Source organism: Blennius ocellaris (assembly GCF_963422515.1).
Source record: "Blennius ocellaris genome assembly, chromosome: 24".
In the NCBI taxonomy this organism is placed as follows: Eukaryota; Metazoa; Chordata; class Actinopteri; order Blenniiformes; family Blenniidae; genus Blennius; species Blennius ocellaris.
In genome coordinates this window covers 6,075,279-6,355,159 of record NC_137673.1, presented here as the reverse complement: position 1 = coordinate 6,355,159, position 279,881 = coordinate 6,075,279, and the positions used below count along the sequence as shown (strand labels likewise).

General features: G+C 44.5%; 14 protein-coding genes across 20 annotated transcripts; 8 read left to right on the top strand and 6 right to left on the bottom strand.

Moving 5' to 3' along the window:
* The first annotated feature begins 22,415 nt into the window (after nt 1-22,415).
* Nucleotides 22,416-31,542, top strand: LOC308147739 (dipeptidyl peptidase 4-like). Its single transcript, XM_080520060.1, has 26 exons — nt 22,416-22,700; nt 22,780-22,867; nt 23,290-23,388; nt 24,457-24,548; nt 24,633-24,707; nt 24,795-24,847; nt 24,961-25,033; nt 25,205-25,325; nt 26,663-26,817; nt 26,893-26,990; nt 27,081-27,210; nt 28,092-28,127; nt 28,449-28,547; nt 28,716-28,786; nt 28,879-28,932; nt 29,025-29,134; nt 29,214-29,261; nt 29,347-29,445; nt 29,650-29,719; nt 29,819-30,013; nt 30,130-30,184; nt 30,283-30,382; nt 30,578-30,636; nt 30,717-30,789; nt 30,917-30,990; nt 31,073-31,542. Exons 1-26 carry the CDS (start codon nt 22,698-22,700, stop codon nt 31,163-31,165), a joined length of 2,223 nt encoding a protein of 740 aa, XP_080376186.1. The 5' UTR covers nt 22,416-22,697; the 3' UTR covers nt 31,166-31,542.
* A 1,194-nt stretch (nt 31,543-32,736) lies between these two features.
* LOC308147835 (glucagon-1-like) lies at nt 32,737-34,815 on the top strand (the record flags this gene model as incomplete). Its single annotated transcript, XM_080520168.1, has 4 exons — nt 32,737-32,813; nt 33,200-33,358; nt 34,269-34,385; nt 34,674-34,815. The coding sequence occupies 4 exons, from the start codon at nt 32,737-32,739 to the stop codon at nt 34,813-34,815; spliced, it is 495 nt and encodes a 164-aa protein (XP_080376294.1).
* A 2,832-nt stretch (nt 34,816-37,647) lies between these two features.
* LOC308147744 (sodium-driven chloride bicarbonate exchanger-like) lies at nt 37,648-72,576 on the bottom strand (the record flags this gene model as incomplete). 2 transcript variants are annotated; one of them, XM_080520069.1, is made up of 26 exons in its annotated part: nt 37,648-37,994; nt 39,255-39,368; nt 39,525-39,589; nt 39,666-39,788; nt 39,877-40,050; nt 40,120-40,188; nt 40,562-40,813; nt 40,922-41,083; nt 41,297-41,410; nt 42,264-42,425; nt 42,757-42,862; nt 43,957-44,202; nt 44,309-44,442; nt 45,074-45,248; nt 47,586-47,686; nt 48,225-48,371; nt 49,547-49,634; nt 49,729-49,886; nt 50,197-50,285; nt 51,924-52,112; nt 52,896-53,056; nt 53,207-53,348; nt 53,483-53,626; nt 58,111-58,192; nt 71,419-71,448; nt 72,529-72,576. In XM_080520069.1, 26 exons carry the CDS (start codon nt 72,574-72,576, stop codon nt 37,919-37,921), a joined length of 3,351 nt encoding a protein of 1,116 aa, XP_080376195.1. In that variant the 3' UTR covers nt 37,648-37,918. The 2 variants fall into 2 exon arrangements, with proteins under 2 accessions (XP_080376195.1, XP_080376196.1); XM_080520070.1 differs by having other exon boundaries at nt 37,648-37,985.
* A 2,586-nt stretch (nt 72,577-75,162) lies between these two features.
* Nucleotides 75,163-80,693, top strand: stk24b (serine/threonine kinase 24b). Its single transcript, XM_080520057.1, has 11 exons — nt 75,163-75,313; nt 76,468-76,698; nt 76,787-76,843; nt 77,482-77,590; nt 77,787-77,944; nt 78,018-78,203; nt 78,287-78,435; nt 78,518-78,641; nt 78,723-78,791; nt 78,880-79,016; nt 79,095-80,693. Exons 1-11 carry the CDS (start codon nt 75,272-75,274, stop codon nt 79,138-79,140), a joined length of 1,308 nt encoding a protein of 435 aa, XP_080376183.1. The 5' UTR covers nt 75,163-75,271; the 3' UTR covers nt 79,141-80,693.
* Nucleotides 80,694-82,814: 2,121 nt separating this feature from the next.
* LOC308147834 (solute carrier family 15 member 1-like) lies at nt 82,815-89,169 on the bottom strand (the record flags this gene model as incomplete). The annotated part of the gene is made up of 22 exons (XM_080520167.1): nt 82,815-83,673; nt 83,763-83,870; nt 83,955-84,092; nt 84,174-84,288; nt 84,373-84,480; nt 84,804-84,850; nt 85,125-85,265; nt 85,342-85,461; nt 85,553-85,634; nt 85,758-85,846; nt 85,933-85,965; nt 86,045-86,089; nt 86,171-86,260; nt 86,363-86,449; nt 86,527-86,609; nt 86,968-87,051; nt 87,205-87,295; nt 87,612-87,711; nt 87,854-87,973; nt 88,565-88,706; nt 88,889-88,975; nt 89,163-89,169. 22 exons carry the CDS (start codon nt 89,167-89,169, stop codon nt 83,446-83,448), a joined length of 2,145 nt encoding a protein of 714 aa, XP_080376293.1. The 3' UTR covers nt 82,815-83,445.
* Nucleotides 89,170-90,237: 1,068 nt separating this feature from the next.
* On the bottom strand, nt 90,238-133,556 carry LOC308147509 (dedicator of cytokinesis protein 9-like; the record flags this gene model as incomplete). Of its 4 annotated transcripts, none has more annotated exons than XM_080519706.1 (52): nt 90,238-90,892; nt 91,292-91,430; nt 92,392-92,492; nt 92,590-92,780; nt 92,866-93,076; nt 93,160-93,306; nt 93,669-93,782; nt 94,517-94,639; nt 94,939-95,045; nt 95,610-95,667; nt 95,741-95,956; nt 96,238-96,351; nt 96,440-96,622; nt 96,731-96,868; nt 97,109-97,224; nt 97,616-97,752; nt 98,210-98,257; nt 98,640-98,706; nt 98,778-98,886; nt 100,428-100,558; nt 100,748-100,859; nt 100,950-101,057; nt 101,287-101,465; nt 101,546-101,657; nt 101,744-101,827; nt 102,403-102,549; nt 102,644-102,715; nt 103,150-103,278; nt 103,386-103,455; nt 103,948-104,063; nt 104,194-104,283; nt 104,378-104,464; nt 104,574-104,692; nt 104,828-104,939; nt 105,103-105,195; nt 105,886-105,951; nt 106,440-106,627; nt 106,727-106,806; nt 106,897-107,019; nt 107,483-107,565; nt 107,648-107,995; nt 108,358-108,498; nt 108,612-108,686; nt 109,553-109,608; nt 109,807-109,981; nt 110,073-110,207; nt 110,324-110,419; nt 111,568-111,637; nt 112,605-112,687; nt 114,063-114,152; nt 117,594-117,710; nt 133,256-133,556. In XM_080519706.1, the coding sequence occupies 52 exons, from the start codon at nt 133,391-133,393 to the stop codon at nt 90,791-90,793; spliced, it is 6,246 nt and encodes a 2,081-aa protein (XP_080375832.1). In that variant the 3' UTR covers nt 90,238-90,790. The 4 variants fall into 4 exon arrangements, with proteins under 4 accessions (XP_080375832.1, XP_080375830.1, XP_080375831.1 ...); XM_080519704.1 differs by lacking the exon at nt 133,256-133,556 and adding an exon at nt 124,555-124,790 and having other exon boundaries at nt 109,553-109,650; XM_080519705.1 differs by lacking the exon at nt 133,256-133,556 and adding an exon at nt 124,555-124,789.
* A 2,313-nt stretch (nt 133,557-135,869) lies between these two features.
* On the top strand, nt 135,870-167,114 carry bmpr2b (bone morphogenetic protein receptor, type II b (serine/threonine kinase)). The gene is made up of 13 exons (XM_080520079.1): nt 135,870-136,692; nt 149,607-149,792; nt 149,916-150,092; nt 154,435-154,542; nt 154,742-154,833; nt 158,256-158,486; nt 160,490-160,604; nt 161,429-161,589; nt 162,292-162,439; nt 162,561-162,697; nt 164,000-164,172; nt 164,255-165,600; nt 165,751-167,114. Exons 1-13 carry the CDS (start codon nt 136,614-136,616, stop codon nt 165,990-165,992), a joined length of 3,195 nt encoding a protein of 1,064 aa, XP_080376205.1. The 5' UTR covers nt 135,870-136,613; the 3' UTR covers nt 165,993-167,114.
* Nucleotides 167,115-173,928: 6,814 nt separating this feature from the next.
* Nucleotides 173,929-177,568, top strand: fam117ba (family with sequence similarity 117 member Ba; the record flags this gene model as incomplete). Its single annotated transcript, XM_080520166.1, has 8 exons — nt 173,929-174,162; nt 175,802-176,035; nt 176,111-176,194; nt 176,276-176,386; nt 176,464-176,607; nt 176,693-176,900; nt 177,016-177,136; nt 177,343-177,568. Exons 2-8 carry the CDS (start codon nt 176,015-176,017, stop codon nt 177,566-177,568), a joined length of 915 nt encoding a protein of 304 aa, XP_080376292.1. The 5' UTR covers nt 173,929-174,162; nt 175,802-176,014.
* Nucleotides 177,569-177,678: 110 nt separating this feature from the next.
* On the bottom strand, nt 177,679-186,819 carry LOC308147859 (islet cell autoantigen 1-like protein). Of its 3 annotated transcripts, none has more exons than XM_080520196.1 (14): nt 186,710-186,819; nt 186,221-186,248; nt 185,734-185,908; nt 184,361-184,433; nt 184,156-184,279; nt 183,785-183,983; nt 183,578-183,703; nt 183,044-183,142; nt 182,863-182,945; nt 182,496-182,539; nt 182,067-182,111; nt 181,319-181,594; nt 181,131-181,226; nt 177,679-180,869 (listed from the first exon to the last, which is right to left on the bottom strand). In XM_080520196.1, exons 2-14 carry the CDS (start codon nt 186,226-186,228, stop codon nt 180,754-180,756), a joined length of 1,464 nt encoding a protein of 487 aa, XP_080376322.1. In that variant the 5' UTR covers nt 186,229-186,248; nt 186,710-186,819; the 3' UTR covers nt 177,679-180,753. The 3 variants fall into 3 exon arrangements, with proteins under 3 accessions (XP_080376322.1, XP_080376323.1, XP_080376324.1); XM_080520197.1 differs by lacking the exon at nt 186,710-186,819 and adding an exon at nt 186,392-186,687; XM_080520198.1 differs by lacking the exons at nt 177,679-180,869; nt 181,131-181,226 and adding an exon at nt 181,807-181,975 and having other exon boundaries at nt 181,352-181,594.
* A 936-nt stretch (nt 186,820-187,755) lies between these two features.
* On the bottom strand, nt 187,756-191,089 carry wdr12 (WD repeat domain 12). The gene is made up of 13 exons (XM_080520201.1): nt 190,962-191,089; nt 190,744-190,838; nt 190,177-190,271; nt 189,973-190,079; nt 189,755-189,870; nt 189,486-189,640; nt 189,351-189,396; nt 189,166-189,251; nt 188,945-189,085; nt 188,606-188,711; nt 188,364-188,496; nt 187,978-188,050; nt 187,756-187,903 (listed from the first exon to the last, which is right to left on the bottom strand). Exons 1-13 carry the CDS (start codon nt 191,000-191,002, stop codon nt 187,826-187,828), a joined length of 1,272 nt encoding a protein of 423 aa, XP_080376327.1. The 5' UTR covers nt 191,003-191,089; the 3' UTR covers nt 187,756-187,825.
* Nucleotides 191,090-192,423: 1,334 nt separating this feature from the next.
* On the bottom strand, nt 192,424-196,730 carry nop58 (NOP58 ribonucleoprotein homolog (yeast)). Its single transcript, XM_080520050.1, has 14 exons — nt 196,588-196,730; nt 195,858-195,934; nt 195,716-195,768; nt 195,414-195,538; nt 195,189-195,325; nt 194,926-194,990; nt 194,710-194,844; nt 194,313-194,458; nt 194,006-194,132; nt 193,656-193,819; nt 193,444-193,578; nt 193,255-193,316; nt 192,902-193,175; nt 192,424-192,819 (listed from the first exon to the last, which is right to left on the bottom strand). Exons 1-14 carry the CDS (start codon nt 196,630-196,632, stop codon nt 192,760-192,762), a joined length of 1,605 nt encoding a protein of 534 aa, XP_080376176.1. The 5' UTR covers nt 196,633-196,730; the 3' UTR covers nt 192,424-192,759.
* A 576-nt stretch (nt 196,731-197,306) lies between these two features.
* Nucleotides 197,307-200,424, top strand: nufip1 (nuclear FMR1 interacting protein 1; the record flags this gene model as incomplete). Its single annotated transcript, XM_080520165.1, has 10 exons — nt 197,307-197,541; nt 197,763-197,848; nt 197,931-198,035; nt 198,111-198,173; nt 198,263-198,339; nt 198,448-198,540; nt 198,673-198,857; nt 198,998-199,141; nt 199,490-199,728; nt 199,826-200,424. 10 exons carry the CDS (start codon nt 197,307-197,309, stop codon nt 200,237-200,239), a joined length of 1,641 nt encoding a protein of 546 aa, XP_080376291.1. The 3' UTR covers nt 200,240-200,424.
* A 452-nt stretch (nt 200,425-200,876) lies between these two features.
* On the top strand, nt 200,877-246,567 carry LOC308147831 (cilia- and flagella-associated protein 47-like; the record flags this gene model as incomplete). Its single annotated transcript, XM_080520164.1, is given in 63 exon segments — nt 200,877-201,020; nt 201,403-201,560; nt 201,647-201,762; nt 201,853-201,868; nt 202,165-202,249; nt 202,325-202,465; nt 203,443-203,612; nt 204,495-204,601; nt 204,706-204,935; nt 205,296-205,470; nt 205,574-205,787; nt 206,004-206,156; nt 206,263-206,443; nt 206,445-206,583; nt 206,927-207,143; nt 207,221-207,465; nt 207,546-207,676; nt 208,482-208,604; nt 208,699-208,830; nt 208,908-208,985; nt 210,660-210,807; nt 210,954-211,033; nt 211,490-211,675; nt 212,268-212,484; nt 213,104-213,284; nt 213,890-214,007; nt 214,247-214,347; nt 214,497-214,597; nt 214,749-214,865; nt 214,946-215,171; nt 215,816-215,953; nt 216,159-216,240; nt 216,336-216,422; nt 216,499-216,676; nt 217,238-217,343; nt 217,836-217,944; nt 218,622-218,756; nt 219,205-219,317; nt 220,281-220,431; nt 220,595-220,683; nt 220,800-220,886; nt 221,656-221,702; nt 221,814-221,947; nt 222,400-222,505; nt 223,223-223,654; nt 224,955-225,082; nt 225,169-225,234; nt 225,752-225,895; nt 227,188-227,361; nt 227,900-228,011; nt 228,282-228,335; nt 228,453-228,550; nt 228,927-229,102; nt 229,543-229,650; nt 232,414-232,525; nt 233,066-233,170; nt 234,968-235,124; nt 235,823-235,949; nt 236,725-236,909; nt 238,115-238,280; nt 243,970-244,131; nt 245,476-245,644; nt 246,502-246,567. Coding segments are annotated over 63 exon segments (8,733 nt in total).
* A 13,190-nt stretch (nt 246,568-259,757) lies between these two features.
* On the top strand, nt 259,758-274,770 carry LOC308147418 (transmembrane protein 47-like; the record flags this gene model as incomplete). The annotated part of the gene is made up of 3 exons (XM_080519550.1): nt 259,758-259,986; nt 271,143-271,283; nt 274,592-274,770. 3 exons carry the CDS (start codon nt 259,758-259,760, stop codon nt 274,768-274,770), a joined length of 549 nt encoding a protein of 182 aa, XP_080375676.1.
* Nucleotides 274,771-279,881: the final 5,111 nt, after the last annotated feature.

The window sequence follows — 279,881 nt, the reverse complement described above, 5'->3', positions numbered from 1 at the left end:
ACGAAAACGCTCTTCATCAGTAAATTGAAGTTTATACAGGACTTTACTTTGTTAAGGTTGTGTCTGAAAACGTTCTATAAACATCTGAAACAGATTTGATGTACGAGTTCCAGACATCTTGAAATTATTTCATAAACAATTTAATGTGTTCAGCGTTTTTCCTGTTTTTCACTGCTATACAGAAAAAAATGTAACTTGTGCTTCAGGTTTTCCTCACTATTACAGCGGAAACTGGTAGGAACCATCCATCGCAGTCACTGCAGCGCTCCGGACACACTTTACCAGCGCACCACCTCGCCTGCAGCGCCGTGTTAAAGTCAATAAAATCCTAAATACACACTCATGACAGGTAAGAGAGAATATCATAGCAGCGACACATTTAATCACTAATATCTCGCGGCTGTATGTCGGTAGAGAAGTTTAAGGTGTAACTGATGTCGTACCACACGTCCGTTAGCATCGGCTAATGTTTGGAGCTAACACGTGAACACTGCAGACGTTTTCCGAAAAGATAGAAACGTCTATTGTGGCTCTTATTATTCTAAAAACACTTCATTAAAGCCTTTAACCCATACCTTTTAATAAAACTACTGGTAAGGTTCAGTGTATTGAACTTTGTTTTCTAATTATTTTTATTTACATGATACGAACAGAGGAATATAAACAAAACAGCCGCGAGGGGGCGTCGAAGGTATACATACAGTAAAAGCACAAATATGAAAGGAAATTAAATCGTTAAATACAAATACACTTCTTCATGCATGGGGCATGTACGTTAAAATAACAGTTTATACATTTAGTGGTATACATTTATACATTTTAGTCTTGTTGTTTCCCAGTCTTTCAATGTTATTAGGGAACTGTAATACATTTTAAATTTAATATAAGTTTTAATTTAAATAAAAGAAACCAGGGAGCCAAGGTGTCTTTCTCTTCTCTAAGTCTCATGTTTTTATCTTGACATTGTATTTGTCAGGAGGAAAATTTTGGAACTTAATGACTCTGCTGGAAACGAGGACTTGAAGTCGCATGTTTATTTTGTTAAACAGACCAAACAAAGAAAATGGTGGACGTCCAGCTGAGACTGGAACTTTCCCCGAGGACGGTGGAGGGTGACGGGCGGAGAAACCTGGACTCCTCCAGGTCCAGCGTTCACCGACCACTGTTAGAGGTGAGTCTACAGCCACACCTGGGACTAGTCTACAACCAGTATGAAACTAGTGTAAAATAAGTCAGACTAATCTAAATAGGTGTTTCTCTTGTTGTAATAATAATAATAATAATAATGTTAGAAATATTTAGTTGTAACAATTTATCTTATTTTATTCAACCAAAAACACCAAAACTCCAGATTTTTAAATTGTTTATTTATCAAAACTTAGGGATTATTGAGAGATAGAGTCAAACCTGAAACTAGTAGAATGAGATCATTGGAATTGGTTAATTTTTTTAAATGATGTCATGTTAATGTAAGACGTCCAAATAGTTGTATTTATGTTTTATTTATCTGTTTATTTGAGCAGTAAACATTCTGCTCACAAGCAGTGGGCTGAAGCAACAAGCTTATGAGCTCCGACCCCAAATTCAGTGCAATAAAAAGTACATTTTACACTGGAACAGAGAGAACCAAAGACAACTTGTTACATTGCAAATCACTATATTAACACACACACACACACACACACACACACACACACACACACACACACACAAGGTGATCCTACTTCTCCCCCTAATGCATTTCTTTCTCTCTGTATATTTCAAAAGTCTTTTGTTTGTATTTATGTTTGAACAGGTTGATGTTTGTTCACCATGAACTGTCGGGCTCAAGCTTTCCAGGGTTGAGTTTATGTTTCTGAGTCCTAAAGTTTAATTCCTCACGTGATTCATAACGACCAGTACGATCTGGAACCTTCTTTGTATTTGGTCGGTAACAATCTGTAACCTGCTTTATAGAACATCTGTACTTTATAGAACATCTGTACTGTTTGGAATCAACAATGTCACTAAACGTCATGATCTTTGATTTAAACAATAATGAGTTTGAGTGGTCCAAAAACCAACTTTATGAATTCATCTTTGTTGCCACATTACTATCGGTTTTACTGTGTTTTTATAAGTACTACCCAAACCACAGTACAATAATATAAATAGGGCAAAATCAGAGAACAGTATAAGGTGTGTAGAGCTTTGATATTTAAAATGTGCTTTGCTTTTGCTGCATTGCTTCTTGACATTTCCATAGATATTTAATGTGAGATTTCCAAATAATTCTATCATGAATAAAAACTCCAAGGGATGTGATTTCCTGCAGCCGCTCTATAACAACTCCTCTATCTGAACTGCTTCCTGAGCAGTGGAATTACAGTTGCTGAATATCATCATTTTGCTTTGACTCAGATTTAGAGGTAGTTTGTTTAGTTTGAACCAACTTGTTGACACTCTTGAGTTCCAAGTTAACAATTTGACACAAGTCGTTTTAAATCGTCTCCTGAAGCAAAAATATTTGTATCGTCTGCAAACAAGATGAATCTAAGAATTTGAGAAGTTTTACAAATGTGGTTTATGTCCATGTGAAACAGTTTAGGGCCCAGAATGGAACCTTGAGGTGCTCCACACACACTTTGTAGAAACTCCACTGATAATCACCCATTTTCACACCTTGTTTTCTACTTTTGCAGTAACCGACTGTCGAGCTGCACCCTGATCCCATCATGTTCCAGCTTATTAATTCATAGATCCTAGTTTATTGTGCCAAACGCTTTACTCAGGTTAATAAATAGCCCTCATGCACATTTCTTGTTGTCGACAGCAGCAGTTATTTCTTCAGTTCGATCAAAGAGAAGTGTGAAGTTGACTGATTGTTCCTGAAGCACTTTTAACTTTCTTCCTCTCAGGAAATTGTCAGTTTGTAACAGAAGTTACTGACGTATGTTAACGGCTGAGAGACACTTTCAGTAACACTTTGTAAGTCTTCATCTCCATGTCATCATAACATGTGGAGCTTTTATTTTGACACCCTCTAGCAATGTCCAGTCAGAGGGTCTGTGTCGAGGAGCTCACAAGTAGAATTCTCATCATTTGATATTTCTCAGTCCAACATTGACAAAGAATTTATTAAATGACTTCATTCATATTATTTAGAATTTTATCCTCATCTTTGAAATACTGTGGATAATTGGTGGTTCTTGGTTTACTTCTAATTCTACTGTTTAAGATATTCCATGAGCCTTTAATATTATTCTTCTTGCTATCCAACAACCTATTATAATAATCCCGTTTACATTTTCTAATTAGACCCGTCAATTTATTTTTATATTTCTTATATTTGTCCTCTGCTTCTTTTGATCTATTATTTATAAATGTTTTGTAAAGGGAATTTTGTTTCCTGGATACATTCAACACTCCTTTAGACATCCATGGGTTTTCTTTACACTTTCTGTTTAGACAGTTTTTTTCCATTGGAATACTTGTACAAACTCATCATCCTTATTAGTTTCATTCTCTCTGAGTTAATAGCTCCTTTTAAAATGCATCAATAGTTTTCTCTGTTTGTACCTTCTAAACCAATACTTATTTTTTAAACGTCCATTTTTGAAAATACAAAACTGGAAGGTGATCAGTGACGTCATTGATCATTAATCATTAGAGGAAATGTTATCAGTCAGAGTAGCACTATGGGTTGTTGTTCTACTGGTTTAGTTATTAGAGGAAACACACCTATACCTATACAGTATTTAGAAAGTCGTCCATCTTTTTATGTTTATTTGGGTTTAACAGGTCGAGGTTAAAATCTCCCCCACAAACACGACTTTCTGATTTCCAACTGAAAAGTGTGCCTGCATCCAATTAGAAAAAACATCTGGATCAGAGCCAGGTGTTCTATAAATACAACTTACCACACTATTTATCTTTTTTCCATCACTTTGTAACTCTAATTTGATGTATAAACAAAGCTCCACCCCGCCAGGCTTATTTCTTCTGTTCAAACCATCAATAGAAAATTCATGAATCCATGTTCTGTTATTCAAATTGCATTGATGGTTTTGAAAACTGTTTTAAGAAGCTCTTTGCATAGAGGCTCCGACCATTGAAGTGGATTACAGAGAATTCTTAAGTTTACTATTGTAAATAACCTCAGTGTAATATTGACAATCATTAATAGCTCCAGTAAAGAAGTTATTTTCAGGGTCGATGGTTGTAAATCATATTGTGAGAAAGTAAAGTCCAGGTTGTTTGTTTCAGAAATTCTCTTCAATGAAACACCGTCGGTGCTTCCTGTTGTCCTGTTGTGTTACAGGTCAGGTGAAGTTGTGTGTTTCTAGTGAAATGAAAGTGGTAAAATGTTGTTTAGTAAAACCTGTGATGTTGGAGTCTGAGGACGAGTTCCCCTGAAGACAGCGTCCACTGTCCAGAGGTCAAGAGGTCAAACTGAAGGACCAGTTGATATTGAAAGAACCAAATAACACCTGATGAGTTGTGGAACAAACATTCCTTTATTTAAAAGCTCATAACTGAACCAATACAAAGACATGTATATAAAATAAAATATGTTCACAATGAAGGTAAAATATTCCAAATAAAACAGTCAACAATGATTAATGAAATGTAGTGAATTTAAAGGTTGATCTCCAAAGTGTTGATTTAACCAGCAACTGGACTAAATACCAGGTCAAATATGTGACGAGGTCAAACAATATCAAAAACAAAAAGTAACACCAGAATGTGAAAGTAGATTATTGACTGAATTCATTCTTTCTTGGTCCTGCAGCTTCTTGTCTTGTTATGTTTGTCCTGAGCCACCAGATGGCGCCAGAGGCTCTGTTTCTGAAAGAGTTGTTTGTGTGTCCAGGTTCCTGAGTGACGTCACCATGTGGTGTGACGGTGGAGCAGCAAACAACGTCCAGCCTTCCCTCCAGAGTGGAACATGTGGGAGGAGTCAAGACAGAAGACTGCAGTTCAGGACCACGCCCACTGAAGAGCTGCACTTAGTGGGTTCATTTGATGAGTTATAAGGTGATGGAAATTGGTCCGAAAAAAACGTAAGGCTTGAGTAAGGCAAAATAAGTGAAAATATGAAAAAGTGGGAAAGTGATGGAAATTGGTCAGAAATGATGGTAATACCATACCATAAGGCTATTAAAAGGCCAAGAGAGGTGAAAATGACAAAGTTTGGGAAGGTGATGGAAATTAGTCATAAAAAAACGTAAGGCAAAATAAATGAAAAATTGGGAAAGTGATGGAAATTGGTCACAAATGATGGTAATACCATAGTAAGGCTATTAAAAGGCTTATTGGGGTGAAAATGACAAAGTTTGGAAGGGTGATGGAAATTGGTCATAAAAAAAATAAAACGTAAGGCAAAATAAGTGAAAATATGAAAAATTGGGAAAGTGATGGAAATGGGTCAGAAATGATGGTAGTAAGGCTATTAAAAGGACAAATGAGGTGAAAATAAAAAAGTTTGGGAAGGTGGTGGAAATTGGTCCAAAAAAAATGTAAGGCTATATGTTAAGGCAAAATAAATGAAAATATGAAAAATTGTGAAAGTGACTGAAATTGGTCAGAAATGATATTAAGACTATTAAAAGGCCAAATGAAAAAATAACAAAGGTTGGGAAGGTGATGCAAATTGGTCCAAAAAAATGTAAGGCTATATAGTAAGGCAAAACAAGTGAAAAATTGGAAAAGTGCAGGAAATTGGTCAGAAATGATGGTAATACCATAGTAAGGCTATTAAAAGGCTTATTGGGGTGAAAATGACAAAGTTTGGGAAGGTGATGGAAATTGGTCATAAAAAAAAATGTAAGGTAAAATAAGTGAAAATATAAAAAATTGGAAAAGTGCAGGAAATGGGTCAGAAATTATGGTAAGACCATAGTTAGGCTATTTACAGGCCAAATGAAAAAATAAAGTTTGGGAAGGTGATGGAAATTGGTCCAAAAAAATAACGTAAGGCTAAAGTAAGGTAAAATAAGTTAAAGATGGGACTAATATTAAATCAAGTCTGAGACTAAAGTGTAAAATCAGCCTTGAGCTGGTCTAAAACAAGTATTTCATTGTGTTTACTTGTACTTGACAATATGAAAGGTGAAGATTTGAGGCTGTAACTAATTTCTTTGTTCTTTTTGAACCTCCAGCTGCTGAAACGTCTCCTGATGGACGACCTTGGACACTCCATCAGTGCTGAGCCTACAAAGTCAATAATGAAGTAAGGAAATAAGCTTTTTCTTCTCACATTCTCACTGATGGAGGCATCGACGTCATTCACACTTTAAATGTGACACTTGAAGGTGAATCTCGACTCACAAGCGTGAAATGAGTCTAAAATCAAGCCTAAAGTGTGAAGCAAGTGGTTCATTGTTTCACTTGTTTTGAAAGTGTTGTCTGAGACTTTCATTTGCATCTCTATGCACTGTGAGGAGTGGAAATTAAACAATTATTAAACTTAATTCAATATGTGAATAAAGAGTTGATACTGACAAGGTACATGGTTTTGGTCGTGACACTGAGGGCTGCTGTTGCATTAATTGATGGATCTGCTGTAACTCTAGTATAAATTGGACCTGGATGTTTGAGTGTATGAATGTATTGACCTTGATGATAATTTAAGTAAAAAGACTTAAATATGAAGTTAATGATAAAGATTCAAAGGGGTAGGATTTAACAGGTTTACACCTCTTACCTTCTTTCTAACATGTAAACCAGACTGAGACATGAAAACAGATTTTCTCTTCTACATTTGGTTAAATAACCATCAGAGTACTGCTTTTTAGTGTTTTCATTCTTTTTAAACGTCGGACTGAAAGAGTGGACTCTGTTTCTATCTTGTGGCAGAATTATGTCACAGCATTTATTGACCATTTTCCAGATGTCATTGTTCTCTTTTGACATTGTTATTTAAATGTTTCTGTCCACATTTCTTGATTATTTAACAGTAAAAGTATTTGGCTGTACAAAAAAAGACGGTGGACTGTGTCTCCGTCTTGTGGCGCATTTATGTTACTGCATTTATTGACCCGTTTCCACATTTATTTTGGAGGAAACTTTGTTTTTTGTATTTAAATATAATGTAAATGATGTTAATTGTTATTGGAAATACTCTATTTTGACTTTAGGAATTAAATAATGTGAAAGTAAACTATATAATTGACTGAATTGATTATTTCTTTGTCATACAGCTTCTTGTGTTGTTATGTTTGTACTGAGCCACCAGATGGCGCCACAGAAAATCTGTGATGAAACCTGAGTGTTTTCTGAAAGTGTTGTTTGTGTGTCCAGGTTCCTGAGTGGCGCCACCATGTGGTGTGACGGTGGAGCAGCAAACAACGTCCAGCCTTCCCTCCAGAGTGGAACATGTGGTGATGAACTGCAGTCTTCTGTCTTGACTCCTCCCACTGTTCCACTTCCCTCCAGAGGGCGAGTGGAACAGTGGGAGGAGTCAAGACAGAAGACTGCAGTTCATGACCACACCCACTGAAGAGCTGTACTTTTTGTGGGTTAATTTAATAAAAAAAAAATTCATAACTTTGTTCAGCATAACCCTCTGTCCTCCCTGGGGAAGGGCTGGACGGGAACCGCCACACCCACCGAAGTGTTTTGCCAGCCCTTCCCCCTCCACCCCTCCTTCTCCACCTGCCTGCCTCCATCTCTCCTCCCTCCCTACCCCCCCCAGAAGACTTTTCCCACCCTGCCCCCCCCAACCTGACCCTCCTGACCTCAGCCTGTAGTCTGAACCCCTCTAGTGAAGTGAACTGGTGTGAGGAGGACTTGAACCTCCGTCAGTCTGCAGCACCAAAGTGTGTCTGACAGACTGAACCACTGCACCACCATGTGTTCTGCTTCTCCTGCTTCTTCTTCAGCTTCTGTCTCTGCTTTTTTTTTTTAGACTCGTTTGTGGCGAATGTAAGGATAAATGGAACCCGAGCAGAATGTCCAGTGTGGCTGGTTGGCTCAGTGAGGAGGACCAGTGCCTTGCATGTGGGAGACCTGGGTTCAAGTCCCAGTGAGGGTGAAACTCCAAGGAGACATAAAAGTTCCCGCAGGTGAGAAAGAGAGTTATAATAACTCTAAATTCAACTTATATGAAAATTTTCAATAAAAGCCCCGGACCGGACAACTCCTAATCTCCCTACTCTTCTTTTATTAGTCCCTCTTTCTTCCACCTTGACATTCCTACGGATTCTTTTTAGACTATTTTAGACTCCGCCTCTTCTTAATTATCAGTCCCTCCCTCAAGATTGAGTGTCCTTAACTTATACGATCTAAAGGGGACCTACCCCGCCTCTCCTCAACACTTGATTTTGATGTCAAGGCTCTCTGTTCTCCTGACGGTTCCCTGACCAGGATTTGAACCTTGTCTAGTTGGTACCTAAGCACTCCACGTGCGAAGGTTTATCATGTGAGCTGTCCGGCCACCTGGGGTCCTGCAGTCGTTCTCACCTTTATACTCACTGCTTCTACTGAAACACTCAAGCAATAAGTTAAAGACACACAAGTCCTTGAAGAGAAATTGAACCCACATCTGCTGCTCCAAGAGCAGCGTTGTTCCTCACTGAGCTAAAGACCCTGAAGTCAAGTCTTGGCCTCCTTCACCTTTATACTGACATGTATTGAAAACTGTTATACAAAGAGACGAGAAGAATGAATTAAGTACAAGTTCCAATGTCAGATTCCACTTAATACACACTTTAATGGAGAAAGAAACACATAACATAGAACATATAGAAGTAAGGTCTCCACTGACCAGGACTAGAACCACCAACCTTCTACTCCAATGACAGTGGTTCTTCTCACTGAGCTAAACAACTTGGAGGTCTGGACCTCGACGGTTCAGCCTTTGTGCTCAAGGGTTGAGGAAACAAGACCAAACACCTTGTGTGGAAGTCTTCACCTTAACACACCTCACCACCACCACACCTCACCTTACCTCACCTCACCCCCCCCCCCCCCCCACACCGGTGAGGCGAGGTGGGGGGTGTGGTGAGGTGGGGTGGGGACACCTCACCTCACCTCCCCCCCACACACCCCCCACCTCACCACCCCCCCACCTTACCTCACCTCCCCCCCACACCCCACCTCACCTCCCCCCCCACACCCCCCCAGCCCCCACCTCACCTCCCCCCACACACCCACCTCACCTCACCTCCCCCCCTCACCCCCCCAGCCCCCACCTCACCTCACCACCCCCCACACCCCACCTCACCTCACCCCCACACACCCGCCTCACCTCACCTCCCCCCCCACACCCCCCCACCTCACCTCACCTCCCCCCCCACACCCCCCCACCTCACCTCACCGGTGTGGAGGGGGGGGTGAGGTGGGGGCTGGGGAGGTGAGGTGAGGTGGGGTGGTGGTGAGGTGTAGTGAGGTGAGCTGGTGAGGTGAGGTGTGTTAAGGTGAAGTCTTCCACACAAGGTGTTTGGTCTTGTTTCTTCAACCCTTGAGCACAAAGGCTGAACCGTCGAGGTCCAGACCTCCAAGTTGTTTAGCTCAGTGAGAAGAACCACTGTCATTGGAGTAGAAGGTTGGTGGTTCTAGTCCTGGTCAGTGGAGACCTTACTTCTATATGTTCTATGTTATGTGTTTCTTTCTCCAATAAAGTGTGTATTAAGTGGAATCTGACATTGGAACTTGTACTTAATTCATTCTTCTCGTCTCTTTGTAGAACAGTTTTCAATACATGTCAGTATAAAGGTGAAGGAGTCCAAGACTTGACTTCAGGGTCTTTAGCTCAGTGAGGAACAACGTTGCTCTTGGTGCAGCAGATGTGGGTTCAATTCCTCTTCAAGGACTTGTGTCTCTTTAACTTATTGCTTGAGTGTTTCAGTAGAAGCAGTGAGTATAAAGGTGAGAACGACTGCAGGATCCCAGGTGGCCGGACAGCTCACATGATAAACCTTCGCACGTGGAGTGCTTAGGTACCAACTAGACAAGGTTCAAATCCTGGTCAGGGAACCGTCAGGAGAACAGAGAGCCTTGACATCAAAATCAAGTGTTGAGGAGAGGCGGGGTAGGTCCCCTTTAGATCGTATAAGTTAAGGACACTCAATCTTGAGGGAGGGACTGATAATTAAGAAGAGGCGGAGTCTAAAATAGTCTAAAAATAATCCGTAGGAATGTCAAGGTGGAAGAAAGAGGGACTAATAAAAGAAAAGAAGAGTAGGGAGATTAGGAGTTGTCCGGTCCGGGGCTTTTATTGAAACTTTTCACATAAGTTGAATTTAGAGTTAATATAACTCTCTTTCTCACCTGCGGGAACTTTTATGTCTCCTTGGAGTTTCACCCTCACTGGGACTTGAACCCAGGTCTCCCACATGCAAGGCACTGGTCCTCCTCACTGAGCCAACCAGCCACACTGGACATTCTGCTCGGGTTCCATTTATCCTTACATTCGCCACAAACGAGTCTAAAAAAAAAAAAGTAGAGACAGAAGCTGAAGAAGAAGCAGGAGGAGTAGAACACATGGTGGTGCAGTGGTTCAGTCTGTCAGACACACTTTGGTGCTGCAGACTGACGGAGGTTCAAGTCCTCCTCACACCAGTTCACTTCACTAGAGGGGTTCAGACTACAGGCTGAGGTCAGGAGGGTCAGGTTGGGGGGGGCAGGGTGGGAAAAGTCTTCTGGGGGGGGTAGGGAGGGAGGAGAGATGGAGGCAGGCAGGTGGAGAAGGAGGGGTGGAGGGGGAAGGGCTGGCAAAACACTTCGGTGGGTGTGGCGGTTCCCGTCCAGCCCTTCCCCAGGGAGGACAGAGGGTTATGCTGAACAAAGTTATGAATTTTTTTTAATTAAATTAACCCACAAAAGTGCAGCTCTTCAGTGGGTGTGGTCATGAACTGCAGTCTTCTGTCTTGACTCCTCCCACTGTTCCACTCGCCCTCTGGAGGGAAGTGGAACAGTGGGAGGAGTCAAGACAGAAGACTGCAGTTCATCACCACATGTTCCACTCTGGAGGGAAGGCTGGACGTTGTTTGCTGCTCCACCGTCACACCACATGGTGGCGCCACTCAGGAACCTGGACACACAAACAACACTTTCAGAAAACACTCAGGTTTCATCACAGATTTTCTGTGGCGCCATCTGGTGGCTCAGTACAAACATAACAACACAAGAAGCTGTATGACAAAGAAATAATCAATTCAGTCAATTATATAGTTTACTTTCACATTATTTAATTCCTAAAGTCAAAATAGAGTATTTCCAATAACAATTAACATCATTTACATTATATTTAAATACAAAAAACAAAGTTTCCTCCAAAATAAATGTGGAAACGGGTCAATAAATGCAGTAACATAAATGCGCCACAAGACGGAGACACAGTCCACCGTCTTTTTTTGTGCAGCCAAATACTTTTACTGTTAAATAATCAAGAAATGTGGACAGAAACATTTAAATAACAATGTCAAAAGAGAACAATGACATCTGGAAAATGGTCAATAAATGCAGTGACATAATTCTGCCACAAGATAGAAACAGAGTCCACTCTTTCAGTCTGACGTTTAAAAAGAATGAAAACACTAAAAAGCAGTACTCTGATGGTTATTTAACCAAATGTAGAAGAGAAAATCTGTTTTCATGTCTCAGTCTGGTTTACATGTTAGAAAGAAGGTAAGAGGTGTAAACCTGTTAAATCCTACCCCTTTGAATCTTTATCATTAACTTCATATTTAAGTCTTTTTACTTAAATTATCATCAAGGTTTTGTAAATTTAATGATCAAGGTTATCCATTAATGCAATGCATCCACAAGTGAGAGAGAGTCCAGTTTTTCAGTCAGATGTTTAAAGCTGAATTAAAAACACTAAATCAAGTCACATTTACAGTATTGGTGTAGCGTTCAATAAAATGTGTAAAATTGTGAATTATTCTCAAGTACAAGTATGTTTTTTATAGTGAGAAGATGTAAAGTGTCTGAGTGTCCTAAAAAGCGCTATACAAATAACATTTTATTACCATTATCATAATTATTATTATTATTATTATTATTATTATTATTATTATTATCAAACACAATGAACCACTTGAAGTTTTGAAACTAGTTTCAGGCTTTATTGTCACACTGACAGAATTTCATCTGAACTGGACTCACAGATAAACGTCACAATCTGACAGAATCCTACTCAATGAAAAGCCTTTGCACTTTTGATTTATTTTACTCAAAAATGGAGGGAATATTATAGTACGACCTTCAAATTGTGAATGAATTTCAATAAAAAACGGAGGTAAGGTTATGTTAAAACCTCCAAATAGTGAAAATGAGTTGTTTCTATAAAAAAATTAGGTTTGAAAAGTTAAATTGCTGTAATGTTTTGATGACCAAAAGGTTTTTATTGGTTTTTGCATTTACGGAATAGCATAACTGACAGGAAATGGCACATAACCACATTCATCAAGAGTAACACAACCCCGCCAAAATAAAACGATAACTAAAACAACCAACAAAACCCTGAGGTCCCAGTGGATCGACATCGTGACACACAACTTCTCAAAGCAAAGAAACTCCAGACCTTTCGATATTCAAATGGTACCAACGTGCAGGAAAACACTGGTATATCAAACTGTTGCTCCTCAGCAGCATCAGCGCCTCGTCAACTGGACTCTCAGTGGGATTCTGATTTAAGACTCGTCCCTGTTCAGGCTCCTCCCTCCAGACCCTGGACAAGCAGCCTCCCTCACATTGTTCTGCCAAGTATCGTCCTGGAAGAAAGGAAATACCGGCTAAAACCTGCAGACGCGTATATTGGAATAAATGTACTTTCCCATCATTCCATCACTCCTGATTTTCTATTTCCTGATTCAACCACAGACTTTCATTGAAGGCCTGGACATCGCCTCTCTCTGACCCACTTTATCACGACGTCATAGATTTAAAGACAAACGACGGCCAAGATGTAATGTGACGGAGACTTTAGTCTGTCTGAGTGTCTGACAAGTATTGAAAACCTTTGATTGTTTGATTTATAAAACCCTGGAGACGCGACTGTCCACCTCCTGCCACAACAACACACAACCACTCCCACATGGTCACATCGTTTTAATGCTCCTCATCATGCTTCCTACACTGGTCATGCAATGTAAACACTGGCAGGGAATAGAAAAGCTTCTTACTGTTCAGATGAGGTTCCTGCAGCTCCAGGATCTGCTGAGTCAGCAGACGGAGAACGTCCAGCCTGAAGACCAGGAGGTTCTGCTGCCGCCTCCGTTTCACAAACATCAGCGCCTTGAAAGAAGGAAGAGATTCTTCAATATTCACAACGTGAACTAAAGTGTCAGAGAATCACATTTCCATTGACCCTGAACCATTTCCTTGTGCTGCTGTTTAAGACTTTACCAAAAGTTACGTTTCTATCAAGAAGCTTGTCTCGTGGATGAAAATGTTTGGCCTCACTTTCTCACTGATCAATCAGAGTTCAAACTGTTTTATTTCAGTCAGAAATAACATTTGGCCAAGATGCAGTCAGACTCACCTCGGTCTGTACGGAGATATGAAGTTAAAACTCCAACAATAAACTCAGTAAAACAGTGGAAGAGCACGAGGCTCACTCGTTCCCTCAGGCTGCAGGTGGTGGACTGGTGAACAGGAAGTGGGCGTGGCTTCCCTGAGAGGGCGGAGTTGGTCACAGGAAACCAGGGCAAAAGGCACTCCCACCTCTGTCCACAAGAGGGCGTGATTTCAGAAATGGAAGTTTGCCCTCTAATGGTGTAAAGTAGTAACTACTGCCACCGTGTAAACCCAGAAAGAAATAGATTACAATCAATCTTCCTGGATGACACTGAGCCTCAGAGATTTGAGATGAACTTTCCATCAATTTCACAGCTTTTTGCAGACGATGTCAGTCCCGCGATCGTCACATGACAGCTCTTAGTATTCTGTGATGAAGGGAGCCCAGCGGTTACCTTCACGTCCTCTGACCTGAGAGCAACACATCAAGAGCAAAAAAGAAAACAACGGTGGATCCAAAGTGAAGTCCAGTTCTTCCCTCAGCGGAGGTTAAGAAACAAGGGTTTTGGAGACAGAGGTTGACTTTAACAACGACATTTTAAAAATTCAGAAGGTAAAAAATGAAGGCTTGACCTGTTTGAGAACGGAGGTTTGTTATGGTCAAACCGGAGATGTTGAAAGAGAGAAATTAATCCAAAAATCGTAAAGTTCTTTTTAATGTAAATTACAAAGCATCAAAACATACTTGTACTGATTTGGGACCTGAACAGCTCTAAACAGTCGGGGGTTTTCTTGATTACAGTCCAGGCTGATCATGGCACAGCAGTGGGTGAGCGTTAAAGCCTCGGAGGACGTCACCCTCTCCTGGACGGAGGTGGAGTTTCCTCAGAGGGGCTTTAAAGGAGGGACTGCAGTCGACTGGAAGCAGATCTCAGATGCTCATGGTGTACAGGATGAACTGTGGACAGGACACAGGATGTTATTCCCTTTCTCTCTCTGGGCGGAATTCTTGAAGGTGCAAATCCTAAGCAGAAAATTATATAAAGCACTGAAGAAAATGTGATGGAATTAAAAAAAAAAAAAAAACAACGGGTGGAAATGTGAGAAATTTGAAAAACATCATCATTGTGTTGATTTTCATTCATTTAATTCAAACTGTTCACTACCTTACATGCCACACACTTCCTCTCCAAACTGATTTTTTGCCTGTAAAAAATGATGTCACTGCATACAAACCGGTGATAATTAAAAATAGCAAAAGCTATTGATTTGTGTGTGTGTGCGAGATCTCACCTCATCGTATTGGAAGGTGACGCGGCCGCGACTCATGACGTCTCTGCGTCTGAAGTTGCCTATAAGAACCAGTAGAGGGCGTCAGCGTGCAGCAGAAGGACGGTGTGAATCTCGCAGGCTGCGGCTCACCTGTGAGCGTTTGCAGTCTGATGCAGCACGACACGTAGTCGTCGAAGTGGATCTTCCCTGCTCTGCCGTAGCGCGTCATGATGGCGTTCAGGGCCTGAGGACTGATGTGGTATCCTGAAATGTAAATATGGACAGTGTTTATTCAGTCCTGAATGTCAACGTAGATGTCCCACAAAAACGTGGGACGAGTCTGTGCTTGTCAAGCTCACCCATGGCGTTGAAGGCCTGATCCATCTCGTGGCGCTCCATGGTGCCGCTGTGGTCCCGGTCGAACGTCACGAAGTTCTGCTTCCAGGCGTTCAGAGCCGCGAACAGCTCCCTGAACTGGCTGAAGCCCATCTTCCCAGAGTGATCTCTCTGGTGGCAGCACGGTTAAGACCGGTTCACCTCACAAACGTGCCCGAGCTCCGGCCGCCTTGACGGCGCTAGTGAAAGGATACGTCCAGCATGGCGATCATGATCCTGCACGTGTCCAAGCTGAACGCTGCGGAGACACAAACCGTCTCAATATGGAGGCAACAAACTCCGTCCGTCGACGCGGAGGCTGAAAACACTCGTGAAGAGTGAAGGACGATTCATTCAACTGTAATTGGTGGGATGACTGAAGAAGCTGAGGGACTATTTATGCCTTTTTCAGCTGTTTTTTTGTCGCAAATTCTGTCATTTTCCACAATGATTCATACATGTTTGTTGGCAGATTGAAAAAAAACCAATTTCAATGATCACTGAAGCAAATAATGAAAAAGAAATCTCAGTAAAAAATATCCATTAATGAATGTAGTCCTAAACCGTTCTAGTCTAAAAAGAGCTTCATTCTTGTAAATAATTAATGGTAAATATAATTGGCTGTAATTATTTATCTTCTTAAAAAAAAAAAAAAAAAAAAAACAATGCCAGAATTCCAGATTTGATCTTTTTAAGGTGTTTTTTTCAGTAATTTTTTAAAAACCGCTCAGACTGAAAACCAGTGGACTCTCGCCATCTGGTGGCAGATTTATGTAACTTCATTAAAACCTTGTTCATCAAAAATAACAAAAGCTGATCAATTAAAATGTTCCAACTCGTCCTAAATCTGACCTGAGACCAGCCTACAATCATATCCTCAAACCATATTTTTTTTATAAAGATTTTTTTTGTTGCAAATAAAAACAGTTCAGTCATTTTCTGGCGTGTTTGCTTGATTTTTGTGGACAGACTGGAGCTGGATAATGGATAATGACGGAAGCCAACGTGCACCGGAGATTAGAAGTGCGTTCACAAAGGTCACCGATGCTTTCGTTAATCAATCATCACCTGCCGTTGACTGAGAACCAAACTGAAGGTCAGGACTTACGGGTGTAGCCGCTGCTGAAGCCAGACTCAGTCAGACACCTCTGGAGCTCCCGAGCATCCACCTCTCCATCCTAAATAGAGCGCATGCACACACAGAGGTTTTTGTTAGGGAAATCTTGTTTTTGTCTCATAAAGTATGATATTTCATTTGACAGTCTGAGTTTCAAGGATGACCTGTGTCAGCACGTTTGGAACCCCTGTGCTACTTTTTTGTAACCTTCAATTGTCTTACAGTGCAGGAAGCACATGGATCTTTCTCAAAATGGTTCAGCCTGTCCGACTTCATTGTTCGACGAACTCCTGGACAATCATTCAAAGGTTGTACTGTGACGTCGTCTTTTTTAAATCACTCTCAGTCTGATTCCTGTGTATTCTGTCTGCCTGGGGTTTCGATAGGAAATTCTCCTTAGTTTTCACACTGCTTTGTAAATGCAGATTTGCTTCTGATCAGACGTACCAGGCCTGCGACAGCCGTGAAAAACCCCCACATGGGGTCAGCGGCTGGTGGGGCGGCGAACATGGGCGGACAGAGGGCCGGAGACTGAAACAGAAAGGAGATGTGTGAAGTGATGGGTGGAGCGTCGTGGGTGACCTCCGTCACATGGGGCACCAGCAGCTTCACTCCGTGTGAAACTGACCTCTGCAAGCTGTGCGTAAAATGTCAGGAGATCCGAGGAGGACCTCAGTCTGCGGTTATTGTGGGAAACCAACCAGTAAAATAAAATGGAATTCCTCTCAGAAAACCTGACATGCTCATATTTTCAAACATCACTTCTGTGACTCCAATTTCTTCATTTTACCCCCGAAGATTCTCAGCTTAATGACCTTCAACCGCAGGAAGTTAAATTGGAAGACATTCTGCTGCCATCGCTTTCTTTTTTTAGTTTGATTGACAGCCCCGACAACCAATGAATGTTCTTGTGTTGCGCATATGAGGGTTAAATATTATATTAAAACCAACTCTTTAGAGTAATAGTTGCTGAATTCTGCTGAAAAGGTTGTGTTAGTCAAGTTAATCAACTATTAGCCATCATGTGAAAGTCGTCCAGTTTAATTTAATTTTATGTACTCACCCCTCCGTATTCTGGGAAAGCCATGACGACGTGACGCGGAGAAGTAAAAGCTGAACAATCTGCTGCAGTAGTGACCCAACCGCATATCAAACTCCTCCTTTACACAGATTAATCAACTTTTACAGCAGCAGTACATCTATAATGCAGGAACTGATTGGACTGACGGCGCGGTCGACCAATGAGAGAGGAGCGCCAAGTCCCGCCAACTCCCATCACTCTCATGTACATACTCACCTCTACATACCAGCACTTCCGTATATCCTTACATACATATACAGGTGTATACCTATACAAACATATACACAGTCATAATTGTAGAATTCTGATTTTGACCAAAATTCCTGCAACTTCACTGTAATTCAAGGTTCAACGTTAGTACATTACAGGACAGTTAACAAAATAATATATTAAATGGTTTTCTCCCATTCAGGTCAGAATTAGGCTGCTTTTCTTTCACTTGAACTTGATTTTGATCTGATTTTAACTGGGTTTTGGTAATTTCGCAGCATTTCTAGGTCAATGTTAAAACATTAAATAACAAGTTAATGCATTAATATTCCATGTTCATTAGTCTATCATGTGTTTTTGCCTGGAAAATAAATATAAACGCATTCAGACTTTAAAACTTGGTGGAGTGAGTTTTTTTTTTCACTCATAGATATTGTCATTATCTATAATTGGTACCTCAAACATATTTAGCATTTTAGTTGTATTATGTTTATTCCTGCAGCTCTTCCTCCTCACCGTCAGTCTCCTGTCTACTCTCGTCACCACAACATCCGTTTATTCGACTGTGTGCACGAAATAGGAGGAGCTCGGAGAAAGTCAGAACAGGTCTCCCCAAGCATCGTATGACAAACAACATGTAAGGTTGGCCCGTCGTAAAACACGAGCTTTCGGTTTCAAAATGACGAGTCGCAGAAGCCCTTGACTTCACGAGATCTGCAATCTCTTGTTGAATGTCTCCATTGTCCTCATCCACTGCCAGTTTATGACGGCAAGTTCAAAGACGACTTGGACCACTGAGGAAACCATAAATGCATGTCAGGATGACTTATTAGTTCACCACTGTGATGCAGTACACAGAGAAAGTGCTGTTGAAAAGTATTTAATTTTACACTTACATCACGATATGACAAGAAAATGTCCAGTTAAATAGAAATCTTATGAGGAATTACAAAATGACAAGATTATATTGAGCAAATGTTTATATGTTTCTTGTGCAGATTTGCTGTGCAGCAAACAGGTAAAACAGCTTGTAAACGTGTTGATAGTGTCCAGTCTGCTCCAATAGAATACAACCACTCCTAGTTTATCACCACGTTTTTGTGGCAGTACAGAAATCATAACTCATCTTTGTAATATAAATATTTCAAACTTCACAGCTGCTTTTTGCAGTGTACCAAATACCTGATATGGGTGAAGAGTTGAATGGCTGTGTTACCTCACTTTATAACCATTTTATCTTTCGGTAGAACAGGCACAGTCTGGATTTGGAGCTCGTAAATTGCATCGCACACATGAAAGTGAAAATCAGTTTGAGCTTCGAAGATCTCATCAGGTCCAAACTTGGTCTTCCATCGGAATTATTTCCGATAAAGTTGTTCATCTTTGAAAGAGCTACACCTCGATTACTATATTTCCAGAGCTGACGCAGAAACCTTCAAGCCTTGTTATGACGTAAAGCAAGAACCATAAATTATCAGCGAGAAACATACAAAAGGCAAAGAGTAAAATAGTTGAAACCTGAGGTTTGTATTACAATCACAAAAATCGCTTTTTCCTTGTGTTTTCGGAGTTGTTTTATATACTATACTGTATTTGTAACCTCATAATTATTGAGGCCAAACTCATCAGAGTGTGTTTCCTCCTTTTAGCCACTAGATGGAGCTTTGGCACCTCGAAGTGAACCAGCAAGTTGTGCACAAATTCAATTAAATTCAAGTACATTCAATATGCGTTACTTACATTTTAGATTTGTGAAACATTAACAGAAATATAGTCTACTAGACTTCAAAGAGAAATTAGTGAAGAATCATTCAAAAGATTCATTCTTGACCAATTTCTTCTTGCTCAGGAAGTGAAAGAGAAGAAAATATAGTGTGTGGGCGGAGGAGTACGTTTCCTGTTCTAACGAACTCTGTGGCAAGTGTGTGCGTGTGTGTGTGTGTGTGTAACTGTTTTTTAGAATACAATGTTGTGCTCATTTCATCCTCACCTCCCCTCCAGTGGTTTTTATTGATTCACACAAGCATTAAAAACGTGCATTTTCTTTTAGAGATGAACTGAAGAAACGTGTTCTTTTACCTTTAAATATCATAACTATTGATGTTTGTCATCTTTAAACATTGTGTAACAAAGTAGAGATTAAAGTGGTTGTAGTTTGACACCAGCCTCACTGTGTTGCATTCAGCCACTGTGCTTGAGCCCTATATGTTCATATATATCAGATTTTTGTTAAATATATTAGATTAAATGAAGCCGTTTCGTGGAAAATGTAGAACTGCAGTTACTTTTATGTTATTCTGCTTTTATGGTCAAACTGAAATTAGTTGGACTCCTGATTTTTCTCAATTTGATAATACAGCTATATAATTAGGAATCTGACAAATATGAGTTACGGCTGTGTAAGTTGCTGTTATGAAATGTGTTGCAGGGTTGCAGATGCAGACGCAGACTTTAAGTGGCTGCACTCAGGATGTTAGCGTCACTGACCCGTTTCTAACAGTTTCCTCAGTTTTCCAAAACAATGACTTCCATCCACCAGCCAAGAATGCCGTTACAGCCCCAAACCCCCTCTGTTTACACCGGAGAGTAAACTCATGCCCAACCATCCAAAATAGACACGAAATTGGGAGAGAAAACTGTCACGAGACTAAGCAAACTTACCACAAAACAACTACAAAGACGGAAAATGATGACAAAACTGTAAAGGGAAAAGCAAAATCGCAGCAAGGAGCCAAACAGCAGCTACAGAGCAAGAAAATGACCACATGACTGCAACATAGACAGAATGATAGAAAATGTATTGAGATAGAATATGCCCTCATAGAAACATCAAACTACTATAAAGTCATCCAAATTGCCCTAATAAATACACTGTATGTCTAAAATAGATATAACACTATTAAAAAGAGCTACAAAATGAATACAAAATTGACAGAAATATGAAAAAGTCCTAATAGAGACAGAATGTCTTCAAATAGACATTCAATTATTTCAAATAGCTTCAAAATGTCCTAATAGACACAAAAAATCCCAATAGAAGCAAAAAACTTCAAAAAAGAGACACAAAATTACTTCAAAACTATGAAATGGAGAAAGAAAATGTCCTCATCAAAACCGAAATCTACTACAAAAAGCAAGGAAATGATTACAATCATAAATAATCACAATCACAGTAAATAAAAATGTCTAAAATGTTCCAATAGAGACATAAAATATCTCCATAGCAACATAAAACCATCACAAAGTCAACAGAAAGTCTGATGACTGCTGCAAAGTAACTTATAAAATCACAGCGATACACAACAAAACACAGGAAACCACAACCAAGAGACTTTAAATGAACCAAACACAGAAACAATAGCTACAAAGAGACACGAAACACTTGTAATATAACAGGAAACACTAGCAAAAGTGGTAAATTATTACAAAAGTATTACAAACAAAAGAAAAATTACCACGAAGTGACAAATGAGGTGGAGAAAGTCCAGAGAAAAACACAGAAGTAAGGACACACAAAAGATCCACAAAGATGCACAAAACAACTAATAACACACACAAAAACTAAATGAGACTCTTGAGTGAGGTGTTGGTGGGGGGCCACTAACTCAACAGGCACGAATGAAAAACTAATAATGGTGAAAAGGGTGTGATAAGAAGTGTTTCATTCCCAGGAGGGTTCGAGGCTTCATCACATCTGTCCACATGTGTCGACACCTGGAAGTGCAAACCTGTGAAGTGAGTCTCTTCAAACAAGCCGAGCTGCATTAAGGAAGATTTCTCCCCGTCCGTCTGTTTGCAGAGGACGTCCGGAGTGCACACTGCGACGCGCAGTCCTCATAAAGGCACAGATCTGTATTTGTGAAGCTTTTAACAGGCTGTTAGCACTCCACACACACACACACACACACACACACTTTTACTTCATGTCGCTCCCCGTGTCACAAAGCCTGGCACTCCTGTCAAAGGTTTTACGGTGCCAGCGGTTCTCACGCTGCCTCCAGTAACAATCCCGAACGGACAGCCCATTAATCACTGAGTAAATACAGAGGACTTTTCTTTCTGTAGCTTTATTGACGGCCACTTCTCCATCTTTATCCTGCTATTTACTGTGTTATCAATCATCCAGCACTTATATAAGCTGCTCTGAGGCTATGTGGGGACACAAAATGACCAAATACACACATGAAATTGACACAAAGTGACACAAAATGACGACAAAGACATACAAAAGGACAACTGATACATTTAGGAAGAGATAAAATGACCAAAAGACACACAACATGACCACAGAAACACAGAAAGCGACGACAAACAAACACACACAATTACTCCAACCACAAAAAATGACAGATGACACACAAAATGAACACACATGCAAAACAATGAACAGAAACAGACACACAATGACCACAGAATGACTGTAGATGCAAGATGACAGATACAAGTGAAAGTGTATAATGTGGGGGAAACGGGGTGTGTCAGCCCAAGACAGCAAAGCTACAAAGAGGAGAAATCTGAGATGAAGTCTTCAAGTGCCAAGTGACTTCAACCCTGAACAACATTGGGCAATATTGTAATAAAAAAGTTTTCATCATGTCATCAAGAAATAACGGAGGTACAATGTTAAGATTGAGAGCACGAATGAAGATTTAATCAAAAATAAGTAATGAACGGATCATCTATAAGTTCTAATTCCATAATTGTCCCAAATGAATGTTTGTCATTAACCAAACAGACAAACGTCGAGTATCTGGCTCTGAGCGGTCTTATTGGACTCAAAGTGTCACTCTTAGCTTGCAGAAAACGGCAATAATTGATGTTAAACGTTCACGTGCGTCTGCCCAGCGGCGCGCGCTCCGAGCGGCTGCAGCGCGCACAGCCGCACAGTTGCGCTCTGCTGTGTGCTGCGTTGCGCCGCGCCGCGCACTGGAGGTTTTGAATGAAAGCGTCCTGGATGCTGCGCGGCCCGGGAATCAACCACTTCCTCAAAACACTTAAACGGCATCAAACGTGCTTTACGAACTTTACTCGGCAGTGATTCATTGACGGTCCCACCTTTGGAACTTCACGAGGGCTAATATTTAACAGCGCAGCGCGCACGCCGCAGTTCTCCGCGCTTGCAGCCGCTGGATCGATGGAGTTGTGATTTGGATTTTGTTTGTTTTTTTTGACACTTGCCAAGAAACAAACAAACAAACAATGGTGGGTTTCTGTTTGGTGACACTCACATGCCGGAGTTTGTTGGTGATTTGTGATCGTCTCTCTGCTCCCTCCTGCGCAGGTTCCCATCGCCAAGGTGCTCCTCGGAGTCTTCGGGCTGGCGGTGGTGGTCATTTTGATCGCGGTGCCCACGGCGATCTTTCTGAACGGTGAGTCTCGCTGCTCTTTAATCAAGTCGTCGTTGGCACGTCGCGCTCCACAGGCGACTTTTACGCACGCGTCATTACGCACAATGCAGGAGAGCGTCTCGAAGAAAAGCCGATCTGTCGTGAGTGAAGTTCAAGAAACAACATGAAAATGTAGAAATATCTCCACACAGGATGATAGTTTCTAATTTTCCAAGACCCCCGCTCCCTTAAGGGTCCTGGCATTTCATACACATCACAATCAAGCAGTTGATGATCTCCAGAGGACGAACCCCGAATTTAATGTGTCTTTTATTTCTCTACAAATAAATTTCAAGCATGTGCTTTTTGGCGTGATAGTGCTTATCAGTTATGGCCACGATCTTGATGTGTATCGAAGATATGCTATCTATAAACCGCTAATTACCCCCCATGCTGTGTTTCAGAGGAGGAGGGGGGGCAGGTGACCATGAAAACGTTCACCCTGGAGGACGCCTTCAACAGCTCAATGAAGCCAACGTCGTATAACATGAGGTGGATTTCAGGTGAGACACACCCGAGAAAAAATAAGAAAGCCACCTGAGCTGGGCTCCTTAAATGTAGAAGTATCTGTTATAACACCGACTCAGTTACTGATTCACAGAGATGGTTCAACTCACTGTGTTCTGCATTCAGCCATGTGGAATCGTTGTGTCATGTTTATGGTGTCCATGTGATACGAGCCATTTAAAGAAATAGAATTCTCTGGAAACAAGCAAAACAAATTTAGAGGTGTCTACGACTGCACCGATACTGATATCACGGTGCCCAGAGGATGGCCTGCCCTTTACTCTTCAATACTCATTTGAGTCGCAGCACTTGGTATTTTATGGACATTCGTTGTCCCCAGAGGGTGAATCCCACCTTTCAAGAAAAATAGTTCCCGATTCTGCCTTTAAATTCGAAACAATTTATGATCTGCAGAGGATGAACCCTGAATTTAAGTAGAAATTTGGTATTGCCTGATTTAGGCGTCACATTCATTGTTAACAGCTCTACTGATAACAATATATGAACCTTGGCCACGGTAATGTCATGGTCTCCAGAAGATCTCCTTCTCTTTCACCCCAGACCACCATCATGCACATATACGGACATGTGTGGATAAGCAGTAGTTGAATTGTTGATGATGATAATTTTATTGTCCTTGCTGGATAAGTCCCAAATTGTTAATGTATAATTTTGCCAAATTCGTGATCTCCAGAGGATGAATCTTGAGTTTGATTGATAATTTGAGTCAATTATATCTCCTTTCATTCAGACATGTGCATTTGCATTTAAAGTCATGGTGACGACAAATATTATTTGTATCACCATGACGTTTTCTATATTCTTGGTTCCTGATGATTGAATCTTAAATTTGAACAACTTACAGACATACTTACTTACATGAAGACGACACTCTTGAATTTAAGGACATGGCAGCTACTAGAATAAATGACACTGAATGTCCTTGTTAATCATGGTTTATTTTAAGAATAGAATCATCATGAGTCATGCTGATGTGAAGTTTTCCCGCTAAATATTAAAGTGAAGCTCTGTATTGGAGTCATTTTTCTCATCTTGCACCATAGATCACGAGTATCTGCATAAATCAAAGGGTTCAGTGTTTCTCCACAACGTGCTCACAGGCAAGGAGCTGGAATTCCTCAGCAAAGACAAGTTTGTAAGTCCCGATCACCGTCAATGAAGTGTGTGTTTGTGTAAGAGAGAGCGTGAGAGTCTCACTCTGCCTCCGTCCACTACTCAGAATGAAAAAAGCGCAGACGATTACAGCCTATCTGCCGACCGGAAATACGCCGCGTTCGTGAGCAACTACAGCAAGGTATCGATTTCCTGCGATGAAGTGGACGGTGACGCTCGGCTGAAGCTGCTGGATGTTCATATTGTTTTGTTTTGCTTATCCCATCAGCTGTGGAGACACTCGTTCACGGCTTCGTACTCAATTTATGACATCGAGGCAACGTGAGTAAAGCCGATCGCCGGAGGACACCTTTACAAAAGCCAAGAGCACTTCTTCAGCCTGATTTTCTTGCAGTGCAAATCTGAGTTCACTAAAGTGCCACAAACTCTTTCAGCAAGTTCATCACCCCCTCTGACATTCCTGACCGGGTCCAGTACTTCGCCTGGGCCCCCGAGGGCCACAAAATGGTGAGTCGGGCTCAGTCAAACGGTCACGTCCTCATATGTACACAACTTACAACGACACTTCTGCTTTGAAGCAGGTGATAAATGACCAAACCGGAGCCTTTTCCAAACACTCAGCCGGGCAGAAATGTGGGGCATTTATCATGTCAAAAACGTGTACTTTTGCACTTGCAGGCCTACGTTTGGAGGAACAACGTTTACGTGAAGACCAGCCCCACGTCTCCGTCCAAGCAAGTCACATTCGACGGCAAGGACAATGAGATTCTCAACGGCCACCCGGACTGGGTGTACGAGGGTAAGAGGAACAAGCTGTACAGAATTCCTGTCATTCACAGTAACATTCACTGCCCCCGTCAGATTCTTTTTTTTTTTTTTTTTACCCCCCTCTCGCTCCAAGAATGTGTGGAAGCTCCCCAGATTGCATAGACTCTTGGCAGAAAACATCCTAATCAGCGAGGCTGATCACCTCCAGATGTGTTTGGCTGATCCTGTCACATTCCTCTCGCCTCATGACGCATCGCATCCTGACACACATCCCAGTTTAATGCTAGATATATTTCAATGGATACTCCCAGATAAGATATACACATCACTGATGGAAAGTAAGTAATATTACTTAATAACTTCCAAACTATATAACTGGGTTGGATGGAAGAAATGATGCGAGCACCATTTTTAGACTCTATGACACACAGTCTTAAGTCCAGGGTGTGTCCAAGTCCAAAGGCTTGTGCTTATCCACTTTGTCATACAGAGATGGTGTTTTCTGTCCAGTGACAAACCAAAGCATGATCACATCCGCACACTTGATGAACTCAGAGGGGACGGACCAAGCAGTAGTGATGGTGACACCCAGAGTCCAGGATGGAGAGTTTACTGAAACAGTTCTTTTAGCTGAACTTTGAGAAAACAATCTAAGTGTAACCAAATATTTAGCTCACTGTCAACAGCTCCACGGACCTGGGAATTACCAATAAAATACTGCAATGTTGACTGAAGACCAGATTTTAGCTGGTTAATGGTGCAAACGCTCACTGTTGTCTCAAGATTGGAATGTAATTCAGACGCCTTTTTAAGACCAACACTCCCTTGGCAGCATTAAAGCTCCAGACATGAACCGCCCGTTTCACCACCCCTTTCTCCTGGAGCAACACAAGGCCGCACTTTACTCTCACTAAAAGATGGGAGTTGTTCACTTGTGGACAAAGAACGGAACGTCTCCGGAGACAGATACGTATGAAAATGTGACGTCGACGAAGCCGAGGCGTCTGCGTTCCCTAAACGTCTACGACGTACACCTGAAGCCAACCGCTGTGAAAACCACCGGTGGAAAGAGTTAGCATTAGGGTGAAGCTGCGTCACCAACACCGAACGCACGGCCGTCTTACTTAATGTCACGTTGTCATGGCAACGGCGGCTCAGACGGCCTCGTCACACTCGCATTAGAGGCGCCATAACTGACCAAATGACAGGGAAGTGACAGCGGCTATAAACTTTCAGGCTTAGGGGCCGTTAGAGGAGCCGATTCGGGGAAGTGACGACAATTACTGCGTGTGGAGAAGCGCCACAGGAAAAAAAAAACAACAACAAAAAAAAAACAGGCTGCTTTCTAACGCCGTTGTTTTTCCCCAGAGGAGATGTTCTCATCCAATCAGGGCCTCTGGTGGTCGCCCGGGGGGAAATACGTGGCCTACGCTCACTTCAACGACACCCTGGTCCACATGATCGAGTACACCTGGTACGGCGACGAGCAGTACCCCAGCACTGTCTCTATCCCGTACCCAAAGGTGGGACTTCACCGCCGGGCCGGAACGATTCCCACCGCGTTAAGGCCGCGATGTGACGCTCTTCTGTCGTTGCAGCCGGGCACCCCAAACCCCACCGTCAAGCTGTTTGTCGTCGACAGCGACAACACGACGGAGATCGCGGAGGTCGTCGTCCCAGAGCCGTTCAGCTCAGTGTAAACATCACTTCCTGTCACTTTCTAGTTCGTTTCCTTTGAATGAAATATCGCAGGAGCATTTTTTTCCTTTTTGGATGTCTTCCACAGTGACCATTACTTGTCTACTGTCACGTGGGCGACTGACAACCGCCTGGCTGTCCAGTGGCTGAAGAGAGTACAGAACCACCTCATCGTTCAGATATACAACTTCACTGCATCTGGCTGGGACCCTACCGAGGTAAAATCTGAAAACTAACTGAAAAACAATCTAATCTGTGGTGTGAGGTTGGACGGGCATTTCATAGATAAACATGTATTAGGGGCGTTTATTTCTGACGAATATTCATTTAAAATAGACATGCTGTTTCATTTCGGATGGAACTATGAGTTAAATGTATTTTAGATATTAGAGGTGTTTATTTAGGACATGGATCATCTAAAGCAGGGGTGTCAAATGCATTTTAGTTCAGGGGTCACATAATCCCAAATTCAACTGGAGTGAGCCGGACCGTTAAAATAGTGCCGTAATATCATTTAAATTTAAACTTTAAAGGTTTTCTTTGTGTGCATACATGATGAGAATGATGATATTTTCACAAAAACCAAACAATTACTGCTGAAAAGGACTAGTTTGTTTGTCTTCTATGGCTGTTGCACTCTGGGTGTTTTTACAAAGTCACCCTGACAGCTTGTCTTTGAGGCGAGTTATCCTTCATGGCAGCAAAACTGATATCAGCGTTGTGTTGTATCCGCGACTCTTAAGAAATGTGTTTAAAAACATTGAAGTTTTCTATGAAATACTTACAATTTTCTTGGTGGTTTGGTCGGATTGCAGCCTCTTATGTTTGACACCAATGATCCAAAGCTTTTATAAATGTCAATCAAATCAAATTGTGTGACTTCGCCCATCATTAATCCTCCAAGCTCATTTCATACGACTTGGAATCGAGTTGCATTAAAGAGTTAGAGATTTGACAAATGTGTTGACTCAAGAGTTACTCAGGTGGATCTTATGTTGCAACGTCTCATTGTGCTTGTTGGTGGTTTGATAAAGCTGCTGTATTGTTGTGAAACGTGCGTCAGTGCAGCTATAAACACAAACGTTTTATCTCTTTACAGCGACACGAGGTGCACAGCAAGGGCTGGGTTGGACGGGTATGTTGGAGAACACCGATAAGATTGGACACGTTTTCCTTTTGTTTTGCCAATCAACAACTTCCCCCTGAAAAGACTCAAAGGAAATAATTCCAAAATAAAAGATAATGAATGTTAAACCTTGGGGCAAACAGCTCCAATGTTGTACAAAAAAAACAAACTGTTAAAATGTTTGTTGGTGAGTCTCACTGCTGGACTTTGTGTTACGACTACGAGTAAAAAAGACCAAGTAACTGCTCGTCAACTTAGTAACTGATTACTGATTGTCTGTCTTTTCACTTTCACATAGATTGTGATGCTAAGAAGACATCTTTCTTGTAGTTCTCTCCTCCAGATCCGGTGTTTGCAGCAGACAAAAACAGCTATTACCTGCTGAAGAGCGACGAAAAGGGCTACAAGCACATTCACCACGTGTCAGGGGTGCGTAGAATGGTCCCTTTGGGATTAAAGTGGGATTACTCTGCAGGCCCATTACACCCAAAGTGTGTGGGACTGAGAAAAGAAAAACCCCTGCAAAGTATCCTGCATGTGTAGTTCATTGTGTGGCGCTTCCACCCACACACATTCTGCTGTGGTTCGTTCACACAGGGCACAGGAACACCCATCACCACTGGGGAATGGGAGGTGGTGAGCATCCTGAAAGTCACTGCAGACGCTATGTAAGTAAGAAAACTATCTGCTGTGCTCATTTCATATGTACACACACGACAACAACACCCTAAACATGAACAATGATTATTTAAATCTCCAGCTATTACTCAAGTAACCAAGAAGGTGGGCTGCCAGGAGGAAGACATGTGTACAGGTGAGGTCGTCCAGCTCACCGGTTTGCATTTTCTAATGTCGGAAAATCAATCTGACATACTGTGTGTGTGTGTGTGTGTGTGTGTTTGTCAGGTGGACCAGCACGGACACCCAGTGTCTGACCTGTGACTTCAGTAAAAACTGCCTCTCCAACGCGGCCTACTTCAGCCACGGTGCCTCCTTCTACCGGCGGAGCTGCAGCGGTCAGTTCCGCTTTGCTCCTTCTCCGCATTCGTCTGATCAATAGGCGTAGATTAAAAACAGATTACTTCCAACCCGCAGGTCCCGGCGTGCCTTCCCATTATCTCGTTGACAGCAGCAACAATACAGGTACGCTCCCACGTCCGTGGCCGACTGTGAAACCCAGAGGAATCAGAGAAATACTCATGAAGTTGACTGCTGTTTCCATGTGAAGTGCACAAAGTTCTGGAGGAGAACAAGGCCTTCACCGAGCTGATATCTGACATCCAGATGCCCTCCACCATCCGACACACCATCAAAGTGGCCGGATTCGGTAAGTAAACTCATCCTTAATGCTTCACCGCCCATTTATATAATTCCCATAGAATTTGGGGAAGGATGACAAAAGAACAGCCAGACCTTCTGAATACCACTTTATCGAGAATTGCATGACAAACAATGATGATCAATCCAATAGAGCGGAGAATGTTGACTTTAATTTCAGAGTGACATTCCTAATTTTCCTTTGTTTTGACAGATCTCTGGTACCTGATGACTTTGCCTCCAGGCTTTGATAAATCCAAGAAGTACCCTTTGCTGATATATGTGTAAGAGCCGATTAGAAAATAAAAAAAAGAGCCAAAAATAAATAAATCACAATAAAAGTGAAGCTCTTGAAATGAAGACGTACTGAACCTTCCTTCCAGGTACGGCGGCCCCTGCAGCCAGGAAGTGGACTTCATCTACCGCACAGGGTGGGACACCTACCTGGCCAGCACGGAGAAAGTCATCGTGGCGAGCTTCGACGGACGGGGCAGCGGTTACCAGGGCGACGGGATAATGCATCAGATCTACAAACGTCTGGGAACCTATGAGGTGGAAGATCAGATAACAGCAGCCAGGTGAGGAGAGCGATGAGCAGCCTTCAAACAAACACCTTCTTCCCCTTTGCCCTGGAAATCTGGTTGGAACTGGACTCCGCGTGGAGACACACTGACGAAATCTTCCTCTTTTTCAGGGAATTCATCAAAATGGGCTTCGTCGACAAAGACAACGTTGCAATTTGGGGATGGGTGAGTTCTGCAGGACGACAGTATCAAGATAAAGTTCCAACATGGAGAGGATATTTTAGTGCTCCTCTCAGACCTTGAGCTGCTTCCCCCCCCCACAGTCCTACGGCGGCTACGTCACGTCAATGGTCCTGGGCTCCGGCAGCGGGGTCTTCAAATGTGGAATGGCGGTGGCACCGGTCTCCAAATGGAAATATTACGGTACTTCTTTCCTGGTTTTTAACCATCGTTTGTTTCTTTCAAACTCATTTAAGGCATGATCAATACAGATGTTTTGCTCAATTTCATCCAAATAGTTGAAACAAAGTGAATTGACACAGAAAAATTTCACATTTACCATCATTCTAATGCACTTTAGTTACAAATGAAATGATGATCCTCCATGTTTTCCCCCAGATTCCATCTACACCGAGCGCTACATGCTGCAGCCATCGGAGAACCCAGAGTTCTACGCCGTAAGTTTCTCCGGTTTTTACCAAGTGCAAAAAGCGTCTCGCTGACGACACGCTGACCACGGATCTCTATCTGTGTGCAGAACACAACAGTGACGGCCCGAGCCAGAAACTTCCACTCGGTGAAGTATCTCCTGATTCATGGAACAGCTGATGGTGAGTCTGAGGCGATACGATGTGTATTAATGGAATCCAACCGTCCACCCCGTCCTCCTCTTATTATCAACCGGCATACTCTGCGAGAGGAGGCGCCTGTTGATGTGAAAACGCGCGTGTTTTCCAGATAACGTGCATTTCCAGCAGGCGGCTGAGATCTCGGAGGCTCTGGTGAACGAGCAGGTGGACTTCGAGGCCATGGTGGGTAAACCAGAGGACTCAAGTAGATTACATATTGTCGAAGCGAAGTTTTTTCACGGTTCTCTTTCTTGTTTAACCTCAGTGGTACACGGACAAGGATCATGGACTCGGCGGCTCGGCCTACGAACACGTCTACACCCACATGACTCACTTCCTGCAGAGGTGCTTTGCATAAAGTCCACTGCATGCAAAGAACTGGGTTTTTTTTGTTTGTTTTTTCTTTCCTCATGTGAATAAGAATGAAGAAATAAATTCGGATGTAGCAAGTCTGTTTTTACATGTATTGTCTTGATGAATACACTGAGCCGAATGCAGCATCTCATCTGTTTTATCTCCTGTAGATCATCTCAAACAAATCAGTTTTCTTTTAACAGTTTATCAGTTGTGCAGTTATTGTTTCTAATAATGAACCTTTATTAAACAAATAGAAATGTATTGTTTCACATCACCGAATGTACAAAATGTCACTGTACATTTCTTTTTTTATACAATTTTACTCATTTTTGAAGATCCTGCTGTATCGAGTGTTTTCTATAATGATAATAATGAAGAATTAATTGATGGAAATGAGACTGGTGTTTTTTTTTCTTTTAATCTTATCAATCAGCTATAAAAAGTAGGATTTATTGCTCATGATAATTACATCAGCGAAGTTGTATTCTTTTATTTTAGGATCATATGGTAAATGTTTAATCTAAAGCTGATAAGAATCAAAGATGAGATGTTTTAGGATTCAATAAAATACACTAATCTTACTCCTCTCAATAAAGGAGCACAGTTTTAAGTTAGAGCTTCTCTGATTCGTGTGATTTTTAACGAGTGGTCAGGTGAAGCAGAGCCTGAAGAAAAGTGGAAAAGATAGTAATCAGAAATGAAAATATTTCAATTTTATCGAAAAAAACCCCCCATCAGATTTTGCAAATTTCTTGAGGAGACATGTGAAGTGATGCAGTAAACTATGAAAAACTACAATAATACTTTATAAAAACCAATAATTAACAGTGCAGAAAGACGAGGACAGATTGCTGTAATGATTAGAAAAACTGAATATTTGACTATTAAATGCGATTGATCATGCATTTGTGGGATGAGTAGCATTTTTTCAATGATATAATCTGGTGGAAGTCTGATGTCTCCCTTCTCGGGACTATACACGCCCATCCCATGAATGCATGTTCCTTACGAATGTGGCACAGATTTAAAATAATTATCTTTCGGTGAATTTCCAGGAAAAATTCTTTAAAAAAAAAAAAATCAAGGCGACTGTCAGAGATGCAAAACAGGATAATGTTTCCGATGTGTGAAATGTGCCCGAGTACAAACACTGACTCACCTTGCCAGCATGATGACATAGTAGCACATTAAAGCGCCGTGTTTGACAGGATGAGCCGCACTTGTTTGATCTCGACACCTAAGTACCAGCTGGCGCCACGCATGAGCGGCGTCCTTCCTCCCCTGAACAAACGCTCGCCTCGTTGGCTCTGCTGATGCGGCAGGGCCTCCGGGCCTAATGGCTCGAGAGTAACAGGCGGTAAAAGTGAGCCCACCTGAGCGGCCCCGGGGCCCTCTGGGTCCGGTATAAAAGCCTGCAGGGGCGGAGGGGGAAAGGTTAGACGCAGGCAGCAGCAGCAAGCAGAGGAACTTAAAGAGGACAGAGAGAAAAAAGGTGAGTCGGGTTCTGAACACCGATCCTTCAGCTTGTCTGATCCATTTAACTCTTTTGTTTCCTGTGGTAAAGTCACAACCATGAACGGCATCCACTCCCTGGCTGGTCTCCTGGTCTGCTGCTTGGTGCACAGCAGCTGGCAGACTACCGATGGCAGGTACGCGCGTCACACTTTTCACTTCTGCCACATCTGGATTAACCTGAAAGAAAATCTGAGCCGGCCAAATAGGACTGTTTTTAAAATGTATAGTCTTGAAAATGCAAAATTACCTGTTTAATATCTTAAAAAAATATATTTTCTGCGTATAAAAAGGGAACTTATTGACTGTGTGGGCGTTTTAAAGGTTTTCTGTTTTCTATGAAGAAAGTTGTGTGTCTGAAATAAAAGTAAATGTATTTCAGATACAGTAAACAACAAAATGAACTAAAACACACACACCACATATATGGGCGTGACATTTAAAGCTTGTCAAACGTGAGCCGACCAGTCTGATACTTCTAAAAGGTCAAAGTAAAATTGTGTGTGTGTGTGTGTGTGTGTAGCAGCTACGAGGCAGACGACTCACTAGCAGCCGAGCCCAGAGAGGCGTCCGGCCTGAAGAGACACTCGGAGGGAACGTTCTCCAACGACTACAGCAAATACCTGGAGGACCGGAAGGCGCAGGACTTTGTTCAGTGGCTGATGAACAACAAGAGGAGCGGGTCAGTGTGAGGGGAGACGGACATAATATAACGCGTCTCAACAAAAGCCCGTTGGTTTCACTGAAAACAGACAGAATTAATAGAATATGTTGAAATCGTTCAGGGACATTTGAACACAAATTCCGTCTTCCAGTAATGGAAAAAATAAAGTTAATTAATGGCATAATTGAGTTCTCAATGAATTGTTGGACTAGAAGAAATTCTATTCATCAGCAATCATTTTTGAAATAAATTCACTTGTAGTCAGCATTAATATAAAAAAAATATTCCATAAAATCTTATTTCCCACTTGATTTCAGCACTTTTATTATTTAAAGGCTTAAAAAAATAAGACAAATTCACCGTGCACTGTTTCCACAAATAGTATGGAAACATTTCTGCCTCGTGTCATTAGTTCAGATCTGGGTTTATTTAAAAATATCAGTATTTTCCTGTTTTTCCCATTTTAAACCATGTAATATAAACATATTGAGCCAAAGAAGTCTAATATTAGCTTTTGAATGATTTGAATCAATCTGGTGTTTTTATTAAACACAGAAGCTGATTAATATACATGAATTTGAGTGTTACAAGTTATAGAAGTTTTGTTTCATTTAAAATGGCTGAAACTATTACATTATCGACCATGACTACATTTTGTGGCTGCTACAAAGCCTCAAATTAAATGTATTTCAATGAGTGCAATATAAATTGTCAACGAATCTCACATAAAATATTGATATTTAAGGTTTTCTTTGATTAAACTCTCAATTAAATTTTGTGTATCGAGGTCAATTTATTTAACTGATCTCAACCTAATTCCAGATTTCAGATACTTTTGTTTTTCAGACACATCAGCATTTAATACTGTCGTCTGATCATGATGGCTCCTCCTCCTCCTCTTCATCAATCCTCCTCCTCCTCCTCGCAGTGCTTCGGAGAAGCGCCACGCAGACGGCACCTTCACCAGCGACGTGAGCTCCTACCTCACCGACCAGGCAATCAAAGACTTTGTCGACAGGCTCAAGTCGGGACAAGTCCGAAGAGCGTAGGCTGACCCTCCTCATCCTCCTCTTCCTCCTCCTCCTTCTGCCTGTGTCCACTGAGGGAGATCTTCAGCTTGTCGCTGCTTCTCTCTTCTTCTTTACCCCCACCCCCTTCTCCTCAATGTGCTGAAATAAATCAAAGGAACTTTTCTCCTGCGTTGATTCATGTGTCTCTGCAATCAAAAACACGATCACACACCGATCTCACGGGAGAGGAGGTGAGCTGATTTCATGATTGGGGCTTTTCCCGGCTTGTGTGGGCCGAGCTCACGTTGTGCACCTGTGTACAGATCACAAGTGAAGAGGAGGGCCGACAGCAGGCGGCACGTCGACGGGAGTTTCACCAGCGACGTGAACAAGGTGCTGGACTCCATGGCCGCCAAGGAGTATTTACTGTGGGTCATGACCTCCAAACCCTCGGGGGAAAGGTAACAGTCAGACACAGCCGCCGGACGAGAAGTGTGTTCCCGTTGGCGCAGCTTCATTGTGGTTGTCTCTCTTTTGCAGTCAGAAAAGGCAAGAAGACCAATGACCCCCCCCCCTCCTCCTTCTTCCTCCTCCTCCTCCTCCTCCTCCCAAAGCCATACACCCCAGGACCTGGAAGCCATACCACTTTGCACGTTTTAACAGCGTTTGTTTGAGTGTGTACCTTTTCCATCTTATTTTTACTTCAGCAATGCAAAGAGACAAAAAAAAAAAAAAAAAACAACTCTTCCACGGGATGGTGCACCAGAAGAAAGATTCACGTTGATGTTATTTTCTACAAATTTAAATTATTTTCTATATTTTTGATGTAAAAACGAGAACACGTCTCAGGCAGGCTGATCGGAGGCATGTGTGGTGTCGTCTAACATTAATCATCTGCTCTGCAAAATAAAGTTTTCCATTCATTCTGTGCCTGTGACGTGATGCGACGATCCGTTATTGAGTGCGATTTGAACATGCAAAACGGCCCAATCAAGAGGGTGAGTTTGTGAATAGAAATTAAGATTTTTACGCAAGAAATAAGAAAGTTGTGATCATTTGACCAAGGCGGGCAAAAAAAAACCCTGCATTCTTCATTGACGTTCATCTGCTTTTACAATTTAGATTGTGACTATTGTGCCTTTGTGTGTCAATGAGAAGGTTTTTATTATTGATGGATATAAAAATGTACTTGTTTCGATCAATTACTGAAACCGGAGCTGCAAATTTATCGTCGTCACGATAGCAACATGCTAAATGAGGGGAAATAAATAGGAACATTACATTAAATTGACCTTCTGTTTTGCCTCTAATCCATTTTATAGTGGATTTCTGGTTGATGTGACCTCTGCTGTCCACGTTGTGCTCGGCAGTTTGAATGTTGTGTATGATTTTACCTTGCGTTCACCTGGGGGCCCTCGGCAGCAGTTTAGTTTATCATGGGGGGGGGGGGGGGGCGGCTCTGCCTCTGGGTAAAATTAAGCTGGATAATGGAGAGATACAATGACAAGGGTGAAAACAAGTCCAATTCAAACATGGCCTCCACCTCCTGTCTGAGAAACGCATACCTTCCTTCCAGAAACGAGCGCTGCCCACTACCTGACCTCTGACCTCCCTGTGGACACGTAGAGATGGTTCAAATGAAGCACCACGTCACCTCAGCGGTTTCATCTCTTTATTGATGCTCTCACTCTCTCAGTCGCTCGCTCTCGCTCTCGTGAAACAAATTACAGTTGAACAACAGATCTGAACTCATAGGTCTCTATACAGGTGACGTCAATTATTAAACAGAAAGTGTACAAGCTAGCACTACCAAATTTAAGGCAGAATTCCACACAGAAGTGGTCAAAATCGTCAATATTGATATAATTTTTGACCCATTAGTAGTTTCGCTAATCAACTAAGAAACATCGACAATGGGAAAAGAACATCTACAACAAAAACCTGAATTCAACACGACTTCATGTTAGTAATATATTAGTAACATTTTACATCAACAAAATATACTATGTATTATACATTGTTAAGATTCTTTACCGTTTATTACATGTTGCCCTTCCCAGAAAAAAGGTATTATTGCATCTCTAGAAGTAACCGTGGTCCTGCAGCCGGTCAGTGGAGACTGCGTCACCGCCATGCAGGTGTTTTTCATTTTTTTACAAAAACGACTGTCTTCAGATGCTAACGCACTGAGGGTCGTTCGGAGAGGAGATCACACGTCCATGGATGACACTTACTGACAGGATGACGACGAGCACACGGGTGGAGAACGTGGAGCTTTTCTGTACACTCGCCCAAAAAGAAAAAAAAGAAAAAATCAGCTCTTGCAAATTTGAGAAGCTTTTTTTTTTTTTTTACGTTTTTTTAAATTTTTGTCATAAAAAGCCAAGGCCAAATTCTTGAACTTATGCTGCCATGCTAGCTTGACAACGTCCTTTCCTAAAAAGCGGCCCCAGAAATAAAAGAAATAACTGGGAGATTAGCGAGAGTTCCAGGATCCAGATTTACAGATTTCATTTTGAAACCGCAAAGCAGCTTTGATATCGAAAGATATTTAAGTGGTTTTGGCATCATTAGTGCAAAACACAGTGAGTATTTATAGGTTTTGACACCGAATCGCAAACAAATGACACAAAATTGTTTTGATTCCTAAATCTGATAGTTTTGTCTCACTCATTTCATGACAATACTAATCTGCTCGTGTTCAACACGACACAAAAGTCAAATAAAAATAGAGATTTAAAAAGCCCAACAAGCGGGAGCTTCAGTTTTAGTGCAATTTGACATTTTAACTTTGCCGCAACAACTCAGGCACACAAATCTCCCAGAAACCATTTGTTTAACCCTTCGGGGACGAGCTCAAGAGGAAGGCGGACATGTAGACGCGGCACAGCAATGGAGAAGACGCCGGAGTGATATGAGGAGTCACTGTCACAGAAAAACCTTTAGATATACAGAATATATAAAATGTATATTTAATACTTTTGAAAAAAATGAGGAGATTCGCTTCGAGGCCGACTCCTTCAGATACCAGTGAATTACGTCAGTGTTGGCAAATATCTTCGTGCGTCCCGATGTGAGGTGCTGAATTCAGCGTTAAATAGCTCCACATAAAGTCCACACCCTGTGGCAGGATTTCCAAAAAGGACAACTCGCAGTTGTTGCTGGAAAAATATAAAAACATATAAAATACAAAGAAAAGTTTAAAAACGGTTGAAAATTTCTACTTAATTGGCCCACGAACGCAGCAGATACTGTCGGTGCCGTCTAATTCTGGCTTCCTTCTGTTGCTGGTATCACCAAACACTGATCTACACCGAGGAAGAGGAGCGGCGGCGCTCGGCTTCCTCACGCTAATACTGACTAACAGATTTTTCTTTGATTTACACAACTTGCACACAGACTTACATGACGAAAAACACAGTGTAGCACAGTACAAAGGTGGTTGAGTGTGGCACGGTATCGCTTTTTTGTTGGGGTTTTCTTTTTTTGTTTGTTTTTTTTTCTTTTTTCCTTCTTCTTCTTTTTGATCTACTGACTGACAGCACGGTGGCGCCGCCAGTATGTGTCATCACAAACTCGTCTCCCTGTCCAAGCTCTTGTCATGCCTCCGCCGCTTGTGTCGCTTCTCGCCGCCTCTGGGAACGCTGCGCGGGGGAGAAGAAGACGCCGATTACAACGTGAGCGAACTCGAGCGAGATTTTTCCGCTGACGTGCGCGCATGCAAACACAGCCGGAGAAATCTCCCGTCAGCGTCTCGCCCAAACAGTCTGGTTATTCTGGAACCGGAGTGTGTCGTCGTGCACACAACATGCTCATGCGGCTCCGGCAGTGTGAAAACTCACGCTGTGAAGTCAGTCGCAATCATTCCTGGTTCACACAGGAGCGAATCAGGGCCACCACAACCAACAACCACGGAAAAACAAGTCAAAATGTGAGGAAGTGAGTCGAAATAGCAAGAAAATGTCACTTCTACACTTTCATTTTGATTGTTGATTTGACTTTACTTTGTTGCCAATGTTTATACTTTATCGTTGACCTCTGGACTTCATTGTTAACATTTAGACTTGATGGTTGGATTTAGGAACTCATTATTGACTTTACTGACGACGTTAGGACTTTATGGCCTCGTTCTGCAGGGTTCTTCCTATAAAAATGGGACTTTTTCCTTTCCACAGTTGTTTATGCTTATTTGTGTGCATTTGTTGGGTTTTCTCTGTAGAAGTGCCCTGAAAAGAGTTTGTTGGATTTGGTGCTATAAACTTATATATAAAGTTGAATTGTTGACATTTAAATTTGATTCTAATTTTAACTTGACTATTGACATTTGTGCTTTATTGTTGACATCTTAACTCCTTTGTAATTGGACCTTTGGAAATTTATATTTCTACTTTATTGTTGTTCTCTTTCTGTTTCATTGTTGCTTTATTTTAATATCGTTACAGTTTTGACTTTGCTGTCAAAGTTTCTTATCTGTTGACATTTTGACTTGTTGAAGCCTCGTCTTCCCTTCACACAACCGTAGTACACTGCTGCACCACTCTCCCATCATGCAACACTGAGCAGTCAGAACACAAGCATGCCGACGGGCGCTGCTGGGACCGGCTTACCTTTGGGATTTCAGCTTCTGAGAGGTTAGGAAGGGGAGCTTAAGGGTGGGATGGAGCGAGAGAAGCAGGCAGGAGACGCTATGTTAGTCTACTCCGCAGGAAATCTGCCAGGCCAGCTGCTCTTACAAATAACACGCTCGCTATTGAGCTTCGTGGAAAAATGTAACGTCAATGTTCTACAGTATTCCAATACCAAACACCTGCCACTGCTGTGGGCCTGCAGGAACACACTTAGCATGTCGCATCAATAAGAAGCATGTGAAAAACCCGATATTAATCAGAGTGTATGAGGCTGACCTTTTAGTGCTGGCTTCCTTCTTGGTACTCTCAGCAGGGTTGACACTCTTCCACACGTTGCCAAACGATCCTTTGGACATCTCGTCAGTGATGTTGACTGTGGCTGGATCACTCCTTCACACAAAAACACACATTTATCTATCAGTAGGAGGAAGGTCAGTTTAATCTTCACACCAAAGCAAGCGGAACTCACTCTGCTGCACAATGCATTATGCAAAACACACGTTCTGAAACTGACCATCACGCACATTTAAACCAGAAAAGACTTACTTGTAGTGTCCCTCCAGTGGCACTTGCACAATGCCCTCCTCCTCTGCGATAATACTGTGCTCCTCCTTGAAACAGAAGGAAAACAGAAGGTTGGCTGCGGTTACAGAGGTGCGTGCGTGCGAGAGGTGGTCGTCACTGCACCTCTTGTGCAGCGTCCTCCAGCTTCTTCTTCTTCCACTCTGGCATCAGGTCGTCCAGCCAGCTCAGCTCCCGCTTGCTGAAGATGAAGTCCAGCAGCTTACGAATGAACACGAGAGCCAAGACCTGGAGCGGCGGGAGCAGATTTTAGATGGAGGGACATCTAGAGGTTGACACACACACACACACACACGTGAACATGCATTTTTTTTACCATCATGGGGAAAACAATGGCCGCCTTGGAGGTCTTGATGATCCAGAGCAGAGCCAAGCAGCTGAGCTGGACGATGGTGAAGAGGTGCACCTTCCTCAGGGGGACGTGGCGCAGGTAGATGAAGTCCGGTTGGTGTTTGGTGGGCATGCCGAAGAGCTTCAGACGGTCGAAGAACTGCAAAAATACGTGTCAGAAATCCACTTGTCGTGTTTGTACGGGTCAAGAGAGGCTGCAGAAACTCACCTGGATGCCTCTGAGTGACGAGGCTCCCATGTAGAGAAAGACTCCGTACAGCACCGGCATGGGAATGAACTGCAAACACAAAGACACATTCAGCTTTTACAGCTTCAGTTGTGCTGATGGGATGGTGAGAAAAAGGGAAAAGACAAATATAAAACAGAAGAGTTGAGTTTATGCAGATTCCAACTTGATGGCCAAAAGAGTCGTTTTTAGAAATTTCGGCCCTTTTTAGCCAAGTTTGACCTTAAAAAGCTGTTTTCATAATTTATGTAATCTGACCATTGAGCATTGACCTTGCGCTCCTAAGAGTTGAAGCTTGATGCTGCTCATATACAGTCCAAGGTTTACGCGTACAATTTGCAGCAGTCTGTTATTTTGCATTTGAATGAAGGAAAACTTTAGGACTCATTTAACGTTGTTGACTTTAAGCGTCTGCATTCCCGACCTTGAGCACGGACGTCATGAAGACGGAGCAGCCCATCAGGGTGAAGATCATCAGGCCCGTGAAGCGCTGCTCCCGGATGCCCAGGAACTTGGGCTGCTCGCCGGGCGCCGAGCACTCCGACTCCAGCTTCAGGCTGTTGACGTGGGAAATGGAGAGAACGGTGGCGGCCACGAACCACGGCAGGCCCATCACCGAGCACACGCCCAGCATCACGCCCACCACGAACAGGTCCAGGTGGTAGCCGCAGCCTTTCTGCAGAGAGACGAGAGGAACGACGATACGACAAGTGCAGAAGGGACAGAGCATCTCCAACAACCTGGACATGACGAGAGCGTGACTCGCAGGAGCAGCAGGCCATACCTTCAGCTTGTGCTCCTTCCTGTTGATGATGACGGCCGTGATCTGCTGGTCCATGAAGATGAGGATGGTGCAGAGCAGAGCGGGGATGAAGGTGATGATGGTGGTCCACCACGGGTTGGGTCCCACGGGGTTTATGACCCAGCCACGGTCATCTCTGGTCGGCTGGATGCAACAACGACAGCATTTCACAGTTTAAGTCTCTATATTGCAGGATCATGCAAAAATGTAAAACACAGATCCAACTCTGACCATAAACTGTGGAGAGTTAATATGAAGCCTTTTGTATGCTGTTGAGAATGACTGTCTAATGTAACTACCGTTAAATGTAAGATTTCTGAGCGAGATAAACGGCAGAATGAATGAAGGAGGATTTACTTTGAACTTGTTGGGGACTTGTAGTTTCGGCGAGGGGATCCCCAAGGCGTAATCAATGAGCACCATGGAGAGGATGGTGATGAAGACCGCAAAGTCACTGATGATGGCTCGCACCTGGAATGAGCACACACACATACATGAGAAACCAAGTTCACAGTTTGTCTTCTTCTCCAATCGCTGATATTCAAACACAAAACTGTCAGTTTGTGGCCAAAAGGGGATAAAAGCGACAGGCAGCTGCTTTATTTCACTTATAGTGTAAAAAGAAACAAAAGTAAGTCACAGAATTTGAAAGTGTAAATAAACTGCATCCTGGTGTTCATTTTCTATCCAAAATGACTACTGTTGGATACTATTTACAAACAAACACATGGTTTGCAAACATTCATTCAACTTTGATTAAAAGGTCAAATATAAGACACTCAAATCATCCCACAAATGCAAAATTTAAAAGAGGAAAAATTCTTATCTTATCACAGAGAAACAAAGGATAAATTCAAACAGTTTCATTATGTGCGTAATTGTGTTAGTTACTGTTCTGAAGAGTGCGCAAGAGTGACCAGGGAGTGGGAAAGCCTCAGCTTCCAAGTGGGAAAAACAAACATCCAAAGTGGGAAAATTCTAAGATTTGACTTGATGCGATTTGTACTTGAGAAATGATATTTCCTCATGAAGTTATAAGAAAGAAGAAGTCTAAACATAAAATGGACTTTCCAAGGTAGCTTTCCATTGTCATGTAAGAATTCCTAACTCGGAAGTGGGGACTTCCCAGATGGTTCCAGAGTTCCCAGCCCTACACTGCAAATTGCAGTCTCTGCATCACGCCATACATTACACTCATGAGTGTCACCTCAATGATAAATCATAGAAATTGCACACATAGAACCCAGAGCATCGCTGCTGTGTCCCGCACCCGCCAGCAGGTGGCAGCGTGATCTCAACCCGTGCAGTCACAGTGGTTTCCTACCTTGGTGGGGAAGTATCGGCTGGTCTTGAACTCCTTGAGGAAGGCGGACATGAAGACGGTGGAGAAGAAGAGCACCACGCACCAGAAGAGGACGTCGGGGATGTAGGGGCCGTGGGGGCCGCAGGCGCTGCCCTCAAACTCCCCGTGCAACATCTCGCACTCCTACTGGCCGCAGAGGACACGAGGGTGAGGATGGTGAGCGGTGATGGAGGTGATGGACGTCAGTGATGAGTTACAGAAGTGTGAACATGATCTCTGAGCCACCGGTGCTGGCTGCAGACGTGTGGAGGAGGAATGCAGCACGCCGCCACCGGCGGCGTGACTGATCCTGCTTCTTACACTGCGTCTCCTGCACTGAAATCCTCTGAAATCCTGCCCACATTCTCCTTAATCCCATTCGTCTGGAATCATGACGCCAAATCATGAAGCCAGACACCGAAATGCAACCCCGACTCCCGTCTGGTGGAGCGGGTGCATGGCGAGGGCTCCTTACCTTGACCTCCAGCATGGTCCAGTTGACCTCCGAGGCCGTGACGTTTCTCTCCTCCCAGAAGCGAATGGTTTCGTTGCTGGGGGTTCTCGGCTCCACACACGCACACCTACAAGGGGAGCATTGACACACGGTTTGATCTGAAAACCTGAACATCTCCGGCCGGCCATCACTCCAGAATAGAAACCCACAGAAGGAGCTCTTGGCGTGACACGCAGCCGCCAGCCAGCTTGCGGCGGGGGATGATGCACAATTCTCCCGACACTGGATTATTCACCATAAAGCAGAACGATCACTGATAAATAGACGGTGCGTCTGCTATGCGGCGTCGCCATCTGTTGCTTCGTGACGCAGCCAAACGCTTGAGCACGTGGAGGCAAACGTTCAGGAGACACAGCAACAACCTGACAACTAAATAATTTTCAACCCAAACTGTCAGACTAATATAAGAATATTTAATCTAATCTGAAGCCAAGTGAGATGCTGTGTTTGAATAAGATCAAGTACAAAAGATTAAAGCCATAAAAGGTGTGAAGTGGTGGTAAATATAGACCTTTAACATCAGATACTGGCAGATAAATGCTGCACACTTCAAGTCATAAAGTCCTGTTTTGCTGAATTACATTATTAGTTCATTGTCGCCACCTTGAGTTCAGAAATATACTCACATGACCTATTTAAAAATTATGTATAGACAGTGAGTATTAAATTTTTTTATTCTTGTCATCAAAAATGTGTCTTTTGTCTCAGAATTCTGACTTTTTCTTCCAAAAGTTAATTTCCTTCCTGGATCCTTCATCGTCAGAAACCTGGCTTTTGTCCCTTTTATTCACCCAAGAACTACTTTTGTCTCAGATCTATGACTTTTTTCATCATGATTTTGTCTTTTATCCTAGAATTCAAAATTTCCCCTCATAATTCCAACTAAAAATGTTGTCTTTTTTTCTGATTTGTGTACCCCCCCCCCAAAATGTACTTTTATCTCATAGTTTTGCTGGGTTTTTCAATCAAAAATATATCTTTTGACTCAGAATGTTCCCCCCTCAAAACTTCAAGAACTTCTTTTTCTGTGATTGCAAAGGATCCTACTTTTTGTGAAGAAACTCAGAAAGTGTCTTTTTTTTCATTCAGTGGCTCTAATCTTCTTCTGTATTATAACAATGGAGAGGAATGTAGATCGCGTTGAGCATTAAGGGAACTCACGAGTACTGCGTGAGCGTCTGGAGGTTGTTGTTCTTGTTGATGGGGTAGTGCACCCCCAGGTGGAGCAGCTTCTCCAGGGCCTCGTAGATGAAGATGATGCAGATGAGCGAGGCGAACGCCTCCTCGGTGAAGCGTGTGATGTAACAGACCAGCGAGCTGGCATCTGTGGCCACCAGCAGCAGGCAGAAGAAGGCCGTCCACAGGCCGATGCAGGCCCTCAGGGAGAGGTAGGACAGGCCGTAATCCCTGAGAAACACAGCGCACAGACACACACACACACACACACTCTCAGGGGAAAATCTGGGGCACAAAACACACCAATCCACCAAAACAAAAGCACAAAATAACCTACTTGCAGAACTTGAAGAGGATCTTCTCGAACACGAGCACCGGCCCCGTGCTGCCCAGGATGGTGAGGGGCTGACCGGCGAACAGAGAGTAGGCGATCCCAGTCATGGACGCCCCGAACAGGGACTCGATGGCGCTCTGAAAACACACGCTCAAGTTAATTCAGGCCTGAATTTATTCATTTGCAGGGAAGCCGTTATGTCGCGGGTAAATTGAATGTGTAGAACAGGGATGTCAAACTAATTTTAAGACAGTTTGAGCTGAATGTCAGCAGAAGTGCAACAAAGATAGTTTTTCTCTGCATTCCAATGCAAAAACTAATAGAATCAGTCAACTGGAAAACTAGGTTTGCACAAGTGGATGTCAGCGCGATCGGAATTCCTTATAAGGTCACGGATAATAAAGTATCAAATGAAGCAGGTGTCAAATTACAAACATTGTGATGCTGCGTCTCAGGAGTTCAGCACTGTTCAAATGGACCCAGATAGTTAAAATGGGTATCGTGACCAAAAAAATGACCCTTTCAAAAGCTTAAAAAGAATAAATTTGTTGAATCAGTACATTTCCCTGCATTCTGAAATTGCACATGATTTTAAAAACCTCCTGAAGATCTAATTACAAGCCTCCTTTGAGTGGGACGAGCTGTTTAACTGTGGTGCTGGTTATCCGTCCACCCTCGGCAGCTGGACATTTAAACAACAGTCTGACTCCGGCTCTTTCTGAACTCTCCCTCCAGTGAAACCTCACACACTGAAAGCCCGGCTCTTACCACGCGGCCCTCCGTGGCCTCGCCCAGGAGCCCCCCGAAGGTGATGACGGGCGACATGCAGGCGCAGTAGAGGAAGAGGAAGGAGGCCAGACACTGCAGGCTGATGGCGTCTGTGTAGTCGGACAGGTAGTGCGGCGCCTTTCGCTTGATGTCCAGGATCAACCCACCAAACAGCCTGCACTCAAACACATCGCTCCAGTTACACTTTGTCTCTGCATTCAGGCTGTGCAATATTACTTCCACAGTCTATAACACTGTTGAGAATTGCAGTTGTAATTTCCATCAAGCGTCAAAACACCAGCTACGACAGTTCAGTCAGTCTCATGCCTCCCTGCATTGATTTTTGGCCTCAGGAAGGAAAATCCAGGTCGCTTACATCAAACCAGGTGAGAAGTCGAGTCATAATTATGGACTCAGACCTGACATTAAGAAAATAACCAAATCGATCCCCATCGAAAAAGTATTGCGGGAATAAAAAACAAATCTAATCTAAAGTACGGCGTGGTCTTGGTCCTAAATACATATTTATTATGTGTACAATTACAATTCAGGCCTTAAAACATTTTTCTTTGGTCAAGCTTTCCAGTAAATTAGATGTCAATGTCTTTTTGCTCTGGGTTCTAACTGATTCTATCACACCTGCAATTTCAAGACTTGTTTTTGGTCATTTGTCTTCATTCTTTTGCTAACGAATATTATCATATTATGAATAATGTTTAAAAAAAACCTAAAAACTATCAGGTCCGATTGATCCGATTCAATTGTTTTGAGATGCGTCCTCTCTGGACAAAGGTGAATATGCATAGATTCTGATATTTATGGGACAAACACCCTCAAAATAATGCCGGGAAGTGAAAAGAGCAGATTTGAGGAGGAGCCAGGATCGATTGAACCACAGTTCTGCTTATCATGGATAATCTGCTGCATGAACATGAGGGAGTGTGGAGGCCCTTCTTCCCGCTGCAGTAAAGTGCTGGTCTATTTCTGGTCTGTTTACAGTATTCATTAAAGCGCGGCGCATGACATTGTCGTGAAAAAGTAAAGCGTCTCCACCGTGCGTTGTTTATTTATGAGCGTGTCAACTCGTGCGTGTGCTCTCGCATGGTTTCAGCGAGTGCGGCATCTCCTGCCGCAGCACACCGGGACAGGGGGGCGAGCTGGCTGGAGGCGGTTGCTATGGCAACATGAGGCGGGTCCTCACGATGGGAGTTTGATTTGAAAGCGGGCTCCGGGCCAGCCCTCGCTGGGAAGGGAGGCTGCACCGCAGCGCTGCAGCGGGCACGTCACTCCGCTGCTTTTAAAGCATCAAGATTCGAAACCAGGAGCCTCAATCAAGGTCAACGTTCAACCTTCTAACATCCTCAACAGGAAGAAACTGCCACCAAAAATCAAAGCTCTTTACGTTTTCTAATTGTGTTTTTACACACATGATGCTAAAGTCTTATAAAACGATATAGTAGTTCTTGCTTTCATCCCTCGTTCTCTTTTATGACAACAATCAGAGTTCAGGGAACAAAGTTAAAATCTGACGAAAAGAGAAAAACATTTCTTTTTCCGTCCCTATTTCATAGATTTGCTTTGTGAAAATTTACTGAATATGCACATGTATCAATAATGAGCCAAATAAATGCTATTTCCTTATAAAAATAGGGAAAAACAATATAGAAAACATTGTTTTTATTAAATACTTTCAAATAAGCGTGCGTATACTCCTTCATCCACCCCATACTTCTCCCAACATGGAGTTATCACCTTTTTACTTTTCTGTAACTTTTAATACTCGTATACCATGTTGCCTCAAGTAAGAAAACATTACAATGAAATAATGAAATAACTTGCCTATAATGTAATCAAACAGAAAAAAAAGACTTTCTTGACTAGAATTTTGAGAGCATGTTGCATGGAATTAATTTGTAATGAACAAATATCATGAATATGCCGTACACTGTATCAACCGTACCTATCAGCAAATAGGTGTATAAATACTGGGCTGCAGCTACTTATCAGCTTATTGAACCATTCTTGTATCTCTTGATAGGTGCAAGTTAGAAGCCTTCCATTTAGAAGTGAAGCTCTAATAAGTCTTTAAGGTGATGCCTTATGACTTATTGACTGCATTATACTAGCTCTTAGTGAAATATTCACAACTCTTCCTTGAAATGTGACTGAAGAGAACTGACATGGGATCGTTGGAGTAATTAAATAGTTAATTTATGAGTTTTCTAGTCAAATGAATGGAGTGTAATATTTCCCTGAGCCGTGAAGCAATACAAGTATGAGAAACATCAATCTGTACTCGAGTACAACCTTTGAGTGCATGTAGCAACTGGCACTCGGCCTGATAGCGTGCTTTGTCTGCCGGTGTGCTGTTGTTGAATAATAGAGCTGTGTTACAATATTAAAGGTATAAAGTGGTGAGTTAAAGCTCAAACTAAAGCTGTGTGTGCTCCAGTTGAATGTTAAGGAGCGGCGGGGCGGTCTTCCTCTTCGGGGGAGTGAATCTAACACTTACTTCCCCGTGCGCTGCAGCTCGGGGCCGCCGTGTCCGCCGGGCTCCTCCGACTCTCCCAGATCCGCCACGCCGTTGGGAACAGGGGGAATTTTCCGCTTTTCCTGCGGGGTCAAGATCACTGTCAATCAACTGTCAACCAGGACGGTGGTAAGCCTCCGCGGACGCTCGTGAACAACAGATGTTACCTCTGGTACACTTTTAAACGCTGAATGATTGATCGCATCTGCACAAACTGGGATCGTTCTGCAGCGCTCTGCATCACCAGAGCAATCTAACAGCACAGTGGTGCGTCGTTAATACACTACAGGAGCCTAATGACTAAAAAGAGGAAAGAAAAACAAGACCTGGAACAACCTCTGCACTCTTCTTTGTTTAATCTGTTAGATAACCACATTTCCCTCCCCAGCCAAAGATGGCGGATCTCTTTTCAAAAGTCGACCAAAATAACTAATGGAGGGAAATCACGAATGTTTTGGACAGGATTGAGAACAGAGCCCTGGGGAGTGGCATCAAAGCACACAGCACAACGCAGCGGAGATTAGAGGAGAACGCAGATGTTTAAATGCGTCTCAGCAGGCGGGGCTCACAGGCGTCAAAAGGAAATGTCACGCATGCATCTGCCCGTCGGGGAGTGTTTACCTGAGAGGGAACGTTTTTCGGAGGCTCTATTCGGATGGAGGGGTCCCACTCTCCGGGGGGCAACACCGTCACCTGATCCAGAAACTCGTCGATGCCCGCCACAAGGTCGTTCCTGTCTTTGGCCTTGTAGGCAACGTCATGGAAAACCTGCGCGGAAACACAAACAAACAAACAATGACACATGATTACACTCTGTGCAGCTGAAGGTCACAGACGGGCAGGAACCAGCTCTGGACTGTGTGGGTCAGTGGACCGGTTCGTGGGAGCAAGATGCTCTATAATCTGGATGACATTACAGTTGCTAAACTTCAAGATTTGCTGATATAATTTATGACAACATTTTACATTATTTGACTCCTTCATGTAATAAGGGATATTTGTGCAAAATTCCTCCTGCTAATGTGACTTTATCCCAGATTATCCATCCACTCTTGGCAGAAACATAGACTATTTCCATGCATCCCAAAGGGCCACTGCTAAAACACAGACATGTATACACACACACATGGAAACATCTGGTTTGGATCGGGGTGAGTAACACTGGCTCATAGCTGCACTATGGGAAATCTGCTGTCACACTTTTTATATCATACTCATCTGATCCCTGAAGGCTGATTTTGTTGTTATTTCTTCTGCTTTTTTTAAACAAAGGTTAAGGGTTGGGTTCAGTTAAAAAAAAAAAAAGAATCTGACCCTGGAGCTGGTCAGCGGACTGAATTAGAGCATTGCGTCACACTAATGCTACATGGTAAGGCAAATAAATGAAATGTAACATTTATACATCACATTTCATTATCAGAACCAGAATGCAAAACTCAAATGATGGTTGAAGATATTGTCACTGTTATTGGCCGTAGCAATTAATTCATATTAGTTAATATTCACGTTCACGCAGGGCAACATCACCCAATGAATTTGGCACTGAAGCCTTATTGACTATAAGTGAGTATTAAACTTAGCCAAGTACTTCTAGCACCTGAAGCTAACCAAGTAGTGAGTTGTTGCACTCAACCAAGTACTTGCTCTTGCATCTGACTAGAAACCTTTGGCATCAAGTAGTTTTAGCAAGTAAACTGAACAAAATACTTTTGGAACGTTTTGGAATCAAAATCTTCCTGAGTAGTTATTAGGTGATCAAACCTAAATCTACTCAGATTATGTTGACGCTCTAAGTATTTCTGTCACATAAGAGTTTCATTTTGGTGACTTGAATCCGTTTGGCAATCAAACATAACCAGGCATCGAGAGATAAATTGGGGCATTTTGGCGCATGAACCTGAGTAAGTGAGCCATAGAAACTTGCCCTTGTTGTTGGGCCTCACCTCGTCAGTCATCAGCGTCGCAATCGATCGTCCGATTTCATGATACTGCGGCCCTTTCCCCAGAGGCCCGAGCAAGATGAAGAGAAACCTGCACAACACAGAGAACAACTGTTGGTAATAAACCAGGTCCTTATCAGGGGATTATCTGCACATTTCCACAGTGAGAAACGTGGCACACGCACCTGGTGGTGATGGGAACTTCGGCGAGGCCGTTGAGCAGCACAGCAGGAGCCAGACGCACGAACGCCACCACGGGACGTTCCAGGAATTCGAGTTCCCCGACCAGGACGTTAGAAGCCTCCGCACCAGGAGGGATCTTCTTCATGAAGTGGAGGTCAATCTGTCAAACCAAAAACAAAGTACAGCAACGTGCCATCTCTTCCCAAAAGGTGAGTTACGCAAGGTTTTTACGGCCTGTCGTCTGAAAAAAAAAAAAAAAAATCAACAATGCCTGGAGATGACTGTAAACACAGTCCTTGAAAACAGACGCTGCTCCTGGTAAATTCTCGCCAGTTTCCCAGGGAATGAGGCGTGTGGCGACCACTTCTCACGTAACACAAGCTTGGTTAAATATACAGCGCTGGATATGTGTGTGGCTATCAGTTTGCTGTGGATAAACAGCGGCACCAGCAGGGGGTCCGGGCGCTCACCTTGCTGAAGTCCACGGCGCTGTTTTCTCGGCTGACGTCCTGTTTGCCCTCGGTGTTGGCCGGCTGGGACTGAGGTGAGACCGTTTGGCCTGTCAGGCAGAGCGGGGAACCAACATGAGTTTTCACAGCTCGTGTATGCTGCCTCGTTCCCACGCAGAGACAAAGGCTTCCAGTGACCGACTGCAGGGTACAGTTACTTTCTCTGAAGAATGTGATACAGCACTGGGCCTTTTTGGTGAATAAAATGATGTTTAGCTCGATTAGCAAAAGGCTCAATATTGCATCCTTTTTCAGAGTGCACCGAGTGCAGAGGTGTCATAGATTTAAAAAGCAACGATGGATGCACAGCGTTACAGTGGTCATCGTGAATTGTTGTGTTTAGTAAACAAGGTCCAATCTTTAACTTTCACTTCAGCGTCTGGTTCGACTCGCATGGCGCTCAATAAAGAGCTGCATTCACTTTGTTTCTTTCAAATTAAAGATTGCACCTTTACAACGTGTGACGTAAACCTTGCGGTTATCTCTATTAAAGCATTTAAAGACACAGATGCAGAGATGATGTCAATACACTTGTGTTATTTACAGTCATTGTGTTTAATCCAACATTCCTGGCAGGTAAACCAGTAATGACTAAATACTGCAAAACACTGATGTTTGTGTTATTGAGTTACTTACAAGATGGATATTTATTGAGTTGCTTTCACTATTAGTAATTAGTCCATTATTTCCAATGTGTCAAAGCTTATTAGGCTTTCTAGTCACAATTAGGACAAAAACAAAAAAGTGGAGAGTATCATCATGAATACAAACTTGTCCTTTATGGCCACATTGCATGAATAATTCTGCAGTGCCGCTTATCCAAAGCTCATTCCCAGATGTTAAAAGGTACTGAAAGCTTTAAAGACTTTCAAGCTGTTGCAAACTTAAAAATGATTTCCTTCGCTCCACTTTAAAGTCTCAAAAATAGAACAGCCAGAAGAACAACTGGCAACAGCCAGCTCTAAGATTGCAGAGGTTTCCCTTCATCATTGACTATATATAACCCACTTCTGGCCTCTCATGATAATACTCTCCTCTTTAATGTGTTCTTTTTACATACTATGACTACTGCTATCTCTAGACTTTGGCATCTAGTAGGAGCTCTGGTTGCCTGTGTGGACTTCCTGCTCTGTATCTTCCTGTGAGATGGGATAGTAGCCTTGTGCGAGTGCCTGAAGGACACTAAGACGTTTAGTCTTGGTCTCGCCACAGGACAGGTCTGGGGTCATGTGACGTCTGCTCCTGGAGGAGCTCTGGGGCGATGGCGGGGCGGACAGACAGGACACGCAACATACGCACTGCTGATACGCCTTTCTGGGTGAAGCATTCTGAACAGAAGTCTTTTCATGCACACACTTGGAAGGTTTTACAATTGGATTGAAGAATTCATTTACTGGGTAAGTAAATGGTGCAAACACACACACACACACCAACGCACACACATGCGCAGCACAGCAGACATGGACAAACACAACAAGGAGAAACACAAACAAGAGGAGAAAATGAGATTTCCACACAGCAATAAAACAGTCACAAGTCATGCAAAGGATTACGACATTGTACATAGAAACATGGTGGATTTTGTACACACAACATATATAATCAGGACGAAGAGGAGCGAGGATGGGAAACACTGTCGTCCAGACCACTGACAGGTGTGTGTAGGCAAGTGGGCATGCGGTGCTCACCATTCTTGTCCATGGAGTGAGGCTCCGACTGCTTCTTGCCAATATCGGCGAAGGAGCGTACAATGGGGATGCGGTTGGCCAGCTTCTTGTGGTTTTGGTGGTGGTGCTGTTTGAGCAGGGCCTCGCGGATCCTCCGGCGGGCGTCCTGGCCCACGGGGCCGGACACCTCGTGCTGATCCAGAACCATGTCTGAGGACGCAAGCGTGTGTCACGTGGGGCGCTGCATGGCAGCCAGTGTCGCTAAGCTGATTACTCAAATAAAAGCTGCTGATTTAGTCGTGACAAACCAGGTTGAGTTCAAAATATCTCAGCGGCAGCACAGTTTTCGCCACAATCAGATAAAACATGTTTTTTTTTTTTTTTTTTGCTGACCTAAAAAAACTGAAACACAGTTCCTTTATCCCTGCTAAACGAGGCCACACAGCGCTCTGCATTGTTTCACAGTGACCCCATTGACATGACGGCATTATAAACTCCACAGAACGCCTTTTAAAGGCTGCACAAGATAAACAATGCCGGGCAGCGGTTTCTTTGACTTCACACCCAAAGCATATCTAAGTTCCCCTGCAATCTCATTAAAATGTTTACACATGGATTACCCGCTGAAAAATTTGCGAAATGCACCATTGGACTTTGAAATAGTGCAGTAAATCATCATTTAAATGTACAGACGTAGCATAGATTTAGGGGAAAGTTAGAACTTTACACCTCTAAACTGATTAAATAAATATGTACACATACGAAATATATGGTGCATATGAGAGCGGAAACAGTGCTCTCAATTAAAATGGTCTACAAATGTCAAGCATTATTGTATGTTTGTACTTTTATTCTCTAATATATGCACCTGTCTTTCCAAAAATATGTAGAATTAGAACATGAGAGGCTCCAGAACAGAACCTTGGGGAACTCCGCGTGGCATTTCTGGCCAATTACAAACACGGTGACGCATTTGTACTTGTTGGTTTTCACCTGCTATCTCCTCCAGTGAGTTGGCCCTCATGTCCAGCATCACTGTGCCGTTCATGATGCAGCTGCGGAGCTCAAATAGACTGTGTAGAGACAGAGTGGCGACGTAGGGTTTACTCCATCGCTCGCCGCCGTCTTCGACGTCCTCCTCGAACTTCAGCCACCTGATGGGACGAAAAGACACACAGAGCGTTGGAGCAGCTGCTTGAGTTGAAATTTGTGTTTGGAAACTTTTCGCAGTCAGAGAGAAACAAAACCAAGGTCTCAGGTGCGTCGGAGGGAAAGATGACAGCTGGCCGTCTGCAGCGTCGTACCTGGCCGTCTCCTTCCACTCGGCGTCCTCGCCCTCCCTGAGGCAGATTTCATCCAGCTCGGTGAACAGGGCGTGGGGGATGTGCTCCTCGTCGCCGTCCTCCGTCCCCAGCAGGAACTGCACTCGCTGAGCTGGCGTGTCTGCTGCAGCAGCAACCGAGAAGTTGTGGAACGAGGAGACACGGAGAGAACAAATAGAAGAGACAGAGGATTGAAAATGGGCCATTTTGACTGTGTTGTCAGACGGGCGCCTTTTGAGAGCATACGTGAACACCTACTGTGTGAAGGGGACTCTCGTCCATCTTCAGCTGAGGAGTCCCTCTCCTTGGACCTTTTCCGGTGTCTGTGACCGTGGTGACGGTGGCGCCGGTGCGACCTCCTGCCCAGGGGAACATGTACTCCGATGTAGAGGGTGCGGTGACCTGAGGGGTCACACCAGATTCGTCACAATGTCAATGACTGAGTGTTCCATATTCAATCAAATTGAGTGAAACTGCCACGAAAATTAACTGAGCTGCAAAACACAGTTATGTTTTTCACAGCACACGTTAGTCTGCGCAGATCCTTAACCTCGGTTTCCTTCATTTAGATATTTAATGACTGAAATGCACTAATTTTAGGGGAAAATTAATTTTTGGAGTGGCATGTTATATCCAATCTCCGGTAGGTTTTAGAGTCTTAGTTCAGACCTTATCTCAAAGATGCTATAAATCAAAAACGCATCGGAGAACTCTGTGTCACATAGAACAAAATTGTGGGAAAAGAAATATTGGGACTGATGGGTGATGGGATGCAACAAGAAAAAAAAATTCATAAAGAATTTGTAAACAGTGTGAGAGCATAAACAAAACCAGCTGTGAATTGTAAATGTGCAAAAATGTGACATCACATGGCATCAAATAGCACTTAAAGTTAATCTCCCTTTATTCACTGCAAGGTTAATGGTGTTATTCTCTACATAAATTAGAAAAAATTCTTTAAAAGAGGTTTACATATGTTACCTTTCATAGGTCTCTCAACAAACAATACAAGGTACATGGCATAATGCAATCATTCTATGCTACGAGTTTGTGGAAAATTTGCACAAAAATGCTTGGAAAAAGAAAATAAATGGCAATAAAAGCCATGATCTGAGTCTGTGAACAACGAGAGAAGAGCATCACTTAACAAACTGCTTCCTCCAGGCCCCGCTGTGCCTGAAAGAAAAAAAAAATCTCCTCTTTTGGGATGCTGTAATCGATTCTGGAAGGACTTCAGCCTTTATAATCAGCTATTTTTGTTTTACATTGAGGCGGCTTCTCAAAGGACAGCGTGCAATGTGAGCACTGAGGCCTTTTTCTGATGTGTGTGTGTGTGTGTGTGTGTGTGTGTGTGTGTGTGTGTGTGTGTGTGTGTGTGTGTGTGTGTGTGTGTGTGTGTGTGTGTGTGTGTGTGTGTGTGTGTGTGTGTGTGTGTGTGTGTGTGTGTGTGTGTGTGTGTGTGTGTGTGTGTGAGCGTGGAGCCACAGGGTCAGCGTGAAGATAATCCGAGCCGACTTCCTCCGCTCGACTACTGCTTCCTCCCCGCCCTCCCTCCAGCTTCGGACTCAGACTACGGACACCCTGTTCTTCTTTATACGCCTCCTGCAACATTTGAGACGCCACTGAGGCTGGCAGAGCTCTCAACACCCTACAGATCCATACACTTGGGAGACACAATGCGTGCTGAAATAAGTTGGAAGAGTGATCAATGTTGGATTTAGCCGGATAACAAAAAGATACTCTTCAGCACTGGTGTCCAAACTTTTTTCACCAAAAGTCACATATAGAAAACTATCAATCAACAGTATTCCACTTTTTTTTAATTATGATTTAGTTGACCTGCAGGTCATAAATGGACTCCTCTGCCGTGCATGATTGTAACCATGCATCTGGTTTTAATGATGGCTGTTGCTGTTTTGCTTCATCACAGCTGATTGCATGTCTACCATATCAGACTGCAGGAGTCGTCTTATCTCACAAACTGTGCAGGGGAAGGGACCACACAGGGACATATTTTTCTTCTTTTTTTTTTTTTAAAGTCTGTGATATATTGAGACTGATTGATTGCCACCACACGATTTGAATATGGCTCACCGTCACCACTCACTCCATAATACATAGTGACTTACTGTGACAACTGACTTAAATTCTAGCTTTAAACTAAAAACGTATAAGGGTTTAATATTCTCTAAAGGAGCACAACATAACATGCATGTCAAGCAACATTTAAACCACGATTGCTGCTTCTGACTGTAATTTTCTAGAATTTACATTATTTTAACAGACATATCTTCTAAAAAGACACTAAACTTGATCATAAATCAAAAAACAATCAAGTTAAAAGATACAATCTATACTTATAAAGGACAAAATATGTCATTTATTGAGCTGGAAAAGTTAGAGACAAATTTCTTTATTTTTCCCAGACACAGAGAAACCTTTCCCCAGAGATCACATTCCACTGCTTTCACTTACTCAAATACGTGACTAATGTCATCACAGCGTGCTAATTGGATTGAAGCAATGAAGAGCTATAGAATGAATCAATGGTGGCATCACCGTGTCTGCTTCACCAGGAGGAATCTCGTATCGAGGTTAAATGGGGGGGGCTCATAAGAAAATCAAACTAAATGCCAAAATCTATTTGTAGTGTTCGGTCAGTGCATGTAGGTGCATCCACCCAGAGCAAATCGCTGTTAGAGTTCAGTAAATTATGTATGTGCGTAGTAGAGGGGAGGAAGGGGGACCAGCTCCAGCAAAGGTCCGGATATAAAGCACCTTGCAGCGGGCAGGAGAGGGAAGGCAGCACAGGAAAACATAAAGGAGAGCAGAAGAGCTGAAAGTTCACGAGTCAAAGCAGAAAAAGTGGAGGATTTTTAAAAATAGCTCCCTTCCTCCCCCCGGGCTCGATCTACTGCTGATGTCATAGATTGTCGTCGTTCCTTTCTTCGGCTGCCATGTCTCGGCGGCTTCCAGTCAGTCTCGGCCTGAATTCAGGCAGCGCTCTGTGACGTGCTGGGCTCTGCCGTTCCATATCCTCAAGTCTTTGAGTGTGAAGTCATGTATGTGCTGCTTTAGTTGGCTGCTGCTCCATATTGGCCAGGGGTGACGACACGTTCCGTCCCTTCTTTTTGCTGGAACAGTAAAACCGTGACTGCTCTTTAACTGATATAGGTTTAGTTTAACATGGCCAGAAGCCTTCACTGGAAGATGGAAAGTCATTTCAGGGTGCGAAGACAAAGCTGACCTTCCAAGTTCTCCCAACATCTGGAAAACGGTGGACCTCAGATTGAAACACCAAAATCAGATGCAGTTCCTATGAAGGAGGCCAAGCAAGCGCCAACACAATTCTTAGTCCTGTGATCAGTCTATCGAGCTCAAACCTCCCCAGCAGGGAACGAATGTATCGTCAAGAAAGTCAACAAGTAACATAGGGGAACTCTACAAATAATTTATATAGGGGTGCAAGCAATATCCACAATTCATAGATCCGTCTCAAGCTACCGAATATTCATTGCCATATTTTCGAAACGAAACTCAATAGACAAAATCGCAAGCTCACACTAAGAAAACATTACTATCCCATCTGTAATCAAAGGTCATATGTGTTAACAAGTTCAACATTAAAAAAAAAAAGGATTAATGCGGAATGTCAAGAAGTCAAAACTGAAAATTCAGAATAGTTTCTTAGAATTTCAAACATCAAACTGCCTGAATAGATGTAATAGTGAAGCATCAATTCACCCTGTGTAACAGTGGTTCTGACTGATACGATCTCTGGAACGCAATCATGGGCAGAAGGCAAAATATTGGTGAAATATTAGAATTTTTCCAACTTGGAATTGGTTAACATCTAGCTTTTTAATGCCTTGTCTATATGCATATTAATTAAAATTGACTGAATCAAGCAAAACACTGTTTTCTCTTCACTCTCCGTGCTATAGAAACAGCTTTATTACAGTGATTACAGGCTTTCGTTGCACTCGCAGACAGCGAGGAGGCTGATGTTGCCGCGCAGCCGCGGCGTTGCCACGGCGGCAGACAGAGAGGCAGTCATTATGGGAACCATCATCCAGGGACGGCGGTCCTCCAGATGAAAGTGGCACCCCGATGCAAAGTGTCACAATCAAAGAGTCACATCTTTTGCGACCCTTGTTGCTCGGAAACCGGAGCCAGCGGAGACAGACGGGGAGAACAAATTCGACTCGGGGTTAAAATGTACTTTGATTGTGTGCCAACACTTTCTATCACCTGAGCAATACAAGATCCAGATCTCTGATCTTTACCATTTTATTATTCATTTATTTTCCCCCATTTGTTGTGCATGAAATCGACTATGCAGGTTCACTGTTAGCTGAAGCTAATGTCCTAACAATCACTGTTTTAATAAACTTGTGTTTAGAGGGTAAAAGCACCTCAGTAATCCTCATCCAGCATGACCATTCGCCTGCATGGTCACTGCAGCCTACAAACTTGTGCTATAATAACACAGATGCGGCTTTAAAAATGATGGGAGTCTGTTTTGGAAAGAAAAAAAAAAAGAAAGCCCCTTAATAACGGTGTGTCTTTCAAGCTGATTTCTTTGTTTATTTGGGTGCAGAAATAGGCATCTCTGTCCCTTTCATGACGTCTAAAATGCTGGCGGAAGCAGCTGCGTGTAGAAAAGCGCGCTCGCTCTTTGATGCTGTGCGACTCACATCAAAACCTCATACCCTTTTGTCGTGGTTTGGACAAGTGGGCAGACGAGTTTCCTGGCGGCTCTGAGATCTGCCGTTGCTGAATTTGGTAGGCAAGACCCGAGTACTGCTTTGGTGATGGATGATTGGATGGATAGATAGATGGATGGATAGATGGATGATTATTGAGCCCTCAGCTCAAGGTGTTACCTTCGAGCTCTTCCTTCTCAAAGTTGGTGTTGAGCATGGAGCGAGTGCCCCCACGGTCCACCACCGCCTCCTCATCAGTCCTCTGCAAGAGACACAAGCAGACAGGTCAACATTTTGTAGGGTTTAGTTTTTTTTGGACATTTTTATGTTCCTACTTTTTGCAGACTTGCATTTTTACATAAAATTGTTTGTCGATGAACAATTGTGAACATTAGCCATGCCTGAATCAACAATACATTTCCCAAGTGGCACCTGCCAATCTCAATAGCCCCTCCCCCACGACACCCCCCCCCCCCCGCCCCTCGAGCACTACAAGCAGTTATATAACAACACAGCGTCGCCTCGTCTACCCTCTCATTCGTCGTGTGGAAAGATGTGTCCCTAAATAAATACACTTTATGAGGATAACTTCCACCGACCGTCACCATAGCAACAAAAGGCAGCATTTAAAAAAAAAAACCACGCTCATCTGAGTGAGTGCCAGATTACGCGGCTTCTGAGTCACGGTTTAAACACAAATGCTTCATCGTGCGTAAGCTTTAAATCATTTAAATGCTCCATCACCCACACCTCGCACAACATGGGCTTCTGGTGAAACTGGAGCACGCTCAGTGTGTAAACTGGGAAGAAGCAGCAAGGTGATAATAGATGCAGTGCAGTGTTTGGTCTGGCCGTTCTTGGCTGTAAATACAGTTATCAGCCGTAACATTCTGACCACTCGCATGGTAAGTGATGAGTGGGATGTATTGGGCAACATTTTGTCTCCATAACTGATGTAAAGATTGAGTAAATTCACAGCTAACCAAATGTTTATGCCTATATGACACGATGAGAGCATCTGTGAGGTGGGTCTGATCTGCAATGGTCAACACTGATCAAAAGTGGACTCTTGTGGAAGAAAAGAAAAGAGATGAATTACTGGCAGGCTGTTTTCAGCTGCATCGTCAGTGTTGGTTCTGTTAAAAAAAAAAAAAACATCCTACGCTGACCCCCGTTCATCCATAAGCATTGAAACTGGACCATGGATCAATGGCGGTCTGACCTGATTAGTCAGGGTGCATCACCAGGTGCATGGTTTACCTGAAGATGCATCATGGGATTGGGTTACACCAGCAGGGGTAATCTGATGCTTTGGACAATTTTCGGTTGGGGTCCCTTGTCTTGGGTTTTGACACTGTCACAGACCACCTATACACTTGTATTGCCTCTTGGCCTATTTCAGCAGAATGAGGCCCTTTGCCACAAAACAACATTGGTTTAGGAATGGTTTAAGGAACACACAACAAGACTTGGATGCACGAGGGAAAACAAACATTTTGTGGAAAAGGCACAGAGAAACAAGACACATCTGGCAACAAACAGAGAAGGAAAACACTAAGGCAAAGCAAAAAGATACTGTACTGAACACACAGAGGCAGAGAACATGAAACCAAAGTAGAAACTAAAACCAGAACAACATGAAACACAAGGACACTGGGAAGCATGAAAACAGGGCAAAACACGAAACCAAAAGATTTGTCCCACTCAAAGTCATCAGATCTCAATACAGTCAAGTAAATGACCAAACAACGTCCAGTATTTAAAGGATCACCTGCTATCTTGGTGTCATGAGTGCACAGTCAGTGGTCGAGTTACTGTGTCAGGAGGATCTATGCCATACAGGGTCCAGTCAATCAAAATTCATCCATTCAATATACAGACTGGATCTCTGAAGACTCCATCTTAAAGCTCTGCAGTATTTCGCTTAAACGAGGCGCCGCAGGTATCAACTCAGGGTCACTTCAGTAATAGAGCGGTGGAACGGACAGTTAGAGCGTCCCTGAACAGAGAGAGACTTCCTGCTGCGGTTCTTATCAGATACAAAACCTTCACTTCCCAGGGAGTCAACACCTCCAGGCCGCGAACACCAGAACAAAAAGTTGTCATGGCGACGCCTCCTCCATCACCTTCTGCCTTTCTCTGCCTCAGACTCGCTGTCCCCCCGCCATCTGTGTGTGTGTGTGTGTGTGTGTGTGTGTGTGTGTGTGTGTGTGTGTGTGTGTGTGTGTGTGTGTGTGTGTGTGTGTGTGTGTGTGTGTGTGTGTGTGTGTGTGTGTGTGTGTGTGTGGTCTCATGTTCATTGTGGAGCTTGTTCGTTCTCCAGACGTCCTCTGGAAGTTTGCTGCAGGTCGTCTCTCTGAGCATGACTCCCGCTGCAGAGGTCACTGCGCTCATTAGCATTAGTCATTTTTTTTTTGCCCGGTGGTTTCTCCCACCTGAGTCCCACGTAATAAAGTCATATGATAATGCAAAATACTGGTGACAAACACATTATGATACATTCTTCAACATCGATTTACCTGATGCAGTAGCTGTAAAATTCAGCAATCAACAGTACTTATCATCACGGCAATGTGACTACTATTAATATAGATTATTCAGAAAGTTGATTGATCCTTTTTTTCTCCTTTCATTCAAGTAACGGTTAAAATACATACTTCGCTGCACTTTATGAGATTGAAAAAGACAAAAACAATGCAGTAGGTCAAGTTGAGGCTGAGCTACAACCTCAAGCACCTTCTGATATGATGATTCAAACTGTGTGGAGGGTCTTGAAGCATATTTACACTTAAGATGTGACTGAATTAAAATACATGGCTTGACTGATACGTGGCCAACTATTAACAATATACAGGTATTTTTATCAGTGTCCAAACCAATATGTTAATATCTATTATTAATTCATGCACGACTCCTTATACAACACTGGCACGTTCACTGGCATCAACACTCCTCCCAGCACTGTGTGTATTTAACTCCACATCCAGCCGTTGTGTTCAACGTGACCAGAAAAGAAAGACAACAGCCGAAGCACCATTATTCATCAGCACGCGGCCTGGTCAGCCCTCAGCAGGACCCAAAGAGCTCCTCCAACCTCTTTCCTGGAACTAATACCTTTTTTTTTTTTTTTTTTAAACAACAACACATAATTAGGACCACAGTTTTATGTGGACAACATTAAATAGGATGAGGCACATAGTGTGACAAGAGAAACTTGCTCATCAATCTCTCATCCTGCCAGATTAAGCAAAAGCGCGCGCACACACACACATGGACGACCATGTGAGGGAGAAGCCAGCGCGTCGATGGAGAGCGTGCACAGATGCTGAGGGCTGGCAGAGTGGGCTTTACTGTACATAGGGACATGAACAGAGCCCCTCCCCTTGTGTGCCGCCTCCCCACAGGCCCCGATGAGGACTCATCATCGGGTCTCTGTAAACAGACTTGCCTCAGTTTGCCCTGACAGATGGTTAATGGTAATCTGACATGCTCTGACATTTTTTTTCATTGTGGTAATTTAGGCGTTGCCCATGCCTCCGCGTTCAGAGTCACCCCCACCGAAGCTGCTGAAGGCCTCTAATAACACGAGCTCGTCTCTGAACTTTCTGGGGTTTCCTGCCGCAGTGGCGGCAGCAGAGACGTGAGCGATTGTGACCGGCCCGCCTGGAGGAATGACGACTCCAGGCTGACACCGCCGGCTGGCCCACCGGCCCCCCCGGGGAAACTCCCTCAGTCTGAATAACACGCGGTGTCTCCCCTGCTCACGACCTGGGGGAGCTCGTCTGAACAGCGCGAGTCAGCAACTTTAAAGCTTCAGCTCGAGTACGACCCGACAGCAGCAAGAGAAGAGTTTTAGAAAACAGGGTGTGGAATGGTCTCCGTCTATCACACGGTGTCTCTGAGGGATCTGCTTTATAGCTGCCGTACTGCAGTGGCCACTGCGCCAGGCGAGGAGTAACCTTTTTATGAGCTTCTGCCTGAAAGCAAAAGACAGTGTCGTCATATCTCAGATGGAATGCAGGAAGTTTCAGATCAGCTTTTTTGTTCTATTAGCGAGGTCGATCACTTCGATGGGGGAGTCCAGACCAAACCTGTGATGCTCAGAAAGCCATAATGTCAGTCAGCACTATTCTTTCAATTCCTTCAAAATATTGACAACGTGAGACACTTTACACCTGTCACTAATTTTGTTCAGAGAGGAGAAAGATTATAGGCATCAGATTCTTTCATCATAAACTCCCAGTATATGAATCTATCGTTGACTGTGTGTCAGCCAACTCACTTCTAATTTTATGGACTTGAAAGTGTTTTAATCTTTCAAATATGGCTCGGTTGGACATTAAATTGTAAGGTGAGACACATGGAATTTTCCACTGTCCACAAGTCTTTGTCTTCACTGTAGTGTTATAGCTGATCTCAGATCACACAGAGAGGCTGCAGTATTTCTTCACAGCAATCATCACTGCACTGTTTGTCTTGTTGCCAACAGATGACCCTGAGCTTTGAATGTTGGAAAAAAAAATTAATAATAATTTTGCATTTAAATAAACCTTTTCAAAGCAATCCTGACATAATATTTGAAATATTATGAGAACAGTCTCTGGTTTAAAGCTGTTACCAGGGAAAAGCACAACAAAGTCAGTCTCTTTTAAGGAAGCTGTCTGCAGCGACCATCCACCTCAACGTCCAACCTTCAGTGCCTCACATACGATACCTTTACATGTTGCCTCAGGCTGAGATGACAGCAAGTGAGAGTCATCCCCTGAGCCTGGCACATAACATCAGAGATGATTCAGAAATACCCCTTGAAATGTGAAAGCAGATGTCACATTTTGGAAAACAATGTGACGTCACTAAACATGACCTGCTTTAAAAACCAACCAACTGACGATCTGTCGCCACTTCAGAGTGAGATCGCGACGGTTTGAAGCAATTTTATCCTTATGTGAAATCTGAACTAATGATCAATACTGGAGTCACTAATCGGCTATAGGTGCTCCATAGAATGCAAACAAAATCTGATTCAAGTATTGAGGACCTTTCTGACTTTGCATGTTCCCCCGATGCATGAGTGGGTTATTTCCATATACATTCGCCCACGATTGTGACAGATGGATATTAAAATGCACATGTTGTGGATGATTGACTGTTTTCCAATGTATATGAAATCCAGACTGATGCTATGCCTCAAACAAAGCTTCGCCCCGCTCAGTATGACAGATGAGCCTGAATCGCCTGCCTGCAGGTCCCTGCTGCTATTTATAGACGCCGGTTTCTCTGCCTCATGTTTCTGACCCCACACCAGCGCGGAGAACTGCATCCCGGCTCGCCAATCTGGGTTGAGATTAATCTGCCAGCCTTTATGGCGGGATAAAGCCCCGTCCCTGACCACGGGATCAGTGATGGAGGGACCGGTACGGCGCAGAGAATTAAGTCAGCCGTTTCCCGGTTGGCCTGTCAGAGGAACGGGAGCGAGGCGCACGTGACCGCCACTCCTGGGGAGTCAGGAGGAGGAGGAGGAGGAGGAGGAGGAGGAGGAGGCGGTGGAGGAGGCGGTGGAGGAGGGGCAGACATGTAACCAGGCATGATGTACAGTGACGCACGGCTGCAACATGAACGTATATCACGTCGACATTCATTCACCTTGAAGATATGTCTCATCTTTCCAGCATAGGTTGAGTCTGTGCATACGCACTTTTATACACTTGTTCAAAGCAGCAGGCACAGGCTGTACTGTACAGGCGTGCTAATGCACACAGTGATGACAAGGGGAGGAGCAGCGTGGTCGACTGAGCAACACGCTGGGGAAAGAGAGCGGAAAGGCTTCAGGCATGGACACAAACCAACGACCAGCAGGATGTCCTAATGTCACATGTTGTTATGTGTGAATGTATGTGCAGGCATGAGCGCAGTGAGGGTGAAGCTGAGCATCGTGACCTTCAGGAGAGAGCGCCGACATTGTGGTTCAACTGATTCTGATTCAATGCACAGCAGCCAGACCCTAGCATTCGCACGCGCATCCATACATCCGTGTTCAGCAAGGACTGCACAACAGGAGCTGCGCAGAATACAATTAATCAAATATATCCATGTATTCAGAGTAACCTTGGCATGAATACAGCATTTATTCTGTCTAGCACAGTCAAACAGAGCTTTTAGCCTTGTTGTGCAGATCATTAAAGTGTCCCCTACAGCTTCTCCAGAACTACCGCGCAATCACTCTCACTCATTGACATTAAAGGACTGCCAAATGTGTAAATTTACACTCCAAAACAAGACAGCTGATGACAGTATTCAAGCCATAAAATGTACATAAATCCAGTAATCTGTTTCATAAGTCTTTATATGTCCCACATTATATATATTCTTTCTTGAGCATGTTCTATGTTGATAATCATTTTTAACTGCATAATAGCAAGGTGTGTCTTTTGTTGCCACGTCTCGTATTACGAGTTGTGTTTCAATGAATAAAGTTGACCTTTTTGATTCACAATGGCGTGTCACACTATACTGTGAATGGAGAGCATGGGGACTCTGGGTGTGGTTTCAGGTGAGCCAAGAAAAGCAGCAGCTATCGTGTTTGTGTGTTCCAAATGTCGCTAAATCCTCACCACAGATTTGCAAAGTGAGCCTCTGCCACAAAGCACGTATGAAAACGGAAATTATCACTGTGGCCAGAAACAACAACAGTCAATCCTTCAGGTTCTCAGATGTTTAAATCTACTTTCGACTGATGGCAAACAAGCGTCCTCATACTTAAACCAGCTGTTTGAGAAGGTGGATTTTACTGCTACGTGCTCAATGGCTCGAATAAAAGACATTTCAACACTGTTATTGAGGACACCTTGGCCTAGAAACGAGGCGCCTCTGAGAAAACTTGCAGCCCCCCCAATCGCTGGCTGACGACTTCTGATGAACACATTTCCTTGGATGTCTGAGCAGGTAATTTACAATGACAATGTACTTGAGTTGGAGTCCTAATTTAGGATCAAACCAAAAGTACGCAGTTGATATTTTCGAAGAGTGTCTGAGTAATACAATCAGGACTAGCTGGAGCTGCTGAAGATGCATTGCATGTCCACAACATCTTGCATTTGTGTCTTGTTGTTGTGATACGGTCTAAGAATAAACTCAGCCAGAGGTGTAAGTGACCTGCTTGAACTCTGAGGACATCCTGCTCTAAAAGCACACACATCTTACTCTTCCAGCTCCACGTCAGCTCCCTGACGCACTTCACTTTCCTCCTGACTCGGTCCTCAGTGTCACTGAGCAGTTGGAGGTGAATGCAGCTGAACTGAAACTCTCAAAACGACAGCTCAGTCAGCGTTTTGTAAAGCTGTAATACAGGTTGTCATTTGATGCGCAGCCTGAAGCTGTTGCAGAGACAAATAGTGGAAAATTGGATTTTGCCTACAAATTCTATAATAATGCTGAGTTAAATCTGCTTTTTTTAATTCCTCAAAGGCAAATCAAACTAATCATAACTGAGCCCGATAGTGCTGTAAAGTTTAAACTTCTCAGAATATAGCACACATTATCTGCGACAGTCCAGTTTTTTTTCTATTGGAGACAACAATTTTGACACACAAGAAAAGAGATGATTCACTATTGTGGCCAGAATTTTCTCTATTATGGCTGTTATGGTGGCCTTGTTACGAGATCAAAAATAAAACAGGGCACTTTTGAAATGTGTGATGTTATGAAAAGGATTGGCAGTAAGTGGAAAAACTCACTGGACTTTTGTGGAGATTGCACACGTTTATAACGCGTCTTGAATTGAAAGGACAGCTCCAATTCTTTTACCATTTTCTTTGCACAGGTTTTACACAGCACTTTCACATTAAATGTTGCACCTGGACCTCGCACACTTGGACTTATGGTTGTAATGATGGCCAATTTTCAAAATGTGATTGCTTACAGTGTGTTTTTCCATCACATACATGTGAACAGAGGCAGGCTGTGACCAGATACCAGGCTGTGAATTTAAATTGCTAATCATATGGTCAAACACCAATCCTGTGGTGTTTGAGTTACATTAACTTGAAAAAACGACCGCCACCCATGAAAATGTTAAAAAGTTTGAACTTTTTAGCCTTTTAAGCTTCTTTGATCATCAACATAATATCCAGTTGTATGATGGGAAATGGAGGCTGCAGTGTTTGGCTATTCTCTCTAATCTGACACTTTTCAGTTCTCAAAATTTATCAAATTGATGTTTTTGATATGAGCTCGGAGCAATATGGATTGGTGTGTTTGACTGCTGCTTTGGCATCCGTATAAAGTAAAGGATTATGTACAGTATTATCACCTAAGGCAAGAAGCTTAACTGCTCAATGCGATGTGGAGCTTGTCCACGAGATCTTCTCTAAAACAAGAAGTATCCCATCTAAACTGACATGCGAGCTAACATATCTGAGTGTATCGTTATCAGGATAATAATCCTCTGGCTTCTTTATATCTCGGTCTCTCCGAGCATGTATTTATTCTGTACACTGATGCAAAGATGAAAACTGCTTTTAATCTAATGCTTACAGTCTTAGCGACACAGCAGCGGCTGCATGTGGACTGAGGATTAGTCTTTGACAAACAAAAAAATGAAAGCTAAAGTTTTCATCTTCACATTTGTACAATTGTACCAGATGGGAACAAAAACACAAGAGGAGAGGGGGGGGGGGGGGGGGAATCAGTAAAGGCAACACGAGCAGGGCATATTAACTATCCGATTGTGTTATGATTGAGGGTGGGACGAGTTACAAAACAACAGGGAGGGTGTCTCCGGGCCTCATCCTCAGATTTGTCTGTACAGCTTGTATTCAATTGTCTTGGCACAGATACATCCCGGGCCTATTGATTCTCAGCAGCTTCTTTTCCAGGAACCTGTATACATTATCACACCACGCACTGGGAAGCAGATATGTGACCTCCTTTCTGCGCACCTCCGATCTCTCCCGAGGCTTTCATGGCAGCAGGGATGATTAACGTTTGCATTACGATACCTTCAAATCTGGGCCAGAAGGTGTCTGTTAAAACGTCGTCGTTGACGACTGCAAAGCCAGGAAACATCCAATCAGGTGTGCAGAAAGTCCTCAAGTAACTGTCTTTTCCCTTCAATCTGTGTTTCTGGACTGTAAGGAGCCTGAGTAATTCCATAGCATGTAGCTAGCTTCAGATGAGAGATGGATTATGAGCCGTGGTACAAGCCCAATGATTGGCTGAGAGCATCTGCTGCCACGGTGTTCATCTCTACAGATGGCCATGGTTACCGTGGCAATGGCAGCGGGCTCAGCATCGGCAGTAAGACAGTGAGGAACGTGCTACACTTCTACATCACCACTAGTTTCGGACACACAGCCGTGGTACAGATACAGCAGCAGGAGTGGGTGAGACTCAAAAAAAAGAAAGAAAAGCGTTAAGCAGCGTTAAGCATGACATGCTAACAGCAGAATCAATCAAAACAACAACGTGTTTAAAATCCAACAAATCTGACTCCGAGCTTCTGTTCACCCGCTTGTGCCTTTAGAGATCACCGGGGTCAGCACAGTGGCCATAAGCTCCTCTCTCGCCCCGCAACAACGGTCCCATCTGTCGGCCGAGCTCCTCGGGCCCGTTCACTCACACATCAACACATATCTCCGTCTCTGCAGCATGGGGTCCAAGCCTCCTGCTGCCTCTTGACCAAACACGCATCGCCTTCAAACACTGCGGTTACAGCAACTTGTCGGGTCAGGGTTTAACCTCAAACGTGCATCAGAAACTCAAATACTACATATAGCATTACAATTACAGACACATCAAGTAGTGTTTCCCTTTAGATGCTCTGAAAGCTTCAACCTACCTGGTAAGCAAATCCTTTATTGAGGTCCACTGACAGCATGTTGTGCCTCCTGTCAGGTCAGCGCAGGATGCCTGCTAAGTCCCCTTGTGCTTGCGGCAGTTGTGCGATACGAGGCTGAGACTCAGGGCCCGGGCCCCGGTCTGAGCTCGGAGTCTGACTGTTGTAGGAAGAGTCAGAGAGAAGAGCGGAGAAAGAGAGAGTCAAAGTGTCTGTCTACGCCTTTCAGTCAGAGCCTCTCCTCCTCCTCGCGTCAGCCGCTCTGCCCATGCTGGAACACGGCAGCAACCTCACCCCGACGAGCCTCGCCAACACAACATGGGAACGGAAACGGGGGGAGCACAGCTGAGCTCCGGCTCTGCCTCCGACTCTCCCTCTGTCTCCGACAGCTCTCATCCAGGGCAGCATCAAATGTTTCTGACAAGCGTCCATCCGCCAATCCCCCCTCGAGAGATTAGCGCTCTGACATCACCGATGCTGTGCGGCGCACAGTTTTGCTCTGCTGAGCCTTCCAGCTCTGTGCTTCAGTTACCTACGAGAGTCTCGGGTCACAAAGAGTCAAGTTGCAGCTACGTGTCCCAGCACAGGTCACCTCAAGCAGGGGAAGTAAAAGAAGAGCGTGCTGGTGTTAGCGCATCGCTGTACACAATGCCCGCATATTTAAGCGTCTGCAGAACCTACCTGAGGCAAAGGAGCTCATCTCCGCCTCGAATGCATCGTCAGCGAAAGCGATCAAGACACGGTGTGCTAGAAACGGATCCGAAGGACCAAGCAGATATTTCTGCCACGCTGCACCTCACAACTGTCAGAACACAATACCGCTGCCATTGTGCCCTGTGTCATGACATTTCTAAAAGTTTCCATCAGCAAACGTGGTTCGGGTGAGGATCGGGCTGCCCTGATCTACTTTACCCAGAGGTTGAAATTCCTGTAAATCTCTCCCTTCCCCGCACCATCTGTGTCACATCTTCTCCTCAAGCTCTGTAGCCTCCTCCTCTACCTACCTCCATGCCCACCTCGCCACACTGACACGGCTATAATTATCCGTGGAAAGGAGCACAGCCGGTCTCGGCTGCTGACTGCAGCGGGGAGGCTTCCTACCTTCCAGTCCTGCACAGTTGGATCGCTGAGTTGCACAGAGATTTCACACTGATCCAAGAACACCACGCACAACAGAACAAGCCCGGCTGATTCTGAACACGTTTCCTCCGTCTGTTCTCACTGATCTTCTCAAATCTGAGCCTGAACTCGGCTCTAACCAGGACGCCTTGCAGAGAGCCCGCAGTAAGGACCATGTCGAACAAGAACCGGGTCCACATGAAGTCAGGTTGTGACGACACTGGTCCAATCTGTGATGCTACACCTCGAACCTACTCTCCTCTGAAGGTAGTAGATCGTAAGGTTAACCGCACACCCACAGGTAACACACACTCAAACACAAGTGCTGGTAAGACTTTGTTTTAGCTTAGTTGGAGCACCTGAATTTGCAGACTGGACACCAAAGATCACAAGCGCCTCTGACAAAGAACCTCCTCAGAACATCGACAGCCATCAACTCCTTCACTAGCATCAATGTGGCAGTGGGACTGAAACCAACTGATCTCGAGAGGCAGCAGCTTCTGGGACCATCACCAAGTCTCACGGAAGTCATTGTGTGTGTAAATGTTTCCAACTCAGTTTAATAACCCAGTTTTAGCCATGAGCTGTTCACAGTGAGGGCAACAGATTTTCAATTGGAGTTTCTCGACCTGAATTTAAATACTTGCCTTTTATTTCTTATTTTTAGTTTTATTCCATTGTTCAATTGTGATTATTGCACTTTAGTCTTATTTTCTTCTATTTCCACTCATAGCTGCTTCCTGGCTGTAATATGATGGTTAATAATGACTGTTTATTCACAATATTCATAAAGGCCTGAGGTTCTCACAAGCGGTTTTTGGCCAGTGGCAGACACTTTGTCCTCCGCCTGGCTTTCTGCCCGCTTGTTGCGTAAGCAATATTTTGTCAGGGCCGGTGACACGCACACATCAAACCTCGCTGCTCTGCCTCCACTCGAACTCTCCAGAGCGGTTCCTCATGCTGAAAGCTTTAACTCCACTTAATTCCTGTCACCTACCGTCATTCATTCATGTCAGCCCGCCGTGAATGGCAGATACGCGCGGACATGTATGACAGTCAACGTCTAAAAATAGTCACTGAGCAAGCTGGCTAATTGAAGACATAAACCATACAGCTGTGTGATATTACTGTAGATTAGCAGATAAATGTCATCATATTGACAACATCATCTCTTTGAACTGTGACTTCGCTGGTGGGAAACCACCTGGATTCCTTCACATTTCCACTTATGACCATACTTTTAACACTGTCTTGTGTATGTCGTAAAGTTGCTATTCTTCATGTTTTTAAAAACTTGCAAACAGAGTGCAATCGATTGCATGAACGTTAAATGTTTGTTTATGTCTGTTTTTCTAAATGTGCGTGTCAGCTGTTCAAGGAGAAGAAACCAGACCAAGACAGCAGCACCAGGGCTGCAAAACCAAAGCAACATGCTGCAGGATGCTGAATAACCTTGAGGGAAACATCTTTAGTCGCCATTTGAGAAAAAATGTAATAAAAAACTGGACTTGTTTGCATCACTGCCTTCCGCTCCAACATCCAGGGGGAGAAAAAGATGATCCCTTTGTGTTTCCATCAGTGCGATTCAGGCACGGCAGACGCAAATACATAAAAGACGTAAGTAGACAGAAGAGAGCGGGGAGGGAGACCGGAGCTGCTATTCAATGTGGTGTGTGTGTGATGGGGAGAACATGCAGACAACGCAGCAGCTACACTATGCAATCTTTGAATTAGTTATCAAAAAGACTGCTCTGATGCTGCCAGTGCATTTCTCACAACAACACAGATGTATGAGAAAATGAATCATGGTTGCATCATAGCCATTGTACAGTAATTGTACCATATGATAATCATATTGTTATAATACGAGTGTGAAAGCAGTCCCTCATAATCATATCATGCAGATTTTACTGAATATCATACAGTAATTGCATTGCATTAATATTGAATCATCTCTTATTATAATTATATCATAAGAAGTTGTGATATTACACCCTGAGGATGGGCCTGCTCTGAAGCTGTCAGAATACACTGAAGTAACAACAATAGGAAACTTGGTGTGAGTGGATGTTTATGCCTCTGTTTGGCTTCATGGAGAAATGTTGTGAATATTTTGGAACTGTCTTATTTGATTTTCCTTGTTAATAGTATAGCAACATGATATTAAAACATTACTGTCTTCAATCGTTTCTTATAGAAGATTCTAATTGTATAATTGGACTTTTTGTTTAACTGGAAATAAAATGGAACTTTGCTGTTGACCGCATTTGAATAACAAATTGAAAATGAAGTGGCGTACTTTTCTGTGCAAGTAAAATAGTTTTAGAGAACCAGCAGTCAGCATTTGCCTTGCCCTTTATATTTCTAGTTTTCCTGTTTGCTATTGATTTTTCTGATTGCATGTCTCTGCTGTGCCATTCATGACAAGTTTTTAACAAGTGCATTCAACTGAGTTACGATCGTTATTACTGGGCCAATCAATATGTTGTTTATTCAAGGTCATAAAAAGAAAAAGTGTGAGAGAAAGAGGAACTCACCACATCTTTGCTTTCTTGGGGACTTTGTTCCTGCAAGTCAAAGAACAGGTAGACATCAGACATGAGTTGATCACTTCATGCATTCAGTCACAGTCCTTCCTGCTGTAAATCTAACATACTCTCGAGTTTGACCTTGGAAACCTGGTAACTTGCTGAAATGGGACAGTGGTGGGACCATTTTTTTTTTCCACAGTGTCCCTGAGATTCTCACCATGCTAACACCTCACATACTCATACACATCCCCGGTGAAACCATGACAACGCTTGCAGCTTGCTGCGTAGGCGGAGGGATGGAGGGAGATGGGAGGGAGGCGGTGAGTTACAGTGATGGTGGAGAGACCACACTGCATTGAGACTGCAGGGGGAAACAGAAAAGACATCCCGCCAACTCCCACGCTTCACCCCCACCCCTAAAAAAAAATACAAATAAAATGAAAGAAGCGCTCCACCCTCTATCCTCAACGGAGCACATCCACAAATAGCAGCTGCCATTGATTTGCCTCCAGGGAAATCACCACTTTCAAACGTGGCTGAGCACAAAAGCAAATATGCAGCTCCGGGGCTTCACAATGCCACTGAGAACTGTCTCACCTGAATGTTAATGAGCACCGCCTGACCACTGTGTGCAGGCCCTGCCCTCAAAGGTGCTCTTCTGAGAGGGACTTCAGACATCTGAGCTAAGTGGACATGTTCCATCCATCCATGATGGCTGCAGACTCTCCCAGGTGACACTGGGCTGAACTGGATGCATATAGAACATCACCAGATGGCATTTTTATAAGCCTAAATAGCCAAACAGGTATAGATAATAACAGGAGGGAAGACAGAGAGGGTACCTGTCTCCCTCTGCCTCCTCTCCCCTGATCCGTGTATGGTCAAGCAAAAGCTTGGCAGCAGCCCTCCTATGGAGGACACAGACCAGTGAGACCCGCGTGAGAACCGGTGATCATCTTCATGCCTCCTTCGGTGATGGTGCGCAGCATCCACTACAGACAGGCCACACGCACGCACCGGCCACGCGTCGGGATGCGGCGGAGAACGAGCCCCGCACAGGAATCAGCCGAGAACCGGCAGCCGGCTCGGGCTCCGAGCGCGTGGATGCGGTCTTACCGTGGGTAAAAGCGGCTCCATTTGAGCCCCTTGATCCGTGATGTCCATCTTTTCTTCTCCTTGGCTTCACTAACGGGAGAATCGTGATGCCCTCCTCCGCCTCTGTCGAACAAACGTAGGCTGGGAGAGAAAGAGATTTAAAAAAAACCCCCCAAAAAACAGAGAGGCTTCTCTTCTTCCTCCTGTTCTTGTTCCTCCTCTTGTTGATGTGATTGCTCTCTCCTCACCTTCATTCACCGGTCCCCTTTTGTCGAGTGGAGGAAGCAGAGCATTCCCGTCCTGTCCTACATAATTTACGCATGAAGGAGGGAGGCAGTGCTTCTTCCCTATGAACACGCGCTCACAAGTGAGCCTGTGCGCACAGTTTTATGCAGGAATTCAACTGTGGGGGGTTATTCCTTCATGAATATATATTGCCTTTCACATAAGCGGGAACAATTGAGCCTGTAACTGTGCGGGGATCTCGAATGGAAAATCTGGGCATCATGAGATTAGATTTTTAAAGTCCAGAACACGATGTGATCACTGTAGAAGAGGCCAGATTCCTTTTTTCAAATCCAGCTTACGGCTAAAACCAGCGCCTTCTTCTGTCAGCAACCCATGTGGATTTTCTCCAGTACAGACGTGCGTCACACACGCAGGCCGTGGCGGGCCGCCCTGCGCTTTCTGCATCTGGCATATCGTGCGTAAATGCGTTTTGGACACCGTTCCGCGCAACAAGAGCCGCAGCGGCTTTAAAGCGGCTCCGGCCATCCTCCCCGGGGTATTTCGAGCCGAAGCACGCAATGATGCGCCGGAGAAACGACGCACGAGGACGTGTGTGAACGTGGCGCCCTCGTCTGGTCTGACTCACGAAGCGTCAGTCAGGTCGACAATGTGATTGAACCCGGTCATAATTATACAGGATTTTTAATGTATTGCCTAAAAAAAAACAACATTTAACCGTACAGTTTGTACTCAAAATATAGAAGGAAAAAAAAAGGCCTGAAATGTAAGTTTTTCTCCAGACATCATGAGCAGGAATGATGTGGTACTTTAGAGGTAAACAGGCGGATATGTGCACATTTTCCGGTTTAAGTTGGTGCAGAATCTGTTTTCCATTTGAATTTTTAAGGGGAAATTTTAAGTATTGTACTTGTTTTCCAGTAATTGTTTGAACCTCTTGCAGCACACTTCAGTGTGCACTAATACATGTTAATCTCTCTACCATCACCCAGTCTCTTCAACTAAAGTCAAAGTCAAAGTCAAAAAGTGGAAATAATCAGTTTTATTTGAAAACAATAAGATTGCTGTTTTTTGTTTTTTTTATAAAGGTTTGTGAATAAAATACACCGATATTCTATTTGGAATGATTCCAGAAAGTCTCAGTAAAATAGATTTATTTGCATTTTCTGTAATTGTTAATTCAATGCAGTGATTATTAGTTTCACCTACTAATTAACTTGTTTCCAACACATTACCGTGTATGTTACACTTATTATGTCAGGCATGGTGTTATATATTTATTTTAAATGCAATTATGCTACACTAGAGAAACCATTAATGTAATAACTGTGAATACCGTAATAATATATTTCCATTTTAAACGTAATAAAGCCAATACAGTAGAATATTGTTTCGTCTTTAAATGTAAAAATATAAATAAGTAAACAATATTTGGCATTTTAAACGTAATAAAGCCAATAAAATAAAAGTATTGGGCCATTTTAAATGTAATAAAGCCAGTAAAGTAAAGGACATTTTAAATCAAATAGTCAACAACAGAAAATTGTGTCCATTTTTAATGTAATTAAACCAATAATCTAATAATTACTTTTTTTATGTTAAAACAAAAAAAGTCAATAGTGTCATGTTTTGCCAATGATTCGAGTCAATATTGACGATTGATGGATGATTATATTGGCTTAGTTCACCTGTAATAACAATGTAAACAGAGGATGAGTGTTGCTGATGACAGCCCGGTGGCGATGCAGACCACCCGGCCCCCCCGGCCGGTCACCGGGAGGGAGGGTGGGTGGGCACCGAGTCGGGACGTCCCCGCTGATCCGGATCCGGATCCGCCCCGCCAGGCGTCACGGCAGCACCGACAAGATGGCCGAGAGTACAGGACGAAAGTGAGGGAGGAAACAACAACAGTGGCGAGCGCAGCCCTGCGGTGAACAGCCCCGGGAGGCGGGACTCGGCGGCGGGAGGGTGCGGGACTCGGCGGGCCGGTGCTGGGCGGTGCGGGGGGGAGGGGGGGCGCCCGGAGCCTCGAGCGGCCGCTGAACGGAACCTTCGTCAGGTCGCTGGCTCGGCTAGCCCGCTAGCCATGGTGCTAGCTGGCTGAGCGCTCGGACTCCCGGAGGCTGACAGCTCGCTCCGGACATCCGGACGCTAACGGTCGTCGCTCCGCGCTCGTCCGGTGCGATCGGGGAGGGAGGGTGGAGCTGCGGGACGCTGCAGCGGCGGGACGGTCTGCGGGACTCCCGGACTCGGAACGAGCGACATTGCGGATTTCTGTTGCGTTAGCATGTTAGCATTAGCAGCCGCCTGGTAGCTGGCTCAGCTGTTTCTTTGGAGGAGGGGGGGGGGGGGGGGGCGACGGTGGAGGGCGGGGGTGGGGGGGGGTGGGGGGGAGCTCGGGACCGGACGGTGTTCCCTCCGTGTGCACGTACCTGAGGCGGCTGTCAGCACACCTGGAGGGGAGGGGAGGGGGCAGGTGTGAGGCGGAGTGATCTCTGGACATCCCGGCTGCTTCATCATGGCCCACTCTCCCGTCCAGGGCAACCTGCCCGGGATGCAGGTAAGACCCGAGGAGACACCCACTGCCTGGACACAATGTACAGTCACTGCCCCCCCGCTGCGAGGTATCCTCGATCACTCCCACCGCCGGTGCACACTGAGCATTAAACAGCCACAGGAGAAGAGTGGTGTCAGCGCTTTAGGTCCCTGCTGTGTTGTTCAGCCGGAGAACTGCTCACATCACTCTTCCTAGACTCCGATGAGAAAGAAGCTGCAGCACGTTTCCAGTCCAGACTGAATATTTGCCAGAGTTTGGTCATTTGGAGCCTTGTCACTCTGATCCATGGCCTGCATGCTGGCTCAGACAAGCTGGAATCACACCACTCACACTTTCAGTTTTTTCTTAGTGGTCTGAGGTCCTCTCCCATCTCCCAAAACACAGTTTGGTTTTGCATCCAGAATCAATCCGATCAGGTGTGTTGCAGCAGAAACAGACCGTTAAACAGGCTGGACACCCCTGTACTGATGTGCTGAAATGATTTGTTTCCGCTGAGACTTTTGTGACATCAAGCCTTAGACTGTGTTGAATCAGTTATTTGCCCTGTCAGATCATGTAACACAAAATCAACATTTAATGGTTATTATTCAGCGATAATGAGGCACAGTGTGAACGTCACTTTTTGTCACCAACAAGGAATAATCATTGTTGTGCTATTATTAATAACGCTGACACGGCTTTAATACTCCTCAGACAGGAGGCTGCCTGCTCCTCCAGTGGATGTCGTCACAGTCACTTGCTGCTCAAGCTGAAAAACGTTCCTTCCAGTTTGAGAGAAAGTGTCCGATCGATAGAACGGAGCCAACGTGTGGAGCAGAATCTTGAAATCTGACTTTGATTTTTGAACCTGCCTGTTATCCGACCGTTACACTCTTTCCCTCTCACTCTCCCGTGTCTCTCTCTCTCTCTGTGTACACAAACACAAGGCGTCGCAATGAGTGAATTAATGTTTCCTGTAAGAATGGCACCCTGCTGGTGTTTCCTATTTACTCCCCAGCATTCAGTTCTTTTCAAACGTTCCTTTTTTTATATACTTTTTTTATCCCCGTTCTGTTCTGGCCTCGTGCTTCGTGTTTTTCCTTCCTTTTTTCTTTATTTTAAAAATCCGCCTCCCCTTTCCTCCCCTGCCTTGTTCCGCCGCCCCGTCCGACCGGCAGAACACCTGCGCGGACCCGGAGGAGCTGTTCACCAAGCTGGAGCGCATCGGGAAGGGCTCGTTCGGCGAGGTGTTCAAAGGCATCGACAATCGCACGCAGAAGGTGGTGGCCATCAAGATCATCGACCTGGAGGAGGCGGAGGACGAGATCGAGGACATCCAGCAGGAGATCACGGTGCTGAGTCAGTGCGACAGCCCCTTCGTCACCAAGTACTATGGCTCCTACCTGAAGGTGCGTCGGAGTTATAAGAGTTCCCTCGATAATCCAAAATCAAACGACTCCAGTGACCCGACAACGTCTCGTGTCTCGCCTGCTCCAGGACACAAAGCTATGGATCATCATGGAGTATCTGGGTGGAGGCTCCGCCTTAGACCTGGTGAGTGACACTCACCCCCCCCCCCCAAACAACCGTTAAACCCCGAAACTCGAGAACCGTGACGACGTGCAGCTGCACCGTGACGACTTCTTCCTCTTGAGCTGTCCAGTATCGAGGCGGTGCGTCTGGGACAATGTGCTTTTTTTATGCACACATCTTTGAAACAAGTCCTGCACTAAAATAACAAAAATTCTGGAATTTAACTCCTTGAGTGCCAGTTTAAGTAATTGATGTGAATTGTTTTTTTGTTTTTTTTTAAAGGCATAAAAACAAGTTAATAAATGACAGTATTCAGGCAGGCTAAAACGATTAACTTCCTGCTGAACTGAATATTTTGGGATGTTTAGTGTCAGTCTGAATGGGTGCAGACTGTAAGCACTTTGACACTATTTGGTTTCCACGGCAACAAGTTTAGAAATGTGCTCGACGGACTCCCACACGTCCTAAATCAAACGCGGCCCGAGCGGAGAACTCTCAGACGGAAGGTTTTGAGTTGAAACAACGGAGCGAGGACATTCCGCCATCAGTTTGAGCTCCGGAGCTCACGGGGTTAAATTGACACGGTCGACTAAAAGACGTTGAAGAATGGAGTGATTTATGGCCGCAGCTCAGGCTCACCGTTTGTTCTCCTCTCGCAGATGGAGCCCGGCGCTCTGGACGAGACGCAGATCGCCACCATCCTGAGGGAGATCCTGAAGGGCCTGGAGTACCTGCACTCCGAGAAGAAGATCCACCGGGACATTAAAGGTATCGGCCCGACTCCCACACTCGGATATCACGAGGCAGGTTAATGGCATTGACATCCAGTCCTGCCTTCAGTCATTACGTAGCTTGTATTTCAGCCGGGCAGGGAGGCGGACGCCTAAAAGGCTCCTGACGGCTGTTCCCTCTTTATTAAATGAAGTGGAGACGGAGATCAATGGTCTGATCTGCTTCCCTGCAGCTGCCAACGTGCTGCTGTCGGAGCACGGCGAGGTGAAGCTGGCCGACTTCGGCGTTGCCGGCCAGCTCACGGACACCCAGATCAAACGCAACACCTTTGTGGGGACGCCGTTCTGGATGGCCCCCGAGGTCATCAAACAGTCGGCCTACGACTCCAAGGTGGGTTCAAACGGGGCCGCCTCCGCCGCCGCCATGTCGGTTGAATCCGTATTGACCTCTCGGGCTCCCGCAGGCTGACATCTGGTCTCTGGGCATCACGGCCATCGAGCTGGCGAAAGGAGAGCCGCCGCACTCGGAGCTCCACCCCATGAAGGTGTTATTCCTCATCCCAAAGAACAACCCGCCCACGCTGGAGGGCAACTACAGCAAACCGCTGAAGGAGTTCGTGGAGGCGTGCCTCAACAAGGAGCCCAGTTTTGTGAGTGTTGGACCCGGCAGAGTTTCCTCTCCGCTCTGATCCCCCCCGCTCACCCCCCCCCCTCCCTCTCCGCCGCTCCACAGAGGCCCACCGCCAAAGAGCTGCTCAAGCATAAACTCATCGTCCGGCACGCCAAGAAGACGTCGTACCTGACCGAGCTGGTGGACAAGTACAAGCGGTGGAAGGCGGAGCAGTCCAGGACCGCCGAGTCCAGCTCGGACGAGTCCGACTCGTAAGTCACGGAGACGCCCCGCCTCATTTTCTCGCCCCGAGATCCACAAGTATCCGAATCCTCTCCGCTGTCGTCCAATCAGGGAGCAGGACGGCCAGGCGTCGGGCGGGAACGACTTCGGCAGCGATGACTGGATCTTCACCATCCGAGAGAAGGACCCCAAGAAGCTGCAGAACGGCGAGGGGCAGTCGGCGGCGTCGGACCAGGTGGGACCATCGAGAATTCATGGTGTTCCAAAGATCCCTGGGTTTTTTTGAAAGAGAAACTGACTAAATTGTGTGTCGCAGACGAAAGACATTCCAAAGAGGCCTTATTCACAGAGCCTGGCCACAGTCATCTCTCCTGCACTTGCCGAGGTAAAACACACACGACGACCACACGTGTTTGTGTGCGGCTGTATTCCTCATGCACATTTCCAACCTGTTGCCGTGTGTCGGCGAGCAGCTGAAGGCACGACAGGAGCAGGTGAACGGGAACCCGATGGTCCTGGACCAGCTGAGGGAGGCCATCCTGCTGGCGGAGGAGGCGTTTCCCGGCATCTCCGACTCCCTGGTGGCTCACATGGTGCACAGGCTGCAGAGGTAACGCCCCGTCGCCCTCGTGTGATGAGCCATGGCGTAGGTGGGCCGGCAGCTTACAGCTCTCTCTACTTCTTCCAGCTTCTCCACGAGCAGGACGTCCTCCTCCTCCTCCTTCTCCCCCTAGTGCTGGGCTGTATGGCCGCCCCGCCCTCCCAGGCCCTCGCCCCACCAATGCCACACAGGTCAGAGGGCGGCGAGTCGGTTGTCATTCAACACCAGCTGACTGCATTTAGACTCCCGTGTGGATAGGGTGGGGGGGTAGGGGGGGGGTGCTATCACTCGCCTGTACAAATGACTAAACTCTGCTGAGGAGGAGGAACTCGGCGGAGCTTCTTCTCGGCAGTGAGGAGGAGGAGGAGGAGGAGGAGGAGGAAGAGGCAGAACAGCCTCATCAGACTATGGACTTGCCTCATTCCTCCAAAATCTCCCCCTGAATCCACAGCAAGACTACAGCCAACCCCCCCCCCCCCCTCAGTGCAGGCTGCATATCCCCACAACCTCTGACAGCATGCTTGATGAACCTGCAGGGACGCCGTGTGTGCGTGTGCGTCTGTGTGTGCGTGCGATAAAAGACTCCCTGTTTCGGCAAACTGCAGCATTCTTAATGAAACCTCAGGTAAAGTGCTTTAAGTGGACTTTTTCCTTGGAGGCAGTGGGGGGTGTTTGGGGGGGGGGGTGGTCGCCATGCTGTACATGCGAACAGGAAAGAATCACTGTGTACAAAATGGTCACACGCATTTTGTAGATACCGATCAAGTTTGGAGTTTGGACGGAACAGAAGATGCCTTCTTCTCCACCTGCACACGCTGCGGTTCTTCTTCTTCTTCTTCTCGGTTTGCTTCGACACTCATCAGTGTTTCCATCAAACTCATTTCAATCATCCGCTGAACGGTGCGACTAACCCATACTAAGCTCTGTAGGGGCACGACCTTTGTTTTTGTAGTGCGTCAGGTTGTTGTAGGACGAAGGCGCTGAGGAGTCGGCCGCCGCCATCCTCTCGATAGAACGTGTGGGGAAAAACGGCAATCACATGGCGAGACGTGGCCAAACAGGACGAATCATCACCACCTGCTATAGAAGTGCCATGTCCTCTTTTACGCTCTCACCACATATTTGTAGTATGATTTGCACCTTTTTTTGTTATTTTCTAATTTTCAGCTGTTTTTTTTGTTTTGCACTTTGAAAGTGTCGAGTATTTAAAGAAACCCGTACGAGGAGGAAATGAAACAAAAACCCAACAACAAACCGTTAAAAGTCGCTAATAGCCATGTTTTACTATATATGTTTACTTAAGAGTTCCAGAATTTACTACTGTGCTAATGCAGCAATAATGTTGAGGAGTTGCATCAAGACGCACTTATCAACACAGGGATGGAGAGAAATTAAGAAATATCTGATATTTTTATAACTGCAAAGAGTTACGTATGGAAAATATGGAATGCTTTATGGATACGGCAAAAAAAAGAGAAACAAAAAACATCTATACCTTATACAAAAAACATATGCTATGGAAATAACTACAAGATGTGTACATTTGGTCTTCTTTATCATAGCTGACAGTTTATAGTACTGTATATAATCTTTGCTTGTGTCATTTGAGAATTCCTGAGTTAAATGTAAGCTCCTTGTAAGCTTTCAAAGTGACATGAGAAATAAAGATCTAATGCTAACTGACAACTCGTCTGTGTGTGACTATTTCAAAGGGATTTGTAGTTTTTGGAGGCAAGTGTGACACTTATCAACGATTCCACTGGAGGTTTTATCATGCTGAGCTTTAAAGAGAGAAATTCAAGTTGACTTTAGTGAGAACCTTGCTGTCTTCTCTTTTATTTTAAGGGTAAATTTGATTTCATTCAAGAATAGAAAAAAAGTTCAATAGTTGATTCATATATTCTAACAAACCTCTCAACATGGAAGCATTTCAGCTTTTATTACCTGCTCCAGTACAAGATGCATTGCATTAGAGGCATTTATATAATAAAATACATAACATAATAAATTATTTATTATGTTTATTCCGTTAATACTCTATTTTACAGTACATTTTTGTGTAGTCTTAAATGTATTAGTGCATACATATTTTGTTTGTATATTTAAATATTTACTTGCATATCTATCATCAATATGTGAATTTATATCTTTAGTATTGTGTGACTTATCAGAAAGCTGTTTTATAGAAATATCTTGTTTTATATTGGTTCTACAGAAAATGTAATTCCTTTATAGCCTCTCTGATGATCTGATGTTACTGAGACTGAACATCGCAGCAGATAAAAAACACACATATGGAAATCAACATGATATTGACTGACTCCAGGGGCGAACTCTTTACACAATTCAAATAATCAGAACTCCCTGAATTTTTAACTCATTCTTACCTGATTTGGTTTCATACAACCAGCAGCCTGGAGGTGACGTGGCGGAATCTTTTGTCGTGACCTGAAACCCTGACATATGTGGCAATATTACAATCTTAATCATACATTTCAGTGTGACAACTTACATTTCATATAATAATAATCAATATACCTGTCGCTGCAAGCTGGGGGGCGGGGCTTCAGGCGATCAACCAAACACTGGCAAGTGTGCGATTTCCTGGTGTTTCAAATTAAGAGGTTCCCCCGGTCACTTCCTTTAGCGTCTGTCACTTAGCAGATGTCAAAGTAAGAATCACAGAAGTTACGACACTTCGAAATGTTATATTAAACGCAGCGACGGATTTCTATCGGCTTTTTTTTAACACCTGCTGTTGTTCGCGGCAACCAGTTAACATGGAAAGCTTTTAATCCGAAACACCGGCGTTTCTGCCGCTTTAAAAATGTAAGATTAGATTTGCGTTTGACTGCATTGGTACTTGCGACATATTTCATTGTATTGTATTTATAATTATTTATATTTTGATATTATTGTATTTGGTGACTTGATCATTTAATTGTTTTAGTTCAATGTTTCTTTATTTTATGTTACTTCTTGCTATGTTAAAAACATTTGTTCCTACCAGAGTGTTGCGGGTACAGCCCAAATAAGGGGCGGACAGCGTGGTGAGTGAGGACCGGGGTTCCTCGCTTCGTCTGGCGCTACTAATAAAAAGCCTGAAGCTGTCTTGCCGTGTTGGGATTATTAATTCAGCACGGAAGCGAGTAAAAATTAAGAAGAGCTAAATTAACTGTAATCCGCCTAACCCACTGCCTATGAGACGTGAAGCCGAACAACTTTTCAGGGTTACAATAATCTTATCAAATTGTTGCATCTCCGTCCAAAAGTTTAAATTTTTTTTATTTGTCTACGTGATTAAAATATATACGTAATAAGATTTTGATCACAACTCAGCTCGGGAAACTTCGCCGTTGCGGTGCTCCTCGTGAAGTTGTGTTCTGCGTGCGTCGCCTGCACCTGGCCTGTGATTGGATGCTGCTGCGTGGTGCGTTCAAGGTGTTCGGAATTCATATGATTGTTTTGATAAGGCAAACTACCGATTAACAAACTAAACTGAACGCAGTTTACAATTTCTTCAAAATGTCTGAATATTTCTACATTGAATGCATTAACAGAACTGAAACTGGAAGGTTGTTGCATTGTGTGAGATGGAGAAATGTAAGTGATGACATGATTCTTTTCTTCGCAACTCTGTTGTTTCAAATAACTCAAATTTTGTGCCCATTGTAACACAAAATGTAATTGAAGGTTTGTGGAAGAATAAAGTAGTGAGACGCTGAAAGAAAATATATTCATGCATGTGTAGATGTCACATCTCTGTGTGTCGGTTCTTTATTGGAAACCTTGAAGAAAAGGGTATACAGTGACATCACATGTTGAAGATTTCCTCCAGGAAGAGTTGGATCATCACACATACATACAAATCCATACATTACAATACAAGACTGTGCTTGGAAATAAATACAAATGTTGAGATTATACAAACAAAATAAAATACTAAGCATTGATGATAATCCATACATATCGAGATGATAATTATTGAATTATGTGAGTAACCTCTTAAAAAAACCATTATGAGCAAAAGAGATGTTTTTTATTTTACAAAACATGTTCAACCTTTAAAATGAAGACAGTACAGTAAAGAGTTTTGCTGCTGTTTTATCTCTTGCAGCCATTTTTAAAGGATTTAACTGGTTGAGTCATCGCTGTTTTGACTGTTTTAGACAGTTTGAATTTCTATTTTCAGTTTCTCACAGTATTGGCCATTTTTCAGACATTTTTAGTCCATTAGCTGTTTTGCCATTAAAAGCCCTTTTCAGAAGTCAAGAATTTTTAGTCCCTTTAAGCTTTTTGAAAAAATAGAAGACTAAACAAGGAGCCACTCCACCCAGAGGGGCTGAAGAGACACATGTGGCCCCAAAAGGTTGCTCTAACCACTACATGTTCAGCTGGACGCGCTGAATTTCACCTCAGACCAACAACTTGACAAGCTTTACATCTTGGTTTCAGCGCCTTTGTCTCCTGAGCCCCTCCTCTGGTTCATGTAGAGTTGTTGGACGTCCCTCTTGTCCAGACTCACCCTCTTCCTCTCGTCAAAGTTGGGCTGTGCAAACTGGGCTTCGATCTTCGCCGGATCGATGTAGGTGTAGAAGTAGGCCATGATGGAGAAGATGAAGCACACCAGCACCAGCAGCGAGGAGAACAGGATGTACTCGGCCCACTGATGCACACAGAGATGTCTTGTTTCATCGCATTGCACGTTTTGTGCTTCTAAGAAAAGCCCCTTCATGAACATCTCGATTCCCTCACCTGATCCTCGAGTGTCGCGGCCTCGGCAACGATCAGCACGATGATGTTGCCGACGGCGACGGTGAGCAGCCAACCAGCCTGCAGCACCGCCTTCATGTTGCTGGGTGCCTGGATGACACACACACACAGATGCTTAAAAAGGGCTTTTTAACGCAAATCACCGAAGCCAGTCAGAACTACAGCGCCCTCTACCTGCGAGTAGGCAAACTCCAGGCCAGTGACGGAGAAGACCACCTCCCCCACGGTCATGAGGAAGTACTGAGGGATCTGCAGGGCCATGTGGATGGAGTTGGGAGTCATGTCCATGATCGGCCGGAGGCTCTCTGTACACTGAAGCACACAAATGTGTTAGAATCGTACGGAGCTGTGAGATCTCAGTTCTGAAGCGGCCCGTTGAGGATCGTGTCTTACATTTGCTCCAAAGGCGAAGGTGGGGGGGATGATGATGGTGTAGGAGCTGCCGAAGCGCAGATTTTGAATGTAGACGCACTTGTTTCCAGAGGGATCCATGATGGTGAACCGGGACCTGCAGGTGGGAGCACAGAGGAGCGGTCAGAGCTGAAGGCGCCCCCTGCTGGTGGCGTCACACTGAAAGACAGGTCAGACTTACTCTCCTTGAGGCACATCAACATAGAAGGACATGTTGTTGATAAGGGCGTCCCCAAAGCTGTCGTCCCCCACCGTCACGTTCAGCATGGACGTCCAACCATTCAGGAACCTGAGGAAAGAGAGCTTGTGTCAGTTTCTAGTCACATATGAGAGACGAGACAGCAGAAAGGTCTCTATAGTTCAACTTGGGCGTGTTCTGCTTGGTCATTATCTCGTTTTGATTAGAGCTGCTTATCAGAGAATTTTATGAGCCGTCCTGACTGCTGCTGATGTTGTAGAAAGCTCCTTCCTTGAGGAATAATCTCTAATAACAAATCCAGCTCAATCAGCGAGCATGAAAAGAGTGAAGGGAGATTAAGGGCAGTCTGATGTAATCATTTTAAATATTGCTATTAGATATGACTATCTATAGCTACATAACAGTAAACTCACCTGATGGAATTAGCACCTTTCTCAGGTTTTGATGTGATGTCCGAGAACTGAAGGCAGAAAAACACGTGATTATCCCAAAGGTTTACTGATAACAAGAGATACAACACAAAGTGAACAAGAATCACATGAAGTTTGTTTTTAAAGTGGAAAAAAGCATTACATGCTAAATATGATGACTAAACCAGGGTTCTGTGATGCTTCCAGCATATTTCTATGTTTAGCAAAACTATATTTAAACATTATGAGATGATGATATTCGGTAGAAGGAGGCTCAGTGGCATATTTCCTCGCTAAGCAGTTGTTTGTTTCTCGTCAGCTCACCATTCGATACCACACTTCAGCGCCATCCTTAAAGATGACGATGGTGTTCCTGCTTCCATCAGTTAAGTCTTGTGCTTGAGGAGCGCCGGCGTCCACACTCACGTTAAAGGGCTCGGTGAAGGCCAGGTAGTCTGGACTGGCCTGCAGGAGCAGAGTTGAGTTCACCACCTTCTCAAACCCGTAAGCACAAATGCAACGGTGTGTGTGTTTCACGTACCTCCAAAGGACTCAGCGGGAAGTTGTGGCTGCCGGCTGTGACGTTGATGGTCTGCCCCTCGATCATGTTGATGAACTTGACTTGGCTCTCTGTGCCTTTGGGGAACGTCGGCAGAGTTTCCTGCAGGAGGATCCAGATTGGTGTGAGGGGATTCGTGTGTGGTGAGGAAATAAACACAACAATTACAAAAAGCCCATGTGGGATCACTTACATCGATCTGTAACTGGACCAGAGCGGCAGCAACAAACGCAAGAGCGGCGAACATCATCCCCACAGTCATCCTCTTCAATGGGCTGCAGGACAAACACCGGCACAGTTATGACGGCTTCTGAACGTCGGTTCATCAGAACCGTTATCGGGAAAACATGAAATAGTCAATATGCAATATAGTGAATCCAACTGATTCCAGAACTCACGTGAAGTTTAAGTTGCACTTGGCAATCAGAGGGTAGATGGCGCTCTCCACGATGGGCACCAGAACCAGGATGAGGATGGGGTTGACGGTCTGGTGCGGAGGGAGAGTTACTGTTACCGCTGTGGGCGGTTGATGATGTCGGCAGCAAAGTGTGTTCAGTGGCATGAGTGTCTCACCTGCATCTGGTCGGGCTGGATCGTCATGAAACCCTGAAGAAGGAAGTCAGACTCACTTTTAGACAAGTGTTTGCACTTAGGAGGCGTGACAAGTGTGGAAATGAACACTTACAAAGTCTCCGTCCATGGTGGTGGCCTGGAGGGTCCATCTGGAGCCCTGGGGGGGTGTCACTTGTTATTTTCTGTTATTCAGACTTCCAATAGACGAGAGCTGGTGAATGTGGACAGGCAGACGTACCTGCTGGTCGAACAGAGCCCAGAACATGGGCAGGGGGATGTAGAGGAACAGCACCTTCAGCACCATCTTCACCTGAGCGATCAGCAGTTTCTAAACACAAGTGTCAGCCACAATTAGCATCCCTGGATGTTTACTTTTTCGTTTGTTGGTTTGTTTTTTTAATCCCTGCAAATGTTGATGCTGAACGCTCACATCATATTTCTCCTCAGCCCAGTCCATCCAGTGCTCCCTCTTGGGGTACGCAGAGCCATAATGCCTGAAGCGATTACTGATGGCAAACTGTGAAAACAGGCAGGACGACGGTCAAAATAACGACTCGCATGGAAGCTTTTCTAGTGTGAATATGGTCTTCTTACCTCAACACATTTGCAGAACTTCACCATGATGTTTCCCTGAGGAGCGCTTTTAGTGTACATCCCACTTCCAACAATGAACACGACTGTAAACGCCAAAGAGACACACTGTCATTATTTAGTAACGCCGCAACAGAGCAGTAAACCTTTACAACCTGGAATCCAGTAATCGATCATCAAAGCTACTCTTATCTTGAAAAGCACATTTTAAAAGTGTCATAAAAGTGAAACGGAGGTGATAAACCCTCTCCAGCTTAACAGAAACAAGGATATCAACTGACTAGTTGCCAAAACTTCTCAATCATTGGTCCAACTACGTTTGACTTGGGAGATGTTTTGTCTACATCGTAGCTCACTTTTGAGTTGTTGTTTTATGGACAGAGAAATTCAAATTATTCAAGAGGGGAAATAATGTGTCGGGAATGTTTGAAATGGCATTCTTACTCAGAGCGACCACCATGAGAGCAGCGGGGACGCCGAAGGCCAGCGGGTAGCACTCCCTCTGCGTGTGGATGCCACACTCCTGAGCTGCACACACACACACACACACACACACACACACACACACACACACACACACACACACACACACACACACACACACACACACACGAAGGTGATTGAGCTGCCCGTGCGCCTCAGCGATGTGTTCAGTGGAGTGACTGTGTTCAGGGGGTCTACCTCTGAGCAAGGGGGTGATGATGGTGGACAGCAGGCTGCCAGCGTTGATGGACAGGTAGAAGATGGAGAAGAAGGTTCCTCTCTGCTTTTCCTGTTTGGACACACGCAAATCCCGATTAGCTGTGGAGTTACCTTTGCCCCCGGCCTTGAGCGACCTTATAAAGTCCCAGAGGTGCATGTGGTTATTAGTTAATGAACAGCCAGCGGGGATGAAACCCTGATAGAAGAAGTGCTGAGCAGATGAAACTGATAGCAGAGCGAGGCGTCAATTCCTCCGCTGTGTCCGTTACAGTGTGTTCAGGGGAGAAAGGTCGTCGTCTTCTGATCATGAAGATGTAGCAGTGTGTGTGTGTGTGTGTGTGTGTGTGTGTGTGTGTGTGTGTGTGTGCCGCTGATGATCGCCCCACCTGATCCTCCTGAAACTGGTCTCCACCAAAAGCAGCCACGCAGGGTTTGATGCCTCCCGTCCCCAGAGCGATGAGGAGCAAACCCACCATGGACAGAGCTCTGCGGAACAAAACCAACACACACACTGTTGGTCAGCACGTGTGTGTGAGTGTGTGGTGTGTGTGTACGTGTGCGCGCGCGTGTGTGTGTGTGTGTGTGTCGGTGCTGTGTTTCTGTTGGGTCCGATGTGTCTTCAACTCACATGTGGACGGTCATGTCGTCGGGTTCGCCGTCCCGGTCTGCGTCTGTGATGTCGTGGACGGCGCTCACCGCCAGGATCACCTGACCCACCGCGTAGACGACGGACAGATAAACGATGGTCCTGCGTGGACAGGAAGAGGCCAGTGCAACTTTAAACACGCTCAAAATACGAAAATGAAGGATACATAATAGAAACTACACACACAAAAAAAAAGATTTTAATTCAATTCACTCGGTCAACAACTCACAAAAATATGTGTTTATTTAGGGCTATATTAAACCTATACATTTCAGACAGGCTTGTTTTCACACATAGTTTTATTTTAATTGCACTCAGATCAATTCAACTATTTATTCTTTATATGCAAGTGCAGAGCTCTCTTATCAATTTCAGATAAATGCCAGTAATAGTTTTGATTAAACTGAATTTAGTTTAATTTTTACTCAACTCAGTTCAACTGAATTAATTTCATTTCTATTCAATTCAATTATATTTTTTCCATCTTATTTCATCCCAGGATTAATTAAATTGAACTCTATTCTCCATCAAATTTTAAGTTTCCCCTTCCATGAGGGCACAGATTCACCAAATCAATTTTGGCTTTACTATTTCCCAAACGTTGTTCAAACGTCGATAAAACTCCCTCGTCACAGTAAACTCGATCCATCATAACAAAAAATAGATGAACAAAAACATCCGACTGAAACTCACTTGAACTTGCCGAGCCATGAGTCGGCCACGATGGCGCCCAGGATGGGAGTCAGGTAGCAGAGAGCCACGAAGGCGTGGTAGATGGTGGTGGCGAAGTCATCGTCCCATTTCAGGAAGTACTTAAAGTACAGAACCAGCACGGCTGCAGGGATAATAGTTCAAGATACCCATCGTGAAAATGCAACGAAAGGAGACCGTCATAGTCTCAGTAACGACTGCTTTCAAACAGATCTTCCATTTGATTGCAACAGTTCTTTATGATGCGAGTATCAATTTTATCTTAAGATCTTTGCGTTTCACCGTGAAGTAATGATAATGGTTCACCTCGCATGCCATAGTAGGAGAAACGCTCGCAGAACTCATTGATCACAATGAAAAAGATGCTGATGGGGAAACCAAAGATGGTGGCCTGTCATTGGAGGAGGAAGACAGTCAGGATGCATCACTGCTCACATGCTTTTATCAACAACAACAAAAAGTACTTACACTTTTCTTCTTGGGCTTCTTTAAATCTTCGTTGTCTGCAGAAATTAGTCATATGATGAAGGATCCAAGACTTTACAGGTGGTGCTCATCGTCTGTCTCGCCTGATACTCACCTGCCATGGCTGCTGCGTGTCCCGAACTCGAATCCAACGTTTCCAGAGAGAAAGTAGAGCTCCAGCCTCAGATCCTCAATGAGAGTGAGACGAAGCCCGATGGACCTTTAAGTAACCTCCCATCACCCTCAATCAAACACCTCCTCCTCGTTCTTATCACACGTGTGCGTCTGTCATTATCTTATGGTCCAGAAAAGTCAGGGGCAATCAGTGGGTTTGGCTCGGAGATCATAAACGGCTCGAACAGCAGACAAAAATCCCCCCAGACAGGTTTTTTAATAATCATCATTATGTACCTACTTTCATGAGTACATGTGTACAAACTAATATACTGGAATTAATAAAGGCCTTTAAACTGTATTGTGTGTGTGTGTGTGTGTGTATGTGTGTGTGTGTGTGTGTGTGTGTGTGTGTGTGTGTGTGTGTGTGTGTGTGTGTGTGTGTGTGTACACTTTGGCTGGTAATGCTACAGAAAAAAAAATAGCTTTGGTTTCACAATTTATTTATTTTTAATAATGCTTATTTTAGATATAATACAAGACATTACAATAGAAAGAAATATATCTAAAAAAAATTATTATATGTCATTATAAATTATTATTATTTCATTTGTATGTTCATGGAAGTGGAGTCATTGCATTTCTTAGTGGATTGGTTCCTACCTGCTCTTGTTTTGAAGGGACAGTAATGACTTTGTACAATTAAATCTCGAGTAAATAACTAAACACTGATTCTGCTATTAATCGCAGCCCAAAAGAACTGGTTTTCATACCGACAGAGCTGATTCCTCCATTCCAAACACACTGAACATGAACCAGAGAAAGGAGCACGGTGTCCATAATATTCAAACATAAAGCAGATTTTGTTCACTTACCGAGAAGAAACAAGTGTCATTCAGACGCTCATTGGGTTTTGGATAAAGTCCTGGAGCACAAAACCTGACGCACGTATTTGCTCACATTATGAAACCTCAGCCTGGATTTGTAATGTAAACGTTGAAGCTTAGGAGGAGTGCGGGGCTTGGCCTCAGAAAATGACACCAGTTGTCGCATTGAAACCAGAAATTGCGACGGAATGTATTATCACAGGTTTATTTGTCAGTCACTAAAATTGGACCTCACAGATGATAAAAGGCTGACAGACAGAGAAACAAAAAAAGGGGGAGATTACAAATGGTCCCCGCCCTCGTCTTGCATTGCACAGTCGTCTTTTAGTGTCTTTGGCAAGAAGGGTGGAGGAGGATGAGGAGGAGGATGAGGAGGGATGGGTCTGTGCAATAGGTAGTCTTAATAGAAAAAAAAATTGCACATTCTTGTTTTTTGTGTTTGTTGTTTGTTTTTTTTTATACAGAAAATAGGTTCAAACATTACGGTTCACTTGGCTTTGGACAGATTCTATACACGTCCATTGGCCTGAAATAGAGGGAAGAGTTTGTTAAAAAAAAAAAAGAGAGAGAGAGACGAACGCATCTGCTGAGCGACAGGAGGGGAGTACAAAAGAGGAGTGTAAAAAATACTGTGTGTCGGGCTCCGGCGGTGGCGTTCCCGTCTCCGAGAGGCCTGGAGACGGTCCTGCCTGGGGTCTCCATAGGAAACAAAGACGGAGCAGGAGGGATCGGCCAGCGGACGTCAGAGGATGCTCCCGGAGCCGCTCGGCGTGCCGCTGATGGCGTTGAAGATGCCCACGGAGTCCGACAGAGCGCTCCTGGAGCCGTCGTCCACGGGGATGATCTGCAGGGGAATCCAGGGAAGGAGATTACCGGGAGGGAACAGACGGCCCAAACGTAGAAAACGTGTTTCGGGAGGGGAAATGATCTAAAACCCAACTGCTGCATTACCATCCGATCTGCTGGGGCCAGCAGGAAGAGAGCAGAGACAAGAGTCGGGGTTAGTCAATCATGAGCACGAGCGCCGCGTTGCACAACAACAATCATAAAAAAGAAACTAACGGGAGTCAATAACATGTGAGCACGTGAGGGAATTCTTTTGACACTTTTATGTAGTAAAATGAGTTGAAAGTCACTAAACCATTTATTTATTTATTTTTATTTCTAACTGAAAAAAATCTTTAATATCGGAACCAAATAATGTTTTCAATGTGAGCATGAACGAGGGCCGAGACGTGCACACCTGCTCGTGCATGATGTTGGACAGCTCTCTGGTCAGGTCCCTGTAGTTGGCCTTCATCTCGTCGTGATACTCCTGCTGGTCCTCCTTGATCAGCCGCTCGTTCACGCCGAGGCCCTGACCGCAGGCGTCCACGAACTGCCTGAGGACGGAGACATGGACACACTCACACTCTGGACTCCTCAGATAAGAGGAACCATCAGATAACGGCTCTGCCTTTTCACCTTTACACACACGTGCAGGATTGTTTGTTGTTTCCTTCCCGTTTATCCACTGAATTAATACAATGAGTAACTTAGATTTAATGCTGAGTCACGTGTGAAAAACATCGAAATACAAGATTGAAGACTCAATGTGAGCATTTTAATACTCGCACGGAGAACTGACTGGATCTAGCATGAGTTTTCATCACGTGCCGGTACAGAAGATTAGGGCCAGCAAAAAAAAAAACCAATAATAATAATATATGCAATGTCTTTAAAACAAAAAGGAATTCTGAAGTTAGTCTGTAAAATTCTTAAAAACTTTCCATTCAAAATTCCAACTTTAATCTTAAAATTTAAATTGTAATCTCAGAATTATGATTTTTGATCACAGAATTCAATTTTAACATCAGAACTCAATTTAATCTGCCAAATCTAAATTTTTTTTGCTCAGGATTCTGAATTTAATTGAGTAAATCTGACTTTCTTTCCTCTCAGAATTGTGATTTTATTCTCTTAATACCGCCTTTAATTTAACTTTAAACTTTCCCGACAGGATTCTGTATTTATCTCATAATTCTGACTTTAATCCAGGAATTGTGACAATTTTTTCCTTAGAGTTCAGTCTCTAATCTCACAATTCACACTTTAATTGCAGAATTGTGTAAAACCAGAAATACTTCGGAATCCAATTTTTCTCAGACACCTCTCCCTCTTTAATTTCTTTTTCTTGAGGTGGCCTCATCCTCTTCTTTATGTTGTAAATGTATATATTATGGTAAAAAACGTATGTTTGAGGTTGATGACACCAGCCTGCCACACGGTCCAAACCAAAGTTACTGATGTAGTGAGGAAGAAGAGGGTCTCCCTCCATGAGTGTGCAGGTGATGTGACGCGTACCTGAAGACCTCCTTCAGCTGCTTGACCTTGTTGTCTGGGTATTTTTTGGCACTGCTGTCGTCCAGGAAGGCCCGGGCGTAAGCGAGGGGTCCGGCGTTCACCTGACCACGAGAAAGACGGTGGTTTTGGCCGTTTCGCTCGTATCGCCGCCAATCACAAAGCGGCGGCATTCACAAAGCTGAGGCGCCGCCGCCGTACCTGCACGCTGATGCTGCCCTGCAGCTTGAGCTGCAGCCGGATCATGTCCACGTCGGCGGCGGAGCAGAGCAGGCGCAGCTCGGCCACCTTGGCGCTCATCTCGTCGATGGCCACCTCGATGGGGCTGAGGTCGCTCTGGTGCTGGTACATGACGGCGATGCGCTTCTTCACGTAGGGGAAACAGTGCGTGGCTGCGGGGGAGGGGAGAAACAGCAGGACTCATGCGGCGGACTCGTCTGACTCACACCTATTTGTGCGCGGCGAGCGGCGGCCTACTGGTGAGGATGGTGCGTCGCTTGCACTGCTCCTCCACGCCGCCCTGCTTCTTGCCCGACACCGTGAACGGCGTCTCGAACACGAAGCGCCGGATGTTGTGGCTCTTCTCGAAGTCGGTCTTCCGCTCCTCCAGCTCCTTGTCGTCCAGGTGCGGCGTCACGTGCGTCACCTGGATGTAGGCGTACTTGGAGTCCAGGTCCTTTGGGTTGACCTGCGGGCGGAGCGAGCGCCGTCACCACAGTGAGACGCCGCATCGGACAAGCGGCTTTCCCACTCAATAGTTCAGCGTCCCACCTTGCCAGAGTCCTGGATGATCTTGACGTTCTCCTGGCCAAACTTTTCGGAGTAGAGCTTGAGGAGCCGCTGGGAGATTTCCGAGAGCGGCGTGAACTTGGGCTCCTTGTAGATGTACTCCTTCCCGTCCTCGTCCTCGAAGAAACCCTGCGGCGCCAACAGGAAACAGCTCAGAGCACGGGAGAAACCTATCCATAGTTCTGAGCGTGTGCGTGTGCAGAGAAGGAGGACATCCGAGAGGGATGACGGGCAACAACTCCAAACTTCCAAATGCAAAACACAGAGAAAAACGTGAACTCATGTCGTCACACTTACCGCAGCCTGGCAGCAGGAGGCACAACGGGAGAAACCTCAGTTAGTTAAAGAAGACTTCACACATTGAAAGACTCTGTGTGTGTGTGTGTGTGTGTGTGTGTGTGTGTGTGTGTGTGTGTGTGTGTGTGTGTGTGTGTGTGTGTGTGTGTGTGTGTGTGTGTGTGTGTGTGTGTGTAGCAACAAGACGTCCCCACCTGTCCAAAGAAAGCCACCCTGAAGTAAGTTCCCAGCAGCCTCTTGCCCGAGTGCATCACCTCCATCACTTTGGTGTAGGCGCGGTGCAGCGTGTCGTACAGCCGAGTCAATTTCTGACACACGAGGTACAAAAAAATTTAAAAAATAATGTTCATTTCTTATATTTTACCTTGATTCTTTAAAATGCAAAGGATTATCTCATAAAATATCCACAAAAAAAAAATACAAAATGTCCATCTTGTCCAGGCATGTTTCCCCCCCCCCCAAAAAAAATGGCTGCTTGAATTGCTTGAGTTACAAACTGTACTTTCGATTAATAACTACTAGATTTTTGGTAAACTGAATAAATGATGTCGAAGTTGATTTAACTATTTATATGTGTGGGACATGTATCTGATTTTATTGTATCTCAACATATTTTACAGATCAAATACATTCTGCTTAAATTGCTTGTTCATAATTGACAAATATCTCATGTATTTTTGATTGTTTTCACCACAAATGGCGATCATTTCATATTATTTATAGTTTGAAGGAAGTCTACTATACAGCAATGTGACATTAAAATACATAAAAATGCTTAATCAATCAGTTCATTTAAAATATTTTTTTAAACCACAAGGAAGAGCAAATCTTATTTATCAAATAATGGATATTTCATTAGAATATTATGTTTGTCAGAATGTTGGTTGCAACAAAAAAAAATTGTATGATAAAAGTGTTATACAACCTTATATATCGCGAGACCAAAAGTATGTTAAAGTTTTGTAATGCTTCAGTTATTTCTGCTTTTATGATGTGTATTTTTTGGGGGGGGGGGTTCTGTGTATCGGCGGCCAAACGGCACCTCGAAGTCTCTGCGCTGCTCGTAGATGGGGATGATGAGCCGGTAGATGTCGGCGATGAGCTCGTAACGCTCCGCCTTCCAGAGGCCGTCGCCACACTCCTCCAGCAGCTCCATCAGCACCTCCTGAACACACAAACACACTTCACTGCAACAGTGCGTTCAATCCCACGACTTTACTGGAGGATGAATTAACTCTTTCTGTATCTATTGGTAGTTTATCTTAAGTGATAATTTCCTGATTCTTCATAATTACTTCATAAAAGTTCATCTCAATGCTCAGATTTGAGAGCATCTTCTTTCTTGTGACAGATTGATCTAATGTCAGTTCTTCTCTTTGCTGTTTGCGTTTTCATCTCGAGAGAAATGTGAAGTCGGTGAGGAGAAAGCCTCCCGTAATTGTAGGCCAGAAGAAGAAAGGGCACCTCGTTGAAGTGGACGTCCTGCATCCCCACGTCCTCCATCATGGCCGCCTCCTCGTCGATGTTCGGGGTGATGACGCGGAAGGCCGAGCAGCCCTGCCGGAACATCCCTGAAACCCAACCAGAGACGTGAATGACCCCCGAGAACTACATCAGTGTGTGACGCCTGTTTACAAACCAAGTGCTGACATTAATGAGTATCCCTTCAACATGAGACACACTCTGACCCTGCAATCAGCCGCTGACGTTGATCTGTCACACTATGTAACCCAGGTCCTCTGAGGTCTGACAGGTGTCGGAAGCAGAGGAGATCTTATCTGTGGATCTTATCTGTGTTGAAGTGTTTTCACCAACAGTGAGCAGCGATCTTTGGACCGGAGCTCAGCCGGCAGGTGAGAGAAGACATTTACATGATTTCTTTTGCTTTTTTCAGATTCATACTTACATTTTGTTGTAGTTATTTGATTTCATCACACATAAGAGTGAGAATAACCATTCAATCCTGCTTATCACAGCATGTTTTTTTTTTAAATGAACAACAAAGCTGCAATCAGTTCTGTTTTACCGCGCCTATTGATAATAATTGTGAGAACTTTTACCACCAGCTCATTTTACTGCTCAGGTTGGCGTGCCATCATAAGCACATTGCAGTTGGAATTTAAACAGAAGCTCACCTTTCCTCCACAGGTACTCCGACACCAGAGCGGCGACATGCACGTAGCACATGGCGGCCTGCGGGTGGAGAAGGCGCCCATTAAATGGAGAGTCAGCGCGGGTGTCTGAGCCGAGTGGGACGGTCCCGTACCTCTGACAGGTCTCCGTTCTTGTTGTGGATGCGGGCCATGCTGTCCAGCCAGGTCTTGCGCAGCTCGGGGGTGCTGGTGTACGACTTGGCCAGGCTGTACTGGAGGTCCACCAGCATCTCCGGGTCGTTCTCGTGCTCCTTCATCTGCTCCGTGGCCATCAGCACGGTCCTGATGCGCTTGGTCAGGTCCTTCACGTCGGAGGGGAACGCCGTGTGCTGCAGCGTGGCGTTTAAAAAAAAACAAACACTTTGTAATAGCAGCTTCTCAGTATATTCAAAAAAACACACAACCAAAAACTGACGGATGTTGAAGGATGTAGTTTTCTTGCAAAAAGGCAAAGAAGCAACCTCTTTTTGTACTTGTCAAAAATCTGAGGGCATAAAATCCGGTCCATGTCATCAGAAGAGAGATAATTAACAACTATTTCACCATCTCTGTGAGAAGCAGCATCATAAAAACAAAGTATTGAGATTGAGTTTTGAGTTTATCTGCTCACCTTGATGCTTTTGTCACTGTTGGCACAGTTGTTGATGATGGAAAGCGACTGCTGGAAGCGGGTCCCCCCGATGCCGATGACGTCGGCGATCAGCTGACTCACGGCGATGACCACCTGGGCGAGAGCGGAGGAGTCAAACCAACCTGAAAGAAGCGACCCGTCACCGTGCACGCGGAGGAAAAGGCTGCAGATCTGCACGTGCCTGCAGGTGCGTTCGCACGAAAGACTTGCGGCCGGTGTAGTCGAAGTTGCTCTTCATGAGGAAGTAGAGGAGGTGGGCGGCGTCGCTGCGGATGGAGCTCAGCTTGGAGTTGCAGCACTTGAGGATTTCGTAGCACAGGGAGGCGCACATGTCGGCCCGCCCGTCGAAGAACGTGCAAGGGAACTGCGAGGCAGGGAAACATCGCATTAGCGTCATGTCGAAGAATCTCCCACAACGGATCAACTGTCACAAAAGGGTTGGGCGAAGTCAAGGATTGAGGGGATTTCTCACCTTGTAGATGAAGGTCCTGAGTGAGGTGAAGACTTGTTTGAGGGCGGCCTCGGATTGAGGGATCTGCAGGAAGCACAAGTGCACCTGGAAAACCTTCTTCATCAGCGGGTTGTGTCCCAGATCTGAGTTCAGCTGTGTCTGAAAGCAGATGACCGGTCAGGAGGCGGCTGCCAGCTGCAGGTGTGTGTGTGTGTGTGTGTGTGTGTGTGTGTGTGTGTGTGTGTGTGTGTGTGTGTGTGTGTGTGTGTGTGTGTGTGTGTGTGTGTGTGTGTGTGTGCGTGCGTGCGTGCGTGCGTGCGTGCGTGCGTGCGTGCGTGCGTGCGTGCGTGCGTGCGTGCGTGCGTGCGTGCGTGCGCGCGCGCGCGAGTCCATTAATACCTTGAATCCCATGATGAAGATGCTGAGCGTGTCCAGCACAGTCAGGCAGACCTCGGTGGACACGTTGGCCTCCAGCAGGCTCTGGCTGCTCACGTCTGCCTCCGTGTGCGAGTACACTGCACAGAACCCATCAGACGCCACAAGTCAGAAAATTCTTTAAAGAAATGAAAGAAATACCTATTTTGATAGCTGTGAGCAAAAACAAACAAAGCAATAAACAAATAATGTTTGATAAAATAAGGAAAATGAACCTACAACAAAAATGGATAAGGCAGAAATAAATAAATAAATAAAAAACACCAAGAAAACACAATTCACATTAAGAGTAAAAGCTGTGAAAACAGTGGGAAAAGGTGAAGAAAAACAAACAAACAAATAAACCAATCAGCAAGTATTCCCTGTGGACTTTAACTCTAAAAGTTGGGAACTATTATGTCAGTTATGTCACGATTGGCTTTCACATTTTGTTCCTGGAAAGTTGAGTTGGTTTGCGGGGGCTGCTCTCACTGTTGTTGAAGGTGTGTGCGTTCTCCAGAGTGCCCAGCTGCTGCAGGCGGGCGTGAAGGATTCCTGCCCTGTTTCGAGACACGGGCAGAGTCAGAGACTTCCTGTCCGCCGCCACAAGCCCCGCCCCCTCCTGGCTCCTGTTGGGGAGAGAGCCGAAACATTACTGATGGAGAAACCAAGAGGAAGAGATACACATTAAAGTTCTCACATAAGTTCTCTGTTCAGGGCGAAGATTTAGTGAATCTATAAGAAAGAAGCAGCAGAACAACTTGAGAGACGCTCGCCTTGTGGGAGTTTAATTTGATTTACACACCGACCGAGGCAAATAGCAGCATGATGCATTAAAATCAAGCAAAGAAAATGACACAGTGATCTCTTACCCATGCAGGAAGGGGCCGAGGCCGCAACGTCAAGCACAAAAAAACTTGGCAGCAGTGTTACAAAATGACAAATCAACAGGGGAAAAAAGGTTAAAAGAGTCAGAGAGGATGCAGATCTGCACATTTCTGAGTGCGAGTCGGTCATGTTAAAACACAGATCAGTTCAAGATTCAGTGTGTGAAGCATCGTGTGGATGGAGGGAAGCTGACTCTACCTGGCGATGAATCTCTTCCCCATGTACCTGAACTGATGCAGGCAAACCCTGCAGGGGGAACACAAGAATCTGATCAAATACCAGAAGCAGAGCTACATTTCATCAAAAATCAATCACACTTGAACAAATCTACACAGATAGCATCTTAATAAAAATGTGCTTATGGAGTAAATGTGGATCATGTATTTGAAGACTACTTCTTCTAATTTAGATAAGTGAATCATGCCCTTTACAGGTCATGTCTGTCATTTGTCCTTATTTCCTTTCTGAGAGGCCCCGCTCGATGCTTATTTGTTTATCGTTGTTTGTTCCTCGCTTTGCGGCTCCTCGCCGCCCATTAGCCCATTATTGGATTTCACTCTCTGCATTTCTTAACTCTTTGGCTGAAATGTAACGTGACCCCGAGGAGGCGGTTTGTTTCTGTACTCACTCGATCAGCGTGAAGAAGTCCATGAGCTCTGACGGAGCCGCTTTGTTCCAGTAGGCAAACAGAGCCTCTGGAGGGAGACGGGAAGATGCGATTGTTGTCAAACATCTGAGCGTGTCGGAGCGAGAGGCGGCGTCCTACCTTCAGACATGCTCTTCAGGATGTGCAGGAAGCACATGAGCAGGTTTCTGACCTCGTCGCGGTCCAGCTTGTCGCAGCGCAGCACCGTGCTGCCCGTGGCACACGGATTCTGATGGAGGAAATGAAAGGAGAGTTTTTAAGACGTAGAAAACAAAAAGATCCACCACAGATCACTCAGACGCAGCTGACGAAGTGAAGAAGATGATGAAGGTAGAAGCACCCGCACTCCCTTCAACGGGACACTCGTGTGTTGTACAGACGTCTGCAAACTGATTTTCCTTTGACTTCACGAATCTTTTCTATGCCAGTTTGCAGGACTCTGAACAACCCTGGAGACGTTTCGGAGGCTGAAACAACACTGAATACTTGTAAAGGTTGGCTTTCCCTGCCCGCAGCTGCCCGATCTGCCTCACTGTCGCTGTCCTGCGGCAGCCCGCCCAGCGGCACAGTGAGCACAGAGAAGTCCACCGTCACCCGCTTGGCTGCACGGCCAGCCGGGGGCTCCTCGGGGACGAGAGGGAGGGGGGGCACGTTGACCGAGTGCCTCCTGGTGAACCTCTCCTTTTGGTAGGAGCTTACAGGGCAGGGGGCGGGGCTTTGGGGGCTCTGGGGAGAGGAGGACGTCCAAAAATGGAGATAATTCAACACGATTAGAGGCTACCAGTTGTCATCACTGCAGAACATAAAAAAACCTGGTGACTGTGGCTCAAGACGACCCTGTCTCATCCCCGTCCTTGAATCTCTGAGTGTTTTCTAACATGTCAAAGGTGGAAGTTACAACATGCTGTTGCCAGTCTGGTGGAAACGCCTGCTTAGAAACCAAAACAATGAGACGGGAAGAGATGAAAGTGATCAGAGGAAGGAAACTGTGCACGTCATCATGTGAGGTGCTGATAGCAGCTGCTGCTGGTGGCCGCCCTGATCTGTATGCTCCTGTTGTGTGTTTATACGTTGATGTTTACAAGAACGATGAGCCGAGTAGAAACACCATTATGCAAAGCACACAAACGGACAGCATGACAACAAAAACACAGAACCACAGAGACACAATGTGCCCACAACAAGAGATAACATGATCACAAAAACACACAACAGAAATACAAGGAGACACAACCTGACACAAGAGAAACATAACGCCAATACAAAAAGCACACAAGAAGGCCACAAAGCAGTGCAAAAGAACCACAAAGAATGATAAAATGTCCACAGTAGGACACAAAATCTACAAAATGCCACAAATAAGACCACTGAGACTCACAAAACAACAAAACACACGCTGACCAAAGAAGACATAAAACTAACCAAACACACAAACATTACAAAAAGGCACTAAAATGACCAAAAAGAGACTTGACATCACTGAAAGGAGACCAAAATCGGCAGTCGTGCAGCGATTTGAAGACACTTTAGTCGTTTGGAGGCTCTAAAATGTGCAAAAGTATCTTGGTTTTCAGGGAAACATTGTCAGATATTAGACGTTTTCTTGCATTTTAATTAAAATATAATGTACATGGGTTAATCACTCAGGCTGTGATAGCAGGTCAAAGTGAATATTTTCCTCATGTTATTACATTTAAATAAGTAAACAGAATAAAAGAAAAGGCAAGTAAGTACTGATCCTCTGACATTACAGATGAGCTGCTAGATTACCTTTTCCAGGGAGTTGGTTTTGTCGCTGCTCTTGTCCAGCAGGCTGTTTCCAGAGTCGGTGGAGATCAGAGATCCTCTGGAGTCTGCGTGGTGAACCGAGCTGACGTTAGGAGTGGAGCTATGAGGCGAGGCTGATACACAGAGCAGCTTTTAGTGGAGCAACGGCAACAAAAACATCCAAATCTGCAGTGATCCTACTGTAAAAAGAGGCCTGCGGTGCAAAATCTAATTAATAGGCTGGATTGAGATGTCTCTTGTGAATTGAAATCTCGTTTGAATTTTAAATGAGGTAAGATGTTCCTTCCACATTTGAGAGTCACCTGTTCCAGAGATGACGCCAAACACATCCTTGTGGAGAGCGTTCTCTATGCAGCTCCCAGGTTTCTGAGGGGTCACCATGGAGGCGGGTGCCAGGGAGTCCTCTCTCATGTTCTGGGACAGAAAGCAACAAACAGCCTCAACACAAAAAGTGCCAATGTCTGAGTGCAGTTCATTCTTTGCACCACTAGATGGCAGGCTTACAGTGTGGTTGCTGAGAGGAGCAGGCTCTTTGGTGTCCAGTCTGTACACGTTCTCCTGAAGCAGGCCGAACAGAGGGAGGTAGAGGGTGGCCAGGCGGGCCTGTTGGCTCTGTAGAGGCAGGGTCATGAATATATAAATGAACATATACAAGCAACAGGAGCAGGAGACTTAAGTGTCAGCCCTGAGTGCTAAAGTGCATCACATAATTCAATAAACAACAATAATGAGACATGTTGGTGTTATTCCACGCGTCTTGTTTCAGTGCATTATATTTCGCTTGCCGTTGACAGACATTAATAAAATCATGGAGCTTTGTCGAGAGAGTTGCAGATCTTACTTTCGCAGTGTAGCGGTCGTCAAACGTGTGCTTGATCATCAGCCCCTTCAGCACCTGGATGGCGATCAGACGGATCTCCCTGTACTCCTGCAGCGCTCCGCCCACCTCCCTCAGGAGCAGGCCCACCATGAAGTGGTTTCGGCAGAAATCGTCGGTCAGAGAGTAATCCAGCTGCAAATCTGCGATAGTATGCAGAGCGTATTGAGTTAAGATTTCGCGGGATTTATGTGGTATATATTAGATGGTGTGTGACTCGTACCTTGGAATCTCTGTATTCTGCCTTTCCCAAAGGGCATGGGCAGATTGAGGGGAACGTAGTGCTCGTGGTTGCACACGACCCGCAAGAACTCAAACTTAAACTCGTACAAAGTCTGCAAGAAACACACAAGAGGCTTTCCGTTAGCTTCAGCGTAGTGCTTCAAAGAGTGGATGAAATCCTGAGAGAACGTCGCATCACCTTTGGGTCTCCGGGAACAAAACAGTTCATGTAGTTGTTGATCTGCTTGAACACGAAGCCTCTGTCCATGAAGGTGAAGCAGCGCTGAGGGAAAAACGGTGCAGGAATGTGTCAAAATTCCAATCAAGAACATAAAAAAACAAACATGGAGAAACAAAAATGCCCCCAAAGCGACATAGAAACACATAATTGAGTCAAAGATTCATAAAATTTGCACATAATCAACACAAATGAACGTAAAGCAAGACAAAAACACACAAAACCAACATAAAACAGAACAAAATAGAAAAGAGGACACTGAATCAACAGAAGAAAAAAAAACGCACAACACAATGACACAAAATCAACATAAAAACACATACGACCACATACAGACACAAAAATCCTCCGAGACAAGAGAAACAACCACCAAGAGAGTAACACATGCAGCACAGAGACACAGAACAAACACAAAGAGACAACAAGCACAACCCAAAAAAAATAGACATCCAGCACCACAAAATAACCCCACAGAGATGTAAAGACATGTAAAGAACTGCAAATACAAAACACGTGGGTTGCATAGAAGCATTCGTTTCAAAGTTTCACGGCTGTGGAGCCGAGCCTCAATCTGAGGATCTCAGAGCACAGCAGTGCGAGCTGCAGGGACTCAGACCGACCTTGATGAACACAGCCAGGCTGTGGTTGGCGTTGCGAGCTGCGTCCAGGTTGTCTTTGTACTTCTGGGTGATGTGCGGCATCAGCATGTTGACCAGAGTCTCCACGGCGTGGTAGAAGGAGGCGCAAAACCGCTGGTTCCTGGAGAGCTGCACGTGCACGGCAGGAAGGAAGTGAGGGGGAAGTCGGGCTGAAGAGGAGAAAGATTTGGTGGAGGGAACGCCGCGAGGACAGCAGGCCTACCTTCACCTTCCCACTCTCCATCAGATAATGAGCCATGGACTTCACCAGAGCCTCAAAGAAGTACCACGAGTGCTGCAACGCAAACACACAGTCAGTACCCAACAAACTAACACGCTCCATGTCTGACTTTCTACCAAATGTTAAAAAAACATCTGTCTCTTCTCAGGAGTCCTAAAAGCTCTGAGAGCCGCACAGTGAAGGACAAAGCAGTTATAACTACTATGATAGGTGCAAAATGACTACATAGAGAGAGAATACATACAATCACAATACAATACCATCATAATATCACAACAGCACAAAAACTACCACAAAGACACAAAATGATCACATAAAGACACAAAACTATAATAAAAACGATCGCGAATATGAAAACCACCACATAAAGATACAAAGTGCTGCAAGATAAACTCAAAGAGAAAAAAATGTAAAAAAAAAAAAAAAAGCACGAAAACAATCACAAAGGCACGTAATTACAACAACGCGACAGGGGTCTAAACTTATACCTTCAGCAGCTTGTTGCTGGTCAGGAAGTCGGTGGAGGGTTTCAATATGGCCGTCATGGCTTTAGCCAGCTCCTCGTGGACCGTCTTCACCGCCACAGTGGAGGAGTAAGTCTCAGGCTTCAGCACAAACTGCAGAGAGCAGGTGACAATCCGTCAATCCTCACTGGGTATGCAAACACAAGGTGTTGATAGGGCACATATATGTATATATATATATATATCACAGAGGACTGCACCTTGACGTACGACCTCAGGTAATGCTCCAGCCCTTCCTCGTGGCACTGCGCCACCACATGGACCATCACCCTGGAGAGGAAGAAAAGAGGAGTCAAATGCATTCATCCTCATTTACACGCTGCCCACAGAGCTTCAAAGACTCATCTCGCACACGGCTGAGATATAAAACACACATGGCGCGCAGGAGCTGAAGGTGAAGGACTAATGAGAAAAAGGACTGAGGCCATTAAAAAGACTTCCAAATGAAAGAAGAGAAGTCACAATTCAGATTCTATCCACATAAAGTTTAGTGGAAAGATTTCTACTGCTGGAAACCAGGAGCTCCGTGCATGTGTGTGTGTGTGTGTCCCTAATTTACTGCCTTTGTGGGGTCTGAAACTTACATTTGTCCGCTCCACTCTCAAGTTAAAAACACTGAAATCTTCAAGATGATTTGTTGGTTAAATTCAAGGCCACATTAAGACATTTAGCTATTATGATTAAGGTTAGATGAAGCGGGACAAAGCCAGCCAGATAAAAGCTGCACTCCTGGACGTGGAATGAGATTGTGTGTGACTGGACCTGGTCACGTTAACGGCCACATCCTCATGCGTGGCTCTGGTCAGGACGCAGAACAGCTGGTTGATGACGGTGGGGAGGAAGTTCACCATCACGTGACCTTCCATAGCATGGAGGCTCTGGGAAGGAGTGAAGAAGGTGAAACGCGGCGAATGGATGACTGATCATGTTCTTGATTTGACGGGGCATGAACAACAGGGTGTGCTCGTTTCCCCTCGGGGCACCAGAAATAAACACAGCTCTGTGTACCTTCAGGTATTTCACCAGCTCTCCCTCCGAAGCTTGAGCTGAAACCTCCATGCTCTGACAGTGGTGGAAGAAGTTGTGCAAGTGCTGATCCTGATTAAAAAAAACATGTAGGTACATAACACCTGGAAATTAATGCCGAGACACCGCGGCGTGCTGCGAAGGATTGGCCGAGGCGTGTGTGTACCTGAGTGTAAACTGTAGAAACAAGATGAGTCGAGACTTTGAAAAGTGGTTTCCCTCCATCTACCCATTTGATCTCCAGTCCTGAGTGCTGCAGGGTGAAAGTGGAAATAAACGAAAGCCCATTTACAAGTGGATCAAGTCAACCCCCCCCCCCCCCCCAAAAAAAACCCCCATCTCACGCTCATGTGTTGCCTCACCTTGCCGACGCTGTCCTGTGGGCCGAGGTACCCGGCGGGCAGGTTTGCAGCGACGGCCAGCTGCTGTTCACTCGTGATGACTCTGCCGTCCCTGAGCAGCGGCAGCCAGGCCGAACCCACTGAGGACACAGAACGAGGGTGACACCAATAATAAGAGAGGTGCACGGCGGTTGCTGGCTTTCATTCGTTGCTCTTTCACTTTGTGGACACGTAAAATAAACCGTGGGGCTTTGAGCAGCGGGAGTGAAGCCGACCTGGAGCCTCCACCAGGTCCTTCTTCTTGCTGTTGCTGTCGCAGCTGACGTGATAGAAGGTGAAGAGAAGGTGATGCTTCTCGTGCAGCTGTGTTGGAAGCTCCATCTTTATCTGAAAGTGAGGAGAGGTAATACAAACTCAGGAAGGGGGAAAAAAATGCAGAAAAGCCTGCAGAATTCAATGCAAAGTGAATGCAATGACTCTGCAGCCATTAATGAATCCACTGCAATACCCATTACATTAATGAAACTCTGAGTGACGCGAGTGAAAATACCTCATCGTAGAACTCGGGGTTCTGCTGGTGGTGCAGCACGGCCGCATAGGCCTGCTTAGTAAACAGAGGCCCTCCAGGACGGCCGTAGATGCACTGCAGCACATTGAAAAAGAAAGACTTAATCCACAACGCATCATAGCACAGTGGGAAAAGTGCTTTTTTTTTCATTTAGCTAATGAGTAAAACATCTAAATACAACTTCAGTATTAATCTAAGTAAATATGAGCTTGTACATTTTTTTAAAGTTCATTTTACAAACACATTTTAAGATTTCAATCAAATATGTGTCATTTAAAGTACAAATCTTCAAATATGACTGTGCTGTAACTATAAGTAAAGTCACTGATGTTGTATTTGGAAGCAAATAAGGAGGTTAAGCAGGCTTTTGTGATTTTCTATGACAATAGAATTAGTGTACATAATATTTGACATATTTTGTTAAAAGTCAGTTAGTTAAAAGCATTTTATTTTGTTATTCTACAATATCTACATTACCTTTGAACCTGTTTTTTGCGCACTATCTTTACAAGTGACTTTTAAATGACCATCACAAGTGACTATCTAATAATTGTCCTTGGTTTAAACACAACATTGGATTGATGGCGTGCACAGCGGAATGTCTTTCTTTTTTATATGGAGGACATCAAGTCCTGTCTAAAAGGACTCAAATCTCAAGTGAAGTTGAGATTTGGTTTTTTTTCAATTCATGAAGTTGCGTCCAACTCAAGGGACTCAGTTCGACTCGTCTGTTAATTTCAGTGTTTTTGTGGTATGGAAATGCACCTTCAGCGGCTGAGCTTCGTCTTCGTCAGAGTCCTTGAACTCGATGCAGACGGCGACGTTCCGCGCCTGAATAGAGGAGACGGGAGTTTCAAAAGAAGCACAGGCAGGTTATAATGGAAAAGCACGAGCCGTTTAATCTCCCCGAGCAACTTTCTGGAGAACACTCTCTCTCCTGCGACTATTTCAGATGTGCAGGGGAAATATTTGAGGCAGAGATGTGAGCGTTCTCATTTAAAATAAAAAGAGAGCTGACCTAGAGAAAATAACAAGCCTGTATTAATGCATTAATCAGGAGCTGCTGCTCTGCAGGAGGATAATTCCACACAGCTCTGCTGCTTGGCTCAATGAGCTGCGGGCAGCTGCCAGCGGGCTGCAATGACTACACAAGACACCCTGCCAATGCGTTTTGGCCATATTGTTTACGCTGCACGTAAAAGATGATTGTGCACTTTGTGTAACCGACACTGGAAAAGCTCAGGTTTACAGAATGATCAATGTTTCCGATTGGATAACTCGGCTCGCTAAGTCACATTACACACGTTAGCTGAATGTACCTTTGCGAACGATTTCTGCCCGTCGTATTTGAGGTGTTTGGGGTACACATACAGGTGGTTTTTGTAAATGGTGAACGGCTGGGAGCACTTTGCGATGCACGGCACAAACTCCTCCACCTCCAGCAGAGCGCTGCCCGGCCCGTTCCCCTCGAAGCCCCTCACAGGGATGTAGGACGGAGTGACGCAATCTGCAGAGCAGGAAGAGCGTGCTCATTACAGGCGGTCACAGTGGAAGTGGTTAAAAATAGCTGTTTCGGAAAGTTTTTGTAAATATTTGCAGGATTTACTGGTTACATCCGGCGCCACGCTGTCGATAGTCACGTCTAAGTTCCCTAAGAGCACGGGGAGCTTGGCCATTTTCTCCGGTCTGTTGGGAAAGGAGCAATATTGTATAAGACATTTGTATTATGAGAGACAAATCAAAGCAGGTTCATTGGAGAGGGGACAGACGACATACTTTCTGAAGTCTGTGAGCAGTTTGAACATGTCCTCGTCTGACAGCTTGCTGCTGTCCTGACGGTAAAGAGCCGAGAAACGGGCGCTTTTGTCCAGAACTCCTGACGCGTCTTTAAAAACAGGCCTGCAAGAGAGCACGAGAAAAAAAAAGAGAGAGAGAGAAAAAAAAAAGGAGTGACTTCACTGAAGATTCAGCACGCCTCACTGCTACACCACAAGTTTTAAGATGTGTCCCTGCAGGCAGCCTTCTCTTTCACGGCTTTTCACACTTTTTCCTCAACTGCAGGGAGTTTAGCAGGAGTCTATTTTTGGCTGAATGAAAAGTATTTTCACTGTCAGACAAACTTTATATTGCACTAAATTAAGGTAACTGTAACTTCTGTTCCACCTTTAGTCCATTTTCAGCACATATATGACCACGATATTGCGGGCACTTGCAAGATTCCACCTGTCACATCCGTCACCAGGCTTTCAGCAACATGCAGCCCATTCCCATGTGTTTTCTGTGTGTCATTCTTCTCTGCACAGCCACACTCATAAGGTTGCGCTCAAATGTCACGAGAGTGTTGGTCGGGTCCTGATGCTACCTTGCAGCCCAGGCAAATGGCATCCTGTACTGTCCCAGTCTGCTGCAGGCCGTCTTGGCATTCTTCAGCACCTTTTGAGCGATCTGGATGAGAAAGATATTACTGATTTCACTTTATATTGAGAGAGGAGATGTGCACAGTGCTTGTGTCCATCGGGTTGAGCACCTTCGCCGAGTCAGAGCTCTTCATGTAGGGTTCAGTGCAGTGTGTGATCCCACCCTGGAGGACCTTCTCGATTCGAGCCACCAGGAAGATCTCCGGATGAGGGCAGGTGACAGAGAACACGCCCTGCCTGGGGTACTGGATGGCCCCCTCCGGGAGCCCGTTGGCCAGCCTGCGGCCCCCTACAGGGCCGTCGCCGCTGCTGCCGTTGATTTGCGGCTCCGGCTTACCGCTGTGACCGGACGTCATTTGTCGAACCAGCGGGTGATTGAGATCCACGTGGAAGTCTGCGGAGATCTTCCTGCTGTTCTGGACGTCGAAGAGGGACAGGACCACGTAGAAAGGCTCCACCTTTGGATGAAGAGGAGAAGAACGTGCTGTAATGAACGTCTCATTTTCCATCCGGAGCATTCACTGTTTCCATTACACAGCCCCACCAGTGTGTGTGTGTGTGCCGCGACGTGCTAACAGCTGTGGTTTTATACAGGAGGAGCCCATCTTCCTCGCAGACGGAGACCTCGGCAGGAAACCAGTCAATCACACTGGTGCTAATGCGCACTGGGAGGCGCGGGCTCGTTACCATAGCAGCGGCCACGCCATGTGCCAACAGAACCGTTCTCTGATCTCCTTAAGTGATTTAAAGCTCGCCCTGGTTTGCAAAAAAACATAATGCTGGAAGCGTGTGCCACCAGCTGCCGCATCCATCAACGTACGTTCGTGGTCGGCCCCTCCTCGTTCTCCGCCACGCAGCCTTGCAGGTTGAAGGACAGGTCGTTGCAGCTGACCAGGACCCTCTTCCCAAACTTCTCCTCAAACTGCCGCACGTCTGGCTCGATGCCCGAGAAGTCCAGTTTCTGTGGAAACAGACACTGCTGTCGACGGGCTTCAATTACAGAGCACCACGACAATGGTCGCGTCAAACGTCGATACTCATCACTGCTACGGAAGTGTGTGTTATTTCTGTCACCTGTGTGTCCGGGTCCAGAGTGAACAGCTTGAGTCGGGCTTCACTTCGCATTTTGGATTCGATATCCCTGGCAGTCTATTTAATCAAAACAAGCAAAAGTAAGACTGTGCAGCTCCAGCTGGAACCCAACAATATGGCTACTTTGAAATCGCCTATGAACACACTCCTAACATCCTATAAAATACTATGTTAGTATATTTAATTATATTTAAAATATCTATTGTTGCCTTAGTTGCTTTACTTAAGGGAACTTTCAAAGTGTCGGAGGATCAGGCACACAAATCACAAATACTTTGTCTCACATCGAGTAGCAATTCTTTTACATATTTTTGAACGATTGAAAAATATGTTTTTATCAAGAATAGTAACTTATAATCTTTTAATTACTGATTGATTTAGCAACCTTAGCCGTGTGAAGTTGTCACAGCTGAGGCAGGTGTTGCTGCAAATGCTAATGTGGCCCTTTGCTATATGAATGAGAATGGCTTTGTGAGAATATTTAGGATACTGACGTACAAAGATGACCTTATTTTGTACATGAAGCATGTATGTGAAAAGCCCTTTTTTTGCAGCTTTAAACCCAAATCCTGGCTTAATAATCCGGCTAAATGCAGAATGTTGTTTACTCAAAGTTTGTTTTCAGGCTGCCACGTAACACTGCTGCACAAGTGTTCAACATTTGCAGATCAAACACACCGAACCATATGTTTTCTTGGTGAGCATCAAGAGAAAGACTGGTCGCAAGAACCACATCTGCTCAGCTATTCCGCACAAAGCAAAGCTGCAGTTCTTTTTCTGACTCCTTCCAAGTGAACTCATGGGACCTCAGACGCACTGCTGCAGGATGGGGAAACGAGCATGGGGAGGGATCTGACCGAAGCGAACAAACAGCAGGGGCAACCGTTGCTTTGCGTGTTGCCGCAGATGGAAATACAGGCTACCTGAAAGGTGTCTTGAAAACTTCCGGAGGAGAGGTCTGTTTTTCCATGTTCCTCATCTGTTGGAGAGATAAGCATGAGCTTTGGTAGCTGAGGTTGATCTATTTAAAAAAAAAATAAAAATATTGATAATGATGAAGAAACACCCTGCAGAGACATTGTCCCGTGGGGTGCGGGCGAACTGATGGAGCCTGCAGGTGCAGCAGGCGCTGAGAGCCACACAAACAGAGGGAAGCATGAATAAATGAAACAGTTACCATCATGCAGGTCCCCGTTCCTCTTCTCCTGCATGGCCTGCTCGAAGCTGCTGTGCAGGATCTTGTTGAGGGTGCTGATCCACTCCTCCATCTCTGCCTCGCCGTCTGCCGCCAGCAGGAACGTGCTCTTGTCCTGCATCTTCAGCTCGAAGGCGAACCGACGCACTTTGCTGTTCTGAAGGTTCCAAGGCACGAGCAGTCAACTTGGGACGAATTCTCAGATTTCACTTTAACCAGTTGAAATGTCGCCAGTGTGAATGGTTTACCTGAATAACCCCCATACACGAGTCCAGGAAAATGGTCCCTTTGGGCTCCTTTGACGTGTTCTCGTCTTTGTAGAAGTTGAGGTTGTAGGAGCCGTCGCCCAGCTGAGCCAGGTGGAAGTACCTCCTCTTGAAGGACTGTGGTAACAAACAGAGGCCCACAGTACTGGGAAGGTTCCTGTTGTTCTCAGAGCAGAGAGGAATGCGGGAGGATCTCCCACAGGTACATTTAATAACCTGTAAACTTTACCCACCCGCATGGTGACGCTGATCGCGCTGTTCATGTTGCCTTTGTACAGCCAGCCGTGTTTGGACACCCCTCCCTTCTGGGACCCGAGAGAGGCCGTGTCCTGCAGGGCGAGGTGGAGCAGACACAAACAGCTGCGTTAAAAGCATATTTCAGCGTGTGCATGTGTTGAACGCCCACACATTTATTTGCCCACTTTGCTTTCAGATCAACAATCAGCTCTTCATTAAGGTCGGCATGCCCCTCCGTCATCTCAGGGGCTTTTCAGTTATGACAGTTTGTCCACTAAAGGTCACCGACCTTCAGTCCGATCGGCGCCTCAAGCGAGGTAATCACTGCAAAGGGATGTGATCTTTTAACTCCACTAATGTCATGAAAATGTCGGCTATTCTTGGAAGCGGAGTGGAGCCGGGAACATCAGAGAACAGAGCCAGAGGACAGCTCGTAAAAGACGGACGAAATGAAATAAATGTCGGGCAATGAATGAAAAGCTCAAGTCTGCGTTCCTTGTAATTCAGTTGTTGTTTGGATGAAGTTGGCCGGGGCCTGGAGGGAGCACGAACTGCTTGCTTTTGCAGTCATTATTAACCCTTTATCAGACAAATCCCACATTGGGGGAAATTGCAACAATTGTAAATTGAAAGACATGCTAGAGTATCGGCGAAAAAAATACATTGTGATTTATCCAATAAGGTGACAGTTTTTGCAGTATTCAAATGATTAAAATATTGAAGATAAGCAGGAAGCTAGTGCAAGCGACAATATTAATTTTTAAATACACACCCAATAAATCTGGTAGGTCATATTCAGTGTGTTTCTTTTGTAAATGACATAACATTGAAATGAATTGTTCCCGGGAGTCTGTAGCGCCTCTAAGAATGTTCAAATTAATAGATAAAAAAAGGGCAGAACTGATAAAATTGCAAAGAAAGAAATATAGCTAAAATTCCTAAGATGGTCAAGTTATCTTATTAAACCATGCTAGAAGATGAAGAAAACCAATTAAAATAGGTTAGTAGCCATGAAAAACAGGCCATAGAAGGCGTGAAAGATGTGGAGAAGATCTAAAAGTATTATATAAAGGAAAAAGGTAGCCCAAATGGAAATAAATGAGAAAACAGCCCAATCAAAGTAGTTTGATTGGGCTGAATATGACTCAATGACAGCTTCATGTTAAAAAATACAAAAACCCTCACAGGCTGATCTGTCATCACATGAGCAGGATTGGAAACGTGGGACTGGAGATCTTACCTCGTCTTTTTCCACATCTTCATCCACCTCGAACAAGTGGGGGGCCAGTTTGTCAGGTCGCACCACCTTACTGAAAGTCACAAGGAGACGATCACTGTGGAGACATGGAGCTGGGAAAAGGCGTCTAAATAATACGATTTCCGAACACATATCGCTGGAATAACTCCAGTCGTTTTATTGTCTGCAGCTGCTTTCTCTGAGAGCAGCTCAATCCCCAGACGGACAGTTTGACCGTTGACCTTTACAAGACCCCCGCAGGCTCTGGGGAAACCACTCGGATAAACAGTCTCAAGGCCAAGACCAAACCGTTTTTTACTCGACAACGTCTCAGGCGCGACATCTGCAGAGCTCATTCCTGTCCTCAAGGAAAGTGGCTCGTCCAAGGACACTGGAAGCATTGTGATATTTTCCTTTTATTTTAATTAGGGGAGCCAGCCGCGCTCCCAGAATAGTGCCGCTTATCCTTGGTAGAATAACATAGGAAGTCTTCTATTGTTTTTCGCCGGGAGATCTTCGAGGCTTTCAGGCCGAGTCGGAGGAGTTCTGGCTAAACAGTTGACCGTAAACAAAGCCAAGTGTCACTGTGCTGAGTGAGATTTACGGCGGGCCGTTGGAGGGCAGATCAGCAAACTCAAAGCTTTTTATTTAAATAATTTTGCCTTGTGCAAGTTTGTTTTTCCTCTCAGAGTTGGTGTCATTTCAAGGCTTTGTACGAAGAAGTCGAGCAACAAAGCCAGATTTTGATGCTCTTTTATGCTCGAATAGAGAAGCAAAAATCCAGACAGCTTTTTAAAAATGGAAATTTTAACAATACTATATTTAATTGTACACATATGTTCAATTAAAGCTGTAAATGATAAATGTAAATGTTATTTCATTATACATTTTTAATTTCCAAGACAAAATCAAAACAACATTTTCAGAAAAATGGATAAAGATGGAAAATTAATTTGTTCCCTCCAGCTTAATTAAACATATTTATATATAAATGTCAGTGATTTGACTGTGGAAGCCTGGTGCCACCTGTTCATACTCACTTTGGGAGCTGGCGGAGATCTCCAGAATACTCTTCATACTTGTAGTTGACCAAGTGCCAGTCAGACTTGTAGGTTTTGATACACTGGAGGGGCAGAAAATGAAAGCATGGATTTACATTTCTCAAAAATGTTTTTTAAAAACTTTAAAAAAAGCTCAGTTTCCAACTAAACTGTATAACTGAAGTGGCTCTATATGCTCAGTACATTCAGTAATGTATCCTGTTATTACCTGAACTCAAACATCGAATGTCGTTTCCACACGATGGTGGCCATTACTCACAACAGTCTGTCTTTAGTCTTTATGTTTTGTCCTTAATCTCAACATTGTGTTCCCAGTCTGGACTTTAATTCAGTCTGAATATTTTATCTTCAGCTTTAGCATTCTGTCCTCACATTTTTGTCCTTGATCTCAACATTTAGGTTTTCAGTATTAACTCTCCGTCTTTGGTCAGACGGTAATGTACATTAAAGTGGCAGTTTGAAGACAATTCCTGCTCCTCCTTTCAGCTATAATTGCAATGTCGCAGAGCAAATGATGATGAAACGGAGGAAAGTTTCAGTTTGAAAAACTGGGTTGTCAGCTTGGATAAGAGCACAGCTGTGCTGAACACAGAATGCTAAACATGTAGACATGAGCATTAAGGCTATTCCGACTGTAATATTAAAACAAAACACAGACACACATAAGAACCGCAAAATTAAATCCAAAGCTTATAATTAAATGGATGATTGTGGTTCTTTAATTGAGTCCCATCACGAGGAATCACCAGATTTTTGTTGTGTGTCGTTCAGAGCTGAACAAGTTCGTCTGAAGTGGCTCGTACAGTGAGGACAAAGACAAACATGAGATGCAGCTAAACAAACAGCAGCAGGATCATTCATTTCAGCGTGCGCTCATGCGAATTCAGAGGAGACACGTTAGGAGACTCAAAGGGTCGCCAAAGAGAGGAAAAATAAATTCAGGCAGCGAACATCCCAGCTGCTCCAGATGAGGTTATGACGCAAGTCCTGGCTGATCACCTATCAGTCTGCATGGGACCCCACCCCAGTCGACCCCGGCCCTCTGAAACAACATGACGCGAACCAACACTCAACTGCTCCATCTGCGGCCAATCCACGGCGGGCGGGGCACGCCATCCCAGGTTCACTCCGAGGCTAACGGCGCCATTTTGGACGTATCAGTTTCCCCCTACTTTCGAAAATCTCGTGAGTGGTTTGCTAACGTTTGCCTTTTTCGCCCACTTTCTGCGGAATCTAATCAGCTCCGCTTTGCCCCGCACGCCATAAACAAATCTGAGCGAAGCTCCAGGATCTCGTGGAGCACCTGAAGGGAGAACAAGCATGGCTGCGCTCCAAGCAAAAGGACGGAGGCGAGCTTTGGTCAAGACGCACCGGCTGAGGCTTTGGCCCAGATGGAGGGATAAAGAATGGACAAAAGCGGGCCCGTGTTAGTTTTACCTCTTGGACAAACAGGGAGTGAGCTTCTTTCTCAGCAGCCTCTGGCACGGTGGAGAAGAGGGTCCGGCCTTGGCGCCGCAGGGTGGAGATCTGAGGAGAGACACAGGGAGCAGGCATGAAAAACAGACTGGCACCGCTCAGCCGTCCTGCTGCTACGTTTACACAACACAGCCACTTCGCTCCGGCGGTGTTTTTGCTGCCCCTCGCGATTAGATGAAACTCCTCTTTGTACTCGTCTTCAAAGGAAGGTCAGAGATCGAGGTGAGCTGCATTTCTAAAGCTGGAGGCCATCAGCCATCCGCTGGAAGACACAAGACGAGTGCACGCCGATTCCTTCGCAATTCGCGAATGGGTGAGCTGCATCAGCCTCGCATGATTTCATATATTCAATAAGAAGAAAGTCAATGTCGTGTTGTTGGATGAGACTGTTTGAATCTGATGAGTAAATGGGATGAGGTGAAGGTGCGACACGATCTGATGACGAGGACAAAGACGTCAGGGTTCTGTGCGACGAGGTGTTGATCAATAACCTAATGTAGAAGATCCTGCTGCTCAACCACATACAGGAGAAAGAATATCTCTTAAAGATCCACTTGGGCACAAAGACGACTGTTAGACGAATAAGCTGTGTCTGTGTCACAACCTATCTGAGGACATGTGCAGGTTTTATATGTTGGAATTGTGCCGTAATAATGAGCAAAGGCGATATTAAAGGTTCCAAAGGGAAAAAGAGAATTAGCCTCTGCTTCCTGAGGTCCTAATTCTTTCCCCTGCCAGCCTTATTAGATGGGCACAACCATAGAAGCGGAGCGAGGATCCATAGCGGAGGAGCAAAAGGCGCCTCAGGGCATAAACACTGCTGGGCTGGCAAGTCTTCCCTGCTATTGGATGCTTTTCCTGCCACTGCGACCACTTAGTGCTCTGCTTTTCTACTCAAGCCACAAAGATGAGTATAGGAAACAGTGGTACAATGACCTACTTTGCTCTTCAATCTTTTATTCTTACGCTCATCAGAATCTGCAGTTCATGAACTTCTGCCCTGATTCGACAAATCAGGTCTTAAAGTAGCCATCCAGCTTCGATTTTTCTATGCTGGTTGATCTGCACACACGTCATGTAAAGTTCCTGTGACTATGGTGAATCGATGGTGGAACATATCAGTCATTCAGACAAAAAAACTTTGAGCCGGGTATGATTTTTCACTTACTTCAGCTGCACAATAGAGCATCAAATCTTACCGAGTTTCACTTTTATTTACTTTTATTTGTGTGCAGGGGATAAATAAGAGGAAGGATTCATGTTATACTGGTGAAATGCAAAACTGGATACTGCAATGTCTCATTTTCCTTCTGAAGCAACTAAAACAACCACAAGTAGATATTAAATAACCACAAAGAAAGAAAATAATGACCAAAGGCCAAACCACTAAGAGTCAAGAAACCCATGCAAACGAGCAGAAAATGACCATAAAGATACAAAAATAATCACAAACACACAGAAAACCACCATACATAGACTACAAGTGGCCAAAAAGAAAAAAACCCTTCAAGATAATATACAAAATTACTATTAATATGAAAGTACCACAAAAAGATCCCGTATGAACAAAATAAAAAATACTTAAAGATGATCACAATGTCCACCATCCCACCACAGACATTTAAAATGCCAACACACAAAATCAATCATGAATACATGGAAAACCACAACAAGGAGACCAAAATAGCAACATGGACAAAGCAAACAGCTCCAACTATACATGACATCGCCACATATAGAAACATGAAAAGACCACAGTAAAACCAAAACAATCACAAATACACATAAAATCATAAGTAAACAAATAAAGAAATTATAAACTATAAAAAAAACCCCACCAAAACATACATAGAGACACAAAACAGCCATAAATATTAAATAAACAATTCTGAAACTTGTCAAAAATAACCACAAACTGGTTAAAAAAACACAAAATCCAATCAATATTAACATATAAAGCTGAACTTACGTAGACTGAGTCTGAGCTGTCGGAGGTCTGAGCTGCATGTCTGCCTGCTCAGTGACGACCGAGCGCTCCACGCACACACACCGCCACTCTCGCTTCAACCACACTGCTGTCTGTCAGCTGTGAACAGGAACTGCTGGCTGCCAATTAGCAGCATTCCTTCACAGCCATTAAAGCCGGGCTTTGATGGCTGCCACCGGGTCAGGGGGGCACGTTCCCACGGGCCGCACCGGGCGATGCCGGGCCGCCATTAAACACTCCGGCGCGGAGATAGAGGCTGTGGCTGAAGCGGTTGTGAAGACTTATCACTTGCGGCACATAAAACACAAGACGTGACCCTTTTTTCGGCAACACTTCACCTCCGTCCACCTTGCGTTTGTGTCTGTGTATGTGCATGTGCAGCATGTGTCTGGACGCCGCTCCCCCCCCCACTCTCTTCCGTCCCTGAGCCCACTGATGTGAAACATATGGTGGGTTAGACAGATGAACACACACACACACACTGCAGACAGCCTTGTAATGAACCCCACCCATCATCTACTGATTGCGAAATAGTCTGGAAGCAGTGACTGGGAACTTTGATAGGACGATGTGTCTGTGAACCGTGTCTCACAGCGGCCGAGTTAAAAGGCGAGAAGGCAAGACGTTACCTTCCTGCAGGATCTCTTGACGATGGAAGTCAGTGATCTCCCACCGTCATGTCTGCAGTGTGTGGATCAGTCCTCTATCCCCCCGCCTGCTTGCAGCAGAAAGCTGCTGCCTCTCAGCGCTCTCCTGCTCCAGTTTATTCCTAATACCATCACACTGTGGCCTCTGCTTCTGCCCCACCCGCTGGGATCCAGGGCAGAGCCGCGGTGATGTGATGTTGACGCCCAGCGGAGCGTGTGAGTGTTTGACGGGGTCACCAGGTGAGGTGGGGCTTTTCGGAGCTGCTCGTCATCATCCTGTTGTGTGTGGCCAATGCTCAGTTGGGCCCGATCTTGACCAGACGCAAGTGTGTCTGCAGATTCCACCAGCAGCGTTTTACTGTTTGTTGATTTAGTAAGTTCCTTCATTTTCTTGCACTTTTGTGCTTCAGATTTCTGGCCTGTTGCCACCAGCATGAAGTAATTTTGGAGTAATGAGGTGAAACACAATGTATTTATTGCACTTCAGTCTTTTGCGATTTGTAGAATTCAAATGTTGATGAAGACAAATTTGCAATATAGATATAAATATACCCATTTTGTTCAATGTTAGTCGCTTTTAATGATTTTCTATTGAAAAAGCAGACGCTTCATACAATTCCTTACTTAAGCATCTTTTTCATTTGAAATCACCATGATCAGGATTGAGTGTGTTTAAACGTGACGCTGAGTGTGTGTAATTGGACTTCAGCCTCATCCACGAGCCGGAAGGGGAAAAAAAAGGAAGGTTCTTTATTAAGATTCTTTGTCCGTGCTGTGCAGCCACAAACTGACCTCTCAAAGGGGGTAAAGTGAAACAAATGACAAACTATTTGAGGTTTTTTTTTTCTTTCTTCTTACCTGGAAGTCGTCGGTGGGAAACTGCAGCATGTCCCGCAGAACATCGCTGAGGATCTGCGTTTTCCTTTGCACCAGCACGTTCTCATAGTCCAGAGGCTCGATGACCTTTGGCTTCACCTGCAGGAAGAGAAGACGGCGTCAGTCCAGCTTATAAAAAAACTCATACAGGTGACAAACAAATCAGTGTGTTGGTCGTGTGATAAGTTACTGAGAGAAATGTGTGTTATTCACACTGCCTGGACAACAAATTGCCATTGTCCTCTCGGGGAATGACGGCGGATGATGGCCACAGACGCAGGGACAAGCGCAGCCATGAATGTGGGTTAAGAGAGGAGGAGATGCTGGGTGAGTGGGTGAGGGAAGGGATGAATGGCTGAGCCGGAGCCCGTGTGTGCTATTGTACCAGTCACAGTGTCATGAGCTCACACTGAAAACCTGAACGAGATAAGCCTTTATTGCCGCTTCTCCCGTCCCTCCTGCGAGGATTTAAAGGAGTGCATATTACCTCCGTCGACTGCTGGAAGATATACAGCCGAAGCGGATCCTTATGCTACATCATAAGAGACGGGAGTTTGTAATCAGCGGAGCTTGGAAGTAAGTGAGATAGCAGAGTGTAGTTCCTGAGATTAAACTCCCCCGGCACACCAGACGTCAACTGCAACATTCCACAAAATAGACCCACGGGATTCCTGCAGTGTGTCCTGCTTTAAAAAGCCGGCCTGCAACTTCACAAAATAGATCTTCACATGTGACACATGTGTTTCTGTCTCTGCTTAATAACATTTAGAGGAAATAAACAAGGCTTGAATCTATTTATAACTCAACTTACAACCACATAACGGCACCAGAGGGAAGATTCAAGAGCACTTTCACCATTTGGTGCTTCCATAAACACATTTGTTTGCTTGTTTTTTTAAAAAGATTTTTAGTGTAAAAGTGTGAGAGATGTGGGCAAAATCTCCAGTGTGGGAGAAAGTAAGAAGACAACCAAAGATACATGATTTGTCCTCTGGAGACCACAAATACCATCACAAAGATCAGATCCGACAAATTCAACAGACAAGTGAAGCAAGAAAAATTGAAAACAAAAGTAAATGTAGGGACAAAGAAGGATGACAACAGAAGTCAGCTGGTTCATCTAATGCTGACAATGATTGTCTTGCACAGAGATATCTCACGCATGTTCTGATTTTCACATAAACGGTAAATATGAGTCTTCTGGTGGTGAAAAGTGCAAAAGGTCGATCACTCCTCACCTGATGCTTATTAGAAAAACTTAACGTCTTGGTCGTGACAAAGACAAAGCAGGGGGACGACCAACGTGAGGTGATTCATCCTCTGAACGTATGAAAAAGTGAAATGTCAGTTGAATTCTCCTCTGGAGAGCATGAATGTCTGACCATCGACACATCGAAGACACAAGTTTTCTCGGCGACAGTAGAAAAGAGTTTCAGGGTTCATCCTCTGAATTAGGTTCCATCAAAGACACACTTCGGTCAAAACCAAAGTTGCCAATTTACGTTTCTGAAAGGCTTCATGTTTCCAGGGAATGCGGTCACACGACGTTCATGTGAAACACATTATTTGGCTCGACCTCCTGGTCTGAGTCCAACGAACACAAAACAAACCGAGGAAAATTAAACAGCCGTCCGACTGAAGATATACATTTTGATTCATGCGGCTGGCTTTCCCCATGACATGGAAGTGATATGGCTCAGTATCTCTGAGCCTTCTGGATGTAAAAGGTCCTCTGATAAGGGGAAAAAAAAATCACCCCTCCTGATTTCGAACTGGATGTTTGCCAGTCAGACACAAGATATCAACAAGCAGCTGTGAACTGTGTGACTTCCATGTTATTACCTTGGAAATTAGTTTGTGATTGAGCTGATAAGAGATGATCAAGACTTTTAGACTGACAAGAAGCGGCAGTATTCACATGTTTAGGACAATGGAATGACATCGCAGATATCAGGATCAGGTTTTTCACCTTCATCATCCCACCAGCTTTGCAGCCAACTTGTCAAACTCTCCGACTTTGAGGCACGGGAAGAGTTAATGAACAAAAGGAGCCACAAGTGCTCCACTTCCTAAAAAAAGATCAACATTCAACCCCCTGGAGAGGTGTACCCTCAAGCTGCTATTTCCCATTTCCGTCCAACCTCTTTCAAAAATCTTCAAAGGCTCTCTTGAAAGAGAATCTGAGAGATAAGAGGCTTGTTGAAACAATCAAATCACATCGGTCCCATTTAGCCGGAGCCTCGCGAAGTGGCGTTTTCTCAGAGGATGGTACCGTTCAGACTCACCGCTGCCACCTGTGACCCAGCCTCCACCTCCGCCTCAATCTCAGCCAGGCTCTTGTACTGCTGCGGAGACTCGATCACCATCTCCCTCTTGGGGGCTTTGCCAGCGCGGCCCTGCATCCTGCTCGGCTTACAGCCAGGTGGGACGCCGCATGGCACGGCGTTGCTCTCGGTCCGTGGAAGTCGTGGCGGCTCTGTGAGATCCCCTCAGCACTCGATCACGTCGGACCAGCCTCCCTCTCCGGCTTTCCCTCTCTCTGTCTCTCATCAGAGGGCCCCTCCCACCCTCACAGCTGTGCAGCTGTGAGAGTGTGTGGATGTGTGTGTCTGGATGTACAGTATGTGATTTGTGTGTGTGTGTGTAGGAGGAGAGAGGAACTCAACCACTCCCCCATTAAATCGTTGGAAGGGGCCCAGAGATCATGTCGTCATGGGACGGCCCCACCTGCCTATTGTACGTACGACAGAAATAGACAGCAGCTGAGGAAATGATTGAGATACAAGCTTGAAATCTGCACTTTAAATATTCTGTTAATAAGTATTAAGAGACTAAAACACCTTTAAGTACTTTTCTAATTACCCATAGGTTTCAGATGCCCCCACAACGGTCTTTGTTTAACTGATGAATTAATCTGTTATGATGTTATGGCATAACAGAGTGTACCTAATTTGTACAGATATGATTGCTTAAGATACAATTATTTACAAAACTTCAATGTCACCTTTAAGGATAGTTTTAGAGTCACGATCAACATGCTGAATTTTGATTCAGGATTAGTGAAAACGCAATGCCGCTTTTCGAGGAGGCCATTTCTGAACAGACATAAACACAGATCAGCAGATTCCAAACGGGCTCCAACTGCTGTGACAGTTTAAACTTGATCTGTGTTGACGGAGTCGTGCACCCCGCCGCTCTCACCCTCGGCTTTGAACTGCATCCGCTCCGTGGAAACACACTCCCGCCTTCATCCGGCCCTCTCCATGCAGCGCACACACTCTCCTTCAGGACAATCGCTCGTCTTTAATCGCCGAGTAACGCAGGCGCCTCGGCTCAGCTGTTTCCCATCGGAGCGCGTGTTTCACAACGATGACATTTCAAGTTTTTTTCAGGACGAATTACTGTGAATACATTTATGCAAATCCCTTTATTTCAGAGGGGATTGTTTTTTTTGGTTTTTTTTTAAATTATTATTCTACTTCTCCCACCCCAAATCAGCCACAGACTTTAGTATTCAACAGTCACACAATTATCTCTATAGTGTGTGTGTGTGTGTGTGTGTGTGCGTGCGTGCAGGACGTCAGCCTGTGCACTGTGCAGGGTTGGCTTGTCGTCAGCACAGACTCTTTCCACCGTGCTTCAAAAAGACTAGCTGAGATGTACCATTCACACACATCCGTTTGAAAAACACAGGAATGGCATGGTGGTTAATAGTGGATGTGTTTCAGGAAAGATCTGCCATTTTTTGATGGATTAACAGTCAGTGTTTGGGGGTACATCTGGAAAACAGAAGCAGTGAAATGAAGGCTTAAAATGGGTCTGTTTTATACAGTAACCAAATTAATTGTGATTACATGTTTCATAAATTTCAAAATTTAAAAGATTTAAATTTGTCTAGGTGGTTGATAAAAGCTGATTATGCGTAAGAAAGTCTTTATGTAATAAATCCACCAAAAAACATTTCAAATTCTAGTGCAGCCTTTTTTTAATTGTGTAACTTCATGAAAAATGAATCCTGATGGTGTCAGTTCTGAACTTGTGGTGTTGATGCGGACACACACTGCAAGATGAGACTAACATTATCTAACTAAAAACTCTTATGATGAATAAATAACTCCAAACACTGAATCAAATGTAAACATCTCTTGGCTATAATATTCCACCGTTAATCTTCCCTTTAAGAGACAAATATTATCATGATCACACATCTGACTCTGAGGGCAGTGCTGTTGCTGTTCGAAGGGCAGCAAAAAACGCGTCCTATAAAATCTCAGAAAGTCCTGGGAGGCTTCATTTAGCTCAGAGGCAGGCAGAGACGTGCCCTGATTTCCAGCTTCTCGTGCTAAAGTGTTTTCAGGATCACATGCAAAGACCGGGACGGCTCTGTCAGTCCAATATCGTGGCATTGTAGCAGCATTCTGTTGTCATACAGTGACATCTAGTGGTCTCAGCTGGAATTTATCGATATATAAGACTCTTATTATAAGTCGCATGACCAGACAAACAACTCAAGAAAGTGTGACTTATAATTCAGAAAATATGGCCATTTATATTTACGTTTTATTAATTCAACTTTGCAGCCAATCCTGGGTGACGGTGAGCAAACTCAGTTTATACCTTGGACCGGCCACTAGTTGTTACTTGCAATACAACCGACCCACTGGGAGAACGTGCAAATTCAATAAAGCGAAATCCCCAATGTAGGAATTACTAAACATTACACCGCCATGTAACCCAAAAAGAGTGATAAACCAGTTCTTCCCTCGAGCCCCCTCTGTTAGATTGTATTTCTATTTTTCTTTAGTTTTGGAGACATTTTTCTTGCCTTGTCAGTCAAATACAATCGTATTGAAGGTTTTCCTGTGGCAGCATTCTGTTGTCATATATATTTAGAATAAGCCACTTTCTAATAGGTCACACGGAAAGCTAACAAACTAAAAAATATTGCACATGTTGATATCATCATATATGTGCAAGTCGACCACAAAGTGACTAAACACTGTTGTAATCTCCCTACTTTAAGTCAAAGAATATCACAAAAGTCAGTATTTGCTTTGTTTTCATTGGAATTTAAAGCTGGTGCCGAACATGTAAAGTCAGTGGGTTGAGCAGGATTGAAGACTGGAGCTCCCTGATGGAGTGCTGAGTGTGCGTCGCCCCTGCAGAGCGGCGCAGGCCTCGGTGACAGCGTCACCAGCTCAGCGTGATAATCAGCCTCTTGTCAGGGGCGCACTGAGGTCATCCCGCTGACATTCACCCGCGTCTCGGCCAGCGCTCTCGCGCCACGGTCACGCTTCGCGGCAGCCACACCGCGAGGATGTGGCACGTCTGAATGAAGTCGCTTTTCGGGGCCATCTGCGTCGGGGCTTTCAGAAGAGAAGCCGAGGCAAAAAAGAGGAAGGGGCGTCCGTTTGTTTTCCCACAGCTTGAAGCGATTAGTACATGTGAACCTTCCACGCCCTTCCCATGAGGAGCGCACGCACACGCAAATTAAGAGCGTCGCACGGGCCTGTGGAGAATTGCACAAGGGTGTGTTGACGTAATGTTTGGGAGCAGACCTTCACTACGGGGAAAAGTGTGAGGGTGTTTCCCTTTCACACATGCAAGGAAGCTGCTGGCATAAAACCTCCCTACATGTGTCACGCAGCCGCCGTGCGTTAAACTTAACCAAGTGGATACTGTACAGGTGGTAAACATGCGGATCACGTTAAATGTGATACTGGAGATGTGAGTTTTTAAAGTCTTGATGATGTCAGTGATCCCAGAGGCAAAACAAACTGACTGCCGCTCCAACACACATGTGTATTTTCTGGCTTTGTTTACCTCAAAAGAGGAGAAAAGCAGCAAAGCATGCAAAGAGCAGGTCTCAGTTTCATTTTCTATCATTGCTTGTATTGTTTATCAAACTCGTGTGTTCTGTTTGGCAGAATAATCTGAACACCCGAGCAATATTTGAATGACTTCCAAAAGGTTAAATACAGTCAGTAAAATGCTAATGCTGGGCAAAAACCAGTGCTTCTCCAACTTTTTACAGTGTGCACCACTGGAGAACATCTCCAAGGCGTGTTGATTCCAAATAAGAGTTAACAGTTGTGTTATAACAGTGTACATGCAACTGTTTAGAGCATGATTCACATGAATACAGATATGAATACAGGTTATTGTAGAGGTGAAAATCAAAGTAAAATAATACTTTTAGGTATGCATTCTCACTGATATTTATGTTCCACCGTAAAAGAACGGTTCTATAAATACTTCCACATTAATGGAGGATATTCCTGGACCACCGATGCCTTAATGGTTGCCAGAAGCCATTCCCATCTTAATGGTTGTAAGTGAAAACATTGCATTCATAAGTGATAATGGTTTACAGTGAGCCTCCTTGACTTCTTACACCACCAGTCCTATTCTAACCCCCCCTCCCCATTGATTGTCCATTAAACCTCTTTGACCTGAACACAAGGCAGCCTGCTGGCTAATGGAACTAACATGATGGAAGTAGTTTAATGCCGCAAAGCATAAAGCCAAGCTGCAGGAAAAACAACTTTCCTGGCGCTATGGAAAGAAAAGTTACTTTTTGATGGTGGTTGGCATGAAACTGAAGGATGCTGAAATATCTGCTGGAAAATCTTGTTGCTCAGGGGAGTCTATTAGCGAGATTATTAGCACAAGCTCTGCAGATCTGCACAGTTTAACCCCCCCCTTATATATGTAAATTATTCATATTTTCATCCCAACACAAAAATCCCTAAATGAGAGATATGGAAAGAAGAAAGAACTTAAACTGGAGCCAGTGGACATTTTCCACAATCTGTTCACAAATACACACACGGTGCCAGTATACAGATCTAAACTCATTGATAACAAGCTACAACTGAGAGAACCAACCAGCCACTCGGCACAGATTGAGAAATGATGCAGTGGAAATATGTATTCTCTTTACCAGAGCTGTTGTGGGAATCCAAAGCTGCGACCCCCTCAGACTCAGCGTCTCCTCATCCTCCTCCAGGACCCCCAGTTCCACCGCCCCCTTCACATAGACACAGTTCCTCTCCAGGATGGAGCGCAGGCTCTCCAGCAGAACCACGCTGGTGGTGCATCCCATGGCGCCCCCCGGGACGAGCCCACGTCCGGCTCCGGGCAGGTGTAGCAGTCCAACTTATCCTCTTGAAGTTGACCGCCAGCAGACATGCAGAGGGGGTGTTGCTATCCTCAGCGGGGATGGAGGGATGAGGGAGGAGTGCACCAAGCGGAGAGCTGCTCGCTCAGCGAGAGCAGGGCGTCGACTCGCAGCCTCCTTCCTTCCTCACTCTGCTGGAGGATGAGGATGCGCTTGCCTGCTGCACCCTCTCCCTCTCCTCTCTCTCTCTCTCTCTCTTCTCAGCCTCACCATCTCTCACTTTCACTTCTCCCCTCCCTCCTTCCCTCCCTCCCTCCCTCCCCCCCCCTCGCTCGCACAGCTTAGTCATTTCTCTGACTCGGCATGCTTTGTCAACTGCGACCAACAGCGACGCGCACACTCACCCACACACTGCTGCGGACGGTGTTTCACTCCCCCTCTCTTCCTCCTTCCTTCCTCACTCTCTCTCCCTCCGGCCCTGGGATTTCAGCCTATGCAGTCATCTTTCTGAGCTCATCCAGACGCATAAAAATGAACGATCCCTGCTCTCTTGACCCGAGCCATTAACACTGCACGCGTCATAGGACAAGCAGGACAACCGCCGTTCCTTAATTAACTCGTCCCAGAAGCAAGACGCTGAAGTACACCAGCGTGTTTATGCAAGATAAATGCTCGTACAAGCCAATTCCTCAGATTCTCACTGGTGGCTGGTGTAAATATTTCATCAGCTGCTGACACACTCACCTACTTTGAAGTGGATGATGCAGCGAAATGGGCAACAAGGGGGAGAATCATCATAAAAAGGAGAAAGCAGTTTGTGGGAATAAGTTAAAGGTGCTTGAGGAGATGGAGGCAGACATTCTATCTCTATTAAGTCTCACCACACTGAAGGAACTACTAATTTATGATAAATATGGTGAATTACACCTGGTGGTAATAATATTGTACAGGAAGATGGTGAAACAGCTTCAGAATAAAGTGTAAGCATGTGACAAAAAGAACTTCTCCTCCACTCAAATTCTGTTTTACAAACTATTATCCCTGAGCACACAAGTTAAAGGCAGATCACTTCTTTTACAGCTTTCTGAACGTCTTCCATTCACTGTAACGTTTGAGCAATACAGGAGGAAGCAATCTGATTAAATGCACCATGTATACCCTTGTATCTGATTAGATGAGGACCAGACTGGACTTACGATGGGATTGGAGAAGGTGTAATCCTGTTCATGATCCCATCACAGTCCTTCCATTGCCTGACCCATGAGATACCCTTGGTCCATATTAACCTGCACATCAATCAGATCAGCGGGACAATCTGATTCCTCAATCGGAGAGAATTCAGTCCGATTGAGTCGACAGACTCTCCCAGGCCTCAGAAAGGTTTTTTTTTGGGAGGTTTGAGTGCATTCATTTCAGTGTTTGTAGGCTCAATCAAGTCAAAGCTTCTCAAACAGGCGTCTGTGAAACAACTTCATAGGTCACGGGTTGTCGGTTTGATCCTAAAAACAGGGAATCCTTCTCACAGCAGTTATGACGCTCCTCTCGCTTGCTCATCTTCAACTCACCAAAAAGTTGGCCCTCTGTGATTGTAAACTGAATATTTTCTGCATTGGCCAGCTCCAAAGAGCAGCTTTATAGGTTTTCGGTGCAGTGAAACATTTTATAGAGCAAAAGTTTATGAAACAGTAAAGTCAGTGTGAGTAAATGTCTTTTTTCTGCCAAAATGATGTAATATAATCTGTTAGGATGCACTGAACTGAATATAATACATTTATAGTCCACCAATTCTTGCAAGAGAAACACTTCTGTAAAACATTATGTACCCATATATATCATGCCAAGCAGCACATAGTTCAATGTTAAACATATTCCACTATATTCATCAATTTGCTGTCACTTGTTTGGAAAAAAAAATGTGGAAATGCAGAACATAATAAATAAGTTAACTTGAATGATAAAGGGTTAACAGATCCATGGAACAATGCGCAAAAACAGATGGTTTGAAGCTCACAGTGGGATATTCAAGACAGAGATTTTTGTATTTGATTCATGCAAACAAAAGTTGCATCAAAGTATGAAATACAAATATTCCCCACTTCTCTAAACGAGCCCACATCTTTGTCTTAACAAGTTTCAATTCTTTCAACATCAACGTCACTGCTTCTCATTGCTTCAGGGACCCGAAATCATGCATCTCTGCTGCCACCTTTCGGCCGCACCTGACACTGCAACAACACCGACTCTCAGGAAAAAGAGCCTCATCTTCCTGCTAAAACCTCCCTGCACATGCAAACCAAGATGACTCCAGGCAAACTTCTGCAAGCCTAAGCAAAAACAACAGGAAAAAAAACAAACAGACAAAACCTAGAAGCACGTAAACGTACCGTCAAATGAAAAATATGCTACAAACCCCCCCCCCCCCCAAAATTGCAATCATTATTAATATTTTTATGAAACGTAACAGTATAAGATACAATTGCAGTATGTGGAGCAAAGCCAAACAACTTTACAAACTGTGTTGTCCTCATTTGAAAGGGAAAATCTGTTCCAAGACATTTTTAATTGGGTGAAAATTGGCAGGAACAGCTCTGTGAGTCATGGAGTTGGCTTTTTTAATGACTTTGTGTTTAATTGGTTTTGCTACTGGAGAATATAAGCACAAACTATAGTCACAACAAGCTACGTATAACAGGTTATCCCATCGAAAACTGAAAAGAAACAATAAAAAACGTGTTTTCTAACATAGATTCCTCCATTGAAAGTGAATTCTAGAAGTGATATTACAGTAAAAAGTGATGTACCACTTTTTACTTGATTTCATTAACGTAGGGACTGGATTTCAAGGGTTGAACACCCATTCCGGGTACTTTTTCCTTTCAAATGACATCGTACTTGGAAGAGACGCACTTAACAGTCAGGAAATATCCTTCAATATTCTCGGATGGGAACATTTCATTTGCATATAAAACCGAGTGAGGATCCGGGGGATATCTGAGGTGCAGATCTCATGATCGCTTTGTGTTTCCAGCGAGTGTGCCCACAGTTTGATCCGGGACCTACATTTAGACGCACACTAATGAACGCGGGTGAATGTGGGTTGCACTCATGTGATTTGGGTATTGAGCGTCTCATGAAGGCCCTGCAGGTATTCGGGCAGACTGGGAGAGGAAATAAAGACGCCAGCAAGGATTTGTCTGTGCGTTTGCCAACCTTTAAAGAAAAAAAAAAAAACTCCTCCGTTTTCTGTTCAGCCTTGTCATGGAAGGAATGTTTTCAACACTGAACGCCTATTTCTACACGCTGCAGCTCCGCATGTGCAATTGTGTCAACTGGGTCAGAGGAATTTTTTATGGTCACTGAACATTTTTTTACGTGCAGACGGGGGCTTGATTGAAATTGCGACTGTTTCATGCATGGAAAGTTCTCATCCACTCTCCTGTGTCCCGACTTTTGAACGTCTGGAGCGGCTGAGAGTCGCCATTGAAACCAGATGATGCCATCCAGAAGAAAAAAAAACGTTTTAAATCTTTGAATTGTAAACAGGAGCGGTTAGAAATGTAGGTTTGAGTACTTCCAGAGGTTGATCTGTAAATCTCTCCTATTAAAGGACTAAAACATTCAGGGATGTGCTTCTTAACCTTTTAGAAGGATTAGTCTCACATGTACAGACACGGCTCATGCTTTCATATATAAACAGTGACGTGATATGATTGTGGAAAAAGCTTTGCACGTGTGTCCAACTGCATTACTGTGTGTCTATGGACGCCATTGTTTGTCTTATAGCCATTTGACCGAAGCCAAAATATTTCTCCAATAGTAATAAAAGCTGAGAAAAGAGGGAATCCCCCAACTTTCCCCCGGCGCCCACAATGAGGCTGATGGGTCTGAAAAGTTAATCATCTCCACAACCAGAGAGCCAAGTTGTGCAAGAGGAAATATGCTGGCTTATTTCACAAAAGAGGACTTAGAGAGAGTTTATGAAATCTCTAATCAACTAATTTCAGGAAAATTGCCAAAGTTGCATTGAGAAATTTCCAATAAAAGGACGTTTTAAGATTGCGTGATTTCAAAAAACTCAAAGCGACGCTCCTTTTTACATCAACCTGAGGCACAGCCCTACAATAAACAGCAACGTAAAACCTCAAAACACAGCACAGATGTCGCAATGAGTTGAAACGCTCAACGCATGCTGGCTTGAATCAACAGTGCAGAAAGGAAAACAATGTGCTGCAACCACGCTTCAAGAAAACATGCTGGCAGGTTCGCGACAGGCACGATCAACTTGAGGCAGAATCACAATCATGTCATGGGGCAGGAATTTTGTTTCATCTGCTGAGTCATCTTGTTTTCAGTCTGTCAAAGTAAAAGTGTCAAGCGCTGCAAACTTCAGGACCAAAAGAGCTGTTCTTCAACACGTCCCACAAAATAAACCTCTTCGAGAGTCATAAGGTGACGACAACGCAGCTTCTACACATGTACAGTGCAGTTTTACTATCAAAACTATGGCTGAAGCTGCATTTATTTGTCTGTTACTTTTTCTTTTTTTTGCTGTTTTAGTATTTGTAGTTGTTTCGCTTTGCCCTTTTTTATTTACGTTTTTAGTTATTGTTTCTGTAGAGGCAGGTTTTTATTTCTATCTATCTATCTATCTATCTATATATTAGTGCTGTCAGTCGATTAAAAAATTGATTAATTAATTGCACGATTTCCTGTAATTAATTGCAATTAACTGTTTTTCTACTGAAGACTGAAGCTTGTAATGGATATTTATTCAGGGAAGACCACGGAATTAATGTCGACACAACACACAGAGACTGTATCAAAATTCAAAGACTATTTTTATATATAATATAATAGTTTTAGTAATTTTACTATATTTTGGGCTATTCTATCCATTTTTTTTTTTACTTTTTTTAAACATTATTTGCAGTTTTTTGGGGGGACACTCACCCTTTCCATCTTTTTTTGTTCTTTGTTTTTCTTTTTCATCTCCAGTTAGATTAAACTTATTCATGGGTTACAAGATAGTGAGCTATGAACCATAACAATTATATATTTGCACTGAAATGCAAAGGTATTCAATGCATGTCTTACTTGGAAAAACTAATGAATTTGCAATGTAAGAATCGGTTGAAAAGATTGTCTTCTTTAAAATGAGTCAACCACAGCTAACATGTTGGCCTTGGAAAAGCAAACACACGTCAGGCTGGTCGGAGTGAGCGCGGTAATGACACAGAGCGTGAAGTAGCCTAAATAAAGACCAAAAAGGAAACCACATGAGCAGAAAAGCCCTCGCCTCAGCCGGCGGTGGCACCGCAAAAAAAAAAAGAAAAAAGAAAAACCCTGTACAGACAAGCAACCGCCGAGCTCCTGTATCATGACACTGATAGAGGTCAGCAGTGCTAAAGCATCTGCAAAGCTGCAGATTATCTCAGCCAGGTTTTTTTTTTTTTATGCTCTAATCAGACCAAATCCTCTGGAGTGGAGTTGAAGTTAAGTGGAGGTCCACAGATCAAACTAACTAAAAAATAAGGGAGGTGGGATTAAGGTGGCAGGATCTCTTTAGAGAATTTGAGGGAGAGGGCAGAGGACGGTTTGAAAACCTTGAAGCCAGCATTTCCCACAGTTGGAAGTGATTATTAAACTGCAGGAGCTCTCTTTACCACTCTCCTGCTTGGCTTCCTCTGTGTTTACGAAGGTGTAGCTGACAGAGGAAGCCACGCCTGCACTAACTGTGGCATGTGCACCCGCGGTGGCTTCTCCCTCCAATATAGGGGAGTTTGTTTTTTTTCTTTTCTTCCTTTCCTTGCATATGCAGGTATTCATAATTGATGGTGCCCTCGGGAGCTTGGTACGACACCAAGTTACGGAGGAGAAAAGAGGGCGGGTTTAAAAATAGCCAGGACACCTACCATCGTCTCATCCATTATTAAAGACGACCCAGAGACCCGATCTGGCATCCATTATGCCACTCCACACACTGTGGGCAGGGACGGACTTAATACGCTGCTGTGACATAATGGAGATAAATAATTGCTGGACTGTTTTCGAGATAGATATGAAACGGAATAAAAGCTCATCTCCTCATTCTTTTATTCTACAGCTGACAACTCTAAATCCACAGTGATGATTGGCCGCCATCGTGGTCCACATAGCTTTGGTGAAACTGGAGTGGAGGAGGAAACTCTTTGATGTCCAGCATACCACACATATAAATATATATTTGCTTTTTCCATACCAGCATGTCAGCTCCATGTCAGGCAGGCAAGGGAGGCAGCTGCTCCAGGGCAGAAATAGAAAGAGACATTTTTTTTTCTCCCACATGGACATTAACGGGAGCGTAACATTAGCAAGCCTCATCCCATCAGAGGAGCTTCAGTCTGGAAAATTGAAGTAATGCCACTGCTGTGCACTGGGCGGCAGTAGGGAGTCCACTGAGTTTTATGCCACAAATGTCAACCCATGTCATATTTCCTGTCAAAATCTCCTGCAGCAACTCACTGTACCACCTTCTGGTACAAAGTGGTATTACAAGACAAATCAGACTCGCGCTCACTGGTGAGTTGGTTCCATTTGATCAATCTCTTCGCAACAGCAAAAAGTCAAACTTGAAAACACAGATGCACAGTGGAGCCACGAGCAACTCCATTTGGATGCTGTAATCTCACCAGAGACGATTACACTGCAAACTCTGTTTCCACTTAACTCTATTGAGGATCAAGTTTTTGGGAAGTCGACTTTTCTCAATTCACATTTCAGTTGTGTTTTTCTTTTTGTTCTCACTTCAGGAATTATAATAATCAAGAAGTTGCTTCTCCATGATGTCTGCTCCACTAAAGTCAATTGGTTTAAAAGTGTGGCTGTTCAGTGTTGAAAATCCAATTTAACAGAACAACAGGTGGGGGAATCCAACTAAAACCAGGGAAACAAGAGTTAATAAGATAGAAGATAACGCTCAGAGGACAGAGCTGTACTTTCACCCATAATAATTGGGTCTTAATCCTTCTTCTGCAGAAACCAACCGTTTCCTTGTTAGTCCCTTAAATTTCATAGAGTTGCATCAGTGAGTCGCTGAAGGATCTTTACATTTGATTCAATTACTTTTTTTCTTAACCTTCTTTTGATATGTTAGCAGCGTTGGGGAGAGCGATTAGACAATATAGGAAAATCAAGATCTCAAGAGGCTTTAAGCATAAAGCTTCCAGACGTGCCTGCAGTAAGCCTGTAAACAAGGGGCTGGAACTTGTTCGCTCCAAACTCGTGCCACACATGCTTTGTCTCACACCGAGTAGTAAATCCTTCTTGATGTCATTGTTACACATTCACACCAACTGAGAGTCAATGATGTAGCTCTGGATGCTCATGCAAGCAGATCTGAATCCAAACTAAACGAAATGAGTCCATTTCTTCATCTCATCAATTTTAAATAAGTTGAAAGGATGAGGCCAGCTGGTGTGCATATGAAGTTTCAGCTAAAGAAAGAAATCAACCTATTTTTAAGATATTATACATCAGAAATAAGACTAAATGTATGTTTTGACCTGATTTATACATTAAAAATCCTCTTAAATGTTTAGAATGGGGGTTTTAACTCACAGCATTAACAGGTCATGTCGTAGAGCTGATGAAAATCCAACATTAATGATGTAATTTAAATCAAAATGTATTGGACGGAAAACAAGTCTTTAGATATCAAGCTATAATTGTATTACTTGTGTTTGTGTCACTATCAGACATTTTATCATCTGAACTTATATGTATTACACTGACACCAGATAAAGAGCAACAACTTCTCATGTAAGGAGCTCAGGTGCAAATTGTCAGTGCAGGTCATCTGAAATGAAGCGATCCTCAGCTGTCAGGTCTCATAACAGCTGAGGATGAACTGAGCTCCTTTTCCACGACTTTCTAACCAGATCAGCGGCACACATGGGTCGTAATTGACTGCAAAAGCAATTAGATAGAGGAACTACTGCGCGCTGATCACGGTGTGAGTGAGGTCAGTCAGCAACGTCAACTGAACAACTCAAAACAACATACATCATCATCATCATCATCATTGCTTCTGCACCTTTCTATCAAACCTATCAGGTTGCATGATGCACCTTCGAGGGGGTCAAATAACAGCGAAGACGTGTGCAAGCGTGCGCGCGTGCAAGTGCGTGCGCGCGTGCGTGATCATCCATCCCAGAAGAGTTGCTGGTGTATATTTCAGTTACCTGGCAACCTCTTTGAGAAAGTTGTAACAGGAGTCACACATAGGGAATAAGCACCAACAAGCAGGAGTGTGACTGCGTGCATGGAAATGTGTGAAAAGTGAGGAGTGGTTCAACGTGTGGTAACAGGATTCAGCTCCACTGCAGCAGCCTGGGTGCATATAGGTCGGAGTTGTATCGAAAGGAGACTTAATTGTGATCTCTGACCTCGCATTATTGGGAGGTGAAGCCTCGCAAGATGATAAATGTCAGCGTTGTGTTATCAAGCGTATCAATGTGTGTCCTCCTGCGTGAGTTTGTGTGCTCACCATCAGCACGGAGGTCCGGACAGCCTCGGAGACGCTCTGCCGCAGCTCCGCGGCGGTGCCCGGTTTGTTGAGCCCCCGGGTGAACTTCCTCGCCTCGGATGGAGCAGAAGCCGCCATGGTCTCCCCCCCGGGTTTCATCGGACAGCCGAGGAGCCGCTCCGCGCCGCGCCGCGCTCCGGGCTGTGCGTAAAAACGCACCGCTTGCGCACTTCTTTATCCTTCCATCACGCCTCTGGCCAACTTCAGCGAGGTCATAACAGACGGTACCGGTACGGGACGATTACTGCCCTCAAACACAGCAAACCAGAGAGACATCCACAACTAGAGCCTGCTCTGAGTGCTCTGTCCCATCAGAGGAGCGCCACTGGCACGCCCCCCCCCCCCACAACCTCCCCCCTCTATCCATCACACCAGGAGCATGAGCTCATATTTATCAGCAGCTGTCTAATAATCTGACTTCCCAGCGTCATTTCATTATCTCTGATGTCGCACTTAATGTTTTCAAAGCACACTGCGTAAAAATAAGAATCTGTGTATAATTAGTATTAAACATATATGTTGAAGTATTGAAGTGGCACTAATTTCTGTTTTTAAGGTTATATAACTACAGAACGCTCAGTGCCCTGCCACAGACACAGACTAACAGCGCCACCTTTTGGAGACCTTTTTATTGCAACTATCCACCCTGGTGTTTTTGTATTAACCCTGACATTTCACGTAAAATGTGCGTAAAATCTAAGTTGTCTTTTTTTTGCCCAAAATCAGATTTTCTTCACATGATGTCACATTCCGATTTTATAATCAAACCTCAGTTAAAATGGCTAAAAACCGACACATATTTCGTAATCTGTCCTTTAAAATAAATGCTGGCACATAATGCTGAACGCATGTTTCATATTTTTGTATGAATCAGGTGCACTAAGATTCTCTACTGAATCAAAGTGAATAATCACTTCAAAAATAACGTTAATCATATTACTAGCGATCGTTTTCGTTTGTTATTTCTCTTAATTTACCTAATTAGAAGAAAATGTGAATCACAAGCGATTTACATAATTGCACTGCGTGATGGATGCGTTATTTGCGCAAAGACACGTCGATCGGTCAGCGTGAGTTGGTTAGGTATCTAAGTATTCAGAACTAGTTCGATCATTTGATCAAATGTGTAAAATATCCCCAAGAGGGTTTGAGATTAAACTATATCTCTCGTGATTGACCACACGGGGGCAGTAAAGTAACACTGATGGAATCAACACTTTTCTGAACTGTTTGGGAATATTGGCTCAAGATGTGTTCATGTTGATCTGAATCATCTGTATTATTGTTTTCCTAGTTTATTCTTGTTCAAGATGTGGTATCTTTCAGCTCTCCAACTTGTAATGGTTAAGCATTTCCTTTCTTATTCAGTTTGACTTGAACTTTGTGCAAATGCCTCTGCTTAGATTTTGTAAATGCATATTCATTCATCTGTTGTTCAGTTCTGACTCACATTATTTTGTAAGTTATTCTGCAAAACAAATGCTACATGCCATGGAAAAACTAAGAATACATATTTTTTCACCTGATGTCAGGTGAGTGTAAAAAGTCTTTGTTGATCTACGTTTGGCACAAGAGCTGCATATTTGACAATGTTTATCCTTTCAAGTCATTTTAAATTGAATGAGGGTGTTGTTCAAGGCTATTTAAACATTCCGTTTGCTTTTTGTAATGTTTTAAAGTCAGTTAATGTCAAATAAAGTTTGAAAATTCAAAAATGACATTTAACCAGTAATAATAATAATCATCATCATCATCATCATAGCAATCATAGTAATCATAAATATCTTCAGAATATTGAGTTTGGTAATTGCTATTAACAATAACTGTTAATAACTAATAGTCAATTGTCCAATAAAAGCTAACACATTTGCAAATATACCGTTTGAATTTTTTATTGTGTATTCATATAACCTTATTGTTAAGTTTACTAGTTGTTTTTATTCTATTAATTGCTATTATATACTCGCATTACATAGTCATGACATAGTGTGCTTAAAAAAATATTTTATATAACGTCTATATTAATATAAAAAACACTATGGTGTTGTAAGATCTAACATTTTGCTTTGATTGAAAGAAATCACATTTAAATCGCTTTATGCCTTTCCATTTAATTGAACGTGTTTTGGTTGTTTTGGTTCATGACAGCTCCATACATCAAGTATTTCAATTATTGCAAATGTCTAAATGACTAATGAGGTCAAACTTTTTGGGGATGTTTTCTTTCTAGATTAGTTTTATTCCCCGGATTATTCCTCGGGGAGGTTTTTTTTTGCGGTACTGCGGCTGGAGCAGAGTGCGTTACCGCAGGGCTTTCACGCACTTTCCGGGAAAATCCACCTGGGGGAAGAAGCGAGGCGCGGCGAGGCGAGGCGAGGCGCCCCGGGAGCCCGTCTGCAGCGCGCGTTCCCAGGCTGTCGTGTCCCCAGTCTGCGGCACAGCGGCGCTGCTCCTCCGCCTCCTCCTCCATGCTGTGGAGCTCCGTCCTCCTCCACCCCCAACGCCAGCCCACAGCAACCTGATACCGGAGACTAGCGGTCCAGACAAGCCTGCAATCGAGGCGTTCCCAGCCGCCGCGATCACACCGACAGATACGCATCTCCTCTCCACCCCCCAACCCCCCGCCGTCGCAGGAATGATCTCCGCGCACCGCACACCGGAGAAGCTCCTGGAAGGCGCCGACGGCTGGTGAACGTCTCCCCCACACCGCCGCCACCCCCACCACCCCGGGATCGAGGATCGAGAGACGGGACGCGGAGAAGTAAAGCGGGTTAGCTCCGAGGCTAGCGGCGGTTAGCCTGGCAGCCCTCACGAGCTAACTGGCGTAGGATCCCTTTACCGAATCCCCGGCCGGAGCGGCGAGCGAGCCGGCACTTTCACACCGCGCACCGCTGAGGATGGTTTTTATTTCGCCGAGTTGAGCTGCGATCGGGCTTATCCGGTTGATTTTGGGGCTGTTTTCGTGAGTTTCGCGGTCCCAGACAGTCGGCGGCGATCATGCTAGCTAGCAGATATGGACGTTGCAGACGGCAGATCCGCCGAGCGAGTTAGTTTCCCGGGTCGTCGCTCCGCTTCACGGGACTAAACTCCACGTCACCCCCCGGGAGCCTGATGCGGCTTACAGCGGCCGGGGAGCGCCTGTTTTCCGCACCATTCCTCCATGTGCTGTTCCGCGCCTGAGAGAGCGGTTCAAGTTGTGGAGCTGACGTGAGAAGAAAAAAAATAAAACAACCAACTACCCCAAAAAACAAAGTGGGAGCTGCGGGAGGAGAGGACACCGACCACCGGACGCACCACAGTCCCCCCGCACGGTGTCATCATGGCAGCGGGCCGGATCACCATCAAATCCCTGGCTAAATTTGGCGTTTGCCTGGCGATTCTCCTGACTTCTGTGGCCGGTGAGTGGCTTATTAGCAGATTAGTAGCGTCTCATTAATGTTTCACGCTCTCTGCTGCTTGTGTGCAGATGTTGGACTAATGTATTCCCATGTACTCATCCCTGTGTTGTTTGGATTGCTGGAGATTGTTATTTTGTTTGTACACTTCCAGAAATACACAATGTTCCCAACCCATCCTCTGCCCTCCCCGTGTGTTTATGTGTCTGCATCCCTTATCTCCTGTTCCATCTTGTCTTCTGCACGCCTCATTTTCTGGACTGATCTGTGCAGCTTCCACATATCTCCTTGTGACCAGAGCAGTAAAGTGCACCCCCGGCTCCTCTGTTAAATCACTCAATGTACAAAGGCCTGGTTTCAAGAAAAAAAACAACACTGCCAAACATACTGCAGTCCCTGTCTGCCAAGTTGTGCCCCCTGTGCAAGACTTTGGGCTGAAGCCAGGCTTCTGTGAGACCTTGTGCATGATAAGATAGCAGCAGGGCTGCACACAGAGGAGGAGGAATGTGTGGGAAGACAGGAAAAGTATTTTACAAGACGGGTAATTTGGGTGCTGGAAGTTCAGCGTGGTGCCACCGGCCTGTGGCCAGGCAGAAAATAGGTGGTCTCATCCCATCCCATCTCGCGCAGGGCTGCGGCGTGTGGGTGTGTTTGTGTGTAAGAACAGCTTAATAATGTATTATCTTTTCTCCGAGTGTGTTATTGCCGAGGCTCCTCTCTCCATTCATGGACGGACTTGTTATGAGATGCTGCTGCAGGGGAAGTTTCTGAATACACACCGACACCGTGTGCATTACTCGAAGCCGCTCGTGCTCGCAGGACTTGACCCTGTTTTGCTTCAACATTCGAATGCAACCCAAGTGGCAGTCTGAGTATTTATTTTTATTCCGTAATTGTGTAGCAGCGTATTTGAGCTCATAAGTGAATGAAAGGAGGTGATTTTAACTGCTATACACTCATGAGCGCCGCTTTTATCATTTCAGCATGAGAAGTTGGTATTCAAAGACAATAAAGTGTCAAAACATACAATAATGTGAGCATTCTGCATGCGTAACACAACGTAATCTCCTTCACGCATGAGGCGGGTGTCCAATTACAGCAGTCAGTGTTGCATAAACTCCTTGAATGGTCATCTGCTACAACCACAACCATGTCAATTCAGTCAGTGGCAATCCAAACAAGACTGGCATCAAATTACAAGACATTGATTGCTGCAGATCACCACGAGTTTAAAATCACAAATGTGAATTTCAAACTTGTGTACGTGTGTATAACAACAATCATCTGCTGCAAGCATAGCAACAGGATGACGAAGCTGGTGTGAAATTACAAGCCATCAAATGCGGCATGTGCATTATTTTAAAAGGGCTGAAATGTGGAGCTGCTTAGTTAAACCCTCAAGAAATAAAAAAAAAAAAAAGAAAGAAAAGAAAAGACTTTTCTGGAAGTGAGATTTAGGATAAATTGGCAAATCACCTCAGAATGAGCATGAGGGGTCTTGATCAACCGGAGCCGGCAGATAAGTTGGGGAAGGAAGCCGAAGTGATTCAGCAGATGAAACGTGTGTCGAAGAGATGAGCTGTCGGGTTGTGACGTGGGTTCATCCGTCTGACAGTAAAAAGGGGGAGGGTGTCGGGGTACGTGCGGGAAAATAAACTCGAGCATAATTTGGAATCAGCAAAATATAAAATATGATGAGGCAGCTTTGCATCAACTCTGGGGATTTTTTTTTTTGCTTTATTAAGCAAACCTCCACCTCCCCAGTACCCTCTAACCATTAAAACAAAAAAGTCACTCCATATTCAGCACGAGGACCATTAATGGATACTCATGTGCGTGTAAACAGCCGATAAATCCAAATCGTTGTTCTGTGTAACATTAATTAGGACAGCAGTCAAGACTTTGTTGGCATAATGAGTGTAAAGAGACGGGCCGCTCGCTCCGAGCTGCTGCTGCTTGATGAATGCAAAGCCGCGATGTGCCAGTGTCTGCCTCTGACGGCGACCAGAGGAAGCAGAGGATTCTTCAGCCGTCGCCTCTCACTGTCCCCCTTTTCCTCACCTGTTTTTTTTTTTCCCCCTTCGTTTCCCTCCCGAGTCGCCATGGATTTCCCTCCAGCTGCCATGTGTTTAACCCGTTTGCAGCTGGGCGCGGGTCGCCCTGCCGCTGCCTTGCCCCGGTGACTAATCGGCATGTGGGCGTTCGCCTGCTGCTCCGAAACCTGGAGTTGGAGAGCGTCCCGACGATGGCGCGACGCCTGCAGACGCTACCTGCGGCAGGACCACAGGTGTTCTTGAATCCCGCCATCAGCTCCGGCGCCGTCGCTTGACCCAGAAATCTTGATCACCAACCAGTAGCATTTTCACCCTCTGAACATATGGCTCTGCCCACGTTCTGGCACACTCCCTGCTCTTTGTCGAAACTTTCCATATTCCTCTGCTGCAAATGGATTTTTGCTTTTATTGTTTGAATTACACCAGTGTGACATGCCAGTTTAGAATTCAGGAGGCGCGACAGCTGTGTAGTCTCAGGTAAGACGGAGGTTTTGGTTTCCAAACGTGATAAGAGTGGGAGTTCTGTGTCTCATTCACAGTGTCTGTCCGCACTCTGCCGCTGTGTCCATGCTGGCCTACTGTTCCCCCATAAACCCTGCTCTCTCTCAGGGGGGGAGGAGGAGGAGGAGGAAAGGGGGGGGGGGGGGGTGTCGGGGCTCTGGCCTGTCAACTCTGCTGTCACATCAGCAGCTCACCAGAAAGCAGCTCCAGATTACTCGCTGGTGTTGAGGATGCTTGGCGCCCCAGCCGACGGTTTGGGGGATTTCTGCAAGCCAGGTAAAGAGTTGCATCAGCCCCCGATGTCACATTGGTGGCTTTTAATGACGTGCTCGGTTGGAGGACTCAATAAAAATCACCAGAACCTTCAAACAAATTCTGAGTAATTTGATCAGCAACCGAAGCTGAGACATAGTCTCCTATCCTTGAGCTGTCAAGTGCCTCAGTTCCTCATGACTACAAATGACTGCACGTCAAAGGTGATCTTTTGTGCCTGTTTTGAAGGTTGATTTCTAATTCTGCAGCTCCACTTGAGTAAAATTGAACGATTTACATTTAAAACTCCTCAGTTGGTGTCTGTTGGCTTGATAAGCTCCTCAGTTGACTTTCTGTCTGCTCCTGCCTCGATGAAGCTCTTTTTGATAATTCAATTGTCTTTACAACAGTCAGCTTTCAAGGTAGCTGATGCTATAGCCTGTAATTTGACACCAAGCTCATCAATTACTTGGCCCCTGTCTCTATCCTGGACATCCCTAGTTCACAGGTATATATCCAGCCTCAGCTTTCTCATCAGATGAGTTATAAATACATATGAAGGACTTCCATGGTCAGATTGTTCACAAGGGTCTGAATCTGAAACCGTCTGTCCAGATAACTCACTGAAACATGCATTTACTTTATTATTTGACACTTTTCCTGGACTTATGACACTGTAACGTTATGGAACCGCTTAAATGTCCTGTTTAATGACAGTGAAAGCCATATGCTGTTCAAATAGCTGGATCCAATCAAGGTACACAAATTAAGGTTATGCACCAGTAATGGGGAAAATATGACATTAATTAATGATTTTGTCTGAAGCCCAGAGGCGCGATTTGCCAAACTGCATCACCTTTGCCCGTGGAAGTAGACTGGTGAGCTGGCTGCTTTCAGGAGGCTATTGTAGTACACAAGTACTGTTGGAAAAAAAAAACTTGACATTGATAATATTACAAAAAAAATAAATACGAGGCGTAGTCGCAGAAGTGAATGTTTGCTGACTTCGAACAAGCAATTTGCTGTTGGTGTTAACAAGAGTTGAGCTGCGCAATTTAGGGGGGGGGGGGGGTAGGACGATAGGAAGTAGTTGCCAAAGCTGGAGGATGTGAAAGCACTACGCCCTCTTTGATTCCATAATATTTTGCACTCAGTCCACATCATTATTCCGTGAGAAGGGATGACACCGACTGCAGCTAGGAACAGACCAATGAATGGTGGACTGCAGGGGGAGGTGGGAGGCCACTTGCTCTAATACAGCCGGCGTTGTACTCTATTAGATGAAAAAAATCAATGCCTGTCTCTCCCAGTACCCTTTGCTTTGACATCTGAGTTGAGGTAAAAAAATAAAAAAAATAAAAAATAAAAAGCAACCAGAGATACAATAGCACAGTGTTCGACCAACCATCTACTTTGGCAAAAAAAGAGAAATTAGCGGATGTTTTAGGAAACAAAAGGTGCAGCCTTGAGATGGTAACTCGGAGTGACAGCCCATGATTACCACGAAGCGTTCTCCTTGACCAGCAGAGACAACAAGTCTGGAGCACGCCAAAAATGTTGCTGAGACTATGGATCAAGCAGTTTCACTGGGTTTTAATCTGATTTTCACAGACAAACTTTAAAAAGTTCTCTTTGGTTGTTAAGCCTGGCTGTTCCTGCACACGTCAGCTTCCAGTGGCTGCAACAGCAGAAGAAGGTGCATTTCCCGATCCCTACGGCGGGAGGTTTAGGACGGCTGAGCAAAGGCAAGGTCGGGAGTGAGGCTGGATTATCGACGTCTCTATTGATGTTGAGACTTGGAATCAAGAAAAGTCACCGTGACACATACAGTAAAACATATGTGCCGAGTTCTAAAAGAAAAAAGTGTCACAATAGGAAGGATTAAGACAAAAATACCTGAAAAACATGCAAAAAAGCGGTTTCGAAAGGATCTCAAACCTCTGCGACAATCCAGATCCTTTGGACGATAAGTCTACCGTTCTAAATTTGAGCCTTGTCAAAATTGAAAAGATCCCATATCTTCAGGTCTCTTTACTTCACCAGAATTTGATTTTTATAATTCAATTAACTGGATTGTGCCAGGAGGCACAAGTAATAAAAAAAAAAAAAGGCATTTCTTTTTAAACTTCAGGTTTCATCAAGAAAGATTAAATTGTCTTTATAATAACAAAGTCATACTTCTTGCACTAAATAAAATGCGACTTTTTGAGTTGTTATGCCATCATCTTTGCCATATGTTTATCTCAATAATGCAATAATTTAAGTGATGCTATGTGGAAAGGACTTAAGGCAATATTATAAAACCAATGAGGAAAACAACAACATCCATCCTTTTGGGTTGCCAGACAGTCTGAGATCTGCCTTTGTATTCCACAGTCTCCCTCAAACAGCCAACAAGTAATGTCTTTTGTGCGACTCAAAGGGAATCGGTTGCATTTATCTAAGGAAACTAAGTCTCACATTTAAGTTGCTCGCTGACAGTGGAACATTATATCTAAAGAGAAGTCAAGAAACTGGTAAGAAACAAATGCAGCTATTACTTGAAAGTCCATACAGCGCTCCACGGGATCAATAACCTTTCACAGAACCGAATATTGTGATATTTAAATTATTTATTGTTATTCTTATGTCTATCTTCTGACATTTCCAAGATCCAACCAGGCATCGATTTCTCACAAAAGTAACAGATAGTTGCGGCCCTTTCCCACCATTATATCTGACTCTAATAGAGATGCTCTACTGCAGCCGCAGTTTAAAAACATATTAAAAATACATTTGAAAAGAAATCTTGATGCGTAGGCATGATGGGGGTCAAATTAGACCGAGCAGGCCTCCAGGGTTGCAGTACACAAGGTCTTAAATTATTGATTTGTTGACACATCGCTGATTAAAGATCTGGATTGCTTGATTAATGCACCAAGTTTTCACACTTCACAAGTGCGAAGCAAGAGATTTGTGGCCGTTCTTCTTTAAAAATGCATTTATGTTGTAGTAGAATATGTTGTAGTAGAATATGTTGTAGTAGAACAAGCCGAGATAGAAAAGGACTGAAAACAAGTCAATAGTTTGAAGTGAACGTCAAAACTGCAGGAAAGTAAAGAATGTCATGCTACGAGAACATTTCAGAGCTTGGAGAACTCAAGATGCCTTATTAAAACGAGTGCTACACAGTAGATCTTGTCATTGAAGAAAAGTTACAAGAAGCCACTTTGTTAAAAGTGAATTAGAGGAAGCTCCTCTCTTCAGACAGATTGTTCCACGTCTGCGGTTCTCGAACAGCAAATGCTCAGCCCCCTTTTGTTTTTAACTATGCAGAGGAAATAGTTGTCAGGTCACCGCCCGAAGACCTCAGTTTGTACTGGAGTTTCAAGTGATGCGTCATTTACAAAGTCCTTTCATTAATTCCCGATGTACTGCTGTCAATAACGGAGTATACAGAGACTCATGTTTGACATTTCCTTGAACATGAGCATAGATTGTGTTCAGGTCCTTTGTGAAATATGGACATGTGTTTTAAAGGGAGCTTCAAATCAACAAGTACTCTCAGTTTTGACAACATGGCGAACATCCACTGCTGATGAGCCAAGACAGGGCTGAATGGCGTGATGTTATTTTGTTGAAAGTACTAAAATATACGTCTGTTCTTGCCAATCATTTAAAGATTGCCGTCAGAAACTCCACAATTTATCGAAAAAGGTATTGAAACAAGACCCTAAGCAGCTCTTAAACAAAGCCAAGAAAAACTCCACAATCTATTCAAAACAATCCCAGAATAGAGCCTTGAGGAACTCCATAACTGACTAAAACCGGTTCCAGTACAGAGCCTGACTGTTTGATTAGAGTTGCCAGGTGTTTCTGAATTGAATCAGCTTGTTCATGCAACAATCTTCACATGTGATGTTTTACAGGTCTGAAATTTGAGAAGTACTTCCTTTTCTCATTTTTTTGCGACTGTGAATCAGCTAAATGCTGCCATTATGTTGTTTGCGGCGAGCTGATGACATCATGTTGCAGGTAGCTGCCACAGCACAGGTAAAAGCCCCTCCATGTCAGATGGCCGCGGCCCTGCAACACACTCACTGTTCATTTACTCCCCGCTGGAATGATGGAGACTAAATTCAGGCACAGCCTAAAACCAGACTTTAGCTTGTTCATGAATAATCTGAGATTATCCCTCACAGACTTGATGGCAAACACCACTTTGGTGACCTCGTCATCATCCGTGTTTTCATGACATATTTGGGAAAGTTAAGGTATATAGAGAAGGGCGAGGGAGGAAGGGAGGGGAGGGGGTTGGATTTTGGTCTAAATGCACGGTGGTCAATAATGGAGGCCTCTAAGCTTTGAGGGGAGTTTAAGCCCCAGGATTAGCATAACTGTACCAGACCCAGACAGCCACAGACTGTGTGCTGGTGGTGGTGTTTTTGAGGTGGGGGGGGGGGGGGGGGATTGTGGACTAGGCAGTCCCAGGGCAACAGATGGGACAGATTAAGACCCTGCTCACCCACCAATACAGCATCCCCACCACCCACCCCGTCGACATCTTTAAATTCAACCAGGGGACTTGGAGAATTGGGGGTGTCAGCAAATACCCCGTGAATCCTGCTTCAGCAACAAGCTGCACACCCAAACAGCCGCAGCAGGTACGGATCAGGCGCATGCCTGCGATGGCTATTGACAAGCTTTTGTGATGGTGAAAACATCAAATACCCGGGCACAGATAATGCCTGGTTACATTATTTTTTCCTATTTTCTTGTGTTGTCAGAGGGAAACAGGCTTCTATGAAAAGCTAATCGAGACACGGACACGAGCTGCATCGTGAGTGGCTGTGGACAGCCATGCATTTTTGCAAAGGAGGGGATTTCTTGAAGAAGTCTCTGTTTTTTCCCTTCCCCTCCCCCCATTCCTCTGTTTCTATCTGTAATCTTGGACGTGAAGTTGGAGAGAAGAGTGCCAGCACACCCGTGCACTGGGTGACTTTTAATCAAGTCCCCGGCTGCAGTGTCTTGCGTCTCTCCTCGGGGCCTTGGCAGCGGGGAGAGGAGGGAGAGGAGAGAGCCAGATTAGATCGCTGTTGTTTTTCAGTGGCGAGGCGGAGGGGTAGGGGGTAGTCCTCGGGGGGTGGTGGTAGTGGTGGCGGTGGGAGCGTGCACTGAAGGCCAGGAGGGGGAGGGAGGGAGAGATTAGCAAATAACTGGGCCATGGGTAAACACTCAGCAGTGCCCGCCATCGTCCAATGAAGAGGCTTGGAGCAGAAAACTACTCCGAGGCCTTTTGATATGACTACCCCTCTTCTCTCTCCTCCCTCTCCCCGCCTCGCTTCATTGGCCTTGCCTGCATACTCTGACCCACAATCCCAACACTGGAGTGGGAGCCAAGATTACATGGCAAGCCCTGCAGAGCAGAACCAGGTACAGAGCCCGGTGCGATAAACACAAGCCATTGGCATCCAATCAAAAAGTCAAAAGAACAGTTAACAAAGTGTCCGCCTGTTACGGTTACTCAATTCTGTCGACACGTTCATGACTGGTGTCGCTGATCTGGGAGTTTAGGACTACGGACAGGCCACCAGTCCATCACAGGACAAACTGAGAACAACCATGGGCATTTTTAGTCACCAATCCTTCGCAAACACGTTTTTACCCATGCATGCACAGGGAGAACATGCAAGCAAGCACAAACGGGGATGTTGCTGCTGTGAGGGCCAGAGTGCCGAGCACGACTGAACCCAACTGGTCGAACGTTATTCAAAGGCTTGATTGTACGAGTGTTGTTCCTCGCACCGCCACGGAGGAATTCAAAGCCAATTCACAGCAACATTCATGTGACTTTCCAGATAACATGTATGTTGACAGAACTTGCTGACATTTAGCAGGGCGACTACTTCAAAAACAAGATGCATCATCTCCTTCTGATTACAAGGGACTGATCCAGCTCGCAGTAAATCTTCACTCACCTGCTATACTTTTAAAGTCTGGAGTGTTTACATCCAAAATGCCCCTTTTTCTGACCTGCTCCGAATTAAGCCAAAGAAAAGTCACATCAGTAAAAAAATGGCCTATCATTTTTTTTATCATGAATCTTACTAACTATAAATCCCGTGTTTTGCCATAATTTCATAGTAAACAAAGCCAATTTATTGAGCCCATTATAATGGCTTAGATTCAGTTGATTTTCCGCCACCTGCAATAAAAACATAGCCGGTTTTATTCGTGACATAAAGGGAACACAGCTGAAATAAAAATGCAGCTGGAGTTCGTGGAGGAGCTAAAAAGAGAACGACTGCTCATAGAACTAATCTAATTAGTCCCATGAAATGCCCTAATCAAAACCACGTAGGCCCAACATGAGTGTTTCATCTCAAAGTGACAGTGATGCGCTTTAATTTAGCGTTTATTAGAATAAATGTTCTTGTGATTCTAACAGTTATGTGATTTGATTAAATCGGAGGCAGAGCAATGATGTTGAATTCTTCATTTTAGCTTGAGCTGGTGTTTTGTATAAATATCCATAAGTGTAGCTGGAACTTGCACACATATCAAAAGTTACAAACACGATGTGAAGTGATTTTAAAAAAAAATTTTTCATGAGGAAACGAGAGTTAAAGAAGCTGCCGTGTGATCCTTTTATTTCGCTTTTCATGAACTGCCCCCTCCAGCTCAATGAAACTATTTAACGTGCTGTGTGTCATAATGTTATTTCAGTCAGACAGCCGGTCACGGGTTGCCGTTGGGCCGGGAGGGAGGGAGGGAGGGAGGGAGGGAGGCTGTTTGTTGGCAGAATGAGGGTTAAAACCACCACAGAGGTCTTAGTTTACATTATGGTGGCGGTGCTTAATAGCCCCTGCTTACTTAGTAGTGTTTACAGGGAGGAACTGCTTTTCAGATTTAAAAGAAATATGATATACGTGCATTTTACCTCCATGGTGGTGAATTGGAATAAAAATCAATTTCACCTGTGAAAACCTGAACTCCACTTCTTGACGTTTCACTTCTTTATACCCAGGAGTTTATGTGCACAGCATCATCATGGAGATTCAATTCATAGCCTTGAGTTTGCATCTAAGAGTTCATAATTAATGCCAGCGTGCAGGATCTGGCTAATTTTGAGGGTAAGACGAGAGAAACTCTCCTGGCACACAAGGTCAGTGTGTGTTTGTCTAACTGTCTGTGGGTGTTGTCACAGGCTCTGCACTTCCTACTATTGTCCTCCTGCCATTGTTGCTTTATGTTTCTCCTCTTTATACTGGAGTTCCTTCTGTACAGCTCATGTCCTCACCGCCACGACGACTCCCCTCTGCGGCTGCAGTCGTGGACGGGAAACATTCGAGAAATAAAAAGATGATTCCAGAGATAGAAACATGTCATATAACCGTACATCATAAATATGGTCAATCAGGTCCGATTGGTTATATGTGCTTTACAAACCCAATATCTGGAGGGAAAAAAACCCTGGTTTGCATGTTTTATTCCAGTTATTTCCAAACTCCTCTGGAGCGCACCCAACCCTAATATTCACAATATGATCAAAATATGAAAAAGCTTAATTTCCCTCAATCACGGCTTCCAGAAATTGAATAATTTAACATGGTTCCGAATCATAACAAGATTTACAATTCAGGGTCCCGTCATTAATTTCGAGGTTTAGTGGCAGTAATGTCGGTTGCACACGTAGTGAAAAAATCAACACGTGCAACAAAGCATGATTCATTTTGATTCCTTTTTCCTCCCATTCTCCTTCTGAATCCACTTGAACAGGTTGTTTATGTCTGTCCTACGGGTTCAGCTCAACACTGTACTCAAATTCCAACTCACTGCATGTGACAAAAAGTATTCTGCTGCAAAACAAGTGCGGCAGGACAACATGGCATGTGTCTGTAAGCGATGGGCCACTTTCTTTACCAAAAAGAAAAAAGATGGTGATGCTGCATAGAACCACTTCTTCTGTCCTTGTACTGCTGCAGAAAGACGACATGTCTCTTGTATAACTGACTGTGGTGCAGAAGGAAGCACGATGTTCTTTAAAAGTCAGCAGTTCATGGGGAAAAAAAGAAAATGTATTTCAGAGGAAACAAGCAACACGACATGATCGAGACGAGGATAACGGCAAACAGCGCCACAGTGCAAACTGTTGGACGAGTTTCCTGAAACATTAAGGCTAATCTACAAGAAAACAAACAAACAACACAAGAAAAGATTGCTCCGACCCACAGTGCAAACCTAAATAGGGAAACCACAGCACAAAATAATACTATTTTCTGGAGTCTTTGGGACGAACAGCCATGAGAAAGACCTGAAACCTGAGCCGACAAATCAGTTATTCCTCCCTCACTGCGAGCAAAGTAGCATGAGAATCCAATGTGTGTTTCTCGATCTAATTTGTAAAAACATCGAGTAGAGGTGTGTCCTGGAAAGCGACACGCTAATAACAATCTGAAGGGAAACACTGTGGCGGGAAGGATTCACCGAGCGAACTCCAGAAGTCTCCAGAATTTGTTGCATTTTTGGTCACAACAGATAATGAAGAAATGCTTTAAGCTACATTTCACTATTATTATTTTTCATAAAGTAACATTACATGAAAGCAAAAATCAGCCACTTTTTCATGCTCCAAACGATCCCAACACCAACCAAATGAATTACCAAATTCATTTCATTTGATTATTCTTGAGCAGATTGAATGATTGAAGGGTTTTTCTTCACGTATCAATAACAATAAAGCATAATATCTTCACAATAATTGGCTTTAAATCAGCCGCTGTGATCACATTTTTATCGTCTGTGTTTGCGTTCGTTTCAAGGCAGATCATGCTTCTCTGATATCAGTTATTTTTCACATATTCCAAGTAAATAGCTGGACTCTGGTGTGTGTGGGCTGGAAGGAAAACACAGCTGTCAGAAGACTGCTTCTCTGTTTTCATCTGCTCGCCATTTCTCTGGCATATTTCTTCCTCGGTGTAGGGTTACCGCTGTGTTGGGTTTTTTTTGGTTTTTAATTTGATAGCATGTGTAGTATGTCATATTGGGTAATGTAACTCCACACTGGCATTCGGCGGTCATTTCATCCCCGGGGGCTTTTGGATGGGATTTCACATTTCTAACTATGTCTAACCTGACAGTGTCTTGAAGTGCGTTCCCCTCATCTAAATGATGATTCCTCTACATATTTAACCCGGGGTTTGAAGTGCTCTGTGTTCCCTGCACGTGCACGGCTTCACTGCGCCTCCCGAACTCGGAGCGGCCGGCGTCTGCCTGCAGGCTGAGGGCAGCAGAGGCCCGGGCTCGTCGCTTTATCATGGGAGCAAAGGGGGGGAAGCTGGCTCCGAGCCCGGCGGAGCTACCACTTCCATCGCGGTGCCCTCTACCCACACAGGCCAGCTCGACCTTGGGCAGGGCAAAGCCTACCCCCCTCCCTTCAGCAGCCCCCTCTGCCGGATGGAGGAAAGGGAGGAGCTGGGAGCGAAGGGAAACAGAGTGGCACATCGCTTTTCCTTTATCTGGAACTACCCACCACACAGCCTGTGTACACAAACACTGTAGCTGTTTCTCACCGGCGCGGCGGCTCCCAGTCTCGTCGCACCGCGCTACAAATCAGCCGCGTTTCCCAAGCACACGTCCTCCCGCTCTCTCATTTTCTGACGTCTCATTTTCTCCGCTCGCATTCTAATGGTCACTTTTCAGTTGATGTTTTTAATTAGGACTCTGGTGTCTGCTTTCCCTCCACTCCTCTTTGTGTGTTACTTGCTCCAGGCTAGAGTTTAAATTGGTATTTCTATTGATCTCCGGGCTTATGAGAGGCTGCAGTCTTCTCTGGCAGACGGCTACTTTTCATCTGTATTGACAGCCGCAGCAGCAGTATCAATCTGCGCCTGTAGCTGCTGACAGAGATGTATGCATATGTATGTCTTCCCTCTCGAAGAAATGTGCAAATGTGTCTGTTTTTCACCCATTTAAAGTGTGACAAGATGAGCTGGAACCGCCATAAATTAGCCAGGCCGCCCGCAGCTGATCGTTAACACAAACTTCATGTGCCGGCTTCCTGTCGTCTGCCTGTTTACGTCTCTGGGTTGTTGTGACTGCCTGGTAACTGGGCTTCCTGTGTGTCCACAGCGGCGCAGGGCGAGGAGAGGGAGTGTGCCTTCACCGACCAGCAGCAGCAGTGGGAGGTGGAGCGAGTGGCGGGGGGCGAGGGCCGGGTGTCGCCGGAGAACACCACCATCAGATGCTCCAAGGGCAGCCACTGCTTCGGGCTGTGGGAGAAGAGCCTTCCGGGGGAAGTGCGGCTGGTCAAGCAAGGTACCGACTTTCCACACGTGCACCGCTTGTGTGAACCGAACCCGATCGCATTGAAACAGGGTGCATTATGGGAACTGGAGGACTGAGCGTCCCTCTCTCTCTCCCTCTCCCTCTCCCTCCCAGGTTGCTGGACTCACCTGGGCGACAACCAGGGCTGCCGCGATGACCGCTGTGTGGTCACCAACCTGCCTCCGCAGATCCAGAACGGGACGTACCACTTCTGCTGCTGCGGCAGCGACATGTGCAACGTGAACTTCACCGAGGACTTCCCGCCGCCGAGCCCCACCACCGCGCCCATCTGTAAGCACACACACACGCCAAGTTTAACCTCAAAACGTTCAAAGTTTAGCGATGCAACACAAGAGATTAAATCTGAAGGTTTAAAATCCCTTCTGCTTCTGTGGTTTTAGTATTGGATTTTATGCTGACATTATCAGTCACAAATCGTCCGAGCTTCAAAGAGTCGTGTTTGCGATGGGGAGATAAAACAACTCATAAAGTTGGATTGTAGTTTTGGTATATTTCCCAAAACTGAAATTTATGTTGACATTATATTACAGGTTTTATCTGTTTTATCATGGGTAGCCATTTTAGTAGTGTTTGGCAATTGTAGCTCTTTTGCCCATTGAAGAATTGTCAGGATTGCACACACTAAAGCTGTGACAGTTAAGGTAATTAGTTCACTCAACATTTATCACCTGGAGTGAAATGAGATGAAAATGTGGATTTGTGTCCCCAGAGCCACAGGTTACTGATTTAACTGTAATGATGGCGGAAAGCTGTGCTGTACTGGTAATTTCCTTGAAAATGCCTCTTTCAAAATCGATTTAAACTGCTTGGTAGAATATGCTGCCTTCTGCAGAATGTTGACTCAAGCCTTAGCCTCCGTGAAGCGGTTTTGAACGTTTTCGTTACGGCCATCTCTCACGCAAGCAGAGTGAACGAAAGAAGAAAATGACTAACAGAGAGAACTACGGTGGAAGAAGAATGCAGGCCTACACAGTTTAGAAGCACAAAGCTATTAAGAGGAGAGATAAAAGGATGTTTGATAGGATCTGAGTTGTCATACCCACGCCCACTTGGAGCTACTCCTCCACCTCTTCCTGTTCTGCCGCATCATTCAGCCACAAACACTCAGAACTGAGCTTCGGCGTCTATTAGAAACCTTCACATGAGTGAACCGAGGCATGCTTTTGATGAAACTAAAGGAAACACTTTTTTTCGGTGGACAATGTCAAGCGAAGCAAACACATGCATTGTTAACTGTTTGGCGGCGAATGAAAGCGGCGCGTGTTGTGGCGGCGACGCCAGCTCCTCCTCCCTCCTGCCTGCACTTTAAACGCACGCTCGCCGCCATCCGACGTGGTCTCGCTGCATTCCTCGGATTACACGGCGTCTGCTCTGTCTGCGGGCGCGCCCGTGACTGTAGACAGACGCGGAGACAAAGCGCCGCGCCGAGGAGAATTAAGCACCGGGTGCTAATAGGATGTTGGAGTAATTAGTGAAATTCAAGTTCGGGGTGTCTCATAACTGTAAATCCTGTTTGTGTTTTCCCTGAGCTGGTTAATTCCTGACATGTCTGGGCAGATGTATGGCAGTATTATTAGAAGGAGGAAACGGTCTCAGCGAGTGATGTGAAGCCAGGGCTCCAGGGTGACGACACACAGCGCCAGGTGATTTAGGGAGAAGGAGCATCTGAGCGGGGAGCAGGTGATCCTCGCTCACACTCTCTCGGGTGTAAATGAACAAGAAAATTGTGGGTATTCTTAAATTAAATCCATCAATCTTGTGCATTGGTGCATTAAGTGGGAGTAAAAGACGCTTTGTCAATGCAATGAGGCAAGATAATAGTGTTTATGTCAGTTGAAAAGCAGTAAAAAGCCCTTAAAGGTTCATTGTGAAACGGCATTGGGTGGAATTAGAATATAGAGGGCTATAAGTCAATGGAAACACATTAAAAGCTTTACAGTAAATGGACTAACATTTACAATAAAAAATACTAAAACGGATTATGATGGGTTGCAACAATCCGAGTATTTTTTCGAGAAAAATATTAGAGGAGAAATGTGTTTAGAAAATGGCTCAATATCCATTCGTTTGACTATAGTGAGCCGTCACAGTCTCAACAATGAACACCAAATACTGTAATTGAGTGAAAATACCTGAATACAACTAAACATCTTGTTATTAGCAGTTGGTTTGAGCATTTCCCAAAATTGAGCAAACGTTGGAATAGATGAGAATAGGATGTCGATGCTGAACACAATGGAAATATTAGAATCAATTGTATTTTTTTCTTTCTGCTTTACAAAATGTATAAATGAAGGAATTAAATTAAATGAATTCAGCATTGAGATCAGTGATCAGGACGGCCCTCATTCAGAAGGCCGTCCATCGTGCGAGAGCTGGGTCTATGACGTCATGAGTGACTATTACTGTCACTAGTAAAATGACTTCTTGTGATGACGAATGAAGTTTGAGCTCAAAATGGAAACGGAGACGTGCCGAGTTACTCACGGACTCGGTATGTGGTGAGACTCTGTAATGTGAAGTCAGTAGGTGCTGTCTTTTGTGTTTGCGTCAGATGGCTTCCTGCTCAGCCTCCTTGTTGTGAGTGAACCTGCTGACCTTGGCATTTGAGGGGGGGGGTGGGGGTGCTGTCGGGCTGTGTGCACGCAGCGCTGCGTGCCCCGCTCAAGCTAGCGTGTCAGTCAAAGCGGCCCGGAGGCTCTCGGAGCCATCAATTATTGATAAAGCTGGTGTCCCGCGGCAGCACCGCCACGCTGACTGATGTTGGCGATGCAGGCGAGCGTGGACCTCCACACCATCGCTGCTCTGCTCATTCTCCTCCTGCTCTGCTTCCTCTGGCCCTTGGGGCTTAATTGATGTTTTCTTGCCGTCATTCACTTCTCGGCGTGCCCGAAAGTCCACACGCACACTCCCAACACCATGACATTTAAATGTTTGCGTGTGTCTGCGCTGCCTGTAATTTGGGAAGGGAGAATTACAACTTAGCGCGGCCCTTACTCACAGGCCGCACACACTCGCACTGCACTGCACTGCACTGTTTTGTTCCTCGAGACGAATCCTAATGCCCCACCTGCATCTGTGCAGAGCCCTTTTTCTACCATTTTGCTCAGGGTGTGCAACCTTGCATACGCATGTGCTGTGCGCTCGTGAAAAACGCTCATAAAATCAGGGCTGTTAGTGGGGAAAAACTCCACAGGGGCCTTTTAAACGTCGGATTTCAGGAGCCGAATGGCTGCAGAGCAAAATCACCAATGCAAACCAGATTAATGAGGTTTTATTTTTTTAATGCTGTCGATGATCAAAGTAATTATGAAACGTGCAAAACCGTTGAATTAAGCATTTACAGTTGGGTGACATATGTGTTCTCTCAAATTTAGTGAGTTTTTATTTTTTTTATTTTTAACCTCCTTTGGCTTATCAGTATTCGACTGGCAATAAAATAAATAAAGATTCCACCTAATTTGATTAAAATTTCAGTTATCTTGTTTATTTTTCATCAGCTCCAATATTCCTGTTTTATCGTCTCCTTTTGTTCTTGTTTTTTGGCGTCTGTCTAATTTTCTTGAAGTAATTCCTTCTATAGAAACCAGAAAATGACAAACTCCTCTTAGTGTAATGCAATCCAGCTCACTGCAACGCCGAAGCGTCTGTAGCGACCATGGGAAGACGTCCTGTGTCGTCTTCAGATCTGAGGAGGGTCAGAGTTTACCTCAAGGCCACGTTGCGGTATTGAAAGTTTGTTCAAAACTATTTGGACACAGGATGGATGAAACTTTCACACTATAGATTTAATGCAATGTCACGATATACTGGTAATGACCGATGTTAAAAATGTTCATATGATTGTTGGACAAGTGCCAGCTGACCTTTATAAGAATTTATTTTGTAGCCTGTCGATCGCTAGCCTCGATAGCTGGATGGAGTCCAGCGGAGGTTGCAGTGAAGTGGGTGGCGGTTCTATTTGTCTTCACTGAGAGCCTTGTGTGGGCCATATGTTTTGCATTTATGGCAGCGCTTCTCTGCGTGCATACCCGATGAGTGTAGATCCCGATGTGCACGTGTGCGTCTTTTAATTTGAGTCAATCATTTCTGTGTGAGTCACTTACATTACACTGTGCTGGTGTGAAGGCGGCGATGGAAACGCAGCTGACCGAGTCATCGATTGAGCGACGAAATGCAGCCGGTGCAAGCGTGGCTTTCTGAGGTGTGCAACGCAGCAGCAAAGCCATAAATCACGTAAAATAAGTCAGCCTGCATCTTAATTGGCCAATTATCCTTCTGTTGTGCGATAATGCCGGTGAAATCTTTGAACTATGTGATTTATTTGGAGTGTTACTTGTCGCCTCTCGTAACTCAAAGCGGCTTTCTCCAAGCGCTCATGAATATTAATGGAAGTCCTATAGACGGGGCTGAATGAAAGGTGATGCATTGCACGTGTTTTGTGTCGGATTGCGTCACATTGAACCAGGGTCCCTGTTAGACTTTGTGTTGATAGCCTTCGCTGGCCTTCTTCTGTCTCCAGCTCACAAATCAAAGGTCGCCTCGCCACACCAAGGTCGCACTCTGATTTGTACTTTTTGTTTTTGTTGTGTGTCCTCTTTCCCGCTCGCAGCCTCTCGCGCACTGCGCCACGAAGAGACAGTAATTATCGCCCTGGCAACAGTCTCCGTGCTGGCCGTGGTCGCCGTAGCAGCGTTCTTTGGTTACCGCATGATGCACGGTGAGTTACCATGGCACCACGCTGTGAGGAAGCGCAGGGAACGCTCATTATTCAAGGCTGTTTAAATGTTTTTGGCAGACATTTAATTAATTTAGCACGCGGAAGCGAAGCTGATCTTTTGTTCGAATGCATCTGCATGTTTTAGCTTTTGGTGTGAACTCATATGAGTGTGTGTGTGTGTGTGTGTTTGCATTCACAGGAGATGGAAAGCGAGGCCTCCACAACCTGAATATGATGGAGGCTGCGGGCTCGGAGAGCTCGCTGGATCTAGACAATCTGAAACTGCTTGAGGTCAGTGCCCACATCAGCCTCCCTGTCAGCGTCCTCTGCCTCTTTCCATTCCGTCTCCAACTTCCACTCCATCGTGTTCATTTTCCTCCTCCCGGCCTGCACTGCACTGCACTGCTCCAAAACGTAAATACACTTCAGCCAGATCAAATCAATACCAAAACACTGTTCCGGGAATAACTGTCAGAGCCTGACTCAACAAAAACAAAATGTACTGATGTGCAAATTATTAATTTATTTTACTCTATACCTCTTTGTCCAATTCAGGATCGAGGGCCAAACTTTTCTGCAATGAAGGTTTTCCATTCTTACATCTCTACCAGGAGGCCTTATCTTTATCACTGTATATGAAATTCTTGCACTTTGTATAACTCCCATGTTCCTCAACTCGGGCGTCCTCCGTGCCGTTCTCTTTTCCACTTTCACGAGCGTAGAGTTGCCATGGCGATTTGTGTAGGGGGCGGGGCTTGGACCCCCATCACACTGGGTTCAGGCGCCATACGACTTTGGCTGCAGTGCGAGTTTTGAATTTTGAGCTCATCTGTTCATCACTCGACTTGCTTTTCTGGCCCAGAAAGGATCCAAAGCATTTAGTGTAGCCGGGTGGAGAGCCAGCGCTACAGCACTCTCGGCAAGCAAAGGAGCCAATCGGGAGCCGGCACGGCAAATTCTCCTACAGCAATTTGACTAATCAAGATTTAGCCAGATTATCCACAGCAGCACCTTGTTTTAATTCTTTATGATACCAGTGCTGATGTATGTAAAAACAGCATTAGGGTTTTATGAATTAAATCCCCTTGTACTACATCTTTCACTCCCCAAATCCTGTGGATTTATACTGGCCTGTTTATAGAAGATGAAAGCTTGTATCATCAGTTCAGGCGTGCCGCACTCCCAAAAGTCTCAGCATCTCAGGGAGGGAGTGGAAACGAGAGCTGGGAAGAGAAAGGAGAGAGCAGAGGCGAGCGAGTCAAAAATACACCCGAAATACATCAAGGTTTACGGTTACATCTGTCGCTTCAATGTGACTTTTATCATCCGATCACGCCGGGATGCATTCAGTGACAAAAATAGGAATTTGCACTGACAGAGGATCCGGAAAACCTGATATTGAAGAGGGAGAGCTCATATTGTCATAGGAAGTCAATGGAGTTTGGATGACGCTCAGCCACCATAACTGAAAGGCAAACCAACGTGGGGGCCAGATTTGAATAAATTCAAATAAAGGAGACAGGCTACTGTCATGAATGTCTCACACAAGGTCACTTTGTTTTGCAGCAATGAGACAAATTCTGAACCAAAATAGAGATTTTGTTTCAGGCTTTATGTGAACATTTCAAAGGAGCGTCGTGCTTCTCTCAGAATCGTCTGTTCCGAGTGTGAATGGTACAAAATGACTGCTCTCCTCTTGCCAGGTGGTGCCGGCCTAAAAAAGTTGAATAGATTGAACTCATTTGGCGAATTGCCACATTATCTTCAGTCACTTAGAACAGCCTATAACAGAGGGAAAGAAATAAAATAGGATTTAATTGCTTTATAGTCTGAGTGATTGGCGAGCAGAACAGTGAACTTCATGATAAGATTAAACATTTGTCGATTAACTCGTCTCCTTAGCAGATTTTAAACACCCCCATGGTTCCAACAATACCTGAACAACATATAGAATACTCAGTCCTGCAGATCATCTGCTTTGCGCTGTGGTGAGGAGGCGGCATCCTCACCTTTAACTGCTCAACAGAAAATTACAAACACAACATTCCCATAGTCTCAAATAACATAATTTGCCTTATAGTGACTGTCCATTCGCCAGCAGGACGGACGCCACAGTCAGTCTGAGGGCCAGCTTTCACTCTCTAACCTCCACTTGGACGCTCTCGCCAATAAAGAGGAGCTTTTTCCCGACGTACACAAAAACTGCCCACACACCCGCTACATTTGTGAGCACATTTAACAGACTGCAAACTCAAAATTACACCAACACTCTCAATCATTTCCAAGTAAATAGACCGGGAGTTGTTTGTTCGTGCCATCAGCTTCTACTTCTCTCGTGAAGAGACGCACTATAAAGACCCTTTATACTTGTCCGAGGTGAAAAGCAGCTGCGAGATTAAAAAAAAAAAAAATAATTCAGGTCAATCTGTGACAACTGATCCAAAACAGGATGACAAAGTGAGACACGCTCACTGAGGGCTGATTTGGAGCTCGTGTCAGAAACCGACTGGAAGTGAAAGGAAAGCCGAGTGTGCGACGTGACTTCACGCCCACCAGGCGAGAAGTCAGACCACTCCGGCTGTGTGAACCGCACATTTAAAATGGATGGATGACACCACTGTGGCTTATGTATTTTAATAGTATTTTTTTTTTTTTTCCCTTTTCATGTTTGCAACCAACTGCGATGATTCACCTCGTAGTCATCACACACATCCAACATGCCTCGACACTGTTGTCTGACACAGATTTTCATGAGGGCTGTTGTGCTCGTCATGTTTTTCCAAATTCCTTCAACAAAAGCTGGCGAGTTCGGCCTCAGAAGACACTGTCGCACCAGTGTCACCTCCGAAAACAACACAGTCACTGCAGAATGAGCTCGCCAAAACTCCGATTTAAAAAGAAAGAACATTTAAGTTAATGCATGGCTCAGAATGCGAGTTGGCGTGTGTGAAAATGTGAGCCGTCTCACAAAAACACGTTTCTGCTGAGCAGACAAACCAATCAGCAGGGAACATAATGATCCAGCTCCACAGGTGCAGTCAGACGTGTTTCTCACCTTTTTTTTCTGACATCTATTTAGTGTGAGAAAGAAAAGGGAGAGAGTGAGAGAGAAAGAGAGATGGTGACATTTCTTCAGGCAGGAGTTGAATTCAGTCTGTCCTTGTACCTTATCAAAAGCAGGCACATTTTTTTTTTTTTCTTCCTCTCTCCACATTGGACTTGTTGCCTCCAGGGCGGGGCGGAGAGGCCAGCGAAAGACCAAACAGGTCCATTGTTTTCCCCCACGATACATCATGTCTGGAAGTGGAAACTGCATAGGAATAAATGCATTGCTGAGGTCTTTTCCTCCTCCCATGCAGAGACCTTTTCAGACTCGGTTTGGTCCTTAATGGCATGCTGTGCTCTGGCTAATTCAGGACTCTAATTGAATGATTTGGGACTGACTTAGGACCGTTTCAGCTGTTTAACCCTGCTGTTTGCCTGTAATTTACTTTATTTCCCATCGCTCTTCTGCCTGTCTGTATCTGTACTTTTCTTTCTTTTTAAGTGCTTCCGTGTGGTTTCTCATCAGGATTTGAGGGACGAGGCGTTGAAAGTGACGCAAAACTAAATCATTCAGCGCCTTCTTTTGAGAAAGACTCTTGCCGAAGGTCGAGGATCTCAAAAGGAGTCTATTAATAGTCTGTGATTTGCCCGCCCCTGCTCCCTTTCAGCTGATTGGTCGAGGCAGATACGGCGCCGTGTACTGCGGCTCTCTGGACGAGCGGCCCGTCGCCGTGAAGGTGTTCACCGCCGCCAATCGCCAGAACTTTCTCAATGAGTGCTCCATCTACCGGCTGCCACTGCTGGAGCATGACAACATCGCCCGGTTTGTGGCTGCCGACGAGCGCACCGGCCCGGAGGGACGCACCGAGTACCTGCTGGTCATGGACTACTACCCACATGTAAGTACAGGCTCCCCCAGGCTAACCCCGCTGGACACACCCACCGTCACCAACACGCAAAGCCCAAAATTGAGCTTATCCCACATTTGTGCATTAGCTATCGGAGAAAAGACTGTGCAGCATCCAGTCTGTCCTCAGACCAGGTGACAGTGACTCAATACACCACCTTGTGGTGCAAAGTGGTATTACACGACAGAGCAGGTTGATGCTAGCTAAGAAAACAAAGAGCACTGACTACACTTTAATTTCATAGATTTTTTTTTTTTCTTCCTCCTATTGTCTACGATTTCTGACCTGAAATATGACTACCGGATCTAAAAAGTGGTCTATTGGGCTTTTTTTCCTTAATTAATGTATTAAAAATGCATGACTGCTCATTTTTAGATTAAGTTACCCCCCGCTCCCCACAGTATTCCTGAGGACGATCATTGGCACCAGTAGCCCTGTCTGAGAAACCCAGTGAAGCTGATACGTCAGTGGGAACCAATTTCCAACAATAACACTGGATCCGGTTGTTTCTTGTAAATCTAATATTAGTCATCCAAGACAGGACTGAGCACCTTGATTCTGGAGCTACTCAGGTAAAGCTAAGTGACTGCTAATGACACAATTGTGACTAAAATTAAAGCTACAGTAACATGAAATGAGGTAACTCAATCAGCCTTATTTGGCCCCAGTGATAGTTTTAGTTTTCAGAGGAAGAGACAGTGGAGGTCAGAGAGAACCGTGCAAAGAAGTACGTCTTCAGCGAACTACTTACTGTATTGTCCATTAATCTGTCTCCTGCTTCTTCCTCTTTTTTTTTTTAAAGACAGCTAAGTCGATAAAATGTCTGGTCAAAGTGGAAAAAGTCTCTGTTCTTGGCTCAGAGCTTAAAGTGACAGCAAAGTTTTACACCATAAATCAAAAGGAAGCAGCAAACGTCTCGTTAAAAAAAAAAAAAAAAAAAAAAAAAAAAAAAAGATTATGAGGAATTATCTGATCTTCTTGGGACTACGAATCACACATTTCTGTGTCCTGCTGTGTGTGTGTGTTGAGCACACACCGTCAGGCCTGAGCGTGGACAGAACGGAGCCGCTGTAAAAAAGTTTTTAATTATTCCAGCCATGGCCCATCTTTTTCCCGCAGACCAATTAACATGCAGCTCGTGTCGTGGCCAAAAAAAAGAAAAAGAAAAAGAAAAAACACAGACTGCTAAAAGCCATGTCGAGGAGCTCTTCAATATTAATGCGGACGTACCTAAAAGCTCGCCGTCCAAAACTGGAGCTAATTGCACACCGTCAGCTGACTCCGTCTCCCGGCCTATCAAAACAATCCATTATGGATCACGTCGTCATGGAAACATAGTGCGGGCTAGGACAGGAGCCCGGGACACCTAATGCATTCAAGTAAATGATAATGGGATTCATCGTAATTGAAGAGATCTAATGTCATTCTGTGTAGTAACGGATGTGAGGATTGCCTCGCGATTGATCCGGAGAGGAAAGATGAAGTGCATGTTTGTTCCTACGGCCAATTATGGCGATAAAGTCGAGTCCATCCACCCGTCTTCTACTACTGGTCCATCCGCCACCACGTCAGTCCATCACGGGACAAGTGTTCGGCCATCGGTTGGCCTCAAATGCATGTTTTGGCTATTAATGCTTTTAAATTGCAAATTTTCAGAACTACATAAATATGTTTACAAGACAGAAATCGCTGCAACATTTAAGAGTTCTGTTGATTTTGTCATTGGTAATTACTGTCAAAGCAACGCTGTCATTTACTGGTTTGATTGGGAGGTAAAATGTCTTAACTGGAGTCCAACGGGGAACATTCTTGCTCTTGCATTGTATTTAATTGATTTAATTGTCGGGGGCGCATGCATATAAAACATTCAGTTCCAAGCCTGGTTTCCATCTGGAGCATCTGTGGCAGCGGGCAAGAAAACAACGTTTAAAAGGATGGAGACGGTGAAGGGAAATTAAAATGACATTTGTGTTTTCTCCGTCTCTCCTCCTCAGGGCTCCCTGAGCCGCTATCTGAGCGCCCAGACCAACGACTGGGTCGGCAGCTGCCGGCTGGCCCACTCTGTCACCCGCGGCCTGGCCTACCTGCACACCGAGCTCTTCAAAGGAGGTGCAGTTTACCCACACCTCCACCTGACCCTCAAACACTGCTGTCCGGGCTGACGCTAAGACGAGCCCACTTAGTTGAGATTGTTTAAGAAAGGCTTGTGTGTGTGTGTGTGTTTGTGGTTCTTGAGCCGTCTTACGCGCCGCGTTTGTCTTGGAACGCTTTGCGTCCCCGCGTCTCAACAAACACACTGCCAGGGGTATTTATAGAGCGAGCCTCCGGCTCCAGAGAGGAGCGAAAGGGAGGCAGGACAGGGATTCAGGCGGCACGCGAAGATCCCCGCAGCGCCGTGATGAAATCAGTCTCCAGAGCCACAACTGAGCAACTCCTCCTCCTCCTCCTCCTCCTCCTCCTCCTCCTCCTCCTCCTCCTCCTCCTCCTCCTCCTCCTCCTCCTCCTGCGTCATGCGCACAGATACGCATCAGAACAGCCTCATGAGTGCAGAAGTTGGGAGTAAAAGTGGGCACAGGAGGAGGAAGAGGAGGAGGAGTTTAGTGTGTGCATCTCTGGGGCTTTGCTTCAACCTTCATCCTCCCCCCCAATGCAGCCCGGCTCGCTGCGCCTCCTGCTGGTGCAGACCTGCCGCTGCAGGCGGACGCTGCTCTCTGATACAGTCCTAATCTCATTGTTGGAGATCAGATTAGAAGCTTGAGCTGTCTGTTGACAGTGAAGCTCGCTCTGCTGAACAATGAGGGATTCTCCGGATCATATTGTTCATTAGCGAATGACACTCACAATTTAGGGAGTGTTTGAGTTTTGTATCTCCCACTCAAACCCACCCTCTCTCTCTCTCTCTCTCTCGCTCTCTCTCTCTGCTCCTTTCCCAGACTTGTACAAGCCAGCGGTTTCCCACAGGGACCTGAACAGCCGGAACATCCTCGTCAAGGCTGACGGCACGTGTGTCATCATCGATTTCGGGCTGTCCATGAAGCTGACGGGAAACCGGCCGGCGCGTCACGGGGAGGAGGAGAACGCCGCCATCAGCGAGGTGAGAGTCGGAGCGGCGGCAGAGCCTGGATGTTATTGTCTGGGATATCACTGTACCGGAGTCAGTGGAGTCATCCTTCTACCAGACCCCTGACGCGTGTCGTATCGTGGGGCAGTGTTTATTCCTACTTCCTCTAAAAAGTCCGTAAAGAAAGATTGTGATCAGTCAGCAACGACGTGTCGTACCTCTCACACTCCTCTCCTCCCGGCAGCTTGTCAGTGTAATCAGGATGACATGTGTCCCCTCCACATTATCGCTGTCATCTGCAGAACGCTGACAGTTCTGCAACACACACACACACACACACCATCAGTGACCTCGCATACTCGGAGCCCATTCCTGCTTTTTTTTCTACACTTCTGTCTGTCATTTAACCCTCCATTTCACGCTTTTCTTCCAAACTTGCCACGTTATGTGGGCGGCAGTGACACGACGCATCATTAAAAACTCCAGCTTGCACTTTGAGATCGTCGCTCCATTTGTAATATTTGAAAAATAAATCAACTCCTGCTTTAATACTCGGATACAGTTGATCTGGTGCTTCGTTTGATCACTGCATTCCTGATATTTAAAAACATCAACACGTTAAAAGGTGACAACAAGTGCCTGAGAAGACACTAAAAAAAGACGTGGCCTACAAATGCAGTGTCTGTTCACGCTGATGGATGACCGGGTGCGTTTGATGTCGTTACCCGGCTGCAGGTGGGGACCATCCGTTACATGGCTCCGGAGGTGCTGGAGGGCGCCGTGAACCTGAGGGACTGCGAGTCGGCGCTGAAGCAGGTGGACATGTACGCCCTGGGCCTGGTCTACTGGGAGACCTTCATGAGATGCACCGACCTCTTCCCTGGTGAGGCGAGACGCAAAGGGCGGGCCCATTTCCCGGAGAGCGCGCGAGCTGCTCCCGGCAGGCCTCATGAATATGGCCGCCTCGTCACATCCTCCCTCCCTGCGTCCTTTCCTTCCTCCAGGAGAGTCGGTGCCAGAGTACCAGATGGCCTTCCAGGCGGAGGCAGGGAACCACCCGACGTTCGAGGACATGCAGGTCCTGGTATCCAGGGAGAAGCAGCGTCCCAAATTCCCCGAAGCCTGGAAAGAGAACAGTCTGGTGAGAGTGTGTGTGTGTGAGGAGGACTCTCAAATTCTCAGTTTCCAACTGACTAAATTTCAATGTGAACAATAGAAGAACGTTGACAATCACATTAACTTCCCAGAGGCTTTAAAAGCTGTCAGTTTGCAGTGTTTTCCTTCACCTCCTGGCACTTGATTGGTGACATTCACCCCTCTGCCTCATGTCAAAGTGGACTCGCCTTATTTTGGACCAGCTCAGCCACCATATGTCCCAAGCAGGCTGTAAATAAGCTCCACAACCAGTGAAACACATTTAAAAACCAATAAAATCTCGTAAACTGTAATGAATTTAAGAATCCCGTTTCATTCACGTTGAATCATTCTACTCTAGTTTTAGTGATTTTATAATCTCGGCTATTGTATGAAGCTAGTTTATCTGTTTCAGCTGGTTGTTTTTTTCCATATATATTATCAGTTGTTTCCATTAAAGTTTTTTTTTTTATACTCTTAATTTTAGCTATTTACCATCTTTAGCTGTTTCTAGCTTTTGCTGCTATTTTTAGCTGTGTAGCTGTCTACGTTGTTCTCATGTTTATGGTGATATTATTAAGAAAAACGGATGTGAAAGGCAGTAAACAGTTTCAGCTGACAAATTATTTAGCTATTCTAAATGCCACATTTGTTCTCGTCTTCTCGACAAAAAGAAGTCCCTCTTTTCAAAATGATAACGTCACACTTTGAAACATGAACTTTGCTATAATCCCGTCTCCTCCCTCAAGTCTGAGTAGTAAAAAACAAATGCAAATACATCCTTTACAACATGAAGAGAAGCTAGCAACCGTCTCCCAGAGGCAGCGGCAGAATCTAACGCGCGTTTGTTTTGGCTCACTCCAAACTCTTTTCCACTCTGTACAGCAAATAGACTGTTTGAGAAAATGTAGCTTCCAAGTTCACGTTGTCTGGTTCAAGGCATCCATCATTCCAGTATTTGGCAGGCGTACTTCTCCAAACTATATCTCTATCACTACATTTCCAAAATTGTCCTGGGAAATAAGCGCAGAAGATGTCATTTATTGCAGATTTTACACTAAAACTGAAACAAAAACCACAATATAGATGTAAACACAAGAGTTGGTGTGAAGATTAAGGAAAACTGACGTACTTTTACGATGTTTTTTTCATGTAAAATAGCTGTTTTGTTGAGTTCAGCCTCAAGAAATATTTTAAAATCAAAAGATTTACCTCCTCATGGTATCAGAGATAGAAAACAAATGGGCCTGAAACTGATCCCTGGGGAACGCCACAGTGGCTAAGAACATGGCGTTTGTGCGTCCTGCAGGCGGTTCGCTCGCTCAAAGAGACGATGGAGGACTGCTGGGACCAAGACGCCGAGGCTCGTCTCACCGCCCAGTGCGCCGAGGAGCGTCTGGCGGAGCTGCTTCTCATATGGGACCGCTCCAAGTCCGTGAGCCCCACGCTGAACCCCATGTCCACCACCCTGCACAATGAGAGGTAAACCTCCAGCATCATCGCGCCGTCGCCGGAAACTGTCTGGCTTCGACCCGCTAACGTCTGGTTTTCCTCCCGGAACCAGAAATCGCATGACGCCGAAGTCGGGCCCCTACGCGGACCACCCGTCCTCGTACATCGAGGAGCACGAGGGCGTGGCGAAGAACACCCAGGCGGAGGCCAACGGATCCGTGACGGGCAGATCGGGGGCGGGAACCGGAGAGAGGAACCGGAATTCGATCAACCAGGAGCGCCAGCAGCAAGCCAACGCCCGCCTGCCCAGCCCCGAGGGGAGCAGCACCAGCATGGGGATGCGGGGAAGCCCCTCGGCCTCCACCACCACCACCACCATCATCTCCGAGTCCGAGGGAACCACGGGGGCCGCCACGGTCCCCGTCTGCCTACACCTGACCCAGGAGGACCTGGAAACCACCAAGCTGGACCCGAAAGAGGTGGACAAGAACCTGAAGGAGAGCTCGGACGAGAACCTGATGGAGCACTCGCAGAAGCAGTTCTGCTCGCCGGACCCTCTGAGCCCCGGCAGCTCCAGCCTGCTCTACCCGCTCATCAAGATGGCGAGCGAGGCCTCGGGGGCCTCGGACACCGCCGCCCCCATCCCCACCGCCATCTTCCCCCTGCCCAAACAGCAGAACCTGCCCAAGAGACCGTCCAGTCTGCCGCTACGCAACAAGCCCCCCAAGAAGGAGTCGTCGTCCTCTTCGCTCAGATTCAAGTTCGGGCGCTCGGGGAAGTCCAACCTGCGGCAGGTGGAGGGCACAAAAATGAACATTGGTGCGGCGGCGAGCACAAACATGGCCGCCGAGGCCCACCGTGGCACAGGCACAAACAACATCCCCGCTCTACGAGACACGCACGTCAACGGGAGTGCCAACGGCGCCATCAACGGCGCCATCAACGGCCACGCCGGCACGGGGCTCTCGTCTATAGTGGCGGGGGGGGCGGCGGCATTCGGAGGATCGGGCGTAACTCAGAACGGGTCCGGGAATCTGAGGTCGGACGACAGCCGGCTGAGCCTTGGCATCATCACCGCCAGCCCCGACGAGCACGAGCCGCTTCTGAGCCGTGAGCAGGAGCAGCCGGACCCCCGGGGGGCGCCGTCGGGCGTGGCCGTGCTGCGCTCGGCCCGACCGAACACCAACAACAACAACAGCAACACGGGCCACGGCCAGGGCGACGGCGAGAGCGGGGGGGAGAGCGACGGCGGGGAGGACGAGGGCAGCGCCGAGGGAGGCAGCCGTGATCCCGCGGGGCCACCGGGGGAGGGGTCGGGGTCCACCGCCGCGGAGTCCCTGGGCGGCTCCTCGGTCACCATGAGAGGAGAGGCCCTGCTCAGGCAGCCTCGAGCCCGGAGACCCGAGAGGCCCAACTCCCTGGACCTGTCCTTCACCACGCAGGACCTCGCCTCGTTCGGTAAGCCGCCGTCACGCGTTGTCTTCATCAAGTGTTACTCAACCTTAACCACGCCAGTCAAAGCGCCTGCTTGTGCTCCGGTTGTGCTGTGATAGCGCCATCTGGAGTTGGAAATTCGCTCACAGGGTGCAAATGTGTCCTGTTTTCCAGGGGAGGGGCCAGACGGCGCCCTGGGCACGGGGGAGAAGATCAAGAAGCGCGTGAAGACGCCGTACTCCCTGAAGAAGTGGCGGCCCACCACGTGGGTCATCACGGACCCCCGGGGGCCCGAGGTCAACAACAACGGCTCGACCCGGGGTCAGGGCCATGGCCAGAACCGGCCCAAGTCCAGCTCGGCCATCTACCTGCGGGGGGGCAGCCTGGCCAGCGAGCCCAGCGACACTCACGTGTGAAACTCCCGCCCTCACCCTCACCCTCACCCCCAACCTCTCCTTTCACACCCATTTTCCTCCTCCTCTGACAAGACTGGAACAAAAAAAGAAGAAGAAGAAGAAAGCAGAGCGTCTCTGCTGCGAATCAGCCCGAGGAAGCTAGGGAGTGTGTGGTGAACTGAGCAGTGACGGTGTACAGTGACTCGCTCCCGTTGTGTCCTGCTTTAAATGGAAATCAGCTATGCAGCCCCCCCCGCCCCCACCCCCCCCACCACCACCCCTCCACTGCTTCAGTTTCCGCGTTCTTAACCTTCGCCCTCATGAGCATAGCATTGTTTGGAATGACGAGAAGAAGAAAAAAAAAACCCTTTTGTTTTTGTTTTTATTTTCTACTTGCACTTTGAACCGATTCAAATCAGTGTTTCTGAGTCCTGTCGACTAAAAGTGGTCTCTAAACTTTAGAAGAAAAAAATAGAGGCGGTGAGAAACAATCAACACTTGGAGCTTTTTCTTGACTCACACTTCGCTGTATCAGGCGAGCGTGTCAAAGAATAATCGGTCTTAAAGACAAGAACTACTTTTATGTTTGGTTTTTTTTTTTTATTTCCTTGATTTGTATGCAATACCAATCCTTCTTTTGACTGTATCCATGTTTTTGTATCATACTTTTTAATTGTGCAATAGGATGTAGCTGTTAGTCGCTTTGTTTTTACTGCTTCCGTTTTTTTTTTTTTTATGTTATTCTCTGTTGCACTTATGAGTAGTCACAATCGTTTTTTTTTTTTTATGTGAACAATCCCCCCCCACACACACACACACTAATCACACACCCCCCTCCCTCCCTCCTCCACAAAATAGACGACAATCCTCTTGTTCTCCTTCGTCTGTGGGCTATCAAAGCCACGAGCTGGCTCCAAACTCTCCGGAATCGAACCCGCGGAGGAACCCGACTTGACCGCTGCACGCGCTGACCTCACTGTGGACTGATGGGAGTGAGTGTGTGTGTGTGTGTGTGAAAGAGAGGGAGAGAGAGAGACACTGAACGACCAGAAACACTACTAGAAAGCCCAGATTCTGCTCTTTGAACACAGAAAACAGAAGATTAAAAAAAAAAAAAAAAAAAAAAAAAATACAACCAAACCCCCTCTGAAGCACGCTGGATATTATTTTTGCTTCTCCTCGTCTCATCCCTTAATGTTGGACCGATTGAATTGTGTGTGTCTGTGTGTGTGTGAGAATGTGAGTGCACGTGTCGTGTTTCTTTCCGAGTGGTCGGGGCCTAAAGCGCTGTACAGGCGTGCTGAAATGTCTTCGTACTCATTCTGTGTTTTCAGCGATGCTTCAGGGCATATGGATAAAATCTCATTTATGTTTTTGTAATCTGTAATTTGTATGAGATATAAAAAAAAATCTAAAAAAAATCAAAACAAAACAAAAAAACACTCATGTATGTGTATTGCATTAATATTTGCATCGTTTTTATGGAATTCTGTTTTTGCATTCAATGGACATGGCCTTCGATTCCATTGCTATGCGTCTGCTTGGTACAGTTTCTGTAAACATTTTCAAGTCAATATGGAAGAAAAAAAAAAGTCTCAATAAATGTATGAAACCATTGTTGGGTATATACACGTTAAAGGGAGTGTCTCGTTTGGCTGTCGGCTGACTTATTATGAAATTGTGGCAAATGTCAGGCTCAAAAGTTCCACGTTTTCCTAATTGTGCAGGTTCAATGAGGGACACCTTCACATCCTGGTGCATGATGACACGCTTACATCCTGCAGGCGTGCAAATACAAGTGCTCTTTACCTTTCATATGATAATATTCCACCTCCTGCTCTGATCTTTTGCTTTTGTTTGCATGTTCTTCCTGTCATGCCCTGAAAGCATCATTAACCCTTTCTGGTCACTTTCCAACTTTCTCTCGTTTCAATAAAGTTTCATGGATTCAATGATGACAGTTACAGAATACATTTCTGATTCTAAAACACTCCTGATGTCACTGTATTCACACAATTAGATCGTGAAAGACATCCGGTGAAACATTTAAAGACTTGTACTACAAATAAGTTGCCATTTTGCAGATTTCGTCTCGCTCGAATTGCATTAATTTGTGCGGGCGTTTTGCCCTCACGTACCTTTACATGAGGCTCCATCGTGGCGCAGCTGTTTCGAACCAACAAAAGGTGGCAGTTGTTTGTTTTTCTGCGTCTACAAAGTGAGAAACGGACACACGAGGGAGACATTTCGTCTCCCCGCCTTGTTTACCTCTCCTCTCCTCCGTCTGCTCCACGCGCCATAGCAACTGCAGCATCAGCGCGAGCCGTGCAGCGTCGCGGCCGACGTCACGGCGTCGGCGAGGCGGCGTCAAGGCAGCCATGAGCGCCGCCGGAAGTCCGTCTGCCTGCGCACAGAACAAAACGCGGTCGACGTTTAGAGTCCAGAAAGGGCAGAATTTAGTAATATTGATATAAAACTGGATGTTTATGTGTCTTCAGTCAGAGCATTTCATTAATTGATTGATGCAATTACTTTAAAGATATGAAAAAACCCACAAACTACACCATGCAGCAATACAATTATGTCAATCCTAGTTGTTGGTCATACATACAGACGAAAAACAGAAGAAATAGGTGAGTGGAGGTAATTAAAAGGGTGTAATACATCTTTAATGGAAATCCAGTGAGAATTTGTTCCATTTCAGACCATTTACAAAATCAAAATAGTGATTTATGGCCAATTTAATGCTATTAAACATTCTATTGGTGCAAATATTGTCATCTAAACAGTATATTCTTGTTTTAGGCCATGTGAGGTTAATTAATGACATTAAAATGCCCATAGGTGTGTTTCTCTGTGTGTTTACTGTGTGATGGACTGTTGACCTGTCCAGGTCAATCCTTGGCCATACTTAGCTGGGATTGGCTCCAGTGACCCGCAACCCTGAACAGGATTAAGTGGTACAGTACAACAAGTACTTTTTCTTATTGCCCTTCTTTTAATGCTTGATCAGCTTTAGTGAGTGTAGAAGTAACTGACAAAACAAGAAACTTAAATGATATTCTAAGAGTTTTTCTTCCTTTAGTATATTTATCAGAAGTTACATTTCAGACTGATGTACTGTGAAAGGGAATATAATTAATTATGGTTTTGTTATGCACTTCATGTGGGTAATGTTGTTTGGCGATTTATATTTTTAAGTTGCACATATTCCAGGATATTCCATAAAATGTATAGGAGGCATAAATAAGTGACTTTAAAGTGAACAGTACTTTGTTGCTGTTTGCACTTTCTATGTGTTGAACCAGAAATTAACTGTTCCTTCATTGGTTATTAGAAACACACGATCAACAAACAGCTCAGCAGAAACATAAGCAGACAAAAAGCAACATTGTTAGTTGTTATACTTGATAAAAACATTAAAAAAAATAAGGCATGTCAAGTGAAAAAATATGATAATATCTTATGCCAGTTTGCTTTGAAAAGTGTTATTTCTCTAAATTAACCCTTGTGTGGCGTTCAAAAAAACTTCCTTATGTGGCGTTAGTGGCTGTTTTCAGCCACTAACTTTGACAGCCGTAAAATTATATCAGAAGAATATTTTTTTCAACTTAGTTTTGCATAAATCTGTTAATCAACCTCAGTCCTGATCAAAACTACCAATTTTTTTTTTTAAATAGTAAAAATTAACCCTTTAAATGCCCAGTAAGAAGATGAAGTCACTGATTTTGGGAGGGGAAAAACACAAAATTACCTCTTTTCAATATAATAAATGATCAGAGACAAGAAATGTATTACATGTTATCACGGTCTTGGATATGTCAAAGATTAGTAATGCAACTGACTTTGAAGCATATTTAGTTTTTGTGCAGCATCAGCTTTTCCAAAAAACTCCCTTATGTGGCGTTGGTGGCTGTTTTCATCCACTAACTTTGACTGCTGTAAAAATATATTGGCAAAAAAATTTTGGAATTTTTTTTTGCATAAATCTGTTAATCAACCTCAGTCCTAATCAAAACTACCAAATTTATTTTTAAAAATAGTAAAAATTAACCCTTTAAATGCCAATTTAGAAAGGAAAGGCACTGATATGGGAAAAATACACGCATTATTATCTATTTTTTATATAAAATGTGATCGGACATCGGAATTCTTTTACATGTTATTACAGTCTTGGCTATGTCAAAGGTTAGTAATGTAATTATCTTTAAAGCATATTTAGTTTTTGTGCAAAATCAGATTTTCAAAAAAACTTCCTTATGTGGCGTTGGTGGCTGTTTTCATCCACTAACTTTGACCCCTATATAAATATATCAGATAAATATTTCTTCAAAATTTTTTTGCATAAATCTGTTAATCAACTTCAGTCCTGCTCAAAACTACCAAATATTAAAATAAATAAATTCAAAATTAACCCTTTAAATGCCCATTTAGAAGATGAAGGCACTGAAATGGGGAAAAATACACACAAAATGACTCATTTTCAATATAAAATGTGATCGGATATTGGATCTTTTTTACATGTTATTATAGTCTTGGCTATGTCAAAGACTAGTAATGTAATTATCTTTAAAGCATATTTAGTTTTTGTGCAAAATCAGATTTTCAAAAAAACTCCCTTATGTGGCGTTGGTGGCTGTTTTCATCCACTAACTTTGACCCCTATATAAATATATCAGATAAATATTTCTTCAACATTTTTTTGCATAAATCTGTTAATCAACTTCAGTCCTGCTCAAAACTACCAAATATTAAAAAAAATAAATTCAAAATTAACCCTTTAAATGCCCATTTAGAAGATGAAGGCACTGAAATGGGAAAAGATACACACAAAATGACTCATTTTCAATATAAAATGTGATCGGATATTGGATCTTTTTTACATGTCATTACAGTCTTGGCTATGTCAAAGATTAGTAATGTAATTATCTTTAAAGCATATTTAGTTTTTGTGCAAAATCTGATTTTCCAAAAAACTCCCTTATGTGGCGTTGGTGGCTGTTTTCATCCACTCACTTTACAGCTGTAAAAATACATCAGATAAATATTTTTTTTCCATTTTTTTTGCATAAATCTGTTAATCAACTTCAGTCCTGATCAAAACTACCAAAAATTATTATGTTTTTTTAAATGAACCATTTAAATACCAATTTAGAAGATAAAGGCACTGATATGGGAAAAATACACACAAAATCACCCATTGTCTGTGTGTCTCTGTGTGTGTGTGTGTGTGTGTGTGTGTGTGTGTGTGTGTGTGTGTGTGTGTGTGTGTGTGTGTGTGTGTGTGTGTGTGTGTGTGTGTGTGTGTGTGTGTGTGTGTGTGTGTGTGTGTGTGTGTGTGTGTGTGTGTGTGTGTGTGTGACCTTTGTGCACTGACCTTGATATAGCTAAAAAATGTAAACATGCACCCAAGTTCTCGGAGCTACACAGAGTCTACATAGAGTAAACAAAAACAAAGTGCTGGCCAGGTGGCCTTTTCATCTTGGGAAGAGGTCCCTTGGCACTCAGATTTCACAGAGTTGACCTGGGCCAAACATAAACATAAACAAGGTAAGTCTATTTCAGCACATGCATAAGTTCTGCTGGCCATTTGCTAGTGAGAAGAGCAGGAGAAACATGAAGAGGAAATTCAGTGCAAGAGAGGCCCTGGATCTTATAATGGAGTGAAGAGTCATCCTCCTCAGACACCACCACCTCAGGAGAGTCCGATGCTGACTTTGCTCCACCCTCGACTTTTTTTACCACCTACCCACTTGCCCAGGAGCTCCTGAAGAGGAAATTGGCCTTGGTTAGAACTGTGAGAAAGAACAAGCCGGAGCTGCCACCCAACCTTGTGCAGGTGAAAGGTGGAGGTGCTCTCTCCTCCGTGTCTGGCTTCACCAAGAACACCACAGCTGTGAGCTATGTTCTGAAACAAGGCAGAAATGCCATCCTGCTGAGCACAAGACACCAGGAGCCAGCGCTGACGGAGGCTCAAAGCAGAAGCCAGATTGTCGTCGCCTACAACCGCTGCAAAGACGGGGTTGACAATCAAGATAAGGTATGTGCCAATACATATTTACCACATGCATCCTATTGCTGTTAGCTTTCTACTGAATTTCTGTGCTTGTAAAAGATATATATTTTTTAGTTTTGATGAAGTTTCCATATGCCATGTGCAGCTATTTCCCGTTTTGAAATCAGGACTTATTGTTTTCTTCTTCGATTATCTTTTTAGCTTGTCGGCACCTACAGCGTCAAAAGGAAGACCAATCGGTGGCCCCAGGCGTCATTGTTCAACATAGTTGAGGTCTCAGCCTATTGCATTGGTTATCTTCCTGGCGGTGGATCCCTCGTGGAATGAGGGAAAACACTACAAGAGGAGGCTTTTCTTAGAAGAGCTGGGCAACGCTCTGGTGTCTCCAGCAGTGTTGAGGAGAGAGCATCTTCCTCGAGCAGCAGTTACTGCCGCACTGGTGAGAAATGCAGGTTGCTGCAGCTGCCCCAGCAGAACCAGAAGAAGAGCCAGAGCCATCAGCAGCCACCAGCAGGTCAGGAGGGAAGAGGGGGGCCTGCATCTTGTGCAAAGGGTGAAAAAGAAGTGGACACATGCAGCCGTTGTGGAGGGCACACATGCAAAGTGCACCAGATCACATGCTGCAAGTCCTGCTGGAAGGACTGAATCCCTGCTGCTGCACAAAAGTTCATAATGTTTGTAATGTAAGATAAAAAAAATAAAGAATTTCCTATGTTCAATCACTTTATATTGAAAATGGGTAATTTCATGTGTATTTTTCCCATATCCGTGACTTTATCTTCTAAATTGGCATTTAAAAGGTTAATTTAAAAAAAGTAATACTTTTTGGTATCAGGACTGAGGTTTATAAACAGATTTATGTAAAAAAATCGGAAAAAAAATATTTATCTGATATGTTTTTACAGCTGTAAAGTGAGTGGATGAAAACAGCCACCAACGCCACAACAGGGAGTTTTTTTTTTAAACTGATTTTGCACAAAAACTAAATATGCTTCAAAGATAATTACATTACTAACCTTTGACATATCCAAGACTGTAATAACATGTAAAAAGAATCCAATATCCGATCACATTTTATTTTGAAAATGAGTCATTTTGTGTGTATTTTTTCCCATTTCAGTGCCTTCATCTTCTAAATGGGCATTTAAAGGGTTCATTTTTAATTTTTTTTTTAAATATTTGGTAGTTTTGATCAGGACTGAAGTTGATTAACAGATTTATGTGAAAAAATTTTGAAGAAATATTTATCTGATATATTTTTACAGGGGTCAAAGTTAGTGGATGAAAACAGCCACCAACGCCACATAAGGAAGTTTTTTTGCCGACAGTGCATTATTGACCGAGGGAAAAATTTAAAATCAAATTTTTAAATTGCATGTAAAAGTAAGCTTCCTCAGCAAAAATCATGCCATTTGAGCCAATACAGTGAAAGTTATAGTCAAATTAAGAGGAAAAATTACTCCAAGTGGACGTTTTTTCCCCCAATGCCACACAAGGGTTAAAAAAAAAAAAGTTTTTCTTCCTTAATACAATATATTTGTATTTGTGAATAATGAGAAACATCGAATTGGGCCCGGTTGACATTTTAGCCATAAAAACTCAATTTGGCTTCATTTATGCAGATGGCGCATACGTGTTGTATTTTGAAAGGACCAACCGGAAGCGTGTCTGTCCGTCTCCTCAAGCTTCACTCTGGTCCTCCGTTGTGTCAGCCGAGGCTAACCCAGCATCACCGCCGTCTTCTGTCTCTCCCTCCTGGATATTCTCTCCCTTCCTTTATTATTTTTTTTCCCGGTTTTTTTCCAAACCTCCGGCAGATGCTCGGCGCTTCTTCCCCCGTTTCCTCCCCGCTGCTCCCCGATCGGACCGCTCCTCGGTAGCCGCTCCGGGCTGTCGTGTCGCATCAACCGGAGAGGGGGAGAGAGAAAAACATCCATCCGCTACGACGAGGAGGAGGAAGAAGAGGAGGAGGAGGAGGTTCGAGCCCAGCGACGCCCATTCCTCCCGTATCGCCGCCGCGAAGCGCTTTTCTGCCCGGCTTCTATGTCTCCGAGAGGGCTCCCCTCGCTCTCCGCCGCCTCCGCCTTTTTCTTCTAGCCGCCGAGGCTCGAGGATCTCCGTGCCGCTGCCGCCGCGCATGCAGCGCTTGCAGCGCACCTAGACCTCCTCCCGCAGGTGAGCACGCGCCCGCACATCTCTCCCAAACGTGGTGTCTCCTGCTCGCGTGGATGCACGCTTGCAGACGGTAAACACGATCCGGGCCGAGAGCGGCGTTTTCCAGGCATTACATCATGTCAGCCCGCCATGCTGAGGATGATGATGATGTTGTGCATCAAGGAATTTACAAACATCAGTTTGTGGATTTTTAAAACGGGCTCCTCGCTTTATCTCCTCTTCACGATAAAAACAAATACAAAAAAACCTCACTGGTCCTATCTTATCTGGCATGCATGGGAAACCATCTGAATCAGGCAGATGTGTAAACAACACATATCTGCAGGATTTGTCCATTTTCATCATTGGATGGTTATTATGCGAGCTGGATGCGACCAAAACACGTTTTAGTGCTTTTGTCTAATAAACACATCATGTTCATTTTTAATAAAAGCATATTTATCTGCCAAGTTTAACCCTAAAACACCAAGATTCGATGTTGATATATCAGAAATGCTCTTAAAAAAAACAGCAGCTACTTATAATTTTTTTTTTTTACATTTTGCATCCTTCGGGCCCAATTTGGCCCTGGAGAGGTTCAGATGTGGCCTGCGTGCCGTATGTTGGACATCCTCAAACATCAAAATGCCAAAACACTTCCCGTACAGTGAAGACATTTATTTATATATTTTTTAAAGAAAAGAAAGAAGGCAAGGCAGCAGGTTTAAGCAGCACTCTGCTGATGCACAAACCTGTTTACTCGCTGCTCAGAGCTGCTGTGTGTGTGTGTGTCAATGGAGATCAGTCAGCTCCCCGTTGCCTAGCAACAGCGATGTGCTCTGGTCAAGGCCCCCCTGCCAAATTTAGCTCCAGGACGAATGGGAGTCAGTCAATGGGTGCACGCCGCGCTCGCCTCCCTCTGCAAAAACATGAGCACCGTCTCAGAAATACAAATGGATGTGTTTTTTCTCCTTTGTGCCTCCTGCAGAGTGTCAGTGTGTCAGGATTTGTGTTGGGGCAAACGTTCACTCATGATTTGCTGTATTTTTATGTTCAAAAAAAGGACATTTTTAAACATAAAAATATGAATGCATTCTGGAAATGAAGGTCAGCTCTGATCATATGCAGCAAACACTCATTTATTGCATGATTTAAACCCTTAAAATGTCATATTTTGATCAAGTTGTAATGAAAAACAAAACACATACAACACAACAATTTGACGAATTCACACTCAAATTGAAATACACACCGAACACAAAATTATTCTTTGCTGTTTTACTCATGATGTCATCAGAGTGTATAGGCCTGTTTTATTTAGGGTGTTATTTCTAAGAAAATACAGCATGGAGCCTCGCCGCCATGTTGGATGGGTCTCCAGTGCAAAACATGCTGCAGAATCGGGGTCAGTCGGGCAGAAGCAACCTGCCCCCCCCTCCTCTTAAGCTGTATTAATGGCATTAAGCAAAGGGTTGTGCGAGTCTTAGCTGGGGTGGGGGGGGTGAGGGGGGGGGGGGCATCCGCTCTGCCGGCACGGGACGAATTAGCATCAATCTGCTGAGACAGACAGAGCAGGGCAGTCGGTGGAGGGATTATCTCGTGGGCCAGCTGTGTGCCTGTTGATTTGTTGACGTGTTTACCACCCGCTTCCCGTCCTCAGACCGCACCCGTGGCCTTAAACTCACACCCCTCACTGCGGTGGCCGCCCCCGCCCCTCCCGGGCCCCCCCTCTCTGCGAGCGCTCTGCGTCCTCATTCTCCTCTCGGGCTCCCGCCATCGCGTCCAGCTGTGGCCCCTACAGGGCGCGGTCGCTGGCGCTCACCTGACAGGTCCCTGGCCTCAGGACGACAGCCAGCAGCAACACGTTCCCTACATGAGGGACAAAGCGACGCAGGTGAGCGCCGCCCGGAGCGCGACAGAGCAGGATTCTCCTAAATGTGAGCTTTTACCCAGCGTGCCTGTGTTTCAGACCCCCAGGGCCTGGGCAGATGAGAGGAGGAGGGGCTCTCACAAACGCTCGGCCTCCTGCGGGAGCACCGACCAGCTCAAGGAGGTCCGTGTCCAGCCTGCGACGGATTTAGCCGCTCTTTCCTGGCGTCCCCGCTAACGTTTGCCGTCTGTGCAATCTCCCCAGATTGCCAAATTGCGTCAGCAGCTCCAGCGCAGCAAACGCAGCAGCCGCCATCGGAGGGACAAAGAGCGCAAGTCGCCCTTCAATGGCAGCCACACCATCATCCAGTCGCAGGTGAGGCTGGCGTGTGACCCTTTGCCGCCGCCGGGGGCACATGCAGACGCACCTTTAACTTGTCTGGCTTCTTGCAGTCGCCGATGCCCAAGACCATTCTGATCCCCATCCCGATATCCAAGTCCTCGGCTCCCCGCTTCCGCAACAGCGTGGAGGGCCTCAATCAGGAGATCGAACGCATCATCATCCGAGACACCCCCGAAAAGGAGGAGACCATCGTCGTGAGTCGACGCCACTTCCTCATACGGTAATCGGATCCGGTGTCAAATTACAATGGCTCAACGTGTTGTCGTCGGTGTGCCACAGCCGCAGGATGTCCCCGATGGGCACCGCGCCCCCCCGCCGGTCCCCCCGCAGCGCAGCAGCAGCACCCGCAGCATCGACACGCAGACTCCCTCGGGGGGCGGCCTGAGCGGTAACCATAGCAACTGCAGCAGCCGCCCCGACTCCATCTCGCCCTCCTACCTCACCGTCCTCAACGACACAAGCGGAGGCAGCCCCTACGAGGACAAAGGTGACCGGCGAACACACACACACACACACACACACACACACACACACACACACACACACAGCAGGAAGTTGTGTATCCGAGTATTTTGTGGTTCTGACCCCCCCTCCCCCCACAGAGCTGGGCCCCTGCTCCCCGCTGCCCAAGTACGCCGCCTCTCCCCGACCCAACAACAGCTACATGTTCAAGAGGGAACCTCCGGAGGGCTGCGAGAAGGTCAAAGTGTCCGAGGAGACCTTGTGAGTCCACACAGGTTCCGTTAGATCGACGATAGTTGGTGAAATAGAAATTTAAAAACAACTCACCAGTGCAGCAACTTGGCTTGACTTCCTGTTTCACTGCCTCTTTGGATTAAAACACTGACACCTGGTGGTCAAAGAGGATTATTTACAAACTCCAATTTCACCGCTTCGGTAATTCACCGTCTCTGTCCTCCTGTTTCCAGGCCCAAACCGCTGGAGGAGATCCCCCCCTTCCTGTGTCCCGACCGCAACAAGGTCAACTTCATCCCCAACAGCGGCTCTGCCTTCTGCCTGGTCAGCATCCTCAAGCCCTTACTGCCCGCCCCGGACCTCAGCTTCCGCCCCGGGGTGGGCCTCCGGAGCCTGTCCCCGTCCCTGGTGCCTCTGTCCACCCAGCCCTGCCTCCTGGAGGAGCCGGAGAGCTTCTGACGGCCTTGAAAAGTCAACGCCGCCACCCAAACGCCCCCCCCCCCCCCATCCCGTCCCGTCTGACAGAATCAGAAAACATTTTGATGAAACAAAATCTACTCGGAAAAAAAAACAGAAAAGGAAAAAGAAAAAAAAAGTAAGAAATGCCTTCAGCATGCCAGCTCAGCTCTCTGATGTCTTTATCTTGTTGAAAAAGCGCTTCCCACTGCCTCTCCTCCTCAGACGACAGCGTGAACATTTCATCGCTTACCTTCAGTGCTGGTTTTCTTTTTGAGAGGTAAAAGGGTGAAGGACAGACTTTTTTGTTTTTCATCGTATTATACCATGGCGCCTTTCCACGGACATATCTCTTTTTTCTATCTTATACTTGTTTCTCTTGATATATAAAATATGCCTTCCATTGTTAAAAATGTAAAAAAAAAAAAAAAAAAAAACAGGGCCGCTGGTTTCCAAAGCGACCACGAGATTGACCACGGAGGCTAACTTTTGGTGCTGCCGGATTTATCGTAGCAAAACTTGAAGGTTGTGAAAAGGAAAAGTCTAAATTGTGCCTGATACTCGAGACCAATTCGTTTCCCCAAACCGACACGGTGCTCTGACCTGCTTGATCTTTGCACTGTGGCGGCCATAGATACACACAGCGAGGCCAACGCTACGAGAGAGGTGGCGCATGAGCCCAAAACATCAATTTTGTACTTTTTTTTTTCTTTACTTTTAAAGCCTAAATGTGAGTGAAGCGTGACGAGCTGGCCCGGTGTGTATCTATGGGAAACGCAGGCCAGGGCTATGACGTGTGCAGCGTGTTCCACCCGTGTCTGCGTGCCCCTCCTTCCTTTGCTCACAGCATCCCTCCTTCAGTTCCCCTTCACTGCACCGCCCTCGCCGTCACCCGTAACACTGATTTTCCTCCCGTCTTGTGCTCGGCTTGTGTTGTTAAACTGTGTCCTGAAGGGGGCACCGCCCTCACGGGATGGGGCCCAAACCTTCAGGCTTGCAGGGCCCTGACCGTGGAGAGACTGGTGAACCAACAGCTGACAGAGCAGATCCCCCCCCCCCCCCCATGGTGCAAACAAACTTAACGTGGCCCCCCTGGTGGCGAGACAGAATATAACGTTAGTTATGGATTGTGTGGCCACCAAGAAGCCAGACAAAACTCTAGCTTCCGATTGGTGGTGCTCCATAGTTCCAAAAAAAAAAAAAAATCAATTATCATGAATGTGGACTCACAAAAGAGCTCCCCCATAATGCACCAAGAAGTCCTGACTTGAACTGAAATAATGCAAATAATCATAGTTCGTCCCCCATAGTTCTAAATGTCCCTGCTTGGAGCAAAAGGACAATCGCGTTGACGTGAATTTTCCATGGCAGACAACAATCAACAGATGGTTCATGGCGCTCCTACCAGTCTCCCCCCCCCCCCCCCCCCCCAGTGTCTGCAGCTGGAGGATGACCCTCCTCTCCCGGCCCGGCGCTCTTCCTCCTGTGTTCCCGTGTACGTCATCACTACTCGACTGTGCCTGCTTACGGTGGAACAGGAATGTACTGGATCTGTAAATATTTCAAGGCACACAGTGTTTGTATAATCGACTGACAAAGATATGTATCCGAATGAGTCAACATGTGTAACATATGACCCCCCCCCCCTTCTTCTTCGTCCCTCTTCCTCCTCCGCTGACTACTGTGAATTACTACACGTCTCATTATTGTGAATAATAATGTATTTATTTATCGGACAGGAGAGTAACCGCGGGGTCTTCAGAGAAATTTCCAGAATAGATTACATGGTTCCATCTCAGGTTGTAGCGAATAGAAAAGATTTACCGACTTCTCGCTGCGATCCATGTAGCCCCCCCCCCGCCCCCACAGCGCAGATCCACCCGCTGGGATCCAGACCTGTAGCAGAGTACAAGTAGAAGTCATTCGTTCCGTCACCCGACGACAGATGGATTATGTAACACAAACCGTCTCAAATCTACTTGCTGACAAACAATCACACCAACAGCTACGAGGTGTTTAGTTTTTGTTTTTTTTGTTTTTCTTGGACCGTCTGTTTACAAAAAACTAAAAGGAAAGAAAAAAAAAAAAAGAAGCAAGCTTCCTACATGTGGAAGTCCTTTTCAAAGTGGATAGAGAGCATTTTGGAAGGAGCCTAACTATTGGTAACAGAACTGCCAAGTTTTCATCTGTGAACCCCCCCGGAGTGAAATAAAAAGGCATAGTTGAATTAAACCAAGCGTCGTGTCGTGGTTGACTTAAGAAATACATTCTTTTATTATTGGATGTTTGGAAATCAAGAGCAGACGGAAACAATTAAGACGCTTGTGTCCGGAGTGTTTTCTTCTCTTTTTTTTAAACTCCCATGATGCATCATGATGAAAAGCTGAAATGAGCAGCCTGATAAGTAGTGATGTCGATAAAAATAAATGTTTTTTTTTTTTTCCAAGCTCTAACGTGAGGCACACAAATATAACTGAGCATTTGGTTCAACACATCCAACCGCGCTGCCTTTTCCACTCAGAAACCAGCAGACCGAGTGGAAACGTCCAGAAAACGCTCCAGAGCTAAAACTTGTTGTTTTTACAGTGTTACTTCATAGTGTTACTCTTATCTTTACAGTATACTGCACAAAACAGATCAAAAAAGAAGAAAAGCAGCTCTTCTTGCAGACAGTGGTCGTGATAGTTTTTGGAAATAAATACATTTTGCAGCTATAAACAAACCCAAAACAATAAAAAGTTTCCCACAAAACAAATAAACCTTGGATGTGTGACTGAGATGTGGAGAACTCGTGGCTTTATATATCCTTCATTCAACATGTAGCAATCGTGGGCTGTTTTCAACATCCAGAAGCAGTAAATAGAGCTCCGTCGGACCGGTGCAAACAACACAAACGCAGGAAAAAACAAACAAACCCCCCCCCCCCGGAAAACCCAACGAGGAGGAAACCACACAGCAGACGAGCTTCATCGGGTGCAGAAGTCTGTGGCTTCAACAGTCTGAGAGAAGAGGAGCTGCTTCCAGGCGGAGCTCGTGTCTTTGCAGCGTTTTCTCCTGATTAGTGTGTGTGTGTGTGTTTCACAGTTTGTTTACTTGGTCGATGAAGTTAGAAGTTGCACAGATCCTGATGCTGGTCGAGCACGCACGCACACACACACACACACACACACATATACACACACGCAGTCTCAGGCGTTGAGAAGCTCGTCTGCGGAGCGACCAATGGCATCCGGGTTTGAGAGGGGGTCCAGGTCTGCAAACAGGTTGAACCAGGCCGACATGTCTTTGGAGCCTCCTGGAGTTACTGTGCACACACACACACACACACACACACACACACACACACACACACACACACACACACACACACACACACACACACACACACACACACACACACACACACACACACACACACACACACACACACACACACACACACACACACACACACACACACACACACACACACACACACACACACACACACACACACACACAAACACACAGTGTCATCAGTACCATGAGGGTGTTACAGCGTTAAAACAAAGATAACTGAGCTCACTGTTCGCCGCTGAGCTTGGAGCCGGCTGCGCTGACTGGTTGGGCCCGGGAGGAGGCTGCATAGGTGGAGCCTGGAACATGGGCGGCGTCGCCCAGCCTGGAAGACAAGACAAGGAGGAGGAGGGCGTGAGCGACGGGTCGGCGACCTGCAGCGAGCATGACTGCCCAGCGGGGGGCAGGGCGGCAGACCTGTGGAGCTCAGACTGTGATCCAGCAGGTGGGAGGGCAGGAAACCGGTGGGGCTGGGGGGGTTGGAGGGGGGCCGTGCCGCCGCTGCTGGCGGCGCTTGGCTGCTGGTTGGGGGAACGGCGGGCTGCGGGTCGAACATCCCGAAAGCGTCCTGCCACTCTCTGCTGAACTCGTCACTGGATCCTGGACCGGGGCTCAGCAGGTCTTTGAGGAACGCCATGTCGCTGCGCTCGCCGTCCTCGTCCTCTGGTCTCACTGCAGGACTGGACAGACCACCTTGGGGGGGGGGGGGGGAGACCGGAGCTGAGTGGGAGTTTATACAAGAGCAGCATGCAGAGTCAAAGATAAAGGTGAAGCTTGATTGTGGAATCTTTCAGAGTTGTGAAAGTCGCAGCAGGGAAAGAAGAAAAGGAGCCTCCACCCTGAAAGTGCAGGAAACGGGAAAATCTGAGGGGAAGAGAATGTTTGTGACGGCCAGCCCAGGTTACCGGTGACGGGCTGCCGCGAGCGGCTGCTCTGAAGGCCTCCAGTCTGTGGGGGGGGGGGGCAGGAGTGGGGGCGGGGCGCTGGGAGGGGGCGGGGGCAGTGGCTCATCGCAGGCCATGAGCAGCAGGTCGTCGTCAGAGCCCCCCGACGGCCCCCTGAGGTCGGTCAGAGCTGGAGGAGGGGGGGCAGCTGGGATCAGAGGGTCACAACTGGAGGCAACTCTCACACACTTCCAAACATGCACACACACACACACACTCACCAGTGTCATTGGTGAGGCTCTGCCCATCACTGCTGAGGGGGGGGTCTGCAACACCACAGTTCCATAAAAGGTTGAGACAAAAGTAGAAAATGTTATTTAAAAGAAATGAATTAATTATTCCCAACTTTTTTTCAAACTTTTTGGTAAAAAAGTAAAATGTGTTTATTTGAACAAGATGAAAATGCTCACATTTAATTTGCTTTTTATCAAATAAAATTGTTGAATACAGCTGTTTTTCGTCTCTTTCCATTCTTTCGGATTGTATTTCAGCTCTACCACTGACTCGTAATAATCTCTTATAAATATAATCGGTGAAATGTGCTTTACAACAAACTGTGGGAAGTATTCATTCATCGGCAGAGAAACGAGTCTCCTCATAGCAACAGCAGTCCGTCTGCTGGGCTGCAGGCACTAGGGCGCAGCACATACCTGCATCACTTCCTGACGGCTTGTCGTCATCCAAGGACACCAGACTGAGGGAGGAGAGGAAGAAGAGAAGGGGGGGGTAAAATGAAAAACCCAAACTGGCTGCCGAGACCGGGTGCGTCTATTTATAGCGATGCGGTCGCCTCTATCAGGTTTGAATCTGCAGCCTCTGAACTACGAGGGGCTACGACGGCACTGCGGTCCGCGTACTCACTCATGAGTGAACATGGGCACGGCACTGGCTTCGTGCTTAATGGAGATGTTGCTGAGGTGGTGGTGTGAAATGGAAAAAGGCAAAGAGGGGGTGAAAACAGAGTGTGTGTGTGTGTGTGTGTGTTTTACAGCGCCGTCGTGTGTTGTTTTGCCTCACTTGTCTGTGTTGCTCGGCAAATCTCTCTCCTCCTCCTCTTGTTTCTGGGAGTCTGATATGAGCTCCAGAGGGTCTCGCAGGTCCTGCAGGAGGGAGAGAGTGTTTGAGCAGCCATCACACACTGCGTATATATATGTGTGTGTGTGTGTGTGGGTGTGTGTGTGTGCACGGCGTGACCCACCTTGAGCGTGGTGAACTGGTACGGGATGTGTCCTTGGAAGGCCTCGTGGATGCCCAACATGGCGTGAGCCGTTTTCTCCCAGAACTGAAGCAGAGTGGTCTGACGACACAAATTCACACAGAAAGTGTTTTCAAATAAACACATACAGGCGAGACGCTGCTGTGTTACTTTGCCAGAAAACTATAAATCTTACACACATTTTTGTATTCATTAAATATCATTTAAAATGTTGCCTAAAGATGAAAGATTTTCCCAGATGAGGTGGATTTTCTTGCACTGTGCTCATCATAAAATGTGTTGATGTTATTAAGAGAAATGCAAAGCGGAGTTCTGCTTTTAGCTTGTAAATCAGGAAAACTAGAAGGAAGGTAGCTTATAATACCAGACTATTTCAATTCCTCAGACGTGTTCTTGGCCAGATGTACATGTCATGAGTAGAAAAAACTACTAATTGACAGAAATGAGCAGTTTTGAGCCAATTTTGTTGGGTGTTTCTTGTTTCCACAGAGGCCTGTCAGTTGCTGGGCCGTGTACCTGGTAGGTGCAGAGGGAGTGTGACAGCATGTTGCAGCGGCTCGCTCCCAGCATGTCCACCTTCTGACACACGTCGTTCTTCAGCTTCTCGAACTGGCTCTTTGTTCCCCTGACCTGAGTCTGGACCTGGTGCCGGAGAAACACACGTCAAAACCCACACACACACACACACTCATGCACCAAAGAGAGAAGGGAGGCTAGCCGTGCCTTGCGGAACTTCTCCAGCTGTTTGTAGGTGTCTGGGTCCAGCTCCTGGGAGACGTCCTTCATCCACAGCAGAGCTCCCCGGTACTCGGTGCGGGCCTTCTCCATGCGGCCCACCGTCAGCAGCGTGTCGGCGATGGCGCGCCGCCGGAACGTCTCCACCTCCTGGTGCAGGCGCTGCAGCGGCGGGCACAGCGCCATCCTGGAAACAAGCCAACACGCCTCAGCACCACGCCTCAGCACCACGCCTCAGCACCACGCCTCAGCACCACGCCTCAGCACCACGCCTCAGCACCACGCCTCAGCACCACGCCTCAGCACCACGCCTCAGCAACATGCCTCAGCAACCCGCCTCCTGCCGCCGTGCGGCTCACCTCTGCTTGGCCGAGGCGCACAGGGCCTTGCTGGTGGCGTCCATCATGTTGCCGGCCTTGGTGCGGTCGTGCTCGCCCTGGAAGCGCAGGAACAGGCCCAGCTCGTTCTCCTCCTGGGACAACCCTGATGGGGGGGGGGGAATCTCACAGGGTTCATTTCTGCATGCGGCGGCGCCAAAAAAGGTTTGAGACGCGTCCGACTCACGTGTGATCCTGTGCTGGTACTTCTCGATCACCTTCAGCAGCTCCGTGCAGGTGAACTGAACCGAGCGGAAGAACTGTGGACACAAACGATCCCAATCAGAACACCGAACCGCTCACACGAGTTCTACTGGTGACGACATGGCATCTTCCTCCCGCCTGCAGCAGACGTGGCGACATGATGAGCATGTGTCATAGCAACAGTTTCATCTTCACTTTTAAAACCAGCTGGTGGACAGAGAACAGGACAGCATGGCTCAGTAGGGCCATCAGAACTCGCTGCATTACATTAATATTCCTCCCAGATGGTCGGAGCGTTTATCACAGAGATCTAGACCAATAAACCAGAGTGGTTCTCTTCCCCCTGCAGCACAGTGATCAGGGTATACGGCAGTAGAGCACTGGAAAGAGAAGGCAGGCTCGGAGAGACAAAAGCAGATGTGTTTATGAGATTACATGTGTCTCACTGAAACGTTCTTCTTATGTGTCAAAAACCCGCTCTTGCTGCATGTAGATCCGGTCCTCATGACCTCCTTGTGAGGCTAAACAAACTAAAACGAAATTGTAACCAGCAGCTCAAGTGACAAACAAGTGTGCGATTGTCCTTCCTTCAGATTGAAGAGTGTACCTGCAGGCAGGGCGGCCGCGACGCGCTCGTAGTTGCTCATTAACTGTATGACAAACAGCCGGAGCGGGAACAAACACCCGGCGGCGTAAAAACCTCTCCTGTGCTGCTGCACAGTGAGCGACACCTGCTGAGTCACAGTGTGTGTTCCGCTGTTCGGCATGAGTCACAGCAGCTCCACAGGCAAAGACACGCTTCTATAAAAACACACAAGTTACAGTGTCGGGTTTTACATAAAAATCAGGTCAGGAGAAAACATGGGGTTTTCTTTGTTTTTTTTTTTTAATTGCTTCCCACAATGATGAGATGAAGAGTGAATCTTTATTTTTCTAATCACCGTTGTCTGAATAAAAGCTGGCAGGACCTAACAAGAGGTCGGATTTTGTTCCGGGGCAAACAAAGGCCTCGCAGTGAATTGGTCTCAGTCTCACAGGAGACTTCCTGTCACGGACAAACACCAGCCGAGACTCACCCGGTCCCCACCGTTCACTCTCATCTCCATTAGAGAGAAAAGCTCTTATTCCATCAAACAATGGACACCTTGTGAGGTTCGAACATTCCCTTTTATTTTCAATCTGCTGCAACCAAACACGCTCCAACTCCAACTAATGTAAAGGTGAAAACGTTCCATTTGTATGACCCAACAATCTTCAGCAGGAGAAGAAACTCTCTCCTATGTGTCTTCGCCACATTGTCCCCCTGTAGGACAGCTAGCTGCATGTTAGTGAACCAGGAGGAAACACATCTCTCACCTCCAGCTTGGCGTCCAGGTCAGCGTCCGACGCCACCACGTACTCGTCCTCCTTCTTGCCCGTGGCTTTGATGAGCACCTGCTTGGTCTTCCAGAACTTCTTCTGCATGCGGGCCATCACCGAGCTGTCCTCGCCCAGCATGGCCCGGCCGCTGCTCAGCATCTCCTCTGTAAACCTGCAGCCCCGGGGAGGAAGGTCAACGTCTCTATTAATGCACAGTTCTTATCTGGGAGGCCACACAAAAAGAGGCAAGTACATCTTATCTTTTCCCTGTTGCTTTTCAGTAAGTACTCGTACGAGATGCTTTATCATACTATTATGTTCATTTCTCTTGCACATTCTCTCCCACCTGTTGGTGTAGATTTGTTTTTGTGTGTGTGTGTGTGTGTGTGTGTGTGTGTTGATGATGATGATGATGATGATGATGATGATGATGATGATGCTTCTCTCATTCATAATGATCAGTGCAGAAGATGAATGGACATACCTGTCCATCACTGGAGATCAGCCTTTTTCTGTCAGAACCGAATGGGAAAAAAAAGCAAAATTAACAAAAACCCGTGGGGTACCGGGGTGGATGTGATCATAATAAAGTACTCCGTTGTTGTTTGACGTAATCTGAAGTCACAGTGCTAAAGGCTAACGAAGCTAATCTCACCTGTCCCCCCCTCCAGCACCAGCTGGCTGCGCGAACAGGTGTTCAGTTACAGCAAAGCCCGTCTTCCTGACCCGGGAGGGGGGTGGGGTACAGCGTCGGGCTGACACGTTAAACACCGGGAGGGAGGCGAGTTCAGGATGAGGTAAATAAAAGGAGGAATATGGAGGAAGTCGGGAAATGCAGCCGTTGTGCGTTAGCAGCTGTGCAGCTGCTAGCAGGTGTCGCTGCTAACACAACGATGCGACCAAACCTTCTTTTTTCTTTTAATTATATATCGTGATATAAAAAAAAAAGAAGAAGAAGAAATGTGGGTCGTACCGGTGTGTCGCTGTCCGTTTCTCCTCGCAGTCAGTGGCATCGAGGCTCGCCTAGGCTCCTCTCCAGACAGACATCTTCATCTGACTCACTTGAAACAGGATATGCTGCTGAGCGGCGGCGAGTCAGACACCAGGGGGCGCTGCGGCGGCCAACGCGCATACAAAGATCACCGACGACGAAGACGCGACAGAGCAACACAAATCTGCACCGTCCTCTGAAAGGAACACAACTGAAACTAAAAACAAACTAAAATTTTCTCATTAAAAAAATAAATACAATAATAACATATCCGGTGCATATTCCGTGCAAAAGACATATACGACATATAAATCGAGAGTATAAGGTAAACGTACAGAGTGAGTGGTCTTTATTGATACGAGATCTTTGGACAAACAGGTTAGAGGAGGAAAAAGTTGACTTGTAGATAAGGTCATCGTTTTTCCGTCTCGGAAACGTCAGGAAATAAAGATTGCACTTCAGTAATAGAGTGTATATAGATTGCCTTAATTTGTGACTACGTCTTTCTTTAACTTCTGTGATTTATTTCTGAAGGAAGTGGAAATAAACACTAACCATGACATGGTGGAAGTGTATTAAACTGACAGAAAAAGTCACACAAATTTTACTATTTATGGCTTGGAGAGTCATTTAAATGGGATGCATTTTTCACTAGATATCTTAAAAACACTGTGCACTCTTGTTACATTATTTATATCTTTGATTAGTGATGGACTTAATTGTTTGACTGGTGATTCATATTTCCGAACAATCCATTGGCTCCTCCATTCATTTCTTGAACTTGTCACTAGCTTATTGGCCGATTCCTCTACTTAGTTAAATAATCAGTTTATTTATTTCATTCATTCAAATAAGTGATTCATTCATCCCCCAACAGATCAGTTTATCGCTCCATCTGCCCCGCTTCCTGTTATAAAACCAACAACACTCCATAACACAAGTAGTCCAAATGAAAGAAGAGACAACATTGTATAGGATACAATATTAATTTATGCTGGTTTAAAGGGGAACAAATATAATCCATAAGAAAATATGTGTGCTGAGAAGAATAGAAATAACCAGGAGAGCAAAGCAGGAGGGGTCTTGTGTGGTCTGTTTTTATGCCCCTGCATCCGTCTGACAGGCAGAATATCTGTAGGAGTACAGCTTGTTGTCCGCTCCTCCGCTCAGCATCACCTGCAAAACAGAAGGAAACGTGTTTGATGAAGGTGTTTTCTACGTGGACGGGGCGTTTGTGTGCAGTGTCTCACCCCGCTCTCTGTCCAGTCCACACAAAACACTTTGTCCTCGTGGGCTGCCAGGTCGTACAGAGGAGCCTTGCAGCTGCAGAGGGGAACGAGAACCGTCACATTACGCGACCATACAAAGATCCAACACAGACAAAAGCAGGAAGCTCGTCCCAGACAGAGGCGTTAGCGCCTGTTCACAATGAAATCGGTTTCCTGCTCTGGAAAAATGACCTACATCAACATGAGCACAGATTTTAACTTGCTTTCATCTTGAAAATGTTGCTGAAATGTAATAGTAACACTCTAGTTTCTGCTGCAGAGAGCGATAGAAAAGCTGCGAATGCTGAAAAAAATGATAGTGCTTCGTCTTCCTGCTAAAATAACAGAGATCATGTCGCTTCACGGACCTTCTGGTGTCCCAAAGCTTCACCAGGTTGTCGAGCGACCCAGAGACCAGCTGGTGCTCGTGGGACGGCGCCCACTTGACAGCGGTGACCCAGCCAGTGTGAGAGGTCAACGAGAGCTGCACCAGAGACCCATCTGAGAAAGAGGAGGAGGAAAACAGTGCACAACAATGAGCAGGAGGAGGAGGAGGAGGAGGAGGAGGAGGAAGACAGGAGGCCTGTGGTGTTCTGGAGGTCAGTGGTACCCTTGGTGCGGGGGTCCCAGAGCCGGATGTGTCTGTCGGTGCTGCCTGAGGCCAGCCGTCGACACAGAGGAGAGTAAGAGATACAGTTGAACACTTTACTGCCCGTCTGTGGAGGAGACAACGGAGCCTAATTTACTCTAAAGCAAGTAAACATGTGAAGAGAGGGTGTCGAGGAGACAGTCAGCCTCGACTATTACACTTCGCTGCAACCGTAGTAATTCTTCAATCTATTTTTCTACTCTAAAATTCAAAAAACTTTCAGTTTTTATGAATGCAAGAATAAAAACAGTAGAAGGATCCAGGATGGGTCAGCTTTGAATAAACAAATGATCTTTTTACCAGCGTTGTCTTCATCGTTCCGGTCTCCATGTCCCACAGGCGGATGGTGTGGTCCCAGGAGGCGCTGCACATCTCCTCGCTGTCGCGCCACAAGACCGAGGACACCGCCTCGCTGTGTCCAGACAACGTCATCAACGGAGTCTGCACCCGACGTAAAAGATGAAGGGTTTTATTTCGGTGAGACGACACAAGATTACTCCCAGAACCGGCTCCGAGCTCACCCTGGTCAGGCCCATCTGCTGAGTCTTCTGTTTCTTCCTCGGTCTGTCACCGGGCTCCTCCACCTCATCCGCCTCATCTGTGGGGACTAACAGGACGACACACATGTAAGCATAAGCTACTTGGAACAGTACTTCTTCAGCGGGTTCAGTCTTAATAATGTGCACAGCTGGAATATTGCTCATACCTGCCGACCAGATCTTCAGCATCTTGTCCCACGAGCCGCTGCAGAACTAAACCAGGAAAAGAGACACACGTCGAGACTGAAGAAAAAGACATTTCTTTTGCAGTTCTTCCAACTCTTTCTGTACCCTGCTCTCACCTTTGTGCCGGTGGGGTCTGCGCAGACCGTATCCACACTGCCCGTGTGTCCCCGGCAGCAGTGGCGGGCTTTCACCTTGTTCCTCTCAGAGTTCCACTCCCACAGCAGCACAGTCTGGTCCAGAGAGGCCGTCAGGAGCAGCGAGGTCAGGCCGTCTGCATTCAGAGAATCCATCTTTTAACCAGGGCTTCGCACAGGGTGGGACAACAGCACTCTGTCCCACCAAAATATATAAATATCACATATATTAATAACCGTCTCACTCTCACCTCTTTTGACCCAGGCCACGTCTTTGACCACGTCTGTGTGTCCGGCCACCGTCATCACTGCCTTGCCCTCCATGGACCAGATCCTGGCTGTCTTGTCATACGAGCCAGTCAGGATCCTGAAAAGACAAGATGTGCATGAAGACCACCAACATATTCTATCAAGAACTACAATGCCACTTGTATCAGCAGAATCTGGTTCAGATACCATCATCTCTCACCATTCGTTATCAGCGTGGACGGAGCTGATCCAGTCGTCGTGCATCATACACTCCTCTGGCTCAGGGGCTATGATCCGCTCCACGTACTCGATCTCCACCACTTCTTCCTAAAACCCACACATGCACATGTGGAAGTGTTCTCTTGATGCCCCTTGATTTCCTTACTGTGTGTGTGTGTGGTTTGTGCTCTGAGGACGGGCGTACCGTGGATATTCCCTCCGTCTCCATGTGGGTGGACAGCGGCGTTCGCAGGAACTGACTCTTGACCAGGAAGTCGAACTCCACTTGAGTGTGAGATGCTGAGAGAAACACCAGCGATATACCACATTTTAATTTTCTAATTTTTTGCCCCTGCATTGCTTCCAAGGAAGTCAAGGCTACACGAAACGGCCTCCTGTTGTTTGGGACAAGATAAAGTCACACGTTCTCAACAGTAGAAACAATATTAAGGTGAAATGCAGTCCACTACAACATGAACTCTCCCACAGGTGCTTTTCTAGACAGCTGTCAGCACGGATGTATACATGACTGATTTTGTAAAATGATCAATGAAGCAGTGACATTCCAGATGCAAGTCAAGTTGTGTGTTTATCTACACTATGATGACCCTCAGGATGTTGAGTATCTGCAAGTGACAAACAAATTCTGCTGATTCTGATATACCACTGCTTAAATACAAAATAAAAGCAGATGCCCCATATACTTTGAACGCTAAGCTTCAAAGTGAGAGCAACTTATAAATGTCTAAACCATAACAACACGTGTTTGTACCATTTTTGGCCTCCAGGAGCTTGTTGATGACATTGCTGAGATCTTGCACTTCAGAGGAGGCTGGGATGGAGAAAGGGACGTCGTCCACAACATACCTGCAAAAGGAAGAGTTTATATATATATATATATATACGTCCAACTGCAGCATTGATAGGTTCCAGTGAGCTAGCTTAGCTTAGCATGTTCAGCTCTATCTTAGCGACGGAGACCAGACTCACTTTTTGTTCTCAGTGAAGAATCTCGCCTGCAGCTGCGACATTTCTGCAAACTGTGTGCGTCTCAAACTAACTCCAAACTGAAGCGACCATAAACTACAGCTAATGTGCTTTCTCTCTCTCTCACACACACAGACACAAACACACACACGTGACTGCAGCATGCGGTACGTACACCGGAAGCAGGCGCGTCAAATGATTTTGAATGAAGCTTTATCAACAAAGTAACAATGACAACATAACACAGCCTAACTTTTCTTTTAACACAAATTTCTTGAGTACGAATAGGATTAGGGTAAGAAAGACACAATTAAACAAAGAAAGTTTATTATTAGATCACTGTATACCTATGTTCTTTTATGGTAGATTTCTGTATTTATCAGAAAGGTTTATTAAGTTTTCCGTGTCGGTAATACTTTCTATTACTTAATTACTTCGATTATTAATTCCGACTTATAAATCAATGCAAAAAACAAGAAAAAAACAAGAAATTTGCAAATAAATCTTACAAATAGTTAAAACTTAATAGATTAAATAAATAACATACCAAATTGTGTACACCGTTTACAATTTACTCTATTTTTAGAGGATTTTTCTTTTTTACTGGATTGCTTTATTTTTACATATTCTATTTTTTGTGCTCTTGTTTAGATATTTACATATTTTAATTCCTTAATTTTATAAGTTCTGCACCTTTTTACCTTGAGCTGTTGTAAGTTTGTGTTTCCCCTTGGGGAGGAATAAAGCTCTCTACTCTCTTAATTTAGTTACATACATTTAATCCAATGTGTGAAAAGAGACTAAATAAATGCAGCCAAATTGTAACGGACTGAAAATAAACAAAAATACTTACTCCTAAAAGGTCCAAACATCTTCAATCGGTTTCAGAAGAACATTTACATAAATGCTTTGCGACACAAACTAAAATGGATTTAATTCCCAAAATAAACTATTTAATGCATTTCTAAAATTATTTTAATTTAATTTTCACATTGATAAATGCATGTTCTCACATTTTATTTTATTCAAGGGTTTTTGCCATACCATTACACGTGGTAAAAAAAAAAAACTCGTTACCAAGGCACAGAAATAAACTGTGAAGAGTGAAATAGAATACAATAGAAGTAAAATATAAAATAAGTCACTGTGAAAAATGTGTTTCCATGGGAAAGTATCTTCCAACTAACATTTTAAAAATTTATCTTATACTAAAAATAAAGTTGACATGTTCATGTAAAAGAGCCAAATAAGAGGATATGTTCATACAATACTTAAATGTACCAGAACAAAATGAAAACAGGAAATGTGGCTTATTCTACATTGAAAATATAGCTCTGAAAATAATGCAATCACTAAATGTGTGGGAATGAATACATGCTAAAATATTAAAAATTGTGGAAAAATATAAATCTGAAAAAATTTATTTCCATTTTTAATCTCACCAACAGTATTGAAACAAGACCTCAGTACTTCATTCACAAGAAACACGTCGATCATAAAAACCACATCCACAGTTTGAACAGGAACATATTTAATGTTTGGGAGCAATTGAATAAATGTTCAGTGTTCATGCCGGCTCAGAATGACTTCATTCTCACACAAAAACAACACTGAGGGAGTTTGTGGGGTAGCACGATAAATTCCACACAACTTTGTAGTAAAATTACAAACTTAAAGAGCACATTTATGATTTCATTGCAGCGAAATCCTGCAGATATAAAAACTGTCTGTTTTAACCCCCAAAATTATCCGACGACATAAAAAAAGTAAAATGAAACTATATACACTATTCTGCTACCATTCATTCATCTTCTTCCTCCTTGACCTTCTTTTTCTTCTTCTTCTTCTTTTTCTCTGAGGACTAGAAAGAAAAGAAATGATTAAATTCACAGCCCATTTCACATTTTCTTTGAATTATCTCCAAACTGGCTCCCGAGTCTCACCTCAGCGACTGCCATCTCCTCTTGCTCCTCTTCCTCCTTCACCGTGGGCTCCTCTTCCTCTGCCGATTTGTCCTTCTTCTTTTTCTTCTTTTTCTTGGGCGTCTCCTCTGCAGCTTCTTCTTCTACTCCAGGTTCCTTCTTCACCTTTTTGGCTTTGACAGACGGCGTGACGGGTTTGTCTTCGTCATCCTCCTTCTCCACCTCCTCAAACTTCCTCTTCTTTGACGTGGACGGGATGGTGGAGTCAGCGGACGGGTCGTAAACCTTCACCTCGCTGTGAAACAACAATAGATCAGGAGTCTATAGATTTAACGATTTAAAATATAAGATCACATAATGGAGTGACGTCTCACCTCTTGTGCTGGTATTTGTCAGCCTTCGCCATGGCTTTGCCTGTACCACTGATTCGTCGGATCTGAAACGAAATACAATTAAATAAACACAAGCAAACATTTTGGTCACTGGCATCAAGATGCAAGTGCAAAACTTGAGATCGCTTCGTTTTAACCAAACACGACTGCACCATTTCCAAATGTACTCACTCCTTTGTCCTCCAGCATGCGCAGCCTGGCCTCCAGCTTGGCTCGGTTCTCCACTCCCATCTCTGCGTTGGTGTCTTCTCCCAGGGCGTCGTAGCGGATCGCCAGGGACGTTTTAGCCGCGAGCATTCTGGAGATCTGTGCACACACCACACGGGTTTTGTTTCCTGACACTCGGGTGGAGGTCACCTGTCGGCTCCGTGCCCTAGACTCACCTTGCCCTTGTTCTTGGCGGTGGTCTGGCCCACCAGAGACGCGTGGTATATGAGACCGTACTTGGGTGTGTCTTTGTGGGTCTTCAGTGCTCTGAACAGAGCCTTTTCTGCTCCGAGGATCTGCACTGTGGAGGCTGGGTGCTTGGCCAGATTCAAAAGGGAACCTAGAGGACAAACAATAACTCAAGTAAACACGTCAGTTTAGCAAGTAGCTGCATGAGTGAAGCTCGTCGTTCAAGCTCAGAAGAGGTAGTGACTTAAAACCATCAGGTTAAATCAGGAAATTGACAGACTGTCGACATCATCACAGCTCGCTTGCATTTCCACGCCGTTCCTCGGCCGTCACTTACCGGCGTGTGAGATCAGCCGGGCGCCGACCAGCTCGCCCACCATCACTGTGAGGTTGGGGGCGATTGCCATCATTCGGTTCTTGAGGTAGTCGTAGAGCTGAGCGCGGTACTCCGTGATCTCCACAACCTGAGGACAAAGATCCACACTTGACTCAGCTGCCGCATGCAGCCTGTGGTTGAGGAACGGCGTCTCCAGACTGTTCAGATGAGGTAGTGACTGAAGGCCCACATGGACTGTTTCAGGACAAAGACTTGAGTCGTCATCATCACCACAGTAACTCCAGCTCGGTGTCGGCGCGGTGCCTACCTGATGACATAGGTGCCCGATGTTGCTGATGTCCTCCTCTGACACTTCTGTTCCCATGGAGATCTCAGCGGCCAGCTTGACCTCGGCCTCGATCTCCTCGGGGAGGACGTCCGACAGGTCGGAGCCCGCAACGTTTGTGCGAGCGCCTGCAAACACACGGCGAAAGATGAGGATCAAGCTGTACGGGAATACGGTAGCGCGTGATCGGAAAGGTTTGATTCAATGTAACGTCTCGAGAGCCACACATTTATAAACACTCAATGGCACAAATGCAAATATCTGTTGTATGGATAGCATTAACGAGCCCATTTGTGACTTCCTAGTCTAACGTTGAGGTTAAAAGATGATTTGTACTTTCTGAAACGGTCACAGAAAATCTAAGTAATATTTTACTGACCTATTTTGAGGACAGTTTTGCAGTAGGCCAAGTTGTCTGTGACCACCTTCCCCAGCTCGGGGAAGTGCCAGCCATACCACTCTCTGCAGCGCATGACGTAATTGTTGAGCTCCTTGTCAAGGTCATCAAGGAGAGCTGAAGAGACGAGGGGAAAACACGTTTATCGAGTGTTTGCTGCACGTATGTAGGGGAATCAAGAAGCACAGAAACACTTACAGATGGCCTGCACGATCATCGTGTCAACCTTGTCAGGACTGAACTTCAGCTTGTAGCGGGATAAACTAGAAACAGAAGAGAGATTTTCGGTTTATTCCTATTTGAAGTATGTTTATGGGGGGTGTCTCTGGTGAATCTGAGAGAAGCGCTGCCTCAGTGGTAGTGACGAATGCTGAGGAGAATCCACACTAAGTTCAGACAGCGGGTGTAATCATGGGCAGCGGGAAGTCGAAATAAGCGGCGAGAGTTGTGCGCTGACCAACCTGTGAGCCAAACCCAGAGACATGGCACTCATCTCCTTGGCGGGCAGCCCGGTGACGAGGCTCTCGACCTGACTCCTGATGCATCTCATGAGCTCGGCCACGGCGGGGCTGTGGACGCAGCTCAGGTCCAGCTTGTCCTGGACAACAGACAAGGTTTTACAATCATCTCTGAAACAGATCACTTTGCAGCAAGCGTGAGCAGCAAGTTTATTGATGTAAACATACTTTGATAACTCCACCCAGCTTGGCATCACTGACGGCCAGCTGCTCATGAGCTTCTTTGGCGACAACTTTCTTTAAGACCTTCTTTAAACTCTTGCCGATTTTTCCCTCGACGAGTGCAGTGGCAGCTGAAATGACAACCAACACATGCTAAACACAAATCACAAAGATGATCACAGTCTCCTCTTTTGGGACCAGTAGTGGTCTCAGGGGTAGTGACGAGTACTGTAGGATACCTCACACTTTAAATCAGACACAGAGATGCATCACAGACCACATTAGAGCACAACGCAGCAGGCACGTACCTGCCAAGGCCTCTGTTGTATCCTGGAACTTCTCAAAATGCTTCAGCTTCACACTGTCCGGAGCAAAATCAACAAGTGGACAATATTATTCACACATGCAACACATGGCGGATGGTGAAGAAGACACTCAGTTGATACTTACACTTTATTTGCTTTCTCAGGAGTTTCAAACTCCTTAAAAAGGCTGTCAACCTGCTGCAGTTTGGATTCATCGAGGACCTGAAACACAGCAGAAGTTTCATGTCATACATTACCTCTACAGTAGGCGTCTTGCCCTGCAGGGCTCCTGTACGCTTAAAGGCCCTACACATCTGATTGCAATATGAAAACCATTTTCTGGAATTGGTGGAATCATAATCACAAGTTTGAGGTTTGTCGAAGCAGGGAGACGTCGAAAACGTTCGAGACAGAGGCGCTCGTGGACCAGGATTGTGTTCCAATGGCGTTAATTACACATGTAATAATCTGTACAGATATTTCTTATTATACTAAATAGGCAACAAAAAAACAAAAACACGATCGAAACTATTTCTTATGTTGTCCGTGTGCAGATTTCGCAGAAAACTGCAGCGCATGTGCTGAAGTTGAAGCGCACGCTTCGCACACGTGGTCATAGGCCCTTCACACTGCTACGTGTTAGCTAGACGATTAGCATCGGTTCCTCTGCAGAAAAGAATTTAGTATCTAAAGTAATTTAAAGGGCATCTTGAATAATACAATCCACTCATCATTCTCCTGGTAACGTTACTTACAGCTGAGCTATTACTGAATACCGGGTACTGGCTAGCTGTAAGGCTAACTAACCCGAGCTAACTCACTAAGGTGGCCGGGGCGCAAAAAAGTCTGGAAATGGCCAAGAGCCGGATATTTACCTTGAAGATGGCGTAACCAGCTGCGGTTTCAAATAAAACAAGCATCGTGCCAGCAGCTTGGTTCTTTGTGAACCCTTTTGCTGCGCTCACGGATGAAAAAGTTGAGGCTTTCCTCCTGAAGTTACCACGCGCACGTTGCTGCTGCTGCTTCTCTCACTGAAACACACGGCGAGGTGAGGGCTGCCAGGTCCGTTCATTCAGGGGGGCATCCCCCACTTTCACACTACCAGAACTCACAACTCATCGCACAAACATTCATAACAAAAACGAACCATAAAACGTTGATTCAATTAAACATTTAGCAGACAATTCACCACATTTGGTAACTCTCTTATTCTTCCAGTCGTTTCTGTACGGTTCATTATTTCATCTTATCTGGCAACGGAACGATATCTTAAATCTCGCGAGAAGTTGTGAAAGAACGTGCCTTTTTTTAAAAAAAATTTAATGTACAGTTACTGTGAATTATTAATGCTGGGTAGCTGCAGTTCAGCGTTCCACTTACAAATTCTTTTTATAGGTTATTACATTTTGGGGGGTAATATTTCCGTATTGAAGCTACGTCCTGACGTCACTTCACCTATTGCGGAAGTGACGCAAAGGTGAGCGTGAGCAAAACACGCACATGTGTGAGCTGCATGGTGGTCGACTCAGTTGCGCGAAGTTAAGTTCTGACTTTCCCGTGGACGTGAGCGGAAGTTGGTGTTCTGCACAGCACCATGACCGAACCGGGTCGGTATCCTCCGCCGGACTTCAGCTGTCCTCCTCCGTTTACCTTCCAGCAGCAGCAGCCGCCGCCGCGCTGCAGCAGCTTCCATCCCAGCATGTGGAGCTGGGCTGAGACCCCCTCCGAGTCCACCATGGGCTTCAATCCGGGCTGGTTTCAGGGGCCAGCGACCGGTTGGCCACTTGGTTCCCCGGGATATGGAAGTCACGTACCACAAACTCCATTCGGTGAGTATTTAAAGTGACACTGATTTACGCAGATCTACTGAGAAAGATAGAAATTAACACTCGCAAAGTCCAGCCTGGCGCAGGAATGGCTCACCTTTATCAACGTGCCTGCAAACCTTCTATCTATCTATAACTATCTTTTACCCCCCCCCCATCAACATTCTATCTCAAAATTTAGAAGGAATATTGGGGAGTATATTCATGCTGTGTATTGTCATCAGGTCAAAACTTTGGCTACCAACGTCATCAAGGTGGAAATCCACCTGGAAGACATCAAAACGGGCCTGGCCAGCATGGTGGGAAAAAGGTGAGGGTGTGACAAATTTCTTTTACTTTGCTTCTGTGAGTGAACGTCGAGCAGATAGTTGACTTTCTAATTTGATCCACAGCAGAAATACACAAAAGAGCCTGAATATTCCCACTACTGTGACACATGCGACCGAGGCTTCAAACACCAGGATAAGTACAATGAACACGTCTCCCAGCATGTTAAGGTATGTAAATGATTCAGTAGATTATTGTTGTTTATTTACTCCTCAGTCACATTTCTCCATCAAATCTGTCCCTAGTGTTCAGTGCTGGACTGCAACTTCATGGCTCATGAAAAAATCGTCAACATACACTGGAAAAACGTATGTAAACCCACGAGCATACAGTCTGTTGCTTGAAATTGCTGTTTTCTCCCTCCAATTTTTTATTTTGTCTTGTCTCCTGATTTTAGAATCACGCACCAGGAGCGAAGCGGATCCAGCTGGACACACCAGAGGACATTGCAAAATGGAGAGAGGAGAGGCGCAGGTTAGTGATCACCTAAATGTTGACGTCTTAGGATGTGTATGTCTTGAACCAGCGAAGAAATTATCCCTGAGATCATGTCATGAGAAGAGGTTTCACTTGCCATTTCAGAAACTATCCAACACTTGAGAATATTGAGAGAAAGAGGAAGATCATGGAGATGCGTCAGGAGACGGGAGGCGTACTGGAAACTGCTCAGTTTGGGTAAGTGATGCTTGCATAAGAACAATGTTTAAAAAAAAAAAAAAGAAGATGAATTCTTGTCCTAATAGTACAATTTACTTTAATTTTGTCAGACTAAAATCTGAATCTTCCGTGTAAACTTTTCCTTGGCAGACGGATGAGAGGAAGAGGAAGAGGAAGAGGTCGAGGTCAGTGGCGTGGAAACAGAGGCTACAGGGGGCCACACCAACATGCTCCTCATCAGCAGTCAGACAGCAGCTCCGCAGAGACTCCCAAACACGCCACACAGCCCCGCAGGGAGGGGGACCCACTGGGAGCTCTGGCCTGCAATGACCGCGGTCAGTTCATCTTCACCTCACAATTCATCAACCATCTTCATTCCTTTCTAAATGACACTTGTTTGAGATCCACGTGACTGTTGCTTGATTCCATTTTTAGCAAAGACTTGTTTTGTTTTTTTTCCCCTGCGTGCTGACAGATTCTGACCCGGACGACCCGGCTGCTGATTCCACCACCACCAGCAGCTTGGTCGTGGCCCCGAAACAGATGAGCTCGGCTCTGGGCTGCCTGATGGCCAACTACGGCTCCATGAGTGAGAGCGAGAGCGACCAAGAACCAGAAGGTGAGTTCACCACCCTCCTCCACCCTGCAGCTTTCAGGTCTGTGCTACTACTGGGAGGGAAAAAAAAGTGTAAGTCAGGATTAAATTTTTTTTGCTTTGGCTCAAGACCCCCAAAGTGTCCGTTTTTCAAATTTCATGGAAAATACAGATGCATCTTGGAAAGTTAGAAAAAATTACCTTGTATTTTGTATTTATTCTGCACTTTGTCTAAAATATTTTTTACCTTTTATAAATCATCATCCAATGATGTTCAATTTTTACTACATTTGCAGTTTAAAATGATGAATTTACACCCAAGGATGTCTTTTTTTTCTCTTCTATTTCATGTTTGTTTGTTTTTTTTCTCAGCCGCCCCCATCCAAAGAGCCAAGGAGTTGGTGCAGGAAACCCAGACTCTTCTCAGCACAGAGGGCAGAGGGGCCTTCAGAGGCTCTGAAACCAGGTCAGATCATCCAGGAATGCTGGAAAAGCATGGATATCACCTGCAGAGCAGCAGAAGAGGCAGGTGGGAAAGAGGAGGCAGAAGAGGAAGGGGACGAAGACGCAACGATATACCACAGAGACATGGGCCCACTTTACTTGAGATGGTATGGAGATTCTTAAAGTGTTGTTTGTGAATCACTGAGTTTTGAGCGCTTTCCTTCACTTTTTGATTGCCTTCTTCATTTCTCTCCTTTTGTTCAGTTGCTGGCCCCTGACATCCGCCACGAGAGGAACGTCCTCCTGCAGTGTGTCCGCTATGTCATTCAAAACCGCTTCTTTGGGCTGGAGAGCGAACCACGGAATCAGGAGAAGATGGAGACCAAGAGCTCAGCAGCTGGAGAGCATGACGAAAAGCAGGAAGAGACGCACCGGACTGTTCCCCAGGATACTCCTCTGACAAATGGAGAGGGGCGGTCAACTCTGAGTGGCACGTCGGGCTCCACCACAGCTGGTGTCATGAGTGATTCTCTAAAAACCAGTGAAAGTGTTGACGGTGCTGAAGGAGATTGCACCATCAATACTGAGGAGACCACAGAAATGGACTTGAATATAATCACACCTATTTCCAATGTGTATGATGATGAAATCTGGGAGAGTACCGCTGTTGTTACCTGATTTAGTTCATCTTTTTTTGTTTGACGTAAATGTCACACTTTGGTGTGTTACCATTAACACATTTTTAATTTCTTAAATATATAAAGTCAATTATGTAATAAATCTATATAATTATTAGTATTTTTTTCCATCTTCGTACACATTTGTACATAGGCCTATTTGATTTATAAAAGTGTTTAATGCTGCGAGTGTTCACTGTGATTTTTTTCATATATTGTCTGAATAGTTGTGTATTTAATTAGCCAATTAACTAATTGGAAGGTTAGATTGATTTGTTCACGGGACCATGAAATTGCAGTTAACCCACTGGTGTTAAAGCTAAAAAAAAATAAAAATAAAAGATCAGCAAAAGTTGAGGATATGTTTATTAAACGTTTTCAGTTTAATAAAGAGCATACGGCAATAAACGGGTTCAATAAGCACATAGTTTTGGAGTACAACCGCCTCTTCCCGCCTCCACCACGCGGACAGCGCGAGGTCAGAAAACGAGCGCTCCTCGTGGTGCCGTCGCCTGGCAACCACCTGTGTTTAGCATAGCGACGGTAAAGTTTATCTATCGGTATGCGACTCACAGTCATTTTGTAGTTGAAATTATAACCGCGAGATATTTGACGTGTGAGTCGAGAGGTTTGCTGCCATGTCAGCGGGTTGTGTTCGAGTCGAGCCTCCGTGTGTGACGTTCAGGGACGTGAGGGTCGGCCAGGTGTACAAAACCACCGTCACCGTGACGAACGCAGGGAAAACGTCCAGCAAAATCATTATCCAAAAGCCTGCAACAAAGGTAAAGTCACATATTTTAAAATGCAATTGACGAGGTGAGGCGTGGTGTCATGAGTTTTTAGCGAAGGTAAACGACAGCTGTCGTCAGTGGTCACAAAATATTGTTTGTGGCGACGAATAGTAACTTGTGACTTGTAACTTACTATTAATTGGTCATGAATGATATTCCGTGGCCACTAAATACTATTCTGAGGCAAATAAATAGTAATTTGTAGTTGTGAAATACCATTCTTTGGCCAGGGAATACTGTAATGTGGCCACACAATTGTAATTCGTGGCCATGAAGTAGTACTCTGTGGCCTCAAAATATGAATGGCTATGAAGTACTATTTTCTGGGTTAGAGTTAGCCTAATACTACAATACCAATGTTTTGTTTTTACAGCTTTTCAGGTTCACGGTGTCCAGTCCAGTTGTGGTGGTGGCTCCTGGTTTGTCTGTGAGTGGCGTGTTAGAGTTCACTCCAGAGGAAGAGGAGGAGGCCAGAGATGGTCTCCTGGTTCATGTCAATGATGAACACACCTTAAAAATTCCACTCCTGGGGTGAGCACACAAGTGTGACATAAACCAATCCATGACTGAGTGATAAGATGTAAACACGCAAAATGAAACTGTTATTACTCCTCTAGGATTCCCAGGACTTGCTCCCTCTTCATGGCTTCAGAAGTAGACTTCGGCTGTATTGCCGCCAGCCGTCAACTGGTCAGCAAACATCATCCAATAATCAATCGAGGATCAGCACCTGGTGAGAAGTGGATGATGCTCATACAGACCGTGGAAAAAAAATGTCTTGACCTAATCAACAGCTACTGACCCGTGTGTGTGTGTTTTGCAGGTGCGTTCCAAGTGCAGTACAGTGGAGAGTCCTCTCTCAGTATCTCACCTTGCAGTGGAGTCGTGGCTCCTGGCGCCACCCACTGGCTGAAATTTAAATTGCGTGCCGACAGACCGAGACACATTTTGGACCAAGCCGAGTACGTTTGTTCTTACACCAGTTATGTTAAGTATCAAATAATAAAGTAAAATGCAATAATAATTTATAACATAATTTATAATCAATATGGGGAATTAATTGTGGATGTATAATACACATTTGGTATCCTGCAGAAAAGCAACAAGTTTTTGAGTGATAGTCTTTCTACTGCAGAGTGAAGCTCCAGAATCGCTCTGCTGTCGTTCTCACCATCAAAGCTGACGTGAAGGAGCAACACCTTGAGATCTTTGACTTGCAGGTAATACTGAACTCCAGCCCCCACCTAATGTGATGTGCACATAGGAGCTGCTGTGAACATGTCTCACTTGCACAGGGGACTCCACTGTCCTGCCTCTGGATTGGACCGGTCTACTTTGGGACCTCCTGTGTGGAGAACGTGGTTCTCAGGAACAGTTCTCCGAAAGCGTGCGACTGGGTGTGTGTGATCCAGAGCAGTGCTGCTGGGACTGAGGTGGTGAGTGAGTCTCCTTGGAATCAATGGCGTGGATGGAATTGTACGGTGACCCAGAAAGGCCAACAACACAACACGCCAACAAAAGCCACAACACACAACAAAAGCCACAATTTAAGGGCGCAGCAGTCGGAGAGCAGTCGCTGTTTCCAGGGGACCATATTTTCTGATGGACTTGGGACCGGAGGGGACAACAATTTCTGACATTAAGGAGAGTTTAATGAGACGTAAATAAAGTACTGTTGCATGATTAATGTCATTATGTGTTTTCAGATATCAGCAATGTTGATCACTATGTTGAAATTGTCATAACGTTGTGTGTGTGTGTGCTCTTTCGTTCTATCATTTTGTTCCGCTTTGGTTCCGTCAAAAAATATTGTCCCCTGGAAACAAAGCCTGTTCTTCCGGACTGAGTATTGGTAGAATTTAATTAAGCGTAAGTAAATTGATTTGAATTGAGATATTTTATTTGTCACTGTTAGAAAAACAGTCCATATTTAAAGTCTTTGATTCCAACATAATGATTTAAATAATTATTCAGCAGCAACGCTCTCTCACTTTACATTATACTTCCTCCAGGTAGAACAGGCCTTGTTTCTGGGGGACAATATTTCATGACGGGAACAAAGCGGAACCAAATGATAGCACGAAAGAGAGCACACACACAACGTTATGACAATTTCAACACAGTGATCAACATTGCTGATATCTGAAAACACATAATGACACGAATCATGCAACAGTACCTTACTTACGTCTCATTAAACTATCCTTAATGTCAGAAACTGTTGTCCACTTCGGTCCCAAGTCCGTCAGAAAATATGGTCCTCCGGAAACAGCGACTGCTCTCTGACCGCTGCGCCTTTACATTGTGGATTTTGTTGTGTTGTGTTGCGGCTTTTGTTGGTGTGTTGTGTTGTTGGCCCTTCTGGAGACACTTATATAAGGATAAAACAACATCAGCTGTGGTGCTTGTGCAGGGAACAGACCTCCAGAGGAGCGCAGACGCCGCCCTGCTGGAAAGGATGAAGAACTGCAGTCCAGCTATCCATGACGTCTCCCAGGTCCTGGCTTGTGTTCCGAAACAGGGCAAACTGAGTCCATTCGGAAAAACCACAGTGGCAGTACGCTTCAGCCCTGTCAGCAAGAGGTACTTTTTCTTCTTTATCTATGTGCAAAAACAAGGAATGTCCGTTTTATGTCCGACTAAATATTTAAAAACAGAATACCTCACATTGAAAACACTCATTACATATTTTTACTTGAAATTATGTATGTGGAACATTTTTTAAGGATTTGAATGTTTTGCACAAAAACAAACAAAAAAAGATGGAGGTGGGGTGAAAAGTTGTTACTCCCCGTCGGGGAATCGAACCCCGGTCTCCCGCGTGACAGGCGGGGATACTTACCACTATACTAACGAGGAGCTAGGTAGAGAATAATGGCGCTATTTGACCTATATTATTTTATTCTTAACAGCTGTGTTTGTTATTTGTTTTTATCCATATTATTGTAACCTTTGTGTATTTGGGAAAAATACGAAAATAGCTTCAATAAATATTGATGGAAGATGCTTTAATCACGCTTTTACATTTTTACCACGGCGAGTATGAAGCATGGACAATACCCTGAATGAGTGAAAGGTTAAAGAAAGCGTATTTCGAAACTTTTGGTAAAACGAAAACAATATCAACAATGTTTGTGTGATTTGCGTCAACTGAGCAACAAAAATATGAAAAGGATGTTGCATTAGCCGGGAATCGAACCCGGGCCTCCCGCGTGGCAGGCGAGAATTCTACCACTGAACCACCAATGCTTCATACTACCGAGATTTGGAACCGTCGTATATAAACCCTACTGGACGATGTCTGTCACTACGGATGTGATATATATTTGGCCATTATGACCTATAGGCGCTGTTCGCAGCTCGGAAAAGCCTCTGTTCCGTCCCACGAGGAGCTGGTTGAAGGAAGCGTTGATCATTTTTCTTTTATCTGTAACACCTTGGTATGTTGCCTTGTGTCTGTTTCAGTGTGACGGGAGAAAGGAAGCGTGGTTCTCTACCCAGCAGGCAGGACTATTGTCTGTTCCTGCTCTTTGAGTCTGTGGGGAGCAAACATGGCTTCACTCACCATCATGGTACTCACAATACTATTTACAGCTGTGGTCAGATCAATACTCTGAGCTTATCCTTGATGGAGTGAGGGTGACAGTGTTCATGTTGCTTTTCTTTGTCTCTGCAGGGAACAGCAGTGCAGAGTTGGCAGTCACAGGCTCTGGCCTGCCGGTGTCTCTGGTTCCCAGTCCCTCTGGGAGGTTTGATTTCTTGAGCTGCGTGACAGGCCAACATGTTGATCTTCTGTGTGTGCTGCAGAACCTCTGTCCTCAGCTTCCTGTCAGCTTCAGCTTCCGCAAAGTGGCACACTTCAGCACTGAGCCGTCCTCCGCCACCATCGGTCCTGGGCAGAGCCAGGTGACAAAAGGCCCCTGACGACATAAGAGATAAGATAAGATCAGACTTTATTAATTCCGCATGGGGAAATTCACTCTTCACATCAGCTCAATATTGCACACATACTTCAAGACAGTTCAAGATAATCGCACCCCAGAGAATAGACTCTCTATATATAAATAGATATTGAGATAAATATAAATGTATGCACATGGAAATACTGAGGGAAAATACACATAGAAGTATTGCTATTAAAACATGTACAGTATTCACAGTGCAGCAGTGCCAGAGCAGTGGTATTTACACAGATGCAGTGATCTATCCATGAACTCAAGCACAGCAGTGACCTGGAAACTTTTCTGTCTCTGTTGTGACTCCCAGGATGTAGTCATTTCTTTCAATGCACGGCAGCAAGGGAGCTTCCAGGTGCATCAGAAACTGGATGTCTTGGGTTATGGTGTTTGCAAGAAGGACGACTGCATGGCGGAGGACGTCGCTGAACTTGAGCGTTGCAGCTTTCACACGCTCACGCTACATTTTTCTGCTGTTTGCCACAGTGAGACAACAAAAATAAATCCTTGTGAGTGTCGCTCATAAAAATGATGATCAATGTGAGTGTCTGTGAGACTAATGCTCTTGATTGCCTTTCACCGCACCAGTGTCCAGCTCAGTCACATCTCCGCTTCACGTGAAACGCAGTGAACTTGCTCATTGCCGTCAAATAGTACGGACCGCCGTCCTCAGTGCTGACAAAACACGGCTACACAGACATCGCAGGGAGAAGAGTACCGACACAGAGGAAGAGGAGTTCCTGGCCTTCCCTAATGACCGAGCCTCCAGCATCAGGCCTGCTTCTCCAAACACACAGTACAGGTGAAGACAATGGTTTGCTAACGGCCACAGTCACCTCTCATGGATTAATATCACATCTTTATCTCCCATCTTCATCGATTTCTTTTAACAAACTAATGTCTTCAGTATCCAAACAATTGGTCAAGGAGTGATTGGGTGGTAATGACAATAACCATGTGACTCATATCAACATACTGCATGTACCGTTACTTACAGTACTCTCGTTGCAATCCTCAGGACGATCTTCACTGGTCTACCTCGCTATCACTATGTGGACACAGACTATGCTTTCACCGCGGACGAGGAAGAGCAGAGGCGGCGGCATCGTCAGATCTATGCAGACTTCACCAAGCAGCTCAGACAAACACGGCTCCAGAGGATCAAGGAAAGGTGAGCCGCCTGTGAGATAAAAGAAATCCTCATCTGAGGATCTTTTTCTTCAAAAAAAAATTCTGTTTATGAACATGTTCTGAGATTTGGGGGCTTTTGCTTCCAGACATCAAGAAAGGTTGATGCAGGACGTCGACATTGGGATCGTTCCTGCCCAAGGACTGGTTCCTCCTTCACTGCGTATCAGTGACCTGGTCGACAGCGAGGTCTCAGAGTCACACAAACCAAAGACGGCATCAGTCACCAATCAGGTAAATGTCCAGATGCTCACATTGAACATTTCTCGTTAAACTTTTCTCATCAGCTCAACTGTTTCTTGTCTTTCTTCAGGTTTCAGCGGTTATAAATGCAGTTCCCTCCACCAGCCAGGAGGTGGCAGACTGTAACAGGACTCTGACTGCTCAGGAGCTCTGCCAAGTTATTATAGGTTTGATTATCTTTTGATTGAAAAAACTTAAGAAAATACACCAAAAAATTATATTTGAAAACTGTTTATCAATACATACATCAACTACTGATCTGTCAAAGGCACAGTGGTCAAATTTACTTTAGTCCTGGGGAAATATACAGCTTAGTTTGATTCCGAGTATGATAACTATTAAATACAAATCTTTGGGCTGCTCCAAATGTTTTCCTTTGTTTTAGTGCAGAGAGACACGAGTCTATTTATAGTTTACTTTTAATTCCTCGCACTGAATGTCAGAGTAGTATCAGGTTTGAAACAGTATAACTATTTGAAGCAGGTAAAGATCTCATTCTTTCTTCATCAGGCCCTCTGTCAGTGGACTTCGGTGAAGTGTGTGTGGGATCAGTGTGTGTTCAGAACCTGGAGCTGGTTAACAATCTGTCGGTGCACGTCTGGGTACAGCTGGACGTTGACTTTCCTGAGCTCCAGGGCTCCTCTCCGCTGTCCCACGTGCTGCCACCGCACTCTCACGGCGTCCTGCCACTCACATTTCTGAGCAACAAGCTGGGGCCCTTCTACGGGTATGTGACAGAAGCAGCTCAATTCCAACTCCCAATTCCACTTCAAACACAGCCTTTTTTTTTCTTTTTTCTTTCAGTCTGGTTTCCTACTCTGTGAACCAGCAGCACCCAGGTCAGATACTAGTCCAGGCCCAGGTCGTCCCCTTGGCTCTGGACCTCTCCACCAACCAGCTGGTGATCCACCCCAGCCCCAGTCTGCTCGCTGCCTCGGGATACAGGAGCTCAGTGATGCTGAGAAACCAGCGTAACCGCGCCGCCGAGTTCACATGGCGACCAGTCGTCACGGAGAGCGGCATCCTGTTCTCTGTTCGGCCGGCCACAGGTGCCACAAGTCCAGTCATTGTAGTCTGCTCTGCATGGAACTATTTTAGCAATGTGGATGTGTATTGCTCTTCTCTCCAGGTGTGGTGGAGCCAGGTGAAGAGTTGGACTGCGAGGTGGTGTGGGATCCCTCTTTCACCTCGCCTTCAGAGGGAGACTTTGACCTGTGCGTCCATGAGGGCAACACACAACGTCTTCACTGCGTCGCCAAGGTCTGTCTATAACATACCGTGTTATGTCTGTGTGCAACAACCACTTTACGATGTCCTATTTGAGAATCAAACACAGTACTTGTAGGCTTGTCACCTTTGATTCATGAAGGCCGCATTGGATCCCAGAGGTATGCGGTAACGCAGTACCAAAGCATCAATAAACCCATTCTCTCAGCCCACGCAAGCTTCATTCGGAATCCAGCCAGATAAAAGATTCTTACGTGCATCCTTTGGTTGTTTTATTTTTTATTTTGAAGCTTCATCTTAGTGGATGGATACTGAAACGGAAAGGGCGTCATGTCACCTTGATGTCAGTCTAAAAACCCACAATTGGGAGTGAATTGCAAATATATTTTTTTAAAACCAGTTAAACCATGACTGATAAATGGTATGTGATGAATGATCAAATAGAAGAAGCCTCTTTGTTGACTCATTTTTTTTTCACCCGGTGTTCAACAACTATATGAGCCCAAATCTGTCAAAGAGCCAGATATGGATTTCTGCTCCGACAGCAGCCTCGGGAGAGTAGAGCACAATTTAGAAGCAAGATGTGCTGCGTTTTGAGTCAGTCTTTTGGTTTTTGTAAAAATTGGAGTGCACAAACTCTTCTTTTGCACCTGTCGTTCTGTTTTAAAAAGTTGTATTCGCCTTCCTAATTCACATGCTGTCAGGGCTGTCGCATTCGGAGGAGTTGGAAAAATGACTAATCAGACATAGCAGGTTATTGGAGAGTGGCTGTCCTACATATGAATTAGCACAACAACGTGCATTGAATAAGACAGAAGGGAGTTTTGTGTCCTCTCAGGTTGGAGCCACCAGTGTTCAGCTGGCAGAGAAGTGGGTCATGTTTAGATCAGTGCCTCTCAACATGCCTTCAAGCAGGACTGCAGTTTTACAAAATACAGGACAGAACCATGCCTACTACCAGGTGACCCCCCCACCACACACACACTATACAGTATTTCTCACTTGTTTAACCATTGTACACTTGTCTGATATTGTGTGTGCTTTGTCTGAGGCAGGTTTTAGATGTGTGCCCAATGTCCGGCATGCTGGTGAGTCCATCGAAAGGCACGGTGCCAAGCAGGGGGCAGGCCGTGCTCAAAATCAAGTTTATTCCAGAGTGCGTCGTCAAGTTTGACGCCACAGTCGAGGTGAGCGAGTGCAAGAGAGAGACGGGAGTTGTGCAGGAAGGAAGACGCAGAGCGCTGAGGCTGTTGGTGTATTGCAGATTGCTCTGAGGAACATGAAGTCCATTGAGATGAGAGTGGGTGGATCAGTGGAGCCTCCAAATGTAGACATCAGCGTGGTGAGTGTTTGTGTGCACACTTTGGAAGAACAAGGAGACGATAAACAACAGCAATCAGTGCTGCCAGATAAGAAAGTCTAACAAATTAAATTGAAGCCATGCTTTTAATTTTTATTATAATTGAACCTGAACAACAATTACAACTCTGCAAAACATCCATCCATCCATCCATCCCTCCATCCATCCATCCATTCATATCCATAATCGTGACCATCCTTCATCACTGAGCAGCTGATTGAAACGTGATCCTCATCTATAAACAGCTCCAATCTGTGTGGTTCATACAGTTTCCTCAGAGGATTGAAGTGAATTTACACATTAAATCGAGATAAAAATGAACAGCTGCTGCTGTAAAACTATTTTCAAACACAGCGTGTTTGTGCTGAGCAAAGAGCACACTCGTTGTTTAATATGTAATCTGTACATAGGTTTCAGCTCACAAAATGAATTCCCTCTGCCACAGTTGAAGCACTCTTTGCACCTCGACAGGTTTATAAATGACACATCATTTCAACGGCATAATGCTTGGTGGAGAAGGCATTCAAATCAGGAGCAGGTTACAAATTATGATAGTCTCACAAAGTGACAGTGAGCTGGGACTGGAGGCCAGTCAGGCTGCCTTTTCATTATGCCCCATGATGAACGAGTAGCTTAACATTTCATGTTTCAAACCTTTTCGAGGCATTCTGCTTGCAGAGTCGGTCATAATGAAAGGAAATATGATGAACTTTTTTTTTTGTCATAGCGGCCATCTTCACTGTCTACAATTAAATTTATTCTGCTAAAGTGAGTCAGCATAAGTCAAACAAATACAATCCCTCATTCTTTTCCTCCTGTGTACAGCATGCTCCAATAGCTTTACATCACAATGGGGCCTGTTCCAGTGATTCTACAAGATTTCTGTTTGTATGACTTCAAAGTTGTGGATAAAAGAATTTACCAGATGGCACACTGTTCAGTTGCTGGCATTTAAGGCAAAAGCAATTAAATTCACTACATCCATCCATCCATCCATCCATTTGATCATCATTAATAAAATGTGTGTGTGTGTGTGTGTGTGTGTGTGTGTGTGTGTGTGTGTGTGTGTGTGTGTGTGTGTGTGTGTGTGTGTGTGTGTGTGTGTGTGTGTGTGTGTGTGTGTGTGTGTGTGTGTGTGTGTGTGTGTGTGTGTGTGTGTGTGTGTGTGTGCATTCAGAAACGGCAGGGGTTGCTATTCTGAAAGAAGCAGAGTCAAGGAAAATCTGCTTTTGTACATTTCTCCTCTGTGAAATAAAAAGAAAATACAATTCTTTCTTCTTGGTTTTGATTTGTGGAGGTGCTGGACTTGTTTCTTTGTGGAAGGACATGGTTCTTCAAAGTTAGCCAGTAGCTCTTCCAGAAGAGCTACTGGCTAACTTTTCTCACTCAAACTTTAAAGTAAAAAAAGAATTCAGACATGTTTTAATCATTCGGCTTTTTGAAAGACTAATGATAGTCAATTACATGATTGAGAATGTGATATTGATTTGGCTGTCTGCTGCTGAAATGGCAGGTAATTGGATGATTTTAAGTTCTGTCACTTCTGTCACATTGATTTCACTAACGAGGATTCAACCAAGAAATTCTGGCTTTTTTTAATGTTTATCTCAGCAATTGGCTTTGTCTTCTCGTCTTAATTTCCTCTCTATGTTTCAGTCCCATTTCCATTTCTACAGGGTGTATGCCGGTTCACACAGTGTGGCCCCGTTTGTTCTGACAAACCGATCATCAGCTGTCGCCTGCGTCACCTTCGACCTGTCTGAACATGAAGAGTTCTCTGTTGGACTTCCTCATCCCTCAGCAAGTAAGCACTTACTGAGGACAATACATTGAGTTCATATGTTGTAGAGGCTGTGTATCGAATGACGATTTACCATTTCATGTCTATTATTATTAATGGATGTATTTCAATTTTAAGTAGTTGATTTGCTGTGTTTTTCTTGTGTGCAGAGAGGCTGCCAGGTTTGAGTGTTGTGGAATTGCAGGGCTTTCAGACGCTGGACTATTCCCTTATATTCTCCCCAGATCAGGTATGACTGAGGCAAAGACTCTCAGAATGTCTGCAACACAAACAGTTTAATGATGATGGAGTACACCCAGCTGAAATGCTTGTGAAGCGTCTGTGAATTGACTCTTTGTTTGGAAACTCGGCACACATTTCAAGTTTGGTATTTTTTTCCCAATCAGAGCACGTTGTGGGTGCAGGCTACATTCAGTTAGAATTGTGGTGATTGTCTTGCCTCCCTAATACCATTATTACAAAACAAAAAGTGAAAGGAACAGACTGGATAATTTACTACAAGGGAAGATGGAGAATTATCAGCTCATTATTGCAGCACAGCGTTTTACACTTTCCTGCCTCCATGCACGTATGTGCTGCTTCTGCCTGAGACTGGACATCACAGTTTTTAAAATGGTTCAAAGCAATATTATTTTTCCTGATGTAAACATGGGGGAAAATGTAGTAAATGTCATACCCCCCCCAGATGGCCAGCTATGACTTTGTCCTGTCAATCATGGTCAACGGAGTGAGATGGCCCTATGCCTCGACATCACCTGCAACCACCACGACCTCCTCGTCCATCTCCTCCTCTGTGGCGGCCGGCAGCAGGAAGCACACCGCCATCCCTCTGTCTCACACCGTCGCCATGGCGACACAACCGTGTCCGCGCGTACAGGCCACAGGTGGGATCGCTATAGGGAAGCAGGGTTTGTCCTAAAAGACCTTTTCAGTCAACGATCAGCAGGCGTCAGAGACGGCCTGCTATGCAGCATATGTATTTGTACTGGATGCAAGATGAGAGAGAAGAAAGACATTTTTGCCAATTGGGTTGGGTTGAATCGCGAGACAAATTAACAACAATATGTAAACATGGGATGTGTTTTTAATGTGGACTTCAATAGAAAGTAATTTTTCAAGGTTTATGTGGTGAAATGCAATGCTTTTTCTTTTTTTGCTTTGTGTAAACGAATCTAGTGCTGTGTGCCCCACTGGAAATATCCCCCTCGAGGTTGCAGTTTGAAGTGGAACCACAGTCTTACACTGCAACACAGGTAGCGCCATATGTCCATGCTCAGTATTTTCATGTTTCATTTTAGCAGCACAATTATTACCCTGATTCTCATTCATTTGATTACATCTGTCACCGCTCTCTAGATTTCTCTTGTTCACTCCATCCTGTTTGCATTTCTATGACTCTCAGACAGTGACAGCTTTCTCTTGTGCTCCCCTGTTTGTTGTGCTCCTCGTCCCGCCCCCTGCAGAAAGTGGAGCTGAAAGCAGCTTGTGAAGGCAGCGTGTGTTGGCGTTCGTTCACCGGGGACCGAGTGCGCTGGTGGTTTGACTGCAGAGCCAAAGCAGCACCGGCAGAAAACAGAAGCGAGAGGGAGCTCTGTACGGTGTCTCCGTCTTCAGGCAGTCTGGGGCCGGGCCGGTCGGTGTGTTTAATGGTCAGCATCAAGCCGGAGGCCATCGGAGCAGGTGAACAATGATTGGAACCAGACAGACGTTGGTATGATGGATGGCTGTATTTCCCTCTGCTGTGCCGTCTCTCACAAAAACACACCTCACTGTAAATACCTTGTTTTCTTATGCACAACATCCTTCACATCATCAGAAGCTTTTTTTCATTACAATGGCACCTGTCAGGGGGAAATATATTTAGCAGCGAGTTTATTTTTACATTGTATTGAAAGCAGGGACATTGAGCATGTGCCAGTATCGTACCAACCAACACGGCATGTAACAGCATTTATTGTTGTCAAAGCAGCAATTTGTACTTTGAGAAAAATCTAATTAAAAATGCATTTTTCAGTTTCATTTTGTTTTTCAGTAAAGTAAAAGTAAATCCTTTTATTTTAGATGAGATTAACCTGCTTGTATTTAAGACCTAAAGGCTATTTGGGGGCTTGAAAGAAATACTTTTGTTTTTCTTGGAGTAAATACGGACTATACAATATATCAGCTGTGTAGAGAGCAATGTAATCAAACAGGAAGCATATATATGTGTTGTGAAATCATTTTCATCAACTTTGCATTTACAATTGTTTCCCAGGCTCCGAAAGAGTAATCCACCTATCTCTCCCCCTTTACCTGGGAGACACGAGAGGGGAGGAGATGGGAGTAGATGAGGGACGAGAGCCATACAGAGAGCTGTCAATCACGATTACCCTCCAGGTCCCAGCCATCACCATCCATCCCCCAATAATTCTTCTCCAGCCAGTGCCACTGAGGACCAATGCAGAAGCCACTCTGACCTTGCTGGCTGACGGTTACCTAAGGTTGGCACACGAACAGCCTATTTTATACTGCAGACACACACACACACACACACAAAGGTCATTTCCAAGGTCCCTTTCAGCATACCTGAGACTTAATGTGTACCTCCATTTTTTTTATTTGCATCACACGTGGGATCACTTTTGTAACCAGTTGTCAGTGTTTTGTGTCGGCTGAGCGATAACACTGATAAATTGTTATCGTATTTACATTTTTCTCGCTTGTGGCAATTTACCATCTGCATTCAGCCGTTGGAGCTCAAAGAATGCAGAGGACACAAAGCCGCACTCGCAGACTTGGGGACGTTCCTCTTTGCACCGGGGCTTTGATCAGTGGAGCCGTGGCTCATTAACTGTCAGCGCTGCAGCCATGTTAGATGTGTGTTTATATTGTAAGCCAACATGCTAATCCACTTTCCTAAGTGGTTTACATTGCTTTCAGCTTTTAGAGGGAACTGAATTCTGGCTGGAAGTCCCACATTCCCAGGACTGAATTGAAAACTCACATTAGGTCCAGTTCACGGTTGTAATATTGCCAGAAAACCTGCAGCCCAACAAAGCAAGCTTATTTTAGTTTGATTGTTGTCTGCGTGGTTTGCCGTTTGCAGGGGAACAAGCGTGTCAGTCGAAGTGGATGAGGTAAAACTGGAAGACGGGACGGAGATACAGCCTGTCTCCATCGTCTTCCCTGAGGGTAACACTATCCCTGCTGAAGACCTCCATCAGGTACAGTGCTGGAGTTGGAGCAGTTCATCTAATAAGTGAACCATCGCTGAGGGATTCAGTTTCATGTGGTGTAAATGAAGCCTGGACGATCCTGTGTGTTGGATCAGGAATCACGAGAAGCTTTAAGTGCTAGTTTATCATGGCATGAGTGAAATTTGTGCTAATATGTCTCTGTACGTGCCTGAAGATCACATGATGGAATCATGTCCCATTTTTTTTATTCTGTCTGGCACCAACAGGGAACCGGTGCCCGTTCCCTGATGTGCACGGTGGAGTTCAGCTCTGCCATACCTCTGTCTCTCTGCACAACCATCACCTTCTCTGACCACCAACACAACAGGTAACCTTGTTTTTATTTGTGCTCAGTCCAGATTCATTTGGTCATAGGTTCACTTTTTCTACTTGTCAACATTTAGTTTTAGTATTTGACTTGTTTTATAAGATAGCGCCATCCTATGTTCTTGTTCTCATCCATCTTAATGCCTTCAGATTTCAGGTGCAGCTGTATGCGATCACTGAGAACTGTCTGTTGACAGTGTGGCCCTACGTGGCTGTGAACTACTCCGAGCAGCAGATCGTTCTCAAGACAGGTACTGTAACGTGACATTGAATGGAAAAGAACACCTGTGATATATGTGCCACCAAACAAGTCTGCAGGATTTAAGACGGTTTTCAAAATGTAAGCTCTGTACGTGATGTCGGACTTTCAGCTCCGTGTCTTAGAGCCTGTGTTTCATTTAGGAGCCACGGCTGTGGAGGCGATCCTTCAGCGCTATCACACACCAAGTCCTGCCTCTGGCCCCACTTCGTCTTCAGCCTCATCGTTTGATCACAACAGCTCAACGAATAAGAATTCAGGTCAGAAAACATTGCGAGTGCTGTTTATGTTGTTTGACATGTGAGCTGGTGTGGACGGTGCCTGGATCTTCCCTCTCCAGATTCGCTTCCAGACAGCGACAGCCTGAGTGGAACGGCCAGCAGGGACACGGGCGACTCCGCTCACAGAGAGTCCTCATCCAGCCTCGGTGTCCCAGAATTCCCCGCTGCTGACACAGAGGAGGGACTTTACTACCAAAATGTATTGTTAGCTGTGGAGAGGTGGTTCAGCTTCTTTGGATGGCCCAGTGGAATGCACCCCGTTACTGTCCCGCACACGCTCAGGAGGTAGAAACCCCAGACACCCTGCAAACACAGCGAACGAGGCCACATCTTCTCATCGCTCCTCCTCTTTCAGCGTCAATACAAACACTGACGCAGACCAGTCCAGTGGGCGAGCTCATCGTGTCACTCAAAATATAAACTCAAGGTGAGAAAGTACTGACATCATCAGTGAAGAGAGAAATCCAATGATGAAAATAAACATTTCTGATTAAGTTTGCGAACATGCACATACACATACATGCTCATAATGCATTAAAAAAACAATTCTAAAATTATCAAAGGCAATTTCATAGCTGGTTGGAGATAAGAAATGTATTAATATTTAAACAAAAATACACGTGTGTATAACAATGTTTGTTTGTATGAAAAAACAATTATCCCTTGGAAAAAGTCAAAAGTGAAGAGAGGAAAACACTATGATACTTAAGAAATTATATACGTCTCTTTATTAAATACACTCACTTGCTTAATGAAAGAAGCTAACAAATAATATTTGGTAGGTTTTGTTTTTTTTTTTCAAAATAAAAATGAATGGAGTGAAACCAAACAGGGATTCTATTTCACACTGGAGTGGACTCTCATATGTTTATACATTCATGGGTTCACCTGTCTCTCCTTGACCATGTGCTGTATGCTCGCGTGTGTAGGTCTGCGTTTGACATGCTCCAACACCTGACAGGCCGACAGATTCCAGGTATTCCTCACTGTCGGTCTCTTTCTGCTGATATGCAGCAGCGGACCAATCGGCTGCTCCAGTGGCATCAAGCTATGCTGGATTTTTTAAGGTGGGTCTTATTTACATGCTACACATCTTAACTGACTCTGACCTGAGCAGACTGTTGTTGATATGTCAGCCGTGGGGTATCGTACCGGCAAACTCCTGGTTATTACCCAGCTTTCCCAATTTTTCGGCACGTGTGGCATGATTTAAAACACATTTTCACATCCTGTAAGATTGACTTCTCTGGACGACGGTCATTGTGTGTTCAGGGTGCAGGGAGCCAGCCTTTGTCACATCAGACCCCAGTACCTGCTGGATGTGCTGGAGTTTAAACACTGGTGCTCCCAGCAGGTATGAAGTGTACTTACATTATAGTGCCATCATATAGTCCAATTGTTTGTCTTGTACTTGAATTCTCAGAGCAAATCTGCTTGTGTTCCTCTCAGTCAAACAATACGAAGCAAAGTCTGAACTACGACTATGAATCTTTGAGTAAACGATCCTGGACCGATGTGCTGCTGCAGATATTCAAGGTGCCTCCCATCACTTACATGTATTATAGCTGCAACTCACATAACGACAGTTATATGAGGATCCGGGTCCACACAGGTGCTGGTGTTATGCCGTGTGTCAGAGAAGGATGTGAAGACAACTTTGGACCACATGCACTCAGACGAAGTCCTCACAACCACTTCAGCCAGTAACATCTACTCATCCAGGGAGCTCCAGCTGCTCTCATGGCTCAACGTTCGCTATAGCAGCATGAGGGACAAAGTGCAGGGCTCAGGTATGAGACAGACTACCTCTTTTTTTTAAAAATTCTACTTAAATTGGAGGTTCCATGCAGAGTTTTGAGATGATTCAGCTCTGAGATCAAAACATGATGTTAAGACTTTAATTTGATTGCATGTGTGATATATTACATGCTCATTTGTCAGCCTGTCAATTATTGAGCTGCTTTGTTCAAAAAGGTGTCTAAAGTCTTTCTTATAATTTAATTTCAAACTCTTTCAAGATCTCATGTACCAGGAATGTCAAACTCTTTTTTTTAATTTCAGGTTACAAACATAAGTCATTTTGATCTTTAAGGCCAGGATGGTAAAACATCCACCACACTCCTCCACCCCATAAACAACAGCCACTGAAAACATTTTTACCTTTGCTTTTCTGCAATAAATGACAAATGCATCTTCAATGTTTTTTTTTTTACAAAACCCAAACGTGTCTCTCCTGGTTTAATCCGCGGGTTTTAAGAACATAAACCCTCCCCTTATGTTGGTACCTCTGTGTGTGTTACAGATTCACAAGTATGACTGATTGACGGGTTGTGCTTGGTATTGATCTGCAGGTGGAGTCCCGTCAGCACGCTGGATAGTGAACTTTGACCTGGACTTGGCAGATGGACTGGTGCTTGCTGCTCTGCTTGCTGCATACTGCCCTTATCTGGTCCGTGTGTGTGTGTGTGTGTGTGTGTGTGTGTGTGTGTGTGTGTGTGTGTGTGTGTGTGTGTGTGTGTGTGTGTGTGTGTGTGTGTGTGTGTGTGTGTGTGTGTGTGTGTGTGTGTGTGTGTGTGTGTGTGTGTGTGTGTGTGTGTGTGTGTGTGTGTGTGTGTGTAATCTGTGCAGGTCGTCTTCAGTGTGTGGGTCGGGTGTTTAGAGTGAGAGATGGTTGGTAATACCTGCAAGTGGCAGTGTGATTGATGTGATGAGGATGCAATTAGTCTTGAGCAGGATTAAGGGGGGATCTTATCATGCTCAGCACTACTTTGAGTGCGTGTGTTCCTCAAGAGGCACAGGTAATAGATGCAGGGTTTTTTTTTTACAGATGTCTCCTGGCCAGGAGGGGGCTGTCTGAAGGAGTTTGACCCTGACATAAACACCCTGGCATAAAAGTTTTTAGAAGATGTTCAAATTATATAATTTGTGTGATTGTGAACAGATCACAAGCCACTTCCGGAGGATGTACTCTTCACCCAGCAGTCTGGAGCAGATCCTCCACAACAACATCATTGTGGCTCAGGCTTTAACTACACTTGGCCTGAACATAAATATTCAGGTAAACACCGGAGAACAGGGGAGACCTAGATTTGTCAGTGGATGTAAGAGCTTCATACAACTGATCTTACAGTCTTACAATTGCATAATATTTCAAATAATATGTATAATTATTATTCACATCGTACATACAGATCCTGTGAATTCCATTACTTTAATGTGGAAATGACTATATACCATCTCTTCCCCAGTAAAAGATTAGTTTGTCCACCTCATGTTTGTAAATTCTCTTTGAAACCACTGGAATTCCCCCTCAGGGAGTCAATGTTTGACAAGTAGATGTAACATTACAATGAACACGGCATTTCTATTCCACATCTAAATGTCATACCAGCTAGGTGGGGATACAACAGACACTTAACTGTTTCATATTTAGCTGTAGGCATCTGTGAGCATTTGATGATTAACAGCTGCTTCAAATATTTTCCAGGTAATGCCAGTTTGTGAACATCACATCAGTTGTAGTGTTAAAAGCTGGTTGATTTTGTTTCTTGATGCGGAGTTGCTCCGATTTATTATCTAATTTTGGCATCAATCACCAATAAAGAGCTGATTATTTCTGCTTTATGTTGTAATGATTATGTCAGCGATTGCACAACAACCCACACTGTGTGTGTGTGTGTGTGTGTGCGTGCGTGCGTGCGTGCGTGCGTGCGTGTGTGTGTGTGATGTGTTCAGCCCACAGACCTGTCAGATCCCAACCCGGTTCAGATGCTAATCCTGTGTGTTCACCTGTATGAGAAGCTGCCTCAGTATGTGCCCGTACATACCATTACTCTATCAGGAGGCCTGCACAGCACCTTCAGCAAGCAGGTAACACACACACACTCACACACAGTACTGACTTTTTTGAGGAGACACTGAAAGAAAGATTTGACTGCATGACTTATAAGTCAAATAAATGAGGTGCATGGAGACTGGAAATAGCTCAGAAAAGAACCCGGACAGATAGATAGTCACCCACACACACACACATCCATACATACATACACCACACTCTGCCTGCAGACATCCATGCTCACTAACTCAGATCGCACACAAACACACAACAGGACCACAGAGACAGACATGAATAGGATTATGGGCCTTGTCACATCCACTAACAGGATTAGAAACACTGACAAATATACATCTGGATAATGATCCAGACAGTCAGGTTAAGCCACATTACAACCTGAGTAGAAATAGGTTTAACTTTGTAAGGCTAAGCAAGATTAATGTTTGTGTTTCTGTGTGTGCGTGTGTGTGTGTGTGTGTACAGGTGCGTGTGAAGAACCCATCCTCCCAGTCTGTTCGATACAGGGCTCTCCTGTTAGGAGAGGATGCGCCTCTCTTCTCTCTTCCCGGTGGATCGACAGTCACCATTCCTCCCAAGTAATTATTTATTCAGGAAATTACAGTTCATAATCATTTTGTCCCTCAAAGCAGTGACTTCCCAACCTGGGCAACTTTATCTCATGGAAATGTACTTAAAAACAACTACGACGTGTTCCTTTTACATGCTGCTTTATATTTCAGACGCAAATGTTTTCTACTTTGTTCCGCTGCATTTATTCCACACCTATAGTCGCCTGTTTAATATTAAGATGAACTGTTATCACTTTATAAAACGTGTGCAGCTTGAGAATAATCCACTCAACAGACGATCAACGAATTCATATTCATTCCCGGTTCCTTCTCAGTCCCCTTAAGCTCCATTGTATTCACAACATGTCATGATCTTTGATGACTTTCTTCGATCTTTTACCGATCCTCTATATTTCGCAGACATTCTGTATTTCTTGCGAGTAATCACACTTGTCAGCACACAGTGACAAAAGGTGAATTAACCAATCCCAAATATTGCATGCGTACTTCTCATAACCATCCCTCCTCCACTGTTTGTGACATCTGGAAAATGAGAAAACTAACAGAAAGCAGAAGTGGAGCTGTGACTGCTATGCATCCAGACTGAAATCACCTTACCTTGAGAGACTAATTGAAACATTCCATTTTAATCTAAAATTTGTTTGCAGTGCACTGAGCACAATCTGCTCAGACCACACATACTGTTTAATGATGTGTTTACAGCCATGTTTTTCTGGGATGAAGCGTAAATAATTGAGGAAAAATAGCAGTCTTGTGCAATAAGATTTTAATTATGAAACATTGTGTGCTCCTTTGAAATCTGCATAAACAATTAATACTTCAATAAAACTTGTATCGTTAGTGAGCAAGTGCTGCCTTTGCATCTGCACTTCTGAAAGGCTTGTCCTGGGCAGACCTGTGTGATGGAAAAACACTTAACGTACAGCTCTGTCCAAACTGAAGGCATCCTGGTTTGTCTTGCTCTCACAGGTCAAGCAAAGTGGTGACCGTCCACTTCAGCTGCTCCTTCCTGCAGTCAATGGAGGCGGTCCTCGTGCTCAGATCCAGCCCTGCGTTTGGCCTCTGCTGTGCCACTCTCGCCTTCGCTCTGAAGACGCACATCACTCACATCATGCCCACAGTGAGTGTGATTTACACCGACGGTCACCCCACTGGCAGAGCAGTTGTCTTCAAGCCTCTCACTGATTCGCATTCCAATGTGACGTGACAGGGATGGCTGGTTACAACAGTGTACAGATATGAAGAGACGACCACGGTCTTTGTTTCACTTTGTCTCTCCTCAGGAAACTGTCCAGTGCGAGTCGCCATGCTACCAGCTGGAAGTCCTCCAAGTGCCGCTAACAAACGTGTTTTATAAAGAGGCAAAGTTCAGGTGGGTGATTAGAAGGATCAGAATTAAACTGTATTGACATTATTGGTTGTATGTCATCACTTTGGAAAGGCAGATTTTTGAAGACATTTAAAAAAAACAAAAACGTGTGTGTTCAGGGTGGTGCTGGTGGAGTCAGGGTCCAATCCACTGGAGCCGGAAACCACGACACAGAGTCTATTTCATCAGGCTTCGTCGAGGGTCGGGTACGAGACACACGGCTCACGTACTGCATCAGTAACATGTAGAACACACATGGAGTGAACTATTGGCTATCCATCATCTGTCTGGTACAGTGACAAAAAGTCTAACTTGTTTTGGCTTTGGGGCAGAGAGTTGGGTGAGACAATAACTTTTGCATAAATACCAGAAAAAAGACTTGACAGCGGTTCTGGTTTATGTAAATGATTTGCAAATAGACTTTACTCGTGAACCACATTTCACAGCTTCCACGCTGAGTTACACAGCAGTGATGACAGCTCGGAGTAACATGGTCTTTCCTAACGACACTCAGCGATACAGACAGGGTGAAATGTGAGATCGAGCCACCAACCTTGTGATGAGGCGACGTGCAGCTTTACCAACTGAACCACAGCCGCTCCGAAAAGAGACACAATCCACAAACTGTGAAAAGGTCTTGATGTAACAGGAGGACTATTTACTTCTGGGGCCGGTTTCTACCCAGCAACCTTACAGTGCCACTAAGACTCCACGACTTTTGTACTTAATTTTGAATAACTACATTTGTCATATATATGCAGCTCTTTACTCAAGTCAGTCAGAGCAGCACTGAAGTGTCCTGAAGGGTTGCTGGTTGGTTGACACCCCGGCTCCTCCTCTTCATCAGCGTTGATGATGAGGATCTGAAGAAGAGCTGAGGTCATCTGTGGTTTACCCAGATCAAGCTGCATCGTTTGATATCCACAAACCCCAAATGGCTGTGATATTCTGTCCTCCTCTTCCTCAATATTTCAGTATGGAGAAGATTCCTTCACACCAGATCTGTGTCGAGCAGACGGAAGGTAAGCGAACAGCACTAATGTACACTCAGTCTTTACTGCTCTAATCATCGTCTCTGTGTGACTGCAGAGCCTTAATTCATGCGTGCTGTTGCTATTTTGTCATGCATCCAGACAGTGAAGGCAGTGAGTTCCTGAGTGCAGTGAGGGATGTTTATCTGAAGCCAGGCCAAGCAGCCACTCTGAGGATTCACTATCTGCCCTTCTGCCCCGGCACCAAGCACTGCTCCGTGCTGCTTGTTTCACTGGTCAGTATGAGTTGCTATGAGTTTCAGAGTCTCAGCCCCCCCCCCCCCCCAAAAAAAATAAAAATGCACATTTGTTTTCCCATTTTGAAAAACTTCAGACAGTTCTGAGTGCTGACGGAACCTTATCCTAGTTTCTAATTCCTCTGACAGTCTGGAACAAGACGACAGCAATGAGTTTAAATAAATTAGAATTGAATCGCTTTTCTTGCCCTCCAATCAATATCTGAGACAACACATTAAAAATGGAAATTACACACCGGCATCCTGAAATCTCACGCTGCCAAACCTTTCTACACATTCTACTTGGAAGCAGAAACACATTATCCTGCAGCGTGTGTGTTTAGAGGTAATCATTTGGTTTTTGTGCAAGTTGAATCTTCTTGAAAGGCGAACAACTGATGAGAAAACACGAGTACTTGTGCTTGAAATTGCTTGTTGACTTGTGCTTCCAGGTGGGAGACATGGTGTACATGGTGAAAACCACATCACAACTGCCCCTTCCCTCCCCTCTGACTGCAAGGCCCAGTGCTCACATCGAGTCCATCCCCCAGAATTCAGGTGCGATTGTAGCACAATGGGAACATTGTGTTGTATTGTCCGATTAAAGCAGCACCTTTTACAGTGTATGCGACCAGAGGAAGTGTTTAATACCAACATTGTGCAAAGCAACAGCAATCTAGCTGACATTTAAACCAACAAGCCACAGCACTTCTTCATTATCTTTTTATAAATACAGCAACATGAGGAGTAACAGCGGTTTTCAGCGGATTGAAGCTATTAAGAATGAACTCATTCACCTACTCATGCACAGCAGTTTGAAGACATCCCGGCCTGATTAAAACTCATTAAAATGAGTCCACATACAGCTCCTGTATACAAACTCTGTGGCCTACAAGCCACTTTCCAATAACTGGTAGATTATTGTTTTCACAGTTAATTGGAGGATGAGTGTCATTTTAATCACATGTGAGCCAGGTTATAATCAACATTCCTCCAAAAAATGGTATGACTGAATTTATTTCAAGGTTAAAATATCAAATACATGCATTGATTGACAAGGAAAAAGTTATTTCGATAACAGATGACTCATAAATCCTCATGATCGAGGTGATGGAAACGGTTTTCTTGGATGCTTTCACAAAGGTTGTAAAATCCCGATCAATAGGTGCAGCTTAACTACACTGTGTGTACTACACATCTGCTTATTCCCTGTAGTGTGTTACATTATTACATGTTATATAAGATCTGTCCTCGTGTATTTGTCCTGTGCTGCAGCCACAGCTGTGTGTGTGTCAGTGCTGAGGCTTCGGTGCGCGGCGGGGCAGCTGTGTGAGGAGGTGCTGCGAGTGCCCCGGATCAATATGCAGTGGGAGCAGGCTCTGGCCGTCTGGGCTCAGCACTGCATGAGCGCCGACGAGCGACGGAGGAGACTGCTGACACACACTTTGCATAGCAGCACTGTAAGGGCGACCACGGCCACGCAGAAGCTCTGCAGACAGCTGGTACACACATGCACGTGCACACACACACACACACACTTTATTCATGTGTTCATGATGCATGTTGCGCTAATGATTCATGTTGGTGTGCAGGGTGAAGAGGTGGAATACAGTGTGGAAGTTTCTTTGCCTCAGTACTTCACTGTACCCTGCACTGTTACAATACCTGTAAAAGAAGACACTGATATACCGTGGGAAAACCCTGCAGGTGCACACACACACACACACACACACACACACACAAAGATATGACGACCCTTACAAACCAAGTCTTATGATGACATGAATTTCGTCTTCTAAAATAAAGATAATTAAAGCACATTGAATCAGGACATGGGCCGCACATTTAACAGCTTTACTTTGCTGAACTGGATGTTTCCTGGTTCCGTACAGTTTTATTTACAGTCTCTCCAGTGTCGTCAGCCTATTCTTAGCTCCGATCCCGTGTCACTGCTTTCACTCCAGCTTTAAAGTGCTTGTTAAGAACAACATGCAGCCCCTGCAGCTGACTTTCTCACCTCCCTGGCATGATCGCCAGTTGATGTGTGACTGGCATGGTCCTTCTTGTTTGTGAGGCAGAACCCATCATAACACCAGGAGCTGAATATTAGACCCAGAATAAAAGGAGACCCCACTTTTTCAGAGCAATATGGAGGACGACCAGGTGGCACTGCATGAACTTGGAGGCATGGTGACGACGTCTCTGTGTCGTCGATGGAGAAATGTTCAGTGACTGACACCTTAATTTTGGTGAAGCCACTTTAATTAAATGCAGCCAGCCTTGTTTGAGCTGAAGTGTGAAATGGAATTCCCTTTGACACATGACTTGAGTCGCACTGATGACAGATTTAAAACAATGGTGCTGATTAGGAGTTATTTTTAACGCAGGAAAGAAAAAAAAAAACCCCTGCGGAGTAAATGATTTGCGAGTCGATTTAATGAGCAGGTGAAATCGTGGCAGAACACAATGAAACAATCAGGAACTGTAATTTTCTCAATTAATACTCATCTTTGTTTCCTATTCTAATTTTTCTTCTTGCCAGCAATTGACTGAGTACTTACAGTGAAGCTGCAGAGTCGACGCTGACATTATCCTCTATCCAGAATGTATTATTGATTTAACAAAAATAGGAACATGTGTAATTCAAAGTCATGGCCTCCCAATAAGTTTTTAATACCTGTGACTATGGCAACTGCAGTGCCTGTGCCTGATCTATCAGCAAAGTCCAGCTCATCTGAAAAGATGCTGAACTGCTAGAAAGTGCTTCCCTTGGAGAAATGACTTTTCCCGACATCCCGAGTTATTGTACAGGAGTAAATTTAGTCCCTCGCTGCTCCAGTTTGAAATACTCTTCAAGTTTTTGACTTTTTGCTCCCTCAGGTTGAATCCTTGTGATTGAAACCCACTAATAGTCTCACTCATGGCATTTACTTAAATCACTGTCAATATTTTAGCTCAGACTGTCCTCCCCCTGCTCTCTGAATCTCCTCTGCTCTCTGGTTGATAGACTGCGGCTGTGTGGATATCCCATTACAGTTCCAGGCCGACGCGGTGGGGAAATACCAATGCAGGTTGGTCCTGAGGTCGTGGTTCGACACCAGGGTCTACTCATTGGAGGCGGTGGTGACTTCACAGGTACAAGTCGACTTGATTGAAGAGCATACATCAGGGTGGATGTCCTGCTGTTTGATCTGCTGAAATATCCCCTTTTGTGACGACAGGAGGAAAACATCCATTTGGACTTCACTTCACCGGCTCACCGTTCTGTAACACAACTCATACCACTGGTGAGGGACCGGGACAACCGAGTAGTTTTGATGAAAACATAACACACCAGGGTGTAAAATCACACTCCACAGTATGAGTTCATGAGATCCGTGGACCTGTTTTTAATCAATGTCTATGCTTCATCACAACCGCCTTTTGGAATTGGAGACTGTGCACGGCAACAATTTGAAATGACAAATTAAAATGGGAAAAATTATGTGGCATGCAAATGTTGGTATGAAAAGGTCTCTGAATATTACGAGGCTAATTGACTTGTTTTGCAAGAAACTGAAAAATAACTCAAGAACAAGAGACAGAGAAAAAGCTCACACACCACAGGTGCCTTTTATGGAGTAGATGATCTGATGAACTTTAGGGCGCCTTGCTGCATAAATCTGAATAATAACGAGGTTAAATTGGGATCCTTGATGACTTCTAACGCTGTGACAATGTTTGTTGTTTTGACTTGATGTTGCCCACAGCAGTGCCTGTGGCACTTGTTTGGTAGATTATCTGATGGCTACTTGTCTCCTGCAGCACAACGAGACACAGCAGGATTGGAAAATGCAGGCTGGATTGTGCGGTGACGGATTCTCCGGGCCGAGTGTTTTGAGCGTGCCTGCAGGGACCATGGTCTGCTACCCTCTTACCTTTCACCCTGCTGCACAACACACCGTCACGGTACAGCATCGCTTTGTTGTCTCTTGCTTCATTGCTCTCCTCTTTCTCTCCTGTGCTTTAATACACTCTCTGATTGACTGTGCAATCTGTGCTTTTCGGTTAGTGTGTGCCCAGTAACTTTACACACATCAGCAATAATTTTCAAGAAAGCCCACTTTAAAAAATCCCCCGCTGCCACGGCTCATCCACCAAGCCCTCATCTTTAGCCTCTCTGCTCATTAGCCTTCTCCGTTCCATCCGCACAGGGAACTTTCAGCTCAAGTACCACCACTTATCTTCCAAGCCTCAAACAGCAGCACACTGTCTGGCCTGTGTGGGTGTTAAGATGATATCTGGGAATTCAAGCCTGCTCTGTTGCTGGCTGCATCTTCCAATACTTTCTACAACACACTGCAGCACGCCGCCTATAAGAAACAGTCTTTGGACAAACTTTTGCTCTAATGCAGAGGGTGAGCTGCTCTCCCAGAGCAGTGGTTCCCCTCAGGTTGTCCGGTGGGGGATTACTTCTAAGAATCTCACATTTTAGTTCAAGTAGCAGACACCATCTGCGATGCAGCAAAAGCAGGTAGCTCTGTTTTTGTTACCAAAGTGGCAGCAGCAGGAAAGCCATCTTTAACACGACGAATCACTTCTTTCTTTTCTTTCAGATCTTTCAGCAAATTTGCTAAATGACTCATAAATATCAATTTGTTTGTGGAATTTTTGGATGCCGCAAAACTGAAGGACAAAGCAAGAGCTCTAAATTAAAAAAAAAAAGAAATCTGAATATTTTCACCATGTTGAAATTCCTCCTATTTTTCTTTTCCGAAGACACTCTAATAAATATTTTCAGAATTTTCATTGGTTGATTTTCAATGGAGATAAATTGACTGGCATCACACACACAATACTACAGTTTGCTGTGTGTTCAGTGGGTTTAAAAGCCTGTATTGTAAATAGAGGTTTACACAGTAGGACTGAACGAGCGCTCAGAACCTCTTTCAGAAACACATTGAAAGCAGTTGTCTCAGTTTTTCACATGTTATTGAATGTTCAAATGTGTGAAACCCTCCACAGAATAGCAGAATTCACCATCCAATAAAGTTTATATCATTATTGAACTGATGATGCAACCCCATATGCAATTAATTTTTAAAATACAAGTACTTCCAATCCCTTCCAGTCATTAAACCTCACATTTGACCAGACCAAACCGTGCTATTTGAACCCTGTCCAGAGTGGGTTTTTAAAAAGCTGTTTCTGTTTCTTCACACTGTCTGACCTCTGTCTGGGCTTCACTGCCCCCCCCACAGGGCCTGCTGTCTTTACATAATGACTGCAATGGTGCAAAACACGTGTTCACACTCAGAGGAGTGGGAGAGCGCCCCCTGCCTCTGGACCATGTGTTAATACATTGCCCTGTTGGAAAGACCACTTGCACTCAGCTGGATGTGCCCAACGACAGCCAGAACAAACTCTCTCTGAAGGTATGATTGGACATGGCAGCCACACACACTGCTGCTGAACATTAATTCATGCATGTTTTTGGCTTTGGTTACTGGAAATAAATACACTGTTAAGTTGTGTCAATACAGTTTATTATTTAATTCACAGTTATTGATTTTAGTTTTTCCTTTTGCAGCAACCCTGAAAAGCATAAAAAGCAGTCTGTGGCCACAGACAGAACATTGGTCGCATTCGATCGCTGCTTGTGTGATTGTTAAGAAAAATGTCTATTTATCACTGACTTTACAAAAAAAGAAAAAAGAAAAAAGAGTTGGAACAAAGATGCCTAAACTAAAAAAAACACATTCATATTCTTGGAGTCAAAGTTATTATTCATGCAAACATAAACCTCCAATCCCATTTTCTTCCAAAGAAACTATATATTTACTAGTTGAAAGATGTTTTTGTCATTGCTAAAAGAAAGAAGGAAATACAGGTGCTTTACAGGAATCGTGTGAAACTAACATGTATCACGTGGCACCTGTACATTCAAGACCGCGGTTGTTTGCGTGTACGCAGGTGGTGACAGACCTCTCCACTGTAACGGGTCCCCCTTGCCTTGAAATCGAACCTGGTCGCACTGCTCAATATACCCTGAGCGTGTTACCCTGGAAACGAGGAAAACAAACAGGTCTTTCATATTGAGGCATTCTGTGTTTTATTTCCACGCGATGTAAATGGCAAATTAATGTGTGTGTTTATTTCCATCATATGTGTCTAAATAACCACAACAGCTGCCTCCAGCTGCCTAAAGGATAAAAACACCTCTTCTCTCGCCGTCTGATTTGCATCCATATCTGCTCACTGGCATTTCTATATTTGTTTCTATGCCTCTAATACTTGTCTACATGCACATTGACGTGTAACTAAACAATATCTTTCCTCCCGACTTCTCCTTCAGGCTGTGTGTCCTTTGTAGAAAGTGACGCTATGCAGGAGGTCAATGAAAACCAAGGTAATCTGTGATTTTCTCAATGAACCACTCAGAAAATGCTCCTCCATACTTGGCTGTAGAGTGTGTGGACACGTCCCTTCACCAACACAGTATTCGTGCTTGTGTTTGCTTGTTCAGGAAATGCATCGACATGCTATGAAGTACATTTCTCCCTGGAGATAATTTGTGAGCCAGCAGCACCCATCAAGGTCATCGACGTGCAGTGTGTTAGTATGGTAAGTTCAACAAGCTATTAGATATACGTCTTTCTGTCTCTGCAGGTCAGAAGTCAATGCTAGCTTGAAGTGGACTATCATCCCTTTACAGTTGGGGAAATAAATCACAGATGTTATGTGTCATATTTGCAAAACTAACATTTAATATTTGAAAACGGATGTATACTGTTTCCATAATAATTACACAAACTGTTTTGATTGCCTCTGTGCCGTGAGATAAAGTTTGCTAAATCATGATGGGTGTTATCAGATAGGACAATTAAGGATTATTGAAACAACTTCAGTTAATTTGGTCACCCACCTTCTTTCTCCGCTCGGACCAAACAAGAGACAGACGAACACAAGCGTTATGTTCCAATCGTTTCCTCACTCTCAGAGCTCAGTTGCCATAGAGATCCCTGTCAATAACCCTGGAGGAGAGCTGCTGACGCTGGATGTGTGTGTGGAAGGAGGCAGCCTGAGCGGGGCCACGCAGGTTTCAGTCCCACCGCGGGAGACTCTCATCTACAAAGCCTCTTTCTCTCCGCGGAGAGTCGGGAAGTGCACAGGAAGGTGAGCCAGACCTCATTGTTCATTAGCCCTTCACAGGACGCTCAAAATGTACATCATGAAAACAAAGAAGTGGGTCAGTATATAAAGAAAGATTAAGCCTTTTTTCGACCAGGAATGGGCAACTATGATCATAAATTTCTTCCTTGACAATCATCCAACTTTTTCCCTGTGAAAAACAATAACGTTTCTTTATGAATTGACTTGTCGAACTGCAAAGTCTTGAGAGAGTCTCTTCTATACAATAAAATATATCTAGAACTGATTAACACCACACATTTTTTTTTATTCTTTCTAGCAGCCATGACCATCCATTGTTAGAGATCATAACTTGTAAGGAAGCCAACATTGTATTTATCAGTACTGAACAATGCAGGACGTCTGTGTCATCCATCATTTTATGCCTTGTTTTGTCTTTTTTTTTTCTGTGTGCTCTCTGCCAGTGTTCTGTTCCAGTCGGAGGCGGTGGGGGAGTTCTGGTACCAGCTGCAGCTCTATGCTCTCCCTCCTCCTGTCATCACTGAGCCTCAGACCTGCTGTCAGCTGGGAAAGTAGGTACACACACTCACGTCCTCAGTCTTCCGCTGCATGGATTACTGGCAAGGAGGGAATGAGATTACATCACTCCTCTTTGATGTGTGTAACGGATGATTATGATATTATGAAGTACAGTGGTCTTAGAAGAAAATATTTAATCTCTCACTCTCTGTGCATGTTAAACAATCCCCTCCAGAGATGTTGAAACATTAAAGAGCACTCTACTCCTGTAGAAAATAGAATATCTAAGAATATTCAAAGAGTTTTTTTGGTTTTTTTTCCAAGTCTGTATGAGTACATCCAGGATTATTTAGGAAACTGAAATGATGTAAATAAACAGAGCGATTTCTCTCTGCAGTGACTGAGAGGTCACATACAGCTGTTCTGAATGGAAATGCATCACAAACAAGCCAAAACGTTTACTTTACAAAAAAGAGTATGATCTGAAATCTGGCCTGCCACAGGGTTTCTCTGCAGCTTTTCCCTCCTCAGAACTCAGTTTTTGCAGCCTTCAGCACCCTCATGGTATGTCTTTGGCTCTGATGTTAGGTTTTCTTTTCTATCATGGCCTTACATCCCTGATCAAACTTTGTTAGATGTGCCTTGATGAAATAAGTGAATTACATTAATAAAGATTGAGATCTGTAAGCTTCAGCAGCTACACATACTTAGATGTTTTAATTGTGCTGCTTTGTGTTGGTGATCAGTAACACCGTTTTAAGTGTGATTACTGCTTTACTTTGCTTTTTCCGATCTCAAAAATGTGGGTAGTTAACACAAAGCATCTCATATCATCATGGAAAGCCATTTGTTTCCACATCAAAAGCACGGCTCAGACTGGTTGGACGTCACTTGATGGAGCAGCTGAATATGAGAGAGCAAGTCAATCTATTATCCCAATGGGGATTCTGCGTACAATCTGACCAAAAAAACTCAAGTGCAAATATATACGGTCTGTGTGGACTTCCTGCATTATATCTCATATACAGTAATTTGGGAAATGACATGCAAACGTTCTCCTTCAGTAAACATCCACTGAATCTGTATTATAGCGGCTGGATCTTCATGAGGAGTGTAATTGCAAGAACTAAGACAAAACCACAGTGCACCTGTTTATAATTGGACTTTATTACTTTTTTCTTTCGAGTGCAGCGCACTCAAGAAGGGGATAACAATAAAAACAGATAAACCATGTGACTGCGCAGTCGACGTCCTCATGCACCAGAAACAGAAAAAAAAACATCCACTTTTATACTTCTTATAAAATTGTAACTTTTGTGTCGATGGACCCACATGAATTTCCTGTGTTATTACACTGACGTCTCTCCTCTAATGAAGTCTTCCATGTCCGAAGAGTTTCACAGTCTGGATTCAGTGTCACATTACTGTGGCTGTTGTGTGTCTGAACATCACAACAATGCCGTGGATGAAAATAGCAGAAAAGACTGAAAAATAAACTGAAGCCGTCGCCATGGACTGTTGCTGTGGGACAATGTCTTTGTCATCACCTCCCTGACTGCCTTCACCTATTTTGAGACGCAGCTCCCTGAATTTATGACCAATTTCATTCACCCGACAGCTTTTCCTCAACGAGCTCCCAAAAGAGCTCAACATGTGAGAAGTCGACAGGAAAGGTTTTCCTCAGATGCTAAACCCTGGTTATTGGAGCAGCGGGAATGTGCGGGGTGACAAAAGCCACACGGCAGCGAGAAAGAAGATCTGTTGCATCCGCCCGAGTAACAAAGATCAGGAAGTCATCAGCCAGTGTGGGAGATACGATGTGCCTGTTCGCAGTGATCACAGGTGGAAAGAGGCAGTGTGTCGCAGCCACATACAGCGAGGAGACAAAGAAAATATAAAGAGGATTTGTGGAGTCTATAACCTTTAACACAAATGAGATTTTTTTATAAAAAAATTTTTAACACCCTCCCACCCACGAAAATCAGTATCTGCACATTTAAATCCAACCTCCAAATCCTTATCACCTTTTAAATGTAGTCTTTCATAAAATCCAAGACTTTTTTGGAGCCATTACAGCACACTAAACTCTGGAGGGCAAAACTAATGGATATTGACAGATGACAAATGCCTTGGCATGCAAAGGCCTGCTTTCAAATGAATTAACCACAGAGGTATACAGTCCTACCAGAGATCTGAAAAGAGATGTAAAAAAAAAACAAGAATGAAATAACAGTTACATAAAAAGACACTTTCCTTGATGGAACGTGCAGCCAGAAATCCTGAAACAAAACATGGTGTTTGTCCACATTGAATGAAACTTTTTAACATGTTGTTTCTGATGTGTACATCTCTGAAGCCCAAGGTGGGAAAACCTACGGATCTGATGCACACTGTAAAATAGTTTCAGTCTGAATTGGCTGTTAAAGGAGCAGCAGGTAAATTTTTCAGCAGAGCAATAATTATGTCGGCGTCAAAAAAAAAAAAAAAAAAAATTCAGATTCATGCCGTTTTAACGCGAGCTAACAAGCTCAGAGACAGTAACTACATTACCACACTAATGAATGATGATCAGAGTTGCATATTATTTGCAGTCGCTGTAATTAGCTGAGGAAATTGTAAACACATTATCTGGGTCAGGTGGAGCTTCTCTTTCCGCTGCTTTGCCAGTTGTGTCATTTGAGTGTGTGTGTGTGTGTGTGTGTGTGTGTGTGTGTGTGTGTGTGTGTGTGTGTGTGTGTGTGTGTGTGTGTGTGTGTGTGTGTGTGTGTGTGTGTGTGTGTGTGTGTGTGTGTGTGTGTGTGTGTGTGTGTGTGTAGGTGGACTAGACTGAGCATTCCTCTGGTCAACCCTACAGCAGAGACCCTGCAGGTGACTGTATGGAACAGCAACACCAGGAACTACACACTGGAGATGGAGTCAGGAGGCATTGTCAGTACACACTCACACACACACACACGGACTCACTCTCACCTTTGTGCCACTCCCCCTCTTTTTATCATCTATTGTTCACAATAAATGTTGAATCAATTTCAGTCCTAGATTTGAAGCCACTTTGTTCCTTTCCCTCGGGAAGCTAATGGTGTTTGTTCTTCATTGGATATTTGATTGGCTTTAGATTTCATCACATAAAAGGCCCGTAACACAGCAGGTTGTCTCCTTACACATATACACCCAGCAACAAAGAGTGAGTGTTGGCAACGCAAAGGGAAAGACTTAGTGCGTTACTGGATGAAAGCTGAGAGTTATACTGCAGTGTGATTTAAAGTGCTTCTTTGAGCACGAGTGCAGTAATCCGTCCTCACTGTCCCCTTAAAAGCTATTCCGTGTGTGTGTGTGTGTGTGTGTGTGTGTGTGTGTGTGTGTGTGTGTGTGTGTGTGTGTGTGTGTGTGTGTGTGTGTGTGTGTGTGTGTGTGTGTGTGTGTGTGTGTGTGTGTGTGTGTGTGTGTGTGTGTGTGTGTGTATGCCAGGTCACCGTGGAGCCCCAGTCCTCCTTCCAGCTCGGTGTTCGTTTCAGCCCCTCAGCCATTGGAGAGGGGAACCACAAAGCAAAGATCACATTCACCTGCCCAAAGGTGTGCATGCGCGCGCACACACACACACACGCACACGCACACACACACACACGAGGAGAGAAAGTGGATCACATCAATCACAATCCCCTGTGATGTCTCACACACAGAGTCACACTCACACGGGGACACGTCACATCTTTTCCCTCTCAAATTGGTTGAAGCTGGCGCTCTCATTTAATTCCGTGTCTCATCACTCTCAGTCGTCCACATAAAACCTCGAGCAGTCAGATCACCTCATGAAGCTTTACATCCCCAGCGCCGCGTAATACAGAAAACTCCCCGCCCGACCCTGCTTCTCTCTGACTCTCTCCACTTTACTGTACAACATGATGGATGTCCACATCTGAGACTATAATCCAGTATTTGGGTCCATGAAAAGTCGAGAGAATCATGTCCTTATCAATGATTACAAATCCATAAACACTGTGACGAGTCTGGCGTGGATCAAGTAGACTCCTTGCGTTTAGTAAGAAATCCTTTTATCGGACAAACGATCATATTTGGAAACTTTAGAATTTCTTTCCAGTTCTTCCAATCTTAACAATTTCATAAGACATAAGAAGATAGTTGTGCTTCACATTGCTTTTCATTGTGAAGGAATTTGTGCAAACAACAACAAAACATAAAACTTTTGCTTTTAAACTCAAATTGACATTAAAAACACAACGATTCAAACATTTAACTTGTAAATCTGGTAAAATATGAGGAAAATTACAAATATTAATCAAGGATAGCCATTAAAAAAGTTGCAATAAACATAAACAATATAATGGAGTTCACACAATCAATTGCAGTAATGCAGTGAGAAAATTACTTTGCTTTTGAGACATTTTGAATCTGAAGAATTAAATATTTGTACCTTTGCTCCATTTTGTGATTCACAACAGATTTTCATTCAAAATAAATGGTGTTATTTTATCTCTTGTTATGACTTCAAAAAGTCCATGGACTCTTTTATTGAGTGTCACTCAAAGGGTTCAACCTTGACAATGACAACTATAGAAACAGGACTATTTATCTGCGTTATCAAATAACTAAAACTATCCTAACCAAACTAGTGGATTTATTTTGATGTTGATTCTTTGCCGTTTGTGAAAATGTCAGTCATTGATTGACTTTGATCAGAATGACTTTAATTCAGTTCTTTTATTGGTGATTTGATGGCCATATTCATAGAACGTGGCTGCAGATGCTGCAATCTTATGTGCAATTTCCACAATTTTCTGGATAAATTGCTGTTGTAATGTATCATAGAAAGTTTGTGACCTCTGAAGTCTAAATCCATGACTCTATGACTCGTGTTAGGCCAATAAATCAAAGTGTTCGGTGTAAGATTTTGCACAAAATCCTGGAAGCGTTGGTGAAGGGAGAAGAAACACTGGTTGCTGCTCACAAAGGGAGAACATGCAAACAGCATGAACCTCCTAAGCCCAGATTCAAACCAGGCAGTTTTTGTGCTAACCACCTGAATCCAATTGTATCACTAAAAAAACTTTAATCTTTCAATATTTGAGTCAAAATAATGAAGCTGTCAGGTTTGTACTGACTTGGTTCTGTTCCCGCTGAAGCCAGACATTCTCATTTGGCTTCCTCGATGTCTTTCTGGTCACCCTCGACCAAATTATAATAAGATTTTCCAACCGGTCCTCAGCCTGCAATTTACTGGCTTCATGTTTTGACCTGGCCTCCTCTGTGTTTCCCTCCCCTCTGTATTCCTTTCATGCTTTCTTATTTTTACTTCATTACTCTCCCTCTGGCGACTTCTCTCTGCGTTAATCTGTCTCTGTCGGCGTTCAGTTGCAGGAATGGTGCGTGCTTCTGAGCGGACGCGGGCTCACGCCGCAGAGCGAGGTGCCCCTGAGCGTCTCATCAGCCATCGGCTGCGCCGCCTCCATCGCCATTCCCTTCACAAACCCCACGGAGCTCCCGGCCACGCTCAGTGTCACGCTCACAGGTCACAGGCGCCGCATTGTGCCACTCGCTTGTTCTCGTTACAGGTATGCGACACAAGTCACACTCATAAGGCTGTGCGTGTTTCTTCATGTCAAAGACGAGGACCCGAGCAGAGCGCCCAGCGACCACCCAGTCAGAGGAGAGGATGTCTTCTCTGTACCGTTGAGCCACACTGAAGGTGATGCAGCAACATATGCCGTGAACCGGACGCACAAAGAAGCATCGAACAGCAGCAGCTGCTGTATCTGTTTTTACTGCATCCAATTAGGGTTACGTTTTGAAGCAAATCACAGTCAATAATCTGCAAGTCTCATCAAGCCAGGAGGAGCCGGGATCTGTTTTCATGCTGCACACGTTACGATTTAAGTGGCTTTGGCACGGTGCACAAAACATGCCAACCATAAAGTTTATGAAATGTGCTTTGATGCAATGAGAACCTGCAGACTCCTGAGTAAGTAACTTTAAATTAGAAGCAAAAACTGAGAAGCATTTTCAGCAGATGTTCAAAAGCAGCCTCGATGAATCAGAAAAAGCGAAGCCTCCTGCAAAGATCAAGTCGGACCTCGTTACTTTTACTTTCATTTGAATCGGTCCACACACCAGCCACTGTGATGCATTTCAATGAGCTCTGGTGTCCTGAGTGAGCTGTTTATTCCGGCTTTGGGAAACAGGTCGGTGACTGTTCCCTCTCTGCTGCAGGTGTACTGATCAGTGAAGGGGACACTTTGGATGTGCCTGTCGTGTTTGCCCCCAAATCTGCGGAGCTGCAGCAGGCCTGGCTCTGCATCAGCATGAAGCCAATCAGACGCCTGGACCACGGCACGAGGTGTGTGTTCCCTCGTGTCCATGTTGTCAAACACATTTGTTGTACAATTAGTATGAGACGGGTTGAATCCAAGATACACACTCTTACGCCTGGATGAAACTTTGGCTGACAGTATTATCACTCAGTGCCTCCTCGCTATGGTCGAGTGGCTCTGACTGCTACATGTGCACTTTGAGTTTCACAAATGTAAAGTGCACTACAAATAATATGTATTATTATTATTATTATTATTCATCTTATTTTATAACTATTATTAGCATCATCAGTGTCATCTGAAGATATGTACATACTTCAAACTCAGTGTAAAACAACCTCATGTGCCATTTACACACAATGCAACATGTTTTTATTATGTCGTTTTGCGTGTTATTTCTTTGTGTAACAATAGATCTGGTGCTGTCCTTTTAGATTTTGCCACATTTGTATTGAGAATTTGTGGGATGAGCAGCATATTCTTGCAGATAATTAGCTGGTTTAAGAGAATTACATATTAATTTATTTCCCCTTTATTCTACCAGGTAGGTCAATTGAGAACGAATTCTCATTTACAATGATCAAGAATCAATGCCTTGAAAAAAGAAATGATGGGCCAATAACAAATGTCCTTAGTTCTTTGTGTGTATTTTTTCCTCCCCTGTTGAGAATTGTTTAGTTAAATTAGTGAGGTGTGTATTAATGGCTCACTGTAATAGTAAGTGCTCTGTTCCAATGGACTGCGCATAAAATGAGCAGTGTTCATTCTGAACACGGGAGAGTACAACGTGCAACATTTCAGGTCAGAGTCGGAGCGGTCCACCATCTGTTGGACTTACCCCCTCTGTGGGATTCCGGCGGCGGTCGCTGCTGAGGATTCTGAACTTGGCGTGCTCCGGTGTGAAGCGGGCGACCAGCTGGTGAAGATGGTGGATGTACGGCTCACTGGATGTGTACCAGGGAATGAAGACCGGAGAGGGCAGGGAGGTGATTGTTGTTGGTTTTTTTGTCTTCACACTTCTGTGAAGCCCAAGTGGTCTCACGTTACTGGAAAATGTTAACACTTTTTAGTAAGAATTAGCTTCTTGCACTGAGGGATAGAAGCGAGTGCAGTGACAACACTTTTCCACTCGCAGATATTGTGACTGGTCAGAGAATACAATAACACTGATGATGAGAGCAGGTCTTCTGGGAAATCAAGTGCACCCCCAGCAGGTGACTGATGATCACACTGCAACTTTGTTTGACAGTAATTCATCAGAGCAGCACGTCACCGTGTTTAAAAGGCGCCTCGGCACCGCGGGTCGGACACCAGGCTCAGGCGGCCGTCACAATCACTGCTCACTAAATAAATACTCACTCAGTGATCGGAGGATGACTCAGCCTGGCTTCTACTTAGCTTTGTGCTGCAGACTTACACCAACACACACACATTAACACAGCCCCTCTGTCGCATCTTTTAAAGTTTTTATTCGGCATTGTGACTTTGCTGCTCAGTGTCCATAACCCTGCTCCATTCAGGTCAATACTATATCTCCATAATGCCTTCTGGCAATGTTTTCAAATTCTCACTGTTCCTCTATGATGAATGGACCGGATATCGGTGATCAAAGATAAAGCATCAAAGATAAAGAAAATCCAGTATCTCAAAAAGAAAAGAAAAAAACCCATTAAAATAAAAAAGTTCTTTCATATCCTCCGTATTAACAATGAGCTGTATAAAACCTGCTGCTTGGACACCATGTGCTGTGAAGGGGGTATATGTGAGTTGCATCACACAACATAGTGCAGCAGTGTTATTAATCATGTAGCTGTTACCTTTTTGCACCACTTATTGGGAAAATCAATCTGATCTCTAAAATCTTCCATCATCGATCTCAATGCATTATGCAAAGATATCACATCTTGGACTGATTATGATCAAGTGGATCTATAACAGCAGCATTAAGAGTCTTCGTATGATATTGATTAAATTTGACTGTACATGCCTTTCTTCACATTTAGTTTTTAAACCATCAGTGCAGACAAAATGATGAACCTTCCTCGTGTGATCTTAGAGCCCGCACTGTTGTCAAACAGCGTCTCCTGTAAGATTTCTGAATGTAACTGTGGACATTTTGACTCCTGGGAGTAGTTGTGTTCCTGCAGCTCATTGAGCTGTTCCTCAGTGACGTCCTCTCACTTGTGGACAGCGGTGATGGAAGACTTCCAGTGCGAGGTGCTCTCAGACGGCGAAGCGGAGCGCCGCGAGGCGGAGGACTGCCTTTCCGCCGCGGTTGGAGCAGCGAGGAGGGACCCGGAAAACGGCATCATAACGCTCAGCCTTAATCTGGTCTACACTCCTCTCAGAGCACGCAGGTTACTTCTCTACACACACATCCACAGACACTAACCACACAGAGATATATTCATGCAGTAGGCGGAAGAATGCGTCTTTTTGTTGGGAATATTACTTAAGTACACACACATCTCACACAAGCACAGTACAGTGAGGGAGAAGCATTGCACACACAGAATGAAGGCTTGAGACCCAAACCGCAGACGCATTAAACACCAAAGAACACAAACAAACCAGCGCTCGCTTGCACATCCCAAGACTTAGAGACCGACTCTCATTATGAGAGAGAGTGAGACGAACCCACACACCAGCATGAGACTCTCTCCGAGAGCAACACAAACGCCTCAGAAGTTACAGAGCCTTCACAAAACTACACACACTCAGAGGAACTAATGTGCACACCTCCTCTGTGAGGAGAAGGGAAAAAAACAAACTAGGAGTCTAATAATCAGACAAACAGCGACACACAGCACTGGCTCGCTTTTGCGCAAACATACAGGGATGAAACACAGACACACAACAGAAAGGAAGGCATGCAAACAATCTGTTAGCTGCGTGAAGTACAGATAACACAAACACGCGAGTAAACACTGCATTCATTTATTCACTGTCCTTCTCAGTTTTCCTCCCGTCTTCTCTCTCCCCCTCTCAAGTGGGTGTGGCTACTGCATCCATTTGTTACTGTCTGCATGTGCTGAGTCTTAATGTTTGTAGCTTACAGGCCGCTGCGCTCCAATGGAGGTAAAAGAAGAGGTCCGGCTCATTAGCTGCCTGCGGTTCTAACAGGCCTTTGCATGTTAGGTCAGATCCCCAAAGACGACACATTAACTGTGGTGGGACCTGAAAACTGGATTTTATTGATTTGCCAGCTGCTTTTTGCGATAAAGCCACATATGATTATGAATCTTCCCAAGAGGCTGGACTTTTACTAAAATAACACTGCAAACATAAATCTTGCAGGTTTGATAATATGTTGAAAATTGACACAAAAACCCCCACAAACCTGCACAACCTTTGAGACGCCCATCAGTTGCGATCAGCGTATTGGCTGCCCTTGTGCTAATACATTTAATTGGAAGAGTTGTGGTTCCCTTGACCCCGTTGCTCTCCAGACACTGTATCCTGGCTACCCACTGCTCCCAGTATGTGTAGTTAATGTAATGTAAATGCAGAGGAGTAATTTCCTCAAGCAGATCAATACAATCTGCTTTTCTTTCCGTGGCGAGCTGCACTCGTTGGTGCCCCTCAGTTGAACTATCATCACAGAGAGGTCAGCTGGAGCACTGGTGAGCACTGGGAGAGTTTCAAGCTGGGAACTGAAACCGTTGCCGCAGGATAGAGATTCCAAACAAAGGTGAAGGAACAGCAGGGATCCAGTGCTGACTGGAAATGTTCCAAGTGTCAACGCTGCCCAGAAAAATGGTCCAATTGGCTCTTCAAGGACTCTCAAACTGTGAACAGACTCAGTTTGTTGGGGTCGCTGAACTGATGATCCACGGTTTCATTTCTGAGTCAAAAAACTGAACGCAGCAGCAGAAATCCAGACGCATCAGACCAGGAGACATTTTCCCATCCTGCTGTTGTGCAATCACGGTCAGTCTGTGTGGATGATCTTCTGCTGCTGTAGCTGCTCTGCTTCGTCAGGCTCTGCATTGAGAGATGATCTAAAAATGTTAACCTTTTCAAAACTTCAGAGCTGTAAGCAGAGAACGTCTATGGATTACTAACATGTTTTCAAGAGTTTATTTGTCTGATATTTTACAAAGATCCCCGGGAGTGAAGATGTTATGAGCCTTGGTGAATGGAAATATAAACTTAGTTTAATTGTACTTAGTTACTGGATTGGTATGTTCAGCATTAGAAGGAAAACATGACAACATGCTCCTGGAAATTGGGTCTATGTAGCCTTGGATCTCATGGCATTTTGATTCACCTCTTCAAGTTGCAGAAAAAAGATTGTTGTCATGTCAGATCAGACGATAGGAAGCTTTCATGTTTTGGTGCAGACGAGAAAGAAATCGTCTCTCCTCCCTGATAGTTTTGGGTTGCTTTTGAAGTGCTTGAGTGAAATGATGAATATCCATCAGAGCTTAAATGAGTCTCAGTAATGTCTTGTCATCATGTAACGCAGCGCTGCTCTGTATTATGTATGACACTGATGAGAGGTTTGATTTGATTTCTTTTATAGATTAAATCAATGGTAATGGTGTTTTTTTTCCTACCATCTATCAAAAAAAAAAAAAAATCCCATTTAATAATTGCAAAAATACAGTCCACAGTCCTGTGAGTCATCAGTTAAACAATGTACACACAAAAACACCCCAATAACAACAGGCCCCTTGAATCACTGGTGTGTTATTCATGCTCTGCCCACACCACCCTAATCCTAAACTAATTGCATTCAAACAACTGATCCCAGCAGTCAAGCCCACAGGGCTGCATGCCTCTGAAATGCATTACTGATTAATAGAACAGTGTGTCATGCTTTATTTCAGGGCTTCCACATATTCCTTTCACTCTCTAAAAAGGATTCTCGTGACTCGGTGAAAACCCATTATTAAACCATTCTAGGGATCAATATTTGTACAACTTGATGGCCTTTAACCATTTGAAAGCCCTTTTTTTTAGGTTTCCACTCATAATATATACCTTCATAGTCTTCATAGATCTTTTGACTTTCATTTCTTGTGTATTTGATGACATTACTTTACATGGCTGTTTGGAGCATGTAAAATAATTTATAAATTAATTTGAACATCATTACATTAGCACAGTGGTGTGGTGGTTCAATTTCCAACCTCACAGTGAGAATTTTGCTGGCTAAGTTAATTTATTATAAAAATGAATGAAACCAACTCTTGGTTTACATGGATACAAGATGATCCATTTTAAATTATGTCTTGTAAACACATCCTATTTAAATTAAAGACACATTGCTGCCCTTGAACTTATAATTGAATAGTTTCAAGACTTTGAAAATCAGTTTTAAAAGTCATCATAATTACTTGTTGAACAAAGTTCAAAAGAAATCAACAGAATCTCTCTTCAACGCGATTTGGCCAACGTCAAGGCACAAAGTATTCTGTTCTTGCTCCGCTGGTGATCTTGGTGCACATGAGCCTGCACATCAGCGTCCATGCCATGACTTTATTCAGTCTTCACACAAACAGGACAGTCGGGAACGATTCAATCAGATGAACAAAAACAAAGGTGATGTGAAACAATGTTAATGCAGCTGAGCCGAGCTGCTCCTCTTTGAATGAGCAGTCTGGTCTTCGGTGCCACCAGCAGCTCGTTTCCCTTCAGAGTTCCTCCTCCACGTTGCAGCTCGTGCTGGCACAGTTCCACAGCAGCTCAGTAATACCCTGTGGACTTTGCGGGGAAACAAACACAAGTTGTGTTTACTTTCGGGGAGCCTCACCGAAACACACAGTTTGCATCCTCACTCATTAAACATTTGCAAAACTGATTTTTAAAGACGTTATACCTCCTGCGTTGTCAATATTCATGCTTACTTGCTTGCAGTCTTTCTGGTGCATTGCAGTTTTTCTTTCACCTGTAGGACGCGGGAATGACGTGAAAGCACTAATCTTATTTATTTGCCTTGGAAATCTCCTTTACGGTCCTGCTGTTGACATTGGAACATACCTTGTTTGAAAACAGGAATCACTTCATCTCCTCACTTAATTCCAGCCTGTGTCTAATGAAAACACTCCGTTCAATCACGAGTGAGCTTTTCCCCACCGTCCCGCTCACTGTACACTGGCAGTGACATCCTGCTGAGTGAAGAGTGCATTCATTCATCAGCTCCTGTCTCCATCCGGAGAGTCCATTAATGAGGCGTTCCCCGGTCGAATCAATACCTCGGAGAGCTAATGACTTCTCCGCGAGGAAATGACGGGGGGTGTGGTGCTGCTAATAGGCTCTTCCATTATCCACATGTTATTCCTCCACCGTGAGCGCTTGGATGAGGAGGTCGAGGACCATAAGCGGAAAGCGAGAATATTAAAGACCGGTTTAGTGAGTTATGTTTGCGGAGATAAATAGGAATACTGAAATTACACTTTTCAAGATAGATTAGAGAGGAGGACTGATATGAGGAAAACAGACACGCGGAATGCAGACTCTAAATCGAAGGCATTCATCCGTGCACCACGGGGAACTGACTGCATACAGGTTCCCTTTCCCACAGCAACTCCCTTATTAGTTCCTTATTGCAAGATAAGTAAAATCGGCTGGTGCTCTCCCACACATAAAGCTGTTTCATTGGTAAACACTGCACTTATGTTTATGTCGCCATCGTCGCAGGGCGGCTTGCCTTTGCTGATCCTGACTAGAACCAATGGATGGATTGCTGTGAAATCTTCTACAGATATTCATAATCCCAACAGGATGGATGTTAATCACTTTTATATTTCTAGAATTTATCTTCCAGTTCCTTAGAAGATTTATTGTAATGACTTTTTGATGATTTTTTGACTTCCCCTCAGGCACCACGTTTCATTTTTCTCACTTTTAGTGAAATATTACAGTTCTGGTGTAGCGATTCATGTTGCTGCGATGATATATTCAGATGAGTGTTGTGGTTCTCCAACTTTTCCTGGAGTGAGATTGAGATTCAGTTGTATGGTACACCTCAATGGCTATTAATCACAGCAATCAGTCTGTGGGTCTATCGATTTACTGATCTATTTTTCTATATATCTATATATTTTCAATTTTATTTCCTTACCTATTTGTTTTTCAAATGTGTTACATGAATCTTACCATGGTTTTGCCAGTTTAATATGAAATTTTAGATTACATTATGTAGGATTTAACGCTATTGATCCCGCAGGGGGAAAACCCAACTCAATTATTTGCCTTTTTCTGCAAGTGAAGTATAAATGCAACAACAGAGAAAGTTAACAACAAGAACAGATAACAAAACATGAGCACAGTCATTATAAAAAGCCAGCTGTCTCTCTGGCAGACTCCCACACAGTGCAAAACTCTGGAAAATAAAAAAAAATCCAATAAGAAAAACACATCAGAAGTTAACTTTGGCAGGTCAGTCGCGACTGAAGCAAGTTATCTTCCAATCCTATGGTTTGTTCAGTTGCCATCTGTCAACCAGTCCAACCTTCCTCACCATTAGGATGCAGATGGATGTATGTGAATGATCACGTAGACTGCTTAAAAAAACTGACGAAGTGGCAAAAACGAGCCGTACAGCTGAAGTCCTTTCAGTTCAGCTCGGGTGTGTTTGTGCTTGCCGCACCTCTCGCCTCGGTGACGGCAGTGGAAGCAGTGGATTTTTCTGGGTCTTATAAACAGTAACTCTGTTATCAATAAACAGACTCACAATGTGGGAATGTTGCTCCGGTATATTTGTTTTTGTTCTAATGTATGCGTGCACGCGCTCATATTTGTGTTTTGGAATTTAAATACAATAGAGGAATATTTTTCCTTCGCTATTTTAAATTATATGGTATATCACATTATGCAATGTATTTTATTAGTCTGTTGACGGTTGTGTGACAACTGTCTAAAAGACTGTGAAACAATGTGTAATAATGTGTGTGTGTGTGTGTGTGTGTGTGTGTGTGTGTGTGTGTGTGTGTGTGTGTGTGTGTGTGTGTGTGTGTGTGTGTGTGTGTGTGTGTGTGTGTGTGTGTGTGTGTGTGTGTGTGTGTGTGTGTGTGTGTGTGTGTGTGTGTGTGCATCCAGGAGCTCGGCAGTCGTTGCAGTTCATTCTGTGTCTGGCAAGATCTGGAATTTCCACATTTCTCTTATTGCAACACAGCCGCAGGTGGATGATGTAATTTTAATGGAAACGACAAAATTAGGCCAGACCTCAGCGGTGGGCTTCCATCTGACCAGCACCACCAGGTGAGTGTGTGTGTGTGTGTGTGTGTGTGTGTGTGTGTGTGTGTGTGTGTGTGTGTGTGTGTGTCTATTTTCATTTATTTTCTTTCATTCCCTCCAAGTATTCTAATCACTGAAATCAAGCTCACGACACCTTCTAACATGAAGCGCAGTCATAAGATGTTCTTTTTGCTGTCCTGGAGCTGAACGCACCTTGTGCTGTGTGTGTTTGCTGCACGTTTGCAGTATCGACCACACAGGAGAGTGGAGATAAGAAAAATTGGTTTGATAACAGATTAGAATTCACACTGGAGGTAATGAGAACCTGGAGTCGTCCTCGTGTCCTTTGTATTTACTGTGGAGTAGTTTTTGAATGGATGCAGACTAGTGATGAAGAAGATGTGCTCAGTGTAAAATTAACCTGAAATTTGATTTGTCACCTCATGCTCCCTGGTTGATTCACTGTTTTCTCAATGAACCATTGAAGCAACTGCAGAATAAAACCCCTGCTCAGTTTTATCTAACCTCATACAAGAAATAGATAGAAAAAAAACATCAAGTTAAGGCGAGAATGGACAGGAAAAAGTCCCTGTGCAGAAGGAAAAACCTCCAGCAGAGGCAGACTCAGAGGGGACAGCTCTCTGCTTGGACTGTTTGGTGTTGGAGACACAAGCAAGGGGACAACCGACAGCATCAATGAGCATCATGATGAGCAGAGATCACTGCAGGAAGGTTCAAAGAAAGAGAAGAGACATGCAGTGGTAACCTAAATGTACTGGCGGAGGAGAGACTGAGGTCTGTGAGCAGTGTAAAGACGGATCATAAAAGTTTTAAGACTGCTCTTAAAATCTGACACTGTGTTAGTGTCCAGAGAGGAGCCTGAACGCGCAGTCGGCCTGACAGTCAGGCTCGACTCTGGCTTTGCTGTTGGAGGTTTGTCGTTTCCTATGTTCTCCCAAAACGCCTCTTCGAGAGTTTGCTATTGCCAAGAATCACAAGAAGTAGTTGTTTTGAAGCAACAAAAACAAAAAAGAAGGGACTGACATTCACAAAGTGCCATTACAGTTATTATCTGAATAGCTGTAAAGGTTTGGCAACTAAAAATGCTTGCCAGTGAAAAAGTGACAGATAAATAATCTACAGTAAAGTCCCATCTGTCTGGGTATTTGCTGAAACCCTGGAGAGCGCCACCCGTGGACCAGAGACGTCGAAGACGCCAGGACTGAATCTGTGGTTCCACTGATGGAGACGTCTCCAGAGAGTCCTTCCTGCCGGAGTAAAACTCCCTGACATTTACAGCGCAGCTGTGCGCCACTCCTTCGACGTGTGCATGCTCAGCCAGCAGTGAATCTGAAGTGTTGTTTCCAGGAGGAGCGAGCGCTTCGCAGCGGCTCTGCTGCCGGGCAGCAGCGGCGAGTTCACGGTGACGCCGCTCTCTGGGACGTTACCTCCCGCCGGTTCCACTGGAGCCCTCATCACGGTGTCCTTCACGCCAGCCGCAGCCTGCAACAGGCACAGGGCGACACTCTCCATACAGGTACTTGTGGCTTCTGTTGTCGTGGTTACAGCCATCCCAGTCCCGAGGTCTTTATTGCTACTTTGACTGAGTTAAACACCACTTTCTCTGTGAGCACTTCCTGATTAGCTCAGCAGGAGCTGCTCAGTTGCACAAAGCAGCGCCACCTCGTTCGTTTCTCACTGCTCATTACTTAATCAGTAATTACTTTTGCGGAGTACATCATACCGAGCAGTTAGTTCATGATTTACCAGTGGATGCTGAGCTTGTGATGGGAATTCAACACGAGTTCCTTCATAGCAATCAGAGAGGCTCGCAAGCGACAGCAGGATTCTCCAAAAGGTTTTTTTAATCATCAGACGATGTTGATATCCGGGTGCTCACATTCGGGTCAGATTGTGTGGCATTCGAGAAATCTGGAAGATGGAATTGTTTTCGGAAAGGCAATGACATCGCTGATTCTGATCGTCGTGAATCAACAAGACACGGCTTTAAAGCTGCTCGTTTAATATCCCACTCGGAGTACACACAATAAAAACAAACCCTAATTACCAACAAAGTAATGAGTCATTACCAGTTTGTGCTTCTCAATGGCAGGCTCACAGTTAATCAGGAACTGCTCATGGAGAAAGTTGTCTTAACTGTGCTTCACACGTGATTAATGACCAATCATTAGCTGATGAGGCATTTATGCAGCCTTACTATCTGTTCTGTGCGGACTCTCTCACAGCTCTGTCAACTTGCTCCTCATTCACTTCTCAGTAATTGCTCACATTCGTTGGTACTGCCTTGTCAGGACTGAATTTGCTTAAATGGCAGATCAGCCTGAGGCCATGTACAAAAACCATTACCTAAACAGCTGACTCCTCTCGCTGCAGGCCGCAGACATGCGATGGACTTATGACGTGAAGGGGAAGAGCCGCGAGAACTCGCCACCACTGTGACTCGTCCACCGAGGGCAGCGCTGGTCGTCCACAACCTTCAGCTCCCCTCGCAAAGTCGGCACATAAAAAAAACACAAAAAACACACTCATACACAGCCTCTTTATTTCACCTGATTTGTGTGAGAACATGCAAACTCTGCAACTAGACGCAGGGATTGACTCGCTGCGAGGCAAATGAGCCGCTCACAGTCACACCATCGTGTCTTTATGTTAAATATTTATCTCGGTGTCACCTTCAGCCAGATAGATTTTGAACACAAACTGTGAGAACGGCACCACACTGAGGGAATGGCGTTCACACTTTTGCTTCGCTCTGCCTCAAAGTGCTTCATTAGCCCTATTAGTGTTTCTCATCAGCAGTTCTAATGACTAATTTCTCTGCCAATACAAAGGTGTTTCATTCTGCCCGCGGGCTCCCGGACAAAATTTAGCCGCGTGAACCTTATTCTTTTCTAACATAATGTCCCTGAAAAACTTCCTTCTGCTTCTGTTTCCTACTAAACTTTTATTGTGGCATTTGTTCCATTGTGCTAAATGAACTTGACTGATATAGTGGGTCTTACAGCTGGAGCACGCACGCAACAATCTCATAACGCTTTGCTCTGTAACGTTGGTCAACACAGGTAATACACCGGCCATAAAGCTCTAACAGTGGGAAGCAATTCACTCATAAAGGTGACAATTTTAGTCAGACAGAAGTGTTTACATGACGCAACTTTAATGAAATCTGTGTTCAATCGGATTAATCTTATACAGTTGGTGTTTCAAAACTAAATTATAGAAAAAAGAGAACATTTCTATTACACTCTATTTTGGATTAATTTGGAGACACAAAAAATACACACATGTTCACAGATGTTACATTTACAAGTCATGAGAATGAATACAAATTAATATGTAAATGGTTATGAATTGAAGATCATACCTCATGGAAAAAAGGATTTAATTGTTTTTAACATCTAATTTTAGTAGAATATTTCGTAAATTATCGGACATGAACATAGATTCGAACCCATTAAACACTTCCGAATTCTTTGCAATGGCTTTTTTATGTTTGCAGAACTACAAGGCTTTGTTAAAAGTCTCAGTGGTTGGAGATCTCCCTGAATAAATTATACATATAAAATCTTTAACGATTCGCATCCAGAAAAGAGACAGTTTTCCCGACGTTCTCCACACCCGGGAGCTATAAATACTAGGACTGGTTATGATATCTCTGTGAGGCCTGAGAGTTCACGTGGAGTCAGATGTTAGGAACCTGGTTTCGTTGCTCTGGTCTCTCACGCTGCCTCAGAGAGGAGAGCAAGCCGGCCCATAAATTAGATCCACCTCAGACGACTGCTCAGACGACTTATTCCCACCTCACATTACATCACAGTAACCGGGACAACCTTGAAATCTACGCCCAACTTTCTGAAAACCTCCTTGTCTCCCATTTAATAAATCAAACCTCATGAGCCTTAAGAGGTTGTCAAGTGTGAGCCCGCGTGCATGCAAATGGAGCTCGTACAGCAGCCATAGCTGTCAGGATCTACTGTATCTACAGCCGCACGCTTCTGCCAGGAATTTTTAATACCATCTTTCAATGCACTTCTCAAATCACGGCTTAATTTACTCCCAACTTAAATACATTTATAGTGCCGAAGAACCCATTTCTCCACGGCATTAAAATGTGCTTCGGGTGATGCATGGGTCTTGACCACAGGAAAGTAGAGGTGCGAATGTCTCCAGGGTGCAGTAATCTGATTACTCATACCACCTCGGGAGGTGGTCGGTGTCACATGGTGAGGCTCCAGGAAACGAGTGGAAAATGAGTGAGGTGTATTGTGAGTTGGAGAAGGTCTGAATGTGCACTCAGTGGAAAACCACGAGGAGTTCACCACTGAAGGAAAGAAGAATATCAGCAAATTTAAGACAGATTCATGCAAGTTGAACCAAAAAAAAAATGCATAGATTAGAGCACCAAATTCAAGAATGCAGAAGGTTATCTCCGACCACACGTTGGTTTTAACATCAGACACGTTGGTCTGCTGTAGGGACCCTGAAAGGAAGCAGCTGGAAACTCATCATCTTCAAATCAGAGCCGGTGCAGCCACTTGTCTTTCGCTGTTATATAACCAGTCCAACTGAATTCACCTGTGGAGCTCTGCCGGACTGTTGTATAACCGCTGCAGTGTGAGAAAAGTCCACCTTCAGGTGAGTCGTGACCAACATGAACACAATGGAGCCGAATCACAAAAAAAGGTGACTAAGAGGCACAATGGAATTTTCTTTTTTCATACTTGATCTGGAGAGGCCAAATTTGCCCCTTTTGCCACCGAGCTGAACATCATATTCCCCGACACAGAGCGTGGTGACAGCTGCATCACGCTATGAAGATGCTCCTCTGAGAGCCGAGAGAGAAATGATTGAAGTAAAACCCGGGGCGGGATCCTGGAGGACATCGTGATGCAGACTGCATAAGAAGAGGCGCCACGGAGGTGAAGATTTGTTTTCCAGCAAGACAAAGTATAAAGCCAAAACTCGAGAGGGATGGCTTCCAAACAACTGTGTTAATGCCGTGAAATGGCATAGGCAGAGTCCACATCCCCGCCACGCTGGAGGCTTGTGACTGGACTTGAATAAGGCTGTTTATATCTGACAGCGTCTGAGCAGCAATGTAACAGAGATTGGACTTTAAACTGCAGCTCAGGTTGCAATTTCACAAGGGAAAATACTTCTGTTTTAACACTTTTTCACTCAAACGTGCAAAGATTCTTGAACAGGCAAGGCATTAATCAGTGTGAATTAGTAGTAAACGTGTGTTATTCAGCACCAGAGAAGAACTTAACAAACCCAAACGTCAACTACAGTCAATATATATTATCTCGGGTACAAAGCTGACCTGGGTTTTATGTTACGTGTTTTTATGTGTTTATCTGATGTGTGTTTCTGTCATTCATTCATGTTGATGTCTGGTTTCTGTTCCATGTTTTGTGCACAGTCGTCTCCTCAGTTTTTCCCCGTCTCGTTGCCTCCCTATGCCTCCTGATGTGTTTATAAAGGGCTTTAATTTGTCTTTGTTGGCCTTTGTTTTACTTTCTGTGTTTCATTTTGTTAGCAATCATCATCTTTCGTGTTTTTTTTTTTTAATTGCAGTTGTGCAAACAAATGTTGAAACAATATGTTGGATTGTGTATTAAAGTAAATTTGCAGGGGAAAAAATCTAAAAAAAACCAACTAATTATTGATTAACTGCAGTATCGTATAATAGTAATAAGTTTATTATGTAATAACAGCAAATACTGGTTGAATGAATGTCGTCTTTGATCACATTTTAAATGAAGTCACTTCAATTGTCCCTGAGGGGAAGTTCAAGGCTCATTAAGCACAGTAAGAAACACATTTTAACAGATCAACTGTACACTGTACACATACAACAACAAACAATGAAAATAGCATGTTTAAATATGAAAATGTTAAAATAAAAAGGATACAAGTGCTCCTCACACACAAATAGAACGAGGTGGTCGATATGGAGTGTAAAGAAGTGTGTAACTCTGCTGGGTGTAAAGTGACCACTGCAGAGGCGGCTGGAGCTGCTGACGCGATGTTCTTCGCTGGATTACTTCAGTTCACTTTTCACCTGCATCAGAAGATCCAGGCCCACCAGTGAAATCTGAAAAACTGAATGCTTAAAAATTGGATACATCGCAGTGGTTTGACACATTTCATGCGATTTGAATAACGTAGATATAAAGAAGATGAAGGTTACGCGTGTTTGTGTGTGTGTGTGTGTGTGAGTGTCTGCACTATAGAGCTGTCCTACGCCTCACCTTGTGCCTGTGGAATTATTCAGGAGGCAGTTACGCTCAGTTATGCGTCCATTAAGCACCATCTGCAGCCTGCTGGGGTAAGAATGGAAGAGGGACGCGAGGATGGGATGGGAGAGGTGGAGAGGAAAGATAGATGGGTAAAAGTAAGAAATGTGGTGCAACGGAGCAGAAAAGGAGGGGAGTCGACGCTGAAAGGGAGGTGACGAGGCCCTGCATGCATTTTGCATCCTGTCACTCAGAGGAGTAAAGAAAAGGTGTGTGCGGCCGCTCGCGTGTGTTGTTGTTGACATCCGTCCATAGATTACTTGCAGAAATGAGCTCCCCGTCCTCCGTGGGAGCGTTGCCCGGGCAACAGATGAGCCAAGCCAACAGTAATTGGTGGAGTGTCTGTTTGTGTTGCCTGCAGTGACCGGCAGATCACGCCGAAGTCGGGCTCGTAATAATGAAATCATAACGAGGAGCTGCCAAGTGCCGAGGTGCCGGGCGAAGCCGAACAAAGCAGATCCACTGACCTCCCGACAGGACAACACCCCCAGGGCCAAACTTCACGCCGCAGCCTGTCCACGCTGTGCGGCACTGCTTGACAGCTGCACCTCAATGTTGAGGCATTTTCACCAGCTTTCGTGGAGCTCTGCAGCAACAAGCCGGAATATGTCCGCGGCAGATCTGCGGCTTTGTTAAACAGGCATCACTTAAGCCCACCAGATTTCGATGCGCGTGGCAGAGTAAAACTCTTGGCATTATCTCGGAATCTGCCTGAAGCATTTGTATCTCCAGAGTGAGACTGAGAGAGATTTATGATCTTCTCACCCTGGCTCTCCCTTAAGAAAATGGATTCCTGCCAGAAAGGAGAAAGTATGGTGATACATGGTTGATTGTGACAGATACAGGCTGAAATATTGATGTTCACAATGCCAGATGCGTAGCTTTCATATGCTTAGTGTCAGTGTTACAGGCTCCCTGAATTTACAACATTTTCATCATCAAATGAATCAAAAGTATTCAACAAAATGTACCGTCACCAAAACCATCATTCACATAGAAAATCCAGGTCACACCAGTTGGTGTCCCTTTCTTTCAGCAATGGTGACCTCTACATATCTTTCACATTGATCAGAAGTCAGGACTTCTCCTGTTTATTCACTTGGTAAGTTGGGACTAATTCTGTGGGATTTAAACCCACGAGTTGAGTTGCGGCTCAACCTCTGTCTTGTTCTTTCAGTGCCGTCCTCCCCTGACCACGGCCCCCCGAGGCTGAGAGCTTCACTCAACATGGTTCCTGCTCGGTCTGAAGCTCTTCCCTTTGTCCTTCATGACAGTAAGACTTTGCGGGGAACACGTTCAAAGAGATTTCCAGAGACCATTCCTGACATTTCCTTTTCATCCAGTGAAGCGCTGCTCTTCATTCCAGTTGTGTGATCACAGATGTGAGAGTTTTGTTTTTAAATATCAAAGTAATAATTATGGACCGTTTTTCAAATTGGGAAGGTAGAACCTTATTTATCGCAGCCAAACATCAAAATCTCCAAATCTCCAGTTAGCAACACACACTGGGTTAGAATAGAATAGAATAGAACTTTATTGTCAGTGTCACCAGTACAACTAGATTAAAAAATGCAAACCCATCTGGGCATCATAAACTCAAATTCTCTCTAAATCTGCATTTTGTCTTGAGTCTCCAATTTTCTTATTCATGCTTCCAGGTTCTGTTGCTATTTAGTGATTCTAGTGATTCCAGTGGTCACGCTTTTGGCTTCCTTTTTACCTTCACAACTCTCGTGTGATTGTTTTAGTGCGTGAGATCGATGATGTGTTTGAGAGTTTATCTCCTGCCAGGCCTCCTGAGAGATGCAGTAGTTCTTTCACTCGGCGTAAACGGGCATCGACAATGCAGTGAAGACGGCGGAGTTATTCCAGTTTCCACCGATCACGTTTCTGCCCACTCAGAAGCACTTAGCATCTGTTTTCCACTGCAAGGTTACAGAAATAGCAATGACTGTATGGCATCATTTTACATACTTGCACAACAAATGCTCCTTCTTCTTACTACAAGAACTTCTGATTATATTCTTCTGGAAAGGCCTGCAAACCATTAGACTGTAGAAACAACTGCAATCTTTTAAAATCTCCACTTTCATCTCACATCAGCAGCATGATCTCCATTTCCTGCAGAATGTACTATTTGGGTGTTTTTAAACCTGTCAGATGCTGCCTGGTACTTATATCTTAAACAAACTGCAAGTACTCTTTGGTTTTCTGCAGGTTTTTAGTCACCCAGTACCTGAGGCAGTGAAGTCATATATCAATCTCTGTTTATTTACCACAAGCCACGAAGCACGTATTAGCTTAGCTTGTCATCACAGTAAAGAGTAAATCTCAATTTTGTATCGGAAAAAAAAAACAAAGCAGAAACCAATTATAAAGGAAAGTTATGTTGCTTGCAACATGTCCACTACTTTTTTATTAGATTCAGTGTTTCTATGACTTTTCCCACTTTTTGACTTCACCCTGGAGCTTTTCACTGAGTTAGATTTGCATAAACATTCCTCCTAGCAATGAATGTGTGAACGTGTGGGACTTTTCACTATTCACTCTGACAAAAAGGTCAAACAAAGTTTCTGACCAGGATACATTCAATTAATATATTCTAGCTTCCAGCTCCTCCTCCCGCTTCAATATATATGAAAAGTTTGCTTTTCAACTGCTTGAGCAGTCTTATTATTAAATATTTTTTTAATGGAAATCTATAGAAAAATATTTTATCCATAAGCTATTAATAATTAAAAACACATTGAACAGATGTTTATATCATTGAATATATATTTGTATCTTTTAATTTTTTCTACTTTCTGAGTACTTTAATGGTTGAATACTTATACCTTTAAGTTAACTAACAAATAAGTAAACCGTTTCTGTCTTTATGCTCATATTTTATTCATATCCAACAAAACTAAAGGATTAGAAATTTCTGCTTTTGAATGCTTGTGCAAACAGCTTTTAGAACTATGTCTTTTTCTGCATCTCCAACTACAACATAGTGAGGTTTTATCATTTTGCAGAAGAAACCAAAGGAAAGAAGTTTTAAGTTAGGTGGAGAAATTAAGACTATCAAACTTGACATGATGTAAAAGTGTGAGAGTAAAGTTGTGGACAGTAGTTCTTTTTGTAGAGGTCCATCTCCTTTGGGTCCACTTTATAAAAGCTCAGCAAAACTGTAAAATCCACCTCATCTGAGGAAAACAGCAAACACGCTGGACTGACAGGCCGTTGTGCTGCGCCTGGGGCAGGTTTGTTTTGTGGGTTCGGAAATGTGAAGGATTACAGAAAAGAGTAAAAAGAGAGAGCGGCCCTGAGAATGAAAACATTTTAGATTTCAAACAACTTTGATGCCTGCTGACAGGCGAGCCATATGGTGCTGCATTAACTAATCCTTCCCGTTTCCCAGACATTCCTAAATGGATTATCTACTCGGCTGCTTAATACTGTTTCATTTTCATTCTGTCACACCGAGTCCGATCCCCATACATCACTCACACTGGGATTCAATTAGCACGGCAGTAATTAAGCAGGGGCTGCTTCTCCCTGAAATGCACACGCGCTTATTTGACAGGCTGCCAGTAGACGAGTGTGTGTATGTGTGTGTGTGTGTGAGAGAGAGGAGCACATTTGTGGTAAATGTTAGCCTGTCTGATGTACAACACGCACACAAAGACACACTTGTCTTAATTTATTATCGCCACTCAAGTTCAACAACTCCAGTTTGACAAATATGTATACATTTTACATTTAGGAATTAAGATATCAAATTGAAAAGTGGGAAATTAAATATGGCTGAATAAGTAGTGAGTCAAGTGGCTTGTCTTTGTATAATAAATGCAAAAACACAACTTAACACATTGCAATTTAAGATGACCAGTCTACAGATGAGACAGAGATTGATGCTTTACTTCCTGTAAATATCAACATCATAACAAGGCTCCAATGATGTAAAAACACAGCAACGCCCCACCACAGCTCATTTTGAAGATGGTGGAAGCCAATATGTATTGCACTGCGTTGCATTAGTCCAACATAGAGTGGTGTTGGAAACGCTGCAGTTTCCACCAGCATTGTTTCAGTAACAAACCTGTTTTCCCTTTATGTCAGTGCTTTTGGCCGGTGGCCACCAGATACAAAATGTTCAATGACGTGAATCACTGGGTTGACTACCCTTTTTGTGGGGGAAATTACGGCTGCAGATAACATTAAGTGCCGCTCTGCAGCCATGCCTGGTGCAAGTGAAGGGTAGAAACTTATGGTAGCATATGTATAAAAACAGTCACTGTTCATCACTTCACTGGCCAATATCAATTCATTTCTGCAGCATTTTTCAAAGCAAACATCCATCTTTTGCTTTATTACAGGACAAAGATGGAAAGGGAGAGAACTTAGAACCATCAATTCACCTGAAGATGCTCAAGAAGAACATGCAGACTCCACACTGAAAGGCCCCCGGAGCCCAATATGGACTTGAAGCAAGCTTGAAAAGCGATTTCTCAGGTAAATCATCATCATGAAAGCTCACACAGTGATTGGAATTGATGGTTAGCCTGCAGTGTAGCAGTGGAGCTGAAAAGAGAAACATTCACCTGAAAGTTTGACGAGCCAATCAGGCCTGAGCCGCTTCCCACTGAAACAAGTGGCTGCTCCTTTGAAGTGAAATCTAATTATTGCTGCGGCACTTCTTCACCGAAGCTGCATGCACGGGGCCTGCAATCCTGGCTCTGCGTGCACGTGCATGATGTGTGCGCGTGTGCGAGCACACACACCTATCAAAACGCCCCCCTGGTGAACATGACAGTGGAGACGAGGAGAGAGAACAAGCAGCTCAACCCTGCTTTCATCTTCTTCCCCTTTTTACTGCCTGACAACACTTGACACACTCCTGTGTGTGTGTGTGTGTGTGTGTGTGTGTGTGTGTGTGTGTGTGTGTGTGTGTGTGTGTGTGTGTGTGTGTGTGTGTGTGGCTACATATTTCACGCCACTGATGATTGTGGGCGTTACCATCGCTCTGCCTCCATCCCAGTGTTTGACAAAGCAGCACTTGTGTGTGAAGGACAGCGAGCATGTGTTTTTCCGTGCTGGAAGTTGTGTGTCTTTGACAGATTGGGAGTGGATGACATGTAGCTGTGTGTGCGTGTTTGTGTGTGTGTTTTTCATTTTTTTTAAAAGGAGACGTGTAATTACAGCCTCGCAGGACTGAGGCTTTTCGCTCATGTCTTTGCTGAACGATGAGCGAGCGATGTTTATATGTGTCAGTGTGTTGTGTTGGCCGTCCTCGGCAAACCGCGCAGCACCTGTGGCTGCGGATGGAGACAGATACAGATCTGCAGGCTCGGCAGCAGGATATGAAATATGCTAATAATTTAATAAACTTTGCGAGGGACTTTGTCATTTTCCGACCTTGTTTTGAAATTAGAATGATCTCATGGGGGGCTAACATGTTCTTGTCGTGTTCGAGCATCAGTCACACGAAACTCTTTATTGACAATTGTAGACTGGTTATTTACATAAAAGTTAAAAACAAGTGAAATTGGTGTGTCACATTCCCAGTAAATTGTTGTTGTTTTTTTGTTCAATTTGATTCAAGGTCTCTGCGATCAGAAGAGTGTATTTATATCACGTTACTTGTTTTTCATTCTTATTTATTCAATAACGTTTTCATACTGAGTGTTTTTTATTTTTTATTGTAAATGTTTCGGCCTTCACACCTGCTTGTTTTCAAAATTCAAAAGAACCAAAAAAGTGTATAAATGTCATTGATCTTTAAAAACAATCCACTTTATTCAGGATGAATGTTGTTCATTCAAGTGCCAGTTTTTTGTGAGCAGTAGTTTTATTCCCATGACTAGTTTTTGTAGGTTTCGCTGAGATTACATGGCAAAGCCAATAAATGTATCTTATCGTTTTCAGATTAGTCACTCATTTCAATGAATACCCTTCGTGTTGTACTTACATGTTTTTGATGATGCAGCAGCGAGATGGGCTGCACAGTTCATTGTTTACTGCTCTTTTTCACCTTTATTGATTCACGGGAGATTTACTGCGCAGCGCATTCTACTTAAGCAGCCCTTTGCCTCTAAACAATCACACACTTACCTGCGTTCACATTTGGACACGGCCAGGTGTAACAGCAATCTGTCAGTGTTTACCTCCGAGTGACTCCACAGGAAGAGTCGGGCGCGGGGTGCCAAAAGAGTGCAGGTAACTGTATGAGGAGGGAAGAGTTTTATACTCTCTGCTTATGTTTTCCCATCTGGTCCTGGGATTTGAACACATCAGCAATGCCATGACTGGATACCATCTGTAGCTCGCAACACTTTTATGGTGATTTAATGAAGAAAAACGAGTTTTGCTCGGGATAGCAGGACAAAAGTTTAGAAAATTCCGAAAGCATGTTTTTTTTTTTTTTTTTTTTAGAATACGGAACATTTGTATCCTCCATGTCGTCACTTTGATAGCGGGGTCATCTATTACCCTGCAGCACCATCAGACAGCCATCTGGTCCGTTAACAACGGGTCATTAAAGGGGCAATAATGATCAAACAAAAGTCACAGGCAGTAAACTCACATTGTGACAGAGTGTCATGCTAATAGGAAGGAATCCCTCTGCCTGTGTTTGGATAGTTCGTCTGGTGGAAAGGCAACTCTTGCATCCAGATGTTTATTTTAAACCAGCTACACAATCCTCAGTTGAAAACTCTCTATTCCCTCTAAACTTGTTCTAAATGTAAGACAAATCTAGAAAAAAAAACATCCAATTTCAACCAAAACAGATGGTAAATATTTTGTCACTTGGGGTAAGATAATGTGGTGATGTGGTTAGGGTGCATGCTCACATAAAACATCTGGCAATCGGTGAAAAAGGAGGTTATTACATTCCCATTTGAAACATGATTACCCATCAGGAACGATGAAGCAGATCTCAATGTTGGACACAACAGATGTTTGTATTGTAATGTGGTAACAGAGGAAAACCTAAGAGCAGAAGATGAACCAGGAATCGAGTAAGACACCAAGTAAGGTACAAATGCAAAATAAAAACAGGTTAGGATTAAAACTTTTCTATTCAATGAAGCTCGCAGTGGTGGCTGGTCCTGGACACCCTGGATCATTTTCTACTGAAGCTGCTCTAGGTTGAGACCGCTGTGGGGGCTCTAACCTGAGCTTCTCTCCTTCCTCACTCCACATTTTCTGTCTCTCTCTTGTCAACCCTCACCCTGCTAAATAGTTAGATCCTGCTGTGATGAGGTGAAGTATCAAGATTTCTTATTAAGAAAATAAATGCATTAATCTGAAATATTCAGCCACTGTCGTATTGTAATATTCTTTCTCATTCAGTTATTGCCTCCCTACTGTGCAGTTGTTCTGTTTTGGGTTAAAAAAAAAAAGAGTTATAGTCAGCATTTTTCTGAGCTGGATGACTTTAATGTTTGACAGTCTATATGTAAATTATAACAAAAACTTCCTCTTTGAGAGTCCCTAGAGGTTTTTACATCTTGCTTCAATCAGCAGAAGACCTTACTGCACGTACGTCCCGCACAAACCGGATCTGTCAGCTCATAAAGAACGCAAATAGAATTTGTCGGCTGCACTCGTTGTTACTCCACAGTACGTCAATGAGAGACTTGAAGACAAAAATTAAAAATATCCTCATGTTTCCAGTTGAGTGGGTGAATTTAATCGTCTGGAATATGCTTTCAGTGTGTATAACTGCCTTCACTGTGTACCTGTGATTTTAAGCGAAATGGAGTCGGTCTAGGAAGTGTTCATTCATCAGGACTCCCCGCCCTCCATCACTTTCACCTCTATCTCCTGTCCTCCCCCGCCTCCCCCCCACACGCCTCCCCTCATCACTGCTCATTATTGCCCTCGCGCAGAGTAAACAAGGCCATCTCTCCTCTCCATCAGCCTCTCCGTCCCTCCTTTCTTTCCTCTTAAATAAACACCCGGATGTCCCCTGACTCTCTGAACCGGCTCACCTCTGTTTTCCCAGCCTCCCTCCTCCAGCTTCCCCGTCTCATCTCCATCTTCTTCTCATCAGGACACAGAGGAAATGATAACAATCCTTCTGACTTCCTCCAGCTCCACTCCGTCTTCTACTCATTCTCTTCCACTGCACAACGTACTTGTACTTATTTGAAGTACCAACAAATGACCACGTGGCATCTTTGTTATTTGTAGGTTTTTCTGTGATAGTTTCTGTGGTTTGGGTCATTTCTGATTAAATGTGTGTTTATGTGACCTCAGCACTAAGAGGTTTGACACTCAGATGTTTGATAGTTAGAGGGATCATTTAAAAACCAAATAAAACATTGATGAACACGACCCGTATATGGTTGATAACATATTACCTCAGGGGATTGTGGAGGGCAAAACAAAGCAAAGAGGAGAGTTAATATTGGAAGTACCCTGAATGCAGATTAATGCTGGTGTGGCTGTGTGATACACACATACATGTTCCTCAGTGGGTTTGCTGTCACTGAACTTGATTTATAGCTTAGAACCCATTCTTACTGTGTCGTCCATCCATGTTTCAGTCAAATGTCAGCGTGTGGATCGTAACATGATTGTTAATGTTCATATCTCTTTTCTCAGACTTTGACGTGACAAATGTGACTTTTGAATAAACTAATGCAATGACTGATGTTAGGAATATAAATAATTTTCTAGCATGACACCAAGCAGCAAGAGTTAAAGGTAAAAGTTGTCAATGGATAAAACACTAAACAGCTTAAACAGGTAAAATGACTGAAGCGGTTTATTGGCTTAAAACATTTTAAATGCAAAAAACAACAACAATAACGACTATAAGGATCAAAACACTTCAAATGGCTTGTCAGTACATTTAATAATAAAATATCTGTAGTTCTGACTCAGAACTTTTGAGTGACATTTGTTAAATTTCATAAATGTGTTTGTAAAACATAAGGCAACTTTATAAATCTTGAATATGTGCATGAGCTGTGTCATGTTTTGCAGCTGGAGGAAAATGGATTTGATGGTGCCATGTGACAGCTGATAGAAGAAACGAAACGAGAGGTGAGTGAGTGGATGAAACGAGGAGGACATCTCTCTCTCTCTCTCTCTCTCTCTCTCTCTCCGGGCTTTGACGTCAGTAAACGGTGAAGGTCTCCGGTGCGCGCGGCGGCGGTGGTGCCACAGGCGCAGCGTCCGTGCAGCGCGCAGAGCAGGCGGCTGCAGCGGCTCCTCCACGCCCCGCAGCAAGGAGCAGGAGCAGCAGACTCGGACTCCAGCGCCGGCATCCGCTCACCGAGACACGGATAACCTCTCAGCCCCTTCCCCTTCACTTCTCCCCCCCTCCCCCGGCTCGCCATGTCCTCCGCTGTCACGGAGACCGAGGAGTCCGTGCGCAGCTCCCCGCTGACGCCGCTCAAGCTGGTGGGGCTGGTGTGCGTCTTCCTGGCGCTCTGCCTGGACGTGGGAGCCGTGATGAGCCCGGCGTGGGTGACCGCCGACGACCAGTTCTACCTGTCGCTGTGGGAGTCCTGCTGGAAGCCGGCGAGCACGGAGAACTGGCAGTGCAGCAGCACGCTGGGCTCAGGTACGCAGGGCGCTCCGCTCCAAACACCCGCTCCAGGGAACAAAGAGTGGCGCGGACTGACAGCAGGGAGGGTGCTGATGATGGAGACATGCTCCACCACCTCTGGAAGGACAATCTCGGAGCCCCGCGGCTCCTCATCATGTCCACCCAACCAGAACAAGGCTCATCCTGACAGCGCTGTCACCTGTGACTCCACTGGGCTCTCAGCTTCAGCAATGTGCAGGGACAAAAAGAGAAATCTCTCCAGATCAGGATCAGGCTTGAGCATCAGGGTGTGATAGGAAGGTTGTTTAACTATCACAGGGGTTCCCTACAATAATCTGCTGCTGGGAGTTAATCGCAAGGTAAACATGCAATGATGTGGAGGATTGCAATATGGTTTCAGAAGAGAAGCCGTGTGTTGGTTTTGATTATTTTTCCTTTTAGTTTTCCTGCTTCTGAATTCTGCCCTGTGGAAACCAGGTAGGAGACAATCACAGCTGCTGACATATTGCATTTCTTTTCAATTAAACAGAACATTCTGGTGATTTCTAAAAAAAAAAAAAAAAAAAAAATGCAGATTTTCAAGAATTCATGTTTTTAACTGTTTGCCAAACAACCAAACACTATTGAAGTGAATCTTTTTCCACTTTTTTTTTGAAAACAGAATATTCGCCAACTTGTGGAAATAATCTTGACTTTTAACCCATGCTGTGATATTTTAACGTTACTCTGCAGTGGTTTACACAATGTAGATCACAAATTTACTGGGATTGCAGTATCAACATTAACCTACATTTTACTGTACTGTGCCGTTATGCAGTATTGCTAAGTATTAGCCTAAATGCAAACACTTATGCAGATGTTATTGCCTCCAAATGGCAGGGCTCAATGTTCCACCACTTAATCACACTATTTTAGTGAATTTTGCACAATTATTTTCACTTGTCTTTCCTATTTTTCTGATTTTGCAGAGCACTAATACACAGTGCATGGAAACACAACGTTTATATCACGCCCGCCATCCTGACTTGGGATATATTGTGTAGTGATTGCAATACTCGACAACATCATTGCATGTTTAACTAAAATTGCACAGGCCATGGAGCATCAAAAAAGCCTTCGTCTATCAACTGTTCATCAATACACCATCTTGTGGTGCAAATTTGTACTGTAAGACAAAACCGACTGGGCCTGAAAAAATACATTGACGTAGTTTTTAGCTTCTTTTTAATCACATGCTACAGCCGCCGTCATGATTAATAACTTTGCGAAACTGGCCCAGTCCTCGTGCTAAAGAGCACCAACTCTCTCGGGTGTTGCCATTTACCTCCCGACTGGTGAATTTCCAACACTGAGGAGAAAGACGGCGTGACCAGGGAGTGGGGGGAAAGAAAAACGAAAAGGAGCGGCTTTCGTCTCACTCTTATTTTTAGTTGATAATCGCCCCTTCTTCCTTTATTGCCGGGGAAAATGTTCCCTGGATGTTGCTTCCAGAGGAGGTGTCCGGTGGGAGCGGCTGAGCTGATCTATCTATCGACCTCCCGATCTGGGGGTGTCGTCTCTATGGGTGGGCTGACATCATTGTTGTTTGCATGTGTGTGTAAGTTGAGCTCATATTGAGCTGAGAGGCAGCAGGGGAGCCCGAGTGTCTGCGTGTCAGTGTGTAAATTATTGTCTGGCGTGTGTGTGCGTGTGTGTGTGTGTGTGTTGGTGCATGTGTGGCTGACCTATTTCTGGACATTCTCCTCTGAAACCCAGCTGAATATTTCATGTCACACTCTGATTTCTCTGTTGTTGCATCTCCGCTCCCTCCCTCCGAGGACATTAGACACACACACACACACACACACACACACACACACACACACACACACACACGCTGACACACTTTGTGACGGTAACTTTCTGCAGTGCTTCCTCTTCCTCCGTTGCTTCACACACACACACACACACACACACACACACACACACACACACACACACACACACACACACACACACACACACACACACACACACACACACACACACACACACACACACACACACACACACACACACACACCTACACACACTTCAGTCCAAGCCTCCCTAATTAGAAGTCTCTCGCAGTAGTGTGCGTATTTGTGTGTGTGGGTGTGTGTGTGTCAGCTCCTCAGTGTACGAGTCGTCCCGACGCACACACATTGATCTTAAAAAATAAATCACTCCTTGCCCGTGCCAACTGTCTTGGCTCGTTCCAGCGCAGTTTCTGGTAATTTACCTCATTTTTTTTTCTTCCACAGTAACGATTCTTTTTTCCTAGTATTACAAAACAGAATTGACTGCCGCGGGGAAATATTTTTACACTTTCTCTCCTTTTAAATGCAAAGGCCCTGCTGCTCGAGAGAAGGGAAGTGAATGCTCCTCAGGAAGTGTTTGAACCGGCAGAGTGATGAACAGGACAACTTGGTGAAGTTTCTAAGAGATCGGAGGTGTTGCATGAACCCTCGACGATGGTTTATTGACCCAACCATTCTCTGGTCAGTCACAATGAAGTCCAACAATCTGATTTGTTCGTGAGAGTGAATCCATAACAACTTATGTTCAATCACCAGCTCAGCCGCATCTTATCTGCATCTGACTTCTTTACTGGTGCCATATCAACAAATTCCTTCCTCAGAGACGTGAACAGACGTGAAACTCCAATTTCACGACATCTGTGGTGCTCTGTTGGTCCTGGTGACTGTTAAGTCCAGAGACTTCATCTCCACACAAGGAAATCACCTTGTTTTAGGTCAAACTGCTTCAACACTGTGATGGTGGCTGCCTCGGACAGAAGATAGGCAATCATGGCGATGTCTGTTATCACAGCTCACAATCTGTGGTTTTGTGTGGTGAGACGGGCTCGTGGAGGGAGATGTCATGGCCGTACGACGACTCACAACCTGCCATGATTTAACAAAACACCACGCAGGTACCGTCTGCAGCTCCTCGCCAATCAATAATAACACCGGGGAATATGACACAACAATCAACACGTCGCTAAAAAAGTTTTAGAGGAGCAGAAGTTTCATTCATCTAATTCCTCGCCATGATAATAAAAGGTGTCATAGTGTCATATCATGCAGCTTTTCAGTACTTTCACATGGGTCTTGTTGGTCCAACAACATTGTATTCAAAGTTTATTGGCCCAAATCCAGCTTTTCCTTGATTTTCAGTCATTTCAATATTGGATCATAGGAGCTGCATTCAGAATCTGCTGTGTCTGTGTGAGCTGTTGTGACTTTTTGCTTTCATTGCTTATATGGTGCAAAAAAACCATTTATAAATGTGCTGTTTGGCTGGTTTCATACCTTAGTATGCCTTTTTATTAACACTTTCACATCAAACCCTATTGCAAGATTTACAGGTCTTAAAGTTGAGCAAAATATAAAAAAAAAAGTGTCAGAAATGAAAGAGACAGGTTGTGCCATAAAGTTGCAGCTTCACTTTATATGTTTGTGGCTTTTTGACAAACGCCTTGTCATGTTTGAATAAATTGTGCAGTGACAGTAAGCCTGTGTGTACGGCAGCGCTGACAGCAAACGAGCTCCAGTCTATGAAAAAGGATCAGCTCCGAGCAGAAACTCTGCATTTGAATTCCATAACAGTCGGCAAAAGCGATAAAAAAAAGAAGAAAAAAAAGCTGAAAATGATAGTGGGTGTATTGCCTTAAAGGCAGATATCGCAGCAACTTCTACCTGTCAGTCACACACACTTTCACACACACTTTTCTGAAAGGTGTTTGAACCTTCAGAAGTTTCACCTGGAAGCCAGACTTCTCTCCTCCGCTTTATTCTCCCGCTGCCTCACGGTCACTCCTCTGTCGGCTCCTCACTTCCTCCTGTCGTTCTCACTTCCTCCTCCTCCTCCTCTTCTCCCCCAACCCCTCATCTGTTATTCTTTTACTCTCGTTCCACTCTCCACGCTGACATCGACAAACATCTGTTTCTAACCCCAGAAACACACGTCAAAAACCTCAGAGCAGCTTCGTCAGTCGGTTGACCTTGAGAGACTCCAGGAAGCCTAATTGGCGTTTGCTTTATTTTAACGTGCAACGACCTGTTTCCCCTCATGACGGTGTGGTTTATTTTACTCCCTGTGGATCGGTGGAAGTGCCTCACAGTGCTGAGTTCACAATTCGCTCTTCGTACTGTAATTCATAAATGTCTGTCAGTGCCACCAGTGGGTTTGTCTTTCAGGCGACCTTGAGGAACTTTCTGAGCTCAGTTGTACAAAGAGACGAAGCCACATTTCCCCCCCGAGGACGAGATGAGTCTTTGTTGTCATTTACTTGAACTGATCACGTGATATCTTTTTAAATATGGATTATGTTCACTCTTTCATTTGAGGGTGGCCACATGTGCGGATAAAGCACAATTAGCAATTTGGTCCACTTTAACTGCCTGTTGATCAGTTGAAGTGTCTTAGTGCTTTTTAGTTCTTCTATGTTTTTGTCATTCAGTTGACCTTGGGGGAGTTTCTGAGCTCAGTCGAGCTCACACAATCTCCTCACCATATTTTATTGTTGAATTGCAAATTATTTAGTTTTGATTGATTGTGAATTTGTACTTTTTCCCTTGAGGATGAATAATAAGCAAAAATGTTCCTCGCAGCCCCCTGTATGGCCTATTTACTGACTGTGGATCAGTGGAAGTATATCACAGGGTGGAGATTGTTTTTGATTTACTCTCACTTTACACTAAAAGGAACCTTTAGCCGTTGTCATTGAGCTGACCTTCAGAGACTGTCTGAGCTCTACAACATAACAAAAACTGAGGAAACAACATGTTTTATCATCTAAAGATTGTTAGATTGATAAAATGATATTTGCTTGAATTTTACTTGCTATTTTTTCACTTTAGGATTGTCGTTCATAGGCAGAAATCTTAATTCTTAAACCATTTCCAGCCTATAGATCCGTGGAAGTGTGGCACAATTTGTATTCAAATTCAACTTTATTCTTATCGCAACGAATTCAGCACAGTCACTTCTCTGCAATTCTAGAGAGATTATCCAAGAAAAGTGAGCAAAAGTGACGGTGGAAAGGAAAAAAATCCCCTTTTTCAATGAGACGCTTCACACTGAAACGTACAAACCTGGTCTGTTTACTGTTGAGTGTTTGTCATTGAGGCGACCTTGAGAGACTTCCTGAGCTCACTGAGACACTTTGACTCCTCATGCATCATTTTCTCTTCTCTGTTTTTCAGAATAAAAGTCCTAAGTGATAGTTAACCAGGAGTCAGATTAGATATTTTCTGACCTACATCCACTGGTGGTTATTGCTTCAGATGTGAGCTCAGTCGTCAGTGAAGACCTAAAAGCCTCCATAAATGTTGCCTCCTCGCTCTCTGCCCCCTCATCTTTCTCTATCAGCCACATCGATCCCTTCCTCTCCTCCGACCTTTATCTTGTGCACAGTCGGATGAATTGTCTTTTTCTCCATTTTTCCCCCCTCTCCTGTTTTTTTGTCCGGTCTCTCCTCCTTGTCTTCCTCCTCCTCCTCCTGTCCCTCGCTCCTCCCCGAGGGCCTCATTGTTACATTTCTAATGTTAATCATTTCCCCTTTGTAATTTCGCCGGCCACCTTCTCCTTGGACTCTATCTGCCTTCCATTTTCTCCGGGGGTCAAGCCTCTGCTCGCTTTCCTCCATCTCTCCTTTCAGTAAGCCCCCGCCGCCCCCGCCGCCCCCACCCCAGAGACTCCTGTTCTATTTGTAGTGGCTGGAGGAGGAGTGGGAAATGATGTGGCATTGGCGTCGATGGCAGACAGACAGATGGGGGAATAACCGAGCCTACCTCACCCAGAAGAGCAGCACTCTTGGGGGTATGATTGTTGGAAAAAAAAGAAAAAGAGGGGAAAAAAAAAACATGTGCTTGTGCCCAAACACACATAATCCGTTTGGCAGATGCAAATCAAGCCTCCTTCAAAGCGTTTACAGTGTCACAGCAGCAGGAGCAGCATGTGGCAGCACATCACAAGCCCGTATTCGAATAAATCATTAAATTATCCATGGATATCAATAACTTAAATACAGTTATTCCTCCGGCGCCAGCTTCCCGGCAAACCATTTGTTGAAAAACAGGTGGATTTATTCCCGAATCTCCTGCTGTGCTTGTTAAACTGACACGTTACCTTCATGAGATTACCCTGTGTGCATGAAAGGGTTGTGCTGTTGCCTCAAGGTCGACAACGACGACACATCAACATGTAACGGGAGGAGATAATGGTTTTAAACTATTCAGTAAGTACAATTGTAATTAGTTGACCTAAGTATTAATATGCGTGATGCATTAAAGTATGTCATCGGGGAATGGTTGTGTTTTTCTCTGTATTGTAATTGCAGTTTCCTTAGTTACGATTACAAAGCATCCCTTTGTAATGTGGAAAATCTTCTCTATTTCAGAAGGTTTAATTCTAAAGATAAGACCCTCCACATAGATTTCCATCCCCTCTCCACAGGCAGTAACATCTGTCCCCTCCTGCTCGCTGATTAAAGCACGAAAGCATCAGATAAGTGTCTTAAAATCAAGGTAAAGCAGGGCTGGCAACTCTCCCACATCTCTAGTGAAATTTTACCTGTGAAGAGTTCATCTCTTACACTCAGTGCCCCTTTAGTTTTACAATAGAAGATATTGTTCATGCAGTGAATAGAACTTCAAGGAGCCTTCTGGAGGCTTTCAATAAAGACTTTACATTCACTGTTTGGTACTAGAGCCATTACAGTTAGCCTCCATTTAATTTGCACACATTTGCTTCTATAAAGTGGACTTTAAACTCCACTTATTCCGTTTTTTGTCAGGATATCGTCTCAGAAACATCCCCTCTCAAAAATCTTTCAGATATCATGTTTTGCTTTTGAACCGCTGTCAACAGTGATGATTATATTATCACTGGGACAATCGAAGAATTAGTCACTTTTCCTGTAATAGATCAAACTCCAGTGAACGAAACTCATTTTACCCGTAAGGAGGTGGATGAAGTGGTTGCGAGTGTGACTAAATCACATTTTGTGTCGTAGCACTTTGCAGAGGCAGATTTTTTTTCCTGCCAAGCATTTCAGGAAGAGTCTTTGAGAGGCTAAACAAGCACACATTGACTTTTTGAGACTCTATCTTGCCCTGCCTCGCTCCTGTTTATCCGCTTCCGCAGCCTTTTTCTTATTCTATTTATTGTGAAACACACATTTAAGAAGTAAATGGAAAGAGGTGTGCGTGTGGATGTATGTGAATGCGCGTGTGTGTGTGTGTGTGTGTGTGTGTGTGTGTGTGTGTGAGCTCTTGATTGTACATTTGTTCGGCTGGTGTTTGGGATGCAGAGACCCAGAGTCAGACGATCAGCGTGACGGCTCGAGCAGCTTTTACAGTAAACGGGGGAATGCGACAGTGCGGTGCGGTAATCCTGTCACATGGTGAACAGTCACAGTACAACTGTGTGTGTGTGTGTGTGCGTGCGTGCATGCGTGTGTGTGTGTGTGTGTGAGAAGCTGATAATTTGCAAGTTCCATGCGTCAAGGTGGCTGCTTGTGGAGAGAAGGCAGAAATCCTACAGTTCTTCTTCGTGTGTATGTGTATTTGTTTGTGCGTGCGTGTGTGTGTGTGTGTGTGTGTGTGTGTGTGTGTGTGTGTGTGTGTGTGTGTGTGTGTGTGTGTGTGTGTGTGTGTGTGTGTGTGTGTGTGTGTGTGTGTGTGTGTGTGTGTGTGTGTGTGTGTGTGTCAAATGCTTTGTGTATTGCATGTGTGTGTGAAAGATAAAACAGAAAAGGAGGGTTTTACAGTTAAGTCTCCCGTTTTGTGTGCGTGTCAGAGCGAGAAATTGAGGGTTGGTCCGTCACAATGAGAGAGCACATGAATAACATATTTTATTTATCATACAACTATTTTTGTTATTTTTTTTATTGCACTTCTAACCACCCTTTATATATCACAGCAAGTAAATAAAAAGGACAAACCAACATTTAAGCCAAAAGAATCAAGTACAAGCATGGAGGAGATGTTAGTAAGTCTACGCTCGAGGAAAATTAAATATTCAGAATTGGGGATATTATAGGAAAAAGTGAATGAATAGACCTCGACTGCAGCCAGAACTCTGAAGTATTAACTATTTTGTATTAGAGGTGAATGGATTAGTTCAATTCTAATACATTTTATTGCTCCTCTTAACAATATAATTTGTAAAACTGCAAGGTTTGCATATAATGGATAGAATTAAGCATCTCTGAGAACAAGCAAACATTAAAAGATATAAAATAGACGATATCAAATGTTTCCCATCAGTCCTTCACATATTATAAATCCAAGTGAAATTAGTGCAACATCTCTTTATTTTATGATAGATTTTCAAGGAAACGTGTCTATCGCAGTTTATTGTAGCCTCATGCAGTTTCCTGCACTTTCCACTGTCTTATTTCATCGTTAAAGATGTGCAAACTCTAAAAACACCGATATAAGTTGTAGGTTTTATGTGTTACTTTCTATTCATGTTGAGCTGAGTCGCCTCAGGACATGTTTCAGATGGAATGAAGGAGACTTTCTCGCTGTTCCATGTTCGATGTATATTTAAACCCGTATCCCTCTTGCTGTTTCCATTCCTTCTTGCTTTCTTTTCTCTCCCTCTCTCTCTCTCATCTTTAATTTCCTCCCTCGCTGCCTCCCACCGTCCACCTCTGCATCTCATCGCTCGCCCCCATCTCCGTCTCTGCCTCCCTCCGCCGCTAAATCTCCCATCTTTCCTTATCGCTCTGCTCCACCATCCATCTTTCATGAGCTTTTTTGCCATGCCGGGGCAGTAAATTCCGGAGTCACTCGCACTGACACTACTCACGTAGCTGGGGAAAAGAAAAACTCACCTAAATAGCTGCGCCTTTAAAGCCAGCTGCTGTGTGTTGGCTTTGCATCTCCACTGACAGCTACATCTCCTTGATGTTTTATCCAGAACCTTCAGTTTGAAGTTTTCCTTTTAAGATCTTGAGGATGTCCTCAAGGTGCACGGATTATTTTATTTATTTATGGATCTATTTTGTAATACAGCACTTCCAGGATTAGTGCCGTTGTACAGAAATAGGTTTCTACGTGCGCCCGGCGGATCTGACGGCATCACGTCTGATCACAGCGTGGAGGCAGACAGGAGGAATAACAGGTTAGAAAACGTGGTCACAATCTGTCTTTTCATCAGCCTCCAGATGGATTAAATGACAGCGTGCGTGCGTGTGTAGGAATGTGTGTTCCCTGTCACACCGGTGTAGAAAACTGGGAAATTATGCTGAGAAATCCATTCATCCCATCAGGTCACTGATCCACATGTGAGGGAAAAGCAGCTTCACATGACATTTTCGTGTCCAGTTCAACTTTTATGCGTTTTGTAGCCACAAATTCTTGCAGTTAGCCCCCATGAGCCTCTCAGATTCCAACAAATCAACGCAATTGTCGTTGTTTCCTGAGTTTTACCTGAGGAGGATCCCACCGATCACGACGCGCTCGGGGAACGAATGCTTCGACTTGCGGTTCGGAGTCATGTTGATGGGATTCGTTCTGCAGGAAATCTTCCCAAAACAAATTTGTCAGACTGTGTAGCGGCGTCCCGACTCAGCAGCTGCAGAAAGCTGTTAAAACAATAAGCTCCACTTTCATTCTTAGACGATAGACAGATTATGCACTCTTACATTGATGCTATACGACCAAATCTGATGTGGTCTTTACCTTCAGAGCTCGTTCATGGTTCCTTCCATGAAGTGGGAAAGTTATGAAAACCAGGTGGGAACATGTCCGTCCAGACCCAACGACATCAATAATAGTTATTATTAGTATTGTATCATGATTTCAAATGCAGAAATCTCAAGAAGCAAGGCATGCTGGGAGTAAAACCTGGCTCGTTACTCATGCGAGGCTACTTCTTTCCTTTAGTGATGATCAGATAGTCTTTTTAATTCCTGTATTAGGAAGAAATGCTATTATTGAGAAACATTATAGCTGAATTCCATTAATGTCTCACATAAAAAAGTAGTTACATCTCTTTACTGTTTGCTTCTTGGGACACCAGAGGGTCTAGAAATGCCCCTGTGTGCAAGGGTGCGTCCAACTTACAATGAAAAACTTCACTAGAGGTTAAAAAGTGGACGTCAGGTTGGTGGGTCCTCATATGAAGCACTGTGACCACTGGAACTTGTGTGTGTGTGTGTGTGTGTGTGTGTGTGCCACACGCAGCAGATTTAGCCGCGGGCCAGCGAGCGAGACGGCGGCTCGGCCTGCGATCGATGGATTGCTCGGCACAGCGGCAGCTCCACCCGCTCGTGTTATTCTCTGTCTGCTCCAGTGGAGCTCACCTCACACAGCCTCCAGGACCAAGTTAAAACGTCTTCTGCTGTGGGTGAATCCGTGTCCTAATGCCTCCCAGTGTCCCTGCGTCGGGGCGCCACATGATTTGTACCATTTTTAATTGTGAAAGGGTGTGTGTGTGTGTGTGTGTGTGTGTGTGTGTGTGTGTGTGTGTGTGTGTGTGTGTGTGTGTGTGTGTGTGTGTGTGTGTGTGTGTGTGTGTGTGTGTGTGTGTGTGTGTGTGTGTGTTGCAGCAGGATGCTCCCTGTGTAGAAATGCAAACGTTTTTTTTTGATCGAATGCCAGCAAAGCTTTTTAGCCAAGGGTTTTTGTCAGCTCAGGTAGACTAAGTGCTCTCTCTCCCTCTCTCTCTCTCTCTCTCTCTCTCTCTCTCTCTCTCTCTCTCTCTCTCTCTCTCGCTCTTTATTACTTTCACTCTCCGCTCCTCGCTGGCTCCCCCTTCACGCCCTCCTCTTACCCCACCCCGCGCTCGTCTCTCCTCCTTGTGGCATCTCTTTTCATGCTGCCCTCTCTGTGTCCTTGTACCAGCGCTCCCCTCTCTTCATCTGGCTCGTGTCTCCCTCTGTTTCTCAGCTCTCCTTTGTTCTCTCTTTGTTTTGTTTTCCTTCATTTCGCCCTTTTCCCCCTCATCTTTTCCTAACTTCGTCATTCACTTCCCTCCCTTTTCTTATCCATCATTATTTCCTTCTTCCACCTTAATTCTTCTTTTCTGGCCTGTTCTCCATCGTCTAACTTTTTCCCTCCCATCTGCAGTGACTTTAGATGTTGGTTATGTTCAAATACACACTCACGTGTTTCCTTCTTCTTCTTTTCTCCAAGACTGGCAGGTTGCTACGTTGGCCTTGTTGCTAGGGGGCGGGGCCCTGGTGCTGATGTCATTCCTGGTCGCCCTGGTCGCCGTGTGCATCGGTACGAGGCGGCGGTTCTACGCGCCCGTCGCCCTCATGCTCTTCGCCGCAGGTTAACAAGCACGCACACACACACACACACACGCACACACACACACAATAAGATTACTTAATTAGCCAATTTAGACGATGGAGCAGGAAGGTTGCAGTGTAATCACATTGAAGACTGACATGCATTTAAATGATAAACCTGATGGACTTATTAAACAGAGTGCACACGCTCACACATAATTCTGCTCTTTCTCAAACTCATTTAGAGGAAATCCCATTTTACTGATTGGGGCCCAGCAGGGTGGGAGCCCGGTGTCATGCCTGTCCGTTTCATTTCCCCGGTTAGTCCTAATCTCAGCTTGAACAACCACCAAGTTTCCACATTCACACTTTCCTCACATCCAGGAATAATTGGAAAATTGCATTAAATAGTAATTCTTTAAAAAAGTATGAAATGCAAAAATTTTTGCACGCTGCAGGAATTAGTGGAAATCTTCCTAAAATGACAGTAAGAAGAAGCTGGAGTGTTCCATTCTCCTGAACTGGAAGTCTTTTTTTTCTTTTTTTGTGACGACAAATTATTTCAAAGCTGGAATGAAGGGCGGATATTCATCATCAAAGGATTCGAATTAAGAACTCTTATAATGTCTGGATTGACAGTTGACTCCCCCCTCAAACTGTCGTTTGGCACACTGTGCTGGTGCAGAAGCTTTTCTCTGTTTACCCTCAGTGACACGGCTGCACAAAGTGAAACCAGACTCTTCAGCATTCACAGCTTTTCTACAGATATCTGGAGTGGGAAATACTGTGGTATTACCATTAATTTATCAGTGGTTAAGTGGAGACAAATGGCTGTAATTAAAAGTAAGACAGTATCAATGTTGTTTAAGTTCTTTAAGTGTTGGCAGACTTCCTACAGATATCTGCAGCAGAAAGTCGAGTCCTCCGGCTTCTTCCAGAGTAATATATGCATTAATTCTCTCTCCCACATCTTTCATCACTCTCCCCCAGCAGAAACAGCCCTTTTGTTGCTTATCCATATCACATTTGTATGTATGTCTGAAGGACACCATAAAAGGACATTCCTAAAATATTATTATCATGTGTAAAATAACAATAAAATTCTATTAACCCCGAGAAATCATCAAACCACAAGCAAGATTCTATTTTTCTGTAAAGGAGCCAATGCATTAAGTGGGAAGGATCTATATTGATGGTTGGAAAAAAGCACATTTCAGATTGTTTGGAGTGTTGTGCCACCTCGTGGGAAGCGTAGAGTAAGTTGAATCCATTACGAATACAGCAAAAATAATGGAGCGTTGTGTTCTATTGGAGGTGGATAAACAGATCTCTGAAGATTTGCTGTGAAACTGTGCTGGTTGGAGCCGTTGTGGGACAGTGTCAGTAAAGCTTCTCTCCAGTGTTTTGGGTGGATTTTAAAGGCACCCTCAGTGAATGATAGATCACAGCTCCCAACTACCTCTTTAAGGCTTGTTTTTCACACCATCTGTGTTCAGATTTGCATGTTTTATTGGACATTATGCATTCTGCCTCTTTTTCTTTCCTTTTTACTCTGTTATTGTTATTTTTTTTTCAGTTATTTTTTTCCAGGAAAGTGCCAGAGCTTGTTTATGCTCCCACAAGATGAATTCCCTTTGAGGGAATAACGATTGATGCCTTCCCCTTTGTTCTGCTGCCATCCACCCCCATTTTTTACACATCTCTCTCTCTCTCTCCATCTACCCACCCACCCTCATCCCTTCATCCCTCTCTAAAATCTCGGACCCTTTTCATCCTCCCTCCTTGTATCCGTCCTCCCATGCTCCGCCGTCGTGCCCTCTCCTCGCTCCTTCTCCTGATCAAGCTTGATTGATCTTGTTTTTCTAAAATGTGCTAAATTAACTGAAGAGTTAGAAACGGCGTGTCTCCAGACACGTGGACGTCCTCCTCGTTTCTCCCATTCTGCCTGTGTTCGATCACAGAAGTGTCAAAGAGCGAGTCCCACCGACAAAACTCATCATACTTCACAGGAAAGTCGGGAGAGATCAGAGGAAGTTTGTCCAGAATTTGCTTTTCAACTTTTCAACAATTTCAACAATTAAAGACGACAATGAAGCTGAAATAGTAACTGAACTTTTATCAAGTACAAATTTATTTCAAGTACATTTACAGTCTTTTCCAGCCCGCAGCAACAGTCCTTCTAAAGAGAACATTTTTCTTTTTTTTCTGTTTTTTTACAAATTCTTCTGTTTTAATTTAACCCTGATCTCTGAACATAGAACACGAGTATTGTATCTTATGTCTCTGATTTTATTGTAGAAATTCTATTTGAACTCAATTTTCATCAAAAAATTAAGATCTGACATGAAAAGACAAAGAAAAGGTTGAACCCAAAAAACATGAAATACAACCGAATAAATCATAGTACCTTTACATACAGTACAATAAAACAACAGTTGAATGAAACATGTTAGAAAAACACAATAGAATCCCACACAGGATGAGAAAGTACAGTAGAATAAACCTTATTACAAAAAATGCAATAGAATAAATGATTGTCAGTATGATTGTAGAATAAAATACAGCATGATATAGTATAAATAAAGACAGTAAAATGAAGAACAATAAAGTGTGTTTGAGAGACACCGCTGCAGGCTGGTCTGCCGGATTCTCTCTTTGCTTCTCCTGCGATGTTTCTGCAGACTGCTGGAGCCTCGGAGGAGGTTATGGCGTCCAGGTCAGGAAGTGGAGGAGCACAGTGACTTGTGACTTCTCCAAATAAATGCTGGCTGGCTCCAAACCGACAGAGAGTCGAGGTTCAGGTCGATGGAGAATCGATATTAGTGGTGCAACGTCATGAAAGGACCATCTGCAGAAAATGTCCGCACTTGTCGTCCAACTCCATCAGCTTCACAAAGCCTCACACCGAGATTTTAAATCGCTGCCAAACTAATCAGCAAAGTGATGAGGAAACTTTCTGGAGCCAGCGAGAGTCGAGACACAGGGGCTGCGTGAGCAGTCTCGTCTGGAAACGGACTGAAAATGGTCCAGGAGACTGAAAGCTAGCGTCTCACACACTTCCTGTCGTGGATGTGATCCAATGGTTCGCCAGTGAAGATCGCAGCAGGGGAACCAGCCTGTCAAGGTTTACAAACCCAAACACAAAGCAAGCGCTTATTCTCCCAAAAACTCAATTTTCACCAACAACACCAGCAAGTTGTGCTAAATCTAAAAAAACATAAAAACAAACTGAGCATGTGAGGGATGAGCAGCAGAGCTGAGCATATGGTTCAGACCTACGTGTGTAAACTGTACTTCCCTGGGTAAAGCCGAGCTATTTTGTCATTAACGTGTGCATGTCTCCTCCAGTTGTCCTCCAGGCCTGCAGCTTGGTCCTCTATCCCATCAAGTTCATCGAGAGCATCAACCTGAGGATCTACCACGAGTTCAACTGGGGGTATGGCCTGGCCTGGGGGGGCACCATCTTCTCCTTCGGTGGGGGAATCCTTTACTGCCTCAACCCCAAAAACTACGAGGATTACTACTAGCCGGGATTCATGCAGCAGCATGTTGGGGAGGAGAATCGGCCCTGGGGGGGGGGGGTGTAAAGGGAGGGATGGGGGGGTGGGGGGGTCTTTGTCAATTCCTCAGAACTGTGACCCTGGGGATGACTCTGGTGGTCAATGGATGACTTTTCTTGCCTCAGTGGAAGGACACGTGAGCGCTGAGGCTGATTTTTATTTCATGTGACAGCCTGAGAGTCACCTGGGGTTGTGTGTGTGTGTGCGTGTGTGTGTGTGTGTGTGTGTGTGTGTGTGTTTGGGGGGCGGCTGACTGATTTTATTGTGACGCAATCTTTGGGAGAACTGATGGTCCTGCAGTACCAAAGCATGGAGGAGATCCAGGACGACAGCGCCTCCATTCTGAACTGAGAGAACTGCTGTTGCGGTGTTGCGGCGACTCGGCCGATCGAATCCGTTGCCGAGAAAACAGGACGTCAGACTGGGAGACTTTTACCGCACGGCTCCACATGCATGCACATGCAAAGGCACGTGTATCTTCACCTGTACAAATCCTCGGGATGGATGGATTCAAAATACACGCCCCGGGTCCACAGCTACACCATCTTCATCATCTTCATCATCGTCATCACCAGTGCTTCATTACGAGCGGTGCCATTTGTTTTCCGTCGTTGTTCAAAGCTCTCAAACTTCCACAAGGACGTGGATGCAGACCAGACATTTTGGTTGCGCCTCATAACTTTTCTTAAGATGGATAGATTCCTCTGGGGGGGGGGGGGCGAGAAGGGTGAAATAAAGACACCTACTCAATATTCTTCTGTTATCGACCCACGTGTCTGTTGCTGCGGCAACCCACAGGGTGTGCACATGCAGCTGCCATGATTGATTAGCCATGGTCGGAGGTGTGAGACGGACGGCGCTCAGCTGCCTCTGAGGGTCTGCTAAATTTTGATTGCCCGTCGAGCACCGTGACAATCGAAGCTTCCTTCCCACCTCCGGTCCCGCTTCCCTGCATCCCGTGTGGATGAGAGTTTGCCCGACACGCCGCAGATAGCTGCAGCCTCTCAGTGGCCATGTTTACATGCACAGCAGCACTGGGGTTCCTGCTTTGCTTTGCTCCTTTTCATTTCAGGTCAGCTGAGGCGGAGGTAGGCAGGTTCAGCACTGTACTTACAGTAGATGTACGTCGACCTATATATGAAGTACATATCGTACCGCTCTAATAAGTTACAACTTATGATATCATGCTCGTCATGAATGTTACTTTGTAAGTCTGACTTCCACTTTGAAATGCCAAGTTTACCTTCCATCACCGCCTTGCCTTTTTATATCATGTATTCTTTCCTAAATCAGCTCAGCTGCTTGCAGCTCGCCATCATTCACCAACCATGACCCTTCGAACGTCCCTGCTGTAAATATGATGCGGCTCACCTTTGGTCCACCTGGTTGAATACTGACAGAGATAAAAGTCTGGGGCCCAAACATTGAACCCCGAGGTACTCCACACTGCCTACATTGGGGTTCCCTCTGTGTGAGTACCCCTGTTTGGTTTGGTCCTGTTTAGAATGAAACCTGCAGCGTTAACGTAGTGCTTTTGTGGAAGTGTGAACGCTGCCTTCAGAACCCCGACGCAACCCCGACAAATCTGAAACTCAGTAAGTAGCCAACTCAGATGCTGTGTGATCGAAGTTCAAATACATTCCGAATATATCGTGGGCTATCCAGACTTTGAAACAACTAGTTTCAAGCGAGGTTATCAAATGCAGCAAGAATTCAGTTTACATCTTTTGGTGCAAAGTTAAAAACACTAATATGAGTGCAACGTAAAAGTGCAAACATTCCCCTTTTTATGTTTTTAGGTCCAGACTAAAGGATCACACCACAGGCGTGAACACTGGTGGATCAACAGAGGAATCTTTTTAGGATCTCAGTCAGGTGTGTCAAACTCATTTCAGTCAAGAGGCCTTGTAAAGTTTTTACATTTGCATTATAAACATTAGTTTGTAGTGAAGGTGTCAATTTAAATCATCAGAAAAAAATCATTTTTTGATTAAAAAAAAAAAAAACAATCTCCTAAGCAATCACAGTGACAAGTGCTGCACCGTGTGCATGTAAACAGAGCCACTGAAGCAGATTTTTCACAAATGGCGTCTGCTGATAAGTTCAGGCCACGTTTCATTAGCATCTCTTTGTCTACAGTAAATGTCAGAGATCAGCGCCGCTCCCACACTGAGAGGTTTTTGGATGGAAAACAAGCCTGGCACACATCTGTTGGTTCAGGGAAAGAAATGTCAATATCAGCCAGAATTGAATGTCACAATTAATAAAAGCAGCGTCGCCTATAGACAAAAAGTTGGGCTGTATAATCGTTGAAGCTTTTAACGTCCTACAGAAAAGATGATCTGATTATTGCTGTTTTCACGTCTCAAGAGGCTGATTTAATCAGTGTTTATCTGTTTGTGCTGATTCCCCACCCCGAGGGCTCGTCTCCAATCAGTATTTGGAGCGTTTCCCTGGATCTGATGCAAAAAGAAGCATAATGTTCGACATTTAATTCGGATTTTACACTTTAGATTGGGTGACAAAGCCCTTTTTCTGTCTCCCAGTGTGCTGAAATCTCTCGTTCACCTTCTGACTTGCTTTCCCTCCATTGAGTGAATTGTCAGCGCGCAGGGAGACGAACAAGACTGCGGTTTTGTAAATTTTTCATTGTTGGAGAAGTAAATATCACCCAGAAATAGGATCCAGGCTGCCTCCCCCGCTAGTTTAACTCATGTAGAACTGTGCCGACGACACATTTAGGCATTTATTATGCATCCGGCAAAAACAGCTCTTATGAGTTTTGTGATCTCAGTGCTTTAACTCAGCGGTTCCCAACCTGGGTTCTGGGCCTCTTTGTGGGCCACCGAGACTCAGAAAGAGGGTCAGAAGCTTTGCCTGTCCTCAGGTTGTTTGACAAAACAGATCTTGATATATATGCTTTTTTAATCGTACCTTTTCTGGACAGATTGAATACCATCATGACGTGCGTTAGTGGTTCAAAAACTAAAGATAAAAAAAAAAAACACACATTAATATGGAATAACCAGTTGAAAAGTGTCAAACTAATCAAAATGAAAGCTTTTATGATTCAGTTCCATAACCACTATCCATAGCCAGTATCTGACAAAAAACAATGTATTTTTATTAATGTATAACAGTTTAAATAAACAGGAAAGAAATGGAAGTAAGCATACAGTATGTGCTCAATTTCCCCAATAGAGAGTTGAAATCTCCAAGAAACAAAAAATGAGAATCACTCTCCAGTATGAGGCAACACAATAACGATGACTCAACATAATCACTTTTATGTCCTGCGTTTTATTCTCAGGTATCAAGTACTAAAATCAGAGAGGAGAGCAAACTTAGTTACATTTTGTGAGAATAAAAATCAACATAAAGCGTTTTTCCCAAATGTTTACTTTTGTCCGTAATCCTAAACAAAGTGAGTAAGTGAGACTCTAAAACCGTATGTTTTAAATTGATTATAAAGAACCTAGTGTAGAGATCCGGTGTATGATCCATTAAATGATCTGCGGTCGCATTAGAGAAGAAGGTAGCTCAGCTTTTACGTCTTGAGGTAATGTGCCGTGATAAACAGTTCTGGAGATTTCATTGCGAGCAGCAGTGTGACGCTCTATTTAAACTAAGGAATGATCATTCTGCCACAGATATACAGTTTAAGGTTGAATTTATAGTCTAAATATGGTGGTGCTCACTCGCTTTGTGTAAACTGGTGTTTAGAAATGTGTGTAAACAAGCTTTATAAAGAGGCTGGTGACAAATTACTAGCATTTGAACTGTTGTGAGAGGATTTCATTATGAAATTAATGGTGACTCATAAATAGCTACTGCAGATCCCAAATCTGGACTGTAATCTAAAGGATTTAGAGTGAAGCCACTTTACATCGAAGCTCATAATGTAAATTCACGGTGTGTATTATAGGGGGATCTTGGATGTAACAGTACATGAAGCTTGAGCAAGTGGGAAACCCTGAATTTGAAAGCCTTGTTATTTTTTTACTCACACATGCAGACGGACCGTTAAAACAATGAGCTGTAATTGAGATCGACGCCGCCAGTGGGATATGCGGCGTGCTCACACTGTATTTACTGTCGTTTGATCACTTCTTAGTGAGGGTGTTTTTGCTACCTAGAAATGTCGCCGTGCGTTGGTGGTGTAGCGGAGCCTTAGGCACTAATACTGTAACAGACCTGGGTTAAAACATACAAGGATGCTTAATTCAACACTTTTTAATTTATTAACTTTTTTTGACTGCGCTGCTGGACTCATCTGTGAATGCGACATAGCAAGGCAAACCATTAAAACTTGCAGGGAAAAAAAGTATAAACAATGCTTTTTGATTAGATTGAAGCTTGTAAGCTGATGAAGCACTTCTAAGCCAGTCATAATTGATTTAACCGGAAAACTACATAAGAACGAATTAGAAGTCATTCAGATGTATATTTTATTGGATTCAAAGTGTCAATTGTATATTTTTAAAATATTAAAAACAAACAAACAAAAAAACTAAACATACAGTCTGTCTCCAAGTAGATGCATTTAAAACTGCTGCCTGTTTTGATTATTTTTAATTGGGAGCATCACGTCACTTGTAATTAGCAGCCTCTAAATGACAATGCTAATGTGTTTCTAGCAGTGGGAAAAATGACCCACATGCTTTGATTTTTTTTTTTTTTCATGAAGCCCGTCATAATGGCTCCATGTGAATATGATTATTTACTGGTATGTTGGGCCCCTCGGTGTCGTTTCTATGGGGAAGCCTTGCTAAACGCTGCTGATCTTTTGACCCCCCCCCCCGCCTCTTCGTATACTTTCTCCCAGGTCTGGCTCGTAGTTATTAGCATTTGTTTGGTTATTAATTTACTGATGAAAACGTAGAGGCTCGTAAACAGAGGCAGCTCTGTTTTATGCATCATTTCCCAGTAGACTGGAGAGAAACACTGTTTAATGATGTGCATAGGGATTTAGGGTGTGTGTGTGTGTATGTGTGTGTGTGCGTGTGCGTGCGTGTGTGTGTGTGTATGGCATGTTTTAGATGCCACTGTAGAGATGTCAGTAATCAGCATTTATCTCT

Excerpts from the sequence above, each read along its gene's own strand:
- LOC308147739 (XM_080520060.1), top strand. Across the intron at positions 25,034-25,204 it reads CCCCCGAGGGCCACAAAATG|GCCTACGTTTGGAGGAACAA; the intron begins GTGAGTCGGGCT and ends TTGCACTTGCAG. Across the intron at positions 30,014-30,129 it reads GATCAGATAACAGCAGCCAG|GGAATTCATCAAAATGGGCT; the intron begins GTGAGGAGAGCG and ends CCTCTTTTTCAG.
- stk24b (XM_080520057.1), top strand. The coding sequence starts at position 75,272 with ATGGCCCACTCTCCCGTCCAGGGCAACCTGCCCGGGATGCAG. Across the intron at positions 77,945-78,017 it reads AGTCGGCCTACGACTCCAAG|GCTGACATCTGGTCTCTGGG; the intron begins GTGGGTTCAAAC and ends GGGCTCCCGCAG. Across the intron at positions 78,642-78,722 it reads AGTCGGCGGCGTCGGACCAG|ACGAAAGACATTCCAAAGAG; the intron begins GTGGGACCATCG and ends TGTGTGTCGCAG.
- bmpr2b (XM_080520079.1), top strand. The coding sequence starts at position 136,614 with ATGGCAGCGGGCCGGATCACCATCAAATCCCTGGCTAAATTTGGCGTT. Across the intron at positions 149,793-149,915 it reads AGTGCGGCTGGTCAAGCAAG|GTTGCTGGACTCACCTGGGC; the intron begins GTACCGACTTTC and ends TCTCCCTCCCAG. Across the intron at positions 158,487-160,489 it reads TCATGGACTACTACCCACAT|GGCTCCCTGAGCCGCTATCT; the intron begins GTAAGTACAGGC and ends TCTCCTCCTCAG.
- LOC308147859 (XM_080520196.1), bottom strand. Across the intron at positions 183,984-184,155 it reads TGCGCCTCGGCCAAGCAGAG|GATGGCGCTGTGCCCGCCGC; the intron begins GTGAGCCGCACG and ends GCTTGTTTCCAG. Across the intron at positions 182,946-183,043 it reads ACCAGTTCACCACGCTCAAG|GACCTGCGAGACCCTCTGGA; the intron begins GTGGGTCACGCC and ends TCCCTCCTGCAG.
- wdr12 (XM_080520201.1), bottom strand. The coding sequence starts at position 191,002 with ATGTCGCAGCTGCAGGCGAGATTCTTCACTGAGAACAAAAA. Across the intron at positions 190,272-190,743 it reads GCTCCTGGAGGCCAAAAATG|CATCTCACACTCAAGTGGAG; the intron begins GTACAAACACGT and ends TGTTTCTCTCAG. Across the intron at positions 189,871-189,972 it reads GTCCACGCTGATAACGAATG|GATCCTGACTGGCTCGTATG; the intron begins GTGAGAGATGAT and ends TTGTCTTTTCAG.
- nop58 (XM_080520050.1), bottom strand. The coding sequence starts at position 196,632 with ATGCTTGTTTTATTTGAAACCGCAGCTGGTTACGCCATCTTCAAG. Across the intron at positions 194,845-194,925 it reads GATGATCGTGCAGGCCATCT|CTCTCCTTGATGACCTTGAC; the intron begins GTAAGTGTTTCT and ends TCGTCTCTTCAG. Across the intron at positions 193,820-194,005 it reads CCGGCTGATCTCACACGCCG|GTTCCCTTTTGAATCTGGCC; the intron begins GTAAGTGACGGC and ends TTTGTCCTCTAG.